This window comes from Emydura macquarii, unplaced genomic scaffold (genome assembly GCF_026122565.2).
Source record: "Emydura macquarii macquarii isolate MOO-44397 ecotype Brisbane River unplaced genomic scaffold, CSIRO-AGI_Emac_v2 contig_2897, whole genome shotgun sequence".
Taxonomy (NCBI): Eukaryota; Metazoa; Chordata; order Testudines; family Chelidae; genus Emydura; species Emydura macquarii.
The window spans coordinates 364,751-653,108 of NW_027133034.1; the positions used below are offsets into that span (position 1 = coordinate 364,751).

A 288,358-nucleotide genomic window follows, 5' to 3' on the forward strand; every position below is an offset into this window, starting at 1 on the left:
TATAAAATCATTGCTGATAAATTCTCCAGATGAGATGAAGTTTGGTGGAGTGGTAAAGAATGATGAGCACTGGGTCACTGATACAGAGTGATCTGGATCGCCTGATAAGCTGAGCCCATTCAAACAAATTGCATTTCAATGCAAGGTCGTCTAGGAACAAAGATTGCAAACCATACCAACAGAACACGGGAATGTCTTCTGGAAAGCAATGACTCTGAAAAAGATTTAGAGGTCATAATGGACAAACAACTAAACAAGAATTCTCAGATGTGATCCAGTGGCAAAAAGGGCTAATGCAATCTTTGGAAGTATAAACAAGGGAATAGCAACTAGAAGTGGAAAGATGATGTTACCTGTAGGGCATTGGTGAGACTGATATTGGAACACTGCACATAATTCTGGTCTCCACATTTTTAAAAGAATGATGAAAAATAGAGAGAGTGCAAAGAGCCAGAAAATTATTCAAGTTGGGAAAAAAGCCTTAATGAGAGATTCTGTTTAGTTTATCAAATAAAAAATTGTGAGGTGATCCGATGACTGTGTATAAGTACTTTCACAAAGAGAAAATTCCAGGTACTAAAGGGCTCTTTAATCTAGCAGAGAAAGGCATAACAAGAACCAATGGCAGGAAGTTAAAGCCAGACAAGTTCAAATTGGAAACAAGGTACACATTTGGAACAGTGAGGGTGATTAACTATTGGAACAAACTACCAAAGGAATTGGTGAATTCTCCATCTCTTGCTGTCTTCAGGTTAAGACCAGATGCCTTTCTTGAAGGCATACTTAGTCAAACACAAATTATTGGGCTCAATACATGGATAACTGGCTGAAATTCTATGGCCTATGATTTACAGGAGATCAGACTAACGGATCTAACAATCTCTTCTGGGTTGAAAAGAAAAAACCCACACGAACTATGAAAGCCCTCAGATATCTACCAAAGAGTCATTTCTTCCACAAGCACTAACACACATCAGTCAAATGCCTTCTGTGCCCTAACATAATAGGAGAGAGACAGCAAGAATGTCGAAGCTAAACCTCTTCTTCTAGGTCCCCCGAGTGAATCTTGATTTATCTGTGTCTGTCTTGAAGATTGTAAGCTCTGGAAGGCAGGAATTGTGTTTTGTGTCCTGTAAAGGCCATTCATGGTGCTTAAATAAAAATAGTATAAGAGCATGCAAAGTTGGCATTGCCATCACTGGACCAGGGGACACTAAGAGGAGGATATGAGCTCCCTTGCCTAACTTGTTTTACCTGGATGTGTCACAGAGATAAATGTGCTTGCCAGCATCTGAATTAACTTGATTTATAAATTGGACCCCAACCACCTATAAACATAAAATGCATCAAGTTAATGTGTTTTCAGCATGACTGGTGACCTTCAGTTTCCACACAGAGGTGTGACGAAAACAGTTACCAATGAGTAGGGATCTCTGTATGCATAAGGAGCATGTGTGTGCTGGCCTTACCTCTGTAACGATTGCTAACTAAAGGCTATAGAAAGTCTTGGTTAGACCAGATTTTCAAGCGAGGCCACTAATTTTGGAGTCCTTGGTGCTCAACTTTAGATACTTGCAGCCTGATTGTCTCAGATATTGAGCATCTGCAGCTCCCCACAGTTTTCAGCTGGTGAGCGTAGCATCCAGCATCTCTCACAATCAGGCCTGAGGGGCCAGACTGTCAAAGGAATTTAGGCATTGATTTCAAAGGGTGTTTGTCTAGGCAGGTTAGGCACCCAACTCCCTTTGTAATCCGTGAGAACTAAGTGCCTACATGCACCTTTAGACATGTACATACCTGTGAAAATCTGGCCTTAAGGGTCTAACTTTACACACTCAAAAATTCACTGAGACTTAGAGGCTGCTTTCGGAAGTGTGGGCCTTACTAGGCACAGTCTGGTTTAAATATACTTCATTTATTCATCAGAGTTCAGCACTTGCTAATTTACTGAAATGCTCTGAGAATTGGGCATTTTACAGAAACAGGAAGGAGCCTTAATAGTGCTCTACTCTTCCATTCTACATAACTTAAAAAAAAAAAAAATGGGGTGAGCATACTGGCTAAGATCCTCAGCTGTGGCCCAGGAGCTCACAGCACAACACAGGAGAGCAGGGTACCAAAGTGGCTTTAAGGCACCCTTCTGCTCCCAGTCCAGAATCCTGGGCCAACAGCGTGCCAGGCTGGCATGAATTATAACAGACCTGAGCTCTCTGGTCTAGAAGACAAAAGAATCATTACATCCAGTGGCTGGATGCTGAAGCTACACAAATTTAGTCTAGAAATAAGGCACACATTTTTAAAAAAGGGTAATTCTCCATAGCAACGATTTACCAAGGATTCTGGTGGATTCTCTATCACCTGAAGTCCAGATAACAGACCTATCAAAAGATGTGTGACAATCTAGCCCAGACCAGGTCTCTGGACGGACACCAGTCTGTTGGGATTCGGTGGTTGGATCCATTCACATCTGCCTCTAAACCTTCTGGACTGGGTAGTGACTGATCACTGTTCCTAGCTCTGGGTCTCAGGAGTAGACCCAGGTGCAGACTTTGTGCTGGACATCCATCAGTCAGACCAGGTCTGGTTTTAGAGATGGGTGAGCAGGGTGGTTGCCAGCTTCCAGGGGGCACTTCTCCTCCCCCTCCACTCTGATTAAGCCCCCCCACCGCCCCAAAAAAGGGCCAGTTGCTGAGGTGGGGAGAAGGTGCACTGAAGATGTTTTCTGTCCTGGCCAATAAAATGGCTAAGGCTGCTCCTAAGTGGGACTCTACAGTTTGTGTCTAAGCAACAGGGAATCTAGGCAGCCATTCTCACCCTCATAGAATCCAGGTGGCTGTGGGAGCTCTGGTTTCCTTATTACACCCTTCAGGAACCATGAAGACTTAGCAAAAGTACACTTCACCCTTAAGAGGCACAAAAGTTACAGATCTATGGAAAATAAACTCCTCAGCACAATCCCTTTGATGGGATCTCCCCAACCCTGTAAGTCCCACATCTGGTCAGCCCAGGCAACCCTTGTAGTTCTTGCTGTCTTGCTTCTGATATTGGTTGGCCTCCTGTGCTTAGAGAGGCACTCTTTTGAAACCAACTCTGTTTCCCCACATGCTGTACAAGGAAGAAATCTAGGCTCTGGCCCCCTGATGGCATCTGTGTAGATAGACATTCAAAGTCAATGGGCTTGCTGGCAGAAGACCCATTGTCTAGTAGTAAAGAATCATTCAATGTTGATGGCCCTTGATACTCTTACAACTTCTCAGGGTGTGTACTAGTGTCAAATGTTTGCTACAAAGTGGATGTTCTAAGCCCAATGAAGGTTACAATTGCAAATGGCATTCACAAAGCAAAATGAAAATTGGAGAGGGTGCAAAAAAGAACTACAAAAATGATTTGCTGGCTGGTGCAAATGCCAAACAGTGAGAGACTCAAGGAGCTTAACCTGCTTAGCTTATCACAAAGAAGTTTGAGGGGTGACTTGATTGCTGTGTTTAAGTAGCTTCATAGGGAGAAAATACAGGGTAGCAGTGGGCTCTAATCTCATGGAGCAAGGCTGAACAAGAACCAATGGCTGCAAACTGAAGCCAGACAAATTTGATTTAGAAATAAGGCATGCATTTTTAACAGTAAGAGTGCTTAATCATTGGAAGAAACTACATAAGGAAGTGGCAGATTCTCCATCTCTTGCCATCTTCACATCAAGACTGGAGGCCTTTCTGGAAAATATACTTTAGCCAAATAAGTTATTGGACTCAGTACAGGGGCTATTGTGTGAAATTTTAAATGTGCTGTGCTATATAGGAGACCAGACTAGATGATCTAATGGTCCCTTCTGGCCATAAAAAAAAAAAAAACCAAAGAGCACTTAATCTTGTGCATAGTGTACTAGTGAAATAAGCATTATTTGGTGGCAATCTACTCCATTACGTTTTCCCTCTTAAAACAAAAACACATTCCTTTGTTATAGTAGGTATTTGCAGAAGCTCACCATGACAACATACAGCTCCTTTGTCTTTAAATACATATCAAGAGGAGCATAACACATCAAATATTTAAATATCAAATACTATTTATTTTTCCCATTCAAGACATCTATTCCTCCACAAATGCTAATGAAAATTTACCACCAGAATAAGAAAAACACGACACATGGTGAAAGTACAGAGATTTCTATCTGTCAAAGTCAGTGTATAAATTGCAGTCAGGCATCAAAACACAAATGCAAAATAAACTGCTCCTCCAGAGGACCACATCTTTCAACCAGTCATTGGGGTTGGACTCTGGGACACATGGAATAAAACAGATAATTTTGCCCTCAACAACAAGAAAAAAAAACAAACAAAAAAACCCCAATAAAACAGGGTAGAATGCTTAGAAGAACCTGAGGACATGAAAATAGTCAAAAGACAGTAGATATATTGGGTCAAATTCATCCCACTGCAACCACAAATGAATGAGTGCAATGCCCGTTGAAGTCATGGAGTCAACATCAGTCATGTTGGAAACAGTAATGTAAGTCACACATCAATTGTAAGGAAGTCAATAAACTTGTTTATCTTGCAAAATAGTGTAACCTGGTGAATTTGGCTCCTATTGAATGTCAGATTGTTGTTCTATTGACTTCTATGGGACCAGAATCTGGGTTGACTTGGATCAAAAATCCCTGCAGTTCTTAGAGGTTACCTTTCCTCTATCCTGCATGCCTTCCTCAGGACAGGAATGTCCTTATGGAATAGACTTACCAAATTTAATAGGGATGAAGACTAAAAGCATCTAGAGTTTAATAGATTACTGAGCTATCCTACAAAATTCCATTGTGGAGACAATTCTTTATTCAGTTCTATAGAATGTTTAAAATAAAGCTGGGTGAAACTTGTCTGCCAGTTGGCTGGTTGAGTGGATTAGAATGCTATTTTAATCTTAAATTTCTAAAACGGACCTTTTCAGACACTGCCAAACTCCCCCAGATAGCAGAGAGAAAACATTGTGAAGGCTATGGTACAACTAAAATTACCAAAAAATAGAAACCCAAGAGCCAGAGACTATTTAAATTTGTCACAATAGAGGGATTATTCCCTCTCACAGCATTGACTCAGAGGCAGTGCTCTAACATGGCAAAGTGTGGTGAGACTGTTCACCAGATCCTCAGAGGGTTTAGCATGAAGTCTGGCCACCATAGCGGTTTGTGGTCAATCAAAGATGCCACACTAGATGACAATCCCTAACACCTCTTCTCAGGAAAACCACATGGATACATCAGAGCTAGAGTTAGGGCAGGTTGAAAGCGAGTCTAAGGAGCAGGGAGGGAAAATAACTGCTTATAACTGAACCAAATTAGTATGAAAACCAAGCCCTTACCTGTAAGGCTGAGCTAGAAAACCAAACTTTAAGTAAAAATATGGTGCTACTGTGGGCCCCAGGAGAACTGGAGAGCAAGGACTTAACTGCATTTCTTCATCAGCTAATACCTAAGGCTCTCAAGATAAACACTTAAGGCCAAATTTACATAGAAAGAACCTACACACACCTCTAAGGAAGACTTTAGCTGGCACTAAGGGACAAAACACTGCTGTAGCCACAGTGACTTGATGTAACCAGGAATACCAAAGAAAACCAAATATAAAAGAGAACCATCCTTACTGGAAAAAAATAGAGCCAATTAGAGAAAAGGGAAGGCCCCCTTCCCAGTCCTGCTTCCAGCACCCACCACAGTGAGTGCACAGAAAAGAAAAGAACAGAACAGAACCCAGGCAGAACACTTTCCAAATAGACACAGGTTCCAAAATTTGGTCTTTAGCCAAAGACTAGATTTCTGGGACCCATGCACCTACCAACTTCCCACTATTTTTCTACCTTTATTTCTATAGAAACAGAGCAGTGAAAACAAAGTAAGGGTTTCTGAAGGCTAATGTTTTAAAACTAGTACTCACTTACCAAATTTTGCAGGGTAGCTGAATGCAATATTCTCCACTATCAGACTCAGCTACCTACAGAGTTGTGAAAATGCTGGTTTGCAAAACTCACTCTGGAGTTACGTCTCTTTGTCATTCACTAAAGAGGCAATTAGAAAAAGGCAGCTTCCATTAAGCAGTTAGAACGTGTCAGACCTCAAAGCATGATCAGCGAATGAGAGTTCCTTATCACAAATTCTGATAATGCATAATTGCTTCCTGCTTGGTTCATTGGTGTAATGTGTTGACACCTGATAGTTTGAGTATGAGTTTGCTCTCTCTTGAAACTCGACTTCCCTCTAGCCTGCACAGTTCACTTAAACTTATTAAACTCAGTTTTGTTTTCCCTTATTTCTGGACTCTTTAATTATAATTACTCCAAGAAGAACAAGCCGCCTCTCAGAATGTGCATGCGCAAGAGAGAGAGCTATAAAAGGCTTGATGTCTAAAAGTATTTTAATTGTAAAAGTTCCAGGGTAAAAAAGGGAAGGAGACCCCAAATGCAGGCTGCCCAGAGTGGATTTCTTCCTTCCTCTTCTTCTTTCAGAAAGTAGAGACCTGGGCACTTTTTCTTATCTTACCTCAGTTTTTTATGAACCAGAAGAAGACAGTGATATTGCTTGAGGATCACCATTTTAAGTCATGAATAGGAAAACAAGGGCTTGAAAGTGTTATTTATACCCTCATACCATACCAGCAAGTAACAACAATGAAGCACTGCAGCTTCTCAGTGAGGAATAGAAGCTGACCAGTACTACTATGTGTTTTGTTTGTTCAACTCTGGTTTGTTGTTCTGGTTTACAGGGGAAGTTATTGGTGGTGGCTCCTTAATGTCTAACAGTAGTAAGAAGTAAGGTGAGCATTTGTTTAAGTCATAACAAAAAAATGAATCAATCAATAAAGATCAGCATGGTAAAGTGAAAGGTGCAGACTGGCCAAACCCAAAGAAAGGTGGTATTAAGGAACTAAAAAGCTGATCTCCAGCACCTGGGACCTCTGCTTAGGTCTGTTGATGGTCTTTTAGGTTTACAGGTGGGTCTTATGAAAGCAATGACTTTATACCTGTCTTTTGTTACTGGAGGGAACTTTATAAATCAAATTAAAGTCTCCTATTCTTTAAACTTAGAACAGACTGCTGTCTTCTTCCTTTCCCTCCTTGGTGATTTTAGATAGTCAACACCTCCCATGCTACAACGGCAATATGACTTAGTAGTACTTTATGTGCAGAAGTGAGGAAAATGAAAAAACACACATGCACAGGTTTATTATGAGTTTAATGATTTAAAGGGAGAAAAAGAGCCCAACCTGTAAATGTTGTTGTGGATATCAGCAGAGTGGGAATCTCTTTCAGCTAATCAAATGCTTCCTTACACAATATCAATTATTTTATTTAATCTCTTTTTGAGGTTTTTGATGTTCCTAGGTGCTATGTGTGTGTAAAGAAAACTGAACTGAACTGTTTTGAGCTTCCAGAGAAAGGTTTTAGATAGGAAGGAGTTATAAATTGTGGGGGAGATTTACAAGCAGCAGTTGTTATTATTAGTGATTATTTGTATTACCATAGCACTTAGGAGCACTAGTCAGGATCATGACTCCATTGTGCTAGGTGCTGTACAAACAAAAAAACAGTTCCTATCCCAAATAGTCAGTGGCAGCTAGGAACCTAACTGCAGGTAAAATGTGTTTCTCATATTTATACTGTGGTAACACCCCAGCAGGAATGGGGCCACACAATGCTAAGTGCTGTACAAACATGATGGAAGAAATACTCCCTGCTCTGCAGAATGCACAATATAAAATGGATTAAAAAAACCCAAACAAACAAAAAAAAAACAAACAAAAAACCACTAATGAAGGGCAAGGAAATGGGTAAAAAATACCCCCTTGAACATTTCACTTGTAACAGAAAAACATCCTGTTCTTTTTCCATTACATATAAAATACCTGAAAGGTAAAGATCTTTTCATTTCTCACAGTCCAACACTTGTGGTTTATTCCACATTTTCTAGTGTCCATTCCCATCATATTCTGCCATGATTCTGCTATTTTCTCTTCACCTCTGATAGTCCCTAGTAAGCTGACTTCAGAGCTTTAATTTTATTGAATTAAGAAACTGAACTGTCTGCCCTATTGATCTCAGTATCAGATCATCCTGAGCTATGGCATGGCAAAGAATTTCTGACTGCTTGGGAAAACCTGACACACTGAACCAGCACCTTGTTACCAACTGACTCATACAGCTGAGAGAGAAAAGCAGATCAATAAACAGTGTTAGCCAAGATTTTGACATCTATAAAAAGTGTATTGGAGCCTGAGAAAGGAAATCAAAGGAGAGTAATGAGTGGGAGAAAAAAATGAAAGGGGAACCATGAAGGGACTATATATATCCCCTTATAAAAGATTCAAGATGCAACAGAATGATTCTATAATCTGGTACACATGAAGAAGAGAATCTTAAAGTATCTAGGCAAACAAGCCAGTTTTCTATTTAAGAAATGTAATTTATATTTCCCTGCCAAAATTATAATTTCTTTATTCTGTTCCTTCCAAAAGTGACTGGAGAGCAGTGCTTTTCCATGAATGCTTTTTCTAACTCTGAAAAATCCAGTTAATGCTTTCAAATGTTGAATAAACTTTGGATATGTTCAGAAATGGAGTTTTGGTTCAGCCTATTTTAGAAACAGAAGCCAACAACAAAATTTGGATCCTGAAGTGAACTACGTCCAATTCATGGAGAGTGTTCAGATTTACAAGATTTTGGGTTAGTCAGCACTGCTTTTTGGAGCACTCTCCTGGCATGGTTTGGCTGGGCAAACTGTTAGAATTCTGTTAGGCCAGAAGTCTGAACCTTGCCTAAACACAGTTGGTGAAAAATTTTATATTTGGGGCTATAAACGAATGACAAATCCCAAAGAAAGGGGGGAAGAAAAAAAAAACCATACATGGTATAGCTGCTCAGGTGTGATGTGATTCAAAGAACTAGTAGCTCCACTTCTACATCTTGATAGTTTAGTGCCAGGTAAATAACTCTGCTGAGTTGTTTGTTTAAGACCAATGTGCAAACTTGACATAACTGTTCAGAAGTTTAACAGAAAAGTATAAGTCAGAGATCCAGCTATAGCGGATATAGAAATCCCTTTTAATGTTATAGTATATACTTCTTATTTTGGAGGACTGTAGTTAGTAGGCTTCATGGAAGAAGTGTATTTTCAGAAAAGATTTTAATATATTTTATTTTCCAACGTTAGCAAACGCAGCCCTCCCTTCATGGATCTTAAGCATGCAATTAGATCTAATTCTTCTTGCTGCCAGTACTGCAGAAGTCTTTCTGGTTGTGATGTTAAAGTCCTGACTCTGCCATGCTACATCACTAGTCATGTTAGTGTGGAAGCAGACATGAGGCTGAGAACCAAAGGAAACCATTGTTGAGTAAATACTTAAACCAGGAGAATAGGTAGCTCAGAAGATTGGCAATAAGCTTTGAAATCCAAAACCTATAGATTGCCAGTTCAAACTTAGCTCAAGTTAGAGGGGACAAAAGCTGAGCCCAAGTTAATGCAGAAAGAGTTTTACAACTGGACTTCTATTTTATAGGATACATGACCTACCTTGCAATATAATTCCAGCTTCTAGCGGACAAGTGTCCTCACCACTGATTGAGACAAACTTGGCAGGCTAAAAAGACCAGAGACTGAAGGGGCACAAAGGGTGATCTACTCTCTATTAATCTATTGATGTGGTTTCTCCAAGTCAGACTCTTTGGTAAAGTGACATGGAGAAGCTTGTTTCTCTACTCTCCATGCTATACCTCCAAGTGAATAAACTTGATTTCAAGTCAATCAGGCATCTTACACAAGCAAATACATTGTCTGCATTTTTTTTCAGTTATCTATGCATGCACTACTAACACCTGAAAAAACATGTCCCTAGATTTTATTTTGCATTAATTTTATCTGCCAGTCTCTCAGCTTGGAGTCCCATAGGCTTTTGAAATTCATGCTGAGCTATTCAACAGCATGGGCTACCTGATCTGTCTGTTCCATGGTCTGCTGGATTTACTGCGCCCCATCCCACTCCCTGTTGTGGTAATATAGCTCCTAACTCCAGTGCAGAAAACACATAAGAATGTGGCTAGAGGAGATTTTCTTTAGTCACTTTGGAGACTAAAAGGGTTCTTCAGAGATCAGTGAAGGAATGCTTATTAAACATATCACTGGTATGAAATAAATCTGTGCCTTATAGAGATATTGAAATGCTTCAATATAGATTAAAAACAGGATTCTCAATCATGTAAGCAGATATGCTATTCCATTTGTAATATTTTTTGCACTTCCCACTCATTCCTGGCTTATTGATTTTTGATTTAGTTGAAAAGCCCCTGAGGACTTGCTCTTAAGAAGGTCGCATTACCCCTGCCTTGTAAAGTAAGCAAGGCAAAATACATTCTTCAGCAAACAGGGTGTCATTTAAGAACAAATGACAGGATACGGCTTTTGACACGATTCACTAAATTGTAACCCTTAGTATTGAATGCTGAGCATACCTAAGGCAGACAGAAGGTACATTAAGTGAGTAGACTGTGTCTTTTCTGGAACTTTAGAAGAAAATAGGCCCAAACCACTGAATATGGAAATGCAATACCTACTAAATGTGTGACCTTTGCAAAGCCAATTACAACGCCAATTAATTACAGAGCCAATTAATATTGGCTCCATAAAAGTACATTTTTTAACCTCATCTCCGAAGATCAAAATACCTCTTTGGTTAAAAATATGCCCTGAGTAAATTTTCCAGTTTCCTTCTCTTTATTCAAGTACACCGTAGGGATGTATTATATATATGCAACAATGAGATCTCCTTACTGATAGAAATCATGTGCAGTAATGTCAACTTTCATGCCCTAAGGACACAATCACTTATTGTGTACTAGGTTCAGCCTAAACAGCTAATTAAAGGAGCTACTTTTGCAAACACAACTGGTCATAGCACATATTATACAAGTAGTCTTATTTAACTCAGTGAACACAAATCAATCAAGGGATTAGGCATAGTAATAAGCACTATGATGTGGTGTTTTTGCAGGAGTGGATTACAAATTATATGGAATATAAGATGGTGTGATATAAGGGTTTTACTAGCATGTCCTAGGGTTAGTTACTTTATTTTGAGTGATGACACTAAGAATGAATCTTATGAGTCTTCTCAAATGAGGAATCTCCTACTTCCAATGGGCTAAAGCTCCCATCTGTGGGCTTGCAGGGCTAAAAAAATGTGAACTTTAAAGCTGGTGCCATTTATATTTACAGAGAAGCTGTCACTCCCCAGGACCACAGTGTGTTCATCCTGTGCCTGGGCAGGTGCAATTCTTGAAGGAGGAGGGGGAAACATTTCTCTAGCAGGCTGATTCTTTTTAAAGTGGGGTCTTACAAGTTGCTCAGGTGTTTGGAGTATCTGAATAAATCCATGGCTTAACTGCTGAGCAGAGGGCAGGTAATGTGGCCAAAAGTGAGTAAATGCATTATTTCATACATCTCCAATAAATCATATGCTTGTGCAATTTGTCACATGTTGTGACATTCCCCAAGTACAGCTGTGTCCCCTCTATTCTCTAACCTGGAGTGCCTTTTGCACTGCTTTGCTGTGAGAACCAGTCCTGCTCTCACACAGCCTCTAAAATGGAAAATCACTCCCAGCTTAATGATATGAGTACTCATCGGTCACTCCTGAATTATATTGCAGAGTGACACTAGCAACTGCCCAGTCCCAGGCTTGTCTCCAGAAATGTGTTTCTTGCACTACCCAGCTCTTTCTCCTGTGCAGTACCAGCTCATAGCAAGTCTGTCATTTCATTAATAGAAAATGATATGTATAAACTCTGTTATCTCAAATGGAGTTTCCAGACTCTTCAATCCAAACACACATTGGTTTAGATAAAACAATAACATAAGTTGATTAATTGCAGAAAGATAGAATTTAAGTGATTACACGTAATGAGGCATAAAATCCAAATTGGTTACAAGGACATAAAAGTTAAAATGCAAACTAATACCTAACAACAAGCTATGTGAATTTAAAGCAAAAAAGTTTTTCAACATATGATCATAGCAGACTGGCTGGATATTTCAGCTAGGACCTATCCCCCAGTTTGCTAATGCTCCTTGTGTCTTTCAAATGTTGTTCATGCCATGAGAGAAGTGATTTGTGTCCTCTATTCGTCATTTTATATCTTTCCCTCCTCTCTGAGAATCATTGCCAGCAGGGGTTCAGGTGACAGCAAGTATGTCTGCCAAGAAGTAAATTTCTCCCTCACAACCTTCTTCCTGCTGAAGAATGGCTGCTTAATCTGGTAATGGTCCACTTGATTATGTTGACATCTGGCTGAGGTGCTGGCTAACCTTTTTTCTTTGAGGAACTGGATGGAGCTGCTTTTCTAAACTTGGAGCATGTCTCAGAAATGTCATACGGTAGAATTTTATAACTGTACATATGTTGCTACACACATTTTACCGGGACAATAATGTTCAGTAGAATATGAGTTTTCAAATGATACCTCACGAGGCATACTTAGTACAAAATTTATCATGGTCTTGTAAAAGTGGTGAACATAAGGGTACAGCCTGTCACACAGGTATATCATGTTCACACATTATATGTGTGTGTAACTCAAGAACAATCTCCTCTACCCCAGTGGCCAGTGATATCAAAGATTGCTGACATATTTAGAAGAATAATGAATATTTGACTACTGTCCATCACTGGGAGGAGGTTCCAGTTGTTCTTCTATAGCCCAGGCAAAAGGAGCAATCAAAGAAGTTAGACAACGCTCTAGATTACAAGAGTGGCCCCACAACAACTTTTACAATAAGCTTTACCTTTCAAAGGGCAATAATAGTATCATGACATCTTAGTGGAGTCTGTCAGACTTTTATATTCCCCACTGGTCAATCTCAGTGAAGCTGCTTCTCACTATTTAACTAGGTGCCTATATAGCCCTCATTACCAGAGAATCTCTACATCTCTCAGTAATTCCTGGATTTTCCTCTTGCAACACCCCTGTGAGATAGGGAAGTATAATTCTCATTTTACAGTTGGGGAACTGAGGCACAGGATAGACTGTGACTTGTCCAAGGTCATACAGGAAATATGTGGCAGAACCATTAATTGAACCTCCAATCCCCCCATCCAGTGTGTTATCCACTAGACCATCCTCTTTAACCCTCAGCCCTTTACCACAAGTGACTGGAACCGGAATAAAACATATTTATTATCATTAAGAGGGGGTGGGGAGGGAATCATACAAAAAATTAATGCAGCAATGTCTGTGTAAAGTGATACAGTGTGGCCATCCAGTCAGGTTGTCATGTTTATACAGGAGTAAAGAGCTCGCATTTTGATGCGAATGTCCCTACTTCACAATTGCAATGTATTGTGAAGTTCTAACAATTATTTTAATTACAGTTTCTAAATGCTTGTGTGTGCTGACAGGAGCACTTATAGTTCTACATGCATCTGCAGCATGTCAGACCTGCTCAGCTTCACTGCATTTTTCTTTGACCTTAAGATTTGTTGGAAGACACTCCTAGAACCACAAGAGTGCTCAAAGCCTCATTGGGGTTACATACAACAGAAAGACATTACCACTAACAGCAATGCTTGCTGGTCTCAAAAAATGAAAAATGTTAAATGAATGGCAAGAGAGGGCCATTTTTTCCTGCCTCCTCTTCCATTTGGTGTACAGTTAAAAGGACACAGAGCTGCAGGTGTTGTGTGTGGTAGTGCTGAACATTTTGCAGTATTAGCTGTTTAATTTCCAGAAGAACAAGAAGTGTTTAACACCCCTTGACATGTCAGAAGATATGTCTGACAAAAACACACCTACTGCGCTGCTGAAAGTATCACATATACCCTAATGTCGTTCTGATTTAAATGGAGAGAGCAAGAGAGAAAAGAACAATAGTGCCTAGATCCCTGAAGGGAGAATCCTACCATACATAATAAATTCTACCAATCTAAAATGAGTTGAAAAGGAAAGTTATGGAAAATAATAAAATCAGATTTAAACTGAGCTCAGACAGAGACTATTTCACCTGCTGAGAAAGAAAATGAACGGGAGAATTCAGCCAGTTTTATTTTCTTTGTAGTGGACGTCATTATTTATTTATTTATTGCAGTGTTGTAGCTGTGCTGGTCCCAGGATATGACACACACACACTGGGTTAGGTACTATCTTTTATTGGGCCAACTTCTGTTTGTGGAAGAGACAAGCGTTAGAGTTTCACAGAGCTCTTCCTAAGGTCTGGAGAAGGTAACTGGAGTGTCTAAGCTAAATAAAAGGTGGGATAGATTGTTATGCATAAGGGGTTCACACATACCACAGGGGACCACTTAACATGAAGTGGGCAATTAAGGATTAACAGGCAGTAGGGTGTGTTACAAATTGTTGTAATGAGCCACAAAAGTCAGTGTCTTTGTTAAATCCATGGTTTTTAGCATCCAGGTGGTTTTAAGTATGTCAAGGTGTGCATCTTGGACAATCTTTTTGCAGCATGTTTTGTGTTATCTGTGTTCCTGGCTATAGATAACAGATTTCTTGATATATCTGGGTGGTTGCTGGATCTGTGAAGGTAAGTGTTGTGATCCATGCTTTTTTTTTTTTTTGTAAATAATCATTTGTAGGGATCCATTGTTGAAGCTAATCATGGTGTCCAGAAAGTTGATGCTGGAGTGTTCTAGAAAGAGTCTGATGGGTGGGTGGTGGTTGTTGAAGTTGTGGTGGGAATCTATGAGGGAGTTTAAAACATCTGTCTTGAAGAAGAAAGTATGTTGATTTTGTGGTACATTTTTTCAGAAATTCTTCCTCAAGGTGGACCATGAAGATGTTGGCATATTGGGAAGCCTTCCTAGTCACAATGTGTATTGGTTTTCTTCTTTCCATCTGTTCGTAAGATGATATAACACCTACTTTCTGAACTAACACATTCAGATGTGGGAGAAAATGCAACATAGCAGATAACTTGGAAGGGCCAAGCACAACAATAGATAAAATAAAGCAACAACAGATAATGTATGCTGAAAGGCACTGTATGAAATGGTGGCCTTGAATATCCAATGAACATTCAGGCACCGGCTGACCAGGTCTGGGACAAGTCATCATGGAAATCTATTCTTTCAAGCTGTGGTTTTCCAAACAAAGCCTTTGACTCCCTTGAGGACTGCAGGATTCCTACATGTGCTCCTTTTCTGTCATTCTTTTCCAACAAGCATAGTATGAGGCTGTGTGAAAAAATACTTTGTGATCTTCAAGCTGAGCAGAATTCTGTTCACATCAGCTCAGGTATGTGGACCCATAGATCAAATAGTTAATTGATAGAATAATAATGCAGTATAAACACTAACTAATAAATACTCCCAACAATCCTATAAAGTTGGCCTTGTGACCCCCTTTTACAGAGAACGTGAGGCACAGGATAAATTATCATACCCAACAACATGTCAGAGCCAGGCTGAGAATTCTGCTGTTCCTAGTCCAAAGCTCACTTGGCTAGAATACGTCTCTCTGTGTGCCACAGTATAATGGACATAATGTTCTAGTCCGACTCCTATCTAGCTACAAAGAGCCGTATCACTGGAATATGTAAATAGATTGTTCAAAAGATGTTCTCATAACAAAGTGCTTTAGGCTAAGTCAGCTCTGGAAAAATGTATCAAAGAAGGGAAATTACTAACTGGCAATTTAATTTATTGTGGTTTTCTCTCATCCTGCAATGGAAGAGACAGAAAGAGTTATGACTTCACCTAATGGAAGCAAGGAAGCAAAGATAGTAGTTTATTTGTAAACCCTACCACAACCTCTTTTAGCTCAGCTAATCAAAAACCCAACAAACATTGACGAATGTCATAAATAATATATGTAAGAAAAGAGGCGGGAGATACAGAAGGGAGGATAGAAGAAGAGGGCTGCTGTTACTACATCCTACAATTAAATGGTCAGAGACAGCCAGCAGAAGGGTCAAGCAATAGAACAGAAAAGGGACGATGAGTTTACCTGGGGCACAGATTGCAACAGCTTCTGGATGAAATCCTCTTGTAACAGAACATGAGTGACAGGTCTGCCAAGCAGTGGCTGATGAAGAAATAGGAGAGATCCAAGTATCAAACTACGTGTTTCGGTTGCTGCTGCAGCCTTCCCTGCCTATGAGGTGTTCATACCCTTCACAGTGTGGCTTCTGATCACCAGAAAGGTGACTTTGCATGCTGGTTATGTACTTGATTAATATTGTCCTTGACACTCTTGGTCAAGAACATCTTGGAGCCTGTAGTCCTTTTTAAGGCCATAAAAATGGAAAAATTCTTGAATCTCTTTAATTGCTGAGTAGGGGCCAAATGACTGCAAAGATTCAGAATATGAAACCTGCTCTTGCCTAGGTTCCACCTCTTCTGAGTCACAAATCTCAGGAAAATCCTGATTTGGAGAGTTAGAATTTTACTGCCTATGACCAGAGGCCTTTCTCACTAGCATATGTGGCTCTGTGGAGGTGCTGAATGCTACAAAAACAACAGATTTCTTGGAAGAGATGGAAAGTTTGGCTAGCAGAAGCCACAGAGAATGCAGGAAGGCAATCTGAGCAGGAGGGGCCTAACTCTGGAGCACTGGGTGGGCAGCAACATCAAGGATGGAGAGACAAGTGGCAGGCCAAGACAGATTGCTCAGCAGCACTCTGAGAACTCAGAAACATGCCAGGCAAACACAGCTTAAGAGCGGGGAAAGGAAAGCAAGACGAAAGTTTATGAAGTGACTCAGCTGAGATCAGAAAGAGCCCTCTCCTGGCTAGGAGACAGCACTGTATTCAGGCACAATCCATTGTCCTGGGGGAGAGCTGACCCAGGACCAAGAAAGAAGAGGAATCCAGGCTCCCAAGAAACTGCTTAGTTTACTGAAACAAATACAAAAAACAGGGTTACTTACCAGTAACTGTTGTTCTTCGAGATGTGTTGCTCATATCCATTCCAATATAGGTGAGTGCGCGCCCCGTGCACAAGTCTCCGGAAGCTTTTCTGCCCCTAGCAACCCCCACGGGTCGGCTCCTGTGCCCCCTGGAGTACCGCGCTCATATCTCGGTATATAGGGCACTGCCGACCCCGTGGCCCCCAGTCCCTTCTTTCTGCCGACTCCGACCGCGGGGACGGAGGGCGGGTTTGGAATGGATATGAGCAACACATCTCAAAGAACAACAGTTACTGGTAAGTAACCCTGTTTTCTCTCTTCAAGTGATTGCTCATATGCATTCCAATATAGGTGATTAAATAGCCATACCTTGGAGGCGGGTAGGAGTCACTGGCGAGTAGCCCTTCTTAGGATGGCTCTGCCGAATGCCGCGTCCTCTCTCGCCTGTTGCACGATGGCATAGTGAGATGTGAAGGTATGGACCGATGACCAGGTGGCTGCCCTGCAGATATCTTGCAGGGGCACACGCTACAGGAAGGCCGCTGATGAGGCCTGGGCTCTGGTTGAGTGTGCCGTCACGGTCCCTGGAAGTTGCACCTTCGCCTGGTCGTAACAGGCACGTATGCAGGCGGTGATTCAGGAGGAGATGCGTTAGGTGGAGACAGGTGATCCCTTCATCCGGTCCGCGACTGCCACAAACAGTTGCGTTGACTTCCAGAATGACCTTGTGCGGTCGATGTAATAGGCCAGGGCCCGTCTGACGTCCAACGAATGCCATCTCCGCTCAACCTCCGACCCGTGAGGTTTAGTGAAAAACACGGGGAGGAAGATGTCCTGGTTATAGTGAAACTGAGACACCACCTTAGGCAGGAAGGCTGGGTGGGGTCTCAGTCTCACTTTGTCTCTGTAGAAAACGGTATAAGGGAGCTCCGAGGTCAAGGCTCTTAATTCGGAGACCCTTCTGGCCGATGTAATGGCCACTAAGAAGGCTACCTTCCAGGAAAGGACAAGTAATGGGCATATAGCCATAGGCTCGAAGGGAGGTCCCGTTAAAACTGTGAGGACCAGATTCAGATCCCAGAGAGGTAGCGAGTCACGGACCTGTGGATATAACCTCTCTATTCCCTTGAGGAACCTAAGGGACATAGGGTGTGAGAAGATTGACCTCCCCTCCATTGGCCGGTGGAAGGCCGATATGGCCGCCAGGTGTACCCTGAGGGAGGCCAGTGCCAAACCCTGCATCTTTAAGTGGAGTAGGTATTCTAAAATCGCCTGAATGGGCGAAGAGCTTGGCAGGATGCCCCGGGAGTCTGCCCAAATACTAAAGCGCTTCCATTTAGCCTTATACAGTACCTGAGTGGAAGGCTTCCTGCTGCCCAGCAGGACCTGCTGAACTTGCGCTGAGCAGGCTCTCTCGCCCTCCGTCAACCACAGAGCCTCCATGCAGTCATAGAATCATAGAATCATAGAATATTAGAGTTGGAAGGGACCTCAGGAGGTCATCTAGTCCAACCCCTGCTCAAAGCAGGACCAACCTCAGCTATATCATCCCAACCAGGGCTTTGTCAAGCCTCAGCTTAAAAACCTCTAAGGATGGAGATTCCACCACCTCCCTAGGTAACCTATTCCAGTGCTTCACCACCCTCCTAGTAAAAAACTTTTTCCTAATGTCCAACCTAGACCTCCCGCCCTGCAACTTGAGACCGTTGCTCCTTGTTCTGTCATCTGCCACGACCGAGAACAGCCTAGCCCCATCCTCCCTGGAACCCCCTTTCAGGTAGTTAAAGGCCGCTATCCGCTCCCCCCTCATTCTTCTCTTTTGCAAACTAAACAAGCCCAGTTCTCTCAGCCTCTCCTCATAAGTCCTGTGCTCCAGCCCCCTAATCATTTTTGTTGCCCTCCGCTGCACTCTCTCCAACTTGTCCACATCCTTTTTGTAGTGGGGGGCCCAAAACTGGACACAATATTCTAAATGCGGCCTCACCAATGCCGAATAGAGGGGAATAATCACTTCCCGTGACCTGCTGGCAATGCCCCTCCTAATGCAGCCCAATATGCCATTAGCCTTCTTGACAACCAGGGCACACTGCTGACTCATATCCAGCTTTTTATCCACCATTACCCCATGTCCCTTTCTGCAGAGCTGCTGCCCAGTTCATCGGTCCCCAGTCTATAACTGTGCATGGGATTCTTCCTTCCTAAGTGGAGGACTCTGCACTTATCTTTGTTGAACCTCATTAGATTTCTTTTGGCCCAATCCTCCAGTTTGTTTAGGTCACTCTGTATCCTATCCCTACCTTGCAGGGTATCTACCACTCCCCCCAGCTTAGTGTCGTCCGCAAACTTGCTGAGGGTGCAATCTACCCCATCCTCTAGATCATTAATGAAGATGTTGAACAAAACTGGCCCCAGGACCGACCCCTGGGGCACTCCTCTTGTGACCAGTTGCCATCTAGACATGGAGCCATTGATCACTACTCGTTGAGCCCTATGCCCTAGCCAGTTCTGTATCCATTTTATAGTCCATTCATCCAACCCATACTTCTTTAACTTGCCGATAAGAATACCGTGAGAGACCATATCAAAAGCTTTGCTAAAGTCAAGGTATATCACGTCCACCGCCTTCCCTACATCCACAGAGCCAGTCACCTCATCATAGAAAGCAATCAGATTGGTCAGGCATGACTTTCCCTTGGTGAATCCGTGTTGACTGTTCCTGATCACCTTCCTCTCTTCCAAGTGCCTTAAAATGGATTCCTGCTCCATGATTTTTCCAGGGATTGAGGTGAGGCTGACCGGTCTGTAGTTCCCTGGATCCTCTTTCCTCCCTTTTTTGAAGATGGGCACTATATTTACTTTTTTCCAGTCCTCAGGGACCTCCCCCTGTTGCCACGAGCTTTCAAAGATAATAGCAGATAGAGGGAGTCCAGGTCCAGGTGCAGAAGGCGACCCTGGTCCTGGGAGAGCAGGTCGTAGCGCTTTGGGAGTGGTATTGGTTCGGCTATGGACAGGTCCAGCAGCATACTGAACCAGTGCTGCCAGGGCCATGCTGGTGCAATTAGAATAACGTTCGCTTTGTCTCTCTTGACTTTCAAAAGTACTTTGGGAAGTAGCGGAACGGGGGGAAATGCATACATTAGGGGCCCCTTCCAGTCTATTAAGAAGGCGTCCGAGATGGAGCCCTGCTCGCGACCCTGGAGCGAGCAGAACCTCGGGCACTTCTTGTTCCACGCTGAAGCGAACAGGTCCAGTTGGGGAACACCCCACTTGTGGAAGAGAAAAGTTGCCACCTCCCAATGAAGCGATCAGTTGTGGTGGGGTAAGAATGACCTGCTGAGGTGGTCCGCCTGGTCGTTCCTGACCCCTGGGAGGTGAGAGGCAGATAGATGAAAATCGTGCCTCACCGCTAGGTCCCACAGTTGTATGGCCTTCTGGCAGAGGGCCGAGGAGCATGCCCCTCCTTGCCTGTTTATATAAAACATGGCTGAGGTATTGTCTGTGAGGACATGCACCACCCTGCCCCTTAGGAACCTGAGGAACACCTTGCAGGCTAGCCGTACAGCTCGGAGCTCCCTGACATTGATGTGGAGGCGCACTTCTTGTGGTGACCAAATACCCTACGTGCTGAGACCGCGGCTCAAGTGGGCTCCCCAGCCCACATCCGAAGCATCCGTTATTAGCGTTACGGAGGGGGTCAATTCTGTAAAGGGGACCCCCCTCAGCACCTCCCTTGGGTTTGTCCACCAACTGAGGGATGCCAGTACCTGTGTTGGGATTGTAACCACCTTGGACAGTGAATGTCTGGCCGGGGCGTATACAGAGGCCAACCAACTTTGGAGAGACCTGAGTTTGAGGTGAGCCAACCTCACCACGTATGTGCATGCCGCCATGTGTCCCAACAGCTGAAGGCAGTGCCTGGCTGTTGTCGTGGGGGACCTGTACAATTCTGAGATTATGGCGGCCATGGCCTCGAATCGGGGCCGTGGGAGGAAGGCTCTGGCCTGAACCGCATCGAGGTTAGCCCCGATGAAGTCTATGCGCTGCACCGGGATGAGTGTGGACTTCTGCTCGTTGATGAGCAGTCCCAGTTTGGTGCATGTCGCGCAAGTCAGGGCCAGGCTGTTTTTCACATGGACTCTGGATCTTCCCCGTATTAACCAGTCGTCTTGGTAAGGGAAGACCTGGATGCCTCTGCGCCACAGGTGGGCCACCACGACCGCCATGCACTTCGTGAAGACCCTGGGTGCTGAGGAAAGGCCAAAGGGGAGGGCCGAAAACTGGTAATGGCCACCCGCTACCATAAAGCGGAGGAAACGTCTGTGACCTGGGAGGATAGAAACGTGGAAATATGCACCTCTTAAATCGAGGGCAGCATACCAACCCCCTGGATCCAAAGCAGGAATAATAGATGCTAGGGAGACCATACGGAATTTGAGGTGCCTGATAAATTTGTTCAGATGACGAAGGTCCAGAATAGGCCTCAGGCCTCCCTTTGCCTTTGGGATAAGGAAATATCGGGAATAGAACCCCCTGCCCCTTTCCATAGGAGGAACTTCCTCTACTGCCCCTAGGAGGAGGAGAGAGTGCACCTCCTGAACCAGGAGTAGCTCGTGAGAGGGGTCCCTGAAAAGGGACGGGGTAGGGGGAAGGTCCGGTGGAAAGGTAGAGAGTTGGAGGGCATAACCTCTTTTTACCACGCTTAGCACCCAGCGGTCCGAGGTTATTCTCTGCCACTCCCGGAAGAAGGGACGCAGTCTGTCTGCGAAGGGCATAGTGAGATCCGGGGGGGGGAAGAAATGCTGCCCTCGAGCGTCCCATCAAAAGGGGCGCTTAGCGTTTTTCTGCGGCCCTTGCTGAGAGCCCCTTGGCGGTCTCGGCGGTTGGACTGCCGGAAACGATCTCTGCCTCTTCTCGGCTGGTCAGGCCTAGGAGGCGGTCTGGGGACAGGCTGTTGCCTTTGCGGCCTCTGTTTGCCCTGGCGCCTTGTGGCCTGTGGCACATACAGGCCTAAGGACCTTAGGGTGGCCCTAGAGTCCTTCAAGGCATGCAATTTGCTGTCTGTCCTATCCGAAAACAAGCCCACCCCGTCAAAGGGCAGGTCCTGGATGGCCTGTTGTACTTCAGGTGACAGGCCCGATGATTGCAGCCAAGCGGAACGTCTCATGACTATCCCGGACGCCATTGCCCTCCCCACCGTGTCCGTTGCATCGCTGGCAGATTGGAGAGCGGCTCCCGCAACGGTAGCACCCTCCTGGAGCAGGGTGTTGTAATCCTCCACCATGTCTTGAGGTAATGCGCGGGCAAACCTCTGAAGGGAGGTCCATAAATTAAGGTTATAACGGCCTAAGAGCGCCTGGTGATTGGCTATATGCAGTTGGAGCGTTGCCGTTGAATAAACCTTCCTCCGAAAAAGGTCTAATCTCTTATTCTCCTTATTTTTGGGAGTATTAGACTGGGCTCCTTGTCTGTCCCGCTGGTTCACTGCATCGACAACCAGTGACCCCGGGGGAGGGTGATTATACAGATATTCGAACCCTTGGGGGGGGACATAATATTTGCGCTCGGCCGTTTTTGATGTTGCTGCCACGGAGGCCGGCGTCTCCCATAGGGGCTTGACCAATTTAAGGACCTGGTCGTGGACTGGGAGTGCGACCCTAGATGGCCCCGCTGAGCTGGAAACCCAAAGAGGGGGTCCTCCTCCTCAGACAGCTCTTTGAGGTCCATCTTTAAATTGTCTGGAAGCCTCTTTAAGAGCTCCTGATGGGCCTTAAAGTCAGGAAGCAGGGTCCTCTGGTATCTGGCTGTTGTATCTGGGGGGGAAGAGGAGGAGGATTGTGGAAGGGGACCCGTGGAGGGGCTTTCCATTGGGTCGGAGTCCTCTTCCGATGATTGACCCCTATCTTGGCTTGGGGGTGGGGGTGGCGGTTGGACTGCCACTGAAGGTACTGACCCTGTTCCCTGGGTCGTCTGCGGCGGCCAGGGGCCCCAGTAGGGCCATTGCCATGGTCCCTGCACCCAATTCGGTCCCGGTCCCGGATACGAGACTGGGCCCCGCGGCTCCGGGCTGTGAGATCTATGGTGCCTAGTATGATCCCTGTCCACCTCGGGTGGGGATCGACTCTGAGGCGATCGGGAATCGTCATGGTGCCGTTTACGGTGCCGGCGAGGGGGCGAACGGCTAGAGCTGGTACAGGAGTGCCTCCGAGATTTTTGAGTCCTCTTAGCCGAAGATCTGGGGCGGTCGTGCTCTCTACTGTACCGCCGACCTTGGATCTGCGGTGCCGAAGGGTCATTCGGTGCTGAGTGGTGCGGTGCCGGAGCCCGCACCGGACTGCGTGTCCGGGATCTCGAATGGTAGCGCCGCGATGCCTGGGTTTGATGTTGTTGCCGCGGTGCCGAGGCATCCCCCGGTGCTCGGGCACTCGCTGGGCTGGGCGTCCGCGATCTAGAGCGGCGCCGGCTACTAAGCACTACTGTTGGGTCGTAGGCCGGGGATCTCGACCGGTGCCGAGTGCCGTGAGTCTTCTCGCGCACTGGGATCCGCACCGGGGATCTGGAGCCCCGCCTTTGCGGTGCCATATGTCTCGGCACCAGAGTAGGCGATCGGTGCCGGTCGCTCTCCTGCGAATGGGACCGGTCCAGGCGTGGATAGGAACGTTGTCCGTCATCCCTTGGCGAGCCCAACCGGTGGCGGGAGCTGCGCACCGAGGATGGATGGTGCTGAGCCTCCCTCGGTTCCGCGGTTGTTGAGCGGTGCCGGGACCCAGATGAGCGGGGACCTTGGGATGCGGAGCTGGAGCGGCTGCTCCTGGAACCCCGAGACCGCTCCCGGTGCTGCGGTGTTGAGGCACCCGACGACCCTTGGTCGGAGCGAGGAGGGGGGTGTGTGTCCTTTCCCCTTCCTCGACCGTCTGGGGGGAGACAGCGATCCCTGGCTCCTCATCCCACCGGGGTAACCCAGCATGGGTTTACCCCGAGACGCCGTCCCGGAGGCCCTCAGCCGAGGGAGGGACGGAGGCGTGGGCATGCCCATCAGGGCGCGTGCCGCTGCAAACACCTCCGGCGTCGACAGCCCCTGCAGGGGCGCTCCCCCCGGGGTTGGGGGAGGCTCCCTGTGCGGAGATGCCGGTGCCGGAGTAGTGTTGATGGCATATGGCTGGGGCATCTCCTGTATCACCCCCTGCTGTACCGGTCACAGGGGGGAGTCCATAGGTGCGGTGTCCGTCCGCTTTTTTCTTTTTAGGCACCGTCTTCTGCGCCGGTGCCGATATCGGTGCCGGAGGAGCGCTGCGCACCGACGAAACACTCGGTGCTGCCGGTGATCTGGAGGGCTCAGAGTCCGGATGCAGCGCTGACTCCATTAAGATGGTCCTTAAACAAGCATCCCGCTCCTTCTGAGTCCGGGGCTTGAATGATTTGCAGATCTGACATTTGTCCTTGTGGTGCTGCTCTCCCAGGCACCGAAGGCAGCGGTCATGCGGATCACTTACTGGGAAAGCCTTGGCGCAAGCCAGGCAGGCTTTAAACCCGGTGGAGCCAGGCATGGCTCCAGCGCAGCCCTAAGGCTAACTATTACTAACTAACTTTAACTATTCTATGTACAACACAACTTAACAGATAAACTATTGAACTATTGAACTATTAACTGAATGGAGATTGCTACTTGCGAAGCAAGGGGCAGATGTTCCACTGACCATCACGGGCGGAAAGAAGGAACTGGGGGCCACGGGGTCGGCAGTGCCCTATATACCGAGATATGAGCGCGGTACCCCAGGGGGCGCAGGAGCCGACCCGCGGGGGTTGCTAGGGGCAGAAAAGCTTCTGGAGACTCATGCACGGGGCGCGCACTCACCTATATTGGAATGCATATGAGCAATCACTCGAAGAGAGAACCTATATGATGATGGAGATCAAATGGATCCAGCACAGTACATGCTGTACTAGGCATGCATGGCAGTCACATTAAATAAGGAGAATCCATCTCGAGTCGAGATCGGCATCTAGGATCAAAACATGGGGATGATGTTGGAGATATATCTGGGGTACAGAACCATTGTCTCCCAGCGCACTGGAACCTTCACTGAAGGTGCAGGGGCACAGATACCAAGCTTTGCGTAGCTCCTGAAGTGACATTTCTCATGAATGATTCCTCATGCTCATCCTTAAGTGTTTTCCACAGTATTCTCCACCTCTGTTGTCCAGGTTAGCAACTGGATGGTACCAGCAGGCCTGACAAGCTAGGCTGCAAGCGCTGGTTTCCTCCTCTCCTGCTGACTGTGTCTGGCTGATGCCCACTTCCTGGGAACAAGCAGGGAGGTACAGTTTTAAACTAGTGATTCATTGCTTGTTGCCTCTGCAGGACAAACTTTCATTTTAAATACTCATCTTCAGTCACATTACATGGAGTATGAACTTATGTATAAGGCCTAGTAGAATAGGACTGTGGATCCTGGATGTCCAGGTTATCCTGCCCAGCTCCCACCTTTTCACCGTAAAGGAGAGGAAAAGTCTACTATCCCATGTTTTAATTAGTCCCAAATGATTTCCTTTTAGCTACATTCGTCTTCTCACTTATTTTCCTTTCTACTCCCATCTAACAATGAGTTTCTGAGTGGGGGGCTTCTTCTAAAATGTTACAGGCTTTGGTTGTAAAGAAGTAAAAAACCTACCCCTTATGCATACATACACCTTCTTCTTCCAGCAGCTGTCCTGAATTTGAAAGAATCTGGACTGGGAGTCTTAAACCAGTGTGAATGTAGGCCCCTATAGTAAATGCTAGGGATCTGAACTGGAAGGTGATTTATATTTTTTAGGAATTTCAGAAATTGGGTAAACAGGATGCACAGAGGGGAGGAAGAAACAGCTTTAAAATCCTTCCTATGAACCTTTTTCTCTATGGTTTGCTCTGATCCTTCTGTTATGAACTATTTTTAAGGCCCTGTGTTGTCAGTTTTTATTGCATTTCCCTAAAAAATTGCCAGGTTTTGAGAAAGCAAGTATTTGGGGTTTGCCAGTTTTAACCTGAATTTTGCAGGAACTGGAATTCTCTAGACGCAGCTCCCTGCTCACAGAGTCCCTGCTGGACAGCATAGCACACCTGTGCAGAGGTGTGTAACCATTGGTTGATGGCAGCTGCTGCACAGTGGGGAAGCGAGACAGGCTGGGAGCCAGGTTCTGGCAGATGAGGCGCTCTCTGCCCATTCCACTCTCCCTTCACCCTGCTCCCTGCCTGTCTCGCTCCCCCACCGCACAGTGGGGAAGCAAGATGGACAGGGAGCCAGCTGATAGCCCCCATCCGCTTTCCCTGCAGGAGAGAGCCCCCTCCTGAACCTGGCTCTTCAGCACAACCCCATCTGCTTCCTCTGCACAGTAGGGGAGCAAAATGGGCAGGGAGCTAGGTCCTATCAGCTGAGACTACCCAACTGCTGCAGTGTCAGGCCCACAGGGAGCAACAGGCTCCCCCCTCTCCTGCCTTTTTTGAGTAGTGGGCACCCCTTACCTTCCCTCCACCTTTGTTTTCACCTAGTTTTAATTTTTTTTAAACAAATACTGAAAGTGCTGGGAGATTTTAAACAAAATAAAAACCGAAACCAAAGGGCCTTAACTATTGTGTGCAACAGAAGAGTGTATTACAGAACACCCCTCCCAATTCTTTAGAAGATTTTAAATTTTTTTCCCCATGAATGAGCCATATCCTACTAGCAGTCAGTCACACCTGAGCATACGTTGTGAATAAAGCTATTGGTGCACTTCCCAGGCAGTTGACAGCATGAAGCAAGGGCATATGAAGCATGCACCAATATAAGCCTACTAATTGCACGCCATTTTGTATCATATTCCTGTATCAGCTGTGCCTTGTGCCCCTCAGTGCTTGCAAGCTGTCACACTACTCACTGTGACACAACCTGTCACGTCTCACAGCCTAAACAACAACATATGTTGCCAGCTATAGTCAGGAGCAGTGAGTGGAGATCATGCTTTGGAGATGGAGGGGGAAGGAATCCTTATATTCGAACAAAGGATGTGACAGGGAAAATGATTGTAGCAAACAGGTAAGAAAATGCACATTAGAGTCTAAAAAATAATCAAGACATTGAACAGGTGACTGGACAAATTTAAAAAGGAATTTGTTTATATGCATTAAAGTAAGTGGTTTTGCATATTCTTTTTCTTTGAGAAGATGTGAGAGAAATGAGGAGGAATATTAATCTAGGTTCTGAAATATATTGAAGCTGTAGAAACATTATTCATCTGACCCACTTACAATATTGTCTAGTTCCCAGGAGAGGCAGATGCAACAAGCCAACCTCCTAGCAGTTCTTTCACTTTGCTTGCTTCCCAGTGTCTAAACCAAACTGCTTCCAGTTTTATTAAAAAGGTTTGTTTCACATATTGGACATGGTAGTTCTGGCAGGAAATGGGCTAATTTCCTGCCTGTATGGGCTATCAAAATGTAAAATTGTTTTTTAGTTATGTAGCAATAAAGGTATTCTGGGTGCTTTACTTGTTTTGATTTCATATTGGAAAAGGAATGTTATAGTATGGGTGGGCACGGACTAATTTAGCAGGGGTTTTTGTTTACTACATAAACATATCAGATTTGCCTCCTCTCTTTTCTATAAAGAACTAGGAATGCAATATTTGATCATGCTTTCCCCAGGAAAATCTGGGAAAACCCATTTAATACTTAATTTACTGATATGATTAGAAGATTACAGAAAAAAGGTCAGGAGCTTAAGAAAGATAATGGGGCTTGCACAGAAAATGGAAAGGTAAGGTGAAAAAAAGGCAGTGCTAGGAAAAGCACAAATCTCAAGTCCCCAGAAGAATGAACAGGACCAACCCCCAAGGGGATATACTAATAAATTACCAGCAATAATTATATGTTTCTCTTCAAACTCAGCGAGTGTGAAATGGAAATTGCTTGTAACTGGAAGTTCTTTGAGATGTGTGGTCCCCATCTGTATTCCACATGTGAGTACACATGAACTCCACACGCCTGAGACTGGAGCTTTATAGCAAGTAGTGTCAATTGATTCATGCCTGCACAGTTGCCCTCCTTGTGCTCTGAACTGAGGGCAAAAAAGGGTAGCCTCTCCAGTTTATTTTCTTACTGTGAATCAGATAAAATTCGAAGCAGAGGGAATAGGAGGGCAGGTAGTGGAATATAGATAGGAACCACACATATCAAAGAACTTCCAATTCCAAGTAAGCCACCTCCATTTCTTCTTCCAGTACTGATTCTTATGTGTATTCCACATGTGAGTGATTGGTAGGCAGTATTCAAACAAGGGAAGGGAGCGAGCATGCAGTTCGTATGGATGTCAGTAAATCTGCTGTCTCCACAGCTACATATGCAGATGAGGTCTGGACTAGGGTGTAATGCTTCATAAAGATGTGGATGGAGCTCGAGAGCGCCACTTTACAAATGTCCAGTACAGAAGTTCATGAAGAGCTGCTGTAGAGGTTGCTTGTGCTCTCATAAAGTGGGCTGTCACTCTACCCAGGGGGAGGAATACATGCCAACAAATAACAGAGTATGATGCATCCAGAGATCCCCTTAGAAAGTCTCTGGGCAGATAATGCTTGTCCACATGATTGCTCTGCTGTAGCGACAAATAGTCTCATGATTTCCCAGTTAGTTTAGTTCTTTGCAGGTAAAAGGCCGAAGTCTGTCTGATGTTGAGGGAATGCAGTCTTCTTTTTTCACTGGAAGCATGAGGTTTTGGGAAGAATACCACTAAGTGAATAGGCTGGTTTGTGTGAAGTTTAGGAGGAGTTGGGCACTGGGAGTGTAAATGGGAACTCTGTCCCTCTGGTTGGCATGTAATAGTATTTTTCAGCCCATTTTGGGGCAGAGGCACAGGAGGCAGGGGTATACCACACAGTACTGCTGGGTTTCAAAACGGCCTTGTTCACTGGAAGAGACACCCTACTAGGGCTAGAGGATTACAGAATGTCCGAAGGACTATATTGAGTGTTATGGACCTCCTCAAAACGGATATGAAGGTCAGCTGCCACCCTCTGCAAAAGTGCCTGATACTGCCTGTGGTCATCATGAGGCAGTGAAGGGGATAATGGAGCAACAGCATCATCAGGTTATGAGGATGACACATCTGTCAGCACCATAGGGGCTAGGTCAAATTCCTCCTCTGCAGACTCCGATGGAGCCAGTTAGTATCACAAGAGAGAAGAGGGCTACTGTGATTCCTGCACAGATCTGGGAGCCATGTATACAGATCCCATGGAGCCCAGTGGGGTCAGTAGGAAGGATTAGCCAGCTTGGGGGACAAGGTATTGGATACCAACAATCTCCGGGGTAGAAGGGGAGCAGCTCCAAGACCTCCTATAGGATCTGTCTGGGCTTGCCTCCCTTTTGTGAAAAGGCTCATCTGGACCATTGGTTTCATCTGATGAGAAGGTAGACTTGTTACCAGTGGAAGAATGATCTAGCTTGTAGATGTGGTAGGAGAGGAGTCTTCTTTTTTAGGTGGTTTCTTCTAGTGTTGAAACATCTCTGAGCTTGATAGAAAAGGAGAGTGCGGATAGGATAAGGAGAAAATATCCTCCAGTGAGGTAAAGGTTTCAGTCCTTCCCAGAGTTCAAGGAGTTCTGGTTCCAATGCAGTCAAAGACCTGATACTCGGAGGATCCCACCCAGGATGTGCCAGACTCATCAAATGGGTGTCCAATGTGGGACTCCTTGTGGGAACCAACTTGTGCTGATATTTTGGCATGTGAAATGGAGCCAGTACCATCAGATCTTTCCTCCATCTTGCCCTTCTTCTTTGGGTGGAAAGTTTGTGTGAACCTAATTCCTTAGAACCTGAGAGTGAGGACTCACCTGGCTTGGACTGAGATGAGGAGGGATCTTTTTTCTTAGATGAAGATCTGGATGGGGATCTATTATGTCCCCTATTCTCATGAGAGGGTTTCTTAGGCTTAATGAGGCCTGAGACTGAGGCCACTATGTGAGGGGGAGGTCTCCCTGGCCAGGATCCAACTGGGATCTCATAGACTTCTCCATGGGGGGAAGCAGATCAGGTATATCTTGGCTTTAGTAAAGCTTGATACTGTCTCTCATAACTTTCTCAAACAAACTAGGAAAATATAGCCTAGATGGAGTTACTACAAGGTGGATGCATAACTGATTGGAAAACCATTCCCAGCAAGTAGTTATCAGTCATTCAGTCAAGCTGGAAGGGCCTACTCAGTGGAGTCCCACAGGGATCATTCCTAGGTTTGTTCCATATCTTAATGATTTAGATAATTGCATAGAGAATACACTTAAAAAGTTTGTGGACAATACCAAGCTGGGAGTGGTTGCAAGTTCTTTAGAGGATAGGATTAAAATTCAAAATGATCTGGACAAACTGGATATGGTCTGAAGTAAATAGGATGAAATTTAATATTGACAAATACAGAGTACTCCACTTAGGAAGGAACAATCAGTTGCACACATACAAAATGGGAAATGACTGCCTAGAAAGGAGTACTATGGAAAGGAATTTGGGGGTCATAGTGGAACACAAACTAAGTATGAGTCAACAGTTGCCAAAAAAGCAAACATCATTCTGGGATGTATCAGCAGGGGTGTTGTAAGCAAGACACAAGAAGTAATTCTTCCATTCTACTCTGTGCTGATAAGATCTCAACTGGAGTATTGTCTCCAGTTCCGGGTGCCACATTTCGGGAAAGGTGTGGACAAATTGGAGAAAGTCCAATGGAGAGCAACAAAAACTATTTAAGGTCTAGGAAACATGGCCTATGAGGAAAGATTGAATAAAAAAAATGGGCATGTTTAGTCTGGTGAAGAGAAGACAGAGAGGGGGGACACGATAACAGTTTTCAAGTACATAAACGGTTGTTACAAGGAAGAGGGTGAAAAATTGTTCTTTTTCACCTGAGGATAGGACAAGAAGCAATGGGCTTAAATTGCAGCAAGGGAGGTTTAGGTTGAACATTACAAAAAACTTTCTGTGAGGTTGGTTAAGACCTTGAATAAATTGCCCAGGCAGACTGTGGAATTTCCATCATTGGAGGTTTTTAAGAACTGGATAGGGACAGAAGGCAGGTTATTAATACCTCTTTCTCCATATTTGAAAGCAAATCCAGTGCCTGGCAAGGAATCCCATCACCTCCACATACTGCAGGACTCACAATGAAAATCAAGGGCTGTTCCAGCCCAAGCAAAGCAGGGGAAACTCCTGATGAATAATGCTAAAACAGGGAAATGTATATAAAAGTGTTTTTTACACAATCTCTCTTCAAGGATATAGGAAATATACCACCAACATGTGGTTGATAAATTTGGAAGCCCCAGATGAGGGTAAATAGTCCCTTCATCAAGTTTGTTTTCTCAACAAAACCCCCACAAAATTAATATATCTTCCTCAGTTGTATGCAACCATTTCAATCAAAAGGGCCAAAATTCAGCTCCAAGCATTGTGATGGGACACAGACACACATACAATCTTTAAAATAAAGCCAGAAAAATCTAAACATATTACCATTTGGAGGGCAGCATAAAGAAGTGTGAGGGGCCATACATTGAGACACCAATGGTTCAAGTAAATGAGATCATCACTGTACCATTAAATTCCAGCAGTGAAACTTTTCAGAGACTAAAGATTAGTTGCATAATTTATTTTCAAAACTAGGTCTGATTGAGATGGTAGCATCCAAGGGTAGGCTATGAACAGACTGAACAACATCCTGAACCAATGCTGACACGGCCGTGTTGGGACTACCAAGATGACCAATGCCCCGTCTCAATCCCCGGGATCAGTGGAAAAGTGTACATGAGACTGCCCATCCGGGACAGGAGAAAGGCGTCAGTCAAAGAGCCTCCATCGAGACCTTGCAGGGAACAGAATCAGTTGCACTTCCTGTTTCACTGGATGGTGAAAAGATCCACTCAGGGAGTGCCCCACCTCTGGAAGATGCTCCTGACCACCTCTGAGTGTAGGGACAACTTGTGGTGAGAGCAAAAGAATGTGCTGAGGCAGTCCGCTAATATATTCCTGATCCCCGACATTTGTACTGCTTCCAGGTGAATGCTGTGGTTCACACAGAAGTTCTACAAGTGCATGGCCTCCTGACAAAGAGCTGGGGATTGGGTTTCCCCTGCCTGTTGATATAGTACATTGAAGCTGTGTTGTCTGAGAGTACCTGAATGACCTTGTTGAAGAGCTGAGGTAGAAACACCTCACAGGCCAGTTGAATCTCCCTGAACTCCCTGACATTGATATTTAAGGTTAGTTCATCTCTGGTCCAGAGGCCCTGAGTCCTGATGGAACTGAGGTGAGCTCCCCATCCCAGTCCAAGACATTTGAAACCAGCGATAGTGTTGGCTGTGGGGCTGCGAAAGTGACTCCTGCCATTGTGTGACATGGATTCAGCCACCATTTGAGAGAGGTAAGTATTCGAGTAGGGACCGTGAGGATTGCGTCTAGGTGGTGCTTGGACAGGGAGTACGCAGTTGCCAGCCACATTTGGCTAGGTCTGAGATGCAGTCTGGCGTACTGAACTACATAAGTGCAAGCTGCCATAAGACCCATTACGCTGAGGAATATCCTTGCTGTTGTGAGAGGGTTGGCTGATATCAGAGTGATCAGCTCCGATATACCCTTGAACCTGTCATCTGGTAAGCTGATGTGCTTGGCCAAATCAGACAGGGGTTGTGATGCAGGTCTGAGAACCAATTTCATCAGAAAGGCTCTAAGTCTAATGCCCTGATCCTTTTTAGTTCTGGGTTGGAAACAACTGCAGATCTTGCACTTCTCCTGCACATGAGCCTCCCCTAAGCACTTCAAGCAGTTCTGTAGGTCATTCAATGGAATAGGCTTCTTGCAAGAAACAGAGGGTTTAAAACCCAGAGACTGGGCCATGCCCTGTCTTTGGGTCACTTACTAATCTATCAACTATTTCTATAACCAACTCTCACAACAAAACTAACTATATACCAACTAGAAACACACTAATAATAAGAAAAACCATAGGTTTGAAGGAATTTGCAGCAGCAAGAGAAAGTTCCAGTACCGACACAGGAAATAAGAAAGAACTGAGAGGGGCGGGGGCCGCCAGCGCCCTATATACAGGCACATTCATGCACCGCTGTGGAGGCGCTAGAGCCGGCCCTACAGGTATCACTAGGGGAAAAACTTCTGGCACTGGTGCACACATACACCTAATTGGGAATGGACATGAGCAAGCACTCAAAGAAGAACTGCAAGTTTGTTGCTTGAGTCCTGGTTAGTGTTTTGAGTTACATGATGTTGAAGGTTATGGTTTTTAATCTCTCTTGTCTTATATTCCTCTGTAAGGATATTTCTGCCTAATGCAAATAAACTCTCTTACTGTTACCTGTTTAGACCAGAGTAGCTGAGGTTTAAATACTAGGGACACTCACACAACCATAGTAAGATTTTTTTCCATGGTCTCCTGCACTCATAACACAAAGCACATATTTACAGAGCTAAATTATTTCTTTATTATGAAAGCACCAGCACCACATTCTTCAAAATTACTGGAATTTTATTTGCCTCAGGCTTATGACTTGCAACCAAAGACATTGTGCAAAGAAAGCAAAGATTAAGTACACTTTAGGGAAAAGGTGATAATCCACATTGGTAACATAGAAGATCAGTTTGATAAAAGAAGCCATCCATTACACTATATCGATTGCAATATTCAACATTTTTCAACCCAACTTTTTCTTTTAAATCAAGAGAAAGAGAAAAGCAAAGTTTACAATAGACATAAATTTTAATAGAATTTGAAAAGCAGTTTTTTCTGGAAATTGAGCATAAAGTGGAAAAATGTATATGGACAGGGTGGGGTGGAGGCTAACTACTGTACATTTATAAGCTATTAAACAAAGTTGCATATATGTACCACAGTGTAAAAAAACCCAACAACAAAAAAAAACAAACCTTGAAAACTGCCTGATGAAAAATAAAATAACCAGCAGCTTTTCATGGCTTCTCCTGGTTATCAATGCTACAAAAGACATTTATTTTTGTCTTTCTGATGCCATTAGAAAGCATCTCATCAACTGATGAAACCAGGCACAATCAAACCATTTCCAAGCTAAATCCAATCCATAGAAATATACTATCGACCCACGTTTTTCCATCAAAAGCTTTTTTTTTTTTTAATTTTTATTTTTTTTAAATCTTTTGAGGCCCATTTGGTCACAATATGTTACAATTCCCTCCCCCCCTCCCTCCCCCCCTTTTTTTTTTACACCATGATATCATATGTTTGTCTGGCACTACCCTAAAGCTAGTTTATACAAGATGAGACTACAGAAACAACCCAATGCCTATCTGACAAAATGAATTCACTGGGTATAAAATGACAGAAGGGGAGGGGGGGGAAGAGATTAAATCCTTCTGATCACTCATCATCACTTCCACTTGCTTCTGACTGGTCCTACAGGTAAGAAAGATTAAAAAAAAGAAAAAGAAAAAAAGTCAGATTCTTTGCCAACGATTCTTTGGATTGTAATGCAATAGTGAGAAGAAAAATAATAGTTAAATTGACAAGTCAGGATTGCCTTGGAATGGCACCATGCTGTTTATATTTCTGCTCCATAACATTTCATGCTCATTACTATGAGTCTCTTCAGAGAAGGGAAGGGTTTGAGAAAGTACCGTGGCAGGAAACACTAGTTCCTTTCTGTCTGCCCAGCAATCTTGTTAAAGATATTCTGTAAGTTTTGCCTTACAGTGTTGGCATGAATAGAAACATCTACAGTAAATTTGTAATACTTAGCATTTTGGGGGGTAGCGGTGAAGTTGAGCAAATCTCGCATGCCCCATTTCTGAATTTTAGAAGTGCAAAAGAAAGACTGAACATTTGAAAAACAAGTTCCATACCTCTCAGTGTTAGACACTTTGGTGCCTTCCTTATTTAATACTAACTCCCATTTCCAAATGTCTCCTTTGCAAAATTCGCAAGAAAGTTATTTTCCCCATTTCAGAGGTTTTGGATAAGAGTGTAAGATCTTTGTGGATTTCTTTAAAGTCTTCTTAGAATTCAGATGGCCCAATCTCTCTCTTACAAGCAAACTTTGATACACAAGTTTGCTTAATATTTCTGTATACCGAGAATCAAAAGTTGTGATTATGGGTAGAATGAGAGGAGTTGCAACCATTTCCACTGCTGTAGTGACAAACTTACATTTTCGTCTTGATCCTCATCACTGTCATCATCACTCACGACAGGCTTGGCTTTTACCCGGCTTTGCCGCTTCTTGCCTTTCCCTTTGTCCCGGCTTTTCTCATCTTTCTTACTCAGCTTGATTTTCACTTTCACAGATTTTGCTGCAAAAATTGATATGAATGTAACAGCTGTCATTATTTTCTTCTCCCTCCTTTTTCTAATTCAGTACAGAAATTAGCTGTCTAGGATCACAACACAGCTTGTTAACACAATCTCTCTTGTTCATGTACATTCTCCTCCTGCAACAGCCTGAAAAGACCTCCTCCCCTCTGTGTTTATCGGGCATTTGGAATATCTGAAGTAGAGATGTTTGCTTGTACTTGTATTTTGCCTGATAGTTTAATAAAACATGCAGTTTCCTTGAGCTGATTAGCTCATCCTCACTATGCAATTAGAGTGAGTGGGGGGGTTGCAGGCTGCATTTGACCCTGTGATCACTCTCTGGGGACTCCTGTGCAACAGAATGCATTTTATTTTTAAAGTCATTTTTCTCGCCTGTGGATAGAAAGTATCTGCCTTTAGTTAGAGCCAAGTAGCGCTGTTTTAAATTACATAAATACCACGTGGGGTAATCGGCCATCTTAGGGTAGGTGCCTTTCTGAATAGAGCACTAGGATCTCACTCCAAGATCAGCTAATTTCCAAACAGCTGAATTATCTCCTCTTATGTACTTTAAAGTAACTGGCTGTGGCTAAAGTCAATGTGTTCTAAGTTATAAGGTCCTATATGGTTAGCAGAGCTGTGATTAGAACATGTGGGAAGAAGAGGTTTGTATGCAAGGAGTGGCCACAGGGACATGCCATTACAGTGGTCCCCACCAGAAGCTGCCAGTTCACCAATAATTTTGGAAATCATCCAAAAGTATTTCCGCTGAGAGTTTCAACTCTGCTTTGGGTCTTCCAACAGAAGGTCTGGCAAGTAGTGGCCCAAGGAGCATGTTTACAATCTACATAAACAGAGATAGAAGAGCACACATGAAATATTACAAGGTGGTCAGTCAGAGACAAGCAGGTTCACTGTATGGGTAAGTCCCATATAAGCAGGTAGGGAAAAAGGAATCTGTCTATAATTTTTGTAGGTTTGAGGTTTTTTTGACCTAGAGATGCTTGAAGTCTTTGGCACAGTTCTAAAAGACATGGCCAGAACACAGCTGCCAACCAACAAAGTCAGGGTTGAGAGAACCATTCTAGCAAATTTGGTAAAAATTGCTTGCATTAAAATGGCCAGCGGAAGAATGAAAGCTGTAACCAGTCTCCATATACAAATTGGAAAGACTGAGTGTCCAATGAAACCTGCTTCCCTCTCTCAAATTTGAACAGGGGATTTACATTCTGACTCTGACTCATCTTCCTCATCATCATCCTCATCATCATTGCTTTCATCCTCGCTCTCATCTTCTTTGGCAATCTTCTGTCGGGCGCTCTTGAATACTGACTGGAGAACAATGGAATCCTCATAGATCTGCAACATGAAAGCAAACCTATCTCAGAACTGAAAGCCAAACTTCATAAAAGATTCACAGCATGGAACATTATTTTCTATGCAAACCCACAGAGAGAGTGGCTTTTTTTTTTCCACTACAAGTAACAAAGCTTGTTGCATGAATTTTACAAGAAAAGCCAACGTTACATTTTTCATGATCTAAATGAAGAAACCTGCCAACAGTGCATCACAAAACATAAGTCCCTTGATGTATTAACTTTTAAACTTCAAATTAGAGAAAAAAATCCATTCTAGAACACATCCATTTTTTTCTTTATATTATATATTGCTATTACTACTGTAACTATAGTATATTTCTACTAGACCATAACTATCTTGTGAAGCATTCAGAATGAATCTTCAAAGACAAGCTTCCTAAATATGATCCAGATTATAGTCTAACAATATATTTAATAGTGACAAATGTACCATCCTGATACTAATTATCTTTAATGGTTAAGAAGTCCAAGCAGGCTAACAGAAAGAATCTGTGCCAAGCAGATTTAGTCCTTCCTACTGGATATAAAAAGACTAAAACATCAATGCTTGTTCATAAAAGACTTCTCTATTGACATTTCTGAGGCTGCTAAGCATTTTTGGTCCATCAGCTGTCATCTTAACCTTGTCTAAAGAACAGCTATGAAAGAGAGGATTGCGTCTTACTTGTAATATATTTATCAGATTAACACAAGAGAAATATCAATCTAAAAGGCTTGCAAAAGCAGCATTAGATCTTTGTAATCATCTTTGCAAATGAACTCATACATGCTGCTCCACAGAACTTAGAAGAATGCATTACACAGCTGAATGTATATTTCTACACTAGCTTGGATTATTCAGATAGCTCAAAGGTTCTTTAGAATCACAAAAATCCATCCTGACTAAACTTAATAAAAATTAATTTAAGATTAATATAAGATTACAAATATATATCATGGTGTGTATTGGATTTACTAATCATAACGATTGACAACCTTAGCCTTCTTACTAGTTCACTACATTATTTAACAAGTCCCTCTGTAGTGGATAGAGGCAATCTGTGAGCAAGACAGAGAGCAGACTTTGGCAGCCATCACAACCCCCACTGTTTATGAAATGCATCACTGCACAAAGGGTCACCAGAACTACACAATTCTCCTCTAATGCTTCTCATGCCAAGTAGTAAGGACAACCTAGATCATAATCTGTTACATGGAAAGATAAAATTGGCTTTGCTTCAAAACAAATAATTATCTTTGGGCCAAATTCTATATCCCCTGAAGTCAATGGCAAAACTCCCAGGGAGAGAGGGACTGATTATAAAGACAGAAGGGACCAATGTGATAATCTAGTCTGCCCTCCTGTATAACACAGGCCATAGGACTTCCCTGAATTAATTCATGTTGGAACTAGAATATATCTTTAGAAAAAGATCAAATTTAAACATTTCCGGTGATGAAGAATCCACCACAACCCTTGGTAAATTGTTCTAACAGTTGTCCTCACTGTTAAAAATGCACACCCGTTCTAGAGTCAATGTGTCTAGCTTCAACATCCAGACATTTGATTTTGTTTAGATTGGTGTCTTCTAGATTAAAGAGCCTTCTAGATGATTACAGGCTGGTCGGTCACCCTTTAACCGTCTCTCAACTAAGCTAATTCAGCTGTGCTCCTTGAGTCTATCATTCATTAAAGTTTTCCAATATTTTAATCATTTTTATGGCCCTTCTCTGGACCCTCTCCAATTTATCAACAACTTTCTTGAACTGTGGACTCCAGAACTGGACACAGAATTCCAGCAGTGCTCACACCTCTGCTAAAGACAGAGATAACATAACCTTTCTACCCCTACTTAATATTCCTCTGTTAATACATCTAAGGATTGCATTAGTCCTCTTAGCTAGTGTTGCAGTGGGAACTCATGGTCAACTGACTGCTATGACCCTCAAATATTTTTCAGAGTTACTGCTTCCCAAGATGGAGTCCTCCCACAATCTGTAAGTATGGTCTGCATTATTTGTTCCTAGATTAACACTTTGGATTTAGCTGTATGGAAATGTATATTGATTGCTTATGCCCAGTTACCAAGTGACCAGATCGCTCTGCGTTATTGACTTGCCCTCTTCATTATTTACTACTCTTCCAAACTTTGGGTCATCTGCAAATTTTATCAGTGATGCTTTTATGTTTTCTTCCAGGTCATTGATAAAAATCTTAACTAATGTAGGGCTACAAACCGATTCCTGCAGGACCCCACTAGAAACATACTTGCTCAGTGATGATTCCTCATTTATGATGACATTTTGAGACCTGTCACTTAGCCAGTTTTAAATTAATTTAATGTGTGCCATGTTGATTATGTATCATTCTAGTTTTTTAATCAAAATGTTAGACAATACCAAGTCAAATGCCTAAGAGAAGTTTAAGTATGTTTCATCAAGACAATTAAACTTATCAGCCAAACTTGGAATCTCATCAAAAACATATCAGGCTAGTTTGATAAGATCTATCTTCCATAAATCCATATTGATTTGCATTAATTATATTATACTCCTTTAATTCTTTTTTTAGTTGAGTCCTGTATCAGCAGTTCCATTATTTTGCCCAACACTGATGTCAGGATCACAGGCCTTTAATTACACAGGTCATCCCATTTACCCTTTTAAAATACTGGCATAACAGTGTTCTTCTAGTCCTTTAGAACTTCCCTGATGTTCCAAGACTTATTGAAAGTGAACATTAACAGTTCAGAGAGCTCCTCAGCCAGCTCTTTTAAAACTCTTGGATGCCAGTTATATGGACCTGGTGATTTAAAAATATCTAACTTTAGTAGCTGCTATTTAACATCCTCCTGAATTATTGTTGAAATGGAGAGTATTTAATCATCATGATGACATGAATACATCCTATTTTTTGCCTAAATACAGAACAGAAATATTTACTGAACACTTTTTCTGCATTATTTATTATGGACATTTCTATAATTTCCATCTACTGATGGGCCAATAACATTGTTAGGATTTTGTTCATTCCCAGTATACTAAAACTCCTCCTTATTATCTTTAATTATGCTGGTCACTGATTCTTTCTTGTGTCTTTCTCCAGCCTTAATCAATTTTCTACAGTTCCTAGTTTCTAATTTATATTCATTGCTATCAACGACCCATTTTTTCCATTTGTTTTATAAATATATATATATTTTAAATTTATAGCTACTTTAACCTTTCCTCTAAGCCAGGTTGTCTTTTTAACAGAGTAGCCTTCTTTCTTGATTATGGCTTTTTGGGCCTCTAATAAAATATTCTTGAACAGTTCTCAATTATCATTCATGTTTTTCTGTTTAAATTCTTTCTCCCAGCCAATTTGGCTCAAAATTGTTTTCAGCTTTGTGAGACTGGCCTTTTATGTATACATATTATTAGTTTGGACTTTATTCTGTTTACACAAAAATAAGTGTAATCAAGTCATGATCACAAACATCTAAGCATGACTAATGTTTAGTTCTGAGATCAATTCCTCTTAATCTGTCAAGAATAAATCTAATATAGAAATTCCCAGTTTGGATGCAACACTTTTGAATTAGGAAATTGTCATTGTAATTTTTAGAAATTCTGAGGATATTTTAGTGCTGGCAACATGAGACGTCCAGCATTGGACCCTCACATTAAAGTCCCCCATAACAATGCAGCTCTTCCCCCTACACATTATAGACAGGTGTTTAAGGAGCTAGTGTGATTTGGTGGCCGCCAGCAGATGCCAACTAGTATCCCCATATTGTGCCTTATCTATTAGGATACTGATCCATAAGCATTCAAAATAATTTGCTTCTGAGTTGTCACTGACTTGGAAACAGGTAATGTATTTTTGAGAGTGCCACTCTTCTCCCCCCTTTTGCCCATTCGATCCTTCCTAAATAGGTAATAGCCAGTGATTAGCATTTCAGTCATGCAAATCTTCCCACCAGGTTTCAGTGATACCAGCTATAGGTCAAAATTATGCTCACAAATGTGTAATTCCTACTCCAATTGTCTCTTACTGAGGCCCCTACTGTTGGTGTATAGGCAATTTAAAAATGTCTTCTTTTCATGTCCCTTGGTGCCTGGATTAATTGTGTTCTCAATATCTTGATTTTGTTCTAAATGAGTGCTAATTTGTTTCCTTTCTTTACCCTCCTCTGGCCCTTTTGTTGTTAGTTTAATGCCCTCCTGACTAGTCTAGCCACCCTTATCCCCTAGAAGATTTGGCCCTTATTGTTTTATAAGTGAATCTCACAAAGAATTTATGGTGTGGATTCAGTCTTCTCATCTGTCACCCAGACTTTCTTTATTCTTTCTAGGATCACCAGTTAGTTGCCTTTATGTCTTGAATTCATAAGGTAGAACACAGACCTATGCATGAATCCATACCCAGCCAAGGCCTGCATCCTACATCTGCCTGACATGAGAGACCTATAGAATTTAAATAAGTAATTTATTCTATGGATTTTAGCAACTCAGGGAGAATTTATTAACACAATCCTTCAAAATGGACATCCTTCATCAACCAGCAATACCAGCAAAGGAACATCTGCACAGCACAAATGTACTGCAATGTACAGAGACCATAAAGCACATAGCTCCAATGGCATTAAGTGGCCATAAAGTGGTTCTCCTCAGCAGAAGATTCTCCCACTGGAGGGACAGAGGAGGTAGTGGCAATAAGTCAGCTGCTGCACCATTCCTCTGCATCCTCACTGCACTCCGGTGATCCTCAGGTGATAAAAAGATCCTCAGGGCCACAGCCATTTAGTGTACATTAGAACAGTCCTATGACTGCTCTAAACTATGTCAGGGCCAGCACAGAACTGGCCCCAGAATCAGGTTGCTACAACCATCTCCTTTGTGGCCTTTCCACAATGGATACTGGATGCAGAAGAGCATTTGGGCCTCTGTGTCTAACACGACTCAAATGGAAGAACAAGCTGTTTTGGCAGAGGTCTTATGCATAGTTATCACTGTGTAACAGAAGAAATTCACTGATAAAGCACTAAAGATAATGGAAAACAAATTAAAATACATCTATACTTAATTTTAACACAAATACGTAAGTGGTTTCAATCAGACCTGTGATCCCTCCAAGTTGAATGTCTGAGCATTGTGACACAGCAACATGACATCTTTTTCCAAGTCACCAAGGCTACGGTACTTATGGTTACGAATTCTTTCCTATTGTGTTTTTTAAAAAAGGGAAGAGAAAGAGACAGAAACAAAAGACAAGGCAGCTGGTTAACACTTTGCAGTAATCTTGAATGCTAATATTAATGCATTAGTATTAGAAGTACTAGAAATGTCATAACTAAGTGGAATGACAGATATCTGCCTGATTTTATTTATTTACTTTTTTAGAAAGAAAGGCTTATTACAGGGCGTAGTTCTAAGGCCGTGTAAGGGCCAAAAGCAAAGTAAAGCTATGCAAATCGCTGTGTGGCGCTAAAGGGACAAAAGCAGCAGAGACTCTGCATTGCTGTGTGTAGGAAAAGAGATCAATACCAGGTATCTTTAGCTCACTAGGGAGATGGGAAATAGGGAAGGAATTTGTGCGAATGGCAGGGACATGACCAGCATATGGATACAATGTGGATCCTCATGGCCACAGAGATTCAATGGGTTGTATACACCATCTCCCTACATACCCAACAGTAGCTGGATGTAGCCTGGCTACCCCAGAAGTTTATTCAGATTTGGAAGGATGATATTCCAGAAGGTTGCTGGTGTTCCAGAAGGGGAACAGAGATGGCTGAATGAGAAGGGACGCTGGCTGAGACTGCGAAGGTACAAGAAGCAGGATTACCAGAAACTCCTGAGAGGAGAGGCTGTGAAACCCTAGGACAAAGGGTGAGCCGAGGAATTGTTTTTGTCTGTAATATGCTTATGTTTGGACAAATAAACCTACATATAGGAGACTGGGCATAGCAATGAGTGCTTGTTAATCTGGGGAGAAGCCCTGGTGTGTCACGTAAGGTGGAGAACACAGGCACATCAATCAGCCCCAGATACAAGGGGAGATTTTTGGTGAGAAGGGAAGAGAGGAAAAACTGAGGCAGGGTGCCGCAGAGCAACCTTGGGCCAGAAGGGGGCACTGAGGTGGTAGCCACCGTATTACATACGCTAAGTAAAATTCATGGCAATTCCACGTTTAAAATCTAGGCCTCATAACATATGCAAATGTGTAATATCCAAACAAAATCACAATTTGGTGTGGATTTAATGGACAGCCCCAATATTTCTATGCCAAAATGAAAAGGAATGAAGAAATGCCCGCTCCAAATAAGATGCCCACCTTTATTTTTTTGAAGTCCACTGGCTTCCTAATTAACTCATAATACTCTGGTAATTCTTTCCGAGATGGGAGCTGAATGAAGACTTCACTTAGCTGCCGCCCTGAACTGTTGAGAAAAACAAAGACACAATGAAGACAATTACTGTAGCTTTGTAGAGAAAGAGAATGTACACAATTGAGATCACAAACCATAAAAAATAAGCACTTTTACTATTCTTTCAAAGGATCAGTTCTCTTCAGAATAATCACCAAGTTCAATCATCACGGATTCATGATCTGTTACTGTCCAATTTTTCTCAGCCATTTTGACTTTATTAATTGAACTCATGAAGTGTACAGCTAAAGCAAACCATGCATGCCAAGCCAAAAGCCCTAGACCATTGTGAGATCAGAAGTAACTCAACCAAACACCACCTTTTCTCCAGAGCTAATTTGCATGTAACAATCTCATTGGCTATATGAGGGAGACTGCACAGATGAAGAATTACTTGGCCCAGCTGCTACAGGTTTTCAAATCCACCAACACAAAAATACAGTCAGCACCCATAATAATCCCAAACACACAGTCCCACACCACAACACTCACGCCTCACTGCCACCAGCACAAATCAACACACAGCAATCAGCACAACACAATCCAACCCACACAATTGCACACCTTCATTCATATTCTCTGTGAGAACCAGATGGAATGCTGGAGTCCAAATGTTCTGTGTCAGTTGGAATGTGACAGTTGATCAGAGATGCTGTGAGTAATAGCTACATGGGATAACAAAAAGAGCAGTTGTGACTCCAGTCAGGGAGCAGTGCTGTGCACAAACTTTGAGGAATATGTATTTTTAAATTCTCAGCCATTTTGGCTTTACATGCCTGACTGTAGCTATACACAACACAGGGGTATCTATGCCATGTCAAGAATGGCATCAGAGGTAACTCAACTAATCACTACAGCTTAGTCTACAGCTAATTTGCATGAAATAATTTAATTGACTGTATAAGGGAGCCTGAACAGATGGTAGATTATTACTTGGCTCAACTGCCACAACCATGCAACATAAAATATCGTAAACACATTTAGCCCTTCACCGCAGCACACACCCTTCATTTGCCACCCATGCAAATCAACACAATCTCCCAGCATCACACATATGCATTCACCCACCCTAACTCCTATTTACCAGAGATGCTCTCCCACCAACATAACTACCACCACTCGTTGAGCTGGTTTTATTATGTTGAGAGGAGAACTCTCTCCCGTCATACCACAGCTACATGAGCACTCTTACAGCAGCACAAAAGATTGTAAATGTATACATGGCCTTAATCACAGTTTGCTTTTCTTAAATCTAATACTCGTGTTGTTGCATGGTGACATTCTTCCCCTTTTATATGCTGAGAGAAAAAATAAGAGGTATATTCCCAGCACAACTTCTTATACCCAGGAAGAGAAAAGAGCCCAAGACTCCATGAAGGAACTTCACCAAGCAGACCTAATTTACCTGAGAAGCACTTGGATACTATAGTGACAGGCACTACAGAAAAATCTTAAAATGCAAAGATAATCCTATTCCAAAGGCTTGTTTTGACTTTGCAAGAATAACACTGAACTGTATTTAGCAGTTGCATGCCAAAGGGTGCTAGTCTCATTGTGATACTCAGAATGGGAGGAAGAAGAATTATATGCATTTATAAAGATTATGAACACAAATCCGCTCCATGTTGCAGCTACCTACGGATCCATCCAATGAAAGCTGACTTCTTTGATGAGGACAAGGGGGGAAGAAATGCATCTACCAACAAAAAAGCAAAGAAACCAAAAAATAGCACTTGTAGGTTTACGTGTAAGGTATTTTGAGGGGGCAAAGTTAGAGAGATTGTAATAGTAGTAATAGCCCCATAGTAAAGCATCAAACAAGCTTCTTTCTCATGAAAGAATATAATAATTAATTTACAATTCTTTATACAAAATGCATAAGACTCTAGTAAGGATCCCACAGAAGACCTCAGACTGGCTTCCATGATAAAAATCTATTTGGCTGTATGTGCATATTATAGGCAGCACAAGCAGTGCTGCCTATTATTAAGATTGCCTGTCGGCTCCTATTATACAACACTATTTTCAGTTACTTATAACTTTGTGAAACTTTAACCATTTGGGCCAAGATTTTCCATGCCAGATGTTTGCTTCAGGCTGATTTTGGCGAGGGGAGGGACACTTTAGCCAAAATGTTCAACTGTTTCTGAGACTGAGGATAGGACAGAACACGTGTTTTTGCCCATGTTAAAAATTTCTGGCAATATTTTATCAGAAATGCTTTTCTCTGAAATTTGGCAGGGGGTGGCATTTGTGTCAGAGATGTACCTTTGCTATCCCCATACATATCTGCATCAATTTGGCCAATTTATAAACACTTTAAAAAAAAATTGTAGTTTGCACCCGCTCAGTAGAGACTTGCTAGAGCTTACTAGCTAAAATCTCCAAAGTGTCTGTCCTCACTGAGCATATTTGACCTTTCACAGCACCTAGCACTGACCAGACTGTGCATGCACCAGCCCCACAGAGTGATGGAACATGCTCCAAGCCTAGGGCTATGGAGTGCAGAAGGAGCTTCCCTGTCACGGCTGCTCCAGACTGGGTGCTAGAACTGAGAGCAGAGAGCCTGTTTCTTCTGTGCTCTCAATGACCTTCCTGCAGATACTCAGGCAGCATGGAGGAGGCAGTTGTCTGATTCAAATGCAAAGGAGACAAAAGCCAGACCAGAGGGGATGGAAAGGAGTAAATTGGGACAAGGAGCCTAGAAAGACTGGGAAGTGGGGTTGGAGGGAGGATGGAAACTGCAACTGGGACTTTGGGATGTGAAGAAAGTGATACTGATGGGAAAGGAGATTGGAGCTGGGGTAGAAGACAGGCTGAGAGGTAAAGATCCAGACCAGTGCACAGGAGATCAGCGTCCCATTCCTGACTCTACAAAAGACTTCCTGTATGACTCTGGGCTTTCCACTGACTTTAGGGGGTTTTGAATCAGGCCCTTAATCATTCTGAACTTCTGTTTCCATCTGTAAAGTAGGGATAATAATACTTCTTCCCCGCCCCTTATCTGATTTGTCTATTTAGGCCCTGGTTCAGCAAAGCATTCCTATTTAGCAAAGCATGTAAGCATGTATTTAACTTGAAGCTCATATTGACATCCCATTTACTTTAATGCAGTGGTTCTTAACCTTTCCAAACTACTGTACCCCTGAAGCCTGAGTCCCACCCCCACGGGGCTGAGGCATGTAACTTAGTTTCATGGCGCCCCTGTGGCTCCAGGCAATTACCTTTCTTGCCACCCCCAATACGAGCTCTGCACTTGCGACCCCTCTAAAACTCCAGGTTAAGAAACACTGCTTTAATGGGACATAAGCAGGAAATCCACTGGCAAACTGACTTATTCCCTCTAGGGCTAGTCTTTATAGAGAATCCCAAACTACTATTGCTATCTGTTACTCCATTAGCTCAAGTGGCAGAGGTCTATGAGAAAGACCTAATGGTTCTAGTCCTGCTGATGACCCACATGAGCCATCTATTATGATGCCACATGATAAAATTTCTGTTTTTTCCAATTTGCTTTTTTAAACATGTAGGAGACTACACACAAAAAACCTAAGACATTTTTATAAATGGCCACCAACAGTGTATTCCTCATTTTTGGGTGCTTGACTTAATTTCCAGGTGTCTTGGTTTACAGAAGAGCTAAGCTGTAAATGAATTAATAGGAGCTGTGCTTTGAATATATAAAATCCAATGTAATACTAAATCATGAAAAATCATGTCCTAGTGTCTCAAATTGAGCACCCAAAATTAGTACATACTTTTGACCTTAATCTCTCTGTGCCAGAGTTTACCATCTGTAAAATGGGATAATACCCACCCATCTCACAGAAATGGTGTGAAAATCCATTATGTTTGTGAAGCACTAAGATACTACAGTGATAAGCATCACCGAAAAGCTCATGAAGAAATTAAGAATTTTGTCTTTCAAAGCAGGGTTTGAATAGAGTGAAGTAAATAAGGCCTAGGGCCACACGTTAAACAACGAGGATAAAAACAATATATTGAATAGCTAACTCATTAATTGCACATCCTGTGCTCTGAATGAGGCAGGGGTGCTGAAGAAAAAATAGTATGTGATTACATATTCAAAAGCTGTATGTATTATAATGCATACACAGATGGAGGCTGAACTAAAGTGGCACAGGAAGCCTTGATACTGGCATTTCCTGACTTTTGAGTGCTTGACTTTGCAATTAATTTTCAGAGGATGCAACAAGTTGCTTGCAAAATGGCATGAATACCAGATAAAAAGCAAACAAAAACCTGCAACTGTATGAACAAAATTACTTATTTTGTGTACACAAGTGTGCATTTTCATAGGCTAACAGATGTGCGCTATTTTACAGACACTACTTTTCACATTCTTGTTTAAAAATCTGGCCTTTTCACTTAAAATTACACACATGCACACAATATATATATAGTCAGATTCTTTGTTGCAAAGCAATGATACTTTTTTGTAGCTTTAGCATCAGAAGCTGTAGTTCACCACAGTCACATAATTATATCATACAGTGAAATACAACCTTTTAAAGTGCTGAAAAAACCTCAAACAGCTATTATTGCTAGCAAAGCATACCTGCTGTTCTGTCATTTAAAAAGGTATGGCCAACCAAATGCACAATTCCTACCACTCCTCACAACTGACATCTTGGATTTCCTCTCAATGCTATGTTTGAAACTTTAGAAGCTTCCTTTTCAATAGAAAAAAAGTCTACTTGAGCAGAAGCAAGCAGTCCCGAGTTCAAAGTGAAATATCAAGTTCTTTTCATAGTGGCTTGGTCCCAACTGTATTTCAGATTCTGACAGCAATTAAAAGCAATTTGTAGAGACATCCTTTAAATATAAAGCAAAAAAAAAAAAAAACCACTACTGAATTATCTGAGTTCTGTTCACATTTTAAACCATTCAAGCATCTCTCTCTTGCTACTCTATGTCAGAAAAGCCCCTTGATGTCTCTGTAGCTTTTTTGTTTCATGGGTATCGAGAGAGAGAGAGAGAGAGAGAGAGAGAGTGTGTGTGTGTGTGTGTGTAGCCTTATATTTTCTAATTATGAAACTAAATAGTAGTAAATTAAAGTCCAATATTTTGAAAACTAAACTGAGGTAGAATTTTATCTATGGCTTTGGTCACAGATTCTATTTATCAAGCTAGAAATGCAACACAAACACTGAATTCCTTTGCAATTTGGCACAACTAATTACTGCAAATTATGTAAAGTTGTGAATTCGGGAAAAGCATTAAGGATTAAAATATGCAGCAGATACAAAAGACTAACATCTAACAGTCTACCTAGATCAATGACATCTCACAGAGTTTTAACATTTTTTACTGAACCTCCTCTCACAGAAGGATTCCATCTCCTACTCCCTTTGTGTAGGTATATCTATACCATACATGGATAGGATTAGAATATATTCCAAAACATTTCTACTTCTGGAGAAGTCTCAAATGGCTGTGTTTGGGTATGTTGAAAGAAAATTATTAATTTATGAATGCCAGACTCCCGTTTTAATCCATATCCCCCCCTTTTTATAATTAAAAATGATAACCATGACAACTTCCACATAAAAAGCATGCGCAGTAAATCACTTCTGGTTACCTAGCAACTAGCAGGATACATGCTGAAGAGGAAGAGGGACCTGCATAAATTAACAGAATCAACTGTGAAGGAAAGATGAGTGATAGTTCACTACTACTGCACTAGGCCACCCATTTTTGTCCATGTGGGCACATGTGCAGATATAGATCAGAAGTCATTAAAGAATAAACATTGGCTTTTTAAAAAAAAATCTTTCTGCTCACTGGTTGTTTTATTTCCAGTTATCTTGGGAGGAGATTAACCTCTCTCATTTTTTAAATTGATTAGAGAGGTGTTTATATGCTTATGTTTGCAGAGTTATCTTCACTGGAGTTACACCAAGAAAGAATTAGGCCTTATTTATATACATATATTATGCCAGTTTATTTCTCTGGGCAGTACATTGCCAGAAAAAACTGGCAATCTCCCTTCATTGACATGAGATATATCAATAATAAGGTATTAATCTATCAAACAACTCAACACTTCAGATAACTGAAGTGAAAGAAACAAGACAGAAAAACAAAAAAGTTGAAACTGCTCATATATCTTTGGAGCATTTCACACATTGTGAGAGAACAGGACAACTACGAAATTACGTTTATAGTTGGTGGAATGAAGAGTCCTGAATGCTTGACTTGCACTGTACCCTGGAAGTTCTCCACATGCAGCACAATGTGCTAATTACACTTCCTTTTCAAGTGTAGCTCTGCTTGTAGTGAAGCTGTTCTGATAAAGGTAAGACTTCATGGTAAGAGCACTCGTTTGTATTTTATAAACTCCATGCATTAGTCCAGAGAATAGACAGACCATGCATTTTTGTGAAATATGTTTCAATTATTCCCTTGCAGACTTATTTGACTTTGCCAATAAACAGTGTGCTTTCATCAGTTACTGAATCAGGAAGTGCTATTTCTATTAATTTCCATTGTCGTTATTTGAATATTTGGACCATAATCTTGGTCAGAAAAGCAGTCAGAGTGATGTGTTGTATATTTGAAAATTTCAGAATCCAGTGTAGTTGATTCTGATAGGCTGCTCACATTACAAACAGCTATAATTAACTTAAAAAATGGTAACTCAAGGAAACTCCTGAAGCAACATATATAAAGTCTTTCAATTTAAATACAAAAGTTTCTTCTCTCCCTGAGTTGAGTCCTGCTAAAACTGTTGTGCTACAAGCATTAACAAATATTTTAAATTTTTCTAAAATAAAAATGTGGCAGTGCTAAAAATGTTTACTAGATACTAAACATAGGAATAGTCCCCAGCACAACAGGAACCATGTGCAGTCTGGAGAGACCCGAACCTCCAACTTTCAGTTTTGGTAAATGTGGTTGACAACACTCGGCTGAGAGAAGGAAGCACTATGAAACTGCCAAGTACAGCCCTGCACTCCCTTCTGTCTGGAGCGCACAGGCTGATCATCAATCACCAGAGCCCACCACTTCATGCAATAGAGGTGTACTATAGCAGGCCCTAGTAAGAGTCCATCCCCACTCTCTATAAAACTTCTCCTTCTCTAACATGTGACTGCTAACACACACTTTCTGTCCCAACCACCAAGTGAACAAAAAGCCCTGATACAAACTGACACAAAAGCAGAAGAAACAAAACATCTGATGTCCTTAGCAAACCCTTCCAAAAGTTATTTTGTCTGTAACATGGGCCTGCAGCCTCCCTGTTCAAGGATAGTCAATGTCAATAACAAGCTCATCATTAAAATGTACAATAGTAGCCAAGGGTAGTTTCAGATTCTCATGGTTTTTTTTTTTTTTTTTATTTGTTAATACATAGAACTCTGCAACCTTTGCCACTGGCAAGGCAATGTAAGAAAAAGGAGAAAAATTGCTCTGAAGCTGTAGTTACTTCTTGGTGACAATATGTTTGTGTGATTTTATACACACACTCTCCGTAATGGATTGCCACTTCAGGCACACGTGTAGTTACATAAACTGTGACCAACTTTTAACCATTCCAGGCAGTTAGTGTGGCAGTGAGTTGGAGCATTCATTTTTTAATTCTGAAAATTCAGTTCTTGTCTTAGGTAGCAAAGGAAAAGGAAAAATGTAGATGTAGTAATAAAATAATCGTTATAAATAGCAATGATAGGGATAGCCTACTTTCCATTCACCTACATCACACGCTTCTTCTACATAATTCAGCAAAATTGGCAGTCTTCATTCAGGCAGGGTCGTCACTGGAATAACAGAGGGCTCCAGTCTGGTTAGCACCTACCCTGGACCATGCTGTCCTGATTTTCAAAAGGTTTAACAGACATGACAGGCAAAATTCTGCTCTCACTTATACCAGTGTACATGTGGAGTATCTCAACTATTACAGTTGTCTTACTATCAGCCAGCTGGTACAGAATATGCCACCACCCTTTTAAAAAAAAATTCTCTCTAACACTAAAAACTAAACATCTTACACATATAATTCTTCATCAAAGGATAGATTAGCTCAAGGATCAGACTTTCACAGGTACGTAAGTAACAAGTGGCAAACAGAATTAGGCCTAAGTGAAAATTTTTTCCCCCCCTAACCCTTATGTTTGCAAAGAAAACATTTCAAATGTGAAAAGAGCAGAAACCAGTGCAATGCTGCCTTTTCACATCTGCAGACAGACAGCACCAGTGCCTGTTCTGCTGTTCGGAGTCCTGCGAAGCTTCAACACAGTGAAAACAGGACACCAGTGTCAACACATTTCTAACTGAAAATTATATACCTACTACTATCAGAAGTAACCTCTAACATTATTACAGTTGAAATAAACTAGTTTTATTCATTGTGTTTTTCAGTTTGTGCACTTGACAGCACTTGGTCAGTTGCACATCCTGACTCAAGCACTAGCATGTTAGCATCCCTGTCATGTTCACACTTCCCCAAGCCCTGAAAGAGAATATTTACAAGTAACAAAGCAGTAGAGTTGCAGCGGTGTCCTTTTTTCCCCCCACTGAGCCCCAGCATGGGATTGAGGAGTGGGAAAGAATGGTATCAGGGGTCCTTCCATGAACAGGGCAAAAGAGTAGACTAATCACAGTGGAAGTGTCAAAAGAGCCCCACTTCACCTTTCAGTCCCCTGCAAGGGAGCCCTGGGATCCCCAAGAGCCTTGATGGAGGCCAAAGGAGCCACGCTCTTCACACCTCAGGTCCCTGCTCGGGGTCAAGAACAGCGGGAGCCTGGAGAGGGATTGGTTTTACACTCGATCTCTATATACTTGCAATGGAGAGGGAAAAATATGTCTAAATGAAAGATTAGAATTTGCAGAATATGGTACAATGCACTGAAAATTGCCAGCAGATCCCACAGTTGCAGGATGGAAGGTTTATTTTATGCCTTGTCTCGCTATTTTTAGTGGATTTCATTATCCGCATTTCACTGAGAAGGATCAAGAAGATGCCATAAAAGAAGTAGGAATTTATTAACTGATTTATCACAGATTCCCATAAAGTGTGTTCAGAAGTGATTTCTAAATAACCTATAACTATTTTTAATTGATCCCTTCAATCTGTCCCCAATCAAATAAAGGCACTAGTCTTCAATGACAAGTATGTCCATGCAGAGTTTCCAGCTTGAACTGTAATTTGCCATAGTAGCGCGCGCGCGTGCGTGTGTGTGTGTGTGGTGTGGTGGTGGTGGTGGTGGATTTGCTTAAACTTAACTCTATTTACTTCAGTGCAGTTATACTAGTGGAAATTTGCCTCTCACACACATGTGCACACAAGAACAGGACAACTCAAATGTGGCATTTCTGTTGCAATGCTAGAGTGTGTGTGGGGGAGGGTAGGGGGGAGAAGAGATACACAAATTGTTAAAGCAAAAATACCAAAACAAGAACAAATGCTACCTCACATTTCTTCATTTCTTTTTATGCCAACTGGACACAGACAACATTTTTATGGGAAATGATGGCTTCATATATTCAGGATGAAACAAATACAACTTATACAATATATTAGGGATTTGTATTCAAAGGCTCCAAAATAACCCAGAGCACTGCTAGCCTCCTATTACATCTTCAGCAAGCTCCACTGGATAAGATATCTGTTTTTTAATACTCTGTCAGGGGACCAATAACATTATTAGAATTTTATTATGCATAAAGCCAAAGGGGAGTATTTGGGCACTACTCATATCACTCATCTCTCTAATTAAGATGCTCAAATTCTCAATCCTGATTTTCTTATTTTGATTTAACAGAATGTACAGTGAAGGCAGGTGCCTTCTGGAATGATATAGTTCATGGCAACTGGAAGCCACTATATCCAAAGGGAATAATAATTAGAGATATTAAATCCTGCATCCCAGTGAAGAGCATTGGCCTTAGCGGGTCTGAATAGCACAAAAACTGATAATACATACCTGAATATGTAAGTTACTTACATGATCCATAACTGCATTGTTGAGCATATACCAATATTTTTCTAACCATTTTAAAGTTCAGATTACTCCAAATGGGAAACTATTTTAGATGACAAATACATCTGTTACATTGTAGCCTTGTTTACATAGAGAATTTGGGAAACATGCAGATCCCTTTGAATAAACAGGGTTTCAGATAAGATGGTATCAGTAAGAAAGCCCAGATCACATGAGAGAGGACTCAATAGATATGCATGCTCAACAGCTAAGGTTGTGCTAGTTGCAACTTAGTCCCTGTGAAGAAAGTAGGTAAAACTTGACGGCACTCTCATCTCAGGTTCTAAAATCTGTATATTTATACAGCCCTGATAACCCAGCTAGGATTTAATTGCACGGGCAGTGGACAGTTAACTGGTGAGGGTGCATGTAATGGGACATGGAAATTATGATAACCCATATATTCTCTGATATCAGTTCTCTTCCTTAGTGCTGTTCGCTATCTTCTATGTAGTTAAACCAAAAGTGAAGATGAAAATAGCAGCTCATTTTAGGGAGAGTAGGATGATTACAGAGGCAGAAAGAAGGAAAAGCACGTAAGTAAAAGCAAGTGACACCTATTTGTTCTGTAATTAATCTGAGGCTGGATCCCAGATTTTTCACCCCAAACCCACTAACCAAAAAGAAGACTCTTGGATTATCCTGGGTTGTCAGGTTGCTGCTTGCTCTGATTAGTTCTTGTTTTAAGGGCCATGACTTGGCTTGGATAATATAAAGTAGACACACTACACGGAATCTAATGTACAAAACAGGATTTAGTGTGTTCTGTGAGTGAAATTTTTCCAAGTTTTGTGATTATTATTTAAATCCAGTACTTCATAAAACAAAGACTTTGTGCCAACATTTGCATAAAACTTCCATTAAACACCACTTTGTGTGTTTTGTGCTCCCTTGATGGGTTATGTAGCAGCAGCTAAAATTTAAAAACAAAAAAACACCACAACAAAACAAAACAATCAAATTTCACCAGGACCTTGATCCAAGAGATCATGGGATTCTTCTGTCCCTGCACTCCTTCTCCTGACAATAATGAACAGTTACTCTACACTCTAGATGTGAGAAGGGTTTTGTACATCTATCTCAAAAAATCCTAAAGGCCAGAAGACCTGACAATTTCTTCTTCCTCAACAGGTATCCCAAAAGGGGAGATAAGTCTGTATTGTTAGGTGGGTAAGAGTGCATTAGTGACACTTAAACATGATATCCTTCTCTTAGCCATCAGGGCCCATGCCCATATTATCAGAGCAACAGTTACATCATGGGCAGAAAGGAGATGAACATCCCCAAGGGACATTTGCATGGTAACAAGTTCAGTCTCCCTGTTTACTGTGCAATCTTTGGGAAGAAGGCTCTCTATGCTGCAGTCAAATGGGTTGTTCTACCACCTTCCAAAGAGCTTCTCAGGGTCTGCTGTATTAAGTCTGGGGTAAGTTCTGCTTTGGGACTTCCTAGATACTTACTTTAAGAAGGTGTATAATAAGAGAAAGGGAATTTATCATTTGATGAGTAGAAGAAATTAAATCAATCATCCTAGACATTCACCTGAGTAAGGAGGCTGCGAATCACATAATTGCACCTCACCTCTGGGTTTTCCATTCCTCCCAACCATCACGTAACCTGCCCTTTGACTGTCTAGCTTTTAGGACATTTTGAACAAGCATGTAAACACCATTGGTATGGGTGCAGAAACAAAGACACCAAAGATTCAGTAGAAAAGCCACGGCACCAGATTGCTCCTGAATTATTGGAAAGTCAGGAACAGAAAGGCAGAGCAAGTCTCATGATGCCTGGAACACCAATGGCGTGGAGACAGCCTGTGCCAATGCCAATGTTGTCAGTACCGGACTTAACGCGCATCCCACGGATGGTACCAAAATTGTTGGTATGGTGTCCAATCGATCTCATCTTGGAACCAGAGGGGGAGGTTAGACAGCCCAGCTCTATGCTCCTTACCAGAGGAATCATGGTGCTGGCTGCACTCCTCTTAGAAGAGGAGGAGGAATCTCTCCAAACACTGGAATGGCTCTAGTCCTCTTATAAAGATCTTTTCCTCAAGAGGACTAGAGGAAGGAGAACAACCTCTCTTCCTCCTAAGACAGATATCAGACTTTGAGCCTGGAACAAATTCATGGGCTGGCTCCAAAAGTCTCTGTGGGACCAGGCAATCTGCAGAGGTCCTCAGTGCCAAAGTGGGTCTCATGCCCTGCTCCAAAAGGTGCTTCTTGAGACAAGTCTCTAGCTACCTGCATTCTCTTCTTGAATGACTTACAGATAGAGCACCTTTCCTTAATGTGCCCTTCTCCTAGGCACAGAAAACACTGAGTCTTGGGGGTTGCTATTAGGGATCGCCACCCCACATGGCAAGCTGTTTAAAACATAGTGAGGGCATCCCACCAGGCTAAATTCCACTTAACTAACTACTAAAATCTAGGGGTTCTACTATAACTAACTAACAAAAATCACAGAAACTCTGATAGAATAGCATGAAGCAAGATACCACTCGTAATGCTCCAACTCAAGCCATGGGTGGTGAGAAGGAACAGAGAAGAGGTTGGGAAGGTGCTGCCCTTAAATAGCCATGGAAAAGGCTACAGGGCCACAGGATGCTAAGCAAGAATACTACTAAGCAAAGTTCTCTGGCTTCAGTGTTCATGCAGAGAGTTAGTGGAATACACATCTGTAACCACTCAAAGAACATTTGGTGTTTGCAAAAGGTGCAACATTTTTGTAAAGACAGTGCAATATTATTTTGGGGTGTCAGAAATACACTTCCTACCTTCACTCTTTTCAATGCAAATTTTTATTTGTTATTTCCCCAGCACTAACAGCAGGAGCACTAAAGCCTCTTTCTTGCGGATTTTACTTCAGTAGAGCTGATGAAGCTCAAAACAGTTGAGCCTCATTCATTCCAACTTTAGCCAGTCGATAGGAAGGTTGTGTATGAGTTATATCTGGGTGGGATATTGGGGTGGTGGAAAGTGTGAGAGAAATAGTACACATGAGAATACAAATTTAGTATAAAATTTAATTTTTTCTATTTCAAATAGGATTCACATTACTAAGTCCTAAGGCAACTTTCTGCTTTTTTATGAAAAGCTATTAAAGGGACAACTTTTTGTAACCTTTTACCCAGTTAACATATAACTACCTGTTTCTCATTTCCAAAGCAAGATATGACAGCTATTATAAGAGATCTAAACCAAAAAATGGTGAAGGATGCACAATGGAGTGAGTATGTTTGGTTCTTTCTGTTAGATAAATAGTTGTTTTTAAGGTCTTTCAGAGACTCTTTTCCACACATGCCATCATATGGCCATTTAACCCTGAAGGGAGAGGCTTTGGGCAACTGCCTCAAAACTCACCTCATGTTTTTTCTAATCTTGGTATTTTTGGGTTCACATTATATGTAGGGGCAATAGTGGTTATTTAAACAAATTGCTGGCTTAAGAGGCAAGCTTTCAAATGGATATCAGGCCAAGGCTAGCCCACTTCAATGTGGTTGGATCACATTGACTGTATCTAGGGGTGTACTGCCCACCTGATTTGCCTGAAAGACCCAAAGAAGATCTCAAAGTGGAGTAAGCTAGAATTGTCAGTCATAAAGAAAGGTAAAGGCAGAAGGCTTCTCCTCCCTCCGATCAGCAAGCCATCTCAGGAAGGCTGATATTCCATTATCTCAAGATTGATCAGGTCTAGGGAAGGAAATCATGACACCAATGACAGGCTATCTAGCCTTGACCAGTATCCCTTTACCAGAAGAAGCATGCTAGCATGAAATGCTGTGCCGTAACATCACTGTCTGGTCTTGACTGCAGTTATAGCTCCTACTCTATGTGAATCTGAGGATTGTGAGAATTGAAGAGTTTGAATCTCCTTTTTATCTAAAGTATTTTTCCTTTTTCTATTTGTCTTTTGTTTTTATGAATTGGGAAATGTCCAGCTTTTTATCTGCTTATGGCACGAATGTGTAGTTGAAGGTGTGTATGTTTATATGGACACCTGTACAGTTAACATGGGGTTAAAGCACCAGAAAGAAGAGTTCCCCAATAAAATAGCCCTATACCTGTGCCTTAAAATCATACACCGTGTTTTTAGTTCTGTGAAAGTGTTCAGAGAAACTCACCCATAGCTCTAAACTGTTAAATGAAAGCTGAAATTTCTGCTTATCAGAGCATTTTGTTAAAGTCTGTATTTGTGTTGGGGGGTGGGGGAAGAGGTGAAACAGATTAGCCACTATACATCACTGCATATTACAGTAAAATCTAAGGAGGACGCTTTAAATGATTCGGAGGATATAACTTAGAGGTATTTGTTTCAATACTAAAACATTCAACCAGCTAAACTGATTATACTCTCATAGGTAAAGTCCTTTAATTGGGGTTTACATCTAAATAGACAGCAACCTCTGTGCATTTCCTGTTTTAAGATATATAAGAATTGATTAACTGCTGTATTAATTTGATAACTTGACTAAACTGATGACCTGATTCTAATATTGCTAATGTCTATTTAATCTTATTTTGATGTTGATTTGATAATTGTATAGTTTAACCCTTAGTTTAATAGTTTAGCCTTAGCTATATGTTTTCATGATTTCATTTCTGTTTGCTTATTAATTTCAATCAGATTTATAGAAAAGATATTGAGTCAAACTCATTCCAGTAAGCAGCTTAGTCCAAAACCATTGTGAATCTCTGCTTGGTGTCAGTTACTCTCTCTAGGAGCCTAATCAGCTTCCTTTAAATTAACCCTCTGTTTTTCACAAGAGCAGACGTGAGGCTTTTATTCACAGTGAAAACGTAAAAACTTGAAGTTGTATAGATAAACTATTTTAAGCATTCATATACTGAACATGATACAAGATTCTGCCTCTTCCAGGCCCTGGGCCATGCCCTGCCCCTATTCCTGTGCCCCTATTCTCCATGCCTCCCCAAATCCTCTTCACATGCATAAATCAGCTCTGTAAAAATGTGGCCCAAACAGCAGCAGTAAGCAAGCAAGGCATCCTTCCACGGACTGAAGGTACCCACAAATCTGTAGTTTAAGGTCTCACCTACTTGTGAAACTATAGCAAGTGAAGGGGACCTATTTTAGAACCCAATTTGGTTACATTAGCACAGCTGCCCTTGGATGGGCACTCTGGGCTAGATCCACATAGGGAGTTAGGTGCTTAATTTAGATCCTAAACATCCTGCTCAGCTGCCACATAGCCTTGTGGGCACCTAAAGTTCTTAGGCATTAAGTTTCCACCAGTAAAATCTGTTACACACCTAAAAGTCTGCTGATGGCATGTGCACAGCTGCCTCAATACAGACTCCTGGGCACCTAACTCATGCTTAGCCCCAACAGGTTTCTCAAATTAGGCATTTCCTCACCTATCTCGCCTGATCCAATAGGTGTTCTCAGAGGCTCCTCAGCAGACTGGGCCCTGTACAAAACATAACTGGAGCAGAAGGTGATGCCCGTGCCCCCTTATAACTCTTGTTATCCCACTGGTTACTGTACTCACCCATGAATATGAGAGACCATACTTCAATTCCCCCATCTTCCTAATTTGGAGCAAGGATTTGAACCCACACCACCCACCCCTTAGGGCAGTGCCCAAACCTCTAGGCTACGGCATATCCTGGGATGGGTACCTCTCAATCTTTCTTGTTGAAGCTGTTCCACTGAAGATACTCACTCATTGGAACAGGGACTTGAACTTAGGTCTTCTATAGCTGAGGGGACTGGGCTACAGAGTCATTCTCACACTCTCTGGCCCAGATACTATTTAATACAAAGCAGAATGGCTTCAACTGGAGAGAGTCACCCAAGAACATCCCATAACTCTGTGGTTAGGGCACCCTCCTGTGAGGTGAGATGTGGTTCAAATCCCTGCTACATATCAGGCAGAGGAGGGACTGAACCTGGGTTTCCCACATTCTCGGGGAGTAAGCTAGTCCTGGGCTAAAGGTTGTAAGTGCAGTGGTAGGACTTTCTCCATGTTTTGTTGGGAAACGGCTTATGCACCTAGCTTCAGGAGAGAATTAACTGTTGTGAATCCCAAGTGGAGATAGGCCCCTAAAACTCCCTTTGAAGAGTGGGGTTAGGCTCATACCCCTCTCCTTGACATTTCCTATTGGCTAGTTTAGGTGGCTCCCTGCTCAGCATGCTGGCTTTTGTGTATCCAGTTCCTAGGTGCCTAATTCTCCCCAGGCATTGAAGAGGGAGACCGAGTGCCTAACTCAGGGCTGTAACTTCCATTAGGCAGCAGGGTGCCAAAATATTAGGCATGCCTATCTTAATGTGGATTATAAAAGCTGTTTCTGTTATAAATTTTTATAATTTCAACAGTGAGTTTAAGTTCCCTTTGTGGACCTAGCCCTCTTAAATTAGTTTTATGGTGCTTTATAGTCCTTTAGCTTAAGTTTATTCCTTACAGATTTAAAATAAATTGATACAGAGCATTCAAATCAAAATAAGAGCGTTGACACAAGAGGGCTCCACTGATTTAACCAAATCACAAAACATTTGATACATTGGTACAACTTACTCATAACTGGTACAAAATTGGAACAACTTCCTCATGCAGAGACTGTCTTAACACACAATTTCTTTAAGCAATATAACAAGATGACTGGTTTACCAATTCTCAGTATAAGCCAGACACAAGGAAGCAGAAAAAATACTTCCTCTTTACCTTAGGAGTCTTTCGTCTTTCTGTGCCTTTTTACTCATATTCCGGCTCCAATTACTCATTGTTAACCCCTTCTTCCTATCTTACTGTGCAGATTCCTATTATAAATCTTTGTAATTTCACTGTAAAAACACTAAATAAAAACAAAATACAAATCTGGAGTCTATAGGCAAAGCTATTTTGAAAATCAGAATAAAAAGAGATTCTACTTTAGGAGGAGGTGTCGTGTGAAATTTCAGGGGGATTAATTTTTTGAGGAAGTTAAGAGAGGTGGTATGTTGAAAACTGGCTTATAAGGAGAAACTAGCTTCACGTCACTTATGGTGGGTTGCAGTGCCATATATTTCTACAGCATTTTCTTTGTCAGGAGTTCAGGGGCTCTTCATTCCATCCCTAAAGAGTCTCAAGAATTGTTTTAAGTGCCAGTGAGAACTTGTACTAATAAAACAGTAGTTTCAAAGATCTACGGCTGAATCATTAAGGTAAGAGGCTGTATTAGGCAAACGGAACACTCTGAGCCATCAGGAAGACTCTTATTTAGAGCCTCTGGCTTGGGGTAGGAATCAGGAAGTTAGGACTGAAGAGGAAAACAGAAATTAAGAGAAGGGAGAAGTTCAGGGATGTAAATAGCATCTGGAAAAGGAAAATATTTTGTAACTGGCTTGTACTACTTGATTATTTAAAAACAAACAAACAACCCCCCTGTAAAGTTTTGTTGGGATTATCTATATCTGGTTTAATGGGGTCCACTGTACTAAGGAATACTTCTCTTGTATAGGGCACTGGCATTTCCAAACAAAGAGGATACATGCTGTCTTGTAAATTAAATTCTCAATAAATCCCTGTGTGTACTAATGGAAATTACATACATGAAAGACTTGCAAGTTCATGCTCAAAGTGAGATCATTTTTATTTAAAGTTAAAAAACACCACACTATTAAAATCCTAGAAACGGTTTGTCAGCAACCCTAAAAAGACTGGGAAACAACAAAGAACCAATTCAGAGCTTACCTGTCTTTGTAGTTTATCACAGTATCAATAATGGCATTCATCTGTTTTGTCAGTTTAGGTGGGTTGGGTGACAATTTTTCTGCAGGAGGTCTGCCTCTCCTCTTCTTTGCCTTCTCTCCATCTTCCTTCCCAGAATCCTTATCCACGTTTCTTCGCCTCTTCCGTTTTTTAAGCCGGACTTCCTCTTCCATTTCTTCCAAATTGCCGTCTTCGATTGCCTGTCAACCATGGATTTAGAAAAATTATATTTTTAAAAACCAAAGATGCAAAGAAAAAAAAAAAATCACATTTTTAAAAGACCAGCCAGATGTAAACAATTCAACACACCATCTATTTATAAACAAGAGTTCAGCACAAAAATCAGTTAGTGGCAATCAATAAGACACTAAACTTAAAGTAATTATACTTAAACTTCATCCTAGAAGGATTCATATTAAATTGAACCCTCAGTTCCACCTTGCAAGTTACACGTCCATATCTCTGAAGGCCTGTGGCACTATGTTAGTAAGTATACAGCAAGACATGCATTATATTTGTTCACTTTAATAACAGTCATATCTGGTATTGTTTATGTGCTCAAACAGATTTTAACATGCATGTTTGCAGACAGGACAGTTCACATTAGGTACCAATGTAAGAAAGTAACACAGTTCTTCCTATACATTCATTTTAAGTAGGAACACACTACAGCCTTCTCTCCCAAAAGAGTTCAAATTAATTTACAAATCACTTAAGAGTTAAAACCATCTCTAAAATGTTGTGCAATTTTCATTTAGTATAATAACCAGTGAAGAGGCAGAAGCAGTGACAATATGGTGTTTTATAGTAAAGAGCACTTGTACCATGGCATGGAAAAAGAAAAACAAAAGGACAGTCACAAACAATAAACATTAGTTCTAATTACCTGCAAACATGTGCTTTTAACCAGAGCCAGCAGAACTATGCGGAGAGATAATAAAGTGTCTACGAAAACAAACCAGGTATAAAGGGAACCTGCTCGTATACTAACAGATCCATGTGACAAGACAAGAGGCTGAACTTTTTTTTTGCTTTTGGAAAAAAAACCCCAAACCCCAGAAAACAATCCCCCAACAGCAGTGGGGGGAAGAGGGAGGTGAAAGGGGGAAACAACCCCAAAATACCCAAACAAAAAATTAATTATCAGAAAACTGAAATTAAAAAAAAAGTATAAAGAGAGACTACAGAAAAAAATTCAAAATTTTACAATTAGGCTTTAGGATTAATGCTCTCTCAGAACATAACTGATGTTGATATTTGTCTCTCTTGCCTCTCAGTATTGCCTTGAGTACATGCAAATGCTAATCAATTCTTTCTTGTAGCTGAAAGAACTCTAATCATAAGGCAATTACCTTCATTTTTCCACAGCACCAAACATGGCTAATATTTATGATCATGTGAGTATAACAATCAATATAAAAAGAGTGATTATAGCCCAGACATAATTTCTTTCACTTGTGTACAATGTCTCTTGAAAAACGTTTTGTGAAAAAAACCTGGTGCACAACCCAAAACAACCTGGCATGTTAAAAATGCCAGTGGGATTTTAAAATCTGTTTCCTATGCATCCTCCGATGTGCAAATCCATTGAACAAACATGAACACAGAATCCTGAGGGACAGTCTGAAACTAGGCCTTAATAATCAAAAGACAATTTCCATCATGCTTCCACAGCATTCAGATAACCATTATGAAGGAGGCTTGATCTGATGAGTTAGGAGGAAAAAGGAAGGAAAAAAAATCTGCAACAAATTCATTAATATTCATTTGGCTAAAGCAGGACACCCACTATACACCACTGCAGCTAGCGAAGATTAAGAAAAGGAAATTTCACTATAAATCTTGGAAGCTAGAAATGCTAATAATAAATACAGCATGCAAGGCTGTCAACAGTTAATGTTATTGCTCTCCTTAAGCACTCAGTTGCACACAGAAATACGGAGAACACCGGCTTTTGATGTGTTACACACCTACACATGCCTGTGATGTAGTTCTACTGAATCTTCAAGACGGCAATGAAAAAGGATATTTACCTTACCACTATCAGCAGGCCGGCTATCGGAAATCACAGTTAGTGGGGATAAAATTAACAAGCCAGCAAAGCAGCGAGCTGCTAGTCTCTTCATCAGCTGATCAGGAAAAAAAAGAGAGCTGGGGAAAGGCTATGTTTTCATATACAAGTAATTTTATTTTACTGAAAATTTAATACTGAAAGAATTGTGGATACTCAAATCTGCTGTTTCATTCTACCTACTACAAGGCCCAAAGCCTTCTTCCTTCAGCCTGCTTTAATATTGACAACTACTTATCATATTTTTCCCCTTATTATTCCAGGCATCCAAATAGATTTTTAGCTGGGCAGTTATTGATTCTTGTTATAATTAAAATGCTAACCACAAAACTGAACAATTTCATACATAATTAAAAAACAGAATGTTGTGCATTTTAAAATTGTACTTATTACACAAAATACAATTTTATTGTTCTCTTATGAACAGATAGTCTCAATAACCTGAACCTGAGATTACTATGAAAACTACTCAATTTAAAAAATAAAAACCAAGGTAAATAATCTAAATTAATTTGCTTTAGAAAATGGATATTCTTTTTAAAAAATTAATATTTTGCTACTAAAACAGGGTTTTGCTTGCCAAGACTTTCTTTGCTCTTAAAAAACCCCAAACTAAAGCACTACCTCCACCCCAGAGCCTCCACATTACTTTATTTACATTTGCACCTTTAATTGTTGCTCAGGGTAACTACTGTTACTTTTTTGGGGCCAATATAAAGGGTCAGGGTACAGTATATTTGAAGATACATTTTCGATCTCGACAAAACCAAAAAATAAAAACACAAATAAGAAAGCTGACATTTGTTCTTATACTCTGTAAATCTGTGATTAGCAGACAAATGACAGTGAATTAATTGCCAGAATAGTAAAAATCTGCAAATGAATATTAAAAAATTGTATTTCAGTACTAATGTATATAAATCTGTTATTAAAATTAGTTCTCAAAATTACATGCATATACATGTAAATGTAGGTATTGTTTTCCTTAAATTAAGGCTGTAGTGTAGGCACCAGGAAATCAGTGACACTAAGTACAGTCAAATACTGTAGTTTATGTACAAGTGACAGCAAAATACCCCACAGTAAAATTCAAAACTAAAATTAGGATTTATGCTGCCCAAAAAGTTGAATACAACTACACGTAAGTCACATATCTGAGAAATGTATAATTTTAAAATATATATATTATATATGAATGATGATAGATTGATTAAATCAGTACAGCCAACTGAGCTCTGTGCTAGAAAATCTTGCTACACAGGGCTAGAGTGCCACACTAAACAGAATGTCCTTCCAAACCTTTACCAGCACGGTAATGAAACAAATCCCAGAAGCAAATCCCCAGTTTCTGACTGGATGACGTGTTGTGCAAGAGTGCAAGACACAGCACAAAGACATCTCCCATGCTCAACTGCCTCTGAATTATGAGGTAAGTAGAAAGGGAGTCAGGAAAACAGTGTACAAATAAGAGTTTAACACTTTCCTTCCCTAAAGAAAACGAAATGTGTGACCACAATTAAGCTTGGATCCTATTATCTTAAAAGAAAGCTGCACCAAACTCAGGTAGAGCCCAATTCTGCAAAGAGTTGAGCATCTCCTGACCTCAATTCCCAATGAAGCCAACTGGGAGGACCTCAGCAACTAGGCTCATACTGAGAAAAACCTTTCACTGTTAATAACCATGTACTTATTACAGAAGTCAGTGCATTACTGCAGTATACTGGTTCATTGAATACTTACTATATTAAGGCAAGAAACATTTCCTTGCTAGGAAGCCAAGAGCCTGGAAACTGCCAAGGCACCAGAATTCTATGGAGATAAGATGATGTGGATGTTGAAAAGGGATGAAAGGGAAAAAACTTAAAATCATCCTTTATGGAAAAAGTTTGCCAGATACATCTTACAGCGTTTTCTGAAAGCAACCAGACAGAAGTGAGTGCTAGAAGAGTAGGCCTGCCCCCCAAAATGGCCTGCCCAATACGGTTTGAAGTTTCATTTCTCTAATTAAGAGGGGCATTTCTTAATCTCCTCTTGGTGGAAACAGCATACAAGCAAAATATGGAGGGTCAAACCAGTTCATATTTTGTTCCATCCCTTTGGAGAATGTGGACATTATGGATATATCCTCAACATTCACTTAGCTGAGAGTCTGGAAAATTTGAACATGTGAAATGTGCTGAGAAAAATGAGCACACACTTTCATTTAAGAATTATGGCACCAACAGCCAGTAACGTACACAGTCCTGAACCCTACTTAGTAACAATCGCCTTCCTTAGGACACTCCCATGATATTCAAGGGAATGCTGCTATAATAAGATGCACTTATCAGGCACATATTAGAGTTTAAAAAACAAAACACACACTACAGGGAGACTACCCAAAGATATTGCATTAAACAAATTAAAAAGTTGTATCTTAGAACAAGGTGGGGTAATGACACACAATTAAATATATAATGACATATATTAAATACTTTCAACTTATATAGCACCATTCAGGAAAGGCTCTCAAAGCACCATACTAATTAATTAAACCGTACAGCATAATTTTAGGTAGTGATTAGACTAATTTTATGTGAAGCACAAATCCAGTAACTTGACTGAGGTCACACAGTGAATCAGTGGCAGAGTTGGGTATAAAACTCAGTAGTTTTGACTTCCACTCCCTTTCTCTCAGCATTAAAGGGCACTACGTCATAAGAGGTCATGGACCAAGATATATTAACTTCCTTTGCTCTGAGATCACCGCTAGGCACAGTTACTAGAAAGTTAAGCAGCATAGATAGCCATGACCTTGACCTGCAATGGTGGGAACCTGCAAGCGTCTACTTCAGGCATGGCTTAGTTCCGCTGTGATAAGGCTCCTTGATAATGCTGACCACATTGATCACCATGCACCCTTTTTTTGTGGATTAAATGAGAAAACTACAAAGAACAAATATCTCTTCTAAAGTCCCACTCTCATTCCCCCTCAACCTCAGTCAGTCTCTTTCAGGAATATTGCTATAGTTGGCTCCTTTCCCTCCAGACATCAGTGCCCAACATCGCTAAAAGCCACATAAACAAAGAAATCCTGCTGCGATGCTAGAACATTAGTTGTCCTGTTAAACATTTTCATTGAATGTTTACCAAAGGACAGGTGAAACAGAAAACTGTCAGGTCTTCAAGGCCAAAAACAGAAATCTACCTTCAAAGCAGAGGGAAACTCTTCATTCCAAACATAGATATGACACTATCAGACTAGGTCTGAATAGAGACTGGGAGTGGCTAGCCCACTACAAAAAATAATGTTCCCTCTTTTGACATTCACACTTCTCATCAACTGTTGTGAATAGCCTCATCCACTCTGACTGAATTTACCTTGTTAACACTTGCCCTCCTCACTGTGATGTAACTCACCCATCCTTGGCTATGTATATATACACCTACCAAACTGAAGTTTCCACTTCATGCATCTGACCAAGTGGGTTTCTGCCCACGAAAGCTTATGTCCAGATAAATTTGTTAGTCTTTAAGGTGCCACAGGACTCTCGCTGTAGATATGACAATGATTGTCTGGTCTGGGAGACTCATCTTTTGCTATTGTCTTATGGTTCTGCTTATGATATTGTTTTTGTTTTCTCCCCACCCCACTAAAAGCTCTTTTTGTGTGTTTTTGATAGGCAATAGTCCCAACAACTGGCCTAGGATGCCAGGAAGTAAACTGGGATATTAAAAGGATGATCTAATCCAAGGTAAACCATTTCTAGCCAGGGGACAGGCGCCTTTCATGCGGCATGTGCAGTATCAGTCAAGTAACGAGGAGAAACGTCTCACAGAAAAATATTTTTTAAATAAAGCCTAAAAATTAAAACATTTTCAGAGGTCCATCAGAAATTGGATAGGATCCCAGGCTTCAACCAACAAGACATGGTAGGGTTTTGACTTGGGAGTAAGAGAAAGCTGAACATGTGACTGTTCAATGAGGAAGTGGGATATTAATGGAGAAATACCCCACCTGAAACCCTTCACTGGCTTCCCCTGCTTTTCTTTATTGTGTTTTCTAATTTATAGTATTTTAAACACAATAAAAAGGGTATTGAAGCAGAAAAACTAGCTATTCAAGGATCATATACTCCAGCATATTGACAGTAAATGAAATGTCAGTCAAAACAGTATTTCAGAGACGATACCCAAAATAGATATTTAAAGTATACATCAATAATAAGATAACATAAAGGAGGTAGGATCTTAAAACCCTTTGAGTCCAAGAAGGTAAAATCCTTCATAAAAGAAGAGAATGCCTTATCCATATATTGCACCACCTACTGGCATACAGTTCCTAAATAGCTATGACTATGTTTGTAAAATAAAGGCTACTCACTCAAAGTTGACAAATGTCAACATCAGGCATGAAGGTACTGACAAAAAGTTATTTCTTCACAAAACAGGACTCATTACCAATTTGGAAGAGGTGGCAGGAGAAGACCCTAGCTACGGGAATGCCCTATGCCAAAACATCAGAAGACCTTTGTTTTTCCCCCATCAAGTTTATTTCATCTGTCTTATCTTTCAGGCCCTGTGCAGCTTTCCCAATGTTTACACCTCCATTCATTCCCTGTTTAGACCCTTTCTTCTTCCCTTCTCCATTTATGTCTTTGTTCAGATTGTACGCTATGCCTGATGATGCCTCCTGCTTCCTATGTGCCAAATGGCTTCCTTCTCTTTAAAATCTACTTCTGTTGGTTGCTCTCCCAGATGATGTCTGTGCCTAATCTGTTATTGTTTGTATATTTCTGAATTAATTTGTTAACTCCCTGGAGCAGTGCCCTCCTCTTAAGTTTTTGGAAAATTCTATTTACATATATGGCATTATATTAATAAGCAAAATTAATAATAGAATTATAGAAAATTAGGGTTGGAAGGGATCTCAGGAGGTCATCTAGTCCAACCCACTGCTCAAAGCAGGACCAACCCCAACTAAATCATCCCAGCCAGGGTTTTCTCAAGACAGGCCTTAAAAACCTCTAAGGATGGAGATTCCATCACCTCCCTAGGTAACCCATTCTAGTGCTTCACCACCTCCTAGTAAAAAAAGATTTTCCCTGATATCCAACCTAGACCTCCCCCACTGTAACTTAAGACAATTGCTCCTTGTTCTGTCATCTGCCATCACTGATAACAGCCTAACTCCATCCTCTTTGGAACCCCCCGCTTCAGGTAGTTAAAGGCTGCTATCAAATCCCCCCTCACTTTTCTCTTCTGCAAACTAAATAAGACCTGTTTCCTCAGCCTCTCCTCATAAGTCTTGTGCTCCAGCCCCCTAATCATTTTTGTTGCCCTCCACTGGACTCTCTTCAATTTGTCCACATCCTTTCTGTAGTGGGAGGCCCATAACTGGACACAATACTCCAGATGTGGCTGCACCAGTGCCGAACAGAGAGGAATAATCACTTCCCTCGATCTGCTGGCAATGCTCCTACTAATGCAGCCCAATATGCCATTAGCCTTCTTAGTAACAAGGGCATACTGTTGACTCATAACCAGATTCTTCTCCACTGTAACCCACAGGTGTTTTTCTGCAGAACTGCTGCTTAGCCAGTCATTCCCCAGTCTGTAGGAGTGCTTGGGATTCTTCCATACTAAGTGCAAAACTCTGTACTTGTCCTTGTTGAACCTCATCAGATTTCTTTTGGCCCAATCCTCCAATTTGTCTAGGTCACTCTATATCCTATCCCTATACTCTAGCGTATTTACCACTCACCCCGGCTTAGCATCATCTGCAAACTTGCTAACAGTGCAATCCATCCTGTCATCAAGATCATTAATGAAGATGTTGAACAAAACCAGTCCCAGGAATGATCCATGGGGCACTTTGCTTGATACCAATCTGTCAATTGCACATCGAGCCACTGATAATCTAGCCAACTTTCTTCTAGCCTGATGATCTAGCCAGCTTTCTATCCACCTTATAGTCCATTCATCCAACCCATACTTTAACTTGTTGGCTAGAATACTGTGGGAGACCATATCAACAGCTGTGCTAAAGTCAAAGTATATCACATCCACCACTTTCCCCACATCCACAGAGCCAGTCATCTCATCTGTGCTATACCAAGGGCAGCAGAAGAGTACACAACAAGAGATACATCAGCCCCAGAATGATCAGGGCTTTATTCCCTGCAGCCTAACCAGGGGCAGCTGGGGCCTATTAAGAATCAGCCAGGTGCTCCATAAAACAGCTCCGCCCCCAAACGCACAGAGCACAAGCTGGAGGAAGTAGAGGTGCTGTGTGAAGTAACAGACCAGAGTAGCAAAGTGTGGGAGAGCGGAGGAACCCCAAAAGGAGGTACTGAGCCCAGCAAGGACAGAGGGCCTGAGAGGCCAGAAGGACTGAGGGGGGAAAGTAGCGCAGGAGAAGAGGCTGCAGCTCCAAAATACATAGCCAGCAGTCTACAGCTGCTGTTCATAGGGCCCCTGGGCTGGGATGCAGAGGAATGGTGGGCCCTGGGTCCCTCCCCCAGGAAAGATGGGATGACTGGCAACTTCCTGGCCCACTACGGGAGCAAAGCATGAGACCCACTAGAGGGAAGCCAGCCATATACTACACATCATAGAAGGCAATCATGTTAGTCAGGCATGACTTGCCCTTGGTGAATCCATGCTGACTGTTCCTGATCACCTTCCTCTCCTCCCAGTGCTTCAAAATGAAGGAGAATAGTGACCCTAGAAAGTCATCGTATTCCAGGCACAGCCAAACAACGCAACACATAAAATATGCTGTTGCTAGTACAGTGAATACACTTCTAAAGTTAATACAAGGATTGAAAGGATTATTTTAACTGAATTTCACTTATGTTGCCTTTGTTGTTGAATGGCATCCTGCAGTGGCTAAACAAGACTGATTTTGCTCGGAGTGAACTTACACAATATTGCTTTAATTCTGCCACAAGCAAAGTTTCAATGGATGCACCTAAGCTTTTCTTGCTTCTACTGCTGACCCCACCCTTTTGTGGGTAAGAAAAACTGAACAAAGACATCCCGGATAAGCGAATTACTTATGAAATCTCCTTCCAAAACTATGTTTGGTAGAAAGGAAAGAGTTTGAGCATTTTTATTTTCCTTTACAAACACAATATTAGTAAGCAAATGCATAAAATATGTCTGTAACCCACACCACCTCTTCCAGTATATTGAACTTTCAAAAGTCAAGAAAACTGAAATACTTCAACCAGGCTATACTCCACGATCAGTTTGCAGTTTCAAGCCAATAGCACTTGTGCATCTATGTTACTTTTTTTGCTTTTGAAAATTCCACCATCCAGTGCCTAAATATGGGTTAAAAACCTAACTTTAGGCTCCTAATTTTGAAATATTGTATCTGTGTGCACATAAAAATTCCCTATAATTGTATTAGTGTGTTGAAAGTCTAAATACATTTTCCTTATTAACACTGAAGCATTTTGGTTTGAAGTGACAAAGATTTTAAGCCATGAAGAGCAAGTTTTTAATAGAGATACAATATTAGCCCTTGGTGCTGTAAACACTTATGCACATGCTTACCTTCAAGCACATGAGTGGTCCCATTAAATCAGTGGGGTTATTCACATGAGTAACATTATATACCTGCTTAAATGGTTGCAGAATCAGGCCTTAAATTTTCAATATTTTGGTTTTCTCTAAAATAGTTTTGTAAACTTCAAACAACATACTCTCTATTAGTCGTGGCACATTAAACAGCCTTTATAAATTAGTTCATGATAAATTTTAATCTTAAATTGCAATAGTACAAGTTTTCAAGTTAATTTTACAAAGCTTGACCTAATTTGATTTTTAAAAAAATTGTGTGATTTAAGCACTGATTTTCACCATGATGTAAATCACTCTATTCTGGATCTTACAGTTGTGAACCCCATGGAGGGGAGAGGGAGCAAAAAGCAGGGGCATGATCATAAGAAACCATTTTGGGACAAATACAGTTCACAGGAATCACGCAGAGAGTAAAACCACTGAGGAATGGGAGACAGGGAAGGGAAAAGAGGGAGGAGTGAAAGAGGTTCTGGCATCACACTGGGTTAGAGGTGGAGATACCCTGCTGGCTCAGCCATCCAGAGCTGCAGGGAAATGGAGATTCATTAGGTTGCTGAAGATGATAAACACTGAACTATTAACATTGTCTTACATGGTATAATCTGTTCAGCTCTAGAGTGGAATGATGTTGCACAGATAATATCTACCCACCCAATCACACCCATTAAATCTATGGAGCGATCACAGGAGGATTTCGATAGGTTTTCAAAAGGGAGAAGTGACACTCGTTTAACTCAACTCCCTCATTCAAAATACTAGAACATTTTGGACTTCATTTGCATGGATTTTGTTTCCTGTTATGCATGTGTTTTGATGGGAAGATTTGGCTACAAGGCTTGGATGATGTGACCCTCATCCTCTGCTCGGACTGAATTAGCAGGCTGAGATTAAAACAAAGAAATAAAGAGCCCCTTGACTCTATTTAACTGAGAAGGAATAAAGTGAAACATTCACTAATAAATCCCCCAACTCTTTCTCTTAAAATATTTATCACCAAATTGTTTGGCTTTACGACAGAGCAGTCTTACTTATTCATGTCAGTGTTGTGGATCCATCTGCTGTACAATTCCTGTATTGTTCTTGTGATTTGGGAGAGTTTGCTGCCTCTCTATACATGACTTTAAACTCTTGCATGCAAAATTAAAGTGGACCTAGGAAAGATTACATGCAAAAGTGCTGGATGTTGAAGCAGCATAAAAAATTTGTGAAGGGATGTCAGCAGCTACTCCAAAGTAGGCGAATTTCCAGGGAGCATTGCCTACATTTCCAAAACCTACAGTAAATTGAGATTAGGCAAAGAGAAACAGTTGCATGATTAACTTCAGCCAAAGGCATCTGAAAAGTCTGCCTACTTTTGCAGGAATTCTGGTGAGTTGAGTCAGAGAAAATTATCCTTAGTCCATGTGACTCAGTGGCAAAGGAGATCTAGTCAGGAGGGCCACTGCTTGTCTAGGTAAGTGTTGGAGACTAATTTACTGAAAATTCACCAATATTCAAAGAAACAGAATTTAACTCTCCCAAAACTACCTATGGAATTACAAGAGCAAATTTTTGGTTTCTTTTAATTTGTGTTTGTAATTCATCAGACTCAAACGGAGACAAAATTGTACCATAGCATTACAAACACATTTATTAAAATGAACGTACAATAGGAATCTTTTCAAGTGCTCTTTTTTCTTTATTTTGTTCAGAGAAATGATTAGTTGTGCACGCACATGCGCATACACATTCTCTCGGTCTCTCTCTCTTTCTGAGATAATACTCATACAATAAATTGCAATACTTATGCACATTTGGCCATCTCCAGTGAGATTTCTTATAACATTCTAAACTCATGAGCAGATATGGCTTTTTAAAAAAAAAAAAAAAAAAACATACCTGACAGCTTAATGTTTCATTTCTCCCAAGTGTGTCTATTGCCCATCTTGGGCCTCAGGCCAGACTGTCTTTAGACATATTTAAGGCCCAGAACTACATGAGCCTTCAGGGCCAGACACAGAAGTTTTGTGCCACTGGAATGGCAAGTTTGTTATTTTCTGCAATAACAAGCTAGTCAACAGTGCTGGGTTGTCTTGTCTTGCAGTAGAGATTGATGGGCTACAGTGCAAGGATTTCTCAGACATAGGTTCAAATGGGCCAGATGTTAGTGTTTGCAGAACTGTAAAGTGGTTCTATTTGGGAAAATGGACTTGCTGTCCATAGCAGTCTTTCCATTTGTGAGTAATCTGTTATGTGCAATTTGGAGTCTGTGTTGAAGGAAAAAAAAATGCTGATGGAAGATATATGTTTCAATAGTATTACTGGCTTCAGATTCATGTCTAATAATCCATCATGTAGAAAAATCTAATATCTGGGATGCCCAGTTTTCTGCTGTTTATCTTGTGTTCAGCATAAACCAAAGAGATGCATAAATTTGTGGGCAGAGACAGGATTCTGGAAGCAATTAGTGTCTATCACTCTTATAATCTTATGGGGAGACAGGAGAGAGAGAAGAAATTCTATTAGTACTTCTGCCTTGCCCCAATATATCCAGAATTCTGGTGCAAGTGTTCCAGTGTTTTTAGGGGGTACAGAGGAGGATGTACCAATAACATCAGATCAGGATGTGGTATTGGGTATTATAGTAGCCTTTTTCCTTCCTGACCATCTGTACCACCTTATCTGGGACAGGTAGCAGAGAAAGTGTGTTTCATTAGTAGTGTAGCTAAGTTGTTCTGTTTGAGTTCCAGAACCCCTTTCACTCCACCTGACTTTCTTTACAATAAGAAAGATGTCTGCAGTACCTCTCTGGTGGACGGACAGGCCATATGACACTCTATGGTATTAGCTCTTCTAGTTTCTCAATTGCCATATGATGGAGGAGGAGTCTGGAAAGATGGCCTGCTTTGATCTTAGTTGAGGATTTTCTATTCCAGTATTTTCTTTGGTTGGAGAGAGTTAACTTTGAGAGTATGTCTATTGCTGATAGGGAAAAAAAGACCATTTGCCTCTATAGACTGATTTTTCCTCTTTTTTTCCCTAATACTTTCTTTGATTTGGTAGTAAAGGCTTAGACTTCCCAGCATTGTTGGCTACTATCTTCTTCAAAGTTTCCCCCGATAGATTTTCATTTTAAAATCTGATGGCAGGTTGTCAGCTGGCAATGTTTACCTGCCATTTGGGATCAGAGCCAGCTATCCTCGAGTTGGAGGCCAGAACACTTAAAGCAAATTGCATTGAGTCCACAGAAAAATCAGGCATGAAAGATATAGCTAGATGGATTTTTTTTTTTTTTTACTATGTAAGAATTCACCATGGTTCAAACAATTGACTGCCTCCCACTCATCATACCAGGACAACTGCTATTCCAGTGTAGGCTGTTGATAGAGAAGCTATGGTGGGGCACTTTGGAGCTCCCCCTTGTATCATAGCATAATGTCACTGGTATCTTCGGCTCCAATGCTGCCTGCTAGCTGTCTTCCCCTGGCTCCAGGCTTCTGTGGCTCAGCCCTCTATCCAAGTCACAAAGTTCAAACCCCTTCCAGAGTATCACAAAACAAGTCCAAACAAATCTGAACAATTCTGCCCCTTTGGGAATTCCCTTTCTACCTGCAAACCTTACCTCTGGGCTTCCCCGTGCGAGTCAATTCTGCTCTTGTAGTGTACTTCCTCCTTTATCGTCCTGTTAAACCCTAACTCTGCCAGGAAAACCTGTCTCCTCCTCAGCTGAGCTCCTTCAGTCTACTTATTACAGCTTAGCTCTGCCTTCTTTGACCAGAAGCCAATTAACTAGTCACCTCCCCAGGTGCAGCGCATGACCAGTTAGGTGTATTTCCTAGCTTTGCAGGTGATGGGGGCTAAGCTCCATCACAGAAGTGTACATGGCTACTGCTGTTGCTTCTAAGTCTACACAGACTATCCTCTACCTTCCTATTTATTTGGAAAAAGATTCTTCCTCTGCAGTATTACTTATCTTTCACAAGTGATGTTGCTATTGCCACAGCCTGTGATAATGAAGGGCTTTGGTTCTCATAAAATTTAGTTATATATATTTCTTCATTCTTTTTTAACTGATTTCATTGTTCCCATTCAGATCTTACATATACCTAGATTTCAGTAAGGCATTTGATACAGTTCCACATGGGGAATTAAACTAGGTTCGACGGGGGACGGGGACCTAAGCCCGAAGGTAAGTGGGGAAGAGGGACACCACAAAGAAGCAGAAGGAGGAGGGTGCAGCAGGGGAGGCCTCCCGATTCATACTGTGAAAGTAGGCCAATCGGCTACTTATCTCAAGTGCCTGTACACAAATGCAAGAAGCCTGGGAAACAAGCAGGAGGAACTGGAAGTCCTGGCACAGTCAAGAAACTACGACATGATTGGAATAACTGAGACTTGGTGAAGTAACTCACATGACTGGAGCACTGTCATGGATGGGTATAAACTGTTCAGGAAGGACAGGCAGGGGCGAAAGGGGGAGGAGTTGCACTGTATGTAAGAGAGCACCATGACTGCTCTGAGCTCCAGTATGAAACTGGAGATAAGTCAGTTGAGTGTCTCTGGGTTAAGCTTAGAAGCAAGAACAATAAGCGTGATGTCGTGGTGGGTGTCTGTTACAGACCACCAGACCAGGAGGACGAGGTAGATGAGGTTTTCTCTACTCAACTAGGAAAAATTTCCAGTTCACAGGACCTGGCTCTCATGGGAGACTTCAATCACCCTGACATCTGCTGGAAGAGCAATACAGCAGAGTACAAACAATCCAGGAAGCTTTTGGAGAGTGTCGCTGACAATTTCCTGGTGCAAGTGCTGGAGCAACCCACTAGGGGCCGTGCTACTCTTGACCTGCTGCTCACAAACAGGGAAGATTTGGTTGGGGAAGTAGAAGTGGGTGGCAACCTAGGCAGCAGTAACCATGAGATGGTCGAGTTCAGGATCCTGACAAAAGGAAGAAAGGAGAACAGCAGGATATGGACCATGGACTTCAGAAAAGCGGACTTTGACTCCCTCAGGGAACTGATGGGCAGGATTCCCTGGGAGGCTAATATGAGGGGGAAAGGAACCCAAGAGAGCTTGCTGTATTTTAAAGAGACCTTATTGAGGGCACAGGAGCAAACCATCCCGATGTGCAAAAAGAATAGCAAATATGGTAGGCGTCCAGCTTGGCTTAACAAAGAAGTCTTTGACGAACTTAAACACAAAAGAGAAGCTTACAAGAAGTGGAAGCTTGGTCAGATGACTAGGGAGGATTATAAAAATACTGCTCGAACATGCAGGGATGAAATCAGGAAGGCCAAAGCACAACTGGAGTTGCAGCTAGCAAGGGACATGAAGGGGAACAAGAAGGGTTTCTACAGGTATGTTGCCAACAACAGGAAGATTAGGGAAGGTGTGGGCCCCTTAGAGAATGAGGGAGGCAACCTAGTGACAGAGGATGTGGAGAAAGCTGAGGTACTCAATGCCTTTTTTGCCTCTGTCTTCACAGACAAGATCAGCTCCCAGACTGCTGTACTGGGTGGCACAGAATGGGAAGGAGGCGAACATCCCGCAGGGCTGAAGGAACACGTCCAAGACTATTTAGAAGGATTGGACATACACAAGTCCATGGGGCCGGATGCAATGCACCCAAGGGTGCTGAGGGAATTGGCTGAGGTGATTTCAGAGCCATTGGCTATTATCTTTGAAAGCTCGTGGCAACAGGGGAGGTCCCTGAGGACTGGAAAAAAGCAAATATAGTGCCCATCTTCAAAAAAGGGAGGAAAGAGGATCCAGGGAACTACAGACCGGTCAGGCTCACTTCAATCCCTGGAAAAATAATGGAGCAGGTCCCTAAGGAATCCATTTTAAGGCACTTGGAAGAGAGGAAGGTGTGATACGACCCGTGCTCAGGGTGGCCAACAGATAATGCCAAGGTCAGGGCAGGCTGCAAAAGGAGAGCAGATTCTCCCCCGCTGGTGGGTGACACTGAAGCCCGGCTTCCCAACCAGCCATGAACTGCTTCTGATTACCCCACACAGGGTGTCAAGAAGCCAGTCCACAAATGCCCACAGCCCCCTTTACTGCATTTCAGCTCCAGGCTCCCAAATCAGCACCAGGTCCAGTAAAGAGATCAGTTACTTAAACTCTCTGCTCTTTACTAAAAAGGTTCCCTCTGACCCCAAAGGGTCAGCCACAGCACCAGATCAATACGAGTTTGGATCTTACCTAAAGTATCACACTGTCAGCCAATCCTTTAGTATCTAAAACTAAAGGTTTATTGTAAAAAGAAACAAACCATGAGAGAAGTGTTAAAGGATCAGAGCAATCACAGATATACAAATGATTAAAAGTCCATACGCATCAGGTTTCTAGAAGAAAGGTGGATTTGCAGGCTTGTATAGTTCTCTCTGGTTCACATCCAGTATCTGGATGGGTCTGAGTCCTTTGGTTCAGTTGCAAGATGAATTGGTCCAGAGATAGGTGTATGTCTGCAGACTGGACAGGAGCAAAGACAAAATGGTTTCTCTGGCTTGATCTTATATACCCTCTGTCTTTTGGCCATGTGGCCTGTGAAATTTGCAGGAGCTAAAAGGAAGTCCAGAGTCACATGGACCAATCCTGGTGACTCTTCAGGTGGGCCTGGGGTCCAGTCACGTAAGCAGGTTCTGGTGACTCATTAGTGATGCTGGCTTCTTTCTCTGGGCCCCTTGTACCTGGGAAGGCCTTAATGGGCCATTACGCTGGCCATTCTGCAGCCATCCTATCTGGGGTGTTGCCCAGGCAGCACAATTTGAAACACAGATATCTCAAATACATCTATAACTTCCATTTCACATATTACACATGAACATAAGTAATATTCTCTTACTTAGCATATCATAACCTTCCTAACCACACCTGACATGGCCTATCCCACATGGATTATTATGATTCTCACAGTATTCTTATCAGCAAGTTAAAGAAGTATGGGTTGCATGAATGGACTATAAAATGGATAGAGAACTGGCTAGAGCATAGGGCTCAACGAGTAGTGATCAATGGCTCCATGTCTAGCTGGCAACTGGTCACAAGCGGCGTTCCCCAGGGGTCGGTCCTGGGGCCGATTCTGTTCAACATCTTCATTAATGATCTGGAGGACAGGCCAAAAGATTGCACCCTCAGCAAGTTTGCGGATGACACTAAGCTGGGGGGAGTGGTAGATACCCTGGAAGGTAGGGATAGGATACAGAGTGACCTAAACAAACTGGAGGATTGGGCCAAAAGAAATCTAATGAGGTTCAACAAAGAAAAGTGCAGAGTGCTCCACTTAGGAAGGAAGAATCCCATGCACAGCTATAGACTGGGGACCGACGAGTTAGGCAGCAGCTCTGCAGAAAAGGACCTGGGGGTAACAGTGGATAAAAAGCTGGATATGAATCAGCAGTGTGCCCTGGTTGTCAAGAAGGCTAATAGCATATTGGGCTGCATTAGGAGAGGCATTGCCAGCAGGTCGCGGGAAGTGATTATTCCCCTCTATTCGGCATTGGTGAGGCCGCATTTAGAATATTGTGTCCAATTTTGGGCCCCCCACTACAAAAAGGATGTGGACAACTTAGAGAGAGTGCAGCAGAGGGCAACCAAAATGATTAGGGGGCTGGAGCACAGGACTTATGAGGAGAGGCTGAGGGAACTGGGCTTGTTTAGTCTGCAAAAGAGAAGAATGAGGGGGGATTTGACAGCGGCCTTTAACTACCTGAAAGGCGGTCCCAGAGAGGATGGGGCTAGGCTGTTCTCGGTGGTGTCAGATGACAGAACAAGGAGCAATGGTCTCAAGTTGCAGGGGGGGAGATCTAGGTTGGACATTAGGAAAAAGTTTTTCACTAGGAGGGTGGTGAAGCACTGGAATGGGTTACCTTGGGAGGTGGTGGAATCTCCATCTTTAGAGGTTTTTAAGCTGAGGCTTGACAAAGCCCTGGCTGGGATGATATAGCTGAGGTTAGTCCTGCTTTGAGCAGGGGGTTGGACTAGATGACCTCCTGAGGTCCCTTCCAACTCTAATATTCTTTGATTCTATGATTATTAGTTAAATTGGAAAAGATGGGGATTAATATGAAAAGTGAAAGGTGGATAAGGAACTGGTTAAAGGGGAGACTACAACAGATCATACTGAAAGGTGAACTGTCAGGCTGGAGGGAGGTTACTAGTGGAGTTCCTCAGGGATCAGTCTTGGGACCAATCTTATATAACCTTTCTATTACTGATCTTGGCACAAAAAGTGGGAATGTGCTAATAAAGTTTGCGGATGACACAAAGTTGGGAGGTATTGCCAATACAGAGAAGAATCGGGCTATCATACAGGAAGATCTGGATGACCTTGTAAACTGGAATAATAGAAATAGGATGAAATTTAATAGTGGAAAGTGCAAGGCCATGTATTTAGGGACTAATAACAAGAATTTCTGCTATAAGGTGGGGATGCATAACTTGGAATTGACAGAGGAGGAGAAGGACATGGGTGTATTGGTTGATCACAGGATGACTATGAGCTGCCAATGTGATGTTGCCATGAAAAAAGCTAATGCAGTCCTTGGATGCATCAGACGAGGTATTTCCAGTAGAGATAGGGAGGTGTTAGTACCATTATACAAGGCGCTGGTGAGACCTCATCTGGAATACTGTGTGCAGTTCTGGCCCATGTTAAGGAAAGAGGAATTCAAACTGGAACAGGTGCAAAGAAGGGCTATTAGGATGATCCACAGAATGGAAAACCTGCCTTATGAGAGATACTCAAAGAGCTTAGTTTGTTTAGTCTAACTAAAAGAAGGTTATGGGGAGATATGATTGCTCTCTATAAATAAATACATCAGAGGAATAAATACCAGGGAGGGAGAGGAATTATTTAAGTTCAGTGCCAATGTGGACACAAGACCTAATGGATATAAACTGGCCATCAGAAAGTTTAGACTTGAAATTAGACACAGGTTTCTAACCAACAGAGGAGTGAAGTTCTGGAATAGCCTTCCATGGGGAGCAGTGGGGGCAAAAAACCTAGCTGGCTTCAAAACTGAGCTTGATAAATTTATGGAGGGGATAGTATGATGGGACAGCCTAGTTTGGCAATTGACTCATCTTTGACTACTGGTGGTAGATATGCCAATGGCCTCTGAAGGGGTATTAGGGTGGGTTCTGAGTTATTACAGAGAATTCTTTCTTGGGTGTCTAGCTGGTGAATCTTGTCCACATGCTCAAGGTTTAACTGATCGCCATATTTGGGGTCCAGAAGGAATTTTCCCCCAGGGCAGATTGGCAAAGGCTCTGAATGGTTTTCCACCTTCCTCTGTAGCATGGCACACGGCTCACTTGCTGGTGGATTCTCTGTACCTTAAAGTCTTTCATCCATGATTTGAGGACTTTAATAACTCAGTCATAGGGCAGGGTCTATTACAGGAGTGGATTGGTGAGGTTCTGTGGCCTGCGTTTTGCAGGAGGTCAGACTACATTATTATAATTGTCCCTTCTGACTTTAAAGTCTTTGAGCCTATGGAAAGGAGGTAATTATGCCATAGGCTGCACCTGGAATGGAGCTAGAGCACAGTGAGGTTTAATTGGGGATGAAGGTCACCTGGGCAGAAACAGGCAGGGTTTCTATAAAACCAGGGATCTGGAAACAGAGATGGAGGGCTGACAGTTACACTCTCTGATACAAGGGGAAGGGTAGGAGCCTGTGATAGGTAGTGAATATAACTTGGTCCCATCTTACAGACCCTCACTGTCCCTGGGGAAGGGGCTTCCTTTGATCCCAGTCCCTCCACAGTCTAAACTTTGCAAGATGCACTCAAGGCAAATAATGTCTGGAACAAAGACATATGACTTCAGCTTCCTTCAATATTCACAATAAGGTGAGGGTAAATGCCCTGCTGCATTGTGATTTAACTAGTGAGGATCCCAGAGGTAACATTCACTCCATAAACTCAAAGAGTATAAAAACAAAACTCTGGAAATGGAGGGGGCGGGGATTAATAAACAAAAAACTCACCACCATCCAGTAATCGCACTCCTAAAGAGGAGAACTGTCTGAATCGGATCATGAGCAAGCAGAATCCGACATGAAACGTTCTTTCCATCTGAATACTCTGACACTGTGATTCAGAAGATGGTAGCCACACCCTATATCCAACACGACAGGACAGAGAACCTTGAAACCCAAGACAAGAACCTCTGTTCCAATACAAAATCATATGCATGATTGACTCTTCATTCCTCCTTTGAGGATGTAAGATCTGAATGGGAACAATAGGTCCTCTTATTTTTAAGCCCTTTCCTGGAAGCCTGCTTCCTGCTCCAGGTGTCTTAATTCGGGTTAATTGGGCCTTCAGTAGCCCATTAACCCCTTCCTGCCTTTCATGGAGGCTTGTGTCCCCCATTACAACATTTATGTCACTTCATTAGTCTAATGTTTCCTAGAGGAGAATCCATGTAAAGCACCAGTAGAAACTATAGTAATATTTGTTAAGATATTCTTTAAAAATCTCAGAGAAACAGACCGAAAAGAAAATGGAAAATGAATCCCATTAACAAACTATAAAATGTTTAGTGCTTTTTGTTTCTCCTTAATGGCTACTCAGATTTTCTTACTGCAAGACTTCTCTCCACAAAACCAGTTTCTGGGACTCTGGATTTGTTTTCTGAGAGCACATCCCAACTACAAAGGAGTAATTTCAAAGCGTATTTAAGTCCCAACATTTGTACTTTTGGTACTGCCTCAAAATATTTAACGCAGAAGGTATCCAGCAGAGTAAGGACAGTTTATTTGCTTAAAAACAAATATTGGTGAGTAATTCTCATTCATGCTTCAAACTCACTATTTTCTAATGGACTGTTAAACACAGAAAGCTCCCTTCATCTAAAGTGAATCATTAATTTTAATTTCATTGTGCTTAGAAGTAGCAGTCAGGACACCTCATTTTCTTTTATTTTCTGAAATTGTCACTCTGAATGGAATGTCTTTCAACTGCAGCTAGATTTAAGTACAAGTAACAAAGAACTTAGCCTCCATGCAGACTTGCAAGCCATGGGCTAGCTTAATTTCTTTCCTCAACTTCCTATTAGCAGAACTATAATGGGAGAAGACTTGTCGCACTCTTCACCAGAGGGAGAGGAACATATTGTTCAATCTTCCCTTCTACCAGTGTGAAGTAACTCACGCCCAATTTGTGCTGCTCTGACAGATTGCAGTCTCACATACATAAGACTGGTCTGTTCAGGTTCCTATACTGCAAGGCAGGTTTGGTGCTTATGGTGTAGTGACATCTGTCATGGAGTAATTGGTATCCCTGGATTCAAGACATTGGGTCACAGTGACACATTTAGCTGAGGTTAGTCCTGGTTAGTCCTGCTTTGAGCAGGGGGTTGGACTAGATGACCACCTGAGGTCCCTTCCAACTCTATGATTTTATGACACATTCTTGAAACAAGATAATATTTTTGAAAAAAGGTTAATAAATTCAATCGGATCTACAATAAAATACGACACAGCACACCAGTTAGATTGGAATGCAATTTTCTCCCAGTGCCTTGGGCAAATAAGAACTTATTTGACTATTAAGCAGATATTCAGCACATCACTGAACTTTGTGATACAAAAGAAAGTTATCACTGTAACCAGAAAGGAGAGAGGAACAAGGAAGAGTAGAAATCAGAAAAGATTCAAGTACAGTGTGTGAGAGGACTCTGCATACAACAGCTTTTACCCAATTTTGCAGATATCTATCTTTTATCTCCTATATCACAATGTCTTGGCCTCCAACAAAGCCTGAATAAAAACAAGGTTACTTACCAGTAACTGTTGTTCTTCGAGATGTGTTGCTCATATCCATTCCAATATAGATGTGTGCGCGCCCCGTGCACAGATTCCTGGAACTTTTTTCCCTAGCAAGCCCCTCAGGGCCAGCTCAGGCGCCCCCTGGAGTGCCGCGCTCATGTCACGGTATAAAGGGCGCTGCTGGCCCCGCGGGCCCCCATTTCCTTCTTTCTGCCTACTCCGACAGTGGGGACGGGGGGTGGGTTTGGAATGGATATGAGCAACACATCTCGAAGAACAACAGTTACTGGTAAGTAACCTTGTTTTCTATGTTCGAGTGATTGCTCATATGCATTCCAATATAGGTTATTAATTAGTCATAACTGGGAGGTGCGTAGGAGTTATCGGTTACCTGCTCTTGTCAGCACGGCTCTGCCGAAACCCGTGTCTTCTCTCGCCTGCTCCACGATGGCGTAGTGCGACGTGAAGGTGTGGACCGACGACCAGGTCGCTGCTCTGCAGATGTCCTGCAGGGGCACTCGTTCCAGGAAGGCCGCAGATGAGACCTGGGCTCTGGTTGAGTGCACCTTCACAGCGCCCGGAAGGGGCACCCCTGCCTGCTCGTAACAGGCTCTGATGCAGACGGTAATCCAGTTGGAGATTCGCTGGGTGGAGACTGGTGAGCCTTTCATCTGGTCAGCCACTGCCACAAACAGTTGTGACAACTTCCGGAAGGGCCTGGTGTGCTCAATATAGTAAGCTAAGGCTCGTCTGGCATCCAGCGAATGCCACCTCCGCTCCTCCTCTGAACCATGTGGTTTAGGGAAAAACACGGGGAGGAAGATATCTTGATTACAGTGGAACTGAGACACCACCTTAGGCAGGAAGGCCGGGTGGGGCCTCAGCCAAGCCTTATCCTTATAGAAAACCATGTAGGGGGGCTCCGAGGTCAAAGCTCTTATCTCGGAGACCCTCCTAGCCGATGTAATGGCCACCAGGAAGGCTACCTTCCAAGACAGGAGGAGTAGGGAGCATATGGCCATGGGCTCAAAGGGGTGTCTCAGCAACATGATAAGGACCAGGTTGAGATCCCAAGGCGGTACCGGGTCCCGGACCTGAGGTCCTCTCCACCCCTTTAAGGAACCTAACTGACATGGATGGGAAAACAGGGGCCGCCCCTCCTTTGGCTGGTGGAAGGCCGAGATGGCCGCCAGGTGCACCTGGAGGGAAGCCAGAGCTAGGCCCTGAAGCTTAAGGTGCAGCAGGTATTCCAAGATCGCCTGTATAGGCGAGAAACTTGGCGGTATACCCTTAGACTCCGCCCAGCAGGAAAAACGCCTCCACTTGGCCCTGTATGTAACCTGTGTGGACGATTTTCTGCTGCCCAGCAGCACCTGTTGGACCTGTAAGGAGCAGGCTCTTTCTCCCTCCGTCAGCCAGAGAGTCTCCATGCCATCAGGTGGATGGAGTCCAGGTCCGGGTGCAGCAGGCGCCCTTGGTCCTGGGATAGCAAGTCGTAACGCCTGGGTAGCGGAATCGGCGCGGTGATGGAGAGGTCGAGCAGCATACTGTACCAATGCTGCCTCGGCCACGCTGAAGCGATTAGGATGATGTCCGCTCTGTCCCTCTTGATTTTGAGAAGGACTTGGGGCAAGAGTGGGATGGGGGGAAATGCATACCTCAGGCCCCCCCGTCCAGTCTATAAGGAATGCGTCGGACAGGGAGTCCGGCTTGCGACCCCGAAGCGAGCAGAACCTCAGGCATTTCCTGTTCCAGGCCGATGCGAACAGGTCTAGTTGGGGAACACCCCACTCTTGGAAAATTGAAGTCACTATCTCTTGGTCCAGTGACCAGTCGTGGCGGGGTGAGAACGACCTGCTAAGGCAGTCTGCCTCGTCATTCCTGACCCCGGGGAGGTGAGAGGCCAATAAATGAAAATCGTGCCTTACTGCAAAGTCCCAGAGTCGGATAGCCTCCTGACAGAACCGAGGAGCGCGCTCCCCCCTGCCTGTTCACATAAAACATGGCCGCCATATTGTCCGTGAGGACGTGAACTACCCTGCCCCTCAGGAATTTGAGGAAAGCCTTGCAGGCCAACTGGACTGCTCTGAGCTCACGTATGTTGATGTGCAGAGCTCTCTCCTCGGGTGACCATATCCCTTGGGTGCCCAGGTTGTGGCTGATGTGGGCTCCCCATCCCACATCGGACGCATCTGTGATGAGAGTCACTGATGGGGCCAAGTCTCTGAACGGGACTCCCTTCATCACTTCCCTTGGGTCCCTCCACCAATTGAGGGACGACAGCACCTGTGGGGGTACAATGACCACTCTAGTCAGTGAATGCCTGTTTGGTACATATACTGAGGCCAACCACGCCTGGAGAGGCCTAAGCCTGAGGCAAGCCAGCCTCACCTCATACGTAAAGGCTGCCATGTGTCCCAACAGCTGCAGACAGTTTCTGGCCGTAGTCGTGGGGAACCTGTGGAGATCGGATATTATGGTCGCCATTGCCTTGAACCGAGGCTGTGGGAGGAAGGCTCTGGCCTGTATAGCGTCCAGTGTGGCCCCAATAAAATCTATATGCTGCACCGGGGTAAATGTGGATTTCTGCTCGTTGATGAGCAGCCCCATTCTGGTGCATGTTGCACAAGTAAGCCGCAGGCTGTTCCTTACGTGGGCCCTGGACTTGCCCCGGATCAGCCAGTCGTCCAGGTAGGGGAAAATTTGTACCCCTCTGCGGCGCAGGTGGGCTGCTACCACCGCCACGCATTTTGTAAAGACCCTGGGTGCTGAGGAAAGACCAAAGGGCAGGGCCCCTAACTGATAGTGGCGCCCCGCTACCACGAACCTTAGGAACCTCCTATGGGCAGGTAATATACAGATATGAAAGTACGCATCTTTTAGATCGAGGGCAGCGTACCAGTCCCCTGGATCTAAGACAGGAATGATGGAGGCGAGGGAGACCATGCGGAACCTGATGCGTCTGATATACTTGTTCAGACAGCGTAGGTCTAAGATGGGTCTAAGCTCCCCCTTGGCCTTGGGAATCAGGAAATATCTTGAATAGAATCCCCTCCCCCTCTCAGTCACTGGGACTTCTTCCACCGCCCCAAGCTCTAGGAGGGAATCTACCTCCTGTACGAGGAGCTGTTCGTGGGCAGGGTCCCTGAGGGGGAATATCCTGGGGGGGAGTCGGGGGGAAAGGCCGTAAGTTGAAGGGCATAGCCCTTGAAAACCACCTCCAGGACCCAACGATCCGTAGTAATGGCTTCCCACTCTGCATAGAAAGGTTGGAGCCTTTCCGCAAACGGTCAGTTAAGATCCAGGGGAAAAGGAAGAGTGCCACCCTCGTGCACACTATCAAAAACGTTTATTGGAATTACTCCCTTTGGGAGGCCCTTGCTGGGCCCCAGCAGAGGACCCTTGCTGGAATCCTCTGTTTGGCCCCCCGTAGCAATCCTGACCTCTCCTTGGTTGGGCAGGTCAGGGAGCCAGTCTCAGCGGGGAGGGGGGGCGCGGTTGCCTCTGAACTTGAGGCCGGGACTGACGTCTCGAGGCCTGGGGGGTATACAGCCCTAGGGACTTCAGGGTAGCCAGAGAGTCTTTTAGGGCATGGAGTTTCTCATCTGTTTTTTCAGAGAATAGCCCGGTGCCGTCAAAAGGGAGGTCCTGTATGGCCTGCTGGACTTCTTGTGACAGGCCTGATGCTTGGAGCCAGGAGCAACGGCGCATGACAACAGCCGAAGCCATGGCCCTGCTAGCTGTGTCTGCCGAGTCACTGGTGGATTGCAGGGCCGCATTCACCACAGCCTCTCCCTCTTGGGTCACCATGGCAAAATCTGCCACTTGGTCAGATGGTAACGCCAATGCAAATCTCCATAGCGATGACCAGAGGTTGAGATTGTACTTCCCCAACAAAGCCTGGTGATTTGCTACTCTAAACTGCAAGGCTACAGTAGAGTAGATTTTCCTCCCAAGGAAGTCTAGTTTCCTCCCATCCTTCTCCTTGGGAGTATTCCCTTGGTTCCCCTGGCAGTCTCTCTGATTGGCTGCGTCAACCACTAGAGAGCCGGGCGTTGGGTGGTTGTAGAGGAACTCAAAGGGCTCCTTAGGCACATAGTACTTCCTTTCTACCCCCTTGGACCTAGGAGGTACTGAGGATGGGGTTTGCCAGAGGTTTTTGGCAATTTTCATGACCCTATCATGTATGGGTAGGGTCGCTCTTTAAGGGCCCGCCGACCCTGATGGCCCAAAGAGGGGGTCCTCTTCCTCAGACATGATTTTAAACTCCATGCCCAAGTTCTCAGCAGCCCTTTTTAGAAGGCCCTGATGGGCCCGGAAGTCGAACAGGGGAGCCCTGTGATCCCTGGCCGCAACATCGTCTAGAGATGAGGAGGAGGATTGAGGAATGGGCCCTGTAGAGGGTCCCTCTGTATCATGCCCCTGGGTTGGCTTGGCTAACGGGTGCAGGCGGGGCCGCCGAGGAATGCAGTGACGCAGACCTTTGAGCCACTTGTGCGCTCCATGGCCCCCAATAAGGCCTTGCCACGGCCCTTGGCCCCATCCCAGTACTGGTATGGGTTGTGGTTGGTGCGCTGCAGCATGCCGGCCACCTGAGCCACCAGAGCGTCGCTTGCCACCCCGGTATGGAGAGTGGCTCCGCGACGAGGATGTCAACCGGCGCCGAAGCCTTCGGTGCTGGCGGGAGGACGAGGTCGAAGAAGAAGAGGTCGAGGACCTGCCCCTGCACCGAGATGTCTTGTGACGCCACTTGCCCCCTTGAGAGCGGGAGCGGCGTCGGTGATGGCTGCATGGAGCAGATCTGGACCGCACGGCTGTCAGTGCCGAGGCTGTCGGTGCCGACACAGGTGGCAGGACCACAAAGGACGGCGGTGCCAAAAAATCTGGAACCGGTGCGGAGGTCGGTACCCGGATCCTCGATGCCGTCAGTGCCTGGACCGGTGAGAGTGGACTGCTATTCCTGGATCGGCTGCGGCTGCAGGACAGGGATCTGGAACGGTGCTGCGGCGGGCTCCGCACCGGAGTCTGCGAGCCCGAACTGCGGTCCCTGCCAGGGTCGGAGCTGGATCTCTGATGACCCCGGTGCCAGCCTCGCGACCGCCCACGGTGCTGCGGTGCCGAGGCGCTCGACGACCTAGAGTCGGAGCTCGGAGGGGAGCAGATGCTCTCCACCCTCCGTGACCGTCTGGGGGGAGACTTGGATTGCAGATGTCTCCACCCACCGGGGCCACCCAGCGCAGGTTTGCCCCGAGACGCAGGTCCCTGAGCCCTCAGCCAAGGGGGGGGAAGAGGCGTGGGCATGGCCATGAGGGCGCGTGCCGCAGTAAATGCCTCCGGTGTCGACGGCCCTTGCAGGGGTGCTCCCCCACCCCCAGGAGTCGGGGGAGGCTCCCTGCGTGGAGACGCCGGTGCCAGAGTAATCTCCACGGCACGTGGCTGGGGCGTCTCCTTGATCGCTCCCTGCTGTCCCGGTAGCAGGGAGGAGTCCATAGGTGCGGCTTCAGGCCGCGTCTTTTTCTTAGGTACCTTCGGCCTCAGTGTCGGAGGGGCGTTCCGCACCGACAACACACTCGGTGCCGTCGGGGACCGCGATGGTTCAGACGCTGGCCGGAGCGCGGACTCCATCAAGATGGCCTTCAGCCTGGCGTCTCTCTCTTTTTGCGTCCGGGGCTTGACGGCCTTACAGATCCGGCACTTCTCTTCTGTGCTGCTCTCCGAGGCATCGGAGGCAGCGGTCATGAGGATCACTGATGGGAAAAGCTTTAGCGTAGAGGTCGCAGCTTTTAAAGCCTGTAGAGCCAGGCATGGCTCTGGAAAAACCCCTTTAGGGATACTTACTTTAAACTACTTAACAACTATTAACAACTACTTAACACTAGAACTTCAAAGAAGAGTCAACAACAGCTAGAGTACGAATGCTACTTGCAGACAGCAAGAGGCAGTAGTTCCAGCAACCGTCACAGGCGGAAAGAAGGAACTGGGGCCCGCGGGGCCAGCAGTGCCCTTTATACCACGACATGAGCGCGGCACTCCAGGGGGCGCCTGAGCTGGCCCTGCGGGGCTTGCTAGGGAAAAAAAGGTCCAGGAATCTGTGCACGGGGCGCGCACACACCTATATTGGAATGGATATGAGCAATCACTCCAAGATAGAACAAATCTCCATTAGGATTAGATAAATATAAGAACCACTAGCTGAAAGACTAAATTGGAATGAGTAATGAACACAAGGCAGTCACACTACTGAGCAAATCTGTATTCCCCTGGCTACAAAATGGCTGCTGACAGCTGGCTACAAAATAATACTTTAAAAAATATCTTCTGTGATTGAATGTAAAAGTAACATATACAAAATTCCCATATAAAAATAAGCCCTTACAACGCCTGATTTAAAGCAAGGGTGATCTTGGGAAGCCGCTGACCACTGGTGAGGCAGATAAACTGGAAAGAACTATGGGCTGCCAGTGATTGACAGGTCTAGTTCTGCCCCCATATTGCAAGCAGGCTGAAGTATTTATTGTAACAGATCCAAGGACAGTGGCCCAATAAAGAATGCAGGACTGTGTAGGGAAGAATTCTATGAATTAAAGACAAAATGTCTTTCTTAATTTAGAATTTACTGGATTGTATGTATTTTTGGAAAACCTTAGTGTTACTTTAAAGCAGCTTATTGTCTACAAGTTCTCATTAGCAAAGAAATGGTTGATCTAAAATTTCTGTCCAATGTGCACGAGATCATGTTACAATAGCAATGCCTCGGGAATAGCTAATTATAACTCTGGTAGTTGTATCTATTTAAAGATTGTCATCTCATCTTCTATAATCCCCTAGGTACTCCAATTCATAAATGTAGGAAAACTTAAATTGCTGCTCAAATTAGAAGCAAAACTGAACAAAAAAGACAACACAACTCTCTCTCTCCTGCCATCCCCACACGATAAATAGTAACTAGTCAAATCAAAACTTCTAGTGATGAAACAATTAAAAAATAAAATGTATCAAATGTCAGGTGATTCAATTTCCCAATATCTATCTGATGGTGAAGTCTTATTACTGTGTAGCAGGTGTACAGGTGTTGTGCAACCCCATAAGATTAACTGTCAGAATACAGTCGTGAAATCATTAGCAGTGTCTACATGTCAGCCTTTCCTTCTAATACTTGCAGTAACTCACTCCTAGGTATGCCTTGTTGTAACCCAACTGCACTTTTCCGGTGATGACAGGTACTCCTGGAATGATATGAAATCTGAGTGCATCTAGGTGAGTCTAAAGGAAGCCTAAGTTTGGATTTTTGGAGTTTAGGAGAGTCTAAATGGAGCGTAAACTGACATTATGTGCATCTTCCCCATATCCTCTCAACATGCAAACTCCACTAGATTCCATTAACTGCCTAGATTTACACCCATTTAGCCACACCTCCTTTAACTTATATCCTCTTTCCACACCACTTCTGACTCTGGCTCTACTCTTTAGCCTCAGCCTCACAATGCAGACTAGGGGCTTGTTTACATGAACAAATAGTTTACTGCAAGCTTGGTTCTGAATCTACCCCACACTAGCCTGCCATGGACTGATGTCCATGTGGACCCTGCTAATACACATCAATAGTTCATTAAAATGCGTTGATCTAGTCCTCTCTAAACGCATCAGCAGTCCACTCAGACGGTACGTTTGCAGCAGGCTAGCATGGGGTAGAGTCACACCCTACCTTGCTGTGAACTAAATGTTCATGTAGACACAGTCTAGCTAAAAGTAACATGCCCTTAGACTGCATTTTTGGACAAAGGCCACACAGGTCAGTTGGATCTGTCCACCTACCTAGTAAATGTACTCTGCAATCTCTCTCTCCTCTACATGCTCACCCTAATTAGTTAGCTTTTGAATATACACTCATGCTGGCAGTGTCCATTGCTGCTGTTGGTCAGCCACACAGGTATGTGATACCATAATAGATCACAGCCTACTTACTCAAGTACAGTAGGTGGATATGTGCAGATTGATAAAATATATATTTTTTGTCAGCAATCTTTTTTTGGAAAGTCTAGTTGAGAAAAGAATGCTAAAAGTCTCTGAAATGGTTTGGGAAATACCTTCTGAAGATTAAATGTCAACTCCCTGCCACATTCAGACAAATAATAAGCTACTGAAAGGCTTTATGCACCGAAGATTATTTTAGGTTTGTGTGTAGATGTGATAGGAAAACGTCAAAAGAATCAGAGGTTTGGTGTGAATAACCAGCTAAGTTTGGATTCTTGAGCCAAAGCTCTCTCAACCTGGAAATCTTGCAATAAACAGGCTCTTTTGGAAGTTTCCTGATCTCACTGGAACCAGGAATGAAAGAAATGTGAGAGAGAAGACTTTTCCAAAGTTTTTTGGATTTCCAATAAAGCTTAGTTTATGTTTGTTCCTTGTTTTATCCCAGCTCAAAATGCAGTAATCAGTGGATTGGTAGACAAAGAAAAAACATCTGCATCACTGGAAAATTACAACCGTATGTGAGTGAAAAATAGCTAGAACCATGGGAACAGAATGTTTGCAACACAGAGAGCAATACTGCTTCTAGGTCTAGCAACAATGCTGGCTCCAGAAACTTAACTTAGATTTTAATTTCACTTTGAGCATCTGTAAGTCTGAATCGTAAAAGAGTATATGATCTTAGCTATTAGGTAGTCTTTTCATTTGTGCAAATTTCAGCTTACAGAGACATTCCTCTAACTCCAACTTTGTATAGTTATCACTGACAAAAAAAAACAAACAAACCCAAAGCAAAAACAAAAATCCCATAACAAACAAATACCAGCTGTCAGAAAGGAAAATGTGGCACATACCCTGAGCCATTGTTTCTCTGTGAGAGCATCGCTGTAGTCCACATCTCTGCGCTGACGGGACCCCCTCCCAAATATCTTTTCTTCTTCTTCCTCACAGGTGAGTCTTTCAACTTCAGCATCATCTTTAATAATCCAGGATGGCAGCTCATCCTCCTCCATCAAGCGAGGCTTGCGCTTGGGGTTTCGGGCATCCTCTCTACGACGATCCATGTCCATACGCTGCAAGGGCAGTCAATAGAGTGGGTAAGAGCAGGAGGAAAGCTGGGCATTTAATACTGTAGGAAGTTTTACATAATGTTCTTTTAAATCAGTCTGACTATATTTCCTCCCAAATCCTTCATACTTCTATAGAGTATTTATAACGAGGAATATCCTTACATGATCGCTGGTCATGAATCTTCAATTCAAGTTTGTTATTACACAGTGGCTTCTGTTTCTGAGGTACGGAGAACCTACTGCTCCCACTGAAGTAAATGGGAGGAGCAGATACTTAGCACCCCTGAAAATCAGGCCATGACAATAGTGGGATAGTTACTGTTTAAAATGCTGTCTCTACTTTTGCACATATTTTATAGTCTATTATCACTGATATAAGTGATTTATAAACACTAAAATTGTTTGATAACATCCTTTTGAGGTGTTATTCCCATTTTACTGAAAGGGAAAGCTACGTCCAAAGTCACAGAGGGAATTCTCTGAGTTGGAATTAGAATAAAGAAGTTCCTATGCCTCAATCCTGTTCAGAGGACAATCTGTCTCTTCGTTATCAGAGCTAGAATGCTATCCACTTGGAATGTTGATTGCTGTTTACTGGAACACCATGTATAAATTAAAACACCAGATTATGCTACTTAAAAAGTTAAGAATATTAGAAGAATCAGATTGTGTTACAGAACTATTGTTTTAATGACTCAAAGAAAGGCTTGAATTATTTTCATATTTAGCAAGCGATTATTCCATAAAATGGCATAGACATTACAGCTGAGATTTTCAAAGCTGCATATGAGATTTGAAGCTCAATTCCCATTAACTAAGTAGGCGACCATTAGGTGGTTGCAAAATTTTTGGACTTCAAATTTTGAAGAAAAAAAAAACAGTTCAAAATGGCCAAGATACTGTAACACTGAAAGCTGCTACCATTGTGGTCACTGATTACTTGTTACAAGCCTTTTTACGCCCAAACAATACATTCTTCCCTCTGCTGTGGCTACGCAATGTCCTACATATAGTACAAATTGAGGAGCATCATTCTCTCACATCTCTGGGATAACCAAAACAAAAGTGGTCAAGTCGCCGTCTTGAATCTCTTTACATTACATGCATTTTAAATATAATCCTATATTACACAGACTTTTCCATTTCCCTTTTTAAATATGACCAATTTATGTATTAACTAACTAGCAATCTAGGTGGTTTCAGCTGTTGACAGGTCAGGCAAAAAATGTACAGCTAGAATCAGAGACCTTGTCTACACTTACCCGCGAGATTTGGCGGCAGTCGATGGGAGTTACGCAAAGTACCAAAAAACTTGCATAACTCCCGTCGACTGCTGAGCTTCTCTTCTGCGCTCCATCTTCACTGCTGTTCCTGTCGACGCAGCGCTATGCTACTTGTGTAGCTGGACTTAGTACATCAATTTCTGGATCGACTGAGCGGGTCTGCACTGAGTGCTCAGTCGATCCAGCGAAATCGATCTGACGGCAGCGAATTTGCCGCTGTCAGCGTAGCCATAGCCAGAGAAAAGGCCTCAAAAGAATGTGTGTCTTGTCAGGATTAGTAAAGAACACTATTCCCATAAGTTCATAGATCAGCATCCTTTAAATTATTCATTTTTTACCCTTGTAGAAGTGTTTGATTTGCTATTTGCAAGACATGGATTGAAAGGCTAAGTTAAAATACATATTAATTATGCTTCTTTCCTGAGGGAAAATGTGAGAGGACTCTCAACGAGCCTGACTACAAAACATTTCAAATGGGAATTGTGTTTTCCCAAAAGATGCTCATAAAAGCCCTTGTATTACTGGGACACCTATGATCAATTTTTCCTATATATCGTCAGATAGATAAAAGTTAATGCTTCTACCCTGTTTTACTGTAACTATGGTACTATAAAGAAGGTATACACACGCACACATAGCATCCTCAATGATACCTGAAACCAACCTAGCAACTAAGGCCCCTATGCTGCAAACACTTCCATGTAAGTAAAGTGAAACATGTACTTGTGTCTGCATGATCAGGGCCTAAGACCATCAGCTTCAAAAACATCCTGTATTGCTGACCTATAAAACAAGCACCCTATTCCTTCTATACTACCTCTATCTTGGACCTAATAAGGAGCAACAAGAAGGATAGCCCTCATCTGGAGCTAACACCTACTTATTTTTAGCATAAGGCTAAATAATATATTGTCATTTTGGTTTTGAGAAGGAAAACTAATTAAAATAGCACAACTAGAGCATCAATTCAAACTTTTTGGGTTCTAAGATCCTATTTCAAAGAATGGTTTTAGATTAGGAGTCCTAAATTAAGTTAAAAATAGCACTAGACACAGCTTTATTTATATTATACTTTAACTAGAAACAATTTCATATTTTCTCTTATTTTGTTTATCAAGTAAGACAGGAAAACACACTGATAAACATTTTAATGACACAGCTAATTCTCATAGCAGATTTTTTTCTATTCTTGCTAGTTGTTTGACCAGAAAATATGCTTGCTCTCACCTGCAGCAAGTGACAGGAAAAGTCAATAATAGATGAGGTTTGGGGGTTACCCACATTATTTACAGTTATTAGCTATCACTATGTACCCAGAGATATCATGCTACTGGGAGCCTGGGAAAAAGGGAGAGAGAACACATAATTCTATCATTGTCGAGTCTGGGGACTGATGTGCTTGGAAACACTTGGTGGGGCCAGGGTTACTCCAGTTTAGGTAGAAAACTTAACTCCCCTCTGTGATGTTTCTCCTCCCCAAATTCAAGGCAGGTTTTGATCAGATTTAGGAGCAGTTGTAGTGGGTGTAGGGGGGATAGGTAAAGAGGTGAGAGAATGAAAGAGATACTTTGAACGTTAAATAACTGGGAAAAACTGAAGGTGACCCTAGGCAAGACCATATTGATAGTAACCTGAAACTGAAATGCAGAGAAGGTAGAGATCCAGTTGCAAAGGCTGCATAGAACTCCAATGAGTGCTGCATGCGTGTATACATTTGTTTATTGAAATGATACACACACAAAAGCAACAAGACTTTGACTTATTTATTTATTTTTAATAAAAAGATTTCTATGCACCACTTTGGCTGACGCCTTGCTGGCCATAAACTCCAGTTTAAGAACTGCTGCCCTAGGCAATTTCTTTAATATATAATGCCCTGTCTTAAAACAAACCTGACAAAATGCTTGGATTTCTTTTTATCTGTTCATATGTACAAGCCACTGTTAAATATCTATTTGTGAAAGAATTACAAGTCTGTATCCAAAAGCAAGAAAAAAATGTAATGTATTACTACCTTTGAAACATGAAGCAAGCTATAAATCTTATGCTGAACACTGAAGTAGGATTATGTGCAATGCTTCTTGTCCTAAAAATGGGAAGTGCTTTCTGCTGCTGACTAGGAGATCAAGGTGGGGTGTGGAAGCATATAGTAAATCTCAAAGACCCAGCAGGTGGATCTGGTTGGATTTCATGTCATCTCCTCTGGGCAGCCAGTGCTATGTGTATGTGAAATAAGAGTTGAAAAAAGTCTAAACAGATAGAATAGTGGGATAAAAGTAGGGGGAAGCATTCCATTGATTATCACAGCATACAAAAATATTTATACAGATTTGCTAAAGTGATAGTATACTATAGAGAAGTATTTATGAATAAGGTAGTAGAAGTTGTGTGGAGAGAAGAAGAATTTAGGCATCCAGAATACCTCAGACACAAATATCTTGTTTTCTGGTGCTAATGACCTGGCTGTCAAAGCCATGTTTAAGAGACCACGATCTAAATCTAGTCACTATTTTTGATCAGTAACGTTACAAAAAATATTTTCAGTATAAAGGCCTGATACTGGGATGCAATGTGGTTGGGCACAGATGTGCTGTAACTCATTAGAAGAGAATCACACCAGTACAGGGGCTCATTGGTTTGCAAAATAGCTTCTACACTTCTCTCCACCACTGCCAGCACAGGGGGCCTGGCCAGGAAGGTAATGTGGCGGCAGGTTCTTTACATCTCACTGATCACCAGCTGCCATATCAGTCCCTTCAGGTTTCTTTGAGTATGCCAGGGGGCAGACCTGGCACACAACTGGCCCTAATAGGGAAGTGAAAGTCACTTTTGCACATCTCTCCTGAATGGTTTTTTATGTTCTTCAGCTGCACATGAGGATCTAGGCCAAGGAACAGTTCTAATCTGAAAAATGAGTGTACAAACGGTGCCTTCTTGCTAAATCAATCAGCTCCCATGTCAGTTCAGTTAGAACTGCTCACTTTCATGACTAAAATAAATTACCACCTTTTATTCCCAGTTAGCTCAGCTAAGAAAGGCAGCTAAATTCTATTCGTTCTTATGTATCAACATAGTTGTTTGTTAAATTCCAATTACACTTGTGCAACCCCAGTGGAGAGAATATGATTGCACAGACATCAGAGAAAGCAGAAATGGAGGTTACTTACTGTAACTGGTCCCTTTCTGGATTTCAAACATGGGTGCGCATGTGTACCATGTGCTGGAGCTGTTCATAGCACTGTTCATTGTCCCACGTGTGTGTCGTGTGTTGGCCACATGGTGTGTCTGAGGTCTTATGAGGCCACATGGGTTGATGCCCCTCCAGGTCCCTCTTACCGACAGGTACAGAGCCCGTAGTAGAGGGGAAGGAGAGTGGGATTTGAATCCAGATAGGGACCACACATCTCCAAGAACCTCCAGTTACTGTAAGTAACCTCCATTTCTTCTTCAAGTGCTCGTCCGAATGTGGATTCCAAACATGGGTAACATAGTGAGCAGTACAAAGCATGGAGGTGGGAGAGAGGGCTCATGGAAATGAATCTGCAGGACTGCATGGCCAACTGCCGCACCCGCTGCTGCTGACAGAGCTATGGCACAGTGAGTGGTGAATGTATGGACATAGGACCACATGGCCACTTTACAAATGTCCTGACATGAGGAGGATGGACATGGTCGCTTGAGCCAGTGTGGAGTAAACAGTGATGCCAGATGGCAAAGAGACTTGGGAAAGGGAGTAACACTTCTTGATGCAGCAAGAGATCCACTTGAGAGATGCTGAGAGGAAAGGGTGTGGTGCTTGCAATGTTCTGCAATGGCAACAAAAAACTTTTGGGCAAGGTCCAGAAATCACGTTGTAGGTAGAAGCCTACATGCGATGGACATCAAGGGAGTGCAGAATCTGCTCTCTCTGTGAGGCATTCGGATTTGGATAGAAGATTGGGAGGTGAATGGATTGATTAAGATGGAACGGAGAGACCACCTTAGGTAGGAACTTGGGATGGAGTTGTAAAGACACCTTGTCCTTATGGAAGACTGCAAAGGACAAGTCTGCCATCATCTCTGCCAGCTCACTAACCTGTCAGGCAGATGTAATTGCCACCAAAAAGATTACCTTCATGGAGAGATGGGCAAGTGAGCAATTAGCCAGTGGTTCAAAAGGCAGCTTGTTTAGTGTTGAGAGGACGAGGTTTAGAGTCAGAGTGGGGGGTGCGGGTGTTCGGACCAATGGGAAGGTGTTGATGGGATCACAGAGGAAACAAGTAGTAGTAGGGTGGCTAAAGGGGGAAAAACCATCAATTGGTGGGAGGAAGGCACTAAGCTCCACTATGTGAACACAGATAGAGGCGCGAGTAAGGCCTGACCGTCAAAGATGGAGAAGGTAGTCGAGGATAGTGGGGATAGAGACTGGGTTTAGGAGGTGATGGTGATGGGCCGCCCACATCGTGAAGCACTTCCACTTCGCCTGGTAACATGCTCTAGTACATGGACACTTGCTATGGTGTCAAGCACATGTTGTCTACTCGTGAGGCTCATCCAAATACCAGCCGTGAGGTGAAGTGGTTCTGGCTTGGGGTGCTGGAGTTGGCCACGTTGCTATGTGAGGAGATTTGGGATGGGGGAAGGCAAATCGGCAGGTAAACTGCAAGGTGACGGAGGTTGGTGAACCAATACTGGCGAGGCCAGAAGGGAGCAATGAGGACAAGAACTGCATAGTCTCATCATATTTTGCACAAGATCTGTAGAAGGAGTGGTAAGGGTAGGAAGACGTATCGGAGGTTGGGTGACCAAGGGAGGAGAAGCGTGCCGCACTCAGAACCTTCTCTGAAAGCACCCCGGGGCAAAAGAGGGGGAGCTTGCAGTTGGCAGGAGTCACAAAGAAGTCCCAGTGTGGCGTGCCCCACTGGTAAAAGACAGATTGGAGAATGGGGTTGTGGAGCTCCCACTTGTGGTTGTTGTGCAAGGAGCAACCGAGAGCATCCGCGAGGGTATTGTTGGTGCCCAGAAGGTGGACCATGTGGAGTGTTATATTGTGCCTGAGGCACCAGTTCCACAGATGAATGGCTTCCACGCAAAGAGTTAGAGAGAAAGCTCCGCCCTGTTTGTTTATATAGATGACGGCTGACATGTCGTCCAAGAGCAGTTGCACATGACTATATTCTGGCTACTTCCTTCTGGGCCTCTGGAATTGTGATGCTGTTTCAGGCAACAAATCTGCTTGCACTGCACAGTGAAAAATACATATTTACATTTCAGTCCTTATCTCTGATACAACAGCACCCACATCCATCATCATGTATCTTGTAAAGTCAACTACCAACTTTGAACACAACAGCAGCAGCAGGAAATTCCACCAAGCATGTAAAATTCACATCTGTGATAGAAATCTGAAAGGAGCCATTTGGTTTACTATCATAATCTGTAACCATTCAACTGACTAACAGTGCTGGCAGATCAAACATTTGTCTCTTGGATTCTATCCTGCCAAACTCTTCACACTTGACTCCTACTGTGGGAATATTTAAATGACAGAGCACCCCTGAATGACCCATTTTCATATATATCACTTCTTTGGGCTCGTAAGTTCTTCACAGGCAACATTAAGTAGAACATAGCAGGACTGGGCTGGTAGCAATATGATGCATTGCCACAAGGGGAAAATGTTGCCTCGGCCATCTGTCCACCTGAAGTTTGGTATAAGTAACAATTCACACTTCTGTACAGACTGTGCTTTGAGGCACATCCCTGAGCAAGAGATGGTGTGCAGTTGTACTACCTCTGGGGTTCTCAAGACGGATTTGTCTCTCAAGCCATAGTTTCTAAACCTGTGGTACACGTACCCCTGGAGGTACGCAAGACACAGACAGGGGGTACGCGGTGAAAAATCCAGTGAAGGGAGGTGAGCGGCAGCTGCCCACTTCTGGGAAAGTCAGGTTGCAGCCACCTATTTCCCGCCCAGTCCCAACTCACAGCTGGGAGGCAGATGCCAGCTGCCAGCTTCTAGGAGAGGCAGGTGGCAGCCACTGGCTCCCTGCCCGATCCCACCTCCTAGCTGGGAGATAGACCGCAGCCGCCCCAGCCCTGGGAAGCTGAGCGGCAGCCGCCAGTTTGGGCAGCAGCCACTGGCTTTTTGGGAAGCCAGGTGGCAGCCACCCACATCCTACCCGGTCCCAGCTCCCAGGTGGGAGCCCAGTGGCAGCCTCCTACGCCTTGCGAGCTGGGTTTGCAGCTGGGTGGCTGCCACCTATACCCCGGCTCTGAGCCAAGAGACAGCCTCCTGTGTCCCAGTTTAAAGATGGGCAGCAGCCGCCTGCTGTCTGCCCACATCCCCCGGATCCCAGCCTGTGTGGAAGCTTCCTCCACCCCAGCTTGGAGCAGGTGGCAGTCGCCCACCTCCCAGGCTGGCAGCCAGACAGCAGCCACCTGCAACTTGTCCAGGTGGCAGCTCCCCTTCCCAGCTCAAAGGCCGATGCCCAGAAAGCCAGGCGGAAAGCCCAGCGGCTTGCCCAGTTCTGGAGCCAGGCTCTACGGGCAGGTTTACTTCTCAATTTCACTGCTCTAGTATGACAGCCCCAGATTTTACCAGTATAAAAATGTTAAGAGGGGCCCACACAGTGTGATTTGCCCCATGCCTGCACCCCCCTAGGGATGGCCACGGGAGCGCTGCTATCCCCTCTGGTGGGCTGCTAGTGCCTGCTCATACCTCACAAGTTCCCACCTGTGTGAGGAGAACACCAGGTCACAACCGCCATCAGGCCATAGTGATTTGCTGGCGTTGACTTTTGCTCCTATATCGAGGAAGGAGAGGAGAAACAACAGGGGGTTTTGTGATCTGCCATAGCCACACAGCATTGCAGAACTCAGAACTCTCCTGCTTTATGAGAAATACAGTCGTCCAGCGATAAAGGGGAAAAAGATTGTATTTCTCAGAGTGGAAAACTGAGTGTTGGGGTACTTATTAAATTTTTCAGAAGTTAGGGGGTACTTGCTACCTAAAAGGTTGCGAAACACTGCCTCAAGCTCTACAGTCCCTCCTGATCTTTCTGGATATGTATGTATGTCTATCTATCTGTCAATATCTTAGAGAATGCAGTGGCCTGCTCTCCCAGTACAGAAGAGGTAGAGTGCAATGATTCCACCTCCACACCTATCCCTTTTTGGGTTTGTGCTCTGAAGGCTGCATGAACACAGGTTCTGGGACTGTGACAGGCTCTTGTGTGTGAAGGTATGGAGGCTCCTTGAACAATCCCTACCTTAGTTTCTCACAAAATGGCCAATCACAATAGCTGTGTCTAGACAGACTTCCTGGCAATTCTCCCAGTAGTGCAGCTTCACTGCTGCTAACAATGATGGAAGTGCTAATGTAGACCAGGTGCTGGCATTTGTACCTCTGTGTCATCTAGTCCTGATTTAAAAATTGTTACATTTTCTCAGGGCAGACAAGGAGAATTGGACCCTTGACATCACCTGTGGCAACCGCACAGCAAAAAAGAGCACCACCATAGATTCCTAATATACCACTGGTTAAGCTATTGTATTTGCCCCTTTAGAAATGCATTAGAGCACAACACGAGTAAAACCATTTAAAAATGAATAGTGTCAGAAAATCAGAGCCAGAAATAGCGATCAGCTGTTATGCATTATTTGAATTCTTCCAAGGCAACTCTGAATCCTCCTTCCTATATAGTTGTGAGTAGAATGCAATGGACACTACTTCACCTTGCCACTCTTCAGGATTTACCCATTATTAGTCATCAAGTGAAGCTGCTCTCTTTTCAATGGAGACTACATTCTCTTTCCAATAGGGAGCAAAATAAATTAATTCTCCTCCCATCCTCCCCCCCCCCCCAAATACAATTCTATAGTTTGAATTCCAAAAGAGTAGCAGCTTTAGCAACACAAGTGTTAACAGGAAAGGACTATGGAAGACGCTATACTGCTCATCATTATAGTGCCCTTACCATGAAGAGATCAAATTCCTCTTCACGTCGCGCAATCATCTGATTCAGAGTCTCGTCATCAGGAACTTCATCTTCTTCCTAGTGACAAAGAGAAAAAGATTTATGGACATGCAAAGCAGTGGCTGATCTGACACATCCGTTCTTACCAGGTCAGTACTGCAGGGACGTTCCTTCTCTCTGAGGCTGACACACATGAAACACTCAAATCAAAACGAAAACTGAAAGTATCTAGCTGATGGGTGATTCTGCGGAAAAAGAGGCTTGACTTCATCACAGAGGCAATTGGGACTTATTACCACCTTCATAAATGTAGTATGAAGAAATGAGCAAACATGTAAACCAGGACATTTTGGTTTGTGGTTTTCCTCGGTCACAACCACAGCTTGTTGTCAGATCATTTTTTCAGTTAATGGACACATTTCCCTTCAGCTAATGCACAGTATTCTCTTCATGGACCCCTCCCCCCCGAAATGCCACTGCCTTCCCATGCTCTCTGTGCTGCCTTAGAATTCTCCTCCTTCCCCCTTGCTCAGAGTATTGCTAACCACAGGAAAAGGAATTGGCCACGCTTTGTTTTTCTAACCTAACACTCCATCACAAGCTCTGACTTAAAGTTCTGTCTTCAGCTACTTGACAAAGAAGTTACTGTACATAAACATAGATATAAAATCCAAACACTGCTCACTGACAAAATAAATCTAGAATCTAGCATTCCATTCAAAATGCTACTTCTGCACAGTGACAACACCCACTTTCAGCATGATCAAGGTCTAGAGTATTCAGCTCCCTCTCCAAATATTTTCGTTGTGAAAGGTGTTGGTGTTCTAAGTCCAGTTACTGGCTGACATGTCTCCACATCAGAACTGGCAACCTTAGCGGTCTCAGAGGAGAGGCCTGAATAGACTAAACAGGCCTGGAGTCCAAACTACCCTCTCACAGATGCAGATGGCTCTTCAGATTCAGACTGGAAGAACACTGACAGAGCATTGTGAAGAAAGCCTGCATTGCCCCTGCTCATGCTATACCTGTTCTCCAGAGAAAGGATGTCATTCTCAAGAGTAGTCAACATGGTAGCTTTAAAAAATGGTATGTTAAAAAATATCAGACTGTATGTTTACACCTTATGTAACTTCATGGCTGAGCTGGTAACTGCATAGTTCCTTCAACGGGAAGCAGGTCTAATTCTCTTCATGGACCTTGGAAATGCCAGTATTTAATCCAATGGCATAATTATAAAAAATTCTGCATTTAGCAATAACCCTTCCAGTCAGTTTCCATCTGCAACATCCACAACAAGGACACTAGACTAACTTCTTGTACCATTTTGTTTAAAAAAAAAAAAAAAAAAAAAAAAAGTAGTCCACACAATTCCTATCACCAATATGCAAGACTTTTTTTTTTTTTTTTTTTTTTTGGTAGTATTAAATGTTTCCAAGTTGTTAGAATGGGAGATGTGGTGACCAGTACAGTCCATGTTGCCCAGTAGCTTCCATTCTAATCCCAGTTTCAGTCACTCATAATTTTCCAAAACTCTCATCTTTTGGGGTGAAGTACTCCATGCTTATTCTCTGCCCAAAGGGAAATGTTGATGGAAAGTCTGTGCAATTTGAGTGGTGGAGGAAGGGGGAGAGAAGAGAGGTTTGAGAGTTTAAAAAAAGTAAAATCACAAAAACACAAAACCTAACCATGCATCCGAACAAAGCCCCATGTTAAGAGAACTATAAAGCTGCATGGTTAAGCACTCAAAAACTCAGTACAGACCAAAGACAAAGCCACACTTGCAACCTTAATTCTGCTTCCATGAGTATACGTTACAAAAGTTTTGATTTCTCCAATGACATACTATTTCTCAAAGTTCTGTTTAATTTTATTATAGTTTCCCCCCCCCCAGGTCCACATATATATAGAACTACAATACGGTGCAGGTATATTCTGTGTATGCCAGAAAAAGAATCTATAGGATTTCCCATCGATAACATTTTCAATGCCCTGTTTCTAGGAATTCCCAAACTACATCTCAGCTAGGCCCCAGTCCTGCCAACACTTAGGCATGCATACAATTATACACATGGGAAACAGTATGTGATCATATAATTTAAGCCTGTATCAAAATGAATACGCTCTAGTTGCAGACTTTAAGTTGTGTGTATAAACTTCAGGATTTCCTGACTTTTGAGTGTTTAATATTAAAACCTTATTGTTCATTTACTATATTTTTAATGGAATAGTTCTGTAGCATATTGGGAATGGTCCTGGTTAAAAATTGGTTAAATACAGTGAAGATCAGTATTTTAAAAGATTATTACACATTGACTGAGAAATGAAGGAGATTTAAAGTTTGCAGTGACTTAAGCCACATTATGCCACAATATTGATTTGGGGAGTCTGAGATTTTTACTCACAAGGAAAAATTCAGTAGCAGACTAAAACGAGAAAAAGTTAAAGCTGATGTCTAACCCAAATGTTATTTTCTAAATCAATGGTTTTCAACTTTTTTTCATTTGCAGACTCCTAAAAAATTTTGGATAGAAGTACAGACGCCTTTGGAAATTCAACCTGTGGTTCACAGACCCGTCATAGAAGTCTTAGACTGAAAACTGACTGAAAAGAATTCAACTATAAATATTGCACATGCTCGGCACGGCATTTGATACAGTGTTCCTTAACCTTAGATGTATATATATACCCCCAATCTGATTTCTGTTCCTTACATCCGACGAAGTGGGTTACAGCCCACGAAAGCATATGCCTACAGAAATTAAATTTGTTAGTCTTATAGTGCTACAGGACTCATTTTTTTTAGTGTGAGAAAGGGTGCTAAACTGTGGGCTTCTTTGGAACGACAACACTTGCAGGTTTTGACCTATAGGTGGGGGTATTCACACACTTTTGATTGATGATAAAAGCAAAATGCCTTTTCTGGGATCTGAAACTTGATTTTGATAGTCATCTTTCACAGACCCCTTAGACAGAGTCTACAGAACCCCAGGGGTCCACTGAACACAAGCTGAAAACCACTGTTCTAAATACTAACACAACCACTACTGTTAAGCATTGGACTGTAGTTTGGGCTCTTATCAAAACACTCATTACTGTAATACCTGGAAAATGTACAGGTAACAGTGTGGCAGGGCAGCATCCAGAGAGCATGCCATCTCATGGCACAGCATAGCCCTGCAGACATGCCAACCTCAGTCTCCTCTTGCTTTTCCCAAATAAACTTATTTGCAGCCAAGAGTACTTATAGTAATATTTCCCTTCCTTGGATCCCATTTATTGAGACTTTATAAATATACAGTTTCCTTTGGCCCCTCGGGCCCAAACCCTCCCATCTCATTAAGGGATTCCACAGCCCTCCTTTCTGGGGCTGTACAATGTTTCAAGCCAGCTTTCCCAGCTCACAGTAGCCAGGTTCCAGCTCTGCTTCATGGAGCCTCTCTTCCCCAGAGTCAACTAACAGCTGGCTTTTATTATGTCCAGGAGGTAGCTCCCTGATCACCACCTAGCTACCATTCATACCAGCTTGTCTACTGCTCCCTTAAACACCTATTCCTTACAGAGACCATGTCAGGATGGACTAACCCTGAGACCCGCTTCCTCTTTAAAGGGGCCAAACTATATTTTGCTACATTAGATTATCATTTTCCTTCTTAATTATGTTAAGACAGGTAAAGACAATTTACTGTTCTGTCCCCCCACTCCACCTTCTTTTCAACTGTGAATTTATCTGAACTATTCATTCATTTAAAACGAGTATTTTTCTCATTATGATAACATATGTATCTTCATTATGGACAAAGGTAATTACTTCTCTTTCAGTTCTTTTTCTAAGACTTCCATGAAGATAAACTGTCGCTCTGTGATGCTTCACAGAGCGTGTGCATGCTAACTGCATTTAACTAAGATTTCCGTTTATGTGCCAAACTCTTAACCCTGAGGGACAGGCAGCTGGTGCGTACCTCATTGTTTTAGTATTAATGCCTAACAGCTGCAGATTCCTTGATCAAAATGATTATTAATCAAATCGGAATCAAGCAGAACTTCTTTACAGAAAAGGAATTGTAATTTAAAACAAAAACAAAACAAAAAGTAGTGGAAATAAGTTTGAAAAAGAGTCCATGAGGCAGGTACTCAGCTGGTATAAACTGTCATAGCTCTGTTGAAGCTAACGAAGCTATAACAATTTACAACAGCTGAGGATATGCCTCCATGTGTATCAGATGTTTGGCTACAGTGAAGCCCATTAGTTTTAAGTCTGTACAGGCAACTGCTATAGCAATTATTTAACGGAATAGGACTCTTTTCCAGCCTCCTTCCTAGGATTGCTGCCTTTAAAAGTTTATCCTACAAGACAAACTCACTGTATAAGCACTATTGTAACAATGATATTGTGCTGAGCCCAAACAATATTTTGTGAGATTACTAGGTTTGCCCCTCTACACTTAGACCATCCCACAAAAACCAATTCAGCTGAAATTGCAATTCAATTCTTATCCCTCTAATTTTTATTCATAGGTAACAAGAAAAAGCCTAAGAAAGGAGAAGGTTGGATAACTCTTGCAAAATTCACTTGAGAGAAGTCTTTGGCATGAGTTGTCAATAAGCAATTTTAATAAAGTTTTCAGGCCACCTAGACATATTCTAGAGATTCTAGACAACTCAACAAACTATTCTAGAAGCATGTTTGCAATCTTTATATCTGTAACTAGATTACCAATAAACTGGATTATTAAAAAAGTCACCCATCAAAACTATAACTTAGCCAAGCATAGTCTTATGAATGAACTTCTCTACAATTTCATCTCTGTTTTGCTTTTAGATGAATTAGTTCAAAGTTAGTAAATTACATGACAGTAAACCTTGAAACTAGATACAACTTTACAGCAAGACTGAGTTTACTGATCTCATGAAACTCTGTCTATAACCCAACATAAGCAGAGCTCAAGAAGTTCTAGCTTCCCTGCTGTCAAACTTGATTTTCTACCACAATAGATTACCAACCACAATTTTACAATTAAGTTTGTATTGTGGGATGATCATAAAGCTAACGTACACACACACACACACACACACACACACACACAAACTCCTACTGACTTCAGTGGGAGTTTTGTCTCAATACATTTCAGAATTAATAAGGACTTTAGAATCAGGCCTTTTCTGGACAGGAACCTGCAGAGTGGGGAATTATTAGTAAATATCAATTTTCTGTTAGTTAAAGGAGATAAGTGTAGCAAAACAAGAAAGAATGGTTACCTATCTTGTAACTGTTGTTCTTCAAGATGTGTTGCTCATGTCCATTCCCAATTTAGGTGTATGTGCACACCACATGCACCGGTGCTGGAAAATGTTTTCCCTTAGTGATACCCGTATAAGCAGGCTCAAGCACACACACGTGCCCGCATATATGTGCTGCCGGCTCCCCCTCCCTCTCAGTTCCTTCTTTCTGGAACTCCGACTGAGGGGAAGGAGGGCGAGTGTGGAATGGACATGAACAACACATCTCGAAGAACAACAGTTACAAGGTAAGTAACCGTTCTTTCTTCTTCGAGGGTTTGCTCATGTTCATTCCCAATTTAGGTGACTCACCTGCAATGTCCCTGGAGCTGGAAAGGAGTTTGTGGACGTGACACTTGGAGCACCACTCTACCAAAGCCAGCATCGTCCCGAGCTTGCTGCGTCAAGGCATAGTGAGATGCAAAGGTATGTACAAATGACCAGGTAGATATCCTGAATGGGGACATGCGTTTGGAAACCTGCGGATGAAGCCTGCGCCATTGTAGAGTGAGCTGTTAGGGACGCCGGGGCGCGACTCTAGCCTGCTCATAGCAAGCCAGGAAACAGGCTGTAATCCACATTGAGATTTGCTGCGAGGACACTTTCATTTGGTCCGCAACCTCAGTGAACAGTTGCGTTGAACAACGAAAGGCCTTGGTTTTGTCGATGTAAAACACCAAAGCCTGCCTCACATTGAGAGTATGCAAACACCTCTCTTCACTGGAGTTGTGAGCCTTGGGATAGAAGACCGGAAGGAATATATCGTGGTTGAGGTGAAAGTGAGAGTACCTTAGGCAAAAAGGCCGGGTGTGGGTGTAGTTGGACATTATCCTTATAAAACACAGTGTAAGGGGGCTCTGAGGTTAACACTCTGATCTCCGAGACCCATTACATCTGCAAGACGGCCACCAGGAAAGCGACCTTCCAGGATAAGAATGTAAGAGGGCAGATATAACCGCTACATGAACCTTAATGGATGAAAAGGCCAGACCCTCCTGCTTAAAATGGAGCAGATAATTCAATATCATTGGGATTGACGTCTCCATTGGCGAGATACCACACTCGGCCACCCAGCAGGTGAATGTTTCCACTTAGCCCTATAAGCTGATCTGGTAGAAGATTTCCTGCTCGCTAAGAGCACCCTTTGGACTTGGGTTGAGCAGGCCTGTTCCTCCTGACTCAGCCACGGAGCATCCATGCTGTCAGATGCAGGGAGGCCAGTTCCAGATGGAGCAGACGATCTTGGTCTCAAGAGGTCTGGTCACAACGGAAGGGTACATTGTCTGGGCCCCGCTAGTTCCAGGAATGTTCCAAATCAATGCTGATGGGGCCAAGCCTGGGCCACTAGGATGACCCGTACTTTGTCCTTCTTCACCTTCAGCAGGACTTTGTGAATCAGAGGTATTGGGGAAGGCAAACATGAGGCTCCCTGACCAGGAGAGGAGGAAGGTGTCAGTGATGAAGCCTGCGCTGAGACCCTGATGGGAACAGAACTGATGGCACTTTTTGTTGTCCGTGGTGGCGAAGAGATCCACTTGGGGATTGCCCCACAATTGGAAGATGCGAGTCGCCACCTCCGGATGTAGTGACCACCTGTGGCGAGAGCAAAAGGATCTGCTGAGTCTGTCCGCCAAAGAGTTGTTGATACCCAGAAGATGCACCACTGTCGGGTGAATGCTGTGACTGATGCAAAAGTCCCAGAAATGCATGGCCTCCTTGCACAGGAGTAGCGACCCCCCGTCTGTTGATATAGTACACTGAGGCCATATTGTCCATGAGTATCTGCACTACCCTGTTGGAGAGATGTGGCAGGAAGACTCCGCAAGCCAGGCAAATTGCCCTGAGCTCCCTGACATTGATGTGCAATGCCAGATCCCTTGCCGTCCACATGCCCTGGGTTCTTAGGGAACCCAAGTGAGCTCCCTATCCTGAATCTGAGGAATCGGAGATCAGTGTAATTGACAGCTGGGGTGTCTCAAAGGGCATTTCCGTGAGCACCTGATGCAGTCTCGTCCACCACATCAGAGAGGTAAGTATATGTGCAGGGACCATAAGTATCCTGTCCACTTGATGTCTGGATGGAGAGCATATGAACGCCAGCCACATCAGAAGGGGCCTAAAATGCAGTCTGGCATGTCAAACCACATAAGTACAGGCTGCCATGTGGCCTAGTAGTGAGGGGGTGGGCTGAAATGTGAGAAAGCAGCTCTGTCATTCTCCAGAACCTTCCTCGGGAAGGAAAACCCTGGTCTTGGTAGAGTCCAGCATTGCACTGATAAACTCTATTCTTTGTACTGGGACTAATGTTGATTTCTGTTAGTTTATTAGGAGGTTTAGTGCTTGGCAAACATTCCTGGTGGTTGTGATGTTGGCCTGGACTTCAGACCTTGACCTATCCCTGATGAGCCAATCGTACAGGTAAGGGAACACCTGAACTCCCTTTTCTCGGAGGTAAGCCACCACCAGCGACATGCACTTGGTGAAGACCCTTAGTGCAGTTGAGAGGCCAAAGGGGAGCACCGTGAATTGGTAATGGTGGTCCCCTACCATAAACCATAGGAAAACAGGGTTACTTACCAGTAACTGTTGTTCTTCGAGATGTGTTGCTCATATCCATTCCAATATAGGTGAGTGCGTGCCCCGGGCACTGGTTCCCGGAAATTTTTTGCCCTCAGCAAGCCCTGTAGGGCCGGGCTCAGGCACCCCCTGGAGTGCCGTGCTCATGCCGTGGTATATCAGGCACTGCTGGCCCTGAGGGCCCTCAATCCCTTCTTTCTGCTGACTCCGACAGGGCTATCTATCTATTGTTTAACACTAACACTTAACTATTCAAACTAAACTGCTATCCTAAACAACTATCTACTAATCAACAACGAACAATGAAGAACGGGGAAGCTACTTGCTGTTAGCAAGAGGCAGACGTTCCAGTAACCTTCAACGGGCGGAAAGAAGGAACTGAGGGCCCTCAGTGCCGGCGGCACCTGATATACCACGGCATGAGCGCGGCACGCCAGGGGGCGCCTGAGCTGGCCCTACGGGGCTTGCTAAGGGCAAAAAAGTTCCGGGAACCAGTGCACGGGGCATGCACTCACCTATATTGGAATGGATATGAGCAATCACTCGAAGTAGAACCTCCTATGACCAGGGAATATAGAAATGTCAAAATAGGCGTCCTTTAAATAGAGGGCGATGTACCAGTCACCAGGATCCAGGGAAGGAATAATGGTGGCTAGGGAAACCATACGAAACTTTTTCTGAGGTACTTGTTGAGGCGCCTTAAGTCCAGGATGGGCCTCAGGCCTCCCTTCGCCTTTGGAATCAGGTAATAACGAAAATAAAAACCTTGACCCCGTAGGTCCTGGGGAACCTATTCCACTGCATCCACCTGCAAGAGTGCTTGCAACTTCTGAGCGAGGAGTTGCTCATGAGAGGGGTCCCTGAAGAGGACAGAAAAGGAGGGAGGGAGGCAAACTGTAGAATGTAACCAACAGTCACCCATCAGACCCAGCTGAGCACACATCTGTCTGATTCTATGGCGACCCAGGCTGGGAGAAAACGGGCTAAATGGGAAGAGAACAAAATGGAGGTTGGATCCATGGGTGGAACTGATAGGTCGCCCTTGGGTGCACCTTCAAAAGGTTTGCTTTCTGCCTCGGTTGTGGTGGCTGGAGCCCGGTTATGGGGCAACAGATGATGAGTGGCTCTGGTGCCTTTTGTACCCTTTGCTCTTTCTTTTATAGGTTTCCCTGAGGGAATTGTCCCCAATCTGCTGCTGGTGCTGGGACTTGAAGTGCCTCCTGGATGAGGATGGGGTATATAAGCCAATGGACCACAGTGTCGCTGTCGGGTCCTTCACATCATGCAGCCTGGAATCCGTCTGTTCGGCGAAGAGGGCCATGCCATCAAAGGGGAGGTCCTGGATCGATTGTTGGATCTCCAACGGAAGGCCGAAGTACAGCGGCCATGATGTCCATCTCATCAATACTGCCGAGGCAATGGTTCTGGCTGCAGAGTCTGCTGCATTGGAGGCAGCTTGTAAAGATGCACTGGGCACCGTTCTCCCCTGCTCCAGGATGGCTTCAAACTCTTACTTGGAGGGGGGGAGCAGCGAGTCTGTAAACCTTTCTAGCGACTGCCAGATATTAAAATGATATCTACCTACCAGTGCCTGCTGGTTTGCCACTTTTAGCTGTTGGCTTGCAGTGGAATAAATTTTCTGACCGAACAAGTCCAGTCTATTTGCTTCTTTATTTTTGTGGGTCGAACTCACTTTACCTTGTCTGTCCCTCTCATTGGCAGTGGTGACCTCCAGCAATCCCGGTGAGGGGTAGGTGTAAAGGTACTCAAACCCCTTTGCAAGTATATAGTATTTTCTCTCTGCCCTCTTGGACGTGAGGGGCAAGGAGGCAGGTGTCTGCCACACTACTTTTGCTAGTTTAACCACCCCATCATGTACCGGGAGGGCTACCCTGCTGGGAGTTGCTGACACCAGGATCCCAAAGAGCTTGTTTGTACAGCTCCTCTATTTTGAGGTCCAGGTTGCACACAATCCTCTTTTACAGGTCTTGGTGGGACCTGAAGTCATCCAGAGGCAACGCTGAAGAAGGTCCTGCCACTACCTCGTCCGGGGATGACAAGGAAGAGGCCGAAAGCTGAGGTGTGGGAGGGACTGCTCTGGATGAGGTGATCCTCCTTGTAGTTGAGGCCTGTGACCCTTCATGGTCCAATTCTAAGTCCAAGTGCGGTGCCGAGGTCTGAGGGATAGAAGACTTCAGTATTGATATACCACTTGTGGACTCAGTCCACAGAATCCCAGATGGAAACCCCACCAGTAGGGCCATGGTCCTAGATATTGTCCTTGCGGCCACGCCCACATTGGTGGCATTGTCAGGAAGCCGGATATTGGAGTGCCTTGTCTGAATAACCTCCTCACTTTCTGAGGATGAGGCGCCACTGTCCAACGGCTAAGGCGGTGCCAACTCCGAATATCGCCCTGTGCCGTGGTGATGTTCCAGCACCAGAGAGTGGTACGGAAAGCCCAAATGATGGGCGTGGCAGGACCAGCTCTTGTCCTTAGGTTTCCTATAAGGACTAGGAGGGTGGGGTTGAGCTGCTGGGGAGACATGCCAGGAGCCCAGTGACCTGTGTCACTGCAAGGCCTTAAAGCAATGCTTTGCTGCCCAATGCCGATCTTCCTGCAACAGGCATTGGGAGCCCGGTGTAACACTGTCTTGACCAGGTGAGCAAGATAACTCCGGAGACTGCCTACACACCGGTGAATGGTGCCTAGGGGATGGGGACTGCCGGGCAGATCTGTTAGCTGGCTTGTCCCTCGCTAGATTACCTGCCAGTGCTGCATCTCGGTGCGGCGGCCTGTCGTTCCTCGGCGGCACGGGCATTGCCAGAAGATCCTTCATAGCCTGGAAGGCCTCCAAGGTTGATGGCACCACCAGGTGGTGAGGCCCTCTACCACTACCCAGGATCGGTGGAGGGCCCGGTGCTGGGGTCTAAGCTCGCAGTGGCGAGGGACCCCACGGAGGTGGAGAGGGTTACGGCCCGATGCGGGTCTCACCTGGTCCCCCTTAGTCTTATCTGCTGGTGAGTGACCAGCGTGTATCTTCTTGGACCTCTTTTTTGGTACCAGGGATGGCGATTGGTGCCAAGATGACGAAGGCTGCACCAGAGGGGCACTGCACATTGAGGTCACCGTACTCGGTGCCAAGTCCGACCTGCCGTCTAAGTGCCGACTCATCAGGCATGCATCAGGATGGCCTTAAGACGGATATCCCGGTCTTTCTTAGTCCGTGGGTGAAAACTTTTGCAGATTTTGCACCTCACGGACTTGGGCTTCCCCCAGACACTTTAGGCAACTTTGATTAGGGTTGTTCCTCAGCATAGACTTCTTACACAAAGCACAGGGTTTAAATCCCAGGGAATGGGGAATGCCCCGATGCTGGGACTCTCACAAATACAGAACTATAACTAACTACTGAAAAACTATTAACTATATACACTAGAACAATAGGAAAAACCACTAGCTTCAGTGAGAACTTGAGAAGGCAAGAGACGTTCCAGCACCGTCACTGGTGGCAAGAAGGAACTGAGAGGGAGGGGGAGCTGGCAGCGCATATATGCGGGCGCATGTGCGCACTTCTGCAGGGGGCACTAGAGCCAGCTTGTACAGGTACCACTATGGGAAAAAGTTTTCCGGCACGGGTGCATGTGGCATGCACACACCTAAATTGGGAATGGACATGAGCAAGCACTCAAAGAAGAAGATACTATATATCTTCACACAATTAAATATTAAGTGGGCCATTTTAAGTTATTAATTGTTCAAGGTCATTTTCTAGCATTAGTAAGTTATTTTAAAAAAATGACTCAGATGCTGCAAGCAAAGCTAGAACAAAGCTGTGCACAACTGTGCTTAACAATGCATAAGAAGCAGATTTTTATTTCATAGGTTGCTCAAAGGATCAGCTGTTAAAAGAAGCATGCCCAGGAACTCTGAATGCCAGTTGTGCAGCATAACCCAAAACCCTACTGTAAGATTTCTATTTGTTTCAATCTACTCTACCCATATTAGGTTTAGTTTCTTTGGTGGATGCTGTTGACTGGATGACAACTATATTGTTACTTCAATGTGAGTTAAACCAATTTATAATTGCATTGTTGAGTTAAAATAGAAAACAAAGGATCATTAATAAAAACAACATCTTTGTGCGCAACCCCTTTCATATTTGTCATGTAAAATGTTCAATTTGCTGACAACCACAGAAAACCCACTTCCGCTAATGACATACTAGTTTTTTCTAAGTGGAATATAATCAATGTATTGCTGGCAACAGTTTATTAAACAAAGTCTAATTAGTGAAGAAGTAATTTTCCTGACCTTTGAGAACTCATGAGGTCTCATGGAGAACCATACTTGCATTTTAATGAAAGCAGAGGCTACAGGAGATGCTATTTACTCAATGCAACTCGTACTCAGAAGCTAGTAAGAATATTTAAAGGGATGATCTAAGGCTTTTAGAACCTTAAAGTCTGTAACCGTGTAGGTTGTTGGGTGTGGGGGTGGAGGAGGGTTTGGCAATGAAGAGATCACTGCAGAATAGAATTATTTGAAAAAGTGTCACACATCTAGTATTTGCATAGAGTTCTGTTAGTGTGTATAATGGTTACTAACCTCCTTAAAGGGAAGGGAGGAATAAGGTTTCCTGCACTCTGTTGCCACAATTCCAAAGGGGGTGGGAGGGCAGAGGCAACTTTCTTCTACTATTACACTTCTGACAATTAAAATTAAAGATTTGGAAGCTTTTTGCAGCAATCCATTGGCCCCTGAGGAGGCAATGCTGACAAGGAAATGCGTTGGAATATAGAAGCTTCAATGTAACAAGTTATCACACTCTAGTGAACTGCAGAAAGAAGTAGTAGTACTCTGCTGGCTCACCCTGGAAACACATTAAGGTAGGGTTTGTTAATTCCATTCAGGACCATAAAAGACAGAAGCAGCTATGGACAGAGGCAGGGTCCTGTATTCATTAACCTGCAAAGCTGCTGAGTGTTCAGCACTTTTAAAAATCAGGCTATTTAGGCACATAAATATGAATTTTGGAGCCTCACCTTAGGCATCTACATTTGAAAATCTTGGTCTATAGTTATGGAGTGCCCACTTCCCCAACTTCAGGAAGGAGGGGAATGAATGAAAGTTACAATCTAATTCTGCACTGAGATGCTCTGTTTAACATTATAGGTACCATGTGATAATCTGAACACCCAAATGCAGTACTCGGAAGCCAAATTTGTAAACTGGGCCTGGTTTCTTTGAATTTGTCTCATAGTCTTATGTTCTAGCCAATTTACTTTGAAATAACTTTTCCTCTTTTTTGAGCACTTAAACAATGTTCCAACTACAGTACCTCATTTTCTTCCTCGTGCTCCAATATAGCCTGTAGAAAAGCCCTCCGTTCATGGCTTGAAGATTTTTGATCGAACATGCCGGCCTGAATAACTTTCTGATCTACATTGAGTTTATACTTTGCAGCAGCAAGTATCTTCTCCTCCACACTGTTGACAGTGCACAGTCTGAGGACACGAACCTCGTTCTGCTGACCAATTCGGTGAGCTCTGTCTTGTGCCTGTAAATCCTGTTTGAGAAAAAAATATTGCATTACATACAATGCATCTGTCTCCTATGCAAACCAGCTGCTTGGTTTTTAAAATGTCTATGAGAATAAAATACACAAGTAGAAATGGTCTGAACCAAAATCCCGAACTGAACAATGCTCTACCTGCCCAAAATTTTTGGTGCAAAAATGAGGGCAGAAGGTCGAAATCCAGGCATGAATTTTATACCTTAGGAAGAGAACATTACTGAGAGAATATTATGGGCACTAGTAAACAAACACAGTGATGAACAAAGTGAATCAGTGGCTTAGGCCACCAGTCCTTCCTCTTTGGAAACTGAGTTCAAATTGTCTAAATTTGGATTCAAGGGACATGAATTTCATGGTCTCAAATTAGTTTTTAGTAGGTATATGTCAGCATTTTGATTGGCAGTTTCCACACACAAGTCACAGTCCCAGAGAGAACACAGCAGGTCAAGGATTGAGGTTAATTTTATTTATTTAGAATTCTATTAAGATGCCCACTGCATTCATATCAGCTTTCCAAAGTCATAATCTTACTCCAGCAGTCAGATACAAACAATGCTAATGCAGGGCAGTTAATCTAGAAGTGGAAGCATTGTACTATCACAATGTCGTGTTACTTTGTATGAACTAGACTTCTTAAAATAAGGATTAAAAGTCTTTTAAAACCAGCCTGTGTCAGTCCAGATGTTCAGGATTGCCAGATGTTCAAGAAAGCCCTGCCTAGACATTTTTTGCTCTAGGCTCTTAAATTTATAGAATGTTTTGAATTAAAGGCATATTTGCAGCCAGCATTGGATAAAAGTGAACATAAAGTCACAGTACGAACACATTTATGCAATTCATTTATAGATTGGGGATGTCAAGTAGTGGAAAGTGGAAGCTTCCATTGCTACAAGTGCTATGTCTGGCTCGAACAAATATTAATCATATCTTCTTTTTAGCACATCATTAAAATTCACAAATTGCTCCCATCCCCAAGAGAAAAACAGAAGTTGAAGGCATTTCAGAATTTAGCAGTTTGTTTATTTGGCACTCCGGCAAATAGTATTTACAGTTTGTGCATACTGCTACCTGGCTGCTGCGCATACAGTGTACTGTACTATAAATGTCACACAACTAACCCAATGAAAATTTGAAACAGTACATTTTGAATTGCTTTCAGAAACCTCAAACCAATATACAAGCTGTGAACTGTTCAAAGTTCCTGTTCGGGATCTTGATGTCTTTCATCATCCTGGTCTTTGTGCATTTGTGCTATCTTAAATAAACAAAATCCTTTCAGCCTCTCTGAAGGAATCCATCCACTGAGTTCTGAATGGGGCACTTGACTAGCTAACTGTACATGTTATATGAGTACAAATATAGGCATACAATTCCATGCATATACAGCCTCTACTTTTAAAAAATGTGTCACTAAGAGACAAACACAGAACACACTTGCCTCTTCTTGTCTTTTTGGCTAACACTAGGTATTAGTTTGATACATATTCTACCTGGGGACTGTATCTTGTACTCACTACTACCCCTATGTCTAGCTATTATGGCCACCTGTGACAGAGTGTATGGGCCCCACACTGATAAGGAAGGTGCCAGAGAGGCTCTGTGTGTGGTGCCAGTCAGCTGGGAGCGCAGTCGGCTGGGCAGAGAGATCACCCAGAGCAGGAGACTGCAGGAGTGACTCTTCAAGCCATAGGGGGAATTCCCATCCAGGAGATCTCCACCCTGATCCTACAGAGAGTGCAGTGAACTTCCAGGATAAGGCTGACAGAATGAGCCTGATTCAGAAGCCCAGCCAGAAGGGCTCCTCAAAAACCACTACGCAGATGGCCTCTGAACTAAGAAGGTACTGTTGGCCTTTTTTCCCCCTTTGACGGACTCTGGGAAGGATTTATTCTCGGGTGTACTGAGACATTTAAACTTTCCTTTTGATCCCCTATCAGAAGGGACTTAAGAAAGTCAACAAAGAACAGGGACTCCTTGCAAGAAATAAGGAACTGGGGCCTATGTACACCCAGTGTAAATAGCTGGGCATGGTCAGGGTCTCCCACCATCTGGGAGAAAAACATAAGGGGATTTTTTACACCACCCTTATTATGAAACTGAAAGATTGTTGCAAAAGTATTGCAATTAGCCTCTTGAAAGAGGGCATGCCTTATACTACTCTTCCTGCCACACTGCTAGTTGTTTAAAAAACCAGCATTCCTGTGCTCCAAATAGTAAATTGCTCTATCTCCTTGACTAAAAGGATGAGGATAGCTACACTGTGGAAATAGGAGACAGAATCCACAGAGCTCTGACATGGAAGGTGCCCTGTTAGATGGGGGAAAAAATACCACTTTACTGATTTAAAACAAATCATTTAGAAGTAGTAGCTTAGTACTGTTTCTTTACCAAAGTGGCATTTGGAGGTACAGAGTCCATTTATTTCACTATCTATTTTCCCAAATTAAAACAGGAAGCCCCAAAAGCATATCCAATTCTCTTTGTACATTGCATCGTCTGAGAAGTAAGTAAAAATAACCTGGTGAGGATTCCAGTCACTGTCAAAGATAATGACAGTGTCAGCTGCCTGAAGATTCAAGCCCAGGCCTCCTGCCCTTGTGCTCAACAAGAAGATAAAGTACTGTGACCCAGGCTCATTGAACTTCTTCAGCAGAGCAGCCCGATCCTCTGATTTCGTTGTACCTGAAAAGATATGCAAAGAAATCCCATGACACAAATCTTATACAGAAATAATCTAGAAAAGACACAAGTTGATTAGGGTGCATGGGGAATGCAAACTTCAGTTTGCTTGTCCTCAGTCATCCCACCTGCACTTCACATTGAGTTAGTCATTACTGCACATCTGTGTTTTAGCCAAATATGTAAGTGTTAGGCTACTGGATGAAGGTTTCCACAAATAAATTGTGGTTTTAACTATACTATACATTTCCAAAGGAAGCTTCAACCAATCAGTCAACATTTCATGGCTATGACAAGCAAATATACATATATAGAATCATATCTCCTCCCCACACCACACCCTTTATACATTGTTCATCTTAGGTTGTAAGCTCTTGGGGGCACCTCTATGTTTTGTACACAGCCTAGTACAATGAAGCCCTGATTTTGAGGCCCTCTGGACACCATTAGAATCTGAACATTAAATAACCATATGAATGTATACACATATTTATATTAAAAATTTCACTGTTTGCCTCAAAACAAAACTAACATCTGAGGATCACTAATGTTTAAATTTCAAGGTCTAAAGGCAACAATGCACAATGGGAGGAAAATCAATCCATGACCAAAGGCCTGTATAAAACCCTATGTGCCACTTAGGGTTTTATATAGGACGAAATGGGTAAGTTTAGCAATGTGTTTCTGGTGGATACCTGAGTATTGGCCATTGTCTTGTAGATACTTGAGGCAGGCAGTGATGTTGTCTGTGATGGGGTATTCACCCCCACACCAGCCCTGAAAGGGTTAAAGAAGCTGAGACAGGGCCAATTAGTGAGATAGGCCACACATGAAGGGTTTTGGCCAGAGAAGAAACTCCTGATTGGAAGATAGAGCTCAGCTGAGCAGGTGTGGGCTGGGCTAGTATAAAACCAGGAAGCTGGCAACAGAAATGGTTATAGTGAGGAAGTCTATAGCTACCCTATGTGCATTAGAAAGAGAAGGAAGGAGGGAACCCAGGAAAAGAGTAGAACCCTGGGAGCCTCACCCTGAGGGAAGGGTGAAGAAAAAAGCCTGTGAGAGATAAATAGGAAGCAGCCCAAGGAGGGAGCAGCAAGGTTGGGTACTGAGCAGACCTTGGCTGCATGTTGCAGGGTTGCTGGGCTGGAACCCAGAGTAGTGGCCAGGCCAGGCCCGGGTTCCCCTACTAGCCACTGACAGAGAGGCAATGCCTGGACAGTGGGTCCAGTGAGACTCTATACACAGAAGGGGAAACCCCATAGTGACCTGTCTGGAGGTCACAAAGAGGAAGCTGCAGCTCCTGGAGTGAGATAGTGGCCAGAGTGATGGAGAAGATCATGGGGGAGAGACCCCCAGGGGAAACATCAGACCTAGAAGAGAGCTATTCCCCAGAGCAGCCATAAGGAAGCGCAACCTGCGGTAAGCGAGTACCCCGTAACACTGTCATTGTGAGAGATGCTGGTATATAGGGAGGTGATATCCATAGTGGCAAGGATAGTGTTTTGAGGGAGGTTGTTAATGTTGCCGGGTTTCTGGAGGAAGTTGGTTGTGTCCTGGAGGAAGCTGGCCTTTTGTGTGGTGAATGTTTTGAAGATGGTTTCTATGAGTCCTGATATTCCTTCAGTAAGAAACCATGGCCCGATAAGATGGGTCTGCTGGGGTTTCCTTGTTTGTGAAACTTGGGAAACATGTAGAAGATTCTTGGGGTAGGTTCATGGTGGATAAGGTTGTACAGTTTCTCTTGGAGTTATTTGGGGAAGGATTTGATGGTATCCTTAAATTCCTGGGTGAATTCTGTTGTGGAGACTTTGAGCTCTTCATAATAGGTGGTTCTCTCTGTGTTGGAGAGATTGTGGTGGATCTGATGTTCACTAAGGATTTCAGTCTCCCCTCTCTTCTCCCTTGGAATGCCTGGAAGGCCAGACAAACAGCCCTGAGCTCTTTGACGTCGATGTGAAGCAAGAGCTCTTCCAGAGACCAGAGGCCCTGCATTCTGAGGGACCCCAAGTGAACTCCTCACCCATCGCCAATGCATCTGTGACGATAGACACTGATGGTTGCGGCCTTGAGAAAGGGACTCTTGCATACACTGCTAGCGGGTTTAGCCACCATTCAAGGGAAGAAATCACCAATGGGAGGACTTTAATGACTGAATCTAGCTGGTGGCGGCTTCTCAAGTATACAGACACCAGTCATGCCTGAAGAGGTCTGAGCCACAGTCTTGCATCCTGAACCACATAGGTAACATGATGCCATGTGGCCCAGGAGCTGCAAGCAATTTCTCATTATGGTGACGGCATGATTCCTGAGGCTTTTTATAAACCTCATTATTGCTTGGAACCGTGCCTTTGGGAGTCTACCGAGTCTAGTACTGTCCCGATGAATTCTGTCCTCTGAACTGAAGAGAAAGTGGATTTCTGCATATTTATGAGCAGACCTAAGTCTTGGAAAGTGGACTGTATTAGCCTCACATCTGCCTCTACCTGAAGTTTGGACCGAACTCTGACCAGCCAGTCGTCGGGGTACAGATAAACCTGAACCTCCTGTCTCCTGAGGAAGGCTATGACAAAAGCCATACATTTTGTGAACACCTGAGGGGCCATCGACAGGCCAAATGGGAGCACCATAAATTGGTAGTACATATGGTTCACGATGAATCTGAGGAACCTTCCATGTCCGTGAAAGATTGCAATATGGGCATAAGCATCCTTCTAACTGAGGGCGGCGTACTTGGATCCTGGGAATGGATGATGAAGGCCAAGGAGATCATGAGGAACTTCAGCTCCTTCATGAATTTGTTGAGGTTTTGCAGGTTCAGAATCAGTCAGAGACCACAGTTGGCTTCTGGGATTAGGAAACCGTGGAAGTAGAACCCCCAACCCCTTAGCTCTGGTGAAACCTCCTCCACTGCTCCCACCCTTAGGAGCGACTGCACCTCTTGGGCTAGAAGCTGCTTGTGAGAAGGATTCCTGATGAGGAATAGGGAGGGGGAGTGAGAAGGGGAACAACAGAACTGAAGGGTGTATCCCAGTGCCATCGTGCATAGCACCCAGCAGTCTGAGGTAATATGGGCCCACAGCTGACAGAAGTGGGATAACTCCTTCTTTTTCTTTTCCTTTATACTGCTTTTCCTGGTGAGGATTGCAGCGGCATCATGGAGAGTAGGGAGGACCAGAGCGCCTTTTCTTCTGCAACAGGTTCCAGCTCCTCCTAGGGGACTCCCAGGTGTTCCCACGCCACCAGGGAGAGATAATCCCTCCAGTGTGTTGTGGGTTGGCCTCGGGGCCTCCTCCCACACCTGGTATAGTTCCAAAGGAAGCCTACAAGGGGGCATCCTTATCAGGTGCCCAACCCACCTCAGCTGACTTCTCTCGATCCTGAGGAGTAGCAGCTCTACTCCGAGTCTCTACCAAATAGCCAAGCTCCTTACCCGATCTTGGAGAGTCAGCCCAGCCACCCTGCAGAGAAATCTCATTTCCATAGTTTGTACCTGCGATCTCGTACTTTTGGTCATTACCCAAAATTCATGACCATAGGTGAGGATGGGGATGTAGACTGACTGGGGGGAGTGGAAGATGAAAAACTTTGAATCAACTTAAAAGTTGATAATGTGAGTAACCAAAAGTGACTTGAGCTCCCATTTCATTGGCATTGTTCTTTATATTTTGCTATAATCGCTATCTTTCTATGGATATTTTATTTGACTAAACACATTGTCCCATTCCATTAAATATTAGAGAGACAAAGTGGGCGAGAAGAACAAAAGATACTACACCTCACCCACTCTCCAAATCGTGGGCCCAACATGGCTACCACAACACTGCATTAAATATTGTCACATTTGACACTGGAAGAAAGGAAGAGCTGACACTCAAATTGTTATTAAGAGACAGAGGTTGTTACTGCTGAATAACACGCTAAACATCCTGAACACTGTCATATGCTGTTGCCAAAACAAGCAACTTTCAAATTCTAAGTTGATTATGCATTTCATCCCCCTGAGTGGGATAAAACAGGCAATTTTTAGTATTATGTTATTTTAATACTACTACATTACATTTCTGTAACAGCTTTCATTCAAGGATCATAAAACACTTACAGACATTAACTAAATCAACTCTCCTGTAAATTAAAGTTACCTAGGTGTAACTTTACCTGTCACAAAAATACAGCAACCCCTGTGGAAAAACAGGAATGGGAATTTAAGAGGGTAGAAAGTAATAGGAATTTTGTCAGAACCATGGAGTTAACACCCCTACTCATAAGAAAATTGCCACAGCGACTTTATTTCTGACAAGTGGTGAAGACTTTCATTTTACATCTCATCTGAAAAACAATGAACTAGATCAGACTTGATGGATCACTAGATTAAATGCATCCTGATAATGGCTTCAAATATGTTCCAAGTGTAGTACTGTGAGTACATACACACCATATATACTTTACTTGTTTATTATTAGGTTAGTGCCTAGAGGCCATAGCCAAGATTGAAGCCCTTTTGTGTTATGTGCTGTACAAACTGTAGTCCAAATAGATAAGACAAAGGGTGGGAGGAGGAAAAGAAGGCACAGAGAGGTAAAGTGATTTGATCAAAATCAGACACAGCAAGGTGGGAGCAGAGCCAGGAGGAGAACCCAAGTCTCCTGAATCCCAGTCCAGTGCCCTATCCACTCAATCACACTGCCGTGCAGTTTATAGTCTGTGCTTTGTTTTCTCTCTCAGCTTACCATCAAGGCGAAGGTAAAGGAAATTTCGAAAAGCAAAATAGTCCTCCATAATGGTCATGAGGGATGTCATTTGACAGAAGAGAAGCACACGGTGATTAGTGGCTCGCAACTTTGGTAGAATACGATCAAGTAGTTCAAACTTCCCTGAGGCCCGATAAAGCTCGGCTCTGTTTAAGAGAAAAATAAATCAACACAATAAACACCTCAACAAGCCTTTTTTTAAAACAGCATTTCTAATAATGCTGGCAGCTGCTGACTTGAAGAGATTCCTTTATTCTGCCATAGCCGGATTAACAGTATTTTTCTCTCTCTAAAATCGTTACTGATTGAATGCCCTATTCAAAATTCATTAAAATTTCAGCCACATCCAGTATTTTCCTTTTTTATAAATCCAGTACTTTGACTACTTTTTCCCAAGCAAGAGTAATTTATAGAATTGGTAAAATAGTGTTTCATAGGTAAATAAGCGGCCACTTGCTGGATCTGCTTTCAGTCGTCATTGACAAGTCTGCAGCCATAGGTCAAATTCACAGGCAATGTGGAAGGTGCTATTAGTCTCAGTCTCCATTAGTCATCCGAATAGCAATGTACTAATGTGTAAGGAAGCATGAAGAAGTCCAAACTGGTGTAATTTATACTCAGCGAAGCAGGAAAAGGCCTGAGGAAGGTATAAGTTAACGAAGAAGGCAGGCTCCTTTAACCCGAACATTCTTACATCTTTTTATTACTATGCTCCTTTTGTCAAGCCCCTCAGTGAGTTACAAGTGTGCTGAAGCCAGAGTTTGTTGAAGAGGGGTTTAAGCTACATGCCAGTAAGAGGGTGAGAGTCTAGGTAGGGAACCTAAATTAGTGTAACATCCACAAGATAGAGAGACAAAAATGATACACAACTCCTCTCTAAACGTTGCCTTATAGCTTTAAAATAAAATTTGCCATTAGGAACTGCATCTTTATTAAGGACACAATGCAGACCACAAGTTACGAGGCCTTTTGAGGCCTGCATACTGGCCTGTTATACAGCTCCTATCTATTTAGGAGGCAGATGAAACCAGTGTGCAAGAAAAGAAAAGCCAAGTGTCACTCAATACATAAGCAGGAATCACACATACTTTTTTGAGATGGGGAGGGAGTCAACTGGAGAATGTAAATGAGCTCTCCATCCCTTAGGCAGCACTAGTCCATATTCTGGGTCTAGTTCTCTGCTGCGGCAATGTCTGTGAGAGAGCCACACATGCACTCTATGCTGACTCATGATTCCGTATGAGGGCATAAAAGGCAGGCTAGATGTCATCCTCCCTCCATTCTTTGGCAATCCAAAACCCATGTTGTGAAAACTCTAAGAAGCAGGGATGGAGGGTGGGTTGTGGGATCCACACTGATTACAACATCTCAGAGGTACATAAATTCAATCTTACAGTTAGAAGTAGTTTTGCAAACCGCCTAGTTTTGCAAACACAATTCTTGAAACTAATGTAAAACATCCTGCCAAATGGTTTCATTACAAATATACAATGAAGAGAGGAAAAAAAGATTTACCCATTGATAACACCACTTGAATACCCCAAATGTTCAGCAAAGGACTCCTGCAAATAATATAAATGAATTATTAGATATTGAGATTATACAGTAATCCAAGAACAAGCATCTTTATATTGAGCACTATGAGCACTATAATTATCTGTTGAATGCAGGCGTTCAAGTCTCATTACCACCCACACACCTTGGAGTCTGCCTTATGGTACAAGAGCACTGCCTGATATTTCCCACTGTTGCTTAAAATGCCTGGCTTGTAGGAATCATTTCCGTCAATGTGCACTTTACCAGACTGCAAACACAGTAGAACTTAATTTGCACTAATTACTGGGAGACCCATTTGCAAACTATTGAATTTTGTGAATTAGCAAGTGAGCAAACAAAAAGCCACAATGATAATGTATCACAAGATATACTTTGTTCATTTACTTTGTAAACAGTAGCTTCATTTTAATTATTTATAATAATACTTCATAATGTACCAGTACATTTATGTTTTGTAAAAACAATAAAGGCTCTATAATGAGACATCTTACTGCTGCACGGCTACTAAATCTTTGCTGAGCAATGGGGAAAAAGCACCTTTTTTGGTGTGCATTATGAAGGATTAGCAGAGTGGAATTAGTGAGATTCCAATGTAAGGACATTTAAAACCAAAACTTGTATTTCATGTTTTAGGCAAGTTCACATATACATTACACATAGGTAGCTGAATGTAGTCGTGAAGTCATGTTGAATACAGAAACTCCCCAAAGAAGATGATGCCCCCAAAAGAACAAGCCCCACATAAGTCATTTAAAGATCCAGCTGAAAATTTAGTGACTACTCTCTTTCTGATTATACTGCTGATAGGCATGCTCCTACATCCACATCCTATGCTGTTATGCCTACAATGTGAATACACATCCAGAGAGGAAGAAAGATTGCATGGACAGATGCACACATGCCCCTCTTGCTAAGAAAACTCAATTGTGTACCATGGGAAAAAGTTAGGCTGTAATATATGTTGGGCTCCATCTTTGAGGAATGAGCCAGAACTCTGAAGCTGAATCCTGCCTGGCAGATTTACCACATAAATACAGGTTCCTGACTTATTTCTCTCAACTAATGTAGGTGAGATCTGCAGGAACTCTAAAGTTGAGAGGACTCTGAGGACAACATAGAAATACTGCCTACCCATACAGGTAACCAAATGAGTGCATTCCCCAAACTTGCCACCTCCAGAACAAGTAACAGTGGCAGTGACTTTCCCTACTACATATGCCATCAAAATTGAGAAGAGTGCATTTATTCAGTAGTAAGCACAAAGTTTTAGAAATTTTCAGAACCTTCTCCTCCTTTAGTAAATTGCGAAGAATAGATAAAAATTAAGACATGAATGTGGCCTTGGTTTGCGTTTCATATATGTGTAATTCTCTAACCCAGGTTTTCTATTACATTAGCCATCCATATAGAAAAGACCATGAAAAGTGAACATAACAGCCTTACCTCAATATGCTGAAACATATATGGGTGATTGCATATCTTTCTCAATTGCATGATAGTGTTCATAAGAGTTTTCGCACCACCTTTTCCCTAAGGGAATAAAAGATACAAGTCAAATGGCAAAACTGAATTGCTAGTTAATTGATGAGGATTTTTAAAAATCTGAATTTTTAGGGCAGCATTTTATATTTCTATACCAAAATTAAAAGCCATATCATGCAATGAAAAGTCAGAGTTGCATATGAAACTCCCTGAAAAAATTATATAGTAAGTTGAAGTTGGTTGTCCCTTCTAGCCCATGTGCAACCTCCATTGTCAGAGGGGGTGTGGCCTAAGAGGGAAAATGTATGGAAGATCTGCAAATAAGCCATGGAAGTGTACTGGGGCTTGTATCTACTTACAGTGATTATGTTGGGAGGCAGTGTTTGTCTGCCATCTAGATTTGAGACCCTATAGACTGTGTGATGTCTAAACTCTACAAGTAGGGCATGATTCTGTTCAGCTGATTTTCACTTCTACAGGGCCAGCCTTTGACACTTACCTGAATCTATCTATCTGCTTCTCTATCCACCACAAGAAAAGTACAAGGTTCTAAGAAGCTAAAATGCTCTAGAGGTAGCTAATAAGGGATGATGAGTCTTGGGGGGGAAGGGAAACTAGGACTGCAAGTTTGAGGGAGGAGATTAGCACTGACTGGACAAGGAACCAGGGAGCCAGGCGGGAAGCAGGAAGAATTCAGAGAGTCCACAGGCGTGAGACTAGGACTTTTGGTGTGCTTTTTAGCACTTCGATAAATAACCTGATGCAGCCAGTGCTGCCACAATCTCAGTTATTTTAGTCAGGATTCCCTATTAGGTTTCAGCCTCTTATGGGGGTTTTGTAATACCGGACCCAGAAATACATCTTTAAAACTATATAGTCAAAAACAAGGTCAGGTTTTGCATTGTGAATGGAGAAAAAATACTTTTTTTTTTGCACAAACATTTCAGTTGAGAGTAACTTCATCCCAACTGAGACTTCTGCAGTAGGATATCCCAAAAAGTTTACTTTTTTGAAAATCCAGCTGGTGTGGGGGCAGTTGTGCATTCAGTAAACACACTGCCATAATGTATTGCTGGTAAGTGCTATAGTTCCCTTTGTACCTTCTTGTCTTTCTCAGAGCCATCTGTGAGGAGGATTCCCTTTGCTTGCATGTGGCGGTAGAGAATCTTCTGAAGAGCTGACATGTCACATTTGATCACATATTCAACCTAGTGTGAAAAACAGCAATAGGTAAGTGGAGCACCAAGTTTTGCCAAGCTATAATAATGTTAGAATGATTTATCTGCAGGTCTTTCCCCTCCTAAGAAAACCTATATCCAAACAGTATATTACATCTCCCAGGTAGAAGGAGGGAATTGTAAAATGGACACCCACACTCTTGGAATCCAGCTCCACTCATTGCAATGGTCATCTCCAAGGTCTATCTTTGGGTTCCACGGCTACCGTAAATTGTTTGGTCCCTGAGCATGAGGCTATATGCTGTTCAGCAAAACAGCCAGAGAGATTTTTACATTTTCTCTCTTTCTATAATTATACCAGAGTTCTCAAAATGAATGACTAATAACTTGTGAATTTTCTTTATTACACTTACAAAACATTTTTAAAATATCAGTTGTGGTTGTATACCTGGCACAAATGAGATTCACTTTCAGCAATAAGTATCATGCCATTTGCTAATATTTGGATGGAAATATGTATTTTTTTTCCTAAACATACATTGAAGCATGAGGAAACTGTTTTAATTATAGTGAAGTACAGTATGACCCTCAAAATTCAATTCTATTTCAGTACTATATTGGCTGAACGAACTCATTTTTAGTTTGTTCTGATCACATAGTCTCAAAGCCAGTAACACAGGGAAGTTTTTCATATATAATTTCAAACACACACTTTTCTACAAAATAACTCATGCGTAAAATCTGGCTTGGTATATGCTCACCATGTTTTTAATAATTAGACTAAAAATCATGATATGCACATGATAAAGCCATATTAATGGCTAGAAATCTTGCAGGATGTGATTAAAAGAAAATCAGCAAGTCACCTAATGTTCAATAAACTGATTTTAAAATAATTGGGTTATTTTCAGCTCAGAGAACTCGGAGGATGAGGTCACAGATGAGAGACAATTGAATATTCATTTAGTAGCTTCTTTAGCAAGAACCTATCAAGCAAGCTAGAACTGTCATTAGGATTCTTGTGTCAATAATTCCAATGCATCATGTTGGACTTGAAAAATGTTTTTTTTTTTTTTAAAAAGGGGATACAACCACAACTCCCCTAAATGAACATACGTATGCATTTTATCAGTCCCTCTTTTGTAATAAAGCTACTGAGTACAGTGGTTGTCACTAACAGGCAATGGGAAGAAATCTGAACTGAAATACAAATTTAAATAATGGTATTGTACTGGTAGCAATTCGATCAAGTCTCAAATCTGAATATGTTCCAAGTTAAAATGAATAAAAAATGTAGCAAAGAAGGCTGGTATGAATACTAGATATTGGGATGGAGAAGGGCATAATGGCAATAATGTTCACAACGCTTAATTAAAGATGTGTATTTTATGCCCCTTTCATTAAATAAATACTATCAATGAGCACTTATAGCTGGTTTATATTTTCAAAGTGCTGAGCCATGTCAATGTTAGTACAATGTCACAAAAAAAGTCATGTAACAAAATAGCTTTATTACTACTTACATCAAATAGTTTTGGGTTTAACTGGGGAGTCAAATATCTCCCAACCTCCACATCTGAAGACAGAGCTGAATTTTACAGCTGCCCATCTGTCTATAGTGGGACAAACTAAAACCCCAGTCTCCTTCTCCTCCATAATTTTCATTTGGACTCAAATGCTGTGGTTCTCATCTACTTATCGTTCAGCATTTGTGCTGTTTGCATTTGATTCTGATTAGACAGAGATCATTAGACTGCCAGAGGTCAGAGGTGAAGAGGATCCCTGAAACATCTTGAACAGCACTGGCATTTGATAGCCAGAGATCCATAAAGGCTCTGCCTATTTCTTGTAATTAACACAGTACAGGCTAAAATAAATGTATAAAGAAATGTATCTAACATAACACCTCTTTTTCTAAAATTATTTGGGAACAAAGGTCCAATCCTGCCAGTTTTTCCATGTACTTCATTGGGAACAGAACTGGGTCCACAGTAAGCAAGGGCACACTGTTTCACATTTACAACATGAGACACTGGCGGAATAAAAGTTGTAGTGGGGGAGGTCTAGGTTGGACATTAGGAAAAAGTTTTTCACTAGGAGGGTGGTGAAGCACTGGAATGGGTTACCTAGGGAGGTGGTGGAATCTCCATCTTTAGAGGTTTTTAAGCTGCGGCTTGACAAAACCCTGGCTGGGATTATTTAGCTGAGGTTAGTCCTGCTTTGAGCAGGGGGTTGGACTAGATGACCTCCTGAGGTTCCTTCCAACTCTATGATTCTATGATAAAAGAAAATTAACAGAAAGGCCTTTCCAAAAATCTTCATGTTCTGTTTTGATTGAATTAATCCATTTACTGCTAAAGTTAGAGTTAAGTCTAGGGAGGATGGAAAACAATGTAAGCAAGAATACCCCATCTAGCCTCTTGACCATGGTCTGGAGAAATTTGTGCCAGACACTCACACCAGAATGAGTGAGTGAAATGGGTGTAATTCAGGACTCCCTAATGTTCCCAGGCTACCTGGCACATACCTCACCCTCCTGTAGGCTGGTTTCCAGGTCCTGGAGCTCTCTCATTCCAAGCACAGGGACACAGAGCCTTGTGGAAACTGTCACAGCCTTATCTGAAGCAGACTATAACAGATTGCTAGGGTGGCATTTCTTCTGAATTGCATGCTATACTTACAGGTTGCATATAGCATAGAGAGGCTTATACAGAACTGCCTGTGACTTTTCTGCTTCCCAGGAGTTAGACTCACCTCCCGCATAATGATACTTATTTCTCTCTGGGCTTGTCTACACTTACCTCTGAGATTCGGTGGCAGTCGACCGGAGTTACGCAAGCTACACAAAAAAATTGCATAACTCCCGTCAACTTTTCTGCTTCTCTTTTGTGCACCGTCTTCACTGCACTGAGCCACTTGAGAAGGTGGACTTAATATGTCTATTTCTGGATCGACTGAGCTAGTCTTCACTGACTGCTCAGTTGATCCAGAGAAATTGATCTGACAGTGGCAAATTTGCCGCCTTCAGTGAAGACATAGCCTCTGTGTGTGTTAGAGAACATAACTAAGGAAGTAAATGGAAGATTTAGACTTTACCTTAAAGTGCCCTCGGTATTTTAATTGTAAAAAGCTAAGATTCATGTTCTAACCAAATTGAGCTTTGTGTATTTAAAAGAAATGTGAGGAAGCAAAGCTACTCTGTAATTAAGTGCAGGTTAACTGTCTTTTCAATAAGGTAGTGGAGATACTAGGCTACAAACTGCTAACTGTTGTGAAGTTTGGTTTTCACATGTCCTCTGCTACCTGTCAGATTGATCTTGTGTAATGCAGGAACAGCAAAAAATAGTTTTCAAGGTTCACATATTATAGGTGCAATGCTGTTTCTTTTTCTGCATATCTCTCCTCTGTTGATTTGACTCCTGAGTGTGCTTCAGAGAGCAGAATTTTTGTATATTTCTATCATCTGCTCATTCACACTGATGGAACAGGTTTAGGGAAGGAGAAAGCAAGTCAAAGGGTAACTGTTTTCTTTTGCAATACATTACTTTTTAGGCTTAAATTTTAGCTGTATATAATTTAAATGAGAGAACTAGGATCAGCATTTGGCATAGATTTGGTGTATCCCCTGGAGTGTTAGAAAAGCACAAATGGTTTGATTCCTGCATCCTCCAACATCAGTTTGGGATTCTAACAGAGTATGAGCTTTGGCACTTGCACACTATTTATACAATGATAAAGTAACCTAGAAGGTTTAAATATGTCTCTTATAAAATGTGAAACAAACCCTTTAATTTAAGGGGTTTTTTTAAGTTATCTGGCTCTGAGAAATTCTGAGATGCATGACCTCCTGGTTAAAAGTTGTGTGTAAGATTAAAAAACTCTACAAGACACGGTGTTGGAAAGTTTCTTACTCCCTAATGCAGGATCAGATTCTTTGTTACCCTTAGTAACATGGTACTTCATGAGTTTTAATTATTTCAATGCAACTACCATAGGGAGTAAAAGTACTACTCAGTGAGTCTAAGGATGGCAGAATCTGATCCTTAGTAAGCACGGTAAGGCTGGTTTTTATTAATGCCCTGAATATAAATACTATGGAAACAAGCTTTTTATGCAAACCAGTTTTAGAAGACATCGTTACCTTTAAGCTGTACTAAAACTATATTGGAGGCAATCTATACCTTCAAGTCAGTGACACAGCTATGGGCACCCGCATGGCCCCACAGTATGCCAACATTTTTATGGCTGACCTAGAACACCGCTTCCTCAAAACTCGTCCCCAAGCACCTCTTCATTACCTATGCTACATTGATGACATTTTCATCATCTGGACCCATGGGAAAGAGTCACTTGAAAGAATTTCACTGAGATTTCAATAATTTCCACCCCACCATCAACCTCAGCCTGGACCAGTCCACACAAGAAATCCACTTCCTGGACACTACAATACAAATAAAGAATGGTCACATTAATACCACCCTATACCGAAAACCAACTGATTGCAATACATACCTTCATGCCTCCAGCTTCCACCCTGGACACATTACATGATCCATTGTCTACAGCCAAGTCTTAAGATACAACTGGATTTGCTCCGATCCCCCAGACAGAGAAAAACATCTACAGGATCTCCATAAAACATTCTTCAAACTACAATACCCACCTGGAGAGGTGAAGAAACAAATTGACAAAGCCAGACGGGTACCCAGAAGTCACCTACTACTACAGGACAGACCCAACAAAGAAAACAACAGAACACCACTGGCCGTCACCTACAGCCCCCAGCTAAAATCTCTCCAATACATCATTAAGGATCTACAACCTATCCTAGCAGATGATCCCTCACTCACTCAAGCTGTGGGAGGCAGACCTATCCTTGTTTACAGACAGCCCATAAACCTGAAGCAAATACTCCCCAGCAACCATACACCATACAACAAGAACACTAACCCAGGAACTTATCCCCGCAACAAACCCCATTGCCAGCTCTGACCACACATCGACTCTAGTGACACCATCACAGGTCCTAACCACATCAGCCACACCATAAGGAGCTCATTCACCTGCACATCTACTAATGTAATATATGCCATCATGTGCCAGCAATGCCCCTCTGCCATGTACATTGGCCAAACTGGACTGTCACTACGCAAAAGAATAAATGGACACAAATCAGACATAAAAAACGGTAACATCCATAAACCAGTCGGAGAGCACTTCAATCTCTCAGGACACTCTGTAGCTGACTTGAAAGTTGCCATACTTCTACAAAAAAACTTCAAAAGCAGACTTCAGCGAGAAACTGCAGAGCTGGAACTCATCTGCAAACTTGACACAATCAAACTGGGTCTGAATAGGGATTTGGAATGGTTCTCACTACAAGAAGTAATTGTCACTGTTCACATATTCTCACCTTCTAATCAATGGTTGTGAATAGGCCACATCTACTCTAACTGAATGGACTTTGTTTACACCTACCCTCCCCATCGTTGTTACTTAGCCTTGGATGTATATATATATATATATATATATATATATATATATATATATATACCTCCTATCTGATTTCTATTTCATGCATCTGACGAAATGGGTTGCAGCCCATGAAAGCTTATGCCTGCAGAAATTTGTTAGTCTTTAAAGTGCTCTCATTGTTTTTATAGTTTTAGCAAAAATTGTCAAACACAGGATTTGGATGAAAGACTGAGCACATAATAACCCTCTGTCAACTTCAGAATTCCTCACTTAGACCTTTTTCTTCTTTGCAAAGAGAAATCTTGATTTATTTGGAGATTTTTCTTAAAAATTAACTGGTGCCTAAGAAGTCTCCTTCTGTAGGATAACCTGAACAGCAACATCGTATGGTACTTTTAAAAAAGAAAACAAAGTATAAAAATCCCAGACACTGGGAAACAAATTTTTCATAGAACCCTCCCACCACAAACCTTTTCTGGCAGTTGAGATTCAACCTCTTTCTTCAGTCTCCTCAGCAGGAAGGGTCGTAACACTTTGTGGAGACGTCGGATGATCAGAATTGTCTCTTCCTCGTTTAAGTCCACCTTCACAAATGTAATAATCAGAGTTACTACAAGACAGATCTGTGAATTATGTAAGATCATTATGATTATGTGGGAGATTATGCCTCATTACAAATACAAGTGCAATATTTACACGATGCTGTACTTTTGTATTTTATTATTAACAGGACTTCGAGTCCAGAAAGAGAAATTTAAGTGAAGAATTGTAAAGCTGTAATGAAGGTGACTGTTACATAATTCTGTGAGTACAAGGGAGAGTTCAGACATTATTCCTACAGCATGGACTCCATTTTGTTTCCATCCTAGTGTTTGTTTCTGATTAGATTTATGCAAACTGTTCCAGTACCCTTTCTCCAGTCATGGCAAATGGAGCATTAAACCACTGTTCAAAGGTGCTGCAGCTCTTGAAAATGGTGGGGAGGAGGAAGTTGAGGAGAGCCCAAAGTTCAGGCAATTTGTTCTGCAGTGGTGTCCCAGTCAACAGAATCCTTCTAGGTGCCACATAGTGCGTGTTCAAGACCTGAGTCAGCTTGCAGTGATGGTTCTTCATTCGATGGCCTTCATCTACTATCATATATTTCCATCGAATCTGCAACAGGAAAAAATTCTGACCAAGTTAGTGAACTCTGGGAAAAGCAAACTTTTGACATGGAGATAAGACACTGTCAGGGTTAGTGCTAAATGCTTCCCCCAAGCATTAAACAGGAAAGAGATGCTGAAGTTGTCAGAGCTTGGCTATTTTGGCTTTAAGGGTAGTTCTTGTTGGGGATGAGAGTCCAATGTAGCACTATCCAGGCAACCGTAACCTTATATGTAATGCATGAGGAACAAATGGTGGCTAGGCTAAAACTGTATCAGGACCTGCCACTGTTAGGAGCTCATTTCCACCAATTCGAATCTTTCACAGGGTGATGTTGTTAGGAGACTTACACTGTAGGGTCAGGTACAGGTTATTAGGGGAAGAGAACAACTAAAAAACTCTACATGAAGTTGTCATGAGTAAGAACTCAGAGAAGAAGCAACTACATTTTCAAACAGGCAAATGTTATGTGCTCATAAGTCAGGAACAATGCACATTTCTTTAATTCAGTCAAATCTTTCTAACCTTAATGGGAGGAAACAAAACAGGGCAAAGTTACCAGGGCCACTGCAGGCACTGCAACTTCTTAATGAAGGAAGCAGCAATGGGTGTCACCCCTGGAAATTTCAGTTCCCACAGTGAAAGATTTAATGCAGAGTCAGAGCAGATGTTGAAACATAGCTACCCAAGCCCTCTATGTGCTAAGAGCTGAAGACAAAGAACAAGAGTGAGGGATAGAAAAATGCAGCAGACACAAAATAAACTGTTGGGATTTAGTATTAATTTTTTCATGCATTGAGAGACGTACTAGGTGCCTCCCCAAATGAGTCACGACACCGTCTATGCTCCAAAAAGCACGTAAACTACATTTAACATGACAAGTAAAGAGTCTTAAACTCACTTAAAGAGTGAGAAGAAGGGAAAGGAATGACAGGATGACGGTAAGATCACACGATCTCTCAGTGAGGTGTGTACGCACCTTGTTGGTCTGCTTAATATATAGAGAGAGTGCCACTGTTACATTAGTTGCACATTTTAAAAATATATCCACTACTACTGAGGCATCATTTTCATGTCAGTTTGAGAGTTTTTAAATAATAACTCCACCACTTAGGAGACATTTAGATTAATAAAATTGGATCCTTAGGAGATGTAAAGTTTTCCAGATATAACATTTAAGGCATAAGTTGTTATCTGGCCACAAAGAAAACCAACACACAACCAGAAATTTTGTAATAGTAGTCAGTCTCTGCCCAGAAACACAGAATTGGAATAGCAGAAGTCATAGATTGAAGATCAGAATAAATACTATTATAAAGTGTAGAAAAGATAATATTTTACTATGGGTCGACAAGTTTGTGGCATTGATGAGACCCCAGAAAGCAAAATTATTCTCTTAGCCACAGCTTGAAAAATCCTGCTGCTCTCAGGGAGGAAAGAAGGAACTGAGAATTGCAGTTGTAAATGAGTGCAGAGTTAGATGAAAGTCCTAAGGCTTCAGTCAGTCAAAGAAAAACCAGGGACTCTGCTTTACAGAACAGAGGAACAAAAATGATCACGTCTCTGGGTAAGGATAAAAGGGGTAAAAAACAAGGGTGATGTCATGGTACGTGCTGTAGACTACCTAACCAGGAAGAAGAGGTGGATGAGGCTTTTTTAAAACAACTGACAAAATCATCCAAAACACAAAAATGTGATGGGAGACTTCAATTATGCAGACATCTGTTGGCAAAATAATATAGCAGGCACAGATTATCCAACAATTTCTTGGAATGCATTGGAGACAACTTTTTATTACAGAAGGTGGAGAAAGCGACTAGGGAAGAGGCTATTCTGGATGTGATTCTGATAAACAGGGAGGAACTACTTGAGAATCTGAAGGTGGAAGGCAGCTTGGGTAAAAGAGATTATGAAATGATAGAGTTCATGATTCTAAGGAATGGTAGGAGGGGAAACCGCCAAATAAAGACAGAGGACTTCAAGAAGGCAGACTTTAGTAAACTCAGAGAATTGGTAGGTGAGATCCTGTGGGAAGCAAGTCTCAGGGAAAAAAGAGCTCAGGACGGCAGTTTTTTAAAGAGACATTATTAAGGCACAAGAACAAATTATACCAATGCGTAGGAAAGACAGAAGTATAATAAGAGGCTACCCTGGCTTAACCAGGAAATCATCAATGACATAAAACTCAAAAAAGGGTCATACAAAAAGTGGAAACAAAGTCAGATTACAAAGGATGAATATAAAAAAAAAATAACACAAGCATGCAGGGACAAAATTAGAAAGATCAAGGCACAAAACAAGATTAAACTAGCTAGGGATATAAAAGATAACAAGAAAGCATTTTACAAATACGTGGGAGCAAGACCAGGGACAAAATAGAAAAAGAACAAGTTAAGAATTACTTAGCCTAATTAGATGTCTTCAAGTCAGCAGGGCCTGATGAAATACATCCTAGAATACTTCAGGAACTGGCTGAAAAGATTTCTGGGCCATTAGGGATTATCTCTGAGAATTCATGGAGAATGAGAGAGATACTCGAGGACTGGAAAAGGACATATATAATATTTATCTATAAAAAGGGGAATAAGGACAACCCAGGGAATTACAGACCAGTCATTTTAACTTTGGTACCCGGAAAGATAATAGAGCAAATAATCAAACAAACATTCTATTTGTAAGCACCTAGAAGAAAATACAAAACCAGTCAACATGGATTTGTTAAGAACAAATCATGTCAAACCAACCTAATATCCTTCTTCAACAGGGTGACAAGCTTTGTGGATGGGGGGAAGTGATAAATGTCATATATTTTGACTTAAGTAGGGCTTTTGATATCATCTCTCATGACCTTCTCATAAACAAATTAGAAAAACATAGCCTAGATGAACCTACTAGAAGGTGGGTGCACAACTGGCTGGATAACCATACTGAGAGAGTAGTTATCAATGGTTCACAATTGAGTTGGAAGGGCACATCGAGCAGGGTCCTGCAGGGAGGATTTGTCATGATGTACATGACAAAACTGATATATTCAATATCTTCATAAATTATCTGGATAATGACATAGAGAGTACACTTTTACAAAGTCTGTGGAAAATACCAAGCTGGGAGGGGTTGCAAACATTTTGGAAGACAGGATTAGAATTCAAAATGATGTTGACAAACTGTAGAAATGGTCTAAATTAAATAGGATGAAATTCAATAAAGACAAATGCAAAGTACTACACTTGGGAATTGCACAAATATAAAATGGAAAATGACTGGCTGAGAAGGAGTACTGCAGAAAAGGATCTCTATATTATAGTGGGTCACAAACTAAATATGGGTCAACAGTGTAATACTTTGGACAAAGCAAACATCATTCTGGGATGTATTAACAGGAGTGTTGTAAGGAAGACATGAGAAGTAATTTGTCTACTCTACTCAGCACTGATAAGGGTTCAACTTGAGTAATGTGTCCAGTTCTGGGCACCACATTTCAGAAAAGATGTGGACAAATTGGAGACAGTCCAGAGGAGAGCAACAAAAATGATTAAAGGTCTAGAAAACACGACGAACGCAGACAGATTGAAAAAACTGGGTTTGTTTAATCTGGAGAAGAGAAGACCAAGGAAGGACATGACAACAGTCTAAGTATGTAAAAAGTTGTTATACAGAGGAGGAGAATTAATTGTTCTGCTTATCTACTGAGGACAGGACAAGAAGTAATGGTCTTAAATTGCAGCAAGGGTGATTGATTTAGGTCATAGTTTCTCAATCTGTGGTACACGTACCCCCAGGGGTACGCGAGACACAGGCAGAGGGTACGTGGCGAAAAACCCAGTGAAGAGAAGCGGGTGGCAGCCGCCCCACTCCTGGGAAGGTGGGCGGCAGCCACCAGCGTGGTCAGCTGTAGCTGGCTTTTTGGGAAGTCGGGAGGCAGCCGCCTCCGTCCCACCCGGTACCAGCTCCCAGGTGGGAGCCCGGTGGCAGCCTCCTGTGCCCTGAAAGCTGAGTTCACAACTGGGTAGCAGCCACCCACGCCCTGGCTCTGAGCCAAGGGACAGCCTCCCGCACCCCGGCTTGAAGACGGGCAGTAGCCACCGGCCCACATCCCCAGGTCCCAGTCCGCGTGGAAGCCTCCTTTGCCCCAGCTCGTAGCAGGTGGCAGTCACCCACCTCCCAGGCTGGCAGCCAGGTGGCAGCTGCCTGCAACTTGCCCAGTGGCAGCCCCCCTCCCCAGCTCAAAACGCCGGTGCCCAGAAAGCCAGGTGAAGAGCCCAGCAGCTTGCCCGGTCCTGTAGCCAGGCTCTAACCACAGGCTTACTTGTCAATTTCACTGCTCTAGCTGGGCAGTGAAATTAACAACTGTGACAGCCCCAGATTTTACCAGTATAAAAATATAAATGTTTGAGTTATATTGTTTTTACTGTTCTATACTTTTTATGATACATGTGTTATTTTGTTTAAAAAACTTGTAAAATTCAATAAAAAAGAATAAATCTTACATTCTGAATTATCTTATGCCTGTGTGTGTGCGTGCGCACGCACGCACGCATGTGCCTCAGCATATCGCTGCATGTGTCTGACTGTGTTCTTGTGTCTTTTTTATCTCTGAACTTCAGGTCCAAACACTCCCTTCACCCACTGCCACCATAGTACTCCTGCAGTCATACCCTTTTTAGAAAAAGAGCAACCACAATTTTCCTTCTCGCCCTCCTTCCTTCTCTCTCACCCTTCTTACCTGTCTCCCTCTCACCCCTTCCTCCTCTCAAATCTATGACAAAAAATTTGGTGCGCTGCACATTGCATGGCACTTTATATTCCCCGGCATTGGCATGCCGCTCAAAGCCTCCTAGCTTTGGCCAACATCTCCTCTAGCCCAGGTACATACTCGAGTTGTGCACCCCTGGTGTAAAGGTGGCAATCCTACCCACACTAGATCTGACATCTGTCATATCACGGCCTTATATACTCAGCCCTTCTTCCAACATATGGCTTGCATTAGTCTGTAAATATAAAATCCCGTGGAAAATTGAGTGTGGGGTACTTATTAAAATTTTCAGAAGTTAGGGGGTACTTGCTACTTAAAAGGTTGAGAAACACTGATTTAGGTTAGAGAATAGGAAAACTTCCTAACAGTAAGGGTCATTAAGCACTGGAACAAATTATCTAGAGAAGTTGTCAATCATTGGAGGTTTTTAAGAACAGGTTAGACAAACACCTGTCAGGGATGATCTAGATAATACTTAGTCCTGTATCTGTGCAGGGGACTGTCTTACATTTCTACAATTTCTATAGGCAACATAATGGGAGGTTGACACAAGGTAAGACATAGTTTGGTGATATTGAGGAAGATTTGCAGTTAAGAGGCAACAGAAATTAATTTTTACCTTAGCAAGAATGTGTTTGTCCTTTATTATGTATTCATAAGTAGTTAAAAGAACATTAAATTTTCCACTTCGAAGCTGAGGGACAAGTGAACGGCGCATGGCAGGTGTTCCCTGAAAGAGAAAATAAAATAAAGGATGAAGAAAATAATTGTATATGGTGTTCTGCTATTTCTTACAATCATGGATTAGCAGACATAAGGTGTTTCTTTGATTTTTGCTTTGTAGCATGTTCATACAATGTATTGACATATTCCATATCCCTTCAGAACGGTTTCCCCAATGAAGACCACAGGAGGGAGAAGAGAAGAGCAAAATTACAGTAATCTTCTACCGGGAAACTAGCCGCTGGACTGCAAAGCTCTGCTTATATGGAAGTAGCAGCAGTCAGTCTATCTAGTCTCCTTGGTAACTGCTTGACTTTATAGGAAAAATTGGAAACGCAGAAGCCTAACACCAAAGTATTCAGCAATATACAGAATATGTCTTATTTATCATTTGTATTACTCTCTTCAGAAATCTTGCAATATGATCATTAACAATTTTCTTCTGCATTTCACTATCTGAAAGAAATTATTGTTTATTACAGTAATCTGTTATCTGTAATTAATTGTCACTGTTTAGTATATGATGTACATGACAAAACTTTACAGTCAAACAGGGTTTACAGATGAGCATGGAGAATGAGGAAGAGGGGGGTCTATTTTTCACTTTTCCAGTTTTATACACATACAGAAAGCAAATCAAACCTTATAAGAAATTTTCACCACAGAAGGAGCCCATTTGTCAAATTCATATGTCCAGTTGGATAAAGTCCTAGGTAAGAGATTAAGAATATGAACAATTTAGTGTAATATCTAGTTATCTGTTTAAATCTAAGGTATTATTTATAACTTTGTCATTTTAATACTTCTTTCACAATGAAAGCTAAGTCCCCAACACACTTCTCTTACTTACCCCAATATCTTTGCCTTGGAACATGTAGACTGAATATTAAAAAGGAAACATGGAGATTTTGATATTCTATACGATCCATCTTCATTTGAGAGGTGAGGGGAGAACTGATTTGGAAAAATGTCTTAACAGTAATATTTAGAAGTTTGTTTTGGCCCTGATTCAGCAAAGCACTTAAGCACATGCTTAACTTTAGATTCATGTTAACACACAGACTATAAAAAAGTGAGAAGAGATGGATCTGTACAGAAAAAAAGACATATCTGTCATCTCATGCTGCTCAGCTGTAACAAGTAAAACTTGCAACTTCTGAGATATATCCCCACAAAGTCCAAGGTAAAAGGTATCAGGGATATTAACTTGTGATGATGTACTATTAATACTCAGAACCACTGTTGTGTCAGTCAGCGATTTATCTGGATCAACTGAGTGGAAGTGAAGACCCGCTCAATCAATCTGGAAGTTGATTCAATAAAACCACCTCCAAAAAAAGTGTTGTGCTGCGTCGATGGGTATGCATTTCCCGTCTGTGTAGCATAGTGGAGATAGTGCGCAGAAGAGAATTTAGGAAATTGATGTAAGTTATACAAGCTACTCTACATAGCTTGCGTAATTCCCGTCGACTGCCGCCAAATTCCCCAGTAAGTATAGACTAGGCCTTAGCCACCTATGTACCTTTATTTTTGTACTATGTGATTTCAACTGTACTAACACACTGAATAGTCTTAAAGAATGGCTAAAGGAACTGGTAAAATGCTTCAGGTCTCAGCTCCTCATCTTTATAAACTAAAAAAACACAATATCAAGTACTTTAACAAAAAATCAAGTTTCAAGCCTTCATTGTACTCTTGAAAATTGATAGCAACACTTCCTTCCCCTTGGAAACATTGCTTTAATAATAGGGCTCTACCCAACCATGCATTTCTCCTTCTGTTTGAGCCCAGCATAACTAGTATCAGTAGGATTCTGCACAGCTCTGGAAGTTACCTCAGTTAGTTAATGAGTGCTGCAGCAGAGTCAGAAGCCAGGGCACTTCAAAGTAGATAACATAAGAAATAATAAATAAATATAACTTGTATTGTGCTAACATCTATAGGCCCCACCATGTATTCCCAAGCCCTAAACAACTGGTAATTTTCTTAGCAACTTTCTAATTACATTCCATACCCAGTTAAAATCATTCCTGCAAAGACCAGAGTAGATCACATTCAGAAAATCACAATAAATGAAGAGATGCCATGCAGAGCCCCAGGAAAAGGGGGAAAAATAAGACAAATAAGCATATGCTGGGCAGAGGTCAATGATCAGTGGTTAGGGACAATAAGCAACTCCACATCAGACCGTTACAGTTACTCATAAAAAAATCCAGCGCTGTTAAAGCACAATTGCCTAATATTTAGTGGGATGCCTTCTAAAGATCTAATTATAGGCTACAAGTAGCACCTTAAAACTGAACAAACTGAGGCATGTAATATAAAAAAGAAGAAAGGTGCATTTCCTCTCTCGTGGATCACGTCAGGAATAAATGACACTGAGGGTATGTCTACACTAGAAACCTAAGTTGACCTATATTAGGTCGATTTTCATCCCCTGGGAGCAGGGTTCAGCTGCTCCAGCTTCTCACCCCAATTCCCAGCCCAGAGAGGGGGGTGGGCCCAAAGTCGCCTGGCTTTCTTGTCAATTTCAAGGCTCCCGCCAATAACTGATGTAAGGGACCCAGTATCTACACAGACACTGTGTCGCCCTAACTACACTGACATAAAAATTACGCCTCTTGTGGACGAGGAGTTATGATGTCGATGTAGTTGGACACTTACATTGGCAGGAGCTGCCTTATGTCGAACTAGCTGTATAGCAAAGACCAGTCCTATACTATACAGTTGCCTGCTGAGTGGACAGCAAAACTAATGAACCAAGTGCTTTTATCATCCTTATCTAGTCATCCTCATAATGGCAGCCAATGTGGCAAAATAATCAAAGGCTAGATTCAGAGTACATAGTCCCACTGCATGCTTCATCTCACTATAAAGTGAAAAACAAGTATGTGCTGCTAATGAACCAATTTCCAATGCACAGAACGAGAACAGTAGAATGTATTTCTTTACTTACGAAAGGGGAACAATGATGAGATAGGGGCCATTGAGTCTTTTGTGCTCCATCAGATAAGTGATGAGTGCAATAGTCTGTATGGTCTTTCCTAGCCCCATTTCATCAGCTAAAATTCCATTCAAATTGTTATTATAAAGTGAAACCATCCATTCCAGGCCCTGGAGCTGAAATGAAGAATAATCGCTTCAGTTATCAGAGATCTGCACAGGTAATTAATCCTAATATTACTGAAGTAGCTTTCACTTCACCTACTGCTTTGGTACTGGGTTTCCTTCAACAGTGCATGCATTGGGAACCACCAGCACATAATATGTGTAAATAAATTATATATATATGTATATATAGTAATATCCCATAATATCTGCATGAAAGTCACTGCTGATATTTAGGTCCAAGGTGGACCAAGCTTCAGAGTTCTATTTTGTACAAGCTGCAGGTTTTTTATATGCAATGCCTACAGCTGAAGTTGCCTAACACTTTTTCATTTGCTTACAGCTAGAGACCTCTGTTTTTGGCAAATATTAAATAACACGAAAGAAAAAGAAAAACAAGGTCAGACAAAAGAGAGCCTGAAAAACTCACCCACAGCATCAGCCGCTGTCCTGGGGGGCTGGGCCTGGCTCCCCAATCCAGGTTTTGTGACTCAGTGCAGAGTCACAGCACCGTGCAGGTTTGCCCTGGCCAGTCCATCATGACAGGGGGCGGCTGGGCCAAATTTGAGTGAGCAGCATTGCAGCCCCATGCACCAGGATCAAAATGCCAGTCACTCAAATTTGGCCTAGCTGCTCCATGTCACTGTGGAGGGATGGTTGGGTCAAACCTGAGCAGTGCTGAGACCCTGTGCACTACGTTGCAACTCTGGAGCGGGGAGCCAGGCCTACCACTGCCGAACCAGTTCTGCCACTGCAGCATGAGTATGGGGAGGGCTAATTCTGAAATACCACCCCACAGGGTCTCTCAACCCTCCTCCCTTGGGGGCAGGACCCAACTCCCCAGCACGTGGATAAAAACAAACAAAATTCCCAAAAAATAAAACGAAAAATTATTTAAAATTTTTAAAAAGAGTTGGACAGGATTCTATTTATAACTTAGTCAAATTAGGGCTGTTCAGGCTGAAATATTTCCAAAAATGAGGTTATGGAAAAATGCATTGTGTTGTCCATGATAAAAAATTCTTATAACCACTTCATTGAGAAGCTGTACCATTTTCCATACTCTGAATTGGGGACTTGAAATTTGGTGGAGCAAATACTTGAAATTTGGCTATGGGGAAAGGGCTGGCACCCTGGTGCAGGGATATGCCTTTTGTTGTCCCCAAAAGAATTAATCAAAATCCAGCCAATTTTTATAAGCCTCTGGGGGAAAAAACCCCACAGTTCACACATGCTTAGTAGAGAGTTAATGGAGTTTAGCAACTAAATTCTCACAAGTTCCTGTCTTTACTGAACCCCAGAGCTGAAAGGGCTGAGCAGGACTTTTTTTTGTAATTTCTTCACCCAGCTGCTCTGGCAGCAGAACTAAGAACAAGGTGACTTCCTCCTGTGCTATCAATGTTCCATGATGGCACATAGGCAGCATGGAGAAAGAGGAAGTAGCCTGACTGGAGTGTAAGGAGGTGAGGAGAGGGCAGGGGAGGAGGGAAATAGGAACAGAGTGGGTCAGGAAGAGAGACAGAGAGGACAGGGATGGGGAAAAATAGGAGGAAGAATGACTGGGGCAGAAGGCTCTATACCCACTAAAGTACACTCCCCTCAAGAACCTAGGATTGAACCCAGGATTCCTGAGTCTCACACCTTTCCTCTACTATCAGCAAATACCTGTGAAACTCACTGGCAAAGTGTGTCTCATCCCCCACTTGTGCTGGTCCACAGAGAGAATACCCTACCTGCTACTGCTCCAGTGATACCATTAACTCAAGCAGTGCTGTGCTGTAAATCAAGGCCCCAGTCTGACATGCTGAATTTTTAGTTTGCATTTTTAAAAACTTAGAAAAATCACATCCAAAAACCACAGTAAAAGAGCTTTTGGGTTGCAAAGTCAATCACTGAAAAGTTAGGATGTGTAAGAATTAAGGTTGCCCTTCTTCTAGTGTTCTATGAGCATTTAAAAAAAACCAACGATGTATTTTCATTTCATCCTTGTTATTTAGATAAGATTGCATCATTCTCCGTTTTTCAGGTAAGGAAACTGAGGAAGAGCTAAGGGGTCAGACTGAAAAAAATGCTGATCACCTGAAGCTCTCAATAACCTCCTAGTGAACTGCAGATGCTCAGTGCCTCAAAAAAAAAATCAAGCCACAAATGACTTTTCAGAGGCCACAGGGAGTCAGTAGCCACAGGCCACACAGATGATCCCAACCTCCAGACCCTAGGAGCACAATTCTCTCCATAACCAAGCCAACAGCATAAAGAATAAACAGAATAAAGCAACAGAATAAAAAGGTTTCCAGAATCAACCTGTTAGTGCACTAAAATATTAGGGAGGCATTTTAAAAAAAGTACTTCACTAAAAAAAATAAGCAAAAACCTAAACTGAAGCACTACTGGTCTCCAACGAAGATGATAATTACAGGTACTGTAATCGAGCTGATGTTATTATACAAGTGAGATGTGTGATGTTTTCTTTGGGAAGGCAGAATCTTCTTTTCCAGACAATCATCATTTTCTAATCAAATGGACATTTGTGATTCCGTGCAACACAAATTTGAATTAACTTCAGAGATCAAAACATTCAGTCCTACACACCTTCATAATGTAGCATAAACTTTTAAATATTATAACATGCTTTACTCAATAAAAGCATATTATACAATACCTGGCCATCAGTATGCAACAGTGCAAAAGTCATGTATAAAGCAAGGGTTAACTGCAGGGTTATAGCTTGCCGTAAACTGGTTTTTGCAACTTCAGAAGGAAACTCCAGCTAGGTTTCTTACCTGATAATGTTTTAGTGTTCCATTGATAAGAAGAGCAGACTGTTTCTCCACCCTCTCTGAGATTGCATGAGCGACTGTATAGTAGGACTGAGATCCTCTAGCACTATACTGCATACTATATTCATCATCCACATCTTGTTTGGCTGTCCTAGAAGGTAGGTAAGGCAGAGCTATTATGTTATTCACACTATACCAAATTGTTCAGTGCTCTGACACTTCACTTCTTATGTAAGTACTTTTAATAAAAATAGGTAATGCCGCTAACGTTAAAGATAGGGGTGTAAGAAATCCACCCTCTATCCCTAGAAAAGAAGGCACCCTAGTGTACACTCACTCAATGATCTGCTTAGCATCCTTTTCAGAAACCTCTTCGCTGTTAGGATCCAGGAGTATTTTCTCATCAGCTTCTAATCTACTTGATTCCTCATCATCATCCTACAGAGTAGACAATGGACAAACAGGAGAGGGGACAGAAAAATAGGAAAGTGTAACATTTTCCTTGGTCATATCATCAGCCAGACTTCACTTGGATTTTATCAACTGTTTTCATTGGACACTGCTTTACGACAAAAGAAATCCTAACAAGAAAAAGTGATGGATATCTATTCTGTTCTGTCAACTGCAACCCTCTTGATGTGATGTAAATGAATCAAGGTCAGACTGCAAAAAAACATTTATTTTCTCATTTTAATCTTTCATATTAAAAACATCTCTTCCTTTCCTGTTCATAGAATAGATCATACTGTATCCTTCTTCATATCATGCTGAAGATTCATAAACCACAGTATAGTCATACTGAAAAGCCAAATTGATAAAATCCACTAGGTCTGAACAGTTTTAATATTTATTAAAATTGTCTTTAAATAGATTACACGTTTTGTTCTTTATTTATTATTTCACATGTTTTCCAATTAATATTACAGATGCTGATAAATGGACTGAAAGGTTTTCAGATATTATTGTGGCCTCTCCAAGGATCTCTGTTCCCTTTGAAGTAATGCTATTTTGTAACAACTTAAATTCTTATCAGTTAAAGCAAATATCCCTATGCTTCCTATCAGCATACTACTTTTAGAATGATTTCTCTCCTTTCTGCTGCTACAAAATTGTACCAAAAATATCCCTTTCTACACAGAGAGTAGCAGATCCTATACTCAAGGCCCAGTATTGGGAGGTGCTGACAGCCCTTACCACTTACTAAAGTCAACAGGAGTTACTGCTTTCAGCACCCCACAGGATTAAGTTACTAGGCCCCAATCCTGCGAAGTCTTATACACATGCTTAATTTGACATACAGTGAGTAAACAGTAAATAATATTAAGCAAGTGTGGAAGCCTTTGCAGGAGCTACATATTAGAGTGTATTTTTAAATCAATTGTAAAGCACAGATTGTTTTAAAGCTTGCACAATGCAATTCTATCTGCAACATGTGTAGGCTGAAGAAATATCAACTAAACATAATCTTAGCATCTTTCAATATTTAAGACCCTGCCAATATTTTCTGATTCTAGATTAAAATAGGATAAAAACAATATTCACACAACTAACATGCTGAGTGGTGAGTGAAAATTCCACCATATCACCACAGCTTACAGCCCACAGAACTGAACAGAAAATATTTAGAATTCTCACACACACACACACACACAAACACAAGTGGCTTGTTTTTAAGTGCTTAATTTTAAAAATAAACAAAACTACTCTGAGGTGAATTTATCCCAGCTACCATCATGGCATTTGCAGTAACTGATGTCAAACTGGCCTCCTCCTTGTCCCTAGAGTACACCCAAGATGTGGTGATACAAAATAGACAAATCAACATATACAGACATGTCTTATTGCTTTAATCAGCCCCCTTTTACAGTCTGTTGCCAAAAAGGTCACAGCCAACTACTTTCATTGAAAGATTACTAAGGAAAAAACAACATGAAATAAAATCCTTAAAATAAAATGCCAAAAGCTGACATGTAGCTATAAAAAGCAAGATGTATATATCTTCTACTAAATGCTTTTAATACAGTTTTGCTTATTACTGAATCAAGCACTTGATTATCACAAACAGCAAATTTGTCTTTTCTGTCCTTCTTCCCCTAAATTGGTAGCTTTTTAATAATAAAAGGATTAAAAACATATGGCTCTCAATAAAGAAATACAAATCTACACATATGGAGATAAAATGGACTTGACAGCTACAAGATATAATCTCCTGTCATAGAATGTTGATATCAAAAGGAATCTACTTGTTTGTTCTGAATCATGATTATTAATAACCAAAAATGAAACACACTCTCTTCTCTCCTGTGTTGCATTAAGAGCTAGTTTTTCTTGTTGGTATTATAGTCCCTATAATTGTTTTAACATTTGTTATTCCTTTCCTTTGTGAGATTTCCCCTCCGCCTCTGCTCACTAGAGAGAAAAAGAAGGGTTTCTCCTCTTACACGATTAGACATGAAATAAGTAAGTACACATACCTCCTCCTCATATTCAGAGCCACTCTCCTCCTCACTGTCTGACCTAGGAGCAACTTCATAGCTGGTCCAGAAAGACAAAAGGATAGGAGTTTAGAAAAAACAAATACTTAAGATTCAGTATATTTCCAAATCATTTTATAAAGAGCTGAATAAAGTAAATGGAATACGAGTAGTTAATCAGGCAATGTTTCTCTTGTTACAAGTATCAATAGAAGTGAAAGTAGTTATTAAAAATCCTGTTAGTCTGTTTAGCTACTTACCCAGGATTCATTTCTAACCAAGCATCCAGCTGACTTGCTTTTGGCGCCTCTGGTCCAAGAAGAACTTTGCCTGTTTCAGTGTGAGTCACTTTGACTGGAAGATCACTCATCTGACTGCTCTCATCAATGGGCTAAAAGTGAAGAACCAATGTCACAGCTTAAGACATCTGCACTTTCTTTTCCATAGAGACAATGAAGACACCAAACAAAGTCTGCAGAGTTAAAGCTTCAAAAGAAGAAACTGAAAACCACAGTATATGTAATCACAGCAAAAGTTTCTCAGCCTGGCCAATATCTCCACAAGTAACATCCAAATGCATATCCCAATATTAAATGTAATGGAATGAGGGAACTAAGGAGCTAGAAGTATTTATTGGCCTCTCTGAAGTGTTCAAAGAACAATATGGGAGAAGTTTCCATTTGCAATTATTTCTGATGGACAAAGTGCCTTCTGTTACTTTGAGCCATCACGACACAGCACATTTTATCCCATGCTAGGAAGGAAATGGATGTGCTTGTCTGTTGTATGCTTATTTCCTACTGATGAGATGATATAATGTGTTACACTTAGAATCATATTTGACCAATAAACTGTATACTACACAAAGTCTTGGATCTCATGAAATCCATACGTGTGCACAAGCTTAAAGGGATTTTCAAAATACTTATTTACAATGCATCAGAGACGAGGCTTCAGATCTTTAAAAAGAAAATGGCTTGTAAAGGAGATAGTTAACCAGAATATATTTTCATCCGGTTATAAAAATGGGTCTTTTTAGGCACTTATGGATATAATTTAAGAAGAAAGTTATAGTGATAGTGCATCCAATCTCACTCCAAATCCCCGCTCTTAGGTGCATTGGGTACCTGAATGGAGTGGGCCACAAGTCTAGAATACAGATTGATCTATTACTACCAGTAGGAGCTATGGCAAACTTTGGCAAAAATACAGGAAATCAAATTACTTTATAAGAAGTTAAATTCTCAGATAAATGCTAATTTTACATTTTGATGTTCATTTTATTTAAAATGACCAGATCATATTTTATAAAGATAACCTGGGGTGATATATTCATCATAATTCTACTCTCTAAGAGTTCCAAGCAAACATTTCTTGTACTGTGAAATATTATAAATTGTGTCAATGTGTGTTCATAAACTAAATCTGCAAATACACATGGTCTGATTTTGCAAACCTTGCCAATGCAAGCAGATCCATTGTACTTAGTCCCTTTTAAACTCAATGGGATTATTTGGGCAAGAAAAGGTTCTAGAATCTGGCTCCTTGATATTTAATAACCAGCAGTAAATAATGTGATTTATTCAGTGAGATCTACTCCTTTGAGAATAAGGCTTTTAAAATCTTTACCTCTCCATCAGGACCAAGATCAGATCCCATTCCCTCTGCATTCTCTTCTGCCTTCTGTAATGAAAACACAGACAAAAATGTTATGTTCAAACTAAGATGAGTAGAATCAAGCATGAACTATAAAATAATTTTCATGTTTTACTGTTTGTTGTTTCTAAAACAACTTTGGTTTTCATGTTGGGATCTCAGAAAGAGCTATTTCACTCTGACAGGTGACGAGAAATGGTATTGTGGAGTTTCTGTTAATTATGTCTCATTAACTCTTGATCAGAATCGCTCAGGTTACAATAACAAGACTGTAGGGCTAGCATGTAGAAAAACTGACTCCCAACTCAAACTGGTATCTTCTCTTCCCATGTATCACCACCAGTAATAAGTGTTCTGAAAGTCAAGTCATGCCTTAGGCTACCCTCTTAAGACAGCAGGGCAGCATGGGCAAGTGAAAGGCATGATTTGCCCCTGCACTTAGAACTTGGCTAACAATTCTACTGATGATGTGTGAGAAGAAACAGAATCCAGCTCCCCCTCCTGTTGCAGTGTTGGCTGTGCAGTGCTAACAAGAGTATAATTTTACCTTTGTCACTACAGAAAGCAGATTTGACCTAAAACACACAGGGAGAAGATCGGGTTTTTGGGGGTTTTTTTTGTAAAAATAAGGGGGGTTTTTTGGACAATCACTCTTTATACACTAGCACCATATTTTAAGTAATGTGTGTTTGGATGGTAATGTGGGTTACAAAAAGAAAAGCTAACTTTTCTTTTTATAATTATAAACACATTTAAGATTTATCTATCCTTCTGATCACCATGTTTACCCATGCTATCCTCAAATCACTATTTCTATCAAGCCTTCCCAGTACTAGGTTTCCTTCATTCTATATCCTTCTGTTTGGCAATATACCACATTGGATTTATCCTCAAAGCATAAACTTCAGAGGAGTGTACAGCAGTAGATGTGGATCACATGTAGTTTCAAAGGCATTGCTCTATCCCTAATTCTTTTATGTAACCTTCATACTCCTGGCACACATGTCTCCAGACATCCCAGGCAATGCTTAACTAATTCTAAAACCTTTTAGATGTTTCTAAAGTACATTGTTCCTTAATAGAGAAAGAACTAAAATTGAGGCTGACAAAACACTATACCCAAAATCAGCAACATTAGTAACAGGTCTGATGGGTGTTAGTTACATCTTTACACTGTCCTTACTTTAGCTAATTTATTTGAGAAAGATCTGGCCTATGAATGAACATATTGCTGGTTATTGTCTTTGTGTTTTAATAAAAAATAAGATACTTTATACAAAATCAATATCAGTCAGCTGGTTTGCTTAAGCAACAATTTATTATCCTACTCACAAATAAGTCCGACAAAGTGAAGCTTAGAGAAACACTTTACTTTGGTTATAGCTATTCGTTACCCTCCCCCTCAAGTATTTTAGCATGCTTAATAAATATATGTAGGCTTGGCAGAATTCAAATTTTATTTTCTTTTAATTTTGATGGATAATATCAATGTTTATTTTTAAGCTTTTTAAAAAATTTTTAAATCAATTTAAGTATTCACAGTTGGACAAAATTATGAGCTTTAAGCATTTTTTCTATTTTCATTAATTTAAATTTTCCGAGTTACAGGAAATTATAGAGGAGAGGAGGTCAGAGAAAAATTATTTAATGACAGTAGATGTTGAGATTCAAAAATTTAGAGTTTTATAAGCTGTTTAAACACAAATTGCCAACATCAGATGTTGAAATATACAAAGTAAATATCCTTAAATCAAAAGTTCTCAAGCAGCTTTCTTACTTTGCCTACTTGTAAATTTCAATCATCAATGATAATATTTTTTCATCAGTTTCTGTGTATATGGTGAAATTGACGTTTCTCGACATTTACCAATAAAAATGTAATCCTTCCAAGACTAAATATATGCAAGATTCTTAGAGAGATGCCCCAATAATTCATCTATATAAGTCTGCATTGCTACTTTCACTTTAGGGCATTTTATGTAGTCATCAGCTGATAAAAAAGTGAATCCGAAAGCATTCCGATACCGTTGCTGGCAGTTGCAGTATGAAAAAAGCAAAACACAAAAACCACAAATAGTATAGAAAGATGGAGATCCAAGGGTAAAAAATTGTTTGTAGATTCCAGAAAATAAATCACCAAACAAAAAAAAAGTTTGTCAGAAAGCAGACTTCCCCATACCTTCCACTCCTCCTGCCCCCCATATTTCAGCCTCATTGAGAAGAATAAAGCAATGCATTATTTTTCTCTACGGAAAGAAGGGGGAAGATGCTGAAGCCTAAGAAATGCATGTAGGTATGCAGAAAATGTGATTCCCACCAGTGGGTGTATTTGTCTACTGTTTATGCACTGACTAGCTGGATTTAGGAGGTAGATTTCCAAAGTTAATGTACCTCAAACTAAGGTCAATGGAGTTACCCTTGCTTTATACTGGTGTAAGAGCAGAAATTGTCCCACATGGTATTACCTAGGTATTTCTACCATTATTTATTTCTTCAAAGTTTCTACTCCTTTGAAATACCAGAATCTGCTGAGCACACAGGAGTATGAGCAAATTAAGTGTGTGGCACAGCAAGTCAGGCAGGAGGCACTTATTATTAACAGGAATAGTTCAAGTCCTCTCCCCACCCAGAATATACTGCATATGTTACCCCATTAAAAGAAACCAAAATGAGAACCAAGGAATGAGCCTCACAATGGTTTCACAATAAAGTACAAAAAATATTCCAACTTCAAACAGCTGGCACAGGAATTCAAGGGTTTTATTTATTTATTTTTTTTTTTTTTAAAGTCACTCATTCCTCCCTTTGCAAACTGGCAAAGATGAGGAGAGGTGACTTTCAGAACAGGGAAAGAGGACTTATGCCCTATACGTGGTTCAACAGCAATAGCTGATGACCAGACAAGAGCAGCATTTTAACAGAGGACTGGAGGGAGCTCAGTTCAGCCCTTCTGGGCAGTGGCTATTTGTGTTGACAGGAAGAATCTGAGCAGTATACAAAGAGGAGAGTTTTGCAGAAAGCAGGGAACAGGATGTTTGATCTGAACTCCCCGTATTGCACTCGTTGACTAGGTTCTCCCCCACCCACTTGATACAATGTACAGGGGTACATCTGGAATGGAAATGCATGATGGCAACTGTGTGAGGTGTGGGGAAGATGAATTAGTAGATGGGGGTGGATGGAAAGTATGAAATGGAGAATTTAAAATTGTGACTATATTATTTATGTAACATCAAAAGTTTTGCAAGTGCTCTACAGAGAGCAAGATGATTAGGTCCCTGTGCCAATGAACCTACAATTTACAGAGAAAATGCATGGATTGGAGGGATGGGATGCAATAAAATCAAGAGTGACACCATAGTTAAGTTTAACATGAGTTTGCCAACTCCTCAATTTTGGTTCAGTCTACGTATATTCCTATTGACTACTGAGAAACATTTGTCTGAAATGGTACCAAGCTCTACAGGTCTCCTGGATGCGTTTTAAGGAGTTACTAAGAGAAAAGAGGATTAAGGAGTGCTTTCCAGGCATAAGTGGCTGCATGGAAAAAAAGATGGAGACCAGAGTGAGAGAAAGGCAAAGATGGTGGTTAGTTGCATAGATTGGGGGAAATTAACAGTGCGAACAAAAAAGAGATAAGAACAGAGAAGTAGGCAGGAATCCTTTATCTTACCTAGAAGGAGGCTCATATATATATATATATAATATTCTTGATCAACTCTCATTAAAGTCAATGACAAGAGACCCCCTGACTTTAACAGGAGGCCTTACACAGCAAAACAGATAACCAGTCACTAAGCCTCAATGTCATACACTGTGTAAAGAGTAGTTTCTGCCACAAGATAGCAAAATTATTTACAATAAATGGTTCACAAGGATTTGGATGTTGAGTGGAGGAAACAGGGAAAACAATTTTAAAAAAGGAAACAGTGTCAACACGAATAGATTTTGCTAAGCTCTTGCTGTAGAGTCTGCAAACATCTCTCCAGTGAAAGGAATTATAGTTATCTTATAATAGCAGGAGGCTAGATTTTCCCAGTTCACAGCCGGGAATGGCAAAAAAGGTAAATTGGTGTTAAAGAAGTTGCACAGCAAGTTAAACTAGTCTATCAGCTGAAAAGTTGGGATGACTACTCCCTTCTAAAAAGCATAATTCTTGGTTACTTGGCTTAGGGCCCAAACTGCAGCAAGAAAGGAGAAGGAAACAAACAAAAGGAATGCAGTATGTAAATGCATTGGAAGAAATGTTTTTATTGCTAGCACTGTGCAAATCTATTATTTAACACTTATATTGTGGTCGCATCTAGAATTCTCAACCATATCGAGGTCCCCCTTGGGCACAGGATAAAAATATATACTAAATGAGAGTCCCTGCTCCCACGACCTTAAAGTCTAATATAACAGGTAGATGAAACAAGCAAACCAGCAGGATAAGGAAACACAAATAAATAGGACTTTTAGCATAGATTAGGTGTGTGCACAACTTGTAGCCAATCAGCAGCAGTGATTATAACAATACCTGGCAACCTATAATCAGAAGGCAAAAATGCACACATTCAGGATCAATAAACTACAGTCTACATAACTAGAAAACTCTCTGGACAGGAGCAGACATAACAATGGACCTAAGCAATGATCCTAAAAAAGGATATTCCACATTGGTAATTCAGTTATGCAACAGACAACTAGAGAATGAGTTGAGGGAAGATAACAACTGTATAGAACTGAAGTATTTTTCCTTCATATCTATGGCTGAGAACGTCAGTGGATGAAGTGGGACTAGCAGAAGGATTTGAGAGCAATGTCCATCCTTGACAGCAGGTGTTATGGACTGTTTATAAAGAGGTGCTTCTCAGCTGAGCTCAGACACCAATATGCTTACAGAACAGATGTCTCATTTACTATTTCATAAAGCAATGCCTCATTTTAGCTACATTCCTGGTTATTCTAGCTCTGCTCTTCACAATACTAATGGAAAGCCATGTGCATGCAAACATATGAGAAGGCAAAACACTGACACTCATGTACCTACTTCAAATATGTGCATGGAGTATTTGAGAATGTCAGCTATAGTCCTAAAAAAAAAAGTCTCTGATGCCAAATCATGAACGTCTCCTGTCTGTTTCCCTATCACTTGTGCAGTACATGCTATTTACAGAACTTGAAAAAATCCTGGGCTCCTATGAGATGCAAGTCCACTGAAGGTGAGTGGCCCAGTTATGCAATTGTTCAACAGACTGGAGCAGTTCAAAAGGAGCTATTCCAGACAAGTGCAGAATTATAACCAGAAAAAAAAAAACCAAACTCTTTTTACCCAAGAACATAAAATGGATTCTTTATAACCAGTCTGGTCTCTCGGGTAAAAAAGCTTCATTTCCTAATTATAAATAGTGAAGCTAAAAAGGAGAGGTACTTCTGTACCATCCACTTCATCAATGTTCACCCTGGGGAGAGAGCCTAAAGGACTCTCATCATGCTCCTTTGTAAGAATGGAACACTTAATTATGTTTTTAATTGATTGAGCCATATTTTCAATGGATTAAGTTATATAAGAACAGAGATTTCCAAAGTATGTGACTGAGAAGCACAGTGACAACTTGCTTGGTGGCTGAGGGTCAAACTTAAGTAACAAATGAAATCACAGTTATAAATCAAAGCACACACATGGCCATATTTATATGTGCTCATATCTCTCTTGATAGATGAACAAAATGGCTTGATGGCAGAGTTCACTAGCACCAAGAGGCTGAAGATGATCAAGGTAAAACACATATTTTTACTGCTAGTTTTCCTTTATGTTTTGAGCTGGGCAGAACACATTGCATCAGATATTTATAGTCTGTCTGGACACTATTTTTCATCATTAGAGACATGCATGCATTGATGTCACCAGAAGATGCTCTCATCTGAACACAGACTTATGCTAAGAAAATTCTGGAATAAGTCCATATCACAGATACAAATGACACAAGGAAGTGTCAACAGAAATACTATGATGGAACACTGTGTTTATACCAGTGTATAAGCCAAACACACACATGCCATGTGATATCTGTGGGGAGAACTACATGTGTTAAAATCAAACATTGCTCTTGCCATGACTGTAAGCTACGTACCTTGAAATCTGATTTTTTAAAAGATATTGCCTCCTCATTTTGGAGGGCTGTGGGCCTTTTCTGTATTACAAACATTTTTAAAGAGGTACAGCTGACCTTTTTTGGAAGGGGATAGAGGGAAGGAAGGAATACTTTAGAGGTCTGTCGTTCTTAACACTGTCCATTTATTATATGTTGGCATTTGTTACTGTACTTAGCATGCTCTTTTTAAGCTTAAAATAGATGCTCTATGTGGAGAAACCTAAGCAAGCATTTCAAATTCTGCAAGGTTAAATTGCCAGGAAAATTAGGAGGTGCACTCTTTGTTTATGTACAACAAGCAAATAAAAGTCCTGAGCCATTATTTCTGTTCTCTCATATTAAGCAGACTCATACCATGAAATTACAGATGAACATGACCTAGGTCATCTTGTCCATCCTTCAAGATATGAAAGGAACTGAGGAGACGTGAAAATATCAAACTATTATTTAATGACTTAACTTACAGAATTATTTTTTAAAGTAAATTACACGGCTTTACTCCCAGCCATACCCTCTCTGACTGACAAAAAAAATGCTTCATAGCATCCAAAATGAATTTTAAAAACTCTTATACTAAATGGTAAGAATGCAGACAGAAAACACTATTGCCAGGATATCTATTTTTACACAAAATGGGCATAAACAAATTGATCTCTCTCTGGCTCTGTCCACTGGTCCTGTCAACTATGTACAGGACTGAGCTGAGTGCAGAATTGGAAGGTTCAAGATAATTGTTCAGGGGGCAAACTAGCTGACTGCAGGTGTCAGGAAGGAATATTCACTTTTTGTGCCATCAGGTGAAACACTGCACAATTAACAAGGTGCTTCATCGGGTTTTTTTCAGCCTCTCTCTGAAGCACATTATCCACAGCTAAAGCCAGGACACCTGATTTGCCACACTAATCGTCTAGTTCACTATGACAAATCCTGTATAACTACAACTGCATAAGAGAGACAAGATGGGTCAGATAATATCTTTTACTGGACCAATTTCTGTTGGCATAAAACAGCCTCCTCTCATCTTCCCAATCTACAGAATTTAAGAGACATACACTTTATTGCTAATGGACAGGCTGGCTAATTCTTGCCTCTTGAATGCTTATCAATAAACTAAGTTTATAACACAGTGCAATTTTCTGATCTTGTCCCCCTTCCAATCTCTGGAATTATTCATGTTGATTATTAAACTGACACTTAAAGGCCTAATTCAGTATTTGTACAGCATAAACCAAATTACTTCTTATGGCAGACTTTTGGAACAAAAATGTATATTCATTTAATGTTATTTCATAGTTTATAAAATTTTGAGCAAGCTCATATACATAAGAGCTATGCAAAGTTCAGCTTAAGAGAGAAGTTCGAGGTGACTTGATTCCAGTTTATGATAACTATTTGGGGAACAAATATTTAATAGTGGGCTTTTCAATCTCACAGAGAAAAGTATAACATGATCATCTGGCCAGAAGCTGAAGCTAGACAAATTCAGACTGGAAAGAAGGTGTACGTTTTTAACCATGACAGTAATTAACGACTGGAACAATTTACCAAGAGTTGTGGTGGATTCTCCATCACTGACCATTTTTAAATCAAGTCTGAATGTTTTTCTAAAACATATGCTCTATTTCAAAAAGAATTATTTTAGCGAAGTTCTCCTGTATAACACAGGCCACAGATCAGACTAGATTATCACAATGTTCTCTTCTGGCCTTGTAATCTATGAAAAAAGTGATTTATCTACCAGTGGTTACATTAAAGGGGAAAAAAGGTGTTAGCTGTAGCTCAATTCTCTACTTGCCTTCTTTCTTCTCCTCCTCTTTTTCTTCTCTTTGGCAGCTTGTGCTTGCTTGTGCTCCCACACTAAATTAGTCAGGTTGGCCACATACTCATCTGTCTGCTGCAGCAAGTATGCCAGACGTCTGTCTTTCTTCTGGTCAATCAGCTTACGGTAGCCTTCTTCATCTTCAGCCTAACAACGCAGAAAAAACAATGTTCATTGTATAGATGCTTACAGAAAAGAAACAACACCATTAGCATTTGAACTACAGAAGTATACATAAAATGTCTTTTATTCCCATTTTTGAGGTGCAGGATAATTTGAGGATATTCTACAAAAGAGATGGGGCAGGAAGGGAAGAAATATAACTTTGACACACTGAATAGGTGACAACTCTGGGAAACTCAAAGGCACAAAGTGCAGTTAGGTACCCATCTCCTATTGAAAGTTAATGGAAGCGGATTTAATTTAAATTTAATTCCAATCTGTGCCTTTGGAAATCTCACCCAATATAAATAATAATCTTTGATTATTATGAATTAGGATATTTCCTGCTAGCATGTTTTCAAAGGTGACCATTTTCCTAGTCTAGACATGGTCTTTGAAGAGAGACGATACCTTTAAACAGATTTAGTTTTAAAAAGACCAACTTCTTGGTTTATGAGGTAAAAGATAAATAAAAATTGCTACAAACATACCAATGAAGTGGGCTACATTTCAAGAGAGGAATGAAATAGCTACATAACATAGGCCTGATTTACATGTAAAAAAAATTACATACATAGTTATGTTGGGCAGGGATGTGAAAAAAACCCCACACCCACAGCAACGTAGCTATGCTCACAAAAACTGCAGTGTAGACACAGCTATGTTGACAGAAGCGAGCGTCTCTTGGCATAGCTAACTTCCTTTGGGGAGTCAGTGTTCCTACACCAGCAGAACTTCTTCTGTCTATGCTAGGCGGCTATGCCAGTATAGCTATGCCAGCACAGGCTCTGTAGTGCAGACACAGCCCAAGTGTGCACAACATGCAGTTGCACCCTCACAAGAATTCAACTGAGAAGTTGGTAAGCAGTGGGGTAGTAATGCCTGAAGTGCTTCTCATAGCAAATCCAATTGAAGACAGCCCTCACGTGATTTGTTGTTGAAAACGAAGATGACAACTCACAGCCCACTGGTAGATGGCCTTAAGGTCAAGCAGTGGATATTAGTGTTCTGGGCATGTCTGAGGGCACATCAGGATGGCACATTGCACCTCACTTTTATTAGCAATGACTTTGGACCTACATACTCCTAACACACAAAACGCTGGATTGGTATCAGCTCATTCACGTCAATATGTAAAAATATTTTTAAAACAGCCGGAGTACCGTTTTTCATCTACATGTTTTATTTCTGATAATTAATATGGCAACAGTTTGAGCAGCTAGACTGCTGGCAATTGTCTCTAATTACTGCTCATCTAAAGGATCTCTATCATGTAAACTGGTATATAACCTTGAGAAAGGCGCGGGCCCAAAAGATTTGTTCTTTTCCTCTGCAAATCCTTCACCTGTATTTTGCATGTGCTTGTTTTTTTCATTAGTGATTTAAAACCAGTCTAGTAAGCCCTTACAGTTAGTAGGGCCAGAATCTGGACAACGACTGGGACTTGCCCCACCTCAGCACCCAAATTAAACACTTAATTGCTCTTTCACTAGCATTGTGCCTTAAGGGAAGTGTGTCACTCAAATGCTTGTAAAACTGAGAATAACTAGTTTCCCAGTCATTAGATCTACTGTTTGTAGACTTCAGTGAATCCTATTGTTAAATAGAATTAGTTAACAGATTTCTTCTAATATGAAGGTGATAACCATGACTAGCTAACCCACTTCTAAACATAGCTTGCCCTGTCTACGTTAGGGACAGGGTCCTGTATAAAATTATCTTTGTTAAAATGTGTTAATTAAGATGTTATAAAAATATAAGCTATCTTCCTAATCTAGACATGCCTGCCGATGAGTTCCACAGCACTCTGAAGAGAAATGGTCACATGGGGAACCGTCCCATCACATTTTCCCATCAAAAGACGCTATGATTAGTATTATTGTGAGGTGGTGGGGAGGAGTGAGAGAAGAAGAAAGATAGCAGCAAGAATGGCTTTCTTTGGACCAAAATTCTGGGGATTAATGGGTCAGCTGGAATTAGTGTCCCTCTTAGATGGTCACTGATTCCCAGAAAATACTGATTTATCATTACTGCTTTAGTACATATATTAAAAATGTCAGGGTGGGCTAGATGAAACAATGCGAAGAGAGGAGAGACTGTTGATCACTGAAATAACCTTTTTCCTTTAGCTTTTCTACAAATAATTTACCCAGCAAATGAATTCTTTGGCATATAAATCATAATCAAACTAAGTTCCTGATGAATAATGCAAAAATGAATAAATAAACAAATAAAGGCACAAGTAGTTATTGGAACTATAATGAAAAGGTTAGAAAAAAATATACCATCTTTGTGTGATATACACTAATGAACTTTGCAAAATACTTGCATTGTTGTAAAAAACTTTGAAATACAAAATTAGAAAGATGAGGTGATTTAATGAAGGTTACAAAGCAGAAGCTATACTGTTATGCACAGATTACTAGTAATGAGGCTTGACAAATATACAGAACAGTGTCAGTATAATTAAAAATACTATTTTAAACCACAAACAAAAGCAAATACGGCTCAAAGTGAACAAGATCAAACTAATAATGTCACTACCACCACTATAAAACACATAAAACTAACCTCCCAGGTATGTTTAGATTCATATTAGGTAAAATAAAATTGATTAGAGATCTGTTGGCCTCAAGAGGAAATATATGGGTGCTTGAGAGTATATATCAGGTATTAAATGGATACTGAATTTGTTCTTAGCCAGCAGGCTGTTTGGCAGTCAAATCTGAAGAGCACAACATTCAGTATTTTTAGCAAAGTTTGATCAGCAATGTCTAGTTACGAAGTAACTTACACAGTGGCTTTCCTAATCCTCAGGAGCCCAAGAATTTATTTTTCCTAAATATTTCCAATAATTTTTAAAATATGCTACAACCTAATACATCACATTACTACCTCCCCAGCTCTCACACCATTAGAATTGATACTATAGATCTTGCCATAGTTGGTATTTTACCAAAAGACTCCTTACCATCAGTCTTCTCATTCTTTCTTTCTCAATTCTCTCAGTTTCCTTCTTCTGCTCACGCTCAGTATTGGCATGCCAAGTTGCCACAGCTTTAGAAAGTTTCTGAATTTTCCCAGCCACTGACCGGTGGTATTCTTTAAAATCTTTAGCATGCTGTAATATGCTGTTCAGATATTCCTAGAGAAAGAAAATAATAAATCAACCAAGAAACATCATAGTCTAATGGACAGAACACAGGATTTAAAGCCAGGAACCCCCAACTTCTGGACTCTTCTGCTTGCTTACTGTATGGTGTCTAATAGATCACCTCTTTGTATTCTGGGGTGCCTAAACATAAAATGGTGATAATTGGCCAAGCAAAGCAAGGTCTAACATTTAACTTGAAGGCATTTCTCTGTATCTGGAATACATTAACTTTGAAAAACAGAGGTTAAAATACCTGGTGCTTTTGTCTACGTTTTCTCTCCTGTTCTATCTTCTGTTGTTTCTCAAGCTTTTCTGTCATGCGGGCTTCCCTCAGAGTCTGGCGCTTGCTGCGCTTGTAGGCTTTGGAGTTCAGTGCTGTTTCCAGTGTTGTGTCACGGCGCATGCAGGCCACCACCTCTTGTCTTAGCTACCAGCAAGAAGAGACAAACTTAAAAAAATCAAAACCCATTCTGCACACACCAATTTTAGTCACAATAGAGCATATGAAAGTAGAAAGTTAACTTTCATGAGCTCTTCAATCCTGCTCTACCTTTCACTTTCCATTATAGAAAATTTGGATCCTGCAATCCTCAGTTGCAGCAAGGAGGTGAATATTATCCTAAAAAGCTCTTCATTCTTTGGCATGGAAGGAGCCAACCAACAGGAAAATCCATTCTTACAACGCATGGCAGAACAAGATGACCCGCATTCACTTTCAACATCAGATAGGGGAACAGGGAAGGAAGCAGGGAATTACTAAGGCTGGAAGAGGCATGGCCACACAGTTCAAAATGCACAGCATGAATAACATGCTGCTTCTGAGAACTAGCCTCAGCCAAGGCCCTACCATAAAGGAAGCACTAGGACAGAGGGGAGAAGATGCACCTACTATTAATCTGAGCTAGTCCCAAAGATTTCTTACAGGAACCAATTTTATCTGGCCTGCAGGGGTAGGGCCAAGAGCAGCCAAATGACAGCTCTGCTGCTTTCAGGCCAGCTGGGAGAGCCAAATCGTAATGGTCTAGGGAGTCTGGCACAGCAAAGCCTCTTTGCAAAATTCTCATGTTGTGCCTGCACCCAAGATCTGAGCAAACTTATATCTTGGACATGCTCTTGTTGGGCCTAGTTACACAGCCTGCACATTACCACAGAGGTCAATGTGAGGAACACTCAACCATGCATATACATGTATCACTGAGAGCATGCAACTGGTTCTTTGAAAAATTTGACCCACTAGATTTTGGAGAGTATCAGAAAAGTGGCATCTATTGTGATTTGTATTTAAACATGGGGTTGCATACTCTCAGCCTATCCTGACCGCCTTTTTTATCTGTTTGTGCCATCCCCATGACTTCCGTGAAGACAAGATCATAAATCTTGGATTTTAAGGACTCCATTGGGGAGGGAGAGAGAGCGAGAGATGACATATGCATCTTCAGGAATAAAGGAAATAAAAGATACTGATCAATTACTTTCAATGTTTCTATGAACAGCATTTTTCAGTTAAGTTTGCTCAGATGTTGAAATTCCTCTTTAAACTCAGTACTTTTGTAAACATCTATTATCAATACATCCTGTGCTGAAGAAAGATCACTTTTGATTGTGATCCCTGCAAAAAATTCCCTTCAGCAAAGGGCATTACCTGGCGCTGAAAATTCAGTAACCTAAGTGCCTTCAGCTCGACTGTAGCTTTGGTTCGCAGATCAGGAGGCAAAGAGCCAGGTAAATTCTCCAGTTCCTGGATTCTGTGAGCAATTCGAGCCTGAAGTCTAAGATAATAAAGGGTGTGGAAAAGATATCAGGAGAGATCTATCAGTAATCATCAATATTATATGGTGACATCAGCAATAGACCTCAGATACCAGTCAATTCATACTACTTAATTCAGAATAGATTGTATGCACTTCTAGGAATGGAGAGGAAATCAGACTTACATGTACTCTTCAAGAATACTCTTGATACCAAATAATGAAAACCCTCCTCCCCGCTTAATTTTAGCTATAAATTGTATGGGAACAGCAACTCAGAAAATTTATTCTAATCGTGCTTTCAGTCATTTTGTGTTTGCAGGCCAGTTTGTTAAACACTACGGGAAAAAAATTTATAAAACTATTGGGTATTATTTAGGTCTCTTTAAAGTGTGATTACAGTCAGAATAGTGATTGTGCAAGAATGGAACATTCTTATTTAACAGATCTGCTTCCTGTTGGTGATCAAAATCCTACCTGCTTATTCTACTAACAAGTTTAAGTTGTCATTTATTTTATTCTTTAAACAAACTGTTGGCATTGCAGAGCTGTTAGAGTGCATGCTGAATTCTACTCTGGCTCACTCAGCCTCCACAGAATTGTTAATTAATTTCCAGTTGCAAACTCAAACAACAACAATGGTGCGTAAGCCAGAAAGAACACAGCTTCACTTTCAAATTCCAAGTTTTTAGTGCTGATCGTTATACGATCTTTGTATTTTACTTGTAACTCAGCATATTTGATCAGGCAGTCAATGACAGACAAATAGGGACCCCAAAATGCTACTTTTAATAACACCATGTATATGTCCTTTAATATTCCTTTTGGCTTTTTGGCACTTTTGTATATACACTGCTGTCTAATTTCACAGTATAATTTCAACTACGGAATTCTTATAACAAGATAAAAAAAAAACCAGTTACTTACCTTCCGTAACTGTTATTCTTCAAGATGTGTTGCTCATGTCCATTCCAAGCAGGTGCATGCGCGCCGCATGCTTGGGAAACGTTTCCCCCAGAGGTACCAGTTGGGTAGGTGCAGGTGCCCTCTGGCACCTTCATGGTGCTGTATATAGGGGCCTGCCGACCTACCATCTCCCCAGTTCCTTCTTGCCAGTCAGCTCCGACAAGTGGGATAGGCGGGTGGGTCTTAGAATGGACATGAGCAACACATCTTGAAGAACAACAGTTACGGAAGGTAAATAAACTGTTTTTTCTTCTTTGAGTGCTTGCTCATGTTGATTCCAAGCAGGTGATTCACAAGCAGACCAATGGAGGAGGGGTCGGTGCTCACAAGATTGCTGACTGGAGCACTGCTGCATCATCCCTGGCATGCTGGGTGATGGCATAATGTGAAGTAAACGTGTGAACAGAAGACCAGGTTGCAGCCCTACAGGTTTCCTGCATGGGAATGTGTGCCAGGAACGCTTCTGACAAGGCCTGAGCTCTCGTGGAGTGAGTTGTTAGAGCCGGGGCTGGCATCCTGGCTAGGTCATAACAAGTCCTTATACACAAGGAAATCCACAACGAGATCCTCTGAGAGGATACTGGGAGTCTCTTCATCCTATCTGCTACGGCAATGAAGAGCTGATTTGATTTACGGAAAGATGTTATCCGCTCTATATAAAAAGCCAATGCCCATGTGACATCCAGGGAGTGAAGACTACGTTCTCTGCTACTGGCATGTGGCTTTGGAAAGAACACAGGTAGGAAAATATCTTGACTAGTGTGAAAATGAGAGACCACTCTGGGCAGAAAAGCCATGTGCCGGCACAACTGCACCTTATCCTCATACAGTTTTTCATAAGGGGGCTCTGAGGTCAGTGCCTTGAGTTCAGACACTCTTCTTGCCCAGGTGATAGCAACAAGGAAGGCTACCTTCCATGAGAGGTATAATAAGGAATACTAAGCTAAGGGTTCGAAAGGTGGGCCCATGAGCTCACTGAGCACCAGATTAAGATCCCATGTCAGGACTGGGCGACATACCGTAGGATAAACTCTCTAAGCCCTTGAGGAAAGAGGACACCATAGGGTTGGCAAATCTTGAACGGCCCCCTTCTCCCAGATGGAAAGCAGAAATAGCCGCCAAGTACACCTTCACCGATGCAGCTGCCAAACCTGACTGCTTTATATGCAGTAAACAGTCCAATATAAGTGGCAGCAGAGCTTGCATTGTGGGAGTATCTCTTTGCACTGATCATACTGAGAACTTTTTCCATATAGCCAGATATGCCACTCTGGTGGATGGTTTTCTACTACCAAGGAGGACCTCCTGTACTTGCACCAAACATTCTGCCTCCCTCAGGTTCAACCACGCAGCTTCCAAACCATGAGACGGATCGACTCTAGGCTGGGGTGATGCAGCTGGCTGTGATTCTGCATGATCAAGTCCAGAACCGGCAGCAGGATGATCGGGGTGTCCACGGATAGCTTCAGTAGTGTTGTGTACCAGTGTTGTCTGGGCCACACTGGGGCTATAAGTATCACCGAGATCCCGTCTCTCCTGATTTTCAGAATGACCTTGAGAACTGGGGGAATGGTGGAAACGCGTAGTACAAGTGGTGAACCCAGGGGAGGAGGAAAGAATCTGTTATAGAACCTGGGCTGTGCTCCCAGTAGGAGCAAAACTGGTGACACTTTCTGTTGGATCGTGTTGCGAAGAAGTCCACCTGCAGAAACCCCCAACCTCTGGAAAATGCTCCTTACAATATCCGAGCGGAGAGACCATTCATGGGCATTGAAGGAGCAGCTGAGATAGTCTGCCAGCTTGTTCTGGAAGCAAGGCAGGTAGGATGCCGAGGTGCGTTCCCTACCCCAAGGCCAACGTGTGTGTAACCAGCACCAACGATGGCTGCAGCCTGGCAAAGAGGACCCCTTCACACACATGTTGGGGGTCGAGCCACCACTGGAGGGACCCCACCACTTGTGGTGGGAGAGAGACCACTCTGTCCAGACTGTCCTGTGGGGTCGGTAAACTGACGCCAGCCATAACTGGAGAGGTCTGAATCGCAGCCTTGCATGCTGGACCATGTGCATGTAGGAGGCCATGTGGCTAAGGAGTGTCAAGCAACTTCTGGCTGTCATGGTAGGAAAGTTGCTGTGGGACCTTATGATGGAGCTTATAGTCTGGAAACAAGACTCTGGCAACAGAGTTCTGGCCTGTATTGAGTCCAGGACTGCCCCCAATTAATTCTATTCACTGCGTGGGCACTAGGGTTGATTTTCTCATGTTCAGCTGTAGACCCAAGCTGAGGAACGTTGTCCTTATTAGAGCGACTTGGGCATCCACCTGCTCCCTGGAGTGGCCTTTGACGAGCCAGTCGTCCAGATATGGGTACATGAGGACCCCTGCCTTCTCAGGCATGCAGCGATTATGGTCATGCATTTGGTAAAAACCCTCGGAGCCACCAACAGGCCGAATGGGAAGACAGTGAACTGGTAGTGATTGCGTCCTATTATGAACCCGAGAAACCTCCTGTGTGGTGGTATTATTGAGATATGGAAGTAATCGTCTTTTAGGTCGAGGGCGACATACCAGTCCCCCGGATCCAGGAAAGGAATGATTGAGGCTAAGGAGATCATGCGGAATTTCAGCTGTTTTATTAATTAGTTGAGTTTCCGCAGATCGAGGATAGGTCTGAGCCCTCCCTTTGCCTTCAGGATTAGGAGGCATCTGAAATAGAACCCTTTTCCCCTTAGCTCCTGAGGGATCTATTCTACTGCCCAGAGCGAAGCAGTTCTTGCACTCCTCCTAAGAGTTGCTCAGAGAGGGGTCCCTGAAGAGGGACTGGGAAGAGGAGTGGGAGAGTGGAGTAGAACAAAATTGAAGCGAGTATCCCACTTCTACCATGAGCAACATTCATCTGTTCAATGTTATACGGGCCCAAATATGGTAGAAATGGGATAATCTGTTGTGGAAAGGAGGGACAAGATCTGGTAATTGTCCTGGAGTGTCGCCATCAGACGCACCTTCAAAAATTTTGTTTTGGTCCTGGCAGAAGCTTCCCTGAGCCTTTGCCCATGCTGGGCAGCTGGGCGTCCTACACCTGTTATTCCTGCCCCTTCTTCTGGAGAAGTCCTGCTGAGGATGTGATGGATAAAATCTCTGGCTAGACTGGGGCTTAAAGTCACTTTAAGGTTACCCTTGAGTCCTTGAGGCTATGGAGATTGGAGCCTGTTTGCTCCAAGAATAATCCCACTCCTTCGAAAGGAAGGTCCTGAATGGTGGACTGAATTTCCGGTGGGAGGCCTGACACCTGCAGCCAGGAACTTCTTCTCATGGCCAGCCCTGAAGCCAGAGTTCTTGCCATGGAATCTGCTGCATCTAGTGCAGCCTGTAGCAAGGTTATAGCCACAGCGTTGCCCTCCTCCACCATGACCCCAAATTCTGTTTTGGATTCAGCAGGGAGGTGGTCCTTAAACTTCATCATCATGTCCTACAAACTGAGGTTGTATCTACTGAGAATCGCCTGTTGATTGACCTGTTGAGTAGACCTTCCTACCAAACAAGTCAAGTCTTTTAGGCTCCTTCGCCTTTGGTGTTGGGCCCTGCTGCCCCTGTTGACACAACGAGTGAACCAGGCTGAGGGTGAGTAAAAAGTTACTCATACCCTTTGGAGGGAGCAAAATATTTTCTCTCTATCCCTTTTGCTGTAGGTGGTATAGAGACCAGTGTTTGCCAAAGAGTTTTTGTCGTGGACTGGACAGTTTTAATTAGAGGCAGCACTACCCTCAAAGGGCTCTCTGGGGCCAAAATGTCCACCATTGGGTCTGAGGACTCACGGACCTCTTCCGCCTGTAGACCTAAGTTTTGGGCCACCCTTCTCAAGAGCTCTTGGTGAGCCCTACTGTCCATGGATAACGCAGTGGCTGATGTCCCCGCTACCGCTTCATCAGGGGATGAGGAAGAAGAGGCTCTGGGACCTGCCTCGGACTCTGGAACATCCTGGGCCAATGGGTCCTCCCTACGCGGAACCTCTCCACCTGCGTCGGGTCCCGCCCCAGCGCCAGGATCTTCCTCCTCTTCGGCACTGTGCGCCACACCAACAGTCCCCGCTGGCACTGCCTCTCTGCGCCTACCAACTTCAGAGCTGCAAGGCATGGTACTGTGTTCCAGGGTGCCCACGGCATGACTCCCCGAGATGGCTGAGTAGGGCCCCCTATAATGGGACCCCTGGGGTTGGTGATACACCCATGGGGTCCAGAAGGACCATTGCTGATGCGCCTGCCACTGCATAGGCCAAGGTTCAGCGGGGAGTGCTTGCTCTCTGCACGCCCTATAGTATTGTCCCTCTTTGAGTCTCCTCGAAGAACCAGAGTCCACTTCTGAGTCCGATGATCTAGACTCTAATCATGGGAACCATGATGGTGCCGAGGTGGCCTTGGCTCGTGAGCGGCGCTGGGAGACCGGTGACTGGTGCCAAGGTGAGCACAATCGGCGCCAAGGTGTTACCAGAAGGCTACCTAGAAAAGTGTGTCAGCAAATAGTTGTGCCTGAAGAATATAGGAGAGAGCTGCTTCAGGTAGCTCATGATGGGCCATTTAGGAATAGAAAGAACATCTGACAGGCTGAAGCAAAACTTCTTTTGGATGCTTATGTATGACTCATGGTATTTTTACACTGCAGAGTGAAGTCTATTTATTTTAAATTGACTTTCACCTGCCGAATTTTAAAAGTCGCAGGAGCGTGATCACAACAAGCTCCTTGCGTCGGGCTTTTGCACCCCACTCGCCATGCTTAGGTCGACATTCAAAACAGTTCACCGTGAGTAGCTATCCCACAGTGCAACTTCCTTTTGGGAAGCTTGTCATCCTCCCATGATGCAACATGCTCCTTCCCCCTCCCTTCTCGTCTCGAACAAACTGCAAACGCTTTTTTGTGCCATTTTTCTATGCCACGCACACGCTGTTACCGGAGAGGCATGGAGCCCACTCAGCTCTGCACTATCGTTGTGAGCATCACAAATACCTCAGGCTTATCCTGCAGTATTTTCAAATGCAAGAGAGGAATCGCAGCAAGGAAAATAGCGATGTTACTGAGGGTGCCCTGCTACAAGCCATAGAGCGAAACAATTCCCATTTGCTGCAGGCTTCAGTCTGTGGAGTGCCAGTTATGGTCCCGGGAAACAAGCACAAATTGGTGGGATCGCATCGTTATGAAGGTGTTGGATGATGAGCAGTAGCTGTAGAAATTTCATATGCAGAAGGCCACTTTCTTTGAACTTTGCACAGAGCTGTCCCCAGCGCTGAAGCGCATGAATACTTACTTGAGACCAGCTCTGACAGTGGAGAGGTGAATGGCCATCACTCTGTGGAAGCTGGCAACCCCAGACTGCTACTGATCAGTTGGGAATCAATTTGGAATTGGTAAATCCACCATTGGAGCTGCTGTGATGCAAGTGTGCAGGGCCATTAACAGACCTGCTATGAAGGGTAGTGACTTGGGGAAACATGCAGAACACAGTGGACGGTTTGCCGCAGTGGGGCTCCCAAACTGGGGGGGGGGGGGAGGAGGGAAGAAGGACAATAGATGGCATGCTATCCCTACTCTAGCACCTGACCACCTTGCCACAGAGTACATAACCCGAAAGGGATACTTCTCAATGGTGTTGCAGGACCTTGTAGATCACAAGGGACGTTTCACCAACATCAGTGTGGAGTGGTTTGGAAAGGTGCATAACGCGCGCATCTCTAGGAACTCAGGTCTGTTCAAAAAGATGCAGACAGGCACTTTCTTCCCTGATCAAAAAATAAATATTGGGGATGTTGAAATGCCAATAGTGATCCTGGGGGATCCTGTCTACCCCTTGCTCCTTGCTAATGAAACCCTACACCAGGCACCTGGACAGCGAGAAGGAGCCCATCCCCTCAAAAACACAAACTCCTTTCAAGAAGCTGGACTGGGGACATAACCACAAAAATGAGATGTGCCACACACACACACTCACCAGATGGGCCTTTCCCGGCATCTTGATCAGTCACACTGTCCTGTGTGTGGCTGGGCTGCTCTGGGGTAACGAACCGGTGCTGGCTCTCAGGGAGAATGGATACCCCGCTCTCCTACATCCCGCTCGCCTCATCCTCATGCTCCTCGTCCACAGAGTCCTCCTCATTCATCCTGGACTGGGATTCTTCGGAGGTATTGATGTTGAGTGATGGGGTAACCGCCAAGAAATGCACGCAGGTCCTCATAAAAGCAGCATGTTTTGGGCGAGGAGCCAGAACGGCTGTTAGCTTCCCTAGTTTTCTGATAAGCCTGCCTCAGCTCTTTGATCTTAATGCGGCACTGCTGCGCATCCCTGTTGTGCCCCTTCTCCAACATGCTGCGAGATATCTTCTCGTAGATATCCAAATTCCTTTTGCTGGCTCGGAGCTGAGCCAGAACAGGCTCTTCGCCACACAGACTGATGAGATCCAAGACCTCTGGTCAACTCCATGCTGGAGTGCGTTTGGGCCATGCAGTTGCCATGGGCAGTTCAGCTACAAAATTTTCTCCACGCTGACCAAACTGGAAATAGGAATTCAAAATTTCCCAGGGCTTGAGGAGAGGAGGAATTTCCTGTTTACGTGGCCACGTTATAGCAGAATGTGAATGTCCAGAACAGTCACCACAGAGCATTATGGGATACCTCCCGGAGGCCTTTACATTACTCTCTGCCTACATTGACGCTAATTTGATCCATAGAATTTGACTTCAGCACTACGCCACTTGTGAAGGTGGTTTTATTAGCTTGACTTTTACCGCGATTTAGGTCGGCGGAAATTACGTGCCAGTGGAAATGCATACTTTAGGGGTTCGATGTAAGCACCAGTGTAGACCAGGCCTCAGTAAAAGAATATTGCAGGAGCTGTGACTTGTGTCAGAAGCACAAGGGATTTAAGGAGCCTAGCAAGGTATCCCTGCAACCTTTACCCATTATAGGGAAGGCATTTGCCAGAGTGTCTGTAGATATTGTGGGACCTTTATCCAGACTTTCTAGGACTGGGAAAAGGTATATTTTTGTGGTGGTAGACTTTGCTACTAGATATCCTGAGGCTGTGGCATTGTCTAACATTGAAGCTGAGAGTGTGGCCACTGCTTTGTTCACTATCTTTAGCAGGGTAGGTTTTCCCAAGGAGATGTTGACAAACCATGGTACTAATTTTAAGTCTATGGTTTTTGAAAAGTTATGGGCATTGTGTGGGATAAAGCACTTAAAAGATGCACCCTACCACCCTGAGACCAATGGGCTGGTGGAAAGATTCAATGGAACTCTGAAAGCCATGCTTAGAATGTATGTTTCCAGACAAGAGAGCAACTGAGATGTGTTGCTTCCATACCTACTATTTGCATATAGAAGGGTGCCTCAAGAATCCACAAGGTTTGTTCCCTTTGATATCCTATATGGAAGACAGGTCAGAGGACCCTTTGAGTTAATCCGGGACGCCTGGGAGGGCAATACTGAGGAAACAGAACAGTCAGTAGGGGCATATTTGTCACATTTTAAGGAAGGGTTGCAAGCTATGATTGATTTGATGCAGAAAAACCTTAAGAAAAGTCAAGAAGATCAAAAGGCTTGTATGACAGGCATGCTGAGGAAAGAGGTTTTGAAATTTGGGATATGGTGCTTGTGCTAATTCCAGTGAGGAAAAATAAAATGCAGGACATCTGGGACGGACCATATGAGGTTGCAGACAGGATTAATGAAGTTACCTATAGTGTCAGAAAGTGTCAGAGCTAAGCAACTGGTGCATGCTAATAGACTGAAAATTTATTGTGAAAGGGAGGCAGCTGTCAATATGATTTGTTGTGCTGATGAAGGAACATTATCTGTCCCTTTGATTCACTTGGTTGCAGAAAACAAAGGAGAAATTCCACTGGACAGCACTGAGTTTGGGAAAGGTTTGGATCTTGCCCAGAAGTAGGAGATGTTAGCCCTGTTAAAGCACCACATGCAAGCATTCTCCAACCAGCCAGGTTTAACTGACAAGATTGTGCATTCCATTCAAACCACGGGGCCTCCTCGTCCAATGCCTAGCAGTGCATATCGGGCCAAGGAGGAGATGCAAAATCAGATCCAGGAGGAGATAGAAAGCATGTTGGAAATGGGGATAATTGCTAAATCAAACAGTCCCTGGGCTTCTCCCACTGTAATGGTGAGGTTTTGTGTAGATTAAAGAAAGTTGAATGCAATCACATAGCCTGATCCATACCCCATGTCCCACATAGAAGATTTTATTGGACCAGTTGAGGGTGCAAAATTCATAAGCACAGTAGATTTAACTCAAGGATATTGGCAAATCCCCTTAGACACTGATGTCCAGGAAAAATCTGCTTTCATAGTAGATTCTGGTCTGTATGAATTCAAGGTTCTGCCATTTGGATTTTAAAATTCTGGTGCCACCTTCATGAGGCTCATTAATGAGGTTTTGGACGGGTTACAAACCTTTGCCAGAGCCTATATATATGACTTGGCTATTTTCAGCAATTCCTGGAGCGATCACTTGTACCACCTGGGAGTCTTACAAAAGCTAAGAGAAGCCAACCTAACTGTTAAAGTCTCCAAGTGCATTTTAGGAGCTGCAGAAGTATCATACCTGGGACAAAGGGTGGACAGTAGACTAGTGCGCCCTGATCCTTTAAAAGTAGAAGCCACAAAGGGCTGGCCTGAACCTAAGACAGAGAAGCAGGTCCAATCCTTTATTGGGCTGGCCAATTATTATCACAGGTTTGTAAAGGGGTTTAGTGACATTGTAGCCCCCATAACAGACCTTATCAAAAAAGGAAATCCGGACGAGATAACGTGGACTGAGGCCTGTGAACAGGGCTTCCAAAGAATAAAAGAAGCCTTATCTAAAGATAAGCCAGCCCTGATTCTGAAAAAACATTCTTTCTGTGCACAGACGCTTCTAATATTGGGTTAGGAGCTGTACTCATGCAGGACGGGGAAGAGGGTAAAAGGCACCCCATCGCATATTTGAGCAAAAAAATAATATCCACTGAACAACACTATGCTACTATAGAGAAAGAATGCTATGCAATTGTCTGGGCCGTAAAGCAACTTAAGCCATATTTGTTTAGGGAGTTTACTGTGTTCAGCGATCAAGCTCCATTGGTATGGTTACACAAAGCCAAAGGAACCAATTCTAGGCTACTCCATTGAAGTTTGGCCTTACAGGAATTTGATATGAACATAGTTCATATCAAGGGCAAAAGGAATCTTGTAGCTGATACCTTGTCAAGACAAGGGGGGCCTTGAGGTGTATTCGGGAGCTCTGATTACTCCCTCATACACCAATCTCGCGTTGGGGGTGTGACACTAAGCAAAAACTAAGCAACTTTGCCAGATGCATGGCCAAACTCTGACCTTCCAAGATATATTATAGGAAAATACAATAGTAGTGAGGGTCATTCCCTATAAGTAATATGATGTGCAAGTAAGTGATATGCAAGTGTATTGTTGGTAGTTATTTGATGTTTACATATCTCTTGTTAGAGGTTAGCAATACAGATAAACTGCTTTCCTGTCTACCACTGTTCTATTGATCAAGAGTTCGAAATGAACATATGAACATTTAGATGGAACTTTGAATGTATCAATACTATTGTTTGTATTTCTCTTTGAAGTTTAAGGAGTAAATACCTGTGAATGGTTGTAAATGGCCAATTACCTTGTGCTAATGTAACTAGTTACCCGTGTGCACAGGACATAGGTGATGATACTTCAGAGTCCCAAGTAATCATCTATTATTTATTCAAGATGGCACCTGCTGTCAAGAAAATATCAGTCAGCCTGTATGGATCTATAAAGGACTCTAATGAACTGATCCTTTTTGTCTCAAATCTGTCCAAGCTCATCAGAGAAAGTTTGGATCGCAAGATTGAGATCCCAGCACCAGCCTGGAATCACCCTGCTAATTCTCATGGGAGAATAAACTCTGCACATGGACTATTTAGTCTTCATTTCTCTGGACTGGATTTCTAACAGAGAAGATCTAAACAAGGATTGATGACCCCCAAGCTGTTTGGGTAATTTCAAAGACTTTGCAATTTAAGAACTTTGTAATTCAGTTACCATCTCTACTTTGAAACTGACTTAAGAGCTTTATTTTCACGTGTGTATGTATACTGACCTTTTAACCATTATAATATCTTTCCCTTTTTTAAATAAATGTTAGTTTATTATTAATTAATTATTATTAAACTATAGTTTAGTTAATAAGCATTGGCTTTAAGCGTGTATTTGGGTATGATCTGAACTATTCATTGACTTGTCTGGTAATGTGTCCAATCCTTTGGGATTGGTAAAACTTTTTTACATATGATGGATAAAGATTTTCAGTAATCCCCATCATATTTGACTTGGCTGTCTGTGGGCTAGCCAAAGGGCTGGATAGTTTTAAGGGAACTGTGTTCTGTCTACTGAATGACCAGTGAGGTCATCAGAACCTGTTTGATGCTGGCTTGGTATATCTTATGGAAGAAAAACCATGAGTATTTAGGGCTTTACCTGCCCCATTCTTTGCAGTTTGCCCTATCTCAGCATGGCTCCCCTGGAGGCCAACATCAGAACAATTCTGCCTAACTTCAGTGTAATTTCAACCATGGAATTCTTGTAACTAGATAAAAATGGATTATAATCAATAACCAGTAAGAATTTTGGAACGAATTCTAAGTGGTCCGATTATTAAATATTTTGGACCACAAGCTGCATATAATAGGTGATGCAATCAGCCCCACATATTATATTTTACAGGCACATTGATGTAAAAAGGAAAAAAACATTAGCTCTAATTCCAGTGCCACTAAAGTCAGTGCAAGTTTTACCAGAGACTTCAATGGGAGCAGAACTAGACACACTGACAGGTCAATTTTCTGGAGGCCCCAGATTCAGGTTTAGCAGGAAGTTTCCGTGAAACTTGAGCAAAAAACAAACAAACAAACAACATACACAACAATTTTTTTCTGATAAAAGGTTTATAAGGAAAATATATTCTGGTGACGTGCGTACAATTCAAACATTGCAACATTTTGCTAATATAAAAAACCAGAGTGAATCTCCTCCCACTTTTTTTTCTTCCACACAATAGCTGCTTGGGAAATCTTTCATTTTAGTAGTACTATACAACACTATTAATCTGTTTATGTTAAATAAAGATGGAAACAGTGAAATAAGTATTGAATAAAGAAGCACAAATACAGTGGCGATTTACGTTAATTCTCTATTTAAGAGTGCATTTACAGAAAGAATAATCTATTAATGGTACAGTTCTGCATTATCATGCTATAAAACTGCCATTCATAAATTTGTCACCAGAGATTTTTTTTTAAACCCCTTTAAGAGTCTTCACTAGTCTCTTTGCTGTACCTTGTGTTAAATTAGAGTGGCAGACAATCACTGAACTTTAACATTACATAGGGAAGTAGTGAGATATTTTGAGGGCTTTGAATACAGGGGTGGGGTTAAGTTTACCTTTTGTTACAGTAAATTACCACAATCCACAGAGTTCACTGATCATTAATCTTGCACTTTCATTTCTGTGGTATGATAAACCAAACGTGGTAGTCTGCCCTATGACAGGAAGGCAGTGGTCTCCATTTGGAAGACCTGAAAACAAATCATCTGTAGGACTACTGGGGCTATCGGGATATATAAGAGCAATGAGGAACTGTCTCATGAGAATTCTTTACCCCAAAATACCTGCTTCTAAATGAAATGGACTAGAATCGTACAAATGCAGACTGAGGGCATGTAACATTAAAGTGGTCCTGGCAAAAGCACCCTGTGCAAAGCACTACTGCAGGTGCATTCCTTACTAAAGTTACCAGTTAGTGCAGTGATGGTAGAAAAGCTGGGTGCTGTAAAGAAAAAGTAGGGATCATATTGCACATGGATATATTTGGGTCAACCCCTCAGAAGGGGCTGGAGTACATTAGAATTTCCCAGATACAGTAATGATCATACTCAAAGATGAGTTTAAAATTGATATTTTTGTGCTCAATAACTGTATTTTAGTTATTGCACTGCTCCTCATACTATTTTGTCTCAACATCAATAGGATACAGTAGGTAGTCTGATAAAGATATATAAGATTTGAAACTTCCTGAAACAACAAAAAGGATGTAATACTGCATAACTGCAGGAGACTCATTTAGTGTCTCCAAGAGTACAGAAAATTGAAGCAGAATTATGTCAGTCAGGTTTTTCATACAGACTGAACAGTAAATCAAGAGGTGTTATTGTTCTGGCAAGAAAGAGTTCCATTAAAGGCAAGAGATATTTGTTCAGGTCCAGAGGAGAAGTTTATGATTCCTATAGAAGAGTTATTTGTTCAGAAAGTAACACTGGTAGATTTTGTTCCTTCAAGTAGCTGTATGACACTACAAAATCCACATTTTGTACAACTCTATCTCTAACTGGACTTAGTAACTGAGAGAGAATTTTAGTGCAGTTACAGGTGCAAAACAACTTGACAAGTCTAGTTGTTTCCCTACCTCCTGCCCTTATAAACAATTGACTACTGCACATCCATACAGAACAGCAGCTGATAAATGCATAAAGAAACTTAGAGCTTGCCTACACTTAAAATACTGCAACAGTGCAGCTGCCTACCTCCTGCCCTTATAAACAATTGACTACTGCACATCCATACAGAACAGCAGCTGATAAATGCATAAAGAAACTTAGAGCTTGCCTACACTTAAAATACTGCAACAGTGCAGCTGCACCACTGTAGCGCATCAGTGAAGATGCTACTTACGGTGACGGAAGGGGTTCTCCTGTTGCTGTAGGTACTCCATCTCCTCAAAAGGTGGTAGCTAGGTCAACAGGAGAATTCTCCTATCAACCCAGTGCTGTCTACTTCAGGGGTTAGGTCAGTTTAACTGCATTGCCCAGGAGTGTGAATTTTTCACACCCCAAGCGACATAGTTATACGGACTTAATTTCCTAGAGTAGACCAGGCTTATAGTTCTAAGATGTTCACAGGTGTTTTTCCACATACTGATGAGTCTAGAGATCATAAGTATGATTTTTCTCAGTCCCAAAATAACTGGAATGTTTCTGCTGAAGAAATCAGCTACTGACCAGTAAAGCCAAATCCTACTCTCTTTGAAGTCAAAAGGGTGTTTGCTATCTGTGCAGTGACACCTCTCCAAGCTACTGTTTTGACCTACAGACTCAGTAAGGTATCTGAACAGTGTTGTTTGCAGCCAGGAGGGCTAAGGGCTTAATCCTATGCTCATTGAAGTCAATGGAAAAACTTCTACTGACTTTGATGCTGCAGGATCAGGCCCCAGATGCGTAACTTTCAGTTTAAAACAAAGGTTTAAAATGGGAGAAACCAATAGGGACACCAGACATGCACCAGCTCAGTCAGACCTCTGAATGCATCTTCAATTTACTGAAAAATAAATACTAATCCACTAAATCTTTGAGTATTTTGGACTACAGCCCTACTTTCTGACAAGTGAGCTGCAGAAGTGGATCCATCCAGAACACTTAGGTGGAAAAAGACAATTGCTCAAAAAATGGTTTGAACGGTTTTCGGTGGATGTCTCCAAGGCACCTTCTCTGGAAGGGTTATAGTAACCCATGTCTCAAGTGGGACACGGGAATACCTTATTGGATCAGACAAGTGGTCCATCTAGTCCAATACCAGTTCCAAAAGTGGCCAGGATCAGATGCTTCAGAGAGAGTTTATATCCCTTATATATATTATATAAATTTTTTTAAATCATCCTAGCTAATATAACTGTGGATGTTTTCATTATCCATACCATCTTCATCTTCCTGAATCCCACTAAGTTCTTGGCTTCATTTATATTTTGTGGCAATGAATTCCACAGGTTGGGGATTTCTTGGTGGCTTTTTTGTTTGTCTGTCTGTTTTCTGGGGTGGTGTTTGGTTTTATTTTAAACACTATACATAATTTATTTCCTTTTATTATTTTAAATCTGTTCCTTTTAGCAGCACTGACCATCCCTTATTCTTGCATTACATGAGAGGGTGAACAGAAAAAACTGATTTATCTTCACTATATATCTCTAATTATCTTATATAACTGTATCTGATTGGCAGGGTTTCTCTGTTGACTCACCCTCTGTACAGGTTGTAGGAACCTATAGTGAGATACTGATTGATTCAAACCAATTCATTCTGACAGGTATGGCTAGTTAGCTCCACTCTAGATACAAAGGAGGTGGGAGTGGTTTTTTGGATATTTACTGGTCACATTCTTTGCTGTTCTCTGGGCCGATCCTATTTGGATATGTCCTGTATATTTACATAGGTTGAGCGGAACTGAACAGACTGAACTCATTCCAGGTAAGATGTGCCATTATATAAATTAATGGCATTATAATATTTTCATCATCATTTTCTAGCCCATTCTTTACACATTCTAATATTGTCTGCTTAATGTGCTGAAGTTTAAGAGAGTTTCACTGAGCTGTTCACAATGATACCCAGGTCCTCTCCCAACATGTGGCAGTAGTAAACAGAAAAGAAAAGTGGTATTTATTTGTAAGCTAAAAGAGAGAGACATTTCACAGTAGGAAAACACTATCAAAATTCAGGTACTTTCTGTAAACTACTTTCAAATAATTGAAATGTCTCTCTAATTTTTCAACAAAGCTAAAATAGAGAGTATGCATTTCACATAGAATAAAAACAGCATGTAAAATTAAGAAAAGAACAGATTGGCGGTTTTATTTCAGATATTGCTGGTAATTATTTTTCCATGTATAGTAATGTTATCTTTTAAAGAATGTTATGACACCCAGTTTTCACTTAAAGTAAACGCATCAAATACAAACTTTATTGGACCATTCCCATCTTGTAATCTTTCAAGCTGATAAAATCATGTTGGACTATTCCTCTCTTCAGGGAAAAATGCTAAAGGCTATTAAGTCATTCAGTCATAATAGAGGGCCAAGAGGAAAAGTTTTCTAGCTGCCTTTTTCAAGTGCTTGAGGGATTTACTAACCTAATTTAAAGGATACATTTAATTTATCTCTGCAGTTCAGCATTTTATCTTCATCCATGCAGAACATGGCTATTGCATTACAAACGGAAGACAGAGCTATCTCCTTGCAAAGTAGATGATACTCACCTCTCCCTCACCAATTGGGGGGTAACTGCAGAAAGCATGCCAGAACACTGCAGGCTGTATGAAATGGGTGCCAGGCGGCAAGCAATGAAGCTTTATAAAAGGATGACCCTTTTCAGATAATAAAAGGAATCAATTTGACGTAATTCGCAGTGACCATAAATTAAAGATGCTGGAAAGTGCAATTTTTTTTTAATTAATATGGGGGGAGGGAGAGAAGGGGAGAACCATTCCACCTAGTGGAATAATATTAAATTACACTACACATTATTAGTTTTAGGACATACTCATTAAGATTAAAGCAGCACTTTATTTCCAAGAAAATATTAAACTGGATTTTAGAAAAGCATGGCATGAATTTACCCCTTTGGCCATATTTCAAGTAGCACAGCAAATTTAACAGTTCAACACATAGTAGTAATTTAAACTTTTCCTAGAGATGGATATTTTAAATAACTAAATTTCTTTGAATCTACTATTAGTCACATAGGGATTAACAACAAGTAGGAGTATAATTTCATCTCAGAGAAACATGCTGCAATAGCTGCTAGGCACAACGAAGTGAATTCAATGGCAACATCAACTCTAAATTTTCTTGCTTTTTGTTGATTTAAGCCAAAGCCTTTTAATGTCAAAATGTGGAGCTTTTTTGGGGGGGGGAGCGAGGAAATCTATTAAAAGTAGAAACTCTCCCATTGACATGTCATCATTTTCAAGACTTCTTCAGCCTCAACAATATGTTAATGGATCTATTACTGTTCCTCCATCTGTAATGGTCCATTTAACAAATGGCTAATGGAGAAGAACACGATGCTCCACCTTTAAGTGCCTACTTTGATGACCTGTCAAATCAACTGTATAGCTTCCTACTTGAAAGGAAATACAAGACAGAGGAATTCCAGCCACTGTACAGATTAGATGCCTGAATTCAATGTAACAACAAATATTAAAGGAATGTTTCTTGTTTGTAACCTCCATTAAAAAAAAACTATGTTAACTCTTAATTGCCCTATTACGCATTCAAATCAAGAAAGAGATGTGCGCAGAAGCATATATCCTATCCTATGCAACTTTGGAGGTCTCCAAGAGCACTCAGTCAACTTCTCACAAGGTGCACATGGGCTGAGGTGCACTGCCCTTGAGATCACTTTTCATTAGGCAGTTACACTAGCCTTGTATGCATGTGCAATGTGGTATTTCTTAGCTTAAACGAACTTCACAACCTAAGTAAGGGGAGCCCATAGCTAAGGCTACTGCACGTACACAATAGGTGATTTTCAAAGCCAACTTGGTTAAAAAAAAGGCACATTTTCACTGAAATATTCAGATACTTTTCTACAATGAGGGCTATATACCAAATGTTAAGTTTTGGTACCTGATGTCTGGAGTGTAGAACCATTAAATAAGAGGCAACAATCTGTTTAAGATGAGGAAAGTATTTTTACTACAACAAATGGCTGAACTGGTTTTGCTCAAAATTTCACAAAAAGTTTAAGCTTCAGGCACAGATCAAACCAAATACCATTTCACAGGGATATCAGCAACTACAATGGGTTCTGAGAATGGGAATGTTTATAACTATAGTTGTCATGTCCTGCTCTCATTGTGCAAAAAGGCATGTCCACTTTATCTAACTATATCATATAAAGCTGGACCTAATACTATCCACATCATAAAAGCTCTTAAGCTGCCATTAAGATGTCCAGCTTTAATTTGATTTTATGTATTTATTTATATTTAAATAATAAAATGGCCTACTGCAAGCTCTAGGCACCCTGATATTTAACTAATTTAAAAAATTTTATTAAAGATAATGTTTAAAAAAAAAAGATCAGGTACAGAGTTTAAGAAAGAGTTTCCACTACAACAAAAGCAAACCCTCAGCAGCATTCAACAAAAAAAACAACTCAGCCAGCCTGCCACCTATAAATAAAAAAAGTTCCTTTCCAACCTCTCCTCATTCTGGGCAGCATACCCTGAGCCCTCTCCAAAAACCTATAAAATATGTCTTTTATATATTGCCCCGAAGATCATCGAAGTGAGGGTATTTCAAACCAAGTAGCCTTACAATGGATAAGATGCAGCTAGAATGAGAAACTACACAGTTGTTCAAGGTTCCTTACACACACTTCTGCCCCTTGCACCAGGGCTAGTCAGTTGTATTCTTGCGCTCAGAGTTTAAGAACTATGTGGAGCTAGAACCACCAGCCACCCCAAAGGCAGTGAATGAGGGAGAATGCAGGGTCACACCCTCCTCTTCCTAATTTGCATGAGCCAGTGTTGTTGGCTAGCTGTGGAGAATGTATGTCACACCCTTCACGCCTTCTCATTCACACTGGGGAGTTCAGAAGGCACAATGCCTCTCTGAGGTTCTCTGATGTCCTGCTAGGGTTGTGTGACTACGCAGCGCCTTCCACACAGGCCACAGTCTCAAAGGCATGGTTTGAACCCGAAAAACACTATACATTAGACTCTAGGTAGACAGTATGTTAATGCACTGCTAGAGTTCCTCATTCAAATCCTGGATTAATCCAGAAAAAAGAATAGCTATGTGTTCTCCTGTAGGTCCCCATTTGTGTACATCCCTAAACGATATAACCTGGCACAAATGAAAATTTCTGCTCCCGGAAGAAGCAGGGCTGGAAGAGAAGAAGCAGTTACAGATCAAGACTATGGGGCACCATCACCGATATATGAAAGTGTGTGTGGCACTGGCCCATATGATGCCTGACTCACATCAGAGCTATATCCTCTTCCATAAGAACAAAAGTTAAATCATAGTAAGCTTTGTATATCATATATGTTTTCTGAAAAAGCTTATACACTACACAATGAAACAGGTAAGGCCCTTCCAAGTTAAGGTAAAAACTATGCTAGTGACAAGGTGACTAGACATTCAATCCAGCAAAGCACATAAATATGCACTTAATTTAAGTAAAAGCTTGACTGTTTTGCTGGATCAGGGCCTGAATAAGGTTTCAAAAGCAGTACAGTGTGCGCCTTTAGGGCCTGTCCTTAAATCATTAGTAAGATACCTTTTGCTTAGCATCATTACAAGTGTGAAATGTTACGCAAAGTACTACAGATACTAAGTAGATCTTTGAGCAGCATCATAACTATTAGTTCAAAGGGCAGTCCTGTCTTGCAAGCTTGTATACAGCACACTGAAGTACTTCTAAACATCCTTCATGGCAGTTAAGATGCAATGATGCAGTATCATGTCAGGCATTGTCCTCTGCTTGTAATCCCAATGAGACCTTCCCCATCTCTACATTACTACATTCTAGTAATCCCAATGAGACCTTCCCCATCTCTGCACTACTTTCTATCAAAACTGGGCTATCTGATCATTCATTGTTTCCCTCAGAAGACAAAGGCTGGAACAAAGCAAATCTTGGAACTGAATCCCCAAAGAAGAGTTACAACACCCTGAATAAAATTAAGTTATCTATACAGTCATGGTCTATCCTAAGCAGAATATTAAGAGTCCAAATCATTTTATTGTGGACCCCTCACCCACTCACCAGCCTCCCTCCCTAGCATATTGCTGCTAAAAACTTCATATTCTATAAAAGTTCTTCTCAATCATCCTCCTTCAGATATCCATAAAGCTTGAGCATGTTCCTGAAACAAATGTCATTAGATCCTTTTTTCCGTGAAATGAGCTTGTCTTTTGCTTCTATTTCCCTAGGCCTTTACCTTTTCAGTAACTGGAACATAGGCACTGACATTCCAGATTGGATAAATGGAACATCTAGTCTGTAGCCGGTCACTGACAGTGACCAATATGAAAGATTTAAGAAGGTGAAAAATCACTTCCCAGAGGGGAAGCTTTTTCTTTCTTAACCCTGGGTAGGTCCTGAAGACACCTGCCTATCATGCTGACCAATACTGTCATATTGTTTCCTTGTACTCCCCTGTACATCAGTCTGCCTCCACCAAATATCTCATCTTAGATTGTAAGCTCTTGGGGCAGGGCACAACTCGTATTATGTATTTGTATAGCACAACAGAGTCCTGGTCCATGACTGGGGCTCATAGGTTCTACAGTAACACAAATAATTAATAAATATTAATTAAGTATGAAGGCTGATATGCTGAGTACTCAGCACTTTTTAGACGACACTTTTATTTAGGAGTCTAAATATGGACATATGGACTTCATTTTTGGTATTCTTTTTTTTAAATCTTTGCTTTGGGCTTACTTGCTTGCTTGCACCTTTTACTTCCTGTTAGATCAGCCAAAGCCAACCCGCATGTCACTGGATAAGCCTGCTTTTCATTTGGCTATTTGTTCTTTGACTACCATCTGGGCCCTCTTAATTTTCATTTTACATTTCATCTGTCATAACTGGTTCCTTTCTATTGGAATCACTTGGGCTGGATGCCCACTTACTGAAAGATGTATTTGAATCCTTGGCACTTAAGGATCTTCCTCCTCTGCCCCTGGATTTCAGCTCTTTTTCTTTGTTTATAATTCTGAATACTTTTTGTGATCAATATGCTTTGCTAAAATAGCCTCCATGATGATTCTAAGGATTTTAGTTTCATAACCTCAGTCCTTTTGGTCCTGATCCAGCAAAGCACTTGAGCACATGTTCAACTTTAAAGTAAACTTTAATCACCCTTTAGAGTTTAATATCCCCATATTAATTTTCAATATGGCCCCACTCAAGAGAATTATTTTAATTATGATCATTATGAGCTACAATTGCAAAAGAGACCAGCTAGTGTCCACAAATATAACACCGAAGTATGTCTGGTTTAAGTCGCTTGCATTCCTGTTTACCTGTATTCACGCTCCTGGAGTATTTCAACAGGATCCAATCCTTGTGGTTTCTGGATAGGGCTGATGCGGTTCTGTTTTTGCTGCAGCTGGACAATAGGTGAAGGCTGTCCAGGTGTCGGCTGTGGTACAGAAGGACCAGGCATGGCTGCAGAAGGCTGAGCAGCAGGAGGGGCAGGTGAAGGCCTTCCACTAGGGGGCGGTACAGCAAGCTTTTGTGGTGTACTGGCAACATTCAAATCTGGGCCTTGGCCTGCAAAACAAGTAGTGCGGTCATGTGAAAAATGGAGCAGCTTTATTTTTAAGACAAAAACCTGCAGCTAGGCATCTGAGACAAACTTTCAAAGTTAACAAAAATACACACTTAGAGAGGTTTCAATTCCCATAGAAGAAGAATATACTGTGGTGGACATTGCAGAAAGTAATCCAAAATAGTAATTGCAACTGCCAATTTATTAGGGCTGTATTTTTCATTTAGGTTTTAAAAAGAAAAATGTAGAGTTTGTATCAGCAAGAGATTTCTAGCACTGGTTAGATCTAGGCACAGGACCAAATTCTGCTCCCTTTTGTGGGCACTGTATCCAAGTCAAATATGAAAAGGCACCCAGGAGCAGAATTTGGCCGGCAGCATAAGCAAGCTTCTTTCCACAGTTCAGCAGGAAAAGTAGCAGTATTCATTTTATTTAAATTTCCCCTTTTATATACTTTAAAATATGTCAATATACTTGTAAAATTACATTTTTTTAAAAAACACACACAACCCCAGATTAAGATAGTAACGTAAGCAAATAAGTATTTCAATTATTGGGTGCTTGAGTTTTCTTCTAAACTATAGCGTTCATCATCATTACGGCAGTCCTGAGATTTCAGGATTTTAAAACACTAGGTTTTCCCGAATTTCAGGATCTCAAGATTCATACAGAAAATCTTCTTAATGCCACCATAAAACCTAAACAGGCCAGCTCAGACTTCAAAAAGACAAAACAAAGCACCAATCAAAATCCACGACAAATATAGTAGAGACAGGCACATCTCCCCCTCCAAAAAGAGCTATGGAAAAGATAAAATATTAATCTGTTCATGGTTCAAGGAAAGACCAATTTTAAAAGAAACAGAAGGATTATTAGCATCTTCCATCTAATACCTCTGTTCACCAACCAAAGTTTCACAGTAGAAACATGTCAGATAGGGAGCCCGATAGATGTATTCTTGATTTAACTACTACTAAAAATAACATTTTTCTCATGCTCATCATCCTACCCCCAAAGGTGTATGGTAACAGTTTGTTGAAATACTCAAAGAATGTAATGATACAACTGATAAGACAGTGGTATTTCGTCTCTTTTTTTTTTTTACAGAGAACAATAAGTGTCATCTGACGACATTTCTTTTTAGGATAGTGAACCATCATTTAGTCACCATCTCCCCCAAGATTTCATTCTATTTAAGCACTGACACAAAATAAGGCCCTTTTTTAGTAAGAGAAATCTGTAGCATGTCAGCGTCTGCATTAAAATTAACTTAATCTTTGAGCAAAAATGTTCCAAACAAAGGAGCATTTACTATTAAACTAATATTCTTAATTCATCCCATCATCTTGCTTTTTTACTCCTTTTTAAGTATGAGTGGGGGGGGGGAAACAGTTTTTAAATGTATTCCCAGATGATCAGATTATAAAGCAGATTATGTAAGAGAACAATGTAGCATTGTTCTCTAATCCTTGAAGACTTTAAAACTTAGTTTATTTTTTTTAAAAGCAAGCCTAATTTTACTCACTGTGTGAACATTTTTGTTTACAGTAGCTAGAAAATTGTCAGAACAGCTTGCTGTAATTAAGCATGTACAGAATTTAACTATCTATTTATTAAGTTTTATGCTTTGTCCCTCAAGCAGCTTTATTATTTCATTCTAACTGTAGAGAGGGGCTTCATGTTCAGGCTGCTTATCAGCAGCCATAATTTCATCTGCCCAAGTCATTCACGGACTGATAATTTGTAGGACACTCCTTGATATTTAAGTGCGAGGCAAAGTAAAGGTTACACTATTTCTTCTTTATGTCTTTTTATCTGCCCACTTCCTTTCCTGTCCCAACTCCACATGCCCTGCCTACACAGTTTAACCTTAACTGTGTAGTACAAAATTACTGTTCTAGTCTCCTCTACCTTCTGTCCAAGGTTTAGGGGTCATGGCAGCTGCATGTCCAGGCACTCCTGAAGCAGGTCCTGGCCCAGTTGGGGGCCCAGTAATTGAATGCATCCCAATGACTGCAACTAGACAGAGGAAAGAAACTTATTAAAATACACAGCATTTCCATGCATTCAGAAATCATTCTACTTTCTGGCACACAAGTCTATCTATGCAAATACAATTTAGGGCATTAAACATAGATGTAAGTGGATTCTGCTGTATGAAAAATAAATGTAATGAAGTGCATTTAAATTAAGTCTACTAAAAAGAAGACTGGATTACAAAACCATATGCGTTGAAATAAAGTGACCTGCAGCATTATTGAAATTATTGTAAACAAGAAAAATAGGATCATTTTAACCCCCCCAACTTTTAACTAAAGAAAAAGCAATTTGGGATCAATTTTACTTGACTAGCACGGAAGGCAAACAAGAACGTATTTCATCAACAGATAGTTCATGGAAAACTTTAACTCTTTAAAAAATTTCGATACTTTGAAATTTGTTCTTGCTGCTTATTCCCTGCCTGAAATTATAATCCTCTGTTTGGTAGATACTATGGTCACCACCAGAGGATTACTTCTTCAGGTGGGTAATAAACAGCAGGAGGAGATTAACTCTTAAAAACAAAGATTAAGTTCTCAAAGCCCCTGAAAACAAGAGAGAGAGACAAAAGAAATACATAAATGATCTTACTTTTCTATAAGGCATCATTAAGTCTTATGGGCTTCTAAACCCAAAAAGTGATGTACAGCTAAAAATACATACAGGTTATTTCCTTATGGATACTACTATTATGACCAAATCCGCATAAACTTGGATGGATAAACTTTTTTTTCAGGGGATTGTGGGATGGGTGGAGTTGAGGAACATCACCACACCTTTTTTCTGTATGTGAATTACATGCAAAATAAAAAAAAACCACACCCCAAACTGGAGGAGTTTTAAGTAAAGAATTATTCAGAAAATGCAGAGGGCTTTTGTGCAATAGGTGTTTAAAGATTCAATTTAAGAAACAAAAAGCATGTTTCTGTCTAAAAAGTATTTACCTACTATGTTGCTTGTAACATCTAAGATCACTATGACAGAAAAAAGAAAAAAAATGTTCATATTTTTAGTTTACTTTGTGCATTTGGCAGCACTCTGCATATAGCCAGTTTCACTGTTTCCCTTATATAGTCAGTTTCTCCAGTTTTTTGTTAATCAGTTTTTATGTACAGCAATAAGGCTGGAATAAAAGCATTTAAAAGAGACTAGTAAAATGTGCTGTTTTTTTAAACACCACAAAAATGGTAGCAGGTACTCAGGGCAGCTGATATACATTAAAATACCTTTGTCTCAATTGTTTTAAATTAACTGTATTTCAAGTTTACAGTGTGTGTTTTTAATACAGTGGTTTTATGCCATTCTTAGTCCAGCTCCTTTTTCATACTACGGCCAGACTCTGGCCCTCACGTGCCTACACACACCACCACTGATGTTGGATAGTTTTCCATTGGTATAACTGATGACAGAATATGAACTACGGCTTATAGTAAATGACCACATTTACTTACCAGGTGATCTGCTGTAGTTAGCAGGAGCCTGTTGCTGTTGAATCCCTGGCAACGTCCTCTTCCCTTGAACAGCAAGTTGCAGGTTTTCAGGTAACGGCTGGCCTCTAGCTAACATTTTGTAAGCTAGAATCTGAGCCCGGAGCTGGTGGAGCTGGACAGGGCTGAAAGGTGAAGGACCTCTGTTGGGTTGGCTCATAACCTGCGGGTCTCCTGGTATCATGGGTCCTGGCTGACTTGGTGGCATGTGGGGTGGAGTTGGACCCCCTCCAGACATTGGACTGGACACATGTTCTGGTGCTCCCAAAGGAGATGGGTGAGGAGACATATAACCTAGAACAGTTAGGACGATCACAAATTTACTTTCCCAGTTTAAGTCTTATGAGCCACAGAACTTCTGTTACCTTTATAAATACCCAAATCATACACATTTACTCATTAGTTATTATAGCGGGAATATTTTTTGTGAAGACAGAAATGTAATCTGGAGTTCCTTAGGATAGCTATAAGGCCACCAGAACTATTCTTGCACCATATACCATAGTTCTCTTTAAAATAATAACCCCCACATTTTTTAGGTAAGGCATCTAAAACCAAACTATCCACCTTAAACGCACTGCCTCCAAACAGCATGAGAACTCCAACCACCACGACAGAGCACTGGCTCACTAAAGAGGTGGGGGAAATTTTCATCAGATTTTTGATTATACAGTTTATGAAGATTGCTCAATGTTTGTTTATTTTGAGGTATACACGTGTCCCCTGAAAAGGAGCACCTGTCCATTGCTCTGCTAGGCATTCCTCAACAATATCTTTAAAATACAGCTATAAAAAAAGACAGCTCATAAGTCATCCTGCAGAAATTATATACAATTGCTCCAGTTTATGCTTTTCAAAACAATACTCAGTATCCTTCCTATCTGGATATTGTCAGAGCCATTTTTGAACAAAACTCTTGGAGGTGTTGGAACTCTCTGAAAGATCTGATACAAAAAGCACAGGGCAGGGTGGGGCAGAACTTGTGTGTCCTATTCCCACATCTGCCTTAGCTGACTTTAGCAATGTGAATTTTGACTGCACTGTACAAATATTATTTATTTACATCTCAGATCACGCATTGCAAAGTGGAAAAATATCACTAAGCCCCAGTTTTCCCATGGGTAAGACAATGGGTAGCAGAGTTTGTTTGATTTCATGGGAGTGAAGCACCTACCCTGTTCACACACTTTTGAAAATCCCACTAAACTCCTATCTGCATCTTTGGGCACCTAAAAACTTTTGAAACTCTGGCCCATGGTTACCAAAAACAATTTGCCAATTCTCTAACTTTCATGTAACAGGTTGCCTTGCCTAGGGGCTGGAATGCTTGAGGCTAAACCAGCCCAGATTACAAAATGCCACCTGAGACGAGTCAGGTGATTCCAGTATAAAAAGCAGCGGGAAGCTGCACTGAGGTGAGACTGTCAGAAGTAAGAAACCTGGCAGGGAGTTGGGGAAGCTCAGGCCAGGAGGCTGGTAGAAGAAGTAGATGTGAGGAACAAGTCTGGCTTCTGCAGAGCCATAGCAGGTAAAACCTGTGAGTGGGAGTTAAAGAAGGGAAGATGAGCTGGGTGTTTGTTTTGGACTGGAGTTCTATTTTTAACACTCTGTTGCCAGTCTGAGAACAGGTGAAGAGTGAATCAAAGGATTTGAGCTTAGAAGGTCACTAGAGAGTGAATTCTTAAAGGGACCTGGATGAAAGGGAAACAGAAGTGGGATGACCCCAAAATCAACCTTCACCAGGAGGGAGTGTTCATGTGGCAGAAAGTAGCCATATTGTGACACTTCCTTTGTTTAATTAATTGGTTACTTGTAAATGCAGAACAAGCTTTGATAGACTTTTTTTTTTCTCATGTGTCAGTACGTTTACGGTAGCTTTAACCAAAACAACTTTAAAATGTTGGTATTGTATGTTTAATTGAATTCTAGTTTCCATCCAAATGCAGCTTCAAACAAATACTGAATGGAAGGAGGAAGCTTCATTTGTCATTTAATTTTTTTAAAATGTAAAAACTAAGACCCTGAATAAATGCATATTAAGCTATTTAATTGTCTAAATAACTACATATGGCTGTAGTGTATTTTTGCTGCTTAGCAAAAACAAGTAACAAATTTAATGTGGAAGCTATATTTGGTTGCAAATCAACCTCTTCTAATGGTTATAGCAACCAGTGAGTGACAATTTTTTTAGGAAAATAACGAAAGCACAAATGTGTAAAACAAGAGGTTTTTTTTGCTTTTTTTTTTTAAATCAGTAATTTCCTGCTTGCTTATTAAATTGCCAATTTAAATTAATGAACTTTACCTGTATCAGATTAACATACATAGTAATACAAATAAATGTAATAGACCAGAAAGACAGACTTTGAGGAAAGGCTGGATGAACTGAATACATATTTTATCTAGATTAGAAGTAAAAGAAAGATACAACAGACATCAGCAGGTATGTGAAAGGTGCCAAACCAAAAGAAGGAATTTAGTATGGTCTGAGGCTATGTCTACATTGAGTTCTTAAAAGTTTCCCATTGTCATTCTAACATCTGTGCAATTCCACTAGCTGTAGCAACAGTGGAAACACTAGTATACACTGGCCTATGCATTACCACCACTGTCATCCAGATAACATGGTGGTGAAAATGCTTCTGGAACACTGACACTAGTCCTCCCACTCTGGCTAGCACTGATGGAACTGCATCAGTACTACAGCAATGGTAGACTTTTATATTTAAAAAAAAAAAAAAGCTTGCTGTAGATAGGGTTGTTCTAGGAATAATGTGATTAAATTCAACAAAGAGTTAACTTAGGATGAATAACACTTCACCCACCACTGAAATGCAGCCACAGGTGTTTCACAGTGCACAGCAATAGTACCTAACAGCTTAGAATATGCGGTGCAGAATGCCTTAACCAACTAAAACTAGAAGGAGACTTTTTGGTCAGCAACATATAAATTTTCCCAACTGCATGTGGCCAGGATACTGATGCTAACACTGGTTCTTGTGAAATTGCTGAAGGACAGAGGTGGAAGTCCCGGGTAAATGAGTCATTTAAAACTAGGACTGGAGAAATATACTGTAGGGGATAATCTTGCAGATGGATAATGTAACCTAATAGCTCTTTTCTTATCTCTACAGGCCATAAAAGGGTCACAAAAGAAAACTTAGCTAATTTAAGAACAGGAGAGCTGGTAAATATCAATATTCTCTGGGTGAACTGTGAATGTTTACCTAAATTTCAGTAGCTTTAGAACAACAGCATGCTCTGTGTCGTGACTAAAAATGTAGAGATTAAGTCACAGCACCTTAAAAACCCTTTAGCACTTGTGACTCAGGTGGCCCTGTGCTGGCAGCATACCGGAGCTCCACAGTTACAAATCTATTCCCAGGAACTTCCCTAGACATACCCAGACAGGCATTTACCCTGTGATCACCATCTTCACAGTATGTCACTGAAGGGGGCCAAGTCTGGTCTTTGCCAAAAACTAAGGACTTGCTGGTTGTCACTGCTATTGAACTATGTACAGAAAATATTTTAAAAGGTAGGCACCATAAAATATTGTTTACAAAGTTGCTGGAGGTGGTTCTCAAGGCAAACTCAATCAAGAGTGGGAACAACTATTGTCTTTCAACCCATCGTGTGAACTTGAGCCTTTATAAAGCACAAAAGAGCCCAAGACAAAGACTTAGAATTGGGGAACAATCAGGGCAAAGTGAAGTTAATGAAACGTCTTAGTTATGAAAGACACAAATTGGCATCCATTATGGAGGTGATACTCTGTCAGCATGTGTCATAAAAAGCAGATCCCCGCTCTCTTGATTGCACAAGCACTGCATGGAGTGACCACTGGTTGAGAAATTTCCTTTCCTGTCTAATAGGGTCTTGTTAATAATTATATGCTTTAGACTGCATTTTGTATTATCTGTAACCATGTTTCCAATCCTTATACTACTTCTATTTTCATCTTAAACTCTGCCAAAAAACATCTATTTGGCTTTACAATAAACATGACTAAGTGCTGTGTGCTATAGAGAGTGTTGAACTGAGGTGGAGCTTGTGAACTGGGGGCACTGCTTCCATGGAAGCAGCAAATCTGTGTACAGTGTGGGTGTTCAGAATATGAGGGACTGGGCACTCAAGTGTAACAAAGTGGGGTGTACAGACAGGTAGAACCTATGCCCCAGGACCAGAGCAGAACTCAAGGGGCTAACTAGCTCTATAAACTTAGCCACAGGTTATCTTTGTTCTGACCCAAGAACTAATTTATCAAGCCAGGGGCTGGGGTGTGCAAATTGCTAACCTACACAGGGAAAGCATGAGGCTTACAGAGCCTGGAATGGGGCACTTATGTTGCCAGCAGCTGGCAGTTTTGGGCAAGTTCCTCCCAATAGGCACAGACAAGGCTCCCTTGTGCTATGAGCAGACAGTAGTGATTCACCCTGTACCCTTTGGGTAATGCTTTTGAGTTATTTAATCAGCTGTGAGCAGGGCACTTGACAAAAATATTCTCTTCAATTGGCCTAGCTTTCACTGACACTGACATGATTTTGTTTGTGTTCAAACTCCAGGACATGCAGTTTGTGTTTCAGTCCATTCTTAGCCTTCTGACTTCTCTTCTACCAAAAAACCCACAATTATTTGAGTCCTCTGGTTGTCTTCAGGGTTTCCCCTGACTCCTCAGGGGAAAGGGGTGGAGAGGAGGTGGGATTAGGATGACAATTTTGATTCTGTATATAGCTCTGTTTAGCAGGCTAACAATCTGCAGCAAAATCCAGTACATCTAACACCAATATTAATACTGTCTGCTTACATTAATATACTGTGCTGAATGTTGTTGCTAATGCAGTCTAAATTCAGTTAAATGTAGCTCTTTATATAATTTCATTTAACATGAAGCAAGAGAAATGCATTTTCCCATTTATATTAAATAGAACAAAACAAAGCTACTGAGATTAAACAGGAGCCTCACGTAAGCACACTAAATTCAAACCTCCAACAGCACATTAGTTATTTGAAATACTAAGGAAACAAACTTAACTTTTGATAGTAGGAAAGGAAGGGGGAACGGTAGGGGGGGGGAGAGAGCAACTCAAGAGTCCTTCTCCACCCCACCCCACTCCGGCACCAATTAATGTCAGATTTTTGTAAAATCATCCTATCGCAATATGACTGTGTTAAAAAATATGACAGTCCGTCTCAGTTAGTGAGAGATTCTTTCTGCATGATGAGCATTCCACTAAATGTAAGGAAAAACAATCTAAATAATGAAGCATAACTTATTTTTGTAATTATCTTTAGCTTTAAAAAAAAAACCCAAAAAAACAGAAGAGCAAAATGCCTTTGTGACAGTAGGTAGGCATTTATCAGCAGGATGACAAAGTGGTTGCAGATTTAGCTTTTCAGAATGATTTTTGATTTGCTCATCAAAAATAAGAAGGGGGGGGGGGGGACTGGTTTTTTTTGTTTCCCATTTGCAAGAAATGTTACGCCCATGATACTGCACCTAACTGCCTTGAAAATAATCCTTGCTGGCCAATAAATTCTCCAAACTTCATTTCAAGACTGTACATGTATGTATGTATGTAAAAGCCACAGTTGCATGTGCAATCGACCTGTTATGTTTCTAACAATCTTCCTGCATGTTGCATATACCTAATTTGCTTGCACAATTCTGCCAATTGCATACCATACTTCAGTGCAGAATTGTATATCCACTTTTGAAATTCAGATCTTCTCCCCGTCCCTCAGTCATATTTTTCTGCAAGGCTTTTCAACTAACAAAATGCATATTTTTTAAAAAACAAAACAAAACTATTACATGATGTTTGGACACTTAGACTAGTTTAATTTGAAAAAAATGGCCTGTGTTTGATTTGATAGTAAACTCCTTGGGGTAAGGACACATCCTATGTGTTTGTCATTGTTGGCACTCAACAAATACAGTAATTGTTGGAGAAGGAGAACATTGGATAGGATCTATTTATTTTCCACTTTCAAAAACTTAAACATATGGTATATGCCTGTGTCTGAACACATTCTCTTCCACTCCCAGTTTGTGGTTATAGTTTTTAGGGCCAGAAGAGACCACTTTAATAATTTTAATTGGACCTCATGCATAGCACAGACCAAAAACCCCATCCTATAATTTCTCCAATCCCGTGACTTTTGTTTGAGCTACAGAATATCTTTGAGTCACATCCAAGACTTAATTTAAAGACTAAGTAATGGAGAATCCATCACATCCCTGCACTAGGTCTTCCAATGGTTAAATACTCTCACTGTTTTGTTTTGTTTTTTTAATTGTGCCTTATTTATAGTTAGGCTTGGAAGAATTAGATTTATCAGTAAATGTCAGTAAACTTTGACCTCACTATATACACAAACTAATATTTCTACTTTTGACAGAAATTTACAGATAAGCAAAGAAATACTATTTGACAACTTAATTTTTGATTTAAGAGTATTTACTTCGTATATTTTACTTGTGACATTGACACATTGTATCTTAATGGTGACAAAGCTTTTATATTTTTAGAATCATATTTGTCACTAAATAACTGAGCCCCCATAACTTTCCACAACTGTATATAAAAAAAAGACTGAAAAGCTTGCAAAAAACACTGATATGTCAATTATTTTAAAAATTGAATTCTGCCAATCCTATTTACAGCCAGAATTTGTCTAGTTTTAGCTTTCAAGCACTGAATCTCATTATGTCTTTTCCTGCTAAATTAAAGAGCCATAGACTATAAGAAATCTCTTCCCAGGTAGGTACTAGTAGACTATGATCAAGTCACTTCTCATGGATAATAATGTAGTGTAAGTATTTTCCAAGTATAAAGGCATATTTCTCAGCCTTGAGGTCATTCTTTTAGAACTTTTCTGAACCCTTTCCAATTTCTCAATCCTTTTTGAAGTGCTGACTTCAGAACTAAATGCAGTATTCCAGTAACGGTCACATCAATGTTGTATACAAAGGTATACCATCTCCTTACTCTTCCTTTATATTTCCTGCTTATACAGCCAAGGATTTTTTTTGCCCTCTATTTAGCTACAGCATCATATTAAGATGTCACTTTCAACTGGGTGCCTACCATCACCAATTCCTTTTCAGTATCACTTTGTTCCTAGATACAGCCCCCCTCCATCCTGTGTCCCCTACAATGACCTGCTTTGTCCCTAGATCTAGAGAACCAAATACAAGGTCACATGTTGTTGCTCAAATAAGCTCACCTCACCAAGCAATTCAGATAGGCCTGTAACAGTAACCTGTCCCCATCATTATTTACCACTCCACCATTTTCATGTCATGTAAATTTTACTAGCAATAATATTTTCTTCCAGATCATGATGAAGATAGTGAACAGCACCGGGCTGAGAAGAGATCGCTGGGGTACTCCACTTGAAACAACCCATTAGAGGATAATTACCCATAAGAATGACCATACTGGGTCAGACCAATGCTCCATCTAACTCAGTATCCTGTCTTTTGACAGTCGCCAATAACAGGTACTTCAGAGGGAATGAACAGAACAGGCAATCATTGAATGATGCATCCCATCATCCACACCCAGCTTCTTGCAATCAGGGGCTTGGGACACCCAGAGCATGGGGTTGCATTTACAATTAATTTTTATGAGCTAGCTATTAGCCAGCTTTTATATTTATTTTGTATTCGGTTTTTTTTGTTTTTGTTTTTAAACCTGTTGTGTGGAACTAATCCAAACTTCTGATTTAATCAAAAAACATCATTTCTTTGACATCTATTTTCCATAAAACCATGTTGACTGGCATTAATTATGCTACCAACCTTAAATGTTTTACTGACTATGACCCATATCAGTCTTTCCATGGTTTTGCCCAGGATCAGCATCCGGCTAACCTGCCTATAGTTACCTGGGTTCATTTTGTTTACCCTCTTTTAAACATCAGCATGACATTAAGCTTTTTTCCAGTCCTTTAGAACTTCCCCAGCCTTCCCAGACTTGTTAGAAATCATAAATGGTTCAGACAGCTTCTCTGCCAATTTTCAATGCAAGTTAACCTGTCAGGCAGTTCTATGCATACCTAAAATGCCCAGTAACTTCAATAGGCATTTTGAGTAAAACAACGCAGCACCAGGTCACGGGATGTATGGAGGGAATGGCCTGTAGTATTTCAGGAACCAGAGCTAGGAAATGATGAAGGAAAGGGGACACACTTACTACAGAACACATAAAATATCTTCCAATGAAAGTACCGTGACAGTGGGCAATCTTCATATCACTTTAACCACTGTAAACCTTCAATGATGCGGATTCCACAACAAACACTTAGACATGTGTTAACAGTAAGCACAAGTAGTCCTGACTTCAGTGTTACTTGTGCTTACAGTTAAACACATGCCTAAGTGGTTTTTCAGGATTGGGTCTCTAGCTAGGAGCGTACCAAATTAATTCTAATTTCACCAGCTACTTGCAACAAAACTTCTGGATAAAATGTTATTAGCTAATACATATATTCTTACTACCTACTTGAGTTCAAAACCTGCAGTGAAATGGTCAATCAAAAAGAGATCTTTCCCTCCCGCCCCAAATATTAGGTTCCCAAAATTTTACTGTGTCACCCAGTTGGAATCCTTCCCCAACATGTAGATGAGGCACTTTCTACCACCACAATCCTCTTTTATGGATGGGAAGAGAGAAGACATACAATCAAAGACAGTCAACATTCATAGGAAACAGATTTAAAGAGGGTTTCTGAAATATTAAGATGGAGTCAACATCTGAAACTGCCTGGACTAGAAGTTCAGGATCCTGTTTCCCCTGTAACAGCTGTGACATACACCAAAAAGAGCAGAGGATTCAATCCAACTTAGTTGCTAGTAATGCTGTCATCTGTTGCAGGGCAAGCACAGTCCTGAACTTGGGTCCTAACAAATGGATGAAAGGAGAAAATCACTTTCAGCTATTAGAGGTAAAATATTTGTTTATGTATGTTATGTTTATATAAGCAGCTTTTATCTTAAAAGCAACTCTTCTGTTCCTTTTTAAGGGGCAAACCTCTTTAGAAGCCAGCCAAGTCACTGCATACAATCTTGGGGAAAATTCTGTTCTCAGATGTGCATGCTTGGGTTCCACTGACATCCGTGGAAACAGTGTGCATCTGAGGCAGAATCTGGCTCTTAGAAGGCCCATTCTATTATGCTTTATGGTTGTTACTCACTCAAGGATAAAAGTGGGAGACAAGTGTTGTCTAGTGGACAGGGCATTGGACTAGTATGCAAGAGTACTATTCTCAACTCACCCAGAGTCACACAACAAGTCCTCGGCGAAGTCACTTAAATAATTTGTTTGTCTTGTCTACTTAATCTGTAAGCACTTCAGCACAGGAACCCTCTCGTACTAGTCAATGTACAAACGTAAAATGGGACCCCAATCCTGATCCTGAGGTGTTATTGTAATACAAGTAGTTGTATGACACAATATTAAGCAGCTAAGATCCTAACAGGTGTTGCCAACCAAATGACTGCACATATCTGTTTATATAATACATTCCCATTTAACATGTAAGTAGGGTCTCCATTCTCTGCTACAAGTTGATGGGGATGGAGAAGGAGTTGGAAAGGCTGAGGGAAACCACCACAAAAGCCTCTTAAAATCTGAGTAATACCAGGCCAAACTCTGACAAAAGGCAAAATGCCCATCCTCCCCTCCCCCCGTCCCCCCAAACAACTTCCTGAGCATTGCACACACAAAAAATCGATAGGGTGCGCACCCACTTTTGGATAAAGTACAGTTCATGGAGCACTTTAGGACCACTGCCAGCTTAGATAGGAGAGGTGGGTGTACAAAACACACTGACCACATCTTCTGACTTTGGGTCTTTCTCCCCAGCACAACTCCTGATGCAGTGCTTCTGAAAGTCTTGAGTGAAGCTGACTTCCATCCAGCATGCCTGTTCTTGGGCACAGGTTTTCTGGCAACTGCCTATAACCAGCTCTTGCCAGAATTTGGCATTATCTAGTAGATATTTAAAAACTATTCCAGTATCTCTCTCAGATATTATACAGCCCCCATTACCCTAGCATCTGAGCATCATCCAGTCTAGGAAGTTACTACTACCCCACTTTACAGAGGAGGAGCTGAGGCACAGAGACTTAAGGATGTGCTTAAGGTCATACAGGAAGCTGTAGCAGAGCAGGGACAGTATCCTAACCACTGGACCCCAGTAAGTATCTTAAGTGAATGTTCAAGAGAGCAAGAATTCTAAACAGTTTTCAAAAGGTCACAATTTATCATGCCAAAACTGGCAAAAACAAAAAAATGACAAACTTATCTCAAGGGGGGTATGGCTCTGAATGTCTTCTAGAGGACTAAAAAACACATCATATGCATAACATGTACCAACCTTGGCTATGCTGATCCATTGGACTCTGTGGTGGGCCCATTCCAGGATGTGGTGGTCTCATACTTGTACTCTTCATGGAGCTACAATGCATGTCTTCAACCATTCCTTTTTCATGCAAGCCATCAATAGACTGAAAAATTAAAGATTTATACAGAGACACTGAATTATGAACTTCAAAACTAGTAAGACGTTAAAAGCTTACACAACTATATAAATGGACTAAAATGAATAAAAACCTCTAATCTTCCTGGTACAGGAGGACTCTTCCCTCCCCCCCCCCTCCTCCCTCATCCATTCTGAAGTTGCACCTCTTGGGACAACAGAGCACAACTTTAGTCTTTGAAAAATCACTCCCTACCTATCCTTCTCTTTCCCCTTTCAAGTATTCATGAGCCATTTGGGCAGTTCCAAGTACTACAAACTGAAAGCAAGTAGTACTGGGTACCATCCAATCAGAGAGTGAGATGAACTGGGCAATCCTCATATTACAAAGCCGTAAAATAAAGGCTATTTATGAAAGTAAAATCAGGCTCAGGATGGAATAAGACTAGTTATTTTAACTCACCATTTTCCTTTCACTCACTGCCACAATGGAATATCCCAAATGCCGTTTCTCTTTAAACATGAAGATTCCACTGCACGAGGTAACCTCTTTTTGGCCAACAAACCCACATTCAAACTGTGGCACCCTCAAGAATCACTCTCTCTCACTCATCCTCCACAACACTCCTCACCTGTATTTGGAGGGTGAATGGGACCACCCCACCACCCCAAGCTGGCTGAGGCAGGGAGGACAACTAGGGCTCAGAGATAATGCTGGGGGAGAAACTAGAAGGGGGGATATAAGAGAAACATCCATGACATGGAACATAAAAACAGAGCAAAGAAAGGCCAAATCAGAGATAAGGGACTTACGGAACAAAATTAGTAAGAAATCCAGCGTCACCAGCCAATAAAATGTATTCCAACCACTAACTGCATGTGCAGGGCATGGGGTGAGCAAGAAAAAGGTTGGTGCCTTGCTCTGTCCCCCCCAACCCTCAAATGAGAGACGCTCTTTCCAAACGAGACTAAGCTTCTGCAATTCTTGTAGGAGCTGCCCTGGACACAGCATTCACCATCTGCAATTTTTAAGGCTCAAAGTGTATATATATATATATATATTGGTGGATAACTTTTTTTAAATTGGGAAAAGTTAGCCTGAGGGAAAACAGACAACTGAAAAATAATTTTAAAAGTCCGTTAAGCTATAGAGAGAGAAACGGAAAGAAAGACAGTCTAAGTTTTGTCTTTAAAGAATATGTGTTTTGTACACAATGTTTTTTAATACAGTTGGCCAAAAAATGGCAATATTTTCCATACAAAAATGCAAAGGAAATGAAGCCACTTTCACTTCACTTAATTCTGAGAAAAGTTACCCCTTACCTAAAAATGGGGTTTTAAAAAAACTGACTAAAAGGAAGGGGAGAAGGAAAATAGATTTTTTTTCCATTTTGAATCAAATCTCTTTTTGAATGATGCAAATATTTCTTGGAAAAAAAAGTTTGTAGTTAAAGTTATTTTTCATGAAAAAGCTTGGGTGGAAAAATAACTAATTTTTAAGTCTAAAAATCAGTTTTGACTGTTTCTAGCAGAAGAGTGTAAAAATCCATAAAGCCCCTCTCTATTCTGAACCATGCAGCCCCTTCCCTTGGTATGGGGCACCCTCTTCTGGTTTTGGAGAATTCACCAACATTGAAGAGGACACAGTTCTAGTTGTACTTAGTCCACACGTTGCATACAGTTGCAAAGCAAGCCACATTGACACCTGTTGAGCTGGGGCCAAGTTCATCTCTGATGCAACTGCATTAGTCAGTCACACCGTGGTTGAATTTGAGCCACAGCATTTTGAAACTGAAGGATCAAAGCTCTAGTCCCAGCTCTCCAGGTGGACAGGGAGTGATTTATACAAGAAATTGGTCTCATCTGCAACACTGGGGTCCATTACAGCATATGACTAGTGACTAGAGTGATTTCACTGTATTATACTAACAGGCTGCAGCAAGGAAGACTCTGTCATAGTTGGTAGGTTAGTTAAAAAGAGAGAGGAGCCACAGACTTTTTATGGACTGGGGAGGGAATCCCCTCAATCAAAAAAGTACTAAAACACACCCAGAGGATTGGTACCAGGGGAGAAACAAATGTGTGACCAGAATGCCCCTAAATGAATTAAGGACTGAGAGATTCACTTGTGGAACTGCAAAGGAACTTTGCAGTTAAAAGGAGGATTTCAGGACAAACTGACCCAAAGAATAGTTTTTGTAAAGAAAAGCTTCCACACAACCCAAGGTCAATACAAACATATCCACAACTTTCACTTTTAAATGCAATGGGAGTTTAAAAATGACAAAAGGTTTGCTACAAGGGGCTACAAATGACAAAAGGTTTGCCCAGAGTCATCATGAAAGTGAAATTCATAAGGAACTGACTACCAGCACAGGTGAAACTGATTTGGTCTCTTTTTTTTTTTTTTTTTAATTGTCCAAGCTATGAGAAATGAAGATTCAGAAATGTTCATGCTGTTTTAAAGATTAGTTTCAATTATTATGGTATTCCTAACTTAAATGAGAAATTTGTGCTTTTAAGTATAATTTTTAACCCGACAGCCTTTCTTTATAGTACCTTTTCTAGGACCTTTTCATAAGGGTTGTAACAAAAGCAAAACCCAATAGGGGTCTACAAAAATTGAGTAGGGTTATATATCTTTTCTACAGAATTTTTTAATCATTGTATAGTTACATAGCAGGAATATAATTATCTCCATACAATGGTTAAAAAAATCTCTCAAAGGATCTCTAAGTCTACCTCACACCTACTGGTCCCATACCTATTAAATTATATAAAGACTTTTTCCCACAAGGAATTTGTTGGGGAGAAGAATACATCCTATATCAACAATGTAATGGTGCTACTCTGTGTTTTGGGGGATGGAGATAATATTTCACTTCAGTACTAATTACCATGGAAAATAATGAACATTACAGTTTAAGGCTTTTCTTAAATGATACTTTTTAAACATAGAAGCTTCTTTCCATTGTTCTACATAAATAAGCATTAGTGGGGAACAGGCTGTACATCATAAGTTGTGCTTTTGGAAAACTTAACTGGAGGAGGCATCATTTACATGCAGGGCCACATGACATTTCCATATACAGAATTTGTATTTAGGCAATAGATAAGCTTATGGAACATGTCTTTAACTACACTGCCTTTACTGTATGTTTAAGTAACCACACTCATTCACATGTTGCATTGCATCACAATTACTTAAAGATCAAATCTCCTTAGTTTACAAAAGAAGAAATGGAACTGCAGCCTCAGCCTGGGATCTGAGACTCAAGCTGGGTTTTTAGACCAGACACTGTCACTAGTAAATAAAGATTCTGCAGGCCAAATGTTGTTCTGTTATATACATGCCAATGTAATTGCACTGAAATACTACGGGTATAACTGGGGTCAATGAGGATGCACACATAGCCCTGGCAACTGGGTCTTTGCCAGTAATTCTGTTGATCATACATGAGCCAAAGCAGAATCCATTTCACTCTTCCAGAGTTCTGATTCTTCAAGGCTGACACTAATAAGTTGTTTTTTTTCCCACTGTTCTAGTAGAAGTTGATTGTATCAATCTTAACCATAAGTATTATATGTATATTATTGATTTATAGAAAGAATGAGTTTTCTTGTAGGCAGGATTTCCAGTTGTTTGAATGCATCATTGCTATTTTTCACATCAGCATTGTTAAATATAAGAGTTATGTTAAATAAGAGTTATGCTTTATTAACACTAACTTAAATGACTAATAAATATTAACATGTATTTTAAATACTTAGGATTCTTTTTAAATTTTGCATAAGAGTTATAATATTCACTAAGTTAATGAAGTATCCAAATGGAATTACATTTTTATATTTTGTGTATGTTTGTTTAAAAAAAAAAAAACTCTACACAAATGGATAGCCCAGACATACTTTTTCCAGCACCACATATCTATGGCACTTTTTCTCACTAAAAACACATTGTTGCATTTGATCATAACTGAAGTGTCATGTTAGCTTACACAATACTGACTACTAGTGACTGGTTGACCAAGTCAATCTGTGATCACGAGCAGATGACATGATGCTGCATTAACTGGCACAATGCTGGATATGATATTCTTTTGGAGATTTTACCCCAGTTCACAAGTGCCTAAAGGAGTCCAAGTCTCATTGGCTTGCGATGAGACTCAGGGTATGTTTACAAAGCAAAAGCTGTACACAGGCTAAGCTACACAAGCTAGGTCAAATCTAGCCAGCATAGGTAACAGTGCAAGGCAAGCTTCAGAGGTTAATGAGCCAACTATGTTCCCTGGGGATATGCCAGGCTTATACTACCCATGGCAAAGCCTGTGCTGTACTGTCTGTACTGCTACTGTTACCAAAGCAAGCAGGATTTAAGCTTGCACAAGGACTATCCTATCAGAGCTGTCTTAGACGTACTCTACAAGCACCCAAGTGCTTACGTCACTTTTGAAAAATGAGACTTAGATGCTTTTCCAAGTTTTACACCTGGTCTATGCCAATCAATCATTACTGTGTCAACTATCTAGACTCTCAATAATCAGGGTTTCTTTCTACCCTAGGGTAGAAGCAGGGCTTCTCTCTACCCCAGGCTGTGTCTGTTGCAAACATTTTAATGACAGCTTTTCATGCCAAAGATTTTAGCCAACATCATGTCCTCACTGATAAATTTAAATGGTGTCCTTACTGACAGTGATTCAGTCAGCATGAAAGCGGGTAATTTAGCTTCAATGTTTTTTTCCTTCAGAACTATCACATGCACTAGCGTACATAGGTGCATGATCAGGCACATCCAAACATGGAAATTGGGGTATCTGAAGTGGTTTCCATTTCTGAAGGATAATTTTTTTTAAAAGTTTACTTTAAAAGGGTAATTTTTAAGTTTTAATTTGAAAACTGTTCTACCTGTAATTGGGAGCACAACCATTCTAATTCTTCTCAGAAACAGCCACCAAAAAAATTCATACTTACAACATTTTACAGGAGCAAGATATAGGGTGTCTGTATAGGAAACTTAGTTTTATTGCAACCTTAATGCCGTAATAACTTTGCTGCATAATCAGAGGCCGGAACACATGGGAAAAAGTTCTCAGGAAGAAATCCCAGACACACATTTTCAGACATCAATAGAAACTACCAACTGAGCAAGGTATTTAGGCTCACGCATAACTATAAAGTCATAAACCCCACTGAGGTCAGACTACTCATCCACTTTAAGTTACACATACATTCAAGTGTTTTAATGAGCTGGAGCCTATGTAGGTTAACTTGGAAACAAAAATTTTCATCAGTGTGGAAGTTCTTTAAGCATAAGCCTTTAAGATGCAAGAATTCCATTTTCATGAAATGTCCTTCTGCAGTAATAAAATAAAGGGAGAAAAATCCATTAATGAAATATGGAAGCAGAACATTTCCAAATGGACTTTTAGAAAAGGAATCTGCCCTAAGATGTAATGTGTGGTATAATTAGAAAGATTGCCAGACTGGCCTTGTGATGCTTCATATGTATTCTCTAGTGAGAACTACCACGTCAACATGTATGGAGTTTACATGTCAGGTGTGATTTGTCTAACTGCTAACAACTGCAGGTTGAACTGGTGTCTGGAAAAAAAAATGCTCTGCGCAATTTGAATTGTACCATCATTTCCAGTAATAAAGTTGGAATCAGAATTTAGCTGGTAGTTTCACTGGTAATTCACAAAATAGAATACAGGGCTGACAGCATATAAGTGTGCTTTTTATCAGTAGATATAACTGAGAAACATAGTGCTTACTTGCAGATACAATTACCTTGTGCATTTGGTGCATGCCCTCCTGTGGATAATCAGTGGGGCCCATGGTGGGCATTGGATGCGGGACACTAGGGGGTCCAGGACTCGGTCCCATCATGCTGTGGACTGAACCTGGAGAGGGTCCTGGTCCTGGGCTAGGTCCTAGAATTGGTCCAGGTGATGGGCCTGGCCCTGGGGAAGGGCCAGGATGAGGCATTGCGCCAGGATCTGTTGGCGTGGACATCTATTTTCCGTCTCTCTTCCAGTCAACAGAGCAGCTCTAATTTCAAAAACAAACAAAACAGTATTTCTTACATAGCATGAGGGTTAATGGAGTATAGTCAGTAAGAAATTATGCTTCATAAAACAATTTTTTACTAGCATCTCACACACACACAGGTGTCTTGTCATCAGCAGAAAATGCTTTAATGATCCTTAGTGTGATGCATCAATTTGCCCATCTTTCAAAAAGGCTATTAGAAGACTAGAGGAATCAGACAGTTCAGGCAACTTCTGGATATATTTATAGATCATCCACAGAAGCAAGGTGGATAAAAATCAATGATTTTTCAATTAAAATTGGATCTATTTGTCAATTTCAAATTTAATTTTAATCTATGTTAAGGTCTAAACTCATTATAATCTATTACAATCACTTAATTTAAAGAGAAAAATATAAAGTAGTTCATGTTTGCTGACAACATTTTAAAAACGTAGAACTACAGAACTAGTCAAATCACTGGCTAAGCACCCAGGACCAGACTTTGTTAAAGTGCTTAAACCAGCTTCTGATAGCAGTCACCTCTTCTGCAGGTGCAGAGAGAATATTTTTCTTTAGTTTACTCAACTAGTTCAGTTAAATGACTAGTTCCTTCAAAGTTAAGAAATCAATTGGGAGCTGAAAAATTAGGAAAGCTTGTTTTCCCCTTCCATCTATTATTAAAATCTGAGTGTGAGAGGATGAGATCTACTATGTCTAAAATTTCAAAGGACAGGGTGACCAAAAACAATCAGTTCAATTCACAAACTACAGATAATGTTTTGTTTAATAAATCAGTTAATTTTAAATGCAAAACATGTTTTTATAAACTTTTCTTCTTATGCATCCAGCACATTTAAAGGTAATTTATTTAATAAAGTGCATTTTAAATTATTTGGATGGAAATTCAAATTTTAAAGCTTGACACAAAATGATTAACTTTTTATTTACATTGATTTATTAGATACTGCATCATTCACTAGTTTCTAACAAGTATAAAAAATGTAAAAATAAAGTTAAGCGACGTAATTGCTTAACTAAATGTGTATAAGTAGAGATTTATCCTCCTGGTTAGCAAAGAGAAGCACCAAATTCAGTGTAAAAATCAGTGACTTAAATCATTCCACCCAGCACAGAACAAAGTATTTGATAGCTACAGGAAACAACGCGTGGAGAAAATGAGTTAACTTACTTACATTCATAAATGCCAAATTATATCATACGGATTTAGAGGGAAGATTGTTAAGTGTCATTCGTACCTTTAGGTACCTAACTCACATTTGGGTCTTTTGAAAATCTCTCCCTATGGGCCTTGAGGGTGATTGGGGTGAAGTTCTTACTTATCAAAATAATAATGCAGAAAAACAAGTAAGGATTTTATTAATGTAAAATCTTTACTTTATACAATTTTTAAAAACACAAGACATTAATTTAAGACTTATTACCTCTATATGCAATAGTGATATCAAGTGAAATACACAAAGGACAATAGACTGCTTTGGAGTGAAGAGAGGTGTAATTCACTTGAGGGGTTCTGCTGATGTCAAACCATGAGAATGCAGCTCAAGTGACTTATAAAGTGACCAGAGCCCAGAGAATGAATTAAAAGCCTTCACACCGTATAAAGTGTGTAAGTGATTGTGTCAGCAAGTGGGTGTGTTTGTGTGTGTGTGCATGCGCGCGTGCACGATAGTGTCAGTGTGTGTGAACTCTCCCTGGCCCCAGGACAGCTAATTAAATAATGTAAAAGGAACATGAAAAAATTCTTAAGCCCTGCAAAAGTCTGTTTAATTATGAAGTGACCAGAGCACAGCGTCCTGTCCTGTCCCTGCTCTGCGGAGTCACTCACTGGAGAGCCAACTATTTTATTTATTTCTGTGTACTTAACAAAATAAATGGAAGCAGGATACAAGCTGGGATCATTCTTCCTCTCTCTCACACTTAGAGTTTTGTCAGCGTTTAACATTTAGAACTTTTAGTTCACCAGTGTCAATGAAAGACTGTTGTAATGCAAGGACATAGATGTCATCTATGTCAATGAAAGGAAATGATTAGGCCATTCCCTGTCGTGGCTTGCCAAGAAATAATAATTAACTTATCTAAGACTACAACAAAAGACAATGACTTATTTCTAAATCTGGTACTTTGAAAATACTAATTCTAGTTTTACTATATGGCATCAAAATATAGTAGAGTTGACGGCGTTCTGCAGGCAGAGTCGATGGGTCAAGGAATGGATAAAGGGATACCAAAACTTGCACCTCCCAGATCTACAGTCAAAGGTACGCAAACTAAGCTGTAACAACCTCATTACCCTCTGTAGCTGTTCAGTGACACAAATGAAATAAGTAGTATCAACCCAGTTACTGGGACAAATGTAAACCATCAACATAATTGGCTTCGCTACTGGTTTTATGAGTTGGGATGCCAAGGACTGAATAGATGCAAGAAAGAAAACTACCCTACAGTCATTCCACCAGGGTAGTCAGGAGGCCCAGAGCAAGGCAAGATGGGGAAGGTTACACTGCTGGCTGTTCCCTACTGCTTCTGCTCTGTGCACATGGAATTTGAAGTTTACAGTATTGACAGTCTTGCTCCTTTCAATAAGCTGTATGTTCACAAAACCAAATATTGCAAATAAGATAAAGGTCTACTACATTGAGAGCATTCTCTTATTTCTCTGCATTATCAGGTGTTGTCAGGAGTTAAAAGTTTTTACGAGTTTTTATTTATAAACTCTCTCTACTGTTCTGCTTCGTTTTATTATTTATTTCTCTACTTTGATTCAAGGCAACAAACTGGAACAAGTACTGTTGAACTCACTTAAAATAAACTATCTGGGGAGCCCACTCCTGCAGAGTGAGACATAGGGATATCTCTGAAGCTTTACTGTTCAAAACAAAAGATAACAACAGAACACCACAGGGCCTAATTAGTGCCCCCACAATCCCATGGCATCACCACAAAAGGAATCCTGTTTTTAAATTATCACAACTGTATACAGCTGCTTAGAGGCCTGCAATAAGACTGTTCTTGGCACCAACAACATTTCCACACAGCAAAAGGAGTTTTTATAAGCGATATTCACCATGCTGAAATGTACAGCAGCATTATAAGGACCCTTTTATAGTTGTCTCCCTATATCATAGAAGTCAAACACATTTTAACAAGATAAAACCTAGCCGCACCACCACCAGGAAGACTACATTTAACACAAACTGCTATGCAATCAATGTGAAAGTACAATAAATATTTTCATCACACAGCATCATGAGATCCAATATCTCATGCATTACTTGTACCTAAAGCTGTCTATTAGAAGAGACATCAAACACTCCCTTTACATGCACATTTATTTCAAACTTAATTTTGAGTTTTCATAAAAATTAACTAGGCTCAGTTACAGCTCAATGTACATTGCAAGATTATTTATATGCACATTAAAAAGTTCATGTAAGCAAACTTTGGAAGATTTAACATTCATTTCTAATGGGGTACCAACTACCTAAGCTGTAAAAACAATCACTACTGGGTAGTTTTAATGGGATGTAAATACTGGGAGGTTTAATCCTGCACACCTTACTCCAGAGCAAGCCCTTTAGTTTTATTTCTGTTAAGAGGGATAAACTCACCCAGTCTTGTAGGGTAACATTATGGAATCTTCTTAAACAGATTTATATGCAGAGATTTTATTTTATGAAGAACACAATTCTTCTATACCAAACAGTAACTTATAAGAGCTAACTTCTTGGAGGAATATAAAGATCAGTGACTATGGTCTATGAGCCATCAGTGAGTTCTGCCTGGGGGTCCAAGGATTTAAGAGAGGTGGTGGTCTAAACTACTATCTATGACAGAAGTGGTCAGCAAAATGAAAAAGCAGTGCCACTGTTATAAACCAGAAGAGATTATACACTGTCCTACCACTTGAGGATCTGTTGATAAAGCAGAACTGTTAAAAAGATATCTTAATACGTTTCAAAAATGTGGGATTTATGTTTCCTAGGATCATCAAAAAAGCTTAAGGGACTTAGGTGGCCAACTTCTGAATTTCAAGAGGAGTTGAGGGCCTGACTATTTTCAACTCCTCTGATAATCTCAGCCTCAATTTGAAAGCAGAATTTCAGCAAGATATACCAAGTACAATGTTGGCAGAGTGTGTGTCAGATTCTGTCCAGATTACACCAGCATATCTCTGGCTAGCATTTGACCTTGTGTATTTAGATAAGGTAATAAAAAGAACACTGTCAGAGTCAGTCTTGAACAATTAGTTTGGACTGGGAATTTACCTTAGTTACAGAAATCAGAGCATTTCCAATAGTGTTTTAAGGATTATGTTAAAAAAAATAAAACAGTCAGGACTAAGTGCCCAGTCTTCCAGTATTCACAAGACTCCTGTTGAAGCTAAAATATTACAGTGACTTCAAGGAGAGAGTTTACATCTGTTTTTGAATTGAATCCTGAATTGCATTCTAGAATCCCTTTATAGCAAAGGGAAAGTTCCCCCAAACCAATGGCTCATCAGGCTGAGGCAGTTAAAGCACTTAAATTTCATAGCCAGTGCGTGATATAACAATAACTGATGGGGTCAATGTCACATTTGACTGCCTTTGACTACCCTAACCCAATGGATCAGGTCTCCATTTTTATAGCTGCATGAACTAGAGATGGCCTTTTAGGGAGAGACTGAGCAAGACAAAAATCCACAACCTTCAGGATTGTGGTCAAGCACCTTAACCACACAGCCACCACATCTTGGCACCGTTGTATTAGGGTCCTCAAATTCCTACCAGTGAGAGCACTAAACTGCATGGATTGCAGACACAGAAAGGGCTTTGCTGGGTCTATGTGTTTGTGGGAGAGTGAGTCCGTCCTGAGTATGGAAGAGGAGAGAATGGCATATGGCAGATCTGTGTGTGTGGACCGAGGGAAAAGGCAATCTGGCTTTCTTTCCCACACACATATGGGTCCAGGGGAGCCCTTTCTGTGTCTGCAGTCTATGCTGGGTGAGCAGGTGGTGACTGGGGTGACCCTGGAGATGCATGGTGTCCTCCCTCCTGATCTTACCTTCTCTGTGTCTGCCACACGATAGACCAGACTGAGGAAGGAGTTCATGTCACTGTGGCTCCATCTCCACATTAGATGGGAGTGGGGGAAAGCCCATGGGATCCAGAGCTAAGACAAAAGGCCTTCTGGGGATCTGCTAGGTTTGTAGCCTGGCTTTTCTGGACCAGGGATTGTTGAGGGGGATGGAGAATGGTCATCTTCTGTAGAATTTGAATGAGTCATCAGGGTCAGATGGATACTTTGAGCACAAATGTTTGACCCCACCGCTTTATGTGTGCCCAGAAGACTTCACTGAGGTGGTTGGAACAGGGTGGCTTGCCCATGGCTGAAAAGCCTAGGACAGTGGTAGTCAATTATTTTTGTCAAGATCCAAATTTCTTGGGCAAGGTGTAGTCAAGGTCCAGAGAAAAGAAAAGAAAAGAAAAATAATAAGTAAATAAAAAGATTTCAGGGTCTGTTCAAAAGTATCTGGCTGTCTGGATGTGGCCCGCAGTCTGCCTATTGACTACTCTGGCCTAGGATTAAACCAGCCCTGAGTATAGGACAAGCCATACCTAGGTTGAATCAGGTAATCCCAATGCAAAAGGCAACAGGAAGCCACAGGGATGGGGGTTCCTGCAGCGAGGGATCTGCAGAATGAAGCTGCAGGAAAAGAGGATCTCCTGCAGTGGTTCCTGAGGACAGGACAGTTCCTCGGGAAGCAAGGAGAGAGAGGGAATGTGTGTATTTAAAGCATGAATGTTTTATTAAGAAAGGCTATGACTGAAAGAGAGACTGTGGTGTTTGTTGCAGGAGCCCTGGTGAAGGGGAAAAACAGGGGCCAGGCACAACAGAGGCACCTCTAGTTCCAAAGGGGCAAATAGGTCGTGATCAGCCCTGTTACAAGTGCTCTTGGCTGCTAAATATTACTATACAATACATAAAGCCTATGTCTACACTTGCCTCTAAATTCGGCGGCAGTCGACAGGAAATACGCAAGCTACATAGAGTAGCTTGCGTATTTCCTGTCGACTTCTTAACTCCTACTTACCGCAGTGTCTTCAGTTCTCTGCGCTGATGGGAAATGTCCTCCCGTCAACGCAACTTTACTCCACCTGGCAGAGGTGAATTAATAGCGTTGATTTCCAGGTCGACTGAGCAGGTCTCCACTTCCGCTCAATCGAGCCAGATAAATCGATCTGACGGTGGCGAATTCACCCGTCAGTCTAGACATAGCCAAAGAACAATGCAGCAGTTTACCTGCATTTGGGTGCCCATTGGTTTGATTTTTAAACACCCATAGCAGCTGAGCTCATTACAGAAGCTAAATGGTTTTAACTTAAGTTAAACACATTAAGTTAAACAGTCCACACTGAATATCACAAACAGCTCTCAACCCCTAGTGCTTTAACCAGCCAAGCATAAACCTGGGAGTTACCCATACTTAAGCAAATGGTTGACCAATATATAGCTGTTTCATTATGCTCTGAAGGTCAAAATCTGGTGGACCAAAGGAAAAAAGATTCCTTAGCCAGGAATGCCACTGCCTCCAAAATCCCAACACACCTGTCAGATGATCTCATTTGGAATGGCAGCCTTTGAGGTAGCCAGATGTAAACCATTTAGGGCTTTATCTATTAGAAACAACTCTGAATTGCTCCAGAAGCAGAGTATAAGCGACTACAGTTCAAAGAATGGAGGTGTAATATGCTTACACCACTCCACTCTAAGGAGTTGTCTACACATGAAGTTATACTGGGATAAGGTAGGGTATAAACCACTATAGTTGTTATACTGATGTACCCACCCAGGTAGACACTCAGTCTGATACAAGACAGCCTTTTTCCAGTTTAGCTTATTTTGCTTTCTAAACAGTTTAAACTCAACCAGAAAAAGCCATTCATACCAGAATAAGTGTCCACTTGGAGAGTTATAACATGCTGGGCAGAGAAGTACTAAGAAGGCATGTTTCTGTGTTCTGCCCTAGGCGAAGCCCTCAAGTGGCCTTTAACATTAACTATAGATACTGAATAATGTAGTATTACAACCTAGAATTAACAGAGGCATGGATGTTTGTTGATGTTCCACATCAGGGAAAGGTTGCAACATCTTGGCTAGACCCAAATGAAATAAGCAAAGCAAGCCATTGCTGCTACCTGGGAATCCAAGAACAAGCTGCGAATCTGCAGATATCTGCTATGTTTTCGCAGACCATTTTTGCAGATCGCAGATGGATGTGGATACAAATTTTATATCTAGAGCCCTTGCAAATCTGTGGCTATCCCCTTTATATCCATGGACCCTTTTTGCAGATCAGATGCAGATATATATTTTGTATCCATGCAGGGCCCTACTGTTGGGCACCCGAAAAGAACCAGAAACTAGACCCTTTTTATGGGATAGATATACTCTAGCAACAGATGGAACAACCACAATTTTTTTAAATTCCTCTAGTTGTTACCCCTCACCTGCAAACAGATTTTCAGCCAAGTCAACCCAGATTGGGTCTCAGCCATATATTGTGAAGCAAGGAAACTGCACCATTAGGATCTCATGGAAAGGCAATGCAGAACTGAGTGTCAGTAGCATGCTGATAGCACTGCAGCCCGGAGTGCCTCACAATATTATGATGTTATGTTATCTATAGGAAAATAATGACTATTTAATCCATCTCCCCATTGAAGTCATGGTTAGCAGGTGTTTTAAAAAGATACAATAGAAAATCATGATACTTTGTTACTGAAAGCAGGAAGCATCCTTCCTATGCCAATATGGAAAACAAGAATCACTTCACTAACGTTTCATAACTTTGCTTAATTTTTTAAGTGAAAAAGTCATATTGTATAACTAAAACCAAAAAATTCTGAAAGTTCAAATCAAGAAGTAATGGAGGCAACTCATTATATAATAAAATGAACGAACCATATTTACAAACAATTCAGTGTATTATGGTTCTGTTAAATTCCTATAAAATACCACAGGATTAGACAATATGTTAGAAAACTTATAATGCTGTTTAATCACAATTGAACAATTCTGTGAAAAAAGTGAACATAAAATATTAGAAACCAGTAAAGGTGAAGGACCAGATCCGCAACTGATGTAAACAAGTGTAATTCCATTTATATCAATGGAACTAGACACATTTATGCCAGCTGAGGATCCGGCTTCACATATTTAAGTAATTCATGATAAAGACCATTTTTGGAAGGCAACTGGCAGTTTGGAGTACAAACTAGAGGAGTTTAAGATTTAGAAATAAATCCATCCAGATGCTAAGATTGAGTCCTCTGCATGTGGAGTTAGCAGTACTCTTCAGTGCTACACATGAGTACTGTACTCTGCTTAGGGGGACTGTAGATAGATTCAGGGCTTTGCTGATTGGTTAGGGATTAAGTTACTATACTGTGACCTTTCTACAGACATTAATCACAGTTATTGAATGTCCTCTTCATGTCAATTCTGAAGAACACAACCGATAAATAGGGGTGGGAGAGGGGGAAAATAATCATTGTATTACTTAGGGACATAGGGTGACCTTGTCTTCACAAAGGAAATAAAGGTATGTTCTTAACCCAAGTTAGGTATCTCAAGGTAAAATCCTAGTAACCATAAGGCAGTTTGTAGTTTTCACATGAGTATTTAACACATGAAAACTACAAACTGCTTTGTCTGCATTAAGATTTTACCTTGAATTAGCTAAACTTGGGTTAAGAAGACATCTTTTTTTCCTACCGAAGACACAGGCTGTAGGTGGTGGTGTGTACTCCCTCAAATCTATTTTTAACATTATATTTAGATACCCGAGACTTCAAAAATCTGGGAGAGACTTTTGTATGGGAAGAGGAGACTTTAAATATGTCAGACAAAAAAATTCCATTCACATTCCATTGTCATGCCATGTTTGCAAACTGCCAAACTTGTGTGTTAAAATGAGGGCTTGCTTCCTCAATGTTCCATCCTCTATTTTATCTTGCAAATGAGTCATAAGCTTCTGCCTGCCACCATTTTCAGGAAAAGTGATCTGTATATCATAATCGTGTGTTTATTAATTCAGATGGCAAATCAATAAGAAAGAAGAAATTGAGCTGAGGTGGGTAGAGAACTAGGAAGCTTTCTTTACACACACACAATCATCATCAAGAGCAACAAAAAATACACAAAAAGGTATTTTAATGGTTTGTGTAAGATGTTCTTATTTGCTATCTAATGACAATTCACCTTTAAGAAAGGGTCACATCAATATTATCAATTGGGGCCATAATTTTAGAGCAAAATAAAGAGCGCAGACTTTTTCTTTTTTTTTTTTAAGTTACTACTGTGCACTTTCTGATCTTCAAACAAAAACTGAAAAATAAACCATTTGCAGATGTTAATTTTAGTTACACTTCTGTCAAAAATATATTAAATAGAATTCCAACATTCACAATGTAACAGTGCTAGCTGGGTCACTTTTTTTCTTGTCAATCTCAAGCTCAGGTATTGGTCAAAGCACTTTTCAAACTTGACAAGAAATGCTCACAGACCACTTTAGAAATGAATAAAAGAAAAAGATCTAAGACTGCTTTGAACACATTCTTGTGGAGCATATTTTCTATGAAACACCATAGTAATGCCAGTCCTGCAGCTGAGACATAACTCATAAGAGAAATACCATATTTAACAAAGCATTACCTTCACCTCTGTCAAGTCCACATGTGTTACATGATATGCCTAACTTTGAATTTATTTTAAAATGCTCATTACTGGTATGATCTTTTTGCCTCATACTGGCTGATGTACTACATATGGGCATAAAACCTGTCTCTAATCCTGTCCTTTTGGTACATCATTTTTTTTTCTTTGATTAACAAAAGGACTCCAAAGAAAAAAAAAGTCATTGAGAATAATAGGGCAATTAGATTCCCAAAGAGAAAGTGTGCCTTGATTTGCATAACAATACACTAACACACACAGAAAAGCTGCCCCACCTCCTAACATGTAATTGGTATATACTACCAAAAGAATGGAATTTTGGTTTAACATTCATTGTCGAACTCTAGACCTCTGGGGTTAGTCGCTGGAACTAAAGAATACTGAAGTAAGGATTTTTAAAAATATACAAAGAGAAGAACAGTGCTGTACATGATACACCTCCCATACGCCTTTTTTTAAAAATTAACCGTAGTATTTAGTTTGCTATAATTTTCAACAAACCTTTTTATCTAACTCAATTTCTAAATTTCTAACCAGTTATCTAAAATCTTAATCAAAAGAATTAGAAGAAGAGAATGGAACCCTCTCAAACATTTGCAAATTTTGATCAAAATGAACAGTCAAACTACAAGCAGAAAGAAAAACCAGCTCAAATACAATCTACATAACCACTAAGATTTAATCACAATATGCGCTTTTTTCAACCTAAATATTTATTGTAGCAAAAAGCTAATTCACCAACATCTCTTTGCTGTTCTGCAATATTTGTTGTTACCCTATCATTCTGTTTGGGAAACAAAACAACAACATTATACATTTCCTCTCCTCTATTTGCAAAGTAAAAAAAGCTTTTAAGTAAGAGTTAATCAAACGTGGAGGGTGGGGGAAGAGCACCATGTATTATACACACATACAAAACTTCTGAATAAAAATAAGAAAAGGAATCCAAACTGAACTGTCCCCCAACCCTAGAGTTTCAGATAGTTTGAGAATAGAAGTTTTCCCACTCTGGTTTTCTCCATTAAATTGTAAGCTTTTGCCTTTAAAACCCATAACGACTCAGCCCAGAGTTTTGCATAGGCCTCAAGTTTATATTTGCAACATACGGTGGTGCTTCAATCCACACAACAGAAAAGACACAGGCACTAGAAAGCACATTTAGTAGAGCCATATTTTTCCTCCTCCCTTTCCAGAAAGTTTTAGACCAGCTCTACAGGACCTGAAAATCCATTTTGCAAAAGCCAGCCCCATTTTCTTCTCTTACTTTACCGAGCAATGGCTGCAGAGCTTTCCCCTGATAGGTTAAGAGACCTTTACCTCAATGAAGTGGCACCCGAACAACAGATCTAGGCACGCACAAGGTGATTTAGAAGCCAGATGCACAGGCTAGACCATGTTTCATGGCAAAGCTAGGCCTGCCTCTCCCCTTCTTCCCTCCGTCATCATGTCATGCTGATCAAACATGTCTGTGTGTGTGAGAAAGAGCGAGAGTCTGTATTTGGCTGCTGTGACTTCCTGATTCTCTGCTGCTGATCACACACAGGGGAAAAAAAACACCCCAACCACCACCAAACCTCGCCGCTTCCTCTCTCCAAGCAGACACAGAGAAGCTTAGCTTAGCTAGCTAGCTCAAGCTGCCCTCCTTTTCCTCCTCCAGACTCACTCAAACGCACAGCAACCAGTAACAAACTGCAACATTTACTGCAAGCCCCCCCTCCCTTCTCCTCCCCTTCACTTAATCATCAACGGAAAACTTTTTTTTTGCAAACAAAAAAAGAAATCCCCCTCCCATGGTATAGCGATGAGCCTTCCTTCTCCAACACACAGCACAAATCTATGCTAACATGAATGTGCATGCACACACACACACACCCCGCGGCCCCCCCAAATGACTGACAGATTTTCTGTGCATACCGGAAATAAAATGCTTTCTGCTTTGAAGGTGATCACAAAATTGGAAGCGCATGTTTTATGCCACTCTCTGCTTCCCAGGCTGCTGCAAAAAGGGGGGGGGGAGGCTGCAGGAAAAGCGGGGGGGGAAGAGAAGCTATTTTAGGAAGTGAATCGCGACACCTTTAGAGAAGAGGAGCAACTGACTGAAGCGTTGATGTTTTGTTTTTAATTGCAGAGGCACTGTGACTAAACTGTACAGCAACAGGACCTGCAACCCCAGCCCGTGAAGTCCCCGCGGCCCCCCCCCCCACCTTTTTCTGTCCTCTACCCTCCCGTGTGTGTGTGTGTGTGTGTGTGTGTGTGTGTGGGCAATGTTTGTGACAGACAGGGAGATTAACCGGATCATGGCCTCCTTGGCTTTGCTGGTAAATGCTGCTACTCTAACAAGCAAGCCCCCCACCCCATCTTTTTCCTCCTCCTCCACCTCCCCTTCCGCAGCCACATCTATCTCAATATTTGCATTCGAAGAAAAGGCCCCCCCCCCCCCCTGCAATAACTCTCCTGCAAAACACCTACGAACTGCAACGCGTGCCCAGCAATGCCCTCCCCTTCCCCAATCCCCAGGGCAGGAGTCAGGACACAGTGAACTTCAGCATGCAACACTCAGCAGGCAAACTGCTGCCGCCTTCGCCACATGCACCAAATCCAGCCCTCCAGTTCTTTCCTGCCGCTGCCGGCTCGTGGCCGCGGGGGGGGGGGGGGGAGGGGGAAGGGATCGCCCCTCCTCAGTGCCACCAAAATACAGACCGACGCTCGCTTCAGCAGCAGCCCCCCCAAAGGCTGCGGGAGCAGCTGACGATTGTGATTTATTGCTGGCTCGGTTCTCTCCAGTCGCCTCCTTTAAAATGCCTCGATTGCAAGCAACGTCCCCTGTCCCCTCCTCGGCCAGTCTCTGTCTGTCTCTGTCTGTCTCTCTCTCTCTCTCGGGGCAGCTGACTCCCAAGTCAGGAGCCGGGCTGCCTTATCATTAAGGGGTTAATAACTATTTCCCAATTATTTGGGCCAAAACTTTCTTCTCTCCCGGGGTGGGGGAGGGGGATCGTGCCCGGTCTCTAGGGCCGGTAGGATGTGGGGGAGGGGGTTGGAGGGAGGCTGGCTCTGTGCGTGTGTGTCATCAATAATAACAACACATTCTTTGCAAAGGAGACTGACTAATGCTGCAGGTTCAGAGTGCGTTGGGTGGGGGGGGGCGCGGTACAGGGAAGAAACGGGGTCAGAGAGGAGTTGTAAGTTATATTTACCTTGCTCCAGAAGCGTGTTGTGCTGGAGGTCTCCCCTCTCCCTCTCTGAGTCACCCAGAGTACAGCACCAAAGAGCGAGGGACTAGATTATGAATATGACTTCATTGATGACAGCCATTCCCTCCTCTTCCTAAACTCCTCCTGCCCCTCCTCCCTCTGACACCTCCCACTGCTCCCCCCCTGCCCAACACCACCGCTCAGGAAGAGGCTCCGCTACTGGCTCCGCGCGGAGAGAGCTCCCACCTCGCCTGCAGAAAGGGCGAGCGCATTGGTGGCTGGGTCCTGTCACTCAGCCTGCTGCTGCCGGAGGAGGAGGAGATGTGCAAGAATGTGGAGGGAGAGAGGGAGAGGGAGAGAGAGAGAGATGTGTGTGTGTGTGTCTATAAATGTGCATACTCTAGAGTCCACCCCCCGTGCTATTGCATGTATAAAGGGGTGTGCACAGGGGAGAGCAGAGGCCGAGTTTCTTGCACCGTTCCCCTTCTCTTGATCTGTTGGCATGTGTTGGGGGGTTTGAGCAGAAGAGACTGACGGGCCCCAGCGTGAGAGAGAAGGATTGTGTAGTAGCAATAGTGATGATAGTAGTTTGGGGGTAGGTGAAGAAGGTGCTGGAATTTAACTGTGCCTGTGCTTGCCGATGAACGCCTGCAGAGACAGAGGGGGAGGTGAGCGCTGGGTGGGTGGCGAGATCGGAAAGCTATTTGCTGTACCTGGCGTTTGTTGTTGTTGTTGTTTTAAAGGGCACTGCAGGGCATTGTCATGTATGCTGAAACTTTTTATTCCTTTTCTAATCTGTGATCATAGACCTTTCTTTTGTGAAAACAGGAAGGCTGCGGAGAACATTCCAGCTAAATCTGTCTATCAATCGGTTGGGCTTTCAACTTGCAAATGCCCCTTAATGCAGATGTAGCACTAGGCATGATGTACTATTATTTACTAAATATTCCTTCAGGTGACCAAGGGGTTGCTTTGTCATTGGTCTGGAAAAAGCTAGTAAACTATTCATCAGATGTAATCTGCATATAAAAAAGCTGCAACTGTGTTAGGAGGGAAGTTTGGAGTGGATTTGGTTTTTAAGGATAGGAAGAGTAAATTCTTTAATTCTGTTAATTCCTCTCTCTCTGCTGGCCTTTCACCCTAAACATTTGCGATATACATGCTGACTTACATGCTGATGAGATAACTTAGAATTGTGTTGTTGTTGTTTTCCATCCCCCACACTTACCTGGTCTGCAGTCTAATGCAAACCTACCAATCTACCACAATATTTCTAGAGAGAAATAGTTGGTTTTATGCAGTGTTAATAGTGAATGTGTTAAAAGATTGGTTTATTTGTGTGTGTGTGTGTGTGTGTGTGTGTGTTAAATTGTCAGGCCTATAATTTTAAACCCTGACTAATGTGGATGCTTGACTTTTAAAATTAAAGCTGATCCTATTTGATATTATTAAAAGTATGATTTATTCCTTATTTTGTAATGTAATGAGCTAAATTAGTCATTCCAAGTGCAGTTTGACTGTTTTGTTGGGGATTTTATTTTCTGCCCTGGAGTAAAATGTTACGTTAAGAGAAATTTTACTATTAAAATTACCGACTATATATTTGAGCAATGGTGTTTGAAATGCAGGACTTCTACTGGTCTTAGCGACCAGCTGAAGTTGTTAAGAACCTGAAACAATGCTGACAGCAGTCCCATGTACTCCATATGGTCATTCAGGCCCTGTCTACCCTAGAAAGTTCTGTTGACGATAGTTACATAGGTGACTAAAAAAAAGCACTATAATTACAGCACTTGCGCCTGTCCACACAACACTCATTTTGTCGCCAAAACACATCCACACTTGGTGCTGTAGTATCGACAGTGAGAGCAGTGTGTCGTGGGCAGCTATCCCACCGTGAAACTCGGCACCGTCTGCCACTAGGAATTGTGGGATGGCGGAGAGGAACACGAAGCAGCATGGGTGCTGGCTCAATGCCCCATGGGGCACTGCATTTCTGTCCTGTCATTCATTGCATTGCTGGCAGCGGATCACACCATTTTTTCAATGGCTCCCCGCCGTTTCCTGCATGCCTGCCATCTGTATCTGAAAAGATGGATCCTGTGCTGCTCTCCACTGTTGCTTTCAGCGTTCTGAACACATCATGGCTGGTCGTGTAGTATATCATGACCTCCGAATCGAAACAGGAATCCGAGGAGCCTGATCTGCTGAGTGACGTGTAGACTCATAGACTGTGAGGTCAGAAGGGACCATTATGATCATCTAGTCTGACCTCCTGCACAATGCAGGCTACAGAACTTCACTCACCCACTCCTGTAATAGACCCCCTAACCAACTGAGTTATTGAAGTCCTCAAATCATGGTTTAAAGACTTCAAGGTACAGAGATTCCAGCAGCAAGTGACCCCTGTCCCATGCCGCAGAGGAAGGCGAAAAACCCCCAGGGCCTTTGCCAATCTGCCCTGGGGGAAATTCCTTCCTGACTTCAAATATGGCAATCAGTTAAACCTTGAGCATGTGGGCAAGACTCACCAGCCAGACACCCAGAAAGAATTCTCTTAGTAACTCAGGACCCACCCCATCTAACATCCCATCACAGGCCATTGGCATATGTATTGCTAGTAATGAAAGATCAGTCAATTACCAAATTAGGCTCTCCCATCATACCATCCCTTCCATACATTTATCAAGCTCAGTCTTGAAACCAGCTAGGTTTCTTGCCCCCACTGCTCCCCTTTGAAGGTTATTCCAGAACTTCAGTCCCCTGATAGCTAGAAACCTTTGTCTAATTTCAAGTCTAAACTTCCTGATAGCCAGTTTATATCCAGTTGTTCTTGTGTCCATGATGGTGCTGAACTTAAATAACTCCTCTCCCTCCATGGTATTTATCCCTCTGATGTAGTTAGAGAGAGCAATCATATTTCCCCTCAACCTTCTTTTGGTTAGGCTAAACAAGCCAAGCTCTTTAAGTCTCCTCTCATAAGGTAGGTTTATGCTCTCATTCACAGAACATCTGTACACGGTGAACCACTGCTTCTGGGCGTGTGAGACAAGCACGGAGTTGTGGGATTGCATTGTTTTGCAGGTCTGGGACGACTAGCAATGGCTACAAAATTTACAAATGTGGAAAGCCACCTTCGTAGAACTCTGTGCAGAACTGGCTCCTCCCCTGCGGCACAAGGACACCAAAATGAGAGCTGCCCTCTCTGTGGAGAAGCATGTGGCAATCGCCATGTGGAAGCTGGCAACTCCAGACTGCTACCAGTCAGTTGCTAATCAATGTGGAGTTGGCAACTCCACCATTGGAGCTGTGTTATGATAAGTGTTCAGGCAGGGCCATTAATCGCATTCTGCTGTGAAGGACTGTGTTTCTGGGCAATGTGCATGAAATAGTGGAAGGATTCACAGCGATGGGATTTCATAACTGTGGCGGGGCAATACATGGCACGCATATCCCAGTTTTGGCCCCAGATCATCTCACAACGGAGTACATCACTAGGAAGGGGTATTTCGCTATGGTACTGTAGGCACTTGTGGATCACCGTGTGCATTTCACTGACATCAACACGGGTTGGTCAGGAAAGGTGTATGGTGTTCATATCTTCAGAAACACTGGCCTGTACTGGAAGCTACAAGCAGGATCTTTTTTTCCAGACGCAAAGATTCCAATGGGGGATGTTGAGATGCCCATAGTGATCCTGGGAGACCCAGCCCACTCACTAATGCCATGGCTCATGAAGCCTTACACAGGCAACCTGGATAGCAGCAAGAAGCGCTTCAAAAACAGGCTAAGCAGGTGCCAAATGAATGTTGAATGTGCATTTGGCAGGTTAAAGGTGCGCTGGAGATGCCTTTATGGCAGGCTGGACTTAAATGAGAATGATATTCCTGTGGTTATAGCCGCCTGCTGTGTGCTCCATAATTTATGTGAAGCTAAGGGCAAAAAGTTTGCCCCTGGGTGGACCACAGAGGCAAATCACCTTGCATCTGCATATGAGCAGCCAGATGCCAGGGATATTAGGGGGGCACAACAGGGGCCCATATGGATAAGGGAGGCATTGAGGGCTCATTTTGAAAATGAGAACCCATAAGGTGTTTTTTTGAAACAGCGCTGTGACATTGTATGACTGCTGTACAGCTGTAGATGTGTGTCGGTGGTAGGTGAAAATGTCATGTGCAACACAGAAATAAAGAGTGCATATTTTTTTCAGAACTGACATTATGAAACACAAAACAGTTTACAACACAGAAAAATCCTGAAGGGGGAAAAGTAGCAGAGGGCAGTTGCGTGTAAGTCCAGCTGTCATTTTCATAGCTGTCTGGAAGGGTGGAATGAAGCAGGTAGCGAGATGGTCTGTGAGTTTGGAAGGAATGTGTTGGGGGAAAGAAGTTCTGTTGCAGCTGAAGGGTGGGGGGAGCAAGCTTGCATTAACTGTGTCTGTAATGACACTATTGTCTTTAGCAGCTCTGTCTGCTCCTCCACGGACTTGATCAAGTGCTCATGGCCAGCCAAAATTCGTTCTTGGTTCTCCTTCCGTTCTTGTCTATCCATCTTTTGAGATTCTGATATTGATTGTCTCCCATGCCCTTTTCTGACTTTTGGATGCCTCAGAGGACAGGAGGAGTTCCTGGAACCTCACCTCCTTGTTTCTCCAGGGTCGCTTCCTTATCAGCCTGGAGGAGGTCACCTGGCATGGGGCCTTGGCTGTGAAGGTCACATCTGTGTAAGAACAAGAAACAATGAACAGAAGCATTTATGTAAGTGCCCTAACAGTATACATGAATCACTATGACACACACCTCATTCTCACTGTCCTTCTGCGCAGAGTATAGCTTCTTGATCAGCCTGGGAATGTTGAGTTGGGGAGGGGGGACAAGACCATCCAAGTAGGTTGAGAGGTTCTGGGTTCTCAGTGGGTGGGTGCTCGCTTTCAGCATGAAGGCAGGTGCATAGGGAAAACAAATTTCAAATTCTGCCACCATTCTCCACTGGCAGGGGTCATAGAAGCTAATATCTCGCTCCTTAGAGTCAGAAAGGATGCTAGCTGCATCTCCTCCACGTGAGTTGCTTCAAACCAGGTCCCTATGCTGCTTGACTGTGTGCTGCTTTGGTCCCCACTCAAGTGATTGCCAGTTGGTGCAGGAAAGTGTCCTACAATGGGGGAAGAAACACAGCTGCTCTGCCGAGGAATCTGAGGCAGAGAAGCGGGAAGTACCTCCAAGAAAGTTTCCTAGAGGTTACATGTGAAATCTTGGCATGCATTAACGTGCTTCTCAGCTGTACTGCCTAGATGCACAAGGGAATGGGAAAGCACATGCAAACACAGCTACTCCTGTGCATTTCTATCCCTTCAACTACCTGCATGTTTTAGCCAACCTAATGACCCCCATGCCTCCTATACACAAGGAGCATCAACTTCCAAACACTTACCAGAGATCCCCTCTCCTGCATCCAGGGCACCTGAGTTCAAGGGCTGGGGCTGGCTGTAGCCTTCTGGGGTTGAGAACAGCTCCTGACTCCCAACCTTGCCACCCAAACTGCTCCCTGGCTCCAGGTCATCCTCCAGCTCCACTTCCTCATTGATGACCTCTTTGTTGGGGTTGAGTTCGGTGTCCGGTGGCCCCAGGGCCACAGAGGTGTCTATAGACATCCTGGGGGTGGATATGGGGTCACCACTGAGGATGGCTTCCACTTCTTTGTAGAATTGGAGCTTAGTGGCTCCACACCAGAGTGATGGTTTGCCTCCCTGGCCTTCTAGTAGCTCTGACACAGCACCTTGATTTTAGCTTGGCACTTCAGTGTGTCCTACATATAGCCCTTTTCTGCTATGGCATGAGAAATCTGGCCATAGGTATCAAAGTTCCTTCAGCTAGAGTGGAGCTGGTACTGCATGACTAACTCTCCCTAAATGCTGATCAGGTTCAGCAGCTCCGGTGTGCTCCAAACAGGAGATCGTTTGCTGCGTAGAGCCGCCATGGTCTGCTGGGAAGATGAGATGCAAGCTCTCCACACTGACTAAGCAGAAAGTGGAATAACAATTTCAAAACTTCCTGCGACTTTACAGGGGGAGGGGAAGGTGGCTGCAGAGCAGCGGAGTGTAAACGGATGTCCAGAGAGATCAGGATTGGAATTGTGGGACATTTCCGGCGGCCATTTACCGCAACATAAACGTACAGCAGTGTCTACACTGACACTTTTTCGACAGAATTTGGGTAAAAAAAGCTCTACACCTCTCATCGAGGTGGTTTTATTTTGTCGACAAAACAGGGCAGTTTTGTCGACAAAAGGATCATTGCAGTGTGTACATCAGGACTGTTTTGTCAACAAAAGCTGACTTTCGTCAACAGAACTCTCTAGTGTAGACCAGGCCTCGGTGACAGACACTGTTTAAATGAGTGGACTTTTGCTGGTAGTATTCAGATCAGTAAGGGTCCAATTAAAATGCTGGGTATTCAGTACTAATTATTACTGATTCTGTGATTTTTCTAAAGTCTTATTACCTGATCATTAACTTCAGCTCTCTAGCTATTCTTAAGTGAGTATCAAAATCATGAAAGATAACTGCAACAAAAAGAATCAGTATTAAGCTCCAAGTAGCCAATAAAAAAGTTGTTCCTCATAAAAGGAAGCTGGTATTGTTGTAAGCGTCAAAATTGCCTAAGACTGACTTGGGAGCAAAATTAATGAAATAGTAGTGCAGAATGCAAATGTGAAGCTGTGAGTAGGAAAGAGAAAAGCAAGGATAAAATATCCAATAAATATACATGTTTGTAACTTTATTTAAATCTAATTAGAATGGGACATCTCAGTCTTAGCTTTGTCTCTCTGACCATGACTTACAATCAGGCATTTTAGAAATAACAACACCCTTGTGAAGAGGAAAACAGCACAGATGCAGTGGACTGGTGTTTGGCCCAACCCTCACCCCATTATAGAGTCCCCTCTTTTGTTCAGGGCAAATGTATAGGCCTTCTGCCCTTTATCTCTGCAGAGTAGAAAACAAGCCTTGCCTGAGGGGGAAGCTCGCATGCAAGACAGCTCACCTGCATTGGCCTTGAACTCAGCAGAAATCAAAACAAATGGCCATTTCTTTCAGTAGAAAAGATACAAAGAGGGCAAGGAATGTGAAATTAATTTGTCAGGCAAAATAAAATGTTCAATTGCTGTTAGGGGTAAATGCACTGTTCATTTTTGTTTGTTGGAATTCGTACAGCAGCAGATTTTATGTGAGACTATGCGGAGTCTAGTAGGTTGGATGGATACCTGATACCATACTAACATAGAATCATAGAATATTAGAGTTGGAAGGGACCTCAGGAGGTCATCTAGTCCAACCCCCGCTCAAAGCAGGACTAACCTCAGCTATAACATCCCAGCCAGGGCTTTGTCAAGCCTCAGCTTAAAAACCTCTAAAGATGGAGATTCCACCACCTCCCTAGGTAACCCATTCCAGTGCTTCACCACCCTCTTAGTGAAAAACTTTTTCCTAATATCCAACCTCGACCTCCCCAACTGCAACTTGAGACCGTTGCTCCTTGTTCTGTCATCTGACACCACCGAGAACGGCCTAGCCCCATCCTCCCTGGAACCGTCTTTCAGGTAGTTAAAGGCTGCTATCAAATCCCCCCTCATTCTTCTCTTCTGCAGACTAAACAAGCCCAGTTCCCCTAGCCTCTCCTCATAAGTCCTGTTCTCCAGCCCCCTAATCATTTTTGTTGCCCTACGCTATACTCTCTCCAACTTGTCTACATCCTTTTTGTAGTGGGGGGCCCAAAACTGGACACAATACTCTAAATGCTGCCTTACCAATACCGAATAGAGGGGAATAATCACTTCCCGCGTCCTGCTGGCAATGCCCTTCCTAATGCAGCCCAATATGCTATTAGCCTTCTTGACAACCAGGGCACACTGCTGACTCATATCCAGCTTTTTATCCACTGTTACCCCCAGGTCCTTTTCTGCAGAACTGCTGCCTAGCTTGTCGGTCCTCAGTCTATAGCTGTGCATGGGATTCTTCCTTCCTAAGTGGAGCACTCTGCACTTTTCTTTGTTGAACCTCATGAGATTTCTTTTGGCCCAATCCTCCAGTTTGTTTAAGTCCTTCTGTATCCTATCCCTACCTTCCAGGGTATCTACCACTCCCCCCATCTTAGTGTCATCCGCAAACTTGCTGAGGGTGCAATCTACCCTATCCTCCAGATCATTAATGAAGATGTTGAACAAAACTGGCCCCAGGACCGACCCCTGGGGAACTCCGCTTGTGACCAGTTGCCAGCTAGACATGGAGCCATTGACCAATACTCGTTGAGCCCTATGCTGTAGCCAGTTCTCTATCCATTTTATAGTCCATTCATCCAACCCATACTTCTTTAACTTACTGATAAGAATACTGTGAGACACAGTATGAAAAGCTTTGCTAAAGTCAAGGTATATCACATCCACCGCCTTCCCTACATCCACAGAGCCAGTCACCTCATCATAGAAAGCAATCAGGTTGGTCAGGCATGACTTTCCCTTGGTGAGTCCGTGTTGACTGTTCCTGATCACCTTTCTCTCTTCCAAGTGCCTTAAAATGGATTTCTTAAGGACCGGCTCCATGACTTTTCCAGGGATTGAAGTGAGGCTGACCGGTCTGTAGTTCCCTGGATCCTCTTTCCTCCCTTTTTGAAGATTGGCACTATATTTGCTTTTTTCCAGTCCTCAGAGACCTCCCCCTGTTGCCATGAGCTTTCAAAGATAATAGCCAATGGCTCTGAAATCACCTCAGCCAATTCCCTCAGCACCCTCAGGTGCATTGCATCCAGCCCCATGGACTTGTGTATGTCCAATCCTTCTAAATAGTCTTGGACCTGTTCCTTCAGCACTGCGGGATGTTCGCCTCCTTCCCATTCTGTGCCACCCAGTACAGCAGTCTGGGAGCTGATCTTGCCTGTGAAGACAGAGGCAAAAAAGGCATTGAGTACCTCAGCTTTCTCCACATCCTCTGTCACTAGGTTGCCTCCCTCATCTCTAAGGGGCCCACACTTTCCCTAATCTTCCTCTTGTTGGCAACAAACCTGTAGAAACCCTTCTTGTTCCCCTTCATGTGGAGAACTAAAATAATTCTTCTGACGACTCTGCCTCAAATAATTCATTCACGGCAGTGAGGACACCATTCAAAATTACCATATCCATGCTGACAGTCAAAAGAGAAAAGAATCATCTGATTGGACATCCCACAACAGACAAAACCACACTCTGGATCCTTACATTGATTGCTTCAAGAAAAACATTGACTGTGAAATCCTTAACATCCACCATAATCTCTCCATTGGCGAGAGGATAACTATACATACAGTCCATGAAATCCAACCACCAGAGAGTGATCAAACCAGCAGACAAAGAGGGGGTGCCATCATAGACCTCAGCTGTGATGACTACGTTAACTAGGCCAACCGGCAATTCTCCGACGCCATCTACTATAAAGAACTCAAAAAAGACCCCACACCACAGTTTAACCAGCAATTTAAGAATATCATCAAATATTCACCCAAACAACTCCAAGAGAAACTCTACCTCATTCCCCATGAATCCATCCCAGAGACCTACACGCTTCCCAAAATACACAAACAAAAGATGCAGGCAGACCCATCGTATCTGGCCATGGCTCTCTTACTAAAGGAATATAGGGAGTCATAGAAGCCATCTTCAAACCACTCACCAAATAAAGAGCCAGCTTTCTCCAGGACACTACTGACTTCCTCAAGAAACTCTGTAACATTAACAACCTCCTTCAAACCTATTCTTGCCACCATGGATGTCAGCTCCCTATACACCACCATTCCTCACAATAACTGTATCGTGGCCTGCCTCAAATATTCACAAGATCATGAATGAGATGTAGATATCCATCCTAAACATGTTGCCAAACTCATCCATTTCATCATCACCCGTAACAGTTTTACATTCAACACTTTATCCAAACCATGGGAACAGCCATGGGTATAAGGATGGCTCCCTAATATGCCAACCTCTTTATGGACCACCCTGAAGAAGAATTTCTGGACAATGTCAATGATATTTTCATCCCCTGGACAGACGACTTAAACTCCCTCTTAGATTTCCATCACAAGTTCAACAACCACCACCAATCCATTAAACTCCCTCTAGAACGTTCCCACGAAAGCAGCAACTTCCTGGACACCACGACCAGCTTGAACAATGGCCCCCTACAGACAACTATATACAAAAAACCCAGAGCACCACACTTGCCTACACTTATCCAGTAACCACCCCAAACACACCAAGAAATTGGTTATCTACAGCCAGGCATTCAGATATCTCAGAATGTGCTCTGAGAAGAAAGGCTGGGATATACACCTTAACACACTTAAAACCACTTTCACCAAACAAGGACACTCCACCAGATAAATAAACGACATCATGGGAATGAGCCACCCAAATACCCTGAGAGAACCTCCTTCAATACATAAATAAACCCAACTGCACACCGCCTAGTTGTCACCTGCCACCTCCCACTGGAACCCATACAAGGTATCACCAGTTACAACCCATATGTGAATCTTTCCTGAACCCCCTCTTCTGGCCTTCAAACAACCCCCCTAGTCTCTTCAAGCTCATCATCAGAAGCAAACTCCCCACAGACCAGGACCCATCAACTCAACCCTGCCAGAACAACAGATGCAAAACGTGTAGACATATTTCCACTGCTATGATGATCAACACCCCCCACAATACACCTTTCAAGATCCATGGGTCCCGCATATGCTCATCATAGCATGTGCTGTACCTCATCTAGTGCACCACATGGCCCAATAACAGCTATCAAATAATAACTATGAAACAAGACAATCACTACACTCTCAAATAAACTCAAACAGAAAAATGATAAAAGACAGAATGACCACATCACCTGTGGGTGAGCTCTTTTCCAAAGTGATCACTCTATATATGACCTCTCTATCCTCATTCTCAACGGAAACCTGCACAACACCTTCAAAAATGAGCCTGGGAGCTTAAATTTATAACTTTGGTAGATACTAAAAATCATGGAATGACTAGAGACACTGGATTTACGGCTTATTACAACCCACTAACCTCCCCAGGACTAGAGAAGTGTTAAAAGACCACTTTGCCTTGAATGGTCCCTTGAAATACCTGTTAACTACTTATGCTAAACAATCTGTTCCACCTTGTATTTAGCTGTGACCCTCTGAGTACATTTTTGAGACCCAAAGAAGTCTGTGTAATGCGAAGAAAGCTTGTATCTCTCATCAACAGAAAGTGGCCCAAATTTAACATCACCAATGGTAATACGACAATTGGCAGAGAAACTCCCTACTTGCAGCTTTCTGAACAGTCCTGAACACCGTCCCTGACCAGACAACATTAATTATGGTAAAGCATCCCTGGTGATCCACTAACGCTTGAACAACCATAGAAAAGTAGCCATTTCTGTTAATATATTCTGGGCAAGGTGGTTTAGTGTCAGAATAGGGATATGCATGGATATCTATCGCTCCACTGCAGTTTGGGAACCCCATTGCTGCAAAGCAATCCATTATGTCCTACCTACATATAACCGAGCGTCACAATCCTGTGTAGCAGGAGATGATTAATGGCCCAGATTACTAGCATGACAACAGCCTCCACAATGGATTTTCCAACTCCAAAATGATTTCCCATTGACCGATAACAATCCGGCCTTGCAAGTTACCACAGTGTGATTCCCACTCGCTTCGCCACTGTCAGTGCTGCTCTCATTCTGGAATTATGAAACGAGATGAACTTATTGCATGAAGTGGGTAATATGGGCTTTGGAAAGGGTGACATGCAGCTTAAATCTGCACAGATCAACATTACACATGATCTGACCTCCTGATTCATGGCAGTTTTGTGACTGTCCTACACATCAGGGATGACATTCAAATAAAACACACAACATAGGAAAGTTAGATGGATTGCTACACTAAGGGCACTAGAATTTGCCATATACTGCACTTTTATTTTGCACACATTTCACCCTTCTTCCAAACTGCCTTTGGGAGTCATGTGCTATGCATGTTTGCTCATCTAGGTTTAATGGATCAGTTTTCAACACTTGCTTTTGTCCTTGTACAGTTTCTTATCCGTGTGTGTTTTTCTCTACATTGTGCCTCCTGGTTTTCCAGTATCAATCTATTTACACAGTAAGATCTATACCTTCCATCAGCATTGTCCATGTCATTATTATCATTCTTAAATATTTCTGATGGTAGCTCCCAAAGTGGAACTAGTATTACTTAATAACTAATGTTCAGCTTATTAGTAGTCTAATACTTGTCATTCACATAAGAGTCTGGGACCAAAAAGAATTTGTTTCTAGTTCTGAGATATGCGGCCAAATTTATCCCTGGTATAAACCTGGTTAAGCCCAGAAATTGATTTGAGTCATAATATACAACCTTTGACCAGATTGGCTCAGTAATTATTAGATAACAGGCCTCACAGACAGTGTGATGCAGCTCCTCTCAAACAACAATCTGTTGCCAATATATACATGATATCCATACCTGCTAAGTATGTATTTTCTCCTATTTACTCCCCACCACTAAAGGATGGGACATCCTCCCACTGGGAACCTGGAAACAACAACACTACAGGGAGAAAAATTACCCCAAACCCATTGGAGGGAAGAGGATGAGATAAAGTTATCTTTCTGTGTACACCTGATCATTTTGGGAGACCATCAGATACTGCAGTGACAGGCACTCTATAACCTAGATCAATAAGTGGTAAACGACAAAGAAACCTACCAATAGGACAGGGTATTTCCAACCTTTTTCCCAAGAATTTCTTGAGCCAGCAGTAGGGTTTGTTTACCTTCTTCCAACTTCACTATCTTTTTTCAACATGGACACCACAATAAATCAAAGATGGGTCAGAAAGGGTATTTAGATTTATGGGCACATTCTCCTCAAACCAGCTCAAGAAAAAAGTCTGATGTTAAGAGGCAGAATTTCCTTACGTGTGGACCCCTCCCACATAAAAGATTTATTTCTGCATAGAACTTTAGAGGGGTTACACTGGTTTAACTATATCAGTTTAAATTCTCACCTTTAGTTAAACCAGTGCAACTCTTCATGTAGACAGGGTCTTGGCAATCCTTTTGTGACACTTGGAGAAGTCACTCAGCCCTCTGCTCTGCCTCACTCTCATCATGAGTAAAATTTGAATGCTACTACTTTCCCTCATTATGAGTTTTGTGTTGATTAATTAGTGCGTGAACTTTTTCTTCTCTCCTGAGTAGAGTGTCTGTTGGGCAAGGACTGGATCTTCCTCTATTACTTTGTACAGTGACGTGCATACTGATTGTACACAATAAATAAAAATATTTGTGAATTGCTATATAAATACAAGGTAATGCAATCTTCAGGAGTTAGCCACTGGAGTGTAAGCCATCAGTCTGTGTTTGACTCTAAGTATTAAAATGGCAAGGGAGAACAAGCATTGATCAGATTCTGTGTCTTTACTCAATGTGAAGCTAACTAGACAACTAAGGTAAAAGGAGAGGTTTTAAAGCACCTGTAGACACTCCAAAGTGTGAACAGACCAGTAGAAGACCAAACTGAGGATGCAGGAAGAGAAAGAAAGACGTTCTGTATTAAATGCACATCTGAGGAAGGTTCATGTATATTGTTTATTGCAACAAATATTTATATAAAGGAAAGGATGGTGTTTTGTGGTGCAGGCATGGAAATGGGAGATGAGTTCTGCTGCCAGTTTTGCTACAGAGCTCCTGTGAGAAGTTATTAAAATCTCATCAGTAGATTGGGAATGGTATTTCTCTGTGTCACAGCTTTGCTAAGTTATACGTAAAGCACTGCATGAGTTTCAGATGGAAGGGACTATATATGATAAAATTATCATGTTCAAAATATTGCCTCCTGATCAAATATTTCATTTAGCAGACTATACAAGATGTCTAAGTATAGAAGTCTACAATCTTTTTGCTCCCCATTTTGGTAGATTTTCTAACACAAATATGGAAGACATGAATATGTGACCTATTGCCCTTTTTTGGAATAGAGCAGAATACTGTCAGAGCAACAGTGTAATGCAAAAAGTTGCTCTTAGTGTTGCAGACACATGGAATTGCTGAAAGAGCAGAATCATGTCCTTAGTTTGTACACCCTTGAAATAACCCACTTCTAATCCAAAAAACAACTGAGTGAAATGGAGCTAGAAGATGACCGGTAGTTTTTAATGGCGGTCTTAGAAACTGTCAGGATGATATTTACTGCTCTGCTAAGAGCTGAAAGGATATTCTTGCTTTTCCTAGTTTGTGTGAAGTAGATACTGTTAGGGAAAAACCTCTTACACTTGAGAATGTTACTGATTCCTGGAAATGCCTGACTCTAAGATTCCTGGCTCAGATGCCTTCAGTGAAGACTTTAGTATGAGTTATGTGTAGAATGGACTGTCAAGGGCAGCAATGAAGAAATGAAACTATGAACTTATTCAAAAATAGGTCAGAAAACAGGATCTGGGGGAAATATGTTGTAAGTTTGTTACACTATGGAGTTGTTGTCATCCTCAAGTTTTTAAAAGATCATTCAAGTACTGGGAAAGAATTTAGAAAAGGTCAACAACATTCCTGAGGTATGAAGGGGAGATGACACAGTGCCTTAATTATAACATGCAAGTATCTAAGGGAGGGGGCGTTATACAAAGACCCTAGAATTAATTTGTTTAGGCTAAAAGATTAGAGCATGACTCATTGCCATGAACTAAAATAGACTAAAAAGAGATTGTGGTTAGATATTGGAGAAGGCTTTGTCAACTAGAGATTTAAATATAGTGGTGCCTGCTAACATCAATAAAAATAAGAGAAGGATAGATTTTTAAAAAACCTCTTTATTTATTTAGGAAGTATTAATTAACAGGTTTACAAATCCTTGCCATGTAAATATCAAATACAAAACAATAATCATTAACAGTGAGCTTTTGTTTAAAGAGATATGCTGTAATATAGTCATCAGAACTCTGTATCAAGATGTTACAATATTTCACAATGAACATCATTACAACACCTATGACAGTGATTTTATTAAACCAAGTGAAATCTCTGATTACACGTTTAACAGACTAAGCATGTCTATTAAATGTTAATATTTAAAAAAATTGGACAGGTGTGCTGGTTTGTTTTGTTTTGTTTTTTGCAGATGAATGTGCTTTGTCTGAGTATTGAATAAATAGTAACTACATATCTGTGTATCTATTTGTCCTCTATTTTGCTGAGTATGTAATAGGTGCAATAATTTTTCTCTAACACTCTCCCAAATTTTTTTAATCATTCCTTAGATAGATGTATTTTTAGAGACATGATTTTTGGATAAAGTATTCAAATGTGCCATGTGGCTGTTCATGGATTTAGGTCTCTCTGTATCTGAAAAATTTATATTAGAAAGGTTAGAAAATGAAACTAGATGGGCCTCTCTGTCCATATTTTCTGATAGCTCCTCATTTTAATATACTGTTCAGACAAGCTAGAGAGAGCCGTGATACTCAGACCAAATTAGTGATCAACATCACCAAATTAGCGATCAACATTACCCAAAAGTAACACCACACAGTAGTGTGAATTCATAGTTTCATTTATATTTCCTAAATTATATATATATATAAAACTTACTTAATTGGTTAATAACATAGTAAAAGCATCCTGATTGGTTAATAACTAAATCACAGTGTTTTAATATCATGTGCTTTAAAGAGGCGCAGGAGACACATTAAAAAGCCACTTGCAGCTTGCGCGAGCCTCAGTCTGATTATCACGCGAGCCTCAGTCTGAGTATCACTGGGCAAGAGAAACAGATAACTTCTTTCTACAACTTTTCCACAACTTGCCTTATATATCTTGGTAAATATAAAGGTCCAGAATTATGTTACCTACATACACTAGTCTTCACTTCAAATATTGACATTGAAATGCTGGTCAAGGTCATGTATGCTACAGTAGATACAATATGTCACACTGTCAATTGTTCAGCAAGAAGAAACAGAGCTGATAAGTGTCCAATTCTGTTATATCAACCAGCCAGATGTGGAAGTGTAGGAGCGAAACCTGTTCTGATTAAACCCACAAGTTATTTAAAATTACACCCTTGAAAACTTAGGATAATGTGGTACAGAGCTTGCAGATATAAATCAGGTACAATATAAGTCCTCACCACTATGTGTAGGTCAGAAGGATGGATTTAACAGGCAAAAAATTTTCCACAAATCAGCTTGCAAAGTCTAGTAAGGAAGCTGGTTACCAGCACAGCAGAAAGTCCTAGTGACATGCAGGGAGTTAAACTCAGAGGAATCAAGGCAGAAAGAAGAGAGGGAACCCTGACAGCTACTGAGGTACAAACCCTGAGCTACACACAGGAACCTCACAGAAAATCACACACACATAGTGTAGGAGCAACACAGACATATGGGATAGATACTATACAGAAGAGATATCAAATATGTTGTTGCCATTGAAAATACATTATATAACTGAATTCTTTTCATGTTAAATGCACAGACTCCATTGAAAAAGCTTTTCTGCACAGGTAGACCCTTACAAGCATAGCTCCAGTGAAGTCAATGTGGTGCTTGAATGTATCAGTTTCCTGGTTTGGTTTGTACTGCACTCAGTCCTTAAATCATGCAAGCTCCCACTTAAGCCAATGGGAGTTTGACAGTGGGAGGTTAGTGAAAAATTTGGAACAGCAAGGAACCACCTGTACTTGCTCAGAGTCAGAGGAAGTCAAGTCTAAATGAGGCAGATACCCCAAACAATATACACAGTTACATTTTCACTACTATTTTCAGCTGCTTACCACTAGAAGCAGCTGCTGTGGAGAGCTGGGTAGGTACCCACGTTCTTCTTTATCTTTCACTCCCCTAGAATCTAGAAAACCTGTGGGGAGAGTAGTGATGGGGCCATACTGAGTGGGAAAGAGTGGCACTGTAGATTGCTTCTCACTCAACACGCCTCAAGTACCCACCATTTCTCTCTCTTCTGCCTGAAATTCCCCTCCCCCACTTGATCTTTCCTCAAACGTACAGTTAGTGTCATTCTGTGTGTCTGTCTGGTCTGCTGTTGACACTTAGATATCCTAGGCCCTCAGCCAGCAGACCTAAAGATTGACTAAAGCACTGGATTGAAGATTGTGTGATGATGGCTGGATTAGGGGGACCATTTATGATATTATTTTAACATCAATATTTCAAAATTACAATAATTCATATGAGATATGCCATGTCAGGTATTGTTAGAGAGGTTATAATTTGCTAATTATGAAGATATTGTTTATGGGTATGTGTCATATTTGTATTGGAAGTTATGGAAGTTGTTGTATCTGTATTTCAACTTGTGCTTGTTTCTGTGTGACACCCCAGACAGGATGGCTGTGGCACTAGCCTGCTAAATGGCCCTGTTAAGGAAACTCACAAGTACAATGGGCCCAGGGAAAGAACCTACGGGCTACGCCTTATGAGACATAAGGACTTACTTGGGCTCCATCTTATTTCTGTAAATTTCCATAAGCAGCATGACAAAGGCCAAGGGATATAAAAGGCAGCTGCACCACATCCATTTTGTCTTCTGTCAGTTTTTAGTCTTCACCTACCTCTGGATCAACTAATCTACAACTGAAGCTGTGAAACAAAGGACTGAAACCCATTCAGGTACTGAATGTATACCAGAGGGACTATACAGGCCTGCAAACTCCACAATTCTATTAGAAACCTGATATATATGGACTTTCAAATCATCTGTATGTATCTGATTGCTTTAATTATTGAACATTTCTCTTATAGTTTGTTTCTTTCCTTTTATAATAAACCTTTAGTTTTATTTACTAAAGGATTGGCTGGCAGCATGGTATTATGGGTAAGATCCAAACTTATATTGATCTGGTAATGTGGTTGGCCCTTTGGGGTCAGGAGAACATTTTGGTAAAGAGTATAGAGTTTTAAATAACTTATCTCTTTACTGGACCTAGTGGCTGATTGGGAGCCAGAGACTAACATTCAGTAAATGGGGCTGTGTATATTTTGTTTTAGCTTCTTGATAACCAGTATGGGGAATCAGATGCACTGTCTGTGGCTGGTTGGGAAGTCTAACTTCAGTGTCACCAACCAGTGCTGAGAGAATCTGCTCTCCTTTTGCAGCCTGTCCTGACCTTGGCATTTTCAGGTGGCTACCCTAGGCATGGACGGGTCACACTAGAGTCAACAATTTGACTTCTACAGTAAGATAGAACTCATCTGTAGAGGAGGCAGAACTTTCCTGAGCGTGGCCTGAGACTCTGGAATGAAATCCCACAGGAACTAAGAGCTATCATAATCTTCACCACTTCCTACTCCAAGCGAGAGCTGCATTACAAAAACACAAAACACCTCAGCCAAACAACACAAAAACAACTTACCAAAACAAGACATTCCATTGCACACACTTTTCTCTGTAGGAAAAGGATGAGAGAACAACGTGACAGATGTTAGTCATGTTGCTTAATGCACTACAGGAAAGTGCTCAGATACTGTGGTTATGAGCATAGCTCAAGAACCTGTATAGAATACAACAGAATCCGTCCTAAGTGCCATGACAAGTCAGAATAATTTTGCATTTCTGTTTAGGTCCTAGCACTTGCCTTCTTGTCACTCATTTCTAGGACCAATGTGGCCAGAGTGACACAAGAAGGTGGAATTTGCCACTTCCAATAAGGGTGAATATAGTCCCAAAGTCTCTCTATATGTATATAGTATGTGAAGAATAATACTTTGTTATTACAAGATGCCATTCAACCAAGGCACTCAAAGTGATTTATTGCATTAATTAAGCCCCCACAAATCCCTGTGAGGTAGATGAGTATTATCGCCATTTTAAAGGCACAGAGAGGTTAAGTAACTGGTTAAGGGGGACACAAAAAGTCAGTGACAGGAATAGAACCCAGATGTCCATTCTAAGTCCTGTGCTCTAACCACTAGAGACACTGGATCTTTGTTGATAGCTTCCTGGTAAATGTCTTCTTGGCAACTATCATAATTGCATGAAATATGTTGCTACTGGGAGAAGGTGTTTTTATGCCAGATGGTTATAGAGTGTTCCACAATATAGCCACTTTGAACAAATGAAGTAACAGAGATTATTACATGTGTGTTTTACATATTAATTTTCCATGCTTGGACTTTTAAGGGTAGTGTTGGCAAAAACTTTCTATACCAGTTTAATGGGATATGTTCAAGACATTTAACCTATAGATCAAAGCCATTTCCCATTGTTAACAAATAATTTTTGTTTTTAAATTCTATTGATGTCACCCATCTATTTCCATTTTAAGTAAGGTATTCTTCTGCTTCAAACCTCCCAGGATTAAATAATGAAAATAAATGAGTTCTCTTTTAACTTATCCTGCAAACACCTTTTTGAATAACTTCACACATGTATGGTAAGTGTTTGTAGGATGATGGCCTTAGATTCCAAATATAAACAGAGCTTTATGAATATTATTCAGATCATTATGTATATAACAGCTTTGTTTATGGATAGAACCAATATCAAGACTGGTTTATAAATAACTGAAGGAACTACAATACTTTTAAAACTACAATACTGTACAACCAACAACTTTTAAGGTATGTTAAACTATGTGACAATTTCCTCTGAAATTGCATGGAAATTGTTGCATACCTTCCAGCTGCATCAATTTTCGCATTAATAAGTTCCAATGGGCCCACCTCCAAACTTGCTGTGACTGCAGTGTCAGTTTGTGCCTATTTGGGATGACAGCTGGATTGCTGATCAGATAAATCTCTGACCATTAAGTCCTGTTCTATGGAAGTCAATTTTAGTTTTCAAGCTGTACCTTTGACTATCACTCATGATCCACTACCTTCAATCAATCACAACTGCTCTTGACATGATCTAAACCTAAAAACAAGGAACCAAATAATGGCTGAGGCACCCCTGCTGTGAGCCAGCAAGTCACTGTTTTGCTGATTGGCCACCTGCTTTAGGTTCAGATTATGTCATACCAGGAGCTGCTCCAGCTGGCCAGACATCGGGGGATGTGGGCTGTAGTCGAGGATACCTGCAAAGCATTGGGAGCTACAATGAAGAGAGTTTTAAGAAAGAGACAGAAAAAGACAAATCATGAAGCAGAGGAGAGAGAAAAAAAGGCACGGAGCCAGTTTCTGATCTCAGTGACACTGGTGTCACAGATCAGAATCTGGTCCAGAGATTGCTGATGAAAGGAGAATAGAAACAGGTCAGAGGAGAAGGTGAGAGACAAGCAGAGGTGACAGAGAAGAGAAAAGAGATAATTAATCATGTCTCAAATGCAGCCTCAGTGACTACTTTGTTATAACTATTTTAATGCCTCTTACTCATCCAAAAGCACAAAATTTATCAAATCCTTCAATCACTAACATTTCTGTCATAGCCACTGTACTAGTGCTTTTCTGTAGTGGCACACTCCATGTGCAGGTCCACCTAAAGCAGGTGTTTGCAAACTTATTTTGCCCCCTTTGAAAATATTCCAGGCTGTGATGACACCCCAGCCAGCATGCATAGGGGTTGACAGCTCATGACCCTCCCCCCATAATAACCTTGTGACTCCCTGAGACATCATGAACCCCAGTTTTAGAACCCCTGACCTAAAGAATAGCAGGCATAAGTCTAACACAGAACTGGAAAAGATTTCTCTCACCTTACTCTTGGGGAATCTTGCAGTAGTGGAGTTCCTCACTCAATCTCTAAAGATTTTCAAGGTTGCTTAACTTAATGTTCACTAGAACTGGATGATTACTGCAAAACATTACTGCACATTTTTCAATTTATTAATTTCAAACATATGTGTTCCTTCTGAGGCAAGGTTTTCTGCAAATATTCATGCAATTGAGCTCTAGTGGCAGGAAATTTTAGGAAAGCAAAGTGCATGGTTGCATGTGAGAGTATTCATGGAACCCACATTTTTAATTCATACACCAGTATTTGCACTGGAAGTGCTTTCATCCTATCCAGTGATGGTGAATAACAAATACATGTGAGGACATCTGAATCTCCTTGTGGATATCTTGTGAGCCAAATAGAAGCTAAATTTGTTATTTGTTGCAAATTATTCGCTCAGATTAGCTATATACCAAAAATTCTTCTGTTGCACAAACGTTTACCCCCAATGAGTTTATCCAGCTATAGGCAGGCTGTTGGAGTGGTTTGAAGATGTAAAGTCTAATTTACACTGTCAACCAATGGCCAACTGTGTGTCTGTGGACACCGTTAAAGGAAAACTATAGTGCAATATAATATTCTAATCACTATATTGAATTAGAAAGGCCAGGCTTCTCTAAAATGGAGCTTAAAGTTCATCTCCTAAATCCTTATTTAGGCATGTGAATAAGTGGATTGATTTTCAAAAGTGCTGGACACCCAGCAGTTCCCACTGAAATCAGTGAAAATCAGGCCTCTTATCTCATTTCAGCAATTTTGGTGAATGAGGGCGTGATTCTGCAAACACTTATGCATGTAACTGTATTATTATTTTTTCTTGTATATTACATTTACACCTGGAGATCTCAGTCCTTTAGTCTAGGCACTGTACAAATACATAGTAAGAGACTGTTGCTGCCCCAAAGAGTTTTCAATTGAAATATACAAAACAGAAAGAGTGGAAGGGGAACAGAAGCACAGAGAGGCGAAGTGAATTGCTCAGGCTGATACAGCAGGTTGGTGGGAGAGCTGAGAATGGAATTCATGTTTCCTGAGTCTCAGTCCTGTGACCTGTCCACCAGACTACATTGCCTCCTATGGAAGTCAGTGCAACTACTCAGGTATGTAATGTTAAGCATGTGTATAATTCTTTGCAGGGTAGGATCTTAAATATGGACCTAAGTGCTTAATTTTCTGTACCCTAGTTTGAAAATATTGGCAAAGTACTGTCAAAGTGACGAACTTGACCAAAGTGCACAAAATAAACAAACTGGAACAACTGATGTTTCTTCTATTTATTTCTGAGTTGACAATCTTAGATGTTACTGAAACAATAGTAGATACAACCTTTTCACACAAAAATCCTTTTTTATTACGTGTCTTTTAAACTCACTTTTTGTTTTCTTTTTTAATTATGGAACTTGCATTTCAAAGAAGTTTGGAATGCCCTGATTTCCACTGGTTACTGATAGGTTTGGGTTTTCTTAGTCCTAGTCCACCTCTTCAGACTGGGTTTCCAGGTGGGAAGCACTTCATTAAGGCCCAAGTCCTGCACATGCTCAGGTCTTTGCATAACTTGGTGCATTGAGTAGTTCTATTGACTTACTTGCCATGTATAAAGTTAAACACATGCATAAAACTTTGCAGAATTGGAATCTAAATGAAGCAAGCACACGCTGAGAGAAACAGGAACCCGAGTGACTGAATGTTTGAAAAACTCTTTTGAATGTTCAATACAAAAATATATGTATGAATAAAGGGCCCAATTCAACTCCTATTGGAGGGTCTGTTTCTTTTCTCACACCAGTGTAAATCAGGAATAACTTCATTAAAATCAATGGAGCTATCCAGGTGTAAAAATTGGTGCAAATGAGAAGAGAACGAGTCTTCACTGATTTTAGGCCTTTCATGGACTTTGACATGAGTTGGATCAGGCCCAAATCATTCAGTAAATATTTATTTAGGTACAATCTTGTACTTTTAGTATTATAACTGATCACTGATGTTTTCCTTTCAGTGTGTTCTAGTAGTGCAGAGTGTTGTCCAGTTTTACAGACACAAAATGAGCTCCCTAACCATTCTGTTGCCTGCAATTATAAAGTTCACTTTCCTAATTTGTAACTATGCTTATTTCATATTTCTACTGAAAGACCAATGTTTTATTATTGTGTGTTTTAACATTTAGAAATATTTTATTATTGTGGCTTACAATATTTTTTAAATGTTAGTGTGATTCTTTTGGGCCAACTGTTATTGAAATTGATTGGTTTTTTTGGGTTGGTTTGTTTGCTTCAGATTTAACTGTGCTTATCTGATCACAGACAGTGCAGTTTCCCTTTAAAAAAGATAAAGCACTTGGGCAGAGTTATGCTGCACATGTCACAGGTATAGTTTGTACAGAAATTCATCCAGATATTACCCTTTGGTGTAGAAATTTGCATTAAACTATCAGTATTAGCACCAACTTACTATACATATTGCTAGTTAGCTTCCTAATCGTCTCCATTACAGAAGGGTATTCCTGCAGTGGGCTCCAATATGTCTCTATTCTGCTCCCATTGAAGTCAACAGGGATTTTGTATTCACTTAAATGGGAATAGCATCAAAGCTAGCATCTGATCATGAAAGGCACTGAACACTTTCAAGCCCCATTGACATCACCAAGATTTCCAGTCCTTACTTAGGCAAAAGTCCCACTGAATGCAAGCGTGGTTTTGTTTTTAATGGATGAATGTGTGCATCGTTTGGGCACTACACAGAACACACTCTCTTCCCTCTCTATATTTATCGTACCCCATTTTGAAGTGTATCATCTGAAGCACACACTTCAACAAGTTCTGGGTTGGAGATGAAGCCCATTTAGCACTGCTTCAGTTTAACACACCCCTCTGAAATCAATTGCAGAGATAAGCAGGAGCAAAGCTGATTATACAGTGTCACCTGTAAAATGCTGGTGTTTTCTAGGTTGTCAACCAAATGAATGCCCTAAGAAGATACATATCAATGATTTATGTCCATAGTTTTCAAATGGTTACATTCTCTGACAAATACTTTGGCAAATCCACCTGAACTGTGATTAAGCATTCTTTGATATACTGTTGTAGTGTGAAGATCTCATGAGACACAGGTTGCAGCCAGTGATCGTGATGCTATATAAAGAGCTCTTAGGATATGTATGAAATCTTCTGTCATTACTGAGATCAGGAAAAATCCTGCCATTGATGTAACAGGAGAAGATTTTCTCAAGTCTAATGCAGATTTGTTTACTATGTATTACATTATATAATCCAGTGCAAGATTAATTTGCTGCATCTGAAGTAGGATTTGAAGAGGGTGACAAAGTTACCATACTATATGCGGAGGTAAGGGAATTGTATCAGAAGAACCCGGAGGACATGAATCAAAAATTCCTTCTTAAAGATTCATTACTCAAAGTTTTGGTTATATTTGACCTGCTACAAAGAATGGAATTTAGCATCTTCAGGACAGAAACTCCCCTGCAGAAAGTGCCTGTAGGCTGGTGGCACCGACCAGGAGGGGCGTCACAACCCTTCCTCGGCTCCAAGGCAGGCCACAGTGACTTTGTTCTGGGGAATGAGCTCCAGGCTTATGAGTCTGTAGCCCCAGCCCCCAGGTGGGGCGGGCTTCCCTGGCAGTCTATACCCCCTGGCCCGCACATAGGGCAGGGCTAGTAAGGTGTCCACAACCCCTGGCCTTCCAAGAGGTGGGGCGGGCAAGTAGTCTATTGCCCCTGGCCCTCAGGCAGGGCGGGGCAGGCAAAGTAGACTTTAGCCCCTGGTTCTCAAGCGGGGCTGGCAAGCACACACAGTCTATAGCCCCTGGCCCTCAAACAGGGTGGGGCTGGATAGCAGTCTGTTGCACTCGACCCTCAAGCGGGCAGGCAAGGTACACAGTTGACAGACCCCGGCCGTCAAGCCGGGCGGGTCTGATACGCAGTCTGTTGCCCCCGGTCCTCAAGTAGGCGGGGCAGGCGAAGCAGTCTATAGCCCCCGGCCTTCTGACAGGTGGGCTGTTAAGCAGTCTGGTACCCCTGGCCCTCAGACAGGGTGGGGCAGGCAAAGCAGTCTATAGCCCGCGGCCTTCCAATAGGCGGGGCAAGCAAAGTAGTCTAAAGCCCCCTGCCTTAGCGGTAGGCGGGGCTGGTAAAGCTAGGGAACCTCTGGTGGCGTTCAGAGGAATCCAAGCACTCCTGGGGTGGTTAGGGAAGAGGCGAGGGGGACGCAGGCCCACTGACTCCATTGCATCCCAGCCCAGGGCCCTGTCAGTAGCAAACTACTTTGCCACGGAGTCAGCGGGGATCCAGCCGCAACACACTGACTGGTTTAACCCCACTCAGCAACTCTCTAGTCGGCTGTGCCTGGGCTACTTCCTCCCACCCAATCCCTGGGAACCTGCATCCAAGTGTCTCCCTCCGGGTCGAAGGGGTAGATGGCAAGTGGGTGTCCGACGAGTCCCTCACCATCAACTGGTGGCAGGTCCAGAAACTCCTCTGGGTCATCCTCCTCTTCCGGGTCATCCACAGAGGGCAGCTCCTCCAGGTCCCAAGGGTTCCTCTGGTATACTGGGCTCAGGCAGCTCCAGTGGGTCCCCAGCATCAGGCATCTCCTCTAGATCAGGGTCAGCCTCAGGGGGCTTTCTCCCACCCAGTGGGCTTGGGTAGCTGATCCCAGTCACGAGGGCCTGGCGGTCCTCTCCAGTCACGAGGGCCCGGCGGCCCTGTCCAGTCACTCGGGCCCAGCAATCCGGGAAGGCTTTGGAGGCTCCGGTTGGTGGGGCGGTTGTTCCAAACAGCCACAGGGCCTGGGTCAGGCCTGGACCGCAGCATATGGGAAGACACATTTGCCTCCAGTGGTAGCTTCCCCTTGACAGAGCTGCTGGGCCAGCCTTTTATACTTCCCTCCCCGGTCCTGGCTCTGCTCCTCTGCTTCTGGGTGGCTTGGCCTGCAGGGCCTGGTTCTGTCCAGTAGGCGCATTGTGACCCTTCCTCGGGCCCAGACTGCGAGGACGGCCCCAGCACCTTGCAACAGGGAGCTCCCACTCTCCTGCAGGGCCCAGACCCCTCTGCACACCTTCCCCTCACACCCGTTGCTGCTCTGGCTGCTACTGTGTGGGGGCCCCTCTGGGAAGACATGGTTGGTCTGGGAGGCAAGGGGTGGGTGGCCCCCACCACCACCACCACCACCTCCGCTGCATCAACCAGCACCACCTGTGGAAGGGCCTTTCTGGCCTGCTCCTTGCTCCCACTGCTGCTGCTGCTGCCTCTCCCCTTCACCCTAACCGCCTGTGGGCACCCCTGTCCCTTCCCTTCTCTGCCCCCCCTTTCCCGGTAGCTGACCCTGCTACCCGGCCCCCTCCTTCTCTTTGCTACCCGCCCCCCACCGGGTTTGTTTGTTGGTTGATTTTTTTGCCTGTTTGTCTATACGTTGATTTGTTTGCCCCACCCTCCTTGATTTGGCTTTCAGGTCAATTTGTTTGCTCCACCCCACCCCCTGTGTTAGTTTGTTCCCTGCCCCTCCCGGCCCTGGAAACTTGCCCCTGAGCCTTCCCAGACCTGGCCTGGCCTTGAACCTACCCCTACCTTCCCCTGCCCACAGCAGCTTCCCTGCTGCCCTGCCCTGCCCTCTGTGCTACTGCCCCCCACCTCCCTGGCACTCATGGCCCCCCTTTAGTTGTCCCCCTTCTTTTAGTTGTCCCCCCGCACACCACACCCCCCTACATTGGTTTAGCCCCTGCCCCACCCCCTGTATAGCCAGAAGAGCCAGTGTCCCACCCGGGGCTGGTGAGTGCATCGTCCCTGTCTCCCCACCTAGTTTGGCCTCCCTGAATTCCCTTATATTGGTGCCCTCCTCCCCTTCTTTCAGCCTAGCGGGGAAGAGTGGTTGCCTCCACTCCCCCTACTCCCCCATTCCTTGCCCCCTTCCCTCTTCGCTTCCCCACTTCCTCCTCCATCCCCTATCCTCCTCCCCCACCAAACCTGTTCTTACCTGCTCCCAGCATGGCGGGCGTGCCTGGGGCTAGGGCCCCCTACCTGGATGCTCCCGCTCCTCCCTCTCGCCCCGACGATCCGCCCCCGCCTGTGGCAACAGACCTTGCTACGGCTGCTGGTCTCGGGGCGCCGGCGGAGGCAAACTCGAGTAGGGATTCCGGGGACTCTGGTGCTGCCATGGCTTCCGCCCCCCACGCCTCGGGGAATGCGCCCTCGGCCGGCAAGAAGGGCCAGGGGAGGAAAAAGAAGAGCAAGAGCTCCGCCCAAAAGGCGACGCCTCCCGTAGTGGGGACTCCTCCCCTTCTCCCTCTCCCCTCCCCCGCTGTCCTCTTCACCAGCTCTGTGGGCAGCACCGCTCCCAGGGCATATGCCCAGGTGACCGCGGGCCCCCCCTCTCGCCGCCTCGTCACCTGCCCCAACCTTTGCCTCTGGCATCATTCCTGGGGGCCGGGGCCCCTTTCCCACCCTCACCAGGAAGCACGGGGTCCGTTGCCTCCTGGTGTCTGCCTCGCCCCATGTGGAAACCTACGTGCGGGCGCTGGCGTGGGTGGTGGGGCCCACTGCTGTGGTGGTGGCCTCGAAGATGTACGGGAAGGCGGTCTTATTCCTAGTGTCTGAGGCTGCTGCCCAGGAGGCGGTGGAGAAGGGCCTGGCAGTGGGGGGCGTTCAGGTCCCTCTGGAGCCCCTGGAGGACCTGGGTGTACAGGTGGCACTCACCTCTGTCCCGCCCTCCCTCCCCAATGCCGCCCTTCTGCCTCTCCTCTTCACTCTGGGGAAGCCCCTTTCCACCATTAGCCTACTTCCACTTGGATGCAAGGACCCCACCCTCCGCCATGTCCTCTCGTTCCGTTGGCAGGTGCAGCTTCAGCTGCTGCTGGCAGCATGTGGCGGGGAGGTGCTCGAGGGGTTGTTCCTATCGGGTCCATTACTCTGCGGGGGACGCCTGGTGCTACCTCTGCCAAGCAACGGGGCACGTCCAGAGGAATTGCCCCCTGGCCAGCATGGAGGGAGGCCCGGGACCCCCGAGACCCAGGAGGGTGCCAGCCAGGCCAGCGGTGGTGACCCTAGCCATCCGGTCCCTGTGGCCACCCCTCCTCCTCCGTCACGGGACGTCACCTTCGCTCGGGCCCCAGGGGTGACCCACCCAAGACGCCTGGGCAAGTGAGCGGCCCTGCCGATGCCCAGCGCAGTCCGGTGGGGCCTGTGAAGGGGAGGGAGCCAGGGCACCGGAGGGGGCTCACCCTGGGAGGAGGCCTTCCCTCCCCCTGCTGCCCTGCCCCCACTTTCCCAAGCCCAGACTCCTGTGCTCTTGCCCCCTGGTCCTGCCCCCGCTGATCAGCCCTCCACCTCGGAGGACTGGGTGCTTGTGCAGGGCAAGCACGGCGAGTGCAAGGCCGGAGACCAGCACTCCCTCCCTCTCATTCTCGAGGTGGGAGGGAGCCCCTGCAAGACCATGAAGGGGGCTACTGGAGCCGGGCCTTCTGCCGCACCCCCTGCCGGAGCCCAGTGGGCGGCACTGGCTGAGGAAGCCAGGGTGGCAGATGTGGGCCGCACCATCTCCCTCCTGGAGTCCCTCCTCAAGGGAGTCCCAGTGGCAAGCCCTCCCGCCCTATTGTCCTCTGAGCCCCCCCGCTGCTGCCAAAGTGACCGCTGCCTTGGCCACTGCTGCAAAGGATCTCATGGTGGCGGGGGACCTCTTGTCCATCTTTGACGAGATTGATGCCTTGGGTCTGACCCCCGCCTGCCAGGGGGAAGACGACCCCCACTCCCACGTAGGGCCTCAAGCGGAGCAGCGCCCAACTGCCCCTCTCTCTCCTCTCCCTCCCTTCTCAGGCTGCTGCCCCTGCTCCCATCTCCAGGGTACCCCTAGACCCCTCCGCCTGCCTGGCCGGCAGCGACACCCTCGTTAAGGCCACCACAGGCCCTGTGGCGCTGGCCGGGACTGAGAGGTCAGGCTCCGGGCCCCCGGGCGTCCCTTTCTCTGTCGTGGGACAGCCACCCCTCCTACCCCGTGAGAGTGCTAGCCCGGCTGCCCCTTCACCTGGGGCCGAAGTCGTTGGCACCGAGACCTCCGAGGCGCCTGGGCCCAGCCCCATGGAGGACAACCCCCACTCACCTGCCCATCCAGCTCCCAGCCACGATCAGGAGGTGCTGCCTTCTGCTGGCCCAGTTGCTCGGGCTGCAGATCCCTTCTCTGATCCCGGCCCTGTCCCCTCTTCTGCTCCTCACCCTGACCCTCTCCCTGCCCAAGCTCCCATCCCCCTCCCTGCCCTCACCCTTCCCCTTCCTCCCCTCGCCACCTGCTCCTCTGCCGCCCCTGACATCATCTTTCCTGGTTCCCAGGGAGTGACCTTTGCATTCACTTCTCCCAGCCTGCCTGGGGCTCCTGTCTTCCCTCTGCCGCTGCTCCCAGTGTCTGCTCCAACGGACCATGGGGCCACCGCGGGGGCCAGGCCAGAGGGCAACCCCCCCCCAAAGCGCTGCAGGATGAGCTGTGCACCTTCCTTCTGGACACGCAGGGTGCCCAGAACCGGGTGCAGCTCGCCCTGAAGCACTGGGGGGACTTCCACTGCATCCTCTGAGCTGTGAGGGCCATACTGAAGGAGGGAAAAGGGACTGGGAAGCAGGATGCCACAGGCCCACAGCTTCCATGATACCCTGGTGACCTTCGGGAGACCCATACGGATCCAGCCGCTGAGGCCAGCTGGTGGCTGGAGGGGAGGGAAGGGGTGTACCTGAGCTACCTCTCCAACCATGTGGGCAGAGTGGCCACCCTGTTCTCCCCCAACCTGCAGCCCAAGGGTCGCCAGGGTCATGCTGGGCCGCCTGCTGCACCTCCAGGTCCACATGGAGGGGCTGGCAGTGAACCTAGTCAACAGCTACGCCCTGACATCGGGCCCGGAGTGGGTGCGGTTCTTCCAGCAGGCATGCACCTTCCTCAGCACCCTGGATTCTCGCAAATGCCTGGTCCTGGGTGGGGACTTTAACACCACCCTCGAGGAACGAGACCGCACGGGGACCGAGCAGTGCCCGGCTGCCGCAGACGTCCTCCGGGAGATTATAGATCATCACTCCCTGGTGGATGTCTGGCGCGACTACCACCCGGATGATGTCATCACCTTCACCTTTGTCCAGGTGGTGGAAGACCGGTCGTGCCACTCCTGGTTGGACCGCATCTATTTCTCTCATTACCATCTTTCACAGGCCCACTCCTCCAGCGTCTGGCTGGCTTCGTTCTCGGATCACCACCTGGTGACCATGATGGCCTCTCTCACTGCAGAGAGACCGGGGCCGGCCTACTGGCACTTTAGGAACAGCATGCTGGAGAACATGGGCTTCATGGCATCCTTCCGGGAGTTCTGGCTGGCCTGGCAGGAGCAGAGGCGCGCCTTTCCCTCAGCGCGGTGCTGCTGGGACGTGGGGAAGGTGCGTGCCCAGCTCTTCTGCTGTAACTACGCTTGAGGGGCCAGCCAGCGAAGGGATGTGGGGATAGGGCAGCTGGAGCGGGAGGTCTTAGAGCTGGAGAGGCGTCTGGCCACAGCCCCGAAGATCCATCCCTTTGCAGAGCATGCCGGGGGAAGCAGGAGGAGCTCCGGACCCTCGAAGACCTCCAGGCTCAGGGCGCCTTTGTTCAATCCCACATCCGTCTCCTTTGGGAGATGGATTGCGGCTCCCATTTTTTGCTACGCCCTGGAGAAAAGGAGTGGGACCCGGAAGCACTTCACCTGCCTCCTGGCGGAGGATGGCGCCCTCTCACGGATCCAGCGGAGATGCATGGAGATGCATCTCCCTGGATCTGACCAAAGCCGCTGCCTGCAGGGTGCTCTGGAATGAACTTCCCACGGTCAGCACAGGTGACCGGGACTGGCTGGAGCTGCCTCTCACTCTAGCCGAGTTCTTGGAAGCCTTCCGTCTCATGCTCACGAACAAATCCCCGGGCATGGACAGGCTGACCATGGAGTTCTACCGTGCATTCTGGGACGTCTTCGGCCCAGACCTGGCCATCGTCTGGGCTGAGTCCGAGGCCAGTGGAGAGCTCCCCCTCTCATGCAGGTGGGCCGTGCTCACCCTGCTGTCCAAGAAGGGGGTCCTCCGCGACCTTCGGAACTGGCGTCCCGTCTCGCTCCTTGGCACGGACTATAAAATCGTGGCCAAAGCCATCTCGCTGTGGCTGGGGTCCATGCTGCAGGACATGGTCCATCCTGACCAGACCTACATGGTCCTGGGCTGTACCATTTTTGATAATCTCTACCTGGTCTGGGACCTCTTGGAGCTCGGGTGTAGGGACGGTCTGTCATTCGCCCTCCTGTCCCTGGACCAGGATGGACCATGGGTGTCTCCTGGGCACCTTGAGGGTGTTTGGCTTTGGGCCCCGTTTTGTGGCTTTTCTCCGGGTGCTGTACGCCTCCACAGATTGCCTGGTCAAGCTCAACTGGACCCTGATTGAACCAGTCAGCTTCGGGTGAGGAGTGCGTCAAAGCTGCCCACTGTCGGGCCAGCTGTAAACTCTGGCCATCGAGCCCTTCCTCTGTCTTCTCCGCCGGAGGCTGATAGGGTTGGTGCTCCATGAGCCAGAGCTGAGGCTGGTCCTGTCCGCGTACACTGACACTGTACTCCTCACAGTCCAGGACCCGGGCGACCTGGCACGGTTGGAGGCCTGCCTGGCCATCTATTCGGCAGCCTCCTCCACCCGGGTCAACTGGGTCAAGAGCTCTGACCTGATGGTAGGGCCCAGGTGGTGGGCAAGCTCCCTCCCACCCACCCACGCTTCAAGCCATCTATCTGGGCGTTTACCTCTCCGTCACTCATCCCTCCCCACCGGAGAACTGACAAGATTTGGTGGGCAGGGTGTCTGAGTGGCTGCAGAGATGGACGGGATTACTTCGGTGCCTCTCCCTTAGGGTAAGGGCACTGGTGCTCAACCAGCTAGTGCTGTCCATGTTCTGGCACCGGCTCAACACTCTGGTCCCACCCCTGAGACTCCTGGCCCACCTCCAGCGGTCAATACTGGAGTTCTTTTGGCCAGGACTGCACTGGGTCCCTGTGGGGATCCTGAGTCTCCCCCTGGAGGGAGGAGGGCAGGGCCTGTGCTGCCTCCGCAGCCAGGTCCACACCTTCCGCCTCCAGGCCCTGAAGAGACTCCTCTATAGTGCAGGTAGTCCGGCATGGAGCCACTTGGCGCATGCCTTCCTCCACTGCTTCCAAGGGCTCCGATACGACTGGCAGCTCCTTTATCTCCATCTGAGAGGCCTTCCGCGAGACCTCTCCAAGCTGCCGGTCTTCTACCAGGACCTCCTCAGCCTCCAGGCCCCTTGCAACCACCGAGGGGGAGGACCTCCTCGCGGAACTCCTGCTACACAACCTGCAACTCTGTGTGCAGGTGGCGGAGGCCCCTCAGTGCGATGGAGGTTGGTCCTGGCAGCAGTCACCAGGATCGGAGATCTCCTGGACCATGACCGGGGGGACTGGGTGGATCCCCACGTGCTGACTCAGTGCATGGGGCTCTCCACCTTTTGAATCCCCCGGCATGTACTCCAGGAGGTGAGGGCAGCCTTGCCCCCCGCTGCTTGGGCCTACCTCGGGCGGGTCTTGTGAGAGGGCGCTCCCCACCCCCCACCCCAGTCCCAGTCCTCCAGCGCTTTCCATCGGGCCCGGCCCTGCGAGCCCCCCTGACCGCACTCTCCCCACGCACCGAACTGCACTGAGGGACCATCTGTACATGCTTGTGCTCCACACCCTCCATTTCCTTGCCCTTGTATCCTGCCCTGACACCAAATGGCGGGACCTGCTACCACCTGTGGAGAGCGAGGGTCCCCGGTGGGCCAATCTCTACTCCACCTTGACCCAACGGCCTGCCGGGGACATCAGTTGGTGGCTCCTTCATGGAGCCGTGAGCACGGGCATGTACTTGGCGCAGTTCACCCCTTTCCCCGACACCTGCCCCTTCTCCCTTCTGCGGCGTGCGGGAGACCCTGGCACACGTGTACCTGGAGTGCACCAGGCTGCAGCCCCTGTTCCACTCCTCCAGAGCCTCCTGATGAGGTTCTGGCTGCACTTCTCCTCGCACCAGTTCATCTATGCACACCCCATCCGTGGCCCCACAAAGTCGCGGGACCTCCTCGTCAACCTTCTCCTGGCCCTGGCCAAAGTGGCCATCTACGACTGTGGGGCCTATTTCCATTCCTCTGTCCGTTCATGCATCCAGGCAGAGTTCCTCTGGGCAACGTCCGCTGGCTCCCTAGACGCCTTCCAGGAGCAGTGGGTGCTGTCCGAGGTTCTCTGCTCGGTGTCCCATTCTGGCTTCCTTCGTTTAAACCTGTGACCTCCACGACCGCTCCTTTTTTCATTAGTTGTCCCCCGCACTTAGTTGTGTCCTGGGTCCAGTGACTCCTCCCCACTTTCCAGGTTACAAATAGTGCAATGCCTAATATTGTGAAGAACAGACTGATGAAGTGTTCCTATTATGCTACTTCCTTTGATCTGTCTACTTGAATGTACATTCTTTCTTTCTTAAAAATAAAAATGGATACATTCTTACACCAAGCTTCCTAACTGGCAGAGCCAGTCACTGAGCAACCACAGTTCAGACTGCTGCCATAGATAGAAAGATACATTTTTCTTCATCCACACAGTCTTGCTTTCTGTGCAAGCATATTCAGCATGATCAGAAAGTGCCATGTGAAGTCCACAGTCCTTTGGGGAAAAGAGTGGAAAGGCACATTGTCTCCAGTGCTTATGTAGATCAAGCTGGTGTCAGTAACAACTCAACAGTGATGGCATCAAAACCCAGTAACATTTAAGGATGCATCTCCTACATATGTAAGATCATGTGTGAATTGGTGTTCTCAGTTCAATATTTGTATAATGCATCTTATTCCATATGTTCATCTCTCCATGGCTTGATCCAAAAGAAAAAATCAACAGCATATAAAAGTTTGTCCTTTGATGTACTGTACAATTGTCTTTGATTTTATTGCTGTATTGTTACAAATAAAGCCTTATCTAGTCACTCAAGTGTTCATATGATTTTGACTTAATATACTGCAAAGTTGATCAAATGTTATTTGGGGCCCAGAAAGCCAACCACACTGAAACTTTTCTGCTCTCAACTTCAGTCTGTTTGGAAATAGGCAAGATTAGTTTGCATTTTGGAATTCATCAACTACAAGTTGACAGAAAAAGTACAAGATGCTTATGATGTACAACATATGTTTATACAACTCCCAGACATCTCCAGGCAGTAGATTTATGTAATAACAATTATAAATAAACTGACCACGAGCCACAACTCACTTGTTATTTGTAGCTCCTTTGGCTTATCCAGAGCTTGATTTGCAGAGAGTGTAGGTTCAGTTATGCAGGTCAGACTATTGCTATTATAATGATGTATATAGAATTCTGTGTATCATTAAAGAGTTCTGTGACTTGTATTAGTGGGAAATGCTTATTGCTGTTTTATAAACTAAGACCAAAGTACTTGTAGGATTTAAATAATTCCAATTCTTCTTCTTAGGAACAATAATAGTTTGACTACAAGGTCATATTTTGTATTGTAGCAGGAATCCCATTATTCATAATGTTGCAATGTAAACTGCTGTACAAGATGTAGTGTATATATCCCACACTACACTTCATTGAAGATCACGTTTTTCAACTTTGCCCCTGAGACTTATTTGAAAGTCAAAATATTTATATGCATATATGTTGTTCTTTCCTCAGTGCAAACATGCATCTCCCATTAGCATCTGACAGTTCTCCATGAAAAGCAGAGAGCCCACTATGCCCAACACTATAATTTTAGTGTCATTTATAAGATGTAAATTCTCTTTTGTTACCTGCCTGTTATAGCCTCTGAAGAGAGTCCATACCATCTATGACAGAGTGCTGGACAGCAACCTCTTAGCCAGCCCTCTGTCATGCCAGCCACAACTGAAGCGGTAAATTGGAGCTGGCTAGGGACACCTACACCTGATTGGTGAAGGGGAATAGCTGTCCATCTAATTAGCCAGTGGCTATAAACAGGCCTAGGTGAAAGAAGTAAGGGGAGCAAAAGCCAGGGAGTGGAAGGGGAGCAGAGGCTCTACCTGCCTGGCTGTGGAAGCTCCTGAGGCTGCTAGCCAAGCTGTATGTGATAAGAAGGTGGTGGGACTGCCCACTGTAAATACACTGCACTGGATTGCTAAACAAGAGGGTCTTGGTGTCATTTGTGACAGAGGGTGGCTGAAGTGGATGGGCAATGGCGGGGGACCCTTACACATCCTTTTTTCTGAAAATGTCCTGCTTTTGACATCTGTTCAGCTCCACCTGGTATAGCAGTGGTTGGGAATGCTAGTATAGACAGGGCCCCAAGGGGTTAACAGTGTTTCAGCACCATGTTGCTGAAAGCTGTTCAGAGTAATATATACAAAATGGTGGTGAGACCACCAGAAGCCAGTGATTCCTTGTCCACACCAAGGCCTGATCTACACCTAAAACTTGAGTCTTCTGTTGAGCTAGCTACCATCTCTTGGAGAGGTGGATTAAATACTGCATGTATGATTGTCCAAATGTGTTGCACTTTTATTTTCTTGATCGCTCCACCTTGTCACAGGGGTTTCTTTTAATCTCTGTGCTCCAGAATGAGAGAGAGGAGGAGCTTGTTTGCTTTCCTCTCATTATGAAAAGTGCAGAATACAGATTTAATTTAAGATTTCAGGTTCACAACAGCACAGAGATGCTGACAATAACTATTCAGGTGCTGCAGAGTCAAGGCTTGCTTTTGTGCATTATGTGCAGCAAAGTGATACAGTATTAGTTAGAAAACAACTTCTAATATTGCAGAACTGTGAAGGTCAGAGCGTTCAAAACCATGTGGTGCTAAAAGAAAGCTGCAACATTTTGTTGCAAATCTAATGGAGCCCATTCTGTGTTCTAAAAAAGATTTCTAATGAATGACCAGTTGCTGAACAATTGACAAATAATCCATTAGCTGAGTAACCCAAGCCACTAGCTTCATATTCTCGATTACTGTGAGCAGTACAGTTCTTGGTTTTAAAAAAGGGAATATATTGATAATAAAACCTATAAGGTCCAATCCTAAAACTTCATACAAGTAGAAACATTGGTTATAATAAGGAATAAGTGTAGAAGGGCCAAATGCTGCTCCCAGTTACATTCGTCTAAATTTGAGAAACTGGTGTGCTGAGAATAGACATTGGTCTCCAAGATCAGATCCATAATGTTCTTGAAACTCCCCCCTCTCCGCCTTTGTTTTCACACCTAAATGTAAATCTCCTGGAAATATGAATAATAATTTGCTGAACTCTTGCACTAAAGTTCTGCTACCACCAACTGGTTACATATTTTTTTTTCTTTAGCAATAGCAGCAGAGAATTATGGAGTTCTGTGATATTGGCATCTGATTCTGAAAAAGGGAGCGTGGAGAGCAAGGGAGTCTATTGCCTAAAACACAGAAACATCTGCTGGAGTTATTAACAGCTTTTTGGCTGAGTTCAGCAGCAGGGCACCTTGTGGCTGATAGATTCTTCCCTCAGCAATAAGAAACAATGCAGTTAAAGCAAATTTCTCATCTTCAGAGAAGCAGCCTAATGAGGCACAAACTAGTTTTAAAATAGTTTTACTTAAATAAATAAATAAATAAGTCAATTGCAATAAGGGCTATCGGTGGACACCTTTGTTACCATAATTAGTTGTTCGTTTGCCAGTGTTAACTGGTTTGCTTGTGCCTGTGTATCTAACCAACATTTTAACTGACTTTACGTTATTTATAATGTTTACAGAGATTATCAGTCTGTAGATATTGGCAAATTTCTTCAGTGCCCCCTTTCACGCTTCTCCCCTCCCCATGACCAAAAAGAGAGAGATGTACAAATTCATGAGAGGCTTTGGGGGCAAACATGTTCAGTGCTGGTTTAAAGTCTCTCTTAGGAGAACCTATTTAAGCTGAGCTGGCAAACTATTCAGAGGAAAACCTGTAGATTATGATTCTTTCATCTTGTTTCTGTTGTTTGTGGCAGTTTGGGCGGTACTCAGGGCAACATAGGGTACATGCAAAAACAAGCTGTAAGGTAAAACACTAGCAAGTCTGTGGGTGGCATGAAATAGTTGTACTGCATGATGCAATGCATCCTCAACAGAGATTCATATTTAAAAGAAGTCTCAAATAATGGCTAAGGTTTTAGAAGATGACCAGTAACTTTTTTGGGTGCCCAGCGTGAGATGCTTCCCCTTACGGTCAGCCTCGACCAGCTAAATTGAAGTAAAATGTGTTAACCTGCACCTACACTAGGCAAAAGCTCTAAGGTAGGTTGGGTTCACTAAAATGTTTAGCTAAGCGCAGACTAACCTCAACCAATTTCCAAGTCTAAAAAGCCCCCAGGGATGTGGGATGCTTGTTCCAACACACACACCTTTCCAAACTGTCAGTAGTGCTGCGTCATATCTAGTGTTTGTTTCCTATTAGAGTTCAATCCTGTTCTCTGCATAGCAGGAAAGACACTTCTCTTTAAGAAGGTATGTCACACAATACCTGTGTACATATGCTATGGTATTTTTGGTGATGTGCACAGAAGGGCTACTAGAATGATCCACAGAATGGAAAACCTGTCTTATGAGAGGAGACTCAAAGAGCTTGGCTTGTTTAGCCTAACCAAAAGAAGATTGAGGGGAGATATGATTACTCTCTATAAATATATCATACTCATACTCTCTATACATTATACTCTCTATAAATACCAGGGAGGGAGAAGAATTATTTAAGTTCAGCAACACTGTGGACACAAGAACAAATGGATATAAACTGGCCATCAGGAAGTTTAGACATGAAATTAGACAAGGTTTCTAACCATCAGAGTGAAGTTCTGGAACAAGCTTCCAAGGGGAACAGTGGGGGCAAAAAACCTAGCTAGCTTCAAGACTGAGTTTGATAAATTAATAGAGGGGTGTAAGCGTTTCTGGTTCCGGGGGAGGCCACAGCGGCTTCCTACACAGGAATAACTCGCGTTCGGCGAGAGATCAGTTCGGCAATTCGCCCTTATGTGGGGCGAGCACTCAGTCTACCACTCAAGCCCCAGTCGGGGCGAGTGAGCAAGGAGTCCAGTGCTCCAACCCCTAGGCAGGGTGAGCGGAGGCGGATCGCTCAGGAGCTCAGTCCGGGCGAGCGAGCAAGGAGTCTATCGCTCCAACCCTTAGGCAGGGCGAGCGGAGGCGGATCGCTCAGGCCTCAGGCAAGGCGAGCGAACCAGGAGTCTAGTGCTCCAACCCCTAGGCAGGGTGAGCAGAGGAGGCAACAGCTTCAGGCGGGGTCAGGAGAACAATTCTCCTGGGGTGGCTAGGGAACGGGGGAAGGGGAGGGGGACGCAGGCCCACCCGTCTCCACTGCGTCCCAGCCCAGGGCCCTAGCAGTGGCAGAAGTGGCTGCCACTGTGCCGGCGGGGCTCCCGCCGCAACACACCGGCTATAAGGCAGCTTCAGCCACAGGCCGTGGCTGTCCCTGGGCTACTTCCTCCCCACTGACCCTAGTACCTGCTTCCTCCGTGGCACGGGGATAGTCCACCTGGTCTAGTGCCGTCAGTCCTTCCTCATCAATGGGGGGTAAGGCAGGAAGCTCCTCTTCAGGGGGCAGCTCCTCCAGGTCGTTGGAGGTGGGGAATGGCTCGGCCTCGGGCAGCTCCTCCAAGTCCTGTCCCGCTGCAGGGAGGGGCTCGGCGGCCGGCAGTTCCTCCAAATCCGGCCCGGCCTCCGGGGGTGCCCGCCACTCGGGCTGCTCTGGGGTCTCAGCCCAGTCTGGCGGTTCCAGAGCACAGGCTCGGGGTAACTCGGCCCAGTCGTCCTGGCCGGGTTGCCTGGTCCAGCTCCTTGAGGGCCCTATCCAATCCCGGGCTGGGGCTGGGGCTGGGGCTGGGGCTGGGGCTGGGGCTGGGGCTGGGGCTGGGGCTGGGGCTGGGGCTGGGGCTGGGGCTGGGGCTGGGGCTGGGGCTGGGGCTGGGGCTGGGGCTGGGGCTGGGGCTGGGGCTGGGGCTGGGGCTGGGGCTGGGGCTGGGGCTGGGGCTGGGGCTGGGGCTGGGGCTGGGGCTGGGGCTGGGGGGGTAGCACATCTGCCTCTGCCAGCAGTCTGCACCCTACTGACCTCCAGGGCCAGGCTTTTATAGTTCCCCTTCCTGTTGGGGCTCCGCCCCAGGGCTGCCAATTGGCCTGGCTGGGTGGCCCTATCCCGGCCTGGGTCCCTTGTTGCCGGGCAGACTCTGGGGCAGGGTGTGAGTGGGGCCAATCAGAGCTCTCTGGCCCTTCCTCTTGTTCCGGGGGAGGCCACAGCGGCTTCCTACAAGGGGATAGTATGATGGAACAGTCTAATTTGGCAATTAACTGATCTTTGACTACTGACGGTAAATATGCCCAATGGCCTGTGAAAGGATGTTAGATGGGGTGGGTTCTGAGTTACTACAGAGAATTCTTGCTGGGTGTCTGGTTGGTGAGTCAAACCCTGAGCATGTGGGCAAGACTGATCACCATATTTGGGGATGGGAAGGAATTTTTCCCAAGGGCAGATTGGCAGCAGCCCTGGGAGTTTTTCGCTTTCCTCTGCAGCACAGGGCATAGGGTCACTTACTGGTGGATTCTCTGTACCTTGAAGTCTTTAAACCATGATCTGAGGACTTCAATAACTCAGTCTTGGTTAGGGGTCTATTACAGGAGTGGGTGGGTAAGATTTTGTGGCCTGCATTGTGCAGGAGGTCAGACTAGATGACCATAATGGTCCATTCTGATTTTAAAGTCTGAATCTGAGTCTCCCATGCCAGAGACTTCAGCCAATAGTAGTACACCCAGACCCAGAACTTTACTGAGATGGACCCCCACACTTGATGGGAAACTAGAACCCAGCTGGTGCTCCCTCCCAGCCCATGTGGCTTTGGAAAATAACTGCAGAGAAGAGCCAGTCAGAGACTCCAGCCAGCAGTAGCAGGTGCAGAAGCAGCAAAGCTTTGGACATTGTCAGTGAGTTTTCTTCAGTTCTGACTAGACTTTCTGTGCCTTTGCTGATTGGCTCTTTGCTCCAACCCTCCCTTGCAGTGTCAACTTTGCTCCACACCTGTCCCACTTACTTTCTTCTTCCCTGCCATGTCCCCATCACTCTTCGCTTCAATGGCCCTTCTCCCTTCACTTTTCTTTCCATCTGTTTATCCCCTCCCAACTAAACACAGCCCCCCTCTCCCCCCCAAAAAAAAACAAATTGTGGAACTAATCTGATGTTTGCTGTCTGTTCCCTTTACTTATGAGTTATATCTCTGTCCATACCCTGTGTCTGTCTTGTCCAGTTAGCCTGTAAGCTCTTTGGGACAGGGATTATCTACCGCTCTGTTTGTACCACACCTAGCAAAATGGGGCCCCATACTTGATTCGTCCCTAAATGAGTTGTTGGTGTACATTTCTTTTTAAAGCAAGAAGTGAAATAGTTTCAGGGGCCAAATCTTGGAAAAGTGTATAAAGCCCCAGCAAACAGACTGTTGGCATGAGAAAATATGATCCAACACCACATGTTTGAAGAATAAAATATTCAGCCCCCAACCCAATACCTACTGTGCAAATGGGCCATGGTTCCCTCTAGGGTGTGGAGTGGGAAAAGGGATGCTAGGTTGTGGCCCACAACCCCCTTCATGCAGGTCCATGTGGAGTCACCCCATCATGCCCTTTCCACTCCCTGTTCCAGCACAGAGAACTTCTCTGGTTCTTTGCTGCCTAATTTATACTGTATTTTGACCCCAAAGGCCCCTGAAGACTCAGAAGAGGATAAACTCCTGGCTGCATTAATCAAATAATAAATATTCATAAATCTGATAGGTGAAATATGATAGGTGGAAAATGCTTTTTTTTAAATGTACTGTGGTAAAGTTGCTGTACTTCTCCAAAAAAACTCCAAAAACAGACTTCAAAGAGAAACTGCTGAGTTAGAAATGATCTGCAAACTTGACACATTCAAACTGGGTTTAAACAGAGACTTGGAGTGGCTATCTCACTACCGAAGGTAAATTACTTTGCTCACCCATTCTCACCTCCTACTCAATGGTCGTCATTAGGTTTTAAGTACCGGACTCCACCTCCCCTATTGTTCTCAATGCACCTGGATATCTATAAGTTGCCTCTGTGTTACCTATTTTCTGTATTACTGCATCTGAAGAAGAGAGCTGAAGTCTCTCGAAAGCTTATGTCTGCAAATATTAAATTTGTTAGTCTTTAAAGAGCCACAGATCTCTTGTTGTTTTAATTAATTTAAAGTTGAAGTTAAATAATGCAGAAGCCTACTGCAAAACTCTCAGGGCTATTCAGTCACCATATTAGATCGGCCCAAACATAAAATAATATGTGCCTGTATCTTGAACCACTTCACAGTTTACCCAGTAAAAGTGGATACATGCAAGTCATATCCCACTCCTGCAGAGGTGCTATCTGGAATGTGCATCTCCTCTGAACATGTTAACACTTACTTTCCTTCTTCAAGAAATCCTGGGCTTTTTGTGAAGACTGATTTTAGATGGCAACTGTTGAGAAAACATTTTAGATAAAATCAAAATGTTGGGGTAATTGTGTTTTAGCATTCATTTTTTAAAATCTGAAGTGTTTATGTAAATTATTATAACATGGAAAAGACAAAACATGCAATTCATTTGATTAGAAAGCTACTGACTCTGTTAGTTCATGAAAGATGGTGGGTTGACAACCCTGCAGACAAAAGTTCTTTATTTATCCACAGAACAGGCTATGGCACGGGCAGTAGTCTGTAAGCTTCTGCACACTGCCCTGCCAATGTGCTCCTACCCTGCCTTTGAAACTCATCTTTAGAAGTGAAAACAGCTCAGACTTTGTCTATTCAGGTCTTGGCTTCTCTAATAAGGCTGCCAACGATGTTGCCTTTTAATGCTAATTATACACTTTAAGGCCAGCAGGGACCATCATGATCATCTAGTCTGACCTCCTGTAACAGTGTTTTTTTTATGTCTGTTAGAAATTGGGCTGAGACTACCAAACTCATTTTGCATGTGTCCCTGAACAGCTATCAGATGGCAGCATCTCACAGTTCTGATCTGGGCTGGATTCAGACTAGTAGCCCAGTAACTAAAGGCTGCCTAACTGAAGTTGCTCAGACACCACAGCAATTGGCATTTTATAAATAGACAGGTAGCTAATCAAACCCCTGAGCTGTCCGGTTAAAATGTTGATAAATGTAATGGGGTAGATTTAGGCCCCAATGCAGCTCCAATATTTTCAAAGGTGTTTGGTCCATTGTCACGATCAGTGAAATTATTTCTTCATCTGTGAAATTATTTCTATTGAGTACAAATTATTTAGAGAGAAGCTATTAGAGAGAACTGAACTGGGCAAATCGAACCTATTTGTTGCCGTTATGATAAGTGAACCAGAGACATAAACCTCTCTAACTTCACTGTTTTATTAGAGTGTGGAAGTTGGAAATAACTTGGCAGCTGGTGAATCCCTGATGAAAGCTGCAGTTAGTGAAAGAAGAGTCCAAAACAGAGAAGTGGTGTCAAACCAAAATAAAACCAATGATGAGTTATTTGCATCTGCCATTTCCTAAAACTATCAGTTATACAAGTCATTGCAGTGAGAAATAAGACCCATTTTCCCACTGTTATCTTTTCTTTGGCTATCTTATATCTATGATTGTGCAAAGTATGTAATTAGTGATTGATATGTTGAAAGGATCTATGCATTTATCTTGTGGGTCAGAGTTAAGGTTATTTTATAGTGTACAGCTCATCCAGTGTAATTCATCAGCATATTGGCCCCAATTCAACAAAGCAGTTGTCTTCAGGCTAGCACTTAACTTTAAATATGTGCTTAAAGCCCTTGAAGTCAATAGGATTTAAACACATACATAAGTGCTTTCCTGGAGTGGGGCTTTTATGCATTCAGAATTTAAGAGTGTTGAAGTGATAAACTAGTTGAGCTATAAGCCAGTATCTAGTTTACTTGTGCAAATACATAACTTTAAGCAGCTTAATAGGATCTACCCCACTTTTGGAGTGCATTGCAAAGCAGCTCCAGAGGGTCCCTGCACTCCCTGGCTCTCCTTATCTCTCAACACCTGTAGGTAGTGACTGATGAGTTAGTCTTGACGCTGCACCTTTATTGACATAGAGTCTGTCAGGAGTCTAGAAGATTGTTAATAGTTTGTTTTTTTGTTTCAAATCCATTGTTTTTCAAAACTCTGCATTACGTGCAAGTTTTCAAACAGTTGCATTCCCCAGTGAGAGGGGGCTGAAAAATCATGAGATGATTTGTGAAGAATTTTAAAAGCAGTAATTTCAAATAGCAAATACCTTGAAAACTATTTGCTTGACTTAGCTAAAAACAAAAGACTGTCCTCCCCAATATTGCACACACTTGTTTTCAGAGGGAAATGTTCTGTCTGTGAAAAGCTAGATAAGGAAGGAGAAAATACTACTATTATTTATATCCCATTAGTACTCCAAGGCCCCAGTACGGCAATTGGAGCCATGCAGATGGATGTCTGCACTCATGTGGAACCTTACTGAAGTCAATGGGGCTCTGCTTTTGTGGATCTGACTGGAGGGTCAACACCCAAATGTGCTAAACACTGTACAGATATTTAGGAAGACATTCCCTGACCCAGAATACTTACAGTCTATATCCCCAAACATATGTAGATGCTTTACTTTAAGCATGTGATCAGTGACATCAATGGAGCTACTCACATGCATAGAGTTTGCAGGACTGAGGCCAAAAGAGACAATAACAGAGGAAGCGTGGCAGAAAGTAGTGTTAAAATGATCAAATACAGAGTTAAAAAAATGTTTCTATACATCTAGGTATAATGCATAGATTATCCAAAAGTAGAAAGTTTGGTTTAAAAGTCATAGGATACAAAGAGTACATAATCTGCAATATCCCAAATTAAGGACAATCAATTTAGCAATACAGTTGAAATATTAGCATCCAAATATTTGGGTACATCACTCATACAAAAATTATACTAAGAGCAGTTTGTGGAAAATAAATATAGCAACGAGTGTGGATTGTCCCTCAGTGAATGAGAATTTTCGGATAGATTGTCCTTCAGTAGATATTCAAGCAAGCTGATCAGGGTGAGGCCATTTTAGTTCCATTTTATATCTCTATAGATACATATTTACACACACCCACACAGATGAATTATTCCCCAACTTGCACTTCAGCTAGCCATCGTTACTTTGTGCATGTGCTTTATTCCAGAACAAAAAAGCCTAGTTGCAATATTAATTATATTAATAACAATATTAACTATTGAGCTGTGTCCAACACCTCCAATAATGACAGCGTGTGATAACAATTATATTTCTACCATATTGAGATTTTACAATATTCAGGGCACTAACATATTTACATTTTTAAAGCCTTTTAATATTTTACTACTTATTGACATTTACCACTCTATGGACAAAGAATAGCTGGGAAAATCCTCCTTCCCCTCCCCTTTCCGAAAACATGGATTTTTTTACTCTAATTTATTATAAGACGCAATTGCTGAATGAGCAGATTCTGGGATTTAACTACCTTCTTCAAGTTCTGGAGAGAAGCCAGTGGTATTTACTTTAAGTACAGTGCAATCTTACCATAATAAAGTACTGTATAAGAAACATTTCCCAATAACTGCTTACATTAGTGTGTTATGCAGTTAGCCATTAACACACTACCTTGGGTGCATTATATCACAGAAAACACTAAAATTTAACTATTTCCTTCTTTTGGAAGCTAAGAGATAATTTTACCCTTATTTTGCTCGGATTAATGTGCTGTAGTCTACATTCTGTCAAATTGCCACCTGAATGCAGCTAATGCTGGCACATAAGTACAGTAAATATGCATTTTAGCACTCTAAAGGAAAGGTAACATATGAATAACTTAGCATGGACTACACATATTAAGTACTGGAAATACCTCTTCAGAGCTACAGACATTGCTTTGTTAATATTTGTGATTATTTTCATATGGTGTACTAGGGTGGCTGGAGCATAGCTGCCACATATCAAACAGTACTAGAAACAATCTTGGGACAACGGTGTGGTTAAATGGCAGGTAAATGAATTATAGCAATAAACCAGTGACGCTGGCTGGCTTTCATCATGTAATTCAAGTTCAGAGTGTGGAAAATAGATCAGGAAAAAATTAGGAGCAGTTTGATAGTGACTGGTTTTAAATTATGTGTTCAGAACTGAAACAGAAATTCAGGGAATGGCTGTGCTACAGTTGAGGTGTGACTGCAGCACATGTAAGCATTTAATCTAGCTAGCGTGGGCACCAATAGCAGTGAAACTGCGGCAGCACAAACTTCACGCAGACTAGGTGTAAAGTACATATGTGGGCTCCTTGGTGGGACTGTACTCAGGTGGTTCACCTGTGCTAAACCCAGGATCAGGATGCCACAGCTCCAAGCTAGCTAAATTAAAACTAGATTGGTTACAATCACACCCACCCACCCCACCCAACTGAATTGTAGACATACCTACAGGTAGAGTTTAAGGCTTTGCTTTTGACCTATAAAGCCCCAAATGGCCTATCTGAGAGACACATCTTCCCCCTATGACATACTACTGCAGTCGAGATCAGATGATGCACTTGCATTGAATTTTCTTTGTAAGAGATAGGACTGCTGGCAGAGTAATTTCCACTTTGTTTTCAGTCCCAGCCCCCTTGGCCTATAAATCTGTACAACCACTTCCTTCTGATTACTGTCTTGTTCTCTTCCCCCCACACTTCATTCTCGACATACTTTGATTTTAGCAGTCACCCTTTATTAAACAGCTTGAGCTAGAAATCAGTGCTAGTGTGCAAACTTGCAACAGCAGCTTTAAAGTTCCTCCCTGTTGAAAGCAGACACTTTCTATTCTGATAAAGATATGTTTGCTTATTTCAGGGGTGGATTTGGAACTGTGGCCCCATTCAGAAAAGCATTTAAGCACCTGTTTAACCTTAAGTATGTGCTTAAATCCCACTGAAGTCAACTTCTGCAATCAGCTGCTAAAATTATGTCACAAGTGTAGCGGAAAATAAGCAAGATAGAGTTGGAATCAAGTCATTTTAAGGACTGACACTTTGCACCTGTCCTGGTTATAAATGCTGTGGCAGAACAATACAAATATTTTCAGAACCAGTTCATTTTTACAAGCAATGTTTGTGGACCAGAAAAAGAGATTAGAGTTGGATCAAGTGAACCATAATTTCATATTTTGTTAGTAATTCTGGTTATAGACAATGAGGTAGATTGTGCCCTGGGCAATCCCACTGGCCTCATGCTTGAGAGTCGAATGAAGGGTTTGTGTTGGAATCAGATCACCAGTAATGGGGGCCAGCTCAGCCAGAATTCCTCTTAGGACTTGTAAGCAGCAGATACAGGCGTGACAGCCACAACACAGGGTGCAGCACAGGGGGTTATCCTCACTGACGCCAGGCCAGCTCTGCTGGAGAGCAAGAGGGCATAGACTTGCCCTCATCCACTTTGCTTCAGGCAGCTAGCACTGATGAATACACTAGGGTGGAGCAGGGCCTGCATTCCTAACTACACAGTGGCTGGCCCCTGAGCATCTTCCCTTCCCTGTGCATTCACAGAGCAATCAGATTTAAATCTGACCCCTTGTCTTGTGAGTTTTAGTTTAAGATGAGCTTTTCCTTCCAATTCATTATTGCATATGCATACGGTATTATAAAATGTCAGGGTGGTATTTGAAGACACTTTATGAGTAATAAGCCATCTTGGGTTTTTTTTTTAAGGATAATATAAACCTGTTCTGTTAGCATCCTTTCTTTTTATTATACTTCATAGGGCTAATTCACGACGGTGGCTCATGGTTACTTTATATTCCTAACATTTCAAAATACAGCACGCTAGATCAGGTGTGATTCTGACAGTATGACAGGTGCCTGTGTTGCAATTCCTTCTGTATTTACACCACCCACAAAGTGATATATTCCTATATGTGAACTCTGCAATACTAGATTTTCTATCAGCACACCCATACCTGATAATGTATTGTACAACTGCTTTGGGTATGATAACAGTTCATGAAGAAAGTATTGGATTAATTTAATCATATCCACAATGGGGAGGGAGAACATAAATGTGTGCTAGATATTATTACCAATAATTATAGTGGTACATACAGTACATTTTGCCTGCTGCTCAATCAGGTATTCCCACAGTATAGATTTTAACAAAAAGAAACTCAAATTGTCTGAAGATAACCATATATGCAGCATTGTTATCAGGAAGGAACTTGCTGAACATTAATTAATATTTAGAGTAAACAGCAGAAGGGATTTTTCCACATAGGGTTACTATCAAACATTTTCTTTCTATTTCCATTCCAGCTTCTTTTTTCCCTGTGGATTGGCACTGGCATCATTCCCTATATTATATTTTCTCTCTATTATTGTGTCCTTGGCCTTATTAATCCATCATTTTATGTGGCCCTGCTTTTCAAATATTAGAAATGAGCTGTGATATTTGTCTTGGCTATCAAAATAAATAGGTTCTGAAGAATCGCTCAGAATACTTTATGCATGGATCTTTCTACCTCTTGAGAAGTAACCTGGTATAGCTATGTTCTGTCTGATTTAATTGTTGTTTTAATTTTTCCTTCATCTACAGTTCTTACAGAAATATACAGAAGAATGTTTAATTGTTTCCATACTTGTGGAGGAGGGAGGAATATGGGACTGTAGTAAAGGGATCTACCAAGTAAAGAATGTCAACATGTAGGCTTGTGCGAATGTGCATGAGCATATACACGTTTGTGCACATATGTACACAAAGCGTGTCAGTTCATGCTGGACATAGACAGGGCTAAATCTGGAGTAACTCCACTCAAGCCAATTGAGTTACTGTAACTAAGGGAAGAATCTGTCCCAATGTAATATTAAAAGCAATATTTCAGTCATGAGGGTTTCTCAGAGCCGATGAAAATGATCAGGGACTGGTAGTATTTCATCATACACTCAAAGTAGGTCTTACAGCCAGAAACTACAAGTCCCAAAGGCTGTTATGACCATAGAGTAAAAGAAATAGCAACATCGTTTCATTATTAAACTGCAGAGAGATAATTGACAATATTTTTGCAGACTGATCCAAAAGTTATGCTTTTATCTATTACACCCTGCAGTATGAAAGAAGTAGACCATTTAAGAATTAGGCTGTCACCGTCCATTAAATTGGGACTAGGATTCCCTTGCCATTAATCAATAGGAATGTTGTTGTAAATAAAATAAAATAAAATAAAGACCTAGGTGATAGCTGCTGCATCTTTTTGCAAAGCAAGCTGATTCATGCATATCACTCATTGTCAGGCTGGGCGTGAAGTTAATTGTGCAATGTGATTTTCATTGCCAAGAAAAGAAGCTTGCTAGTGCCTACTTCAGCCAAACGAAAACAGGGTAGGTAGGAGAAAAAAGTTAAAATACAAGGAAATAGTGTGCCCAAATTATGGTTACAAGTCATTTTTAAAGGCTTGGGAATCAACCCAATTACAGTGTTGATGCACGCTGTAAGTTTACGAGTGAGGCAAACAGATGGACATGAGCTTACATCTGGGGAGGGAAGCTAAAATAGCCACTTTCAAAGGAAACTGAAGCTGGAAGTTTGGGCTAGATCCCATATTAAGAATTAGATTTCCCAAATGAACAGTGCACCGATAAATAAACTAACCAGATTTTTGGAGATTCGGAGGAGCCAGGGAAATAAAATGTACAATGATGAAATATTCATAGCCTTACATTTTATAGAGTTCTAATACTACTTCTGGTTTTTTGCATGCGGAAGTATGGGATCTGCTGCAAAATAATAAAGGCTGTATTAGAATGCAACTGCTTCTGTGTCATAGAGCACGGAGTAGTAATCAGAACTACACAGTAACTGTAAACAGCTGAGAATACCAGTAAATATAGGCAAGAAGCATGGCTTTATGCCCTCCATCAAAGACATATTGAAATGGAAAAGCTGAGGAATAATTACAAAAATGACAATGACCATCACAATTCAGCATATTAAACAGACCAGTGGTTACCCTGAAGGTTCTTGTCTGTCGAAGCTTTCTGCAAGAGTGACCGATGGAAAAATCAGTCTGCTGTATGGAGAACAGGGTAACCATTAGTCTGCAATGCTGCAGTTAAGTAAAAATCTTAGATCTTTGGGGCGATGTCTTTTTTCATGATCATTAAGCACTATTTAAAGTTATTGTATCATATAAATATTAAATTAATAATGGACACCTTAGAAATGCACACAATAATAGCAATTTTCATGAAAGTAACTGTGCCAGCCAAGTCCCTTACCTATCTGACTATAGCACACTAAGGATGGTGGGTTACTGAAAATACATAACTACAAGACAACAGCATACAAGATGGCGTGAAGTGTATTGGAAAACCCACATGGCTTTGGGAGAACTGTGAATGAATGAATGAGCTGAATTGCAGGCCAAGTTTTGAGTTTCCTTCTGAATTGCAACTACTGGAGCAATGTGGCAACATATAACTATACTTCTTCAATATGCTGTGGCTTTTTATAAAAGTATTTGTTATGTTTATGTAACAATTGCTTAATAAAGTCTGAGCTTTTCCATCAGATTGAATATTACGCACTGAGGGCCAGATTTTTCCCCCTTATTCATGATGAATAGTGTCTTCTCAGATAGTCCCATTGGTTTCAGCATAAGTAGTGAGGGACCGGATCTGATTCGTAGATAATAAAGTGATGGACACATTATACTTTTGATAAGACAGACTTGCATTTCCTAAACCTTGGTCAGCCCATGAGTTGGCACCCTTTCTGATGCCTTTTTAATAAATGCAGTTTTTAATGTTAATCTGTCATTACAAGGTATATCTCATATATAACAGCAATGCTTTAACTCCTATGTTGCCTTCTGTGCAAGGATGCCAGGTGCTTAAAAAAAACATTACCCAATGAATCTGTATGGTAAGAAAAATGTGGAAACAAAGGCACAAATAGGATATGTGGACTTGCTCAAAATCAGAAGGAAAAATCTGTGTAGAGCCAGGAATGGAACCCACAAGTTCACTTCCCAGTCCTGTTACTTAAGTACAAGAGTAATATGAGCTTGACTAATATGTAGATTAAATCCAGGAGGCAGATTCTAAGAGCTTTATTCACACTGCATAGTACCTTCAATACAGTCAATAAAGTATGGTGCTACCAACCAGAATAGGGATATCAGAATCTGGTCCCATGAATTCACCTTTTAATGCTTAATTCAATTGATCTTAATTCACTTTTTTAGCTAAATTAAATTAAGGCCACTTTAATTCTGAATAAGAGTATCCACACGGGTATAATATGATTTAATTAATCCAGTTTAAAAGTTAATTTGGATAAATTTTCCTGAGTATCCCCATGTAGAGAAGCTCTAAGATTCTTTCATTTCCTATGCTTTGCAGAATTAAGCACACATTTAACTTAACGCATGTATATAGTCACATTGAAGGCAATGGGATCACTCATGTACAGTGTAAGTGTTTGCAGAAGCAGATCCTTACTGCCAAATGTTCACAGAGTTTGGCTGTGTAGTTCTTTAAGCATTGAATGAAAGGTCCTATTCTTTTCTATTACTTATAGAAATATATTTTTGTATGTTATTTTTAAAAAAAATATAAACATTTCTGTTCTTCAGAGCCAAGAAAGCATCATTCCTGGACTCTAACTGAACTTTTCAAAGGAAAGAAATGTTAAACCGTAAATTTTCCTGTGTTCTCCTGGTATTCTCATTGATGTTCTAGACCTAGTTCATCACATTGTTGTCCAGGTTGCATCTAAACAGTATCTTTCTGAGGAATGCATGTTGCTGATGGAAGAAGATTTGAACTGTCCCTATAGTACAATATATCTGTCAAAGGATGCATGTACTGTGCTGAGGAGAGCTCAGGTTGGAGGTGTGAAATCAGTTTACCTTTGATTTGGGGTCATAAATAAAATTCCTTATTACTGAAAGTGACAGTGCTGTTTTCAGTCATCTACAGAAATAATATATGTATGGAGCAGCCTGATCTTGTAAAAGCATGGAGCATTATTTCCTCTCATGTCTATTTTAGCTTTTTCTCAGTAGCTTTCTTTAGCTACTGTGTGATGTTAAATGCAGCATTGTCGGTTCTCACAGTTTCGTCATAAATCTTGCAATATTTGCTTTTTTTTCCCCTTAAAGCCCCAGCTCCTGGAGTCCTTTGATTACATAAGAATGTCAGCTTTCATTTAATATTAAAATATCATTTCTAGTCCTCACAGTTGTGGAGAAAAGCTTGAAAACATGACCCAGCTGCACCCTAAAGGCTCAAAACCCAAAAGGCAAATTAAATAAACCCCTAATTTATTTATTTATTTTTGAAAAGTCTCAGAATTTTGAAGACAGTTTCATAATTTTTGGGACCTGACTGCTTGGCGTTGGCAGTACTGTAAATGCAGTGAGGGCCAAATCCTTCTGTCTTTACCCAGGGAAAACTCTCCCTTGACTTTAGGCTATCCTCCTGCTGAAGAAAATGTTAGTGTTGCCCAAGAAGTGACTGCTAGACTGGACCCAGAAACAATACAAGAGGGTTCATGGTTTCAAGGTTTGCCAGCCTTGTAGTCCTAATTCTGAATTCTAAATGCAGCCTGGATTGGATTATGTGCAGGTAAATAATGAACAAAAAACGTATTATCCCTGTTGATACATAGATCAAAAAGATACAGGGGAGCACTGCACATAAAGGAAAATGATGAAGCCACAATTTCAACTCCTCTAGAAGTCTGGAGAAGAATTTAGAAGAGTATAACACAAAGGGAGAAAATCTATGGTAATAATTTGGGGCATCTCTAAATGTTAAGTGCAATAAACGTTTATGGGGAAAAAATCAATATCTAAGAAAGGGAGTGGAGGGAGACCATAGACCCCAACAATAGAAATAATATTGTTTTCCTTTGTCCAGTAGTTAAGTACAAGAGGGGGGTATCAGGAAACCTAGAACCTGGAAAGTGCTGACCATGTTATTTTCATATTTAGCTAGAAGAGTGTAAATTTTTGTATAATTTATAGGAAAATGCCAAATTGGTTAGGCCCCAAATGTAAGTGGATGAAAGAGGACAAACCGTCATATGAATTAAAAATGTTTTTGAGATTTAAAATAAAAATTGAATATAGTTTTTTCTATTTATAATTAAAAATAATCAGTTTAATTCATCATCCAAGTTGAGTGAAAAGTAAAAGGTAAACAAACAGTAATAATGGTGATATGCATGTAACTTATTGGTCCAGAAGATATGCCTTAGTTACAGCCTCTAGCTATAGAGTTTGGCTTTCTAGATCAAGCTATAGATACTTCTACTATCTAACTCTGTAGTTCCCTGCTTCAGTCCTCAGTGTGGGTGAAGATGGTGGCTCTCACATAAGTGGGGGGGGCTCTTATATGATTTAAACTGCTCTGGGCCTCAGACCCTTGGGATGAGCTTCCTCCATCCAGAAGAAGTATATAACCCACTGGCTGGTGGTGTCCCCCTCTGTGCCTGATCCACAGGGGATACCGGTCTCTTTCAGTTAGATAACCTGCTGCTAAAGCCATAGAGTTTCTTGGAAAAATCTCCTATTCAATTATTGTTGTGTTGACCAAGATGGTGGCTCTCACATATACATTTGTTTTTTAACATTCATTTCAATTTTAAAAAATTAAATTTAATATGTTCTCAGTAAAGTATGTATTGAAGTTTTAAAAACACAGGATTCTTTTCCCCAGCATTGTCCTTTTAAGCAGTATATGTTGTATAAATAGCGGATGGGGATCATCTGGACATATTAGATAATTTGAATTACATTATCTATGTAGCAAAAACAACGAGAGTTCTGTGGCACTTTAAAGACTAACAAATTTAATATTTGCAGACATAAGCTTTCGAGAGACTTCAGCTCTCTTCTACAGATGCAGTAATATTCAATACACCTGGATAAGATGCCTCTGTGTTACCTATTTTCTGTATTACTGCATCTGAAGAAGAGAGCTGAAGTCTCTCGAAAGCTTATGTCTGCAAATATTAAATTTGTTAGTCTTTAAAGTGCCACAGAACTCTCGTTGTTTTTGCTGTATACAGACTAACACGGCTACCCCTCTGGAATTATCTATGTAATTGCTCTGTCTTGGGGTAGAAACAAGGATTAACTGTTTCCTCCCAAGATAATTTTAATTAAGAAACCCTTATCCAAATAGAGTCTCTGAAATAATTTGATCTTCTTGCATGTAGTATAAATCATGTAAATCAATCCTATAATATTTAAAATTGTCTCTCTCTACTGTTTTGGATCCCTTATTTTCTTCTTTCAACTCCCAGCTCATCTCTGGGGACAAGACAAAACCAAAGTGAAAAGGCAGAAGGAATGTTGTTGCTTTATTGTGTTGTACAAAGATGTAGTGAAATGATGCAGAGATGTTCATCTGTTGCACAAGTTTAGAAGCAGACACCATATTCTAAGTTTTAAAGCACAAAACTTTTTTTTAAAAAAGACTACTGGCTCATCATGTATTGCAACAGAAAAGTTATGCACCCCACTGGGTTTCCATGAATGTGATAAATTGTGAACTAAGCTAACCCATACATTAGCATCTTGGTGGAAGGTTCATCTTACTTGCAAACAAAGACATAAGCTGATTTCTAACAGCGAGCCCTAACCTCTGATAAGTTTAGAAATGTATCTAGTACATTTTTGAAACACAGTAAAATATTCTTATACTGAAAATAGCTTGTCATTTCTCTTGGTATTGAAGGTGCTCATCTTCTACTCCTGCAAAAGCTGTTCTGTGTATTCATTTGCACTCGTCAGAGGGAAAACTTAAGATAAGAGATTCTATTCTAACTTTCTTTGCAAGTCATGCAAAAGGGGATTTTCTTCTGAGCAAGAAATTACCAGACATTATTTCTCACATGTAACTTGCCCATTGCCTATACAGTGTATAGGGAATGTATGAACAGAATCATTTAAATGGAATTGTGGTGGGCACAGAAAAATAGCAGGTTTGGTTAGGGTGGGAAAAGGGAGTGTTGTATTCCCAGTTCCCATTGCCATTCTTATGTGGGCAGAGTTAAGGCTGTGTGGCTGTGTTTTTGGGCAGTGTCTCCTTAACACCAAATCAGATACTAGCCTAAGATTTGCCAGTCTTCTGTTTTTTCTAACATTTGTGGCTTATTTTTCTTTTAATGCGAATGACTTTATGGATAAGTAAGGGGACTTTAATACCGTATTACCTGGCTTTGCAACACTTGAGTTTTGGGAATTACACTCTTCTGTACTGAAAGGGCACGAGGAGTACAGGGCAATGTTGAGTATCCACACCTTTAATTTTGGTATGTGACTAGCAAGTCAGCCCAGGATATGTGAAAAAGTAGAGAGACCTAAAATACTAAGCAAGGATGGGGGAGACAAAGAGGGATGGGGTGTGGAAAACCTGGAAGATTCTGTTGTGCTTCCCTCGGTTGGTGCAATTTACCCTTAAAATTACATATGTCAATTAATCTTAAAACCATGGACCCAGATGTGATTCCAAAACAAAACAAAAACAAAAAGCTTTGTTTCAAAAAAATATTTAAAGTTGCTAAGTGACAACATCTTTTACAAAACCCAAACATTACAAAGCAAGGAAATGAATAAAGATCTGAAATCTTACATTGACTACAATAAAAAACCCATATATGTTATTGTTGTTACCAAGTACAAAGAAATGCACGTTCCATTGTAGCACAGCATGAAGACACACATTTTTAAAACCTGTAAATAAACTGAATGGCCATGTGACCCGTCCGTGCCTAAGGTAGCCACCTGAAAATGCCAAGGTCAGGGCAGGCTGTAAAAGGAGAACAGATTCTCCCGACACTGGTGGGTGACACTCAAGTCAGACTTCCCAACCAGCCACAAACAGCGCTTCTGATTCCCCACACTGATTATCAAGAAGCCAAAATAAAAAGATGCAGAGCCCCCTTTACTGCATTTCAGTCTCTGGCTCCCAATCAGCCACTAGGTCTAGTAAAGAGACCAGTTATTTAAAATTCTATGCTCTTTACCAGAAAGGTTTCTCCTGACCCCAAAGGGTCAGCCACATTAACAGATCAATATAAGTTTAGATCTTACCCAAAATACCATGCTTCCAGTCAATCTTTTAGTAAATAAAACTAAAGGTTTATTATAAAAAGAAAAGAAAACAATAAGGGAAATGTTAAAGGATTAAAGCAATCAGATACATACAATTGATTTGAAAGTCCATATATATCAGGTTTCTAATAGAATTGTGGAGTTTGCAGGCTTGTACAGTCCCTCTGGTATACATCCAGTACCTGGATGGGTCTCAGTCCTTTGTTTCACAGCTTCAGTTCAGTTGTAGATGAGTTGATCCAGAGGTAGACTGAAGACAAAATGCAGCTGCCTTTTATGTCCTTTGGCCTTTGCCATGCTGCTTGTAGAAATTTACAGGAATAAGATGGAGTCCAGGGTCACATGAGTGACTGGTGACTCATCAGGTATATCCCTGGCTTCTCCCCCTGGCCCATTGTACCTGTGAGTTTCTTTAATGGGCCATTAAGCAGGCGCTTATGCTGTAGCCATCCTTTCTGGGGTGTTGCCCAGAAACACAGTACAATATGAAATAATAGATACAAACATATCCATAACTTCCATTACACATATATCACATGAACATAAACATTATCATCTTACTTAGTACATTACAGCCTTTCTAACAGTACCTGACATGGCATATCTCACATGAATGACCATGATTTTGACATATTGATTTTAACAACATAATAAATGCCCACACCCGCAATCCAGCCAGTGTGACAGGCCAGATCACCAGATAATTAAATTAAAAGAGTGATTGCCTACACCTTGACCACTGCTCTCTGCCCAGGTTCACATTTGGAGAGCTATCTTTACAATCATAAGACTGCTATCTGCCTTAGCCTGGGTACTTGAATTGGAGTCTCTGGGCTACATGCTGTTTTGCTACCAGTTATCTGATCTCAGACCAGTGTTAATTCAAAATAACTCTGAATCACTCCAATCTTACTGAGAACAGAACAACACCCCATCCCAGCGCTTTGTCACTTTTGTTGTTAGCATGCCTCAGCACTTGCCTAGATTAAAGAAATTTGCACTGTGGTAACTATGTTGATGAAGTTACTCTGGGCCAAACCCCTCATATAGACAATGCCTCACCAATGCAAAATGGGGCTTCCCAGTAATCTACCAGATTTGCACCAGCGCAACACATCTACATTGGGATCATTGGTGCAAAACCCCCCAGTATACACAAGGCCCTGTTCATCCCCATTCTATCTTTATGTGGGCATATTGGGGCTCATACTCCCACATGCATACTAATCATTCATTAGAATCCCACCCAGCTGGTAAACAGTTCCCCCCCCAGACAATTCAACAGTGTTAGGCCTTGTCTACATACCAAAATGGTATAATTTAAATATATATACTATAATTAAGCAATACAACCCCTCTAGTTATATGCCTTTTACTGCTAAAGCTATTCCAGTAAGGAAGGGGAATAAGCTAGAATGCCCCTTTATGTCAAAATAACTGCATCCACATTAGGGGCTGTACCAGTTTAAATATCTTGATAGGAAAGTCAAGCCCCTAATTAAAAAATCAGGCAGAAAAAACTGTGTGTAGACCAGCCTTGAGATGTGCTGTCACCTGGGAATAGTTTTGTTTGTTTTTTCTCCGGGATTCAGTGTAACTATTTGAGGACCCTCCTCCTTTCCATTTCCCTGCCAGAACTATTGTCATGTAATGTCTGTTTACTTCACCTTCTGATTCTTTAGGAGGTGATAGCTAGATCTGCAGAAGAACTGATAAAACAGGACTTCCTCAGAACAATTAGCATTCAAATAAACCCATCGGCTTACAGTTTGGAAAAATCCTGTCACACACCCACCTCGCAGAGGTATCAAATTTGTCGATCCTCCTCCCTAGACAATGCAGATGATCACTTCTATTACTGCTACACAAATCCTAAACACAGATACATTGTGTGAAGGGTTGCCCCCAACCCCACAGCTGGGTTGCAGATGAGTGTGAGAGAGAAGCTCGGGAATGGCAATTGAAATGAAATTGTTTTTTTGGTTGGTGACTCTTGGGGCTGCCTGTCACAAGCCCTACGGGAGGCAGATGCTGCTGTGGGAGAGCTCAGGTGGCATTCAAGGTTAGGCAGAATTTTTCAGAGAATATGGTCTTGCCTCGTTCCTTCAGATACCCCCGTGCAACAATATATTTGTATCAGTGATCCAAGAAAGAAGAGCAGAAACAGTTCAAAGAGGATTAATTCTGGAAGATGGATTCACAGGGCTGTTGGGTAGGCATTCATCTTGCAACAAATTCATTAAATGCCATATCATACATGTTCTGCGATGTGTAACTGACAGGCAGTGGAAGGTGATGGCTGTGACATGAAGATGTGGGCAGCAGTGGACCTCAACCAACATTGTACAACATACCCAGAGTCACTTGAACTGCAAGCAAGTATCCACGATTGTCTCTGAATATAGTGTGACATAACCCCATATTCATCACTGTGCTGGCAATGATCAAAGACTTTTATTAAAAGCCTTAAGAGATCACTTACAGTCATTATGGATCATACCAAATGGCAATGGTAGGAAGCAAGCTTGGAAGCTGTCCCAAATTACAACATCTCTCTTTAGGCAAAGAACACACCAATGAAATCAGACCCAAGTGGAATATTCCCAGTGGAGTGCATATTACAGATAAGCACTAGTTTTTGGTGCACAGAATGAGTCAATTATAGATCACACTGTTTGCTGTCTGGGAGAGAGTAGCCATGAGATGGGGTAGAGTCTATTTCTTCAGAGGGAATGGTAGTGCACATCGTCCCCACATGCACCTGCATAACTCTGCCTCAGCTTTTTCACAGGGTCAGGTGTGCTTTGACTCTCATGCTGGTCCATATGGTTCTTCTGGTAGACTCTGAGCCACTCCTGCAGGTCTGCTATTCATTTGAGGAACTTTCCCCCTATATTTGTAAATTATTTTGGGAAGAAAGAGCCTATACCCTACATTCCTAATATGCCCATCACTCTAGTAACCAGGTGCAACATACTACAACAGTTATATTTATTGTTTATTAATAAAAATAATTAAAGCAGGTGTTTTCAATAGCTGATTGAGCTAATTGGATTAAATGGATTGAGGAGGGATGATCTAGTGAATAGATATTCCAAAGACCCAGGTTTAATTGCCATCTCAGCCACAGATTTATGTTGTGACCCTGAGCAAGTCACTTAATCCACCTGTTCCTAAACTCCCCATCTGTAAAGTAGTAATAATGCTTCCCTACCTCATAGGGGTGGTGCTATGCTTGTGAGACACTCAGATACTACAATGATGATGGCTGTATAAACACCTAGATAAATAGACTCTAAGATGATTTAAAAGGCTTTTTTTGAAGGTGATCCACAACAACTCGTTCTGCTAATCCCAGCAGAAATCCCTATAAGAATCCTTTATCCAATGATCCGTGCATTCCCATTTGGGTGCAAAATAGATTCGAGCCCAAGATTTTGCCCAAATAGTCTCCTTTTCGCTATGTATGGAGCTCGATTGGCTGCATTTATGGTTTTAATACACTTTATAAATAAGGCACAATACAGGCAGGGAGCTATTCTTCCTACCTACCAGGCTGCAATCCCAAATAAGGTGAGTTTATCAGCTTCAATGCAATCCCCAGTGAACAGCACAGGCATACAGAGAGAGAAAACAAACATGTAATTGTGCACAGTATGGCATGATTAAAATGATCTCCATCTTGTCTTGAGCCCTGAGGGAGCTGACTTTTGTGAAGGGGCAAGAGATAATTCACTCTCTATGCTGGCTCACTCCTAGGCCTTAGCTGAGGACAAGCTGTAAACCGTGTCAACCTGTAGTGAATTATTTATGATGGGTTTTGTTTTTTTGTGGACTACAGTAGTTCAGTGGGGACTGAGGCTGGGAAACTTGTTCACTTAGGATGGATTGTACTCTTAGCAACAGCCAAGCTAGTGCTTTGTTTGCTAAGCCACCAATGTCTTCTTTTCTCCTTCCCATGCCACAGCAGCCCCATATCCAGGTACTTGAATATAAACTAAACCACATAATTTTTTCCCCCTAGCTACAAAGAATTTGTTCTATTGCAGTGGGAAGCCACAACATTTATTACATCTCTGTCTAAAATGAACCTCAAAGCAAGCATTTCATCCTCTCTCATGTAATCATCATAAGGTAGAAAAATGAAATTTCCCAAACCTAAAAGCATGCTGTGGAGAGCTTCAGGGCACTGCATGTCAGTTTTTACTTTGATGTATGCTATGTTTTTTTGTTCTTTTTTAAAGAAGAGAAAAGATGCACCGAGTTTCTTCCTTGAAATTTCTTCAGTATTACTTAACTCTTCAGGTGGCTGCCAGACAGATAGATGGAGGAAGAAAAACAGTCTCTCTCCACTGGATAGTTTAAGAAGTATTCTAAAGATTCACTCCAAGAACTTTATTTAGTAACATGGATGGGTTCACACTCTCTTGTGCATCTGAGTGAACTGCGCACCACCCCAAGATAGCAATGCATGTATAACATTTTCAAGATGGTTACCAGAATCAAGAGATAATGCCAACAAGGGTGGAAGTGTATTTCATGATATAATTTATTAAAAAATAAGTGCCTGAGTCAGACTAGTGACTTAAAGGTAAGAAGGAGCCCCGGGAGCAAGGATTTATTGTATGTATGTATCTATGTGCTGAGGTTTTGGTTCCGAAATCTCTATTGCAGTTTATTTCCTAAGAGAACTGAGTAGCACCTAAGGTGCAAGTGGAGTTGAATATATTGATCTTTCTACCTCTCTCTGGCCTGTTTAATAAGATGTTAAACACACACTGTACCATGCCCAAGAGGCAAAACTGGATATTTTTCTTCCACTGCTCCTCTGTGGCATTTGAATCCTCCCCACCTTCTTTCATTTTGCATTTTCAAAATAAAAGTTCTTTTTCATACACTGGTTTCCTTGGGTAATCCTAAATCTCTCCCTCCTCCTCTCCACTACCTCCTATTTACACTTACTACTACTGTCACTGTCAGCTGTGCCTACCATCTGTTTCCAGAATATTACAGTCCTGAGATCAGATGACATTTTGTGATTTATTCATACAAGTCATAAGACTTTTAGTTGGTGGTGGTGGATTTAGAGTTTGTGAAAGTGAGGGTCTCACAGCAGAGGCTTTCAGAACCAGGCAAAGCACAGGGAAGATGCTGAGCTAGATTCCCCAGCCAGCTTGGCCATTTCATCTCAACCCTGATCGGCAGGATTTCTGATATACTGCACGTAGGCCTCTGTTGAGCAGAGACGGCTAATCATGCCAGATTATTTGTGATTTAGTCAGGGGTTTCAGTGTGGGCCAGGATGAGATCAAAGTAATTTTTCACTTGTGAACTGAGTTACAATTTGTACGCAGTGGGGAGAGGAATGACTGCAACAGTAACCTCCCCACTGTCTAGTCCCCTACATAATGGAGCTGCAGCAAATGCTTTCTTCATGCTTTTTGGTATCGAGACTGTCTTGTTATATGTCTCTACAGCACTGAACATAATTGTTTGCGCCTCTAGGTGTGACTGGGATACAAAGAGTAGTAATAATAATAATATTTTTGAGTGTAAAATGGGGGGTTAACTGGATTTCTCTTATGCTATCTGTGCAGTAGTAGTTCCCTGCCTCATTCAAACTCCCAGAATAGTAGCATTGGATGTCGTAAAGCACTATCCCCTGAAATGTGGGATGTCAGTTCTTCCTCCTTTAATCCTTCTTCTCTTTTCTCTGTCTGTTTTCCCGTCATCCCCACTTTTCTTTTTTGCCCTTCCTCTCTTCCCTCTTTGTCCTCTTTCTTCCTTATCTTTGTATCATTTTTCTTCCCTCCATGTTTGTCCCCTTCTCCCCTTTCTGCTCGTCACCTCCACATCTCTCTCCTTGTTCCTGCCCTACCTTTCCCCACACTGCGTGAAAGTCCTGTATTCATGCTACACTCTCACACTGCCAGGCATGCTGTATTCCATCTCTGACCAATACTGTGCAACCATGGCCCATGACTTGAGGGCAGAGTGGGAAGAGGAGTACCTGTCTGGAAAAACAGTCCTGAACACTGTAGGGATACATTCACAATCTAGCATTTTGTGGCAGGGTGGTGGGACATGATCAAAATAGAATATGTCACCAAATACAGGACCTTTGGATGTTTCACTGTACTTATGTTGAACAAAAGCACTGGTGTCATTTCTGGAAGAATCAGTACTTGAAAAGAGGTGACCATACCATTCAGTCAACATTTTTAGCACTGCAATATCAATTCCAGTAGTACAACCAACAGAGATGGTTCTTACAGGAACTGTCCATATTATGAGGTGGCAGAACATTGTTCAGAAAGGGTGTGAGTAGTGCAACTACTGCCTCTCTCATGAGACTCAATGACTACTGTGACAGGGCCAGACCGCACGGCTATGAAAGAGTGCTGGAGAGCATGTATATTAGCCCCAGGCTCCATAAAGCCCTTTTCCCTGGGTAACCCAGCTGGGGCTAATTTAAGACAGTTGGGCCAATTAGGCCACCTGGGGCCTATCAAAGAAGCTGCCCCAGCAGATAAAAGCCTCCACTTCAGGCAGGCCAGGGAGGCTGAAGGGAGTTAACAGCCAGAGGAGAGGAGGCACAGACCAAAGCGAAGCGAAGCAAAGCAGAGCGGAGAAGAGCTGCCCTGCCCTGCTGCAGCGACAGCCGCGGGGCTTGGAGCTATCATCCGCTGCGGCTACCACACTGAGGCGGAGAAGGCTACAGGCCGGGGGGCCACGGACAGGCGACCCAGGGAAGGTAGTCGGTCTCAGGGACTGAGCAGGGTGAGACCACTCCTCACAGGGTCCCTGGGTCGGGGGCCCGGGGAAGAGGGTGGGACCGGGTCCCCCCCCCGCACTCCCCTCCCAGCCGCACCACTGGCGTAGCCGGTAAAGCGCAGGATCCACAGAGCGGAGCAGGCGGACCCCGCCACACTGGTGTCAGAAGTGGGATTCGGCGTGCGCAGCGGCTAGAGAGAAAGAGAGAGAGAGAGAGGAAAAAAAAAAAAAGAAAAACCCCAAGAGGGTGCGGGACTTTACCTTTCTCCTCCTCCCCACCACAATGGACGACGTAGTAAAGGCACTCATACAGGCCACGGCGGCCCAGCAAGAGGCCACCCGGGCCCAGATGGCCACTCAGCAGGAATCACTGAGGCTTCAACAAGAGACTAATCAGTTGTTGATCAGCCAGGCCAACCAGGACCGGGCCCTTTTGCGAGAGGTGGCGGCCCAGCTGAGGACCTTGGCTTCTCAAACCCCAGTGCCGGATGGGGCGCGAACACTACGTGCCACCGGCTATCTACAGAAGATGACTGGGGAGGACGATTTGGAGGCGTACCTCCTTACTTTTGAGCGGGTCGCCGCACGGGAGGCTTGGCCCCAGGCTCAGTGGGCTGGTATTCTCGCCCCCTTCCTGAGCGGAGAAGCCCAGAAGGCCTATTATGACCTACCCGCGGCGGCGGCGGCAGACTATGCCCAGTTGCAGGCAGAAATCCTGGCTCGGTCGGGGGTAACGACAGCCGTGCGGGCCCAGAGGTACCACGACTGGAGATTCCAGGAGGGCAAGGCTCCGCGGTCGCAACTATTTGACCTCGTCCACCTCGCCCAGAAGTGGCTGCAACCAGAGGTCCACCGGCCGGAGAAGGTCCTGGAGATCCTGGTTATCGACCGGTACATGAGGGGGCTGCCGGCCGACCTCCGCGCTTGGGTAGGGCAGGATGATCCCTCGTCTTATGACGACTTAGTTGCGCTAGTAGAGAGGCAGGTAACGGCCAGGGGTCTCGCCCGGCTGGTCAGAGAGGACCTGCCCCGAATCAGACGACCCACCCCAGTTCCAAGAGGCCGGACACCCCAGAACCCAGCGAGGACTAGGTGGAGGACAAAGGAGACTGAGGGCCCACTGGAGGCCACCAAGGGACGGGATGACATGGGCAGGGAGGATAGAGCTAGACCCCCTAGTCCAAAGAACAAAGGGGTGCCTAGGACCCTCTACCGCTGCTATGCATGTGGGGAGTGGGGACACATAGCTGCCCAATGTCCCAACACCGACGAACCCATGCAGTGCAACCTGGGAACTTGGCCAGACCCCTGCAGCCTAATCCACCTCGTAGGGGTCGCCCTAACCCCCCACAGATACACGAGGCCTGTGAAGCTGAACGGGGTCAAGACCCTGGCACTGGTGGATTCTGGGAGCGCCATTACGCTCGTCTCGGGAAAATTGGTGAGGCACAGCCAATTAGCACAAGCTAAACGCACGGGGGTGACATGTGTCCACGGGTCCGTAAGCTACTACCCCACCATCCCAGTGGACATCGAAGTGCAGGAAGGTGTCACCAGAGTGACAGCAGGAGTGGTTCCTAGGCTCCCATACCCAGTTCTTATAGGGAGAGACTTTCCGGGCTTTGGGACCCTCCTTCCCCCAGAGGGGCCAGGGGGAGAGGAGGAACTTGAAACCACCAGGCGGGCCCTTCCCCGTGAAGACCACCCCCCGATGTTCTCTGAGATCGCCCAGGATCTATTCCCAGCCCCAGGGACGGGCCGAAAAACCCGGGCCGAAAGGAGGGCGGCTAAGGCTTTGGGCACAAGAATCCTGGCCCAGGGGCTGAAGCCAGCCATGGTAGGCCGACAGACCCGGGCGGCAGCTAGAGAACCGGCCCGGAGCGAAGAAGGCCCTGAAGCAGACGCCGAGCTGAGTCGTACCGAACCGGAAGCCGGGGTAGAGACCGGCCCCTTGGAGCTGGGACAACTAGAAACAGGGCGAGAGAACTTCGGTCGAGACCAGGCCAATGACCCAAGATATGTCAACGCCAGGACAGAAGTGGCCAAGATCGATGGTGTCCCAGTGGAAGGAAGAGCTCGAGGCCCGGGGCCGTACTTTCTGGTAAAGGGGGACCTGCTGTATCGGGCCACGGAGATGAGCGGGGAGCGGGTGTTGCAGCTCCTGGTGCCGAGGAAGCACCAAAACGCCGTGCTGAGCTTAGCCCACAGCCACCTCTTTGGGGGGCACTTGGGCATAGAAAAGACCCTGGCCCGGATCCTGAGGAGGTTCTTTTGGCCAGGTATACACGAGGAAGTTCGGCGCTATTGTGCCACCTGCCCCGAATGCCAACTACACAGCCCCCAGCCTCACTTGCGGGCCCCTTTAGTGCCCCTGCCCATCATTGAGATCCCCTTCGAGCGTATTGCTATGGACCTAGTGGGGCCCTTGGAGAAAACAGCCAGGGGGCACCAACACATACTCGTTGTCCTCGATTATGCTACCCGGTATCCAGAAGCCGTTCCCCTGCGGAATACCACTTCCAAAGCGATCGCAACAGAGTTAGTGAAGATTTTCGCCCCGGTGGGGCTGCCCAAGGAAATACTAACGGATCAAGGGACCCCGTTCATGTCGAAACTAATGAAGGACTTGTGTGCTCTCCTACGGGTGCGGGCCCTACAGACCTCCGTCTATCACCCCCAGACGGACGGCCTGGAGGAGAGGTTTAATAGGACCCTCAAGGCCATGATCAAGAAGGTGGTGAGCCGAGATGGCAAGGACTGGGATACCCTGTTGCCGTACCTTATGTTCGCCATTCGCGAGGTTCCCCAGGCCTCTACGGGGTTCTCCCCCTTTGAACTACTGTACGGGCGTCTCCCTTGGGGCATCTTGGACATAGCCAGAGAAACCTGGGAGGAGGAGCCCACCCCGGGAAGGAATTTTATTGATCATGTACTCCAGATGAGGGATCGGATAGCCCGAGTGACCCCCATTGTGCGGGAACACTTAGAGAAAGCCCAGAGGGCCCAGCAGGTCCACTATAATCACCACGCCATGGTTCGACGATTCCAGCCAGGAGACCAGGTGATGATTCTCGTACCTACCGCCGAGAGCAAACTGTTGGCCCAGTGGCAGGGGCTCTATGTAGTGGTCGAGCCCGTGGGAGAGACCAACTATAAAGTACGGCAACCGGGGCGCCGGAAGCAAGAGCAGATCTACCACATCAACTTGTTAAAACCATGGAGGGCCCGAGAAGCATGTATGACCTTCACCCAGGAGGTGATAGCACCAGAACAGGTGAAGATATCCCCCGATCTAACGCCAAACCAAAAGGCCGAGGCAGAGGAGATGGTAGCCCGGAACCAAGATGTCTTCACGAGTAGCCCAGGCCGAACAACGGAGGTCGTTCACCATATCATCACCAGCCCTGGGGCAAGGGTCACGATGAGACCCTATCGAGTACCCGAGGCCAAGAGAAAGGAGATTAAGGCTGAGGTCAAAAGGATGTTGGAGATGGGGGTCATAGAAGAGTCCCATAGTCAGTGGTGTAGCCCAATTGTGCTAGTACCAAAGCCAGACGGCACTACGAGGTTCTGCAACGACTTCCGCCGGCTAAACGAGGTATCTCGGTTTGACGCATACCCCATGCCCCGTATAGATGAGCTTGTGGACCGAGTGGGCAAGGCCCGATTCCTGACTACCCTAGATTTGACCAAGGGATACTGGCAAATCCCACTAGCTACAGAGGCAAAGGAAAAGATGGCGTTTTCAACACCAGATGGATTGTTCCAGTACACGGTCCTTCCCTTCGGACTACATGGGGCCCCAGCCACCTTCCAGCGGCTAATGGACAAGCGGTTACGCCCCCATGCTGACTATGCCGCTGCGTATCTGGACGACATAGTCATCCATACCCCAGATTGGGAGACACATCTGAGGAAGGTGGAAGGAGTACTGCACACTTTGAGGCGGGCTGGCCTCACTGCAAATCCCGCCAAGTGTGCCATTGGTTTAGCCGAGGCTAGATACCTCGGATACATTGTAGGGCGGGGCACAGTAAGACCCCAGCTCAACAAGCTGGAAGCTATCCAGAATTGGCCCCGGCCCAACCGAAAGAAGCAGGTCCGAGCATTTTAGGGGTGGTAGGGTACTACCGACGGTTCATCCCCCATTTCGCTTCCAGAGCCAGCCCCCTAACCGACCTGATCAAGGCCCGGGGCCCGGACATGGTACGATGGACCGCAGGGGCAGAGGAAGCCTTCACAGACTTACGGACGGCCCTCTGCAGTAACCCCATACTCCTCGCTCCTGACTTTACAAAGGAGTTTATTTTGCAGACCGACGCCTCGGAGGTGGGGCTGGGGGCGGTCCTGTCGCAGATGGTGGGTGACGAGGAACATCCCATTATGTACCTCAGCAGGAAGCTCCTCCCGAGGGAGCAGAGGTATGCAGTAGTGGAGAGGGAGTGCCTCGCCGTCAAGTGGGCTATGGAGGCACTCCGATACTACCTGCTGGGGCGCCACTTTACGCTGGTGACCGACCATGCTCCCCTCCAGTGGATGCAGCAAAACAGGGAGAAAAACGCACGGGTGACCCGGTGGTTCTTGTCCCTCCAACCCTTGCGGTTCACCATATAGCACAGGGCGGGACGTCGCCATGGGAATGCTGATGGCCTGTCCCGGGTTCACTGTCTGACGTCCCAAGTTGCCCAAACCTGGGGGCTTGAGCAGGGGGGGAGGATGTGTGACAGGGCCAGACCGCACGGCTATGAAAGAGTGCTGGAGAGCATGTATATTAGCCCCAGGCTCCATAAAGCCCTTTTCCCTGGGTAACCCAGCTGGGGCTAATTTAAGACAGTTGGGCCAATTAGGCCACCTGGGGCCTATCAAAGAAGCTGCCCCAGCAGATAAAAGCCTCCACTTCAGGCAGGCCAGGGAGGCTGAAGGGAGTTAACAGCCAGAGGAGAGGAGGCACGGACCAAAGCGAAGCGAAGTAAAGCAGAGCGGAGAAGAGCTGCCCTGCCCTGCTGCAGCGACAGCCGCGGGGCTTGGAGCTATCATCCGCTGCGGCTACCACACTGAGGCGGAGAAGGCTACAGGCCGGGGGGCCACGGACAGGCGACCCAGGGAAGGTAGTCGGTCTCAGGGACTGAGCAGGGTGAGACCACTCCTCACAGGGTCCCTGGGTCGGGGGCCCGGGGAAGAGGGTGGGACCGGGTCCCCCCCCCGCACTCCCCTCCCAGCCGCACCACTGGCGTAGCCGGTAAAGCGCAGGATCCACAGAGCGGAGCAGGCGGACCCCGCCACACTACTCTTTCCCCTAACTTGTTTGGCTTACTTTTATTTCAGATTTGTGGGCCATATTCCGTCACTGCATATAGAACACAGCAAACCTAGTGGTTTTCCAGATGAATAACTTAAATAAAAGAAGTCCCTAATGTATCACTTGTAAATGTTTCCAAATCAGTATTCTGCCCTTTTGGCAGTCCAATGCCTCTTAAAGTACATAAAAATTAGGCAAGTGGGAAAGGAGGGTATATCCAAAAAAGAGATCAGCGATCTCATTCAAAAGGGTATTACAGTGAACTCATTTATATCTTGCTTTCCATAAACAAGCAACAGATTATATAGTGCTTGCTTTAAACTATGTGCTGATATTACCTTATTTTCCTACATACCACATCACAGACCACCCTAAACCCTGAGATCAAGTATCCAGCTATGCTCTCAGGAGAAGTTCAAACCATTGTTATGAACCATGAAACAAAGTGAAACTTTGTCCGTTTCTGGTTCAAATACAGAAACAAAATTTTCATCAAAACTAAGAGTAACCTTTTGCTGTATCTAGTTAGGCACTGCTTTTTGGAACTTGAATATGGCGGGTTCATTACAGAGCTTCATGCTAGAAATCACACAGTATAGGTGATATGCCAGAATGCCTGATTGGCCTAGCGAACACTTCTTCATCAGAGAGACATAATCATGATGCCATTTGCAATATGACTCTCACAGGAAATCTGTGCTTAGCTGATCTTTGCAAACTTTCCAAGCCTCACTTATTTAGCGTGAGGTTCATGCAGTTGGGATTCATTTTAAAACAGCTTTAAAAGATTTTACTTTTGCAATGAAAGATACTGTCCTGTGTTTCAGTGAGTCATTTAAAGTGCCACCACTTGATCTTCTAGTTTCCAACAGCAAGCCAAAATATATAAAAAATTTTATAAGAGATCTCACATGGAATCATTATCTTTGTGTTTTTAGGGAGATCAGCAGAGAGAGAGGGAGAGCTTTTTCTTATATAACTTAGGAAAAATTCCCAACATTCATTTCTTATTGAATGAAAGGTGTTGTATAAGTGTGATCTACTGGATAAGTAGTAATTGTAGGCAAGCCTGAGGCCTATGAAAGAGTAGTTTTTCAATCCTAGTGTTATTTTTTTCTAGGGGGAGATTTTCAAAGCCATTAATGAGAATTAGGCATGATACATTCTGCAAAGAGAAATAACATTTCCAAGGGGGCCTAGTTAGAGAGAATAGCTTTTTCTTTATTGTATACCCACCCATTGGCTGGTTTCACGGTTCTGCTAGTATCACCTGAAAATGTAAGACAGCTGATGCAACTAAGCTTAATTTGAATTTAAAATCCTTGCCAAAGACAAAGAGTAAATCAGGAAAGCAAGAGTTAGAGTCAGCTGGTACACAGGTTGACATAGATGCTGCTGATGGTACTGTGTCACCAAAGGATGACAATGAAGCTGATGAAAAGGCAGACATGGAAGGGATCAGTGACTGCAATAATAACTAGAAGGAAATATCAGAGACTGCAGAGAGGCTACAAAATATTACTACTGAAGATGAGAAGACTGAACCTTTGTCCCTTAATCGGTGAGTCATCTGTACTGTCCTATTGTATGGAACAGCAGCCTAGATACAGAAATGCTGGAGGAAAAGGTAATAATGACTGTAGGATTGGGAGCTGAGGGGAAGCAGGTAGGGCACTGGAGGATGGTGAAGGCAACACTGATTCCTTGTGCTGTGCTCCCATGAGGAGACTGCTGTCTGGCATTGGAGTGGGAGGTGGAACTTGCTAATACCCAAGCTCATTCCAGATCACAGAGTTTATATGTGGGTGTTCTTTTGTAATGTTGATTAAAATGATCCCACAAAAGAAGCATGTTGCTTATGTTAGCAGTAGGTTAGCCCAGCTCTAGCTCAAAGCATGCAAACAGCTCTGCTTTAGCAAACTACCACCAGGACAGATGTGCCTTACCATGACTGTAGCCTGTGATTCAAGAGACCTCAGTTGAATTTTCTGCTCCACCACAGACTTCTGATGTGACCTGGGGCAAGTCCCTTAGCATCTCTCTGCCTCAGATCCTCATCTGCAAAATGGGGATAATAGTTCTACACTACTTCACAGGGGTATTGGGAGGATAAATACATAAAAGATTGTGGGTGGTCAAATACGATGGATACGAGTACACGGGCTAGAAGCCTTTGCATGCTTAGATTCATGGATTCCAAGGCCAAGAGGGACCACTGTGGGCATCTACTCCTACCTTCTGTAGAACACAGGCCATAGAACTTCTGCAAAATAATTCCTAAAGCAGATCGTTTAGAAAACAAAATCCAGTCATGATTTTAAAATTGTCAGTGTTGGAGAATCCACCCTGACCCTTAGTAAATTGTTCCAATAGTTAATTACCCTCAGTATTAAAAAATTATGCCTATTTTTAGTCTGAATTTGTCTAGCTTCAACTTTCAGCTATTGGATTGTGTTATACCTTTCTCAGTTAGACTGAAGAGGTCATTATTAAATATTCATTCCCCACATAGGTGCTCATGGACTGTAATCAAGTTACTGCTTAACCTTCTCTTTGTTAAGCTAAATAGATTGAGCTCCTTGAGTCTATCATTATAAGGCATGTTTTCTAATCCTTTAACCATTCTAGTGGGTCTTCATAGCAGTTTTTCAACTTCCATGTGAAATTGTGGGCACCAGATGCCAAATACAGAGGCAAAATAACCTCTCTGCTCCTACTCGAGATTCCCCTATTTATGCACCCCAGGATTACATTAGATCTTTTGACCACAGTGTCACATTGAGAGCTTGTGTTTGTGAGGGGAATGGGCCTGTGGGTCCCCAAGCAGTGCTCAGACTGCAGCTGCCACCTGGAAGCTCACCCAAACCAGTGGAGAAGGGGGCTAGCAAAGTTCTAACTTGCAAAAAGGCCCACCCATGAAGCTCCTGATAAGGGGAGATGTGCAGCCCCCACCAGTAATTGGCTGGGACACACTACTTAAGCCAGAAAGGAGGCACATGAAGTTGTTTGAGCAACTAGCTGAAACCCTGGCTGCTGCTATGGACCCTGCCTACTTGCCTGACTCCTGAGCAGTGCTTCCCAGCCTGTTCTTGATTTCTGTCCTCCTAATCCCAGATCCCCACCTGTTTCTGCCTTCCTGCCTTGCTCCAAGTCTCTGCTCCTACATCCTATCCCTGCACTGATTCCAGTTGTGGTCCCTGGCTCGATTCCTGACTCCAGTTCCTGGCTGTAAACATTAGGCATGACAACCTGCACCTTGGTTCCTACAACGTTCAGTTGATTATTTACCCCAACACTGCTTCACAGAATAGAATCCTCCATCCTGTAAGTATGGCCTACATTCTTTGTTCCCAGATGTATACGTTTATATTTAGCTGTATTAAAACACATACTGTTTGCTTGCACCCAGTTTACCAAGTGATCCTAATCGCTCTAAATCAGTGTTTCTTAACCTGGGGGTTTAGAGGGGTCGCAAGTGCAGAGCTGGTATTGGGGGTGGCAAGAAAGGCAATTGCCTGGAGCCACAGGGGCGCCATGAAACTAAGTTACATGCCTCAGCCCCGTGGGGGTGGGACTCAGGCTTCAGGGGTACAGTAGTTTGGAAAGGTTAAGAACCACTGCTCTAAATCATAATAAGGTTAGTCTGATAGGCTCCATTTTCCATATGCTCATGTTGATTGGCATTTATTATTTTACTCTCCTTTAATAAATGCCAATCAACACGAGCATATGGAAAATGGAGCCTATCAGACTAACCTGATATCTAGTAATGGACCAGTACCATTATCAGGATTCTTTCTGTTCCTAATATAGTTACAAAAAACAAACCAACCAAAAAACCCACTCAACCCCTCCAACAGGAAAAACTAGAAAGAAAGCAGAGCCTAGTACAGTAGACTCTCAGAAAGCACTAGCAGGGTATATAATTATCGCTCAAGTTTGTTGTATATTTGCCTTCTATATACAAGGGGAAAAAAGTGATTTTTGGAAAATGTGTTAGGTAACATGATTTACACATAGCTTAGTACCAATTGTAGACAGGGTTTTAAATCTTTAAAATGTGTTAGCTAGCCATGCTCAGCCATAGACTCCTTCAAGCATAAACCAACCAACCAGAGTCAAAAAAACAGCTGTCAAACTTATTGTGAATTTAAATCACTGATTTTTCACACAGTCTCAATTCAGTTGTTCCTTCCATTTGTATTGGTAAGTGAAGACATTACCAGAACTGATTATTGCTCTGTGTTGGGAAATACAATTACCCATTAGGAACACTAAGGAAATAATTTCCTATGCACATAATGAAGAGAAACACTGGTACAGCTCTTTGGGTCACATAACCATAGCTATGGCTCATAGGATGTGATGAGCTATGTAACCATTCACATATGAGCTATTAGTTCAAATCCAGGCCAGATAGAGGGGAGAGTGACTGAAAATTATTACCAACGGCTGGCTGTTCAATGGCTTAGGTGAAATTATTTGGTGTTCTCAATACAGTTCTTCAATAGACAGAGATCTACAGGCCCTCCCACCCCCAATTTCAAATAGCACTAATTAGCTATATCAACAGAGCAGAGGGGAATGAACAGATTTAGAGACTGAATTACTCTTTCAATCCTGGAGGTAAACCTTCCAGGTCACAACTGAGGTGCAGAGGTGGGACTGTGGGAGAACTTGTATTGCTATTGCCTGTGATGCAACCTATTCTATAGAGAGGATTTAATATTTCAGAAATAGATTTAATTTCTTTCAGCATTGTCAGGCCAGTATTTTATGCCTCCTACCTGCAATTTTTAAATATGCAATTAAAGAAAATAAAGGAACTTCACTTGTGTGCTGAGTATCAAAGATCAGAAAGGGCAAAAACATTAAATCTCAGTACAGTCAATGACAACTCCCATACAGAGACAACATAAAAGCAGAGCTTTGTATTGGGAATCTTCTTTGATTTAAAGTCAGAAACAGACAATAACATGGTATCAAGATTTTTCAAGAGGCTTCTTCTTGGGAGTTTCAGATCAAGTTTACTGTCTCTCTCTGTGTACTAAAGACAGAAGGATTTTTAAAAGTAATTCTTTAGTAACCCAAGGGCTGATTCCTGCAACTAAACTCCTTGTGTTTCAGCAGGCTCTTCTGACATTAAAAGTGCTTATAAATTACAGTCTAAACTGCAATTTTCATGCCCTTTTAGAGACCACTCCCATCAAGGCATGCCAAGTTATCCAGTCATTGACCCAGTTGGCAGGGCGATGGCTGTCAGTTCACTAAAACTGGTATGTAACCTCTTCTTTCTGCCTTCATCTGACACATCCATTTTGGGTTGAGTAGGCATTATGCAAAGTAATAGCCACTGTCCTTTCAAAAAAAAATCTATAATCTTCAGTCTATAGTTGTTTGTATCACATACTATTGTATCAAGTTTTTGACACAACCCACATAATCCTTAAATGAGTTATATGAAAAGGGAGCTAAAATATAAAAGGATCTGCTATCAGTTTAGGTTGGAACATGGTGGATCATAAGAAAGCTATAGACCAGATGGTCTATTTAAATGTTTGCCCTTTACAAACCCAGCAAATATCAGTCACATACTGAAAACCTAGCATCAGTCCTTCCTTCATGTTGAAAAACCTGCAGAAAGAGAAAAGTCCATAGAAAATTCTGCAAGGCCAAACTCCTGGAGTTTCTGCTGAAAGTTTCCTCCTGCTCAGGGGCCCAAAGATCTCTGAATCATGCAGGGGCTGAAGTCCCTAAACCCTGTACAGGCTAATTCTTTGGATCCCCAGGCTTTTGCATGGAAACCTATCCCCGCCCAGAGTTCTGCCCAGCCTACTTCTTCCACCTAGTAGAAGAACTCTTAGGATCTCTGTTCTTACTGACCTCCCTACCCACATGTATGCAGAACACCTTCTGATGAGGGTGCAGGGGTTCTAGCAGCATTACATCTGCATTGGTTTTCTATGAAACATCCATGGGCTTCAGAGGAGAAGATAACATGAGCACTAGCTCTGACCCCTTCCCTCAAGCTCTGTCTCCCAAATCTCACAGAACCCAGTGAGGAGAGGCTAAGGAAACTGGGCTTGTTTAGTCTGCAAAAGAGAAGAATGAGGGGGGATTTGATAGCAGCCTTTAACTACCTGAAAGGGGGTTCCACGGAGGATGGAGCTAGCTGTTCTTGGTGGTGGCAGATGACAGAACAAGGAGCAATGGTCTCAAGTTGCAGTTGGGGAGGTCTAGGTTGGACATTAGGAAAAAGTTTTTCACTAGGAGGGTGGTGAAGCACTGGAATGGGTTACCTAGGGAGGTGGTGGAATCTCCATCTTTAGAGGTTTTTAAGCTGAGGCTTGGCAAAGCCCTGGCTGGGATGATATAGCTGAGGTTAGTCCTGCTTTGAGCAGGGGGTTGGACTAGATAACCTCCTGAGGTCCCTTCCAACTCTAATATTCTATGATTCTATGCACATTGCATATACAGAGGGGATTCTTCAGTCTGTTTAGGCAGGGTGAAGCACAGGGTGGCCAGATTTTCAAAGTGAAAAATCAGGGATTTTTCACAAGGAGAGCAAATGATGTGGGTAGTCAAGAATGTATGCCTGGGAGCAATCAGGGAGTGTGGGGAGAGACAGAATAGAAAAAGGGGTGTCCCTTCTTCCCCTCAGCCAAACAATCAC

General features: G+C 42.7%; 1 protein-coding gene across 7 annotated transcripts; it reads right to left on the minus strand.

Moving 5' to 3' along the window:
- Nucleotides 1–33,634: 33,634 nt before the first annotated feature.
- SMARCA2 (SWI/SNF related, matrix associated, actin dependent regulator of chromatin, subfamily a, member 2) lies at nt 33,635–214,810 on the minus strand. 7 transcript variants are annotated; one of them, XM_067569072.1, is made up of 34 exons: nt 214,697–214,810; nt 201,522–201,782; nt 195,630–195,759; nt 185,208–185,537; nt 183,628–183,735; nt 181,469–181,718; nt 160,486–160,612; nt 159,097–159,270; nt 158,661–158,834; nt 155,504–155,674; nt 147,545–147,598; nt 146,176–146,306; nt 145,916–145,976; nt 143,779–143,879; nt 143,445–143,592; nt 140,510–140,673; nt 138,196–138,262; nt 137,450–137,560; nt 131,844–132,086; nt 131,405–131,518; nt 125,382–125,489; nt 124,243–124,329; nt 122,758–122,804; nt 121,222–121,388; nt 116,334–116,497; nt 113,579–113,806; nt 100,383–100,460; nt 90,926–91,144; nt 60,685–60,902; nt 42,897–43,002; nt 41,681–41,782; nt 36,446–36,578; nt 35,076–35,218; nt 33,635–34,325 (listed from the first exon to the last, which is right to left on the minus strand). In XM_067569072.1, the coding sequence occupies exons 2-34, from the start codon at nt 201,744–201,746 to the stop codon at nt 34,290–34,292; spliced, it is 4,719 nt and encodes a 1,572-aa protein (XP_067425173.1). In that variant the 5' UTR covers nt 201,747–201,782; nt 214,697–214,810; the 3' UTR covers nt 33,635–34,289. The 7 variants fall into 7 exon arrangements, with proteins under 7 accessions (XP_067425173.1, XP_067425172.1, XP_067425174.1 ...); XM_067569071.1 differs by lacking the exon at nt 214,697–214,810 and adding an exon at nt 212,820–213,155; XM_067569073.1 differs by lacking the exon at nt 214,697–214,810 and adding an exon at nt 212,609–212,722.
- Nucleotides 214,811–288,358: the final 73,548 nt, after the last annotated feature.

Excerpts from the sequence above, each read along its gene's own strand:
- SMARCA2 (XM_067569072.1), bottom strand. The coding sequence starts at position 201,746 with ATGTCCACGCCAACAGATCCTGGCGCAATGCCTCATCCTGGCCCTTCC. Across the intron at positions 185,538-195,629 it reads AATGGATCAGCATAGCCAAG|GTTATATGTCTCCTCACCCA; the intron begins GTTGGTACATGT and ends TAACTGTTCTAG. Across the intron at positions 159,271-160,485 it reads TACTGAATTTTCAGCGCCAG|CTAAGACAAGAGGTGGTGGC; the intron begins GTAATGCCCTTT and ends TCTTGCTGGTAG.